Consider the following 288,358-nt stretch of genomic DNA (forward strand, 5'->3'; position numbering starts at 1 on the left):
ATGTGGTCACAACTTGCTTCTCTAACTTGTATACCTAAAAAAAAATGAACAAATAACTAAATAATTAAAATAAAATAAAAAGTGCCTGCCTTAAGAGGTGGCACTCAGTAGTAAGATTAAACAACAGCATAAATGACAAACAGATAGGAACACTTTTGCAACATGACTTTAAATTACTTTAATAAAACAAACACCAGATGTGAAAATGTAGGTCATGAAACAGCACAGCAAGAAGCACCTGTTTTACAGAACATGATGATCCATTAAAACAACCATTTTGGGATGTGTTACGTCAGTCATGTCAATCCATGAAAATCATTTTAAAGCTACAGTATGTAGGATTTACTGACATCTAGTGGTGAGACTGCACATTGCATCGTGTCATCACCCATCACGAGTTTGCTCTTCCTTTACGTTTTTGCTTTTTTGGCAATTCCTGTTCCTTCGCCTTCTATTGTGATAAGTGACAAGCATCCATTTGACAAGCATGTTAGCCTGTGCTAGCAACCAGTCGTCAGTGTGCAGAGGAGCAACTGCCGAAGGCTGATCTCATGAACGTGGAGATTTATACTGTGCATTGTAATCTGGTATCTTATATTGTATCAGATCAACATGGACAGTGATAGAGGTGGCGGATCGATCCAATATCGATAATATCGATACCAACGCTGGTATTGATATTGACTGATCCTCATGTAAAAAGATCAATACTCAAGCTTTTTTTCTCTCCCGTACGCACTGACTGCTGCACACGCATATTCATCAAAGTCTACTCTCTGTTTGTAAGAGCAGCACTGTGCTGTGTCACACAACACACAGCAGCACACCCTTGTATTGTGGTTTTTCAGCCCTCTACCTCAGGAGATTTTGTTTTAAGTTGTGTTGAGTGATATTTTTTTAAACAAAAATGTTGATTGTGATAATAAAGTATTTTGTTGTCACGTACAATGTTTGGCGAATTCTGTCCTAGTCTTTTGGATCCTTTGGATCTATGAAGCTTAAATATGAAAAAGTATCGGGTTCTGATATCGGCGATACTGGGGCCGGGATGTACTTGGTATCGGACAATACCAAAATTCCCGGTATCGCCCACCTCTAATCAGCAAGATTGTGCAGAACCCCAGTGTGTTCTCTTGAAACAAAACAGAAACAAGCGCAGTAAGAGTCTGTCTGGAGAACCTAAGAGAAAGTGGACTTGGCTGCAGTTCAAAACTGATGTGAGAGAGATAAAAAAAAGTCTAGAGATCGACAGGACCCAGGCCTGTTTTTCAATGTGACTTTAAATAAATTCAAACTGAAGAATAATTTGACTTTGTAAGAGACAATATTACAATAACAACCAGGTATATATATATATGTGTGGTGTGTGTGTGTGTGGTGTGTGTGTGTGTGTGTGTGTGTTTGGTGTGTGTGTGTGTGTGTGTGTGTGTGGTGTGTGTGTGTGTTTGTGTGTGTGTGTGTGTGTGTGTGTGTGTGGTATGGCTACTTTCTGGTGAAGTCGATATTATTTCCAGCACATACTGGAATAGCTGGAAATGAAATGGTGGATGGCATTGCAAAGAAGGTGCTGACAATTCCAGAATCAAATCAAATCAAATCAATTTTATTTATATAGCTCCAAATCACAACAAACAGTTGGCCCCAAGGTGCTTATATTGTAAGGCAAGGCCATATAATAATTACAGAAAAACCCAACGGTCAAAACGACCCATGTGAGCAAGCACTTGGTGACAGTGGAAGGAAAGACTCCTTTTAACAGGAAAGAACCTCCAGCAGAAACAGGCTCAGGGAGGGCAGTCTTCTGCTGGGACTGGTTGGGGCTGAGGGAGTGAACCAGGAAAAAGACATGCTGTGGAGGGGAGCAGAGATCAATCACTAATGATTAAATGCAGAGTGGTGCATACAGGAGCAAAAAGAGAAAGAAACACTCAGTGCATCATGGAACCCCCCCGCAGTCTAAGTCTATAGCAGCATACTAAGGGAGGTTCAGGGTCACCTGATCCAGCCCTAACTATAAGCTTAGCAAAAAGGAAAGTTTTAAGCCTAATCTTAAAAGTAGAGAGGGTGTCTGTCTCCCTGATCTGAATTGGGAGCTGGTTCCACAGGAGAGGAGCCTGAAAGCTGAAGGCTCTGCCTCCCATTCTCTACTCTACAAACCCTAGGAACTACAAGTAAGCCTGCAGTCTGAGAGCGAAGCGCTCTATGGGGTGATATGTACTATGAGTCCCTAAGATAAGATGGGACCTGATTATTCAAAACCTTATAAGTAAGAAGAAGAATTTTAAATTCTATTCTAGAATTAACAGGAAGCCAATGAAGAGAGGCCATATGGGTGAGATATGCTCTCTCCTTCTAGTCCCTGTCAGTACTCTAGCTGCAGCATTTTGAATTAACTGAAGGCTTTTCAGGGAACTTTTAGGACAACCTGATAATAATGAATTACAATAGTCCAGCCTAGAGGAAATAAATGCATGAATTAGTTTTTCAGTGTCACTCTGAGACAAGACCTTTCTAATTTTAGAGATATTGCGCAAATGCAAAAAAGCAGTCCTACATATTTGTTTAATATGCGCCTTGAATAACATATCCTGATCAAAAATGACTCCAAGATTTCTCACAGTATTACTAGAGGTCAGGGTAATGCCATCCAGAGTAAGGATCTGGTTAGACACCATGTTTCTAAGATTTGTGGGGCCAAGTACAATAACTTCAGTTTTATCTGAATTTAAAAGCAGGAAATTAGAGGTCATCCATGTCTTTATGTCTGTAAGACAATCCTGCAGTTTAACTAATTGGTGTGTGTCCTCTGGCTTCATGGATTAATAAAGCTGGGTATCATCTGCGTAACAATGAAAATTTAAGCAATGCTTTCTAATAATACTGCCTAAGGGAAGCATGTATAAAGTGAATAAAACTGGTCCTAGCACAGAACCTTGTGGAACTCCATAATTAACCTTAGTCTGTGAAGAAGATTCCCCATTTACATGAACAAATTGTAATCTATTAGATAAATATGATTCAAACCACCGCAGCGCAGTGCCTTTAATACCTATGGCATGCTCTAATCTCTGTAATAAAATTTTATGGTCAACAGTATCAAAAGCAGCACTGAGGTCTAACAGGACGAGCACAGAGATGAGTCCACTGTCTGAGGCCATAAGCGAACATCATCAGGGTGCTGGCAGGTAAAGCAGGCAAAAAATCCCTAATAACTACAGTAATACAAGAAGAATGGCAAAGAACATGGGATACATGAGAGAAAGGGAGGTATCTGTATAATATTCAAAATACAGTTTGAAAGGAAGAGGTTAAAGGGAAAAGCAGGAGGGAGGAGGTTCTCTATACGAGATTGAGACTAGGCCATACGTGCCTGAGGGAAACACTGTTGTTGATGGGGAAAGTGGAGTCAGATCTTTGTGATAAATGCAGAGTTACAGAGAGTGTGCGACATGTGTTACTAGAGTGTAAGAAATATGAGGCACAGAGAAGGATATTGAAGTCTCGACTGTATGAACTGGAGAGAGGATGGGATATGCAGGGCATTCTAGGTAAAAGTGATAGTAAATGTTTGAGGGCACTGATGAGCTTTCTGAAGGGAACGGGGCTTTATAATATAGTGTAGGCGTTGTTCATCTGGATAGGTAGTTCCAGATTTGGTGCTTCGTTTATTATTATCGTTGTTCTTTTTGTTTTATTGCTATTTTTTATGTGCACTAAACACACACTAGATGTAACCTGAAGTATCTATAAATCCATTGACACATCCGCTACAGTAGGTGGCGGTATGGACCTAAGGTGATGGTTGCCACCCGCCAATCAAAGGAGGGAGGAAGAAGAAGTCGATATTATTTTGGAAATACTTTATCAGCAGCATATTGTGTCTCTTATTGTCTTACTTCCGGGAAGTAGGAATCGTCCAATCACAGCCTTCAGAGCTTCACCGGCGTCCTCAGCTCTCTGTTGGTTTTACTGGATTGTAGTGATTTTTTTTCTCTTTTTTTTAGCCTTTCAAAACTTGGATTTACCCGAAAAAAAACCTGAATGCCTCTATGAGCCAGCTAATGGTCCGGCGGCGGTTTGCACAAGGTAAGACAAGTGAAACACTGTTTGTGTGGCGACTAACAGCAGATTGAGGTTTGCTAACAGCTAATGTTCGGCTCGATAAATGTAACGCAGGTTTGCTATTAATACAACAAAAAAGGGTTAAAACAGCTTGTTAGTCGTTAGGTTCAAGTCAGTATATCAGCCGGCTCACACAGAATATGTTATCTATTTGTGCTAATTTTGAAGGCGACTGAACCTGGAGGGCGGCGGCAGTAACACCGCTGACAGCCGATAAAACCAACACTTTCTACATGCTGCATTTTCTGATGCATTAATGCAGGATTAAAGAGTTGCTGTTGCTAATGTTCACGTTTCATATTGTAGATCCACGCACGGTTACGTTAAATTGCAGGAATATTTTGAGTGTGTGTGTGTGTGTGCAGGTTTGTCGTTGCAGAGCTTTTTATTTATTTATTTATTTTTGCCTCGCTGATCATTGATCAATGCTTATTTTATTAATTTTGTTCTGCTTTGAAAAGCAGGGAGCTGTCAGCCTGACAGCAGGTTCTCTAACTGAGGAATAATAATTGACAGTTGTTCACAAGTGGTTTTAACACCGATTGTTCAGGCCAAACATTTCTAATGTCCAGATTCAAATCGATTTTAGCAACGAGTAAAAATAGAAAATAACTGTGGCATGTTTGTGTTGGGAGATTACCAAAGGATTAGAGCTCCACAAGGACACACAAAATGACACTGACGCGGCTCAACAGAACGTGCGCTTGATCATTTGTTAAGGCATATTATTAGTATTATTTTTATTTATTTTGGCACTGCATTAGTTGGTCGCCCTGTGCCCCACATCTAAAAACATACACCACACACAGACTGAAACAAGAGAATAATGAAAATTTATAATATTGCATCTAAAGAGGGGAGAGGTTCTGTGTAATTATGATTCTTACCATCTTAATATTATCTGTACAGTGTGTTTATTCAGTCCTCTGTTTAAAATAAGTAGCTCATCCTGCGTAGAGGAAATAATTTATAAGGTTAAAAACGGTGTTATTTAGTGCAAACGCACAATTAATAAATTAACAAAAATAATGGCTAAATAATAAATATCCAGCCTTCAACTTATCATGCAGTAAATCAATGAACATCTAAATACACGAGTACAGTTTTGTGTAAGTCATGAAGCTTTCCCCTTATTGTCGACGAAAGTAAAACAGCGACATCTGCTGGATGATAAAAATTACAGCCGGTGGTACGTTATAATTGTGGTTTTGTTGCGCTACTTGATTCAAATACATAAGTATGTCGTCTTTGTCAAAGTGTAGATCCACATGGGCTTTTATTGGAGTTTGAATCTCTTTTAAGTTTCGTCTGACATGTCAAACGGACCACTGCTCTGGTAAGGAGCGATTTTTATTCATTTATTTCTTTTTCAATTATATTTCTGAAAGTACTAGTGCCATTGTGCTTACTGTTTTGGGCCAGGTCGGTTCACAACAACAAGTTTTTGGGTGGGGGACGACGACGGTTAAAACGGTTATGAGCGAACTGTAGCACATGGCCATTCAAATGACGTCACAAAGCGCAGCTCCGGATTTATGATGTCATTTGGCCAACCATTGATGTCAATGGTTCTGCTTTGGGTCCACACTAACCTACCAGTAGCATCACAGCTGAAACGTCATTTTCCTGCTTTTCTTCAGCACTGATAGCTTGACTTGAGTAGAGTTTGAAACATTTCTTTTACAACTTACCAGAGAGCTTTTAATACAGTGCTAACAGACAAGATGAAGCCAGCAAATATTCATCGAAAACCATCATTTCCTATGTCCCGGATCATATGGTAGATCCAAGTACGTTAAGAACTATGCAAGGGGAAGGATTCTTGGGCAAGGTAGCTTTGGAAAGGTCTTTGAGTTCACAGATGTGGACTCGAAGCAGGTTTTTGCAGGCAAGATTGTAGCCAAGTCAAGAATTCAAAAGGAGCACAACAAGCAGAACGTGAGGTCGGAAATTTCCATGTTAAAACGCCTCAGCCATCCTCACGTCGTTGGCTTCCACAGCTGCTTTGAAGATGACAACTTTGTGTTTATCCTCTTGGATCTGTGCAGCGGCGGGTCCTTAGGGGACATCCTCAAGTTTCGTCAGACGGTGACTGAGTTGGAGGCTCGGTATTTAATGATACAGCTCTTGAAAGGTGTGGAGTACCTGCACAGAAACAAAGTGGTACACAGAGACCTCAAACCAGAAAATATCTTTTTCAATGACCGTATGGAGGTCAAGATAGGAGATTTTGGGTTGTCCGCAACCTTTGACTTTGAAGTCAGCAGAAAAACCGCCAAGTGTGGAACATACAACTTCATGGCACCTGAAGTCCTCAATGAGAAGGGCTACAGTTACGAAGTTGACGTCTGGTCACTTGGGTGTATATTGTACACCATACTGGTGGGTCAGCCCCCTTTCAAAGGCTTATTTTTAAGGGAGACTTTGAACCGCATCAGTCAATCAATTCAATCAATTTTATTTATATAGCGCCAAATCACAACAAACAGTTGCCCCAAGGCGCTTTATATTGTAAGGCAAGGCCATACAATAATTACGGAAAAACCCCAACGGTCAAAACAACCCCATGTGAGCAAGCACTTGGCGACAGTGGGAAGGAAAAACTCCCTTTTAACAGGAAGAAACCTCCAGCAGAACCAGGCTCAGGGAGGGGCAGTCTTCTGCTGGGACTGGTTGGGGCTGAGGGAGAGAACCAGGAAAAAGACATGCTGTGGAGGGGAGCAGAGATCAATCACTAATGATTAAATGCAGAGTGGTGCATACAGAGCAAAAAGAGAAAGAAACACTCAGTGCGTCATGGGAACCCCCCAGCAGTCTAAGTCTATAGCAGCATAACTAAGGGATGGTTCAGGGTAGTGATGTTAAGCTCGAGTCAGTCTGCTCGACACAGCATCGAGCTTTTTGAACCAGAAGTGTCAGTGAGCAGCGTTTCAAGCACACCCCCATCACGTGACCACTGCGAGCGAGGCCTCGTTACGTCACACCACGTGTCGAGCTTCACATAATCTGGGTGTTTCAATACGACCCGCCAAGTATTTAAATGAGATCTGAATCGCAGCTCAAACCATGGGTTTTTGAGAGGAGGAGATTGCTAGCAACACTGTTATTGCCAAATACCACGTGAATCGGAGCCAAGGAAAGCATTAGTTTATATTTAGGTCTAGTTTAGAGTTCATTTAGTACATACACATAGGATCTAACATAGACAGACACACACCATACACAACAGGCATCCATTCATATACAACATTTATTCACACAGTACATCAACATAGGTTATAGGTTAAACTATATATTATAGGTAGATCAGAGACTGAGATGAGTGACTGAAGAGCTGTGATTTTGTTGATGTGAAAGGTGTGAGAAAGGTGAGTGTGTGTGTGTGTGAGAGAGAGTGAGTAGTGGTGAGGAAGGGACATGGAGGAGCCAGTTCCAAAAAGAGCACGATCAATCGCTTGGGAGCACTTTGATCTAATAAGCCCCAAAAAGGTCAAGTGCTTGATTTGGTACAGTAACAATACGTCTTCAATGACACCTGAGGTCCAAACATCCCGAGACGACAATGGCTGCTTCTTCTGTTGCTGCTCCTGGAGCAGGAATCAGACCATGTAACCTGTATTTTATTCTTTATCTAGGAAGATGCACAGCCGTTCAAAATAGTGGAGAGCAAAGCCTTCAGGGCTTTACTACAAAGGTTTGACCCAACACATGCCTACCTCCAGAGAAGAAGACCGGCTCAAAGCGACATGAGTCGCAGTCTATCCCAATTTACAGAGAATGGCAAAAAATATTTGTCGACGCAGCAACATCAGTGCCTTGCGAGCGGGTCTTCTCCAAGCTGGAGAGGTGGTGAGGCAGAAGAGGAGCTGATTAAAGTCCAGCACCGTTGACATTATTCTTTTTTTTTAATAAAAATTGTTGAAAGTTGCACAGTCACCGTCTCCTATCCCCTCTAATTACAGTAACATAAGCACCAGTTGCAGAAGCACATGTCTTTCTCACTTTTCCCGTCACATTTTATCCACATATAGTTTGAGGAATAACACAAATCTACATATAGTCTACAATAAAGGCTTTCATAAGCATTATGTGTGCATCTGTACAGACTATTTATTACATTAAAAAGACACAATAATACATATGACATTTATTATTATTATTATTTTTTTTTTTTTTCAAGAACAAACCACATCATTCATGAATTACTGCAAACATTTGTCAGGGCACTTGCTCAAGGTAATTCTCAAAGCAATCCAGCAGATGTCACCCTTCAAACTGTATCAAACGCGTCGAAGCAGTGTGTCGATTTTCAGCCAGTTGTGTTGCAGTGGCTCATTGGTTCATGAGGCTTCGAAATTGCCATCACTGGTTCAGGGTCACCTGATCCAGCCCTAACTATAAGCTTTAGCAAAAAGGAAAGTTTTATGCCTAATCTTAAAAGTAGAGAGGGTGTCTGTCTCCCTGATCTGAATTGGGAGCTGGTTCCACGGGACAGGAGCCTGAAAGCTGAAGGCTCTGCCTCCCATTCTACTCTTACAAACCCTAGGAACTACAAGTAAGCCTGCAGTCTGAGAGCGAAGCGCTCTATTGGGGTGATATGGTACTACGAGGTCCCTAAGATAAGATGGGACCTGATTATTCAAAACCTTATAAGTAAGAAGAAGAATTTTAAATTCTATTCTACAATTAACAGGAAGCCAATGAAGAGAGGCCAATATGGGTGAGATATGCTCTCTCCTTCTAGTCCCCGTTAGTACTCTAGCTGCAGCATTTTACATTAACTGAAGGCTTTTCAGGGAACTTTTAGGACAACCTGATAATAATGAATTACAGTAGTCCAGCCTAGAGGAAATAAATGCATGAATTAGTTTTTCAGCATCACTCTGAGACAAGACCTTTCTAATTTTAGAGATATTGCGTAAATGCAAAAAAGCAGTCCTACATATTTGTTTAATATGCGCATTGAATGACATATCCTGATCAAAAATGACTCAAAGATTTCTCACAGTATTACTAGAGGTCAGGGTAATGCCATCCAGAGTAAGGATCTGGTTAGACACCATGTTTCTAAGATTTGTGGGGCCAAGTACAATAACTTCAGTTTTATCTGAGTTTAAAAGCAGGAAATTAGAGGTCATCCATGTCTTTATGTCTGTAAGACAATCCTGCAGTTTAGCTAATTGGTGTGTGTCCTCTGGCTTCATGGATAGATAAAGCTGGGTATCATCTGCGTAACAATGAAAATTTAAGCAATGCCGTCTAATAATACTGCCTAAGGGAAGCATGTATAAAGTGAATAAAATTGGTCCTAGCACAGAACCTTGTGGACCTCCATAATTAACCTTAGTCTGTGAAGAAGATTCCCCATTTACATGAACAAATTGTAATCTATTAGATAAATATGATTAAAACCACTGCAGCGCAGTGCCTTTAATACCTATGGCATGCTCTAATCTCTGTAATAAAATGTTATGGTCAACAGTATCAAAAGCAGCACTGAGGTCTAACAGAACAAGCACAGAGATGAGTCCACTGTCTGAGGCCATAAGAAGATCATTTGTAACCTTCACTAATGCTGTTTCTGTACTATGATGAATTCTAAAACCTAATCAATCAATTAGGACCTAACCTAATCAAAATCATCAGGAGCAATGACTACACCATCCCTGCCCACATCAGTTCTGCAGCATCCTCTCTGCTAAAACAGATGCTGCGTGCTGAACTTTCTGAGAGGCCCACAGTCACCAGACTGCAAAGTCACAGTTTCTTCACAGGCCGATAAATACCCTGCCGCCTGCACCCGACACCATCACCATCATGATTAATGAAGTTCATCCAGAGGCTCAGTGGCTGCTGTTAATGTGAAAGACCTGGCAACTGGAATGTCTGTACATGTTAAGATCCAGAAGTCTCCAGAGGAAACAAATGAACATCTGTCTTCTGACGAGTTTTATAGGGATGCTGATTTCCTTTTCCATCAGGGCTTGGCACCTGCCCACAGTGCCAAAAAAACTGACTGACTGGTTTGCTGTTTATATGTAATGAACCTAAAGTATTTAAAATGTTCACTTTCTGAAATATGACAGAAAATTGAACATTTTTTTTCTCCTATATTCAGTTTTTATTTTTGATGCAGCTGTATTGTTTCTGCTTCTGTTCCTTTGGCAGATGGTCTTTTTAACTTAAAAAACCCCCCAGGTTATTTATTTATGCCTAAAATTAGATACGTGCTTGCTTCATATAAATAAATCTACCTGTCAAACAAACACCAAAGACTCGTCATTCTTTTTCTGTCTCTACTTTGAAGTTGATGGTACTGGAGCAGCTTTCTGTTGTGGCTTATTTTTACATGTAGCTGCTGCAGATGTGATTAAATAAAACAGGATACAAAGTTTTCATCCTGACGTAACAAGGTGATGATGTGGTCGACTGTTTCAGGCTGAGTCTCTAATTTCTTTTACCTTATTTAACGTACTTTGCACAGTTGTTCTATAACTGTCCCTTTGCTGCTGTAACATCACACATGTCCCCGTCGTGGGACTAATGAAGGATTAGTTTATCTTCTCTTAATGCAGAAGCTCAGGTTTCAGCTTTTCATAGACATTATTTTATTGTCCTTATTTTTCATTTGGTGGTTTAAAGGGATCATATTTTGCAAGTTTAGAACACATTTGTGGCCTTCCTGTTTTATTTATTTGTGTTTGTGTTTCTTTGCAGAGAGACACTGAAGTGACTTTTGAGTGTTTGTTTTTATACTGTGCACTATAAATGATAGTGTTGGCATTGAAATCTGTCAAATTTCATGAAAATCATTGCAGTGTGAATTTAAATTAGACTTTGATGTTGATCGTCCTGTATTTATCTGGAATATGTTCTTGCTCCAACACTGTAAATGTGTTCCAGTCTTGGTTGGGGAGGTAACCTGTGATAGACTGATGTCCCATCCACGTTGAGTTGTCTATTCTACTTCACGCTACAGTATCTGGAGACTTATTTCTTAGTTGAGAATCCATCATACAATCATTACAGCAGAATTGCAGAGTGTAGATGATGTGAGACTGATTTTTAGATGGACAATGATTCACTTTCTTTTAAGATTCAACAGCATTTTATACAGTGTTATATTCAAAACCACTTTGGCTGCTCCCTTTTTTGTCGCCACAGCAGATCAGAGATGGAGCTGTATGTTGATTTGGCACAAGTTTTACTCTGCATGGTCTTCCTGACACAGGTCCACATTACATGTGGAAGTGGGCAGGTGTGGACTTGAACTGGGAACCTTCTGCACACTAAGCAAAATCTGTTAGTTTACTTTCCATCAGTAATGTCATACAAGTAATTCTCATTTATCTGATATAAATCTGAGCATCTTTGTATTAAGATAATTAGTCTTTTACACTTCATTTGTCACCATCTTTAAAGGCAATCAACATCCTGTTTGTGGCGGAAAAGTTGAACTTTTGTATAAACGGCACAAACCGTCACAGTTTAGAGCCACTGCTCTTAGCCAGTCATGGTGCAATTTTGCATCGTCCTCTTAAAAAAATAATGGAACATCTGCATTACCAATTGGTGCACACACCACTGTGTAAGTGCAGTATTATAAATTTATAAATTGCTGTGATTGGAGAGATTGTGCACACAGCTGCTTGTCAGTGGTTTTACCAGTCAGAGCTTCCTGGTAGAATCTCACAGACAAACCAGAAAGCAGCAAGATGAGTCATTGGTTGCAAGTTGCAACTGCACTCTCTCTATTATCAGAACGTGTTGAGGCTACAGTGGGAAAGTACGAACACCAGAAGAACAGTTGAGTATGATTTAATGTGTGTATTTTTCAACTCATAATGCACCTGCAGCATGTGGCAGTGATACAGTTTTGCTTATATCTGTGACTCTTCATTTTGTGGTCGTCTGTGCTGCTGTGTCGTTGGACTGACCGAGGACACTGGTCCTGTCTGACATGGACTTGGATAGATAATCTGGCAGATCAGCGAAACCCTAATCTTCTTTAGTCAGTGACCCATGTAAGAGTGTGTGTGTATGTGCTTGCGTACAGTAGCAATCTTTCAAGACAAATGTCTGATTCCACTCGATTAAATCTTCGAATAAATACTGCTGTAAGTCTTGGGCTCCAGTTGTAAAACAGTTGTGGATTAGCTCAAACCTGTTTACATTACAACTACAATAAAATGCCTCACAGCAACTATGTGGAACATTTAAATTGGATAAATTAATAAATAAAAGGTCACATGTTAAGCGCTTTAACACAGGAATTCCCTGAATTTCCAGAATAAATGTTGTTTTTTTTGGGGGGGGGGGGGGGGGGGGGGGGGGGGTTCTGTTTTTCAGTTGTTGGTGGGTTTAAGAGCCAAAATCTATAAATTTCAAATGGGTGGTGATTTATCATGTTTCAGTAGGCCACTGATGTTTCTTTTTTCAAAGGTCAAAATCCACATTTTGACTTTGCCACTGTTTTGGCCTCTTTAACCCCTACCCAAAAAGGGCCATAATTTTTTGCCCGAAAGGATCTTTGGATAAAAATGTAATTTTTGTCTGTTTGGACAATATATCTTCCCCTAAAAAAAAAAAAAAAAAAAAAAAAACTTCAGTGGCCTACAGAAACGTGATATACCACCCCCTTCTATAAACCATTCCACAGTTAGACTATCAACCAATCAATCAATCAATTTTTTTATATAGCGCCAAATCACAACAAACAGTTGCCCCAAGGCGCTTTATATTGTAAGGCAAGGCCATACAATAATGGCTATGGCTATGGCTCTTAAGGCTCTACCTCAGTAAAAACATTGAGCCAGCTAAAAACCATGGTGGTGGCAGCTAGTTAGTGTGGTGTTTTATTACCACCCCAGCCCAGTCTCACGCTTTTTTTTTTTTTTTTTTTTTTTTTTTTTGTGGTCCTGTCAAGAAATGTGCCCCATTTTTGTGACACTTACTTATTTTATTTTACTATTTATAATCCTCCCCAAACCATCACCCCTCATTTTGCCCCATCACGAAAAGCGCCCCTTTTTTGTGAGGGTATCACAAACCTATAGGTTAACTTTTTGTAATACCATCACGATCTGCCATGTGACTGGGTTGCACCACCCGATAGAGCAGTATTTCCCAATCAATAAGTACAGCATATTTTCTGTTTGTCCCTGAACTAATCAGAGCGGGTCAAATCAATCAGGAAGGTTCCATTACTCAGTCAGCTGATCTGCTCTGATTAGTTCAGGGACAAATGTTAAATGTGAAGTACTTTAGGTCCTGAGGCCCAGGATTGGGGAAGCACTGCCATAAAGTGTTGGCCGCCAGACCGGTGACAAACCCTGCGAGGCCAGAAATGCAAATATCTGTTAATCTGAAAAATTATTATTTTGTTTCATCTGCAGCGCTCTGCTCATCATTGCAGCACTGTTCTAATCACACACAGCGTCCCCAAAGTTATACTTTATACTGACACACACACACACACACACATCATGATCTTGACTTTTCTTAGAAGTGTAACTCACAATGAAGGTATTTTTACATGAAGGCAAAATGGTCATGAAGTATCATCTAATCATGCCTTGATGAGGGTCATTTGATTGAAAGCTTGGTTTAAAAAAGAAATTCAAAAGAATTGCATGGCTTTAAGTGCGCCAAAAATTCTTTAAATTTATTCCATTTATGTTTTCTGGCACTTAAGTGATCATGAGTGCAGTGTACAGCTTTAAAATGTATGGAAATATCATCTAAAATATGGTTCTTGTGTGAACCAGTGGATGTTTGTGTTGCCGGCTTGTCAAAGACACAATTGCATATTTGTTGAAACATGTACAAGTGTAAAAATGTATAGTTTCTGATGTTTTAACCTTTTAAGGAGCAGATTTGAAAATTTAAAGTTTTTATTGACCTTTTTGTTTCATTTTTGTGTGTTGGACATTTAATGTTAAATATCTTCAAACTCCCACAATTTTGTGTGTTGTCACAGACATGCTCCTTCTACAAACATCATTCTTATCATTTTTGGAAATTTACAAAACAAGAGAAACTATTTTCTTCCTGTTTTGTGGCCATGTGTAGATTTGGTCTGTAGTTAGATGTGTTAATCTGGTCTGGATCCTGCTCAGGACATGATATTCACTGTTTAAGATGCTGCAGAGTAATTTCACCAGGTTGCTGCTGGCAGATGTTAGTGAAATGTCCAGTGCTTACAATTTGATACCGGACTGTCATCGGGTGGCATGCTTGAGTTGTGGATGTCGGAGCTAGCCCGTCCCTGCACTACCTTTATACTCCTCCTCCAAATCTTTGCCTTCACTCACCTTCTCTCTTCCTCTTTCTCCTTCACCGTCTCTCCTTTCTCTAACTTTCCCATTCACCTTTTTTCTTTTACAACACAGACACAACTTTGATCCCAGTGACCTTTAACAAAGTAACACCTCTAACACAGCAGCAGTTTTAAAGTTTCCATGTTTGCTGCAAATGAGGGCAATTTTATGATGTTATGTTTGGTGAGCTTTTGACCCTATGACGTCTTTATTTGACAGTCTCCACTTTTTTTTTAAATTGTTCTACCTTTGCTCAGTTGTCTGTTGAAAAGTGATACCTGTGAGGCCGACCTCTACATGCACACCTAGATTGGGATGAGCGGAGAGAAAACCTCAGATCATCAACAAACAGTGTTAATAATATACTCTGATCACTCTACTAACAAATAAGAAATATAAAAAACTGTTTTGTTACCGTGTGTTGAGCACTTTTTTGTTTGCAAAAAGTTAAACCAACTTGTTCTTTTTAAAAACAAATGGTGCTGATACCAAACACGTTTTTCCTGAGCTGCTGTGTTCTGTCACTCTTTGGATTTCAGTAGAATAATCTTCCAACAGATCAATCAATCAATCAATCAATTTTTTTATATAGCGCCAAATCACAACAAACAGTTGCCCCAAGGCGCTTTATATTGTAAGGCAAGGCCATACAATAATTATGTAAAACCCCAACGGTCAAAACGACCCCCTGTGAGCAAGCACTTGGCTACAGTGGGAAGGAAAAACTCCCTTTTAACAGGAAGAAACCTCCAGCAGAACCAGGCTCAGGGAGGGGCAGTCTTCTGCTGGGACTGGTTGGGGCTGAGGGAGAGAACCAGGAAAAAGACATGCTGTGGAGGGGAGCAGAGATCGATCACTAATGATTAAATGCAGAGTGGTGCATACAGAGCAAAAAGAGAAAGAAACAGTGCATCATGGGAACCCCCCAGCAGTCTACGTCTATAGCAGCATAACTAAGGGATGGTTCAGGGTCACCTGATCCAGCCCTAACTATAAGCTTTAGCAAAAAGGAAAGTTTTAAGCCTAATCTTAAAAGTAGAGAGGGTGTCTGTGTCCCTGATCTGAATTGGGAGCTGGTTCCACAGGAGAGGAGCCTGAAAGCTGAAGGCTCTGCCTCCCATTCTACTCTTACAAACCCTAGGAACTACAAGTAAGCCTGCAGCCTGGGAGCGAAGCGCTCTATTGGGGTGATATGGTACTACGAGGTCCCTAAGATAAGATGGGACCTGATTTTTCAAAACCTTATAAGTAAGAAGAAGAATTTTAAATTCTATTCTAGAATTAACAGGAAGCCAATGAAGAGAGGCCAATATGGGTGAGATATGCTCTCTCCTTCTAGTCCCCGTCAGTATTCTAGCTGCAGCATTTTGAATTAACTGAAGACTTTTTAGGGAACTTTTAGGACAACCTGATAATAATGAATTACAATAGTCCAGCCTAGAGGAAATAAATGCATGAATTAGTTTTTCAGCATCACTCTGAGACAAGACCTTTCTGATTTTACAGATATTGCGTAAATGCAAAAAAAGCAGTCCTACATATTTGTTTAATATGCGCTTTGAATGACTTATCCTGATCAAAAATGACTCCAAGATTTCTCACAGTATTACTAGAGGTCAGGGTAATGCCATCCAGAGTAAGGATCTGGTTAGACACCATGTTTCTAAGATTTGTGGGGCCAAGTACAATAACTTCAGTTTTATCTGAGTTTAAAAGCAGGAAATTAGAGGTCATCCATGTCTTTATGTCTGTAAGACAATCCTGCAGTTTAGCTAATTGGTGTGTGTCCTCTGGCTTCATGGATAGATAAAGCTGGGTATCATCTGCGTAACAATGAAAATTTAAGCAATACCGTCTAATAATACTACCTAAGGGAAGCATGTATAAAGTGAATAAAATTGGTCCTAGCACAGAACCTTGTGGAACTCCATAATTAAGTTTAGTCTGTGAAGAAGATTCCCCATTTACATGAACAAATTGTAATCTATTAGACAAATATGATTCAAACCACCGCAGCGCAGTGCCTTTAATACCTATGGCATGCTCTAATCTCTGTAATAAAATTTTATGGTCAACAGTATCAAAAGCAGCACTGAGGTCTAACAGAACAAGCACAGAGATGAGTCCACTGTCTGAGGCCATAAGAAGATCATTTGTAACCTTCACTAATGCTGTTTCTGTACTATGATGAATTCTAAAACCTGACTGAAACTCTTCAAATAGACCATTCCTCTGCAGATGATCAGTTAGCTGTTTTACAACTACCCTTTCAAGAATTTTTGAGAGAAAAGGAAGGTTGGAGATTGGCCTATAATTAGCTAAGATAGCTGGGTCAAGTGATGGCTTTTTAAGTAATGGTTTAATTACTGCCACCTTAAAAGCCTGTGGTACATAGCCAACTAATAAAGATAGATTGATCATATTTAAGATCGAAGCATTAAACAATGGTAGGGCTTCCTTGAGCAGCCTGGTAGGAATGGGGTCTAATAGACATGTTGATGGTTTGGATGAAGTAACTAATGAAAATAACTGACAGAACAATCGGAGAGAAAGAGTCTAACCAAATACCGGCATCACTGAAAGCAGCCAAAGATAACGATACGTCTTTGGGATGGTTATGAGTAATTTTTTCTCTAATAGTTAAAATTTAGTTAGCAAAGAAAGTCATGAAGTCATTACTAGTTAAAGTTAATGGAATACTCAGCTCAATAGAGAGACTTCTAGTGTAATGAAACTTATTCCCCACTGCTGGGTAGTCCATCAGAGTAAATGTAAATGTTATTAAGAAATGATCAGACAGAAGGGCGTTTTCAGGGAATACTGTTAAGTCTTCTATTTCCATACCATAAGTCAGAACAAGATCTAAGATATGATTAAAGTGGTGGGTGGACTCATTTATTTTTTGAGCAAAGCCAATAGAGTCTAATAGATTAAATGCAGTGTTGAGGCTGTCATTCTCAGCATCTGTGTGGATGTTAAAATCGCCCACTATAATTATCCGTTACCAGTATCTTTGTCCTTTTTATAATTCAGTGATTTTTTTTTTTTCTTTTTTCTTTTTTAATTCTGTTTTCTTTCTCAGTAGGTTAACGGAGGTGAGCAATGGCTGAACCAAACCCTCATCGTTCCCAGAGGAAGATGTCCACAGCAGGGGAGAGTATGTACAAAGTGCTCGGGTTGGAGAAAGGAGCCTCCTCTGAGGACATCAAGAAGGCGTACAGGTCAGCCATGTTCCTGGAGTGCAGCTTTTCTGCCATGATTTCCTCAAAAGACGCATCAATAAACCCGCTGTGAATCATATATACTACAGTGTATGATTGACACTTAAATCAGAAGTGGGCATCGGTACACATCAGTCTCACTGTTTCATACTGCGGAACCCACACGGTGCACACAGCCATAGTGGTGGGGGTGGGCCCCCCCTCCCAACCCCCCAGAGTAATGATTTGCATTTGAAGACCGTCTAAAGACATTTTTGAAGCATTAGAAGACGGGTCACTGTGGATATCGTGAGTCTTTGACTCGCTATTTGCAATATTTAAAAATAAATTAATGCAGTTTGAACCATGAGTTATTGGAATGAACATATATTTTTTATTTCTTCTTATGCAGCAACTGAACAGCACCTGCATGCACCTGAAAATAGAAAAAAGTACCATTGATAAAATAAATAAATGTATATGTTTAAAGTTGTAATCATTCATTGTTTACAACAGGCATCGAGAGTGGCCGCGCACGCATTGTTGGCCCACACGTTGGCTGAAAAGGCTCGTTGTTTTTATGATGAATGGGTTTTTGGCACATTGACATTTTATCCCAGAGCATCCTTGCAGGTAAACCAGCATTAGTTCTGAACTTCACTCATGCTGCCTGTCTGTGTCCTTGGACAGGACACTTCATCTGCATTGTCTCAGTCCACCCAACTGTAAAAGTGGGTGCTGGCCTTGATGGGGAAGTAAATATAAGGCATCACTGTAAAGCTCTTTCAGTATGTGCTGGAGGGAAGGATGCTGTAGAAATGCAGTCTTTCATCATAGTCTTCTTCAGTATTATGACTTAAGCCCGCAGTATGTGATATATATATATATTTTTTTAAATTTTATTTATTTGCTGTCCCTGATGAAAGATTTGCTTTGCAAAAGAAACCTTGACATTATCTCTGGCCGTGGCTCTGAAACTGTGGTTTCATGTTACACTGTGTGACCGGTTCAAAGACACTCGTCATACTGTTGCAACCAGAAACAGCTTGAGGAAAATATCACACAGTGCTTGACATTCTGCGACCAGTGTCTAGAAATGATGCATGAAATGGCGCAATATAAAGCCTGGGTCCTTCGTGGTGTTATTTATCCCCCCACAAACAGACAAGTGCAGGCAAGGTGCGGAGCAGAAGTGCTTCATCCCAATCACACAAATTCACGAAATTTGTTTCTAAACAGCTGACAAAAACATTCAAAACAGTCTGCTGTCATAAATGAGTTTTATGTCTCTACTGCAGTGATTCTCAACCTAGGGTGCCGTGATCGATCGTCAGGGGTGCCGTGGGTATTTTTCATATTCGCGATTATTTTTCATATTCGCGATTACCGTGAATTATTTATTTTATCCACAAAGCATAAAACGACTCAGAATCTGATGTCAAACGTGCTGCAGCCTCGCTCTCGTCTTAAGGCGGGACAATAACAAGGAGGCTGACGGCCGATTAAAACAGTGCCGTCTTCTTCAAAAGCCGTCTAAAATGCGGAGCTGTCGGTGTGTGTGTGTCTGTGCCTGTGTGCGCGCGCGCGGAGTTAACAGGCTGCAGACTGTGAGGGAGGGGGTGAGTCAGGGAGGGGAGGGGGTGGGTCAGGGAGGGGAGGGGGTGGGTGAGGGAGATTCCTGAATGCAGAATGCAGGCGCGACACGTTCAGTGCGCAGCGAGCGCGGAGCAGAGAGAGGATTTTAACCCAAGTGAACGTTAAAACGGAAACGTGAAGCTGCCTTTACTTCTCTCTAAACTTTCTCTAAAGGTGTGATTCTGCCGTTACCGTCCTGTTCACACCATGTGCGCGTCGCATGCTGAATTTATGAGATCATGAGATGAAATAAACGGTCAAATATCTTTAAAAACATATTTAAAAAATGAGAATATATGAATGAACTGAGCCACAAAAAAAAACAATGTTCAAACGCACAGATCACAAAAAGCAGGTGAGAACTCTGAACTTTAACAGCTGTTATTTTCCAAAGGTATTTATTTGTTCAATCTTGAGCTTAATGCAGTGTTTAAGCACAAAATGTGACTGATGAGGAGAAACAATTTCAGAAATGCAACAGAAACAACCACAAATCAGAAAAAGTTGGGACTGTATGTAAAATGAAGATAAAAATAAAAATGTTGCACCATTCCCAGTTTCTCCAGTCACAGAAGCCAAACGTTCTTCCAGAGTTGTGTAATTATACTACAATAGTAGAATATAAAGAAGGGGAAAAAAAGAAAAAAAATATACAATATATTCGTCAATCGCAATTATTTGACAATCGTCTCCAGAAATTCCTAATTGTGACAGCCCTACTTGAGATAAGAGCGCAAAATGCTTGAGGATTTTCAAATGTGGTGGTTTATGTATCGATTATCTATTAATAATAATAATAATGATATTTGGGTTTTGCGCAAAACCAGAGGTAATAGCATTATAATATTATTTTGGTTGGTGGTGTGCCGCAGGATTTTGTAAATATAAAAAGGGTGCCGCGACTCAAAAAAGGTTGAAAATCACTGCTCTACTGTGACAAATTTTGTGAAATGTCAGCAAATACAAACTACTTCTTCCATTGTCTTGGATGTCAGGGTGATGTGATGATGATTCACTCTGTTTCCTATGATGCTGTGTTGTGTCGTACAGTCTGCTCTAGACACATCAAATCTGGAGTCTTACCCAAGTTTAATAAATCCATGTTACACGGTGTGGGTTTCACAGTGAAAGATCAATCTGTAAAGCTGTTGCACCTTCTGCTCCTGAATGCTCGACACCGCTATAAAGTTATTTTAATATGAAATCAGTGAACCACAATGCCTCTGTGCTGATGAATGGAAGCTCCTGTGAGAACGGTATTTCATTACAGATATGTATATCCAACAGGCTTTAGCTCTGTGGAGACTGATGTGAGAAATTGGTGGTGGGGGGGGACTTCCGATTAATGTGAGTTTGTCAGAGTATTGAGTAAAATGGGGTTAGTGTGAAGTTTGGGGCTCTTGAAGGGTGTAACCTTAGGATTAACTGACATCAGAGAAAAAGAATCCATGCTCTCTGTGCATAAATAAAAATGCATGAATGCATCACACTGCGGGGCAGCAAACTTCACAAGCAGCAGTAGGACGAATGGCTTCACGTTTATGCTAGTTACATTAATAAGTTGGTAATTTTTCCAAAGATGACCAATGAGAACACCAGTTTTTCCTGCGGTACTGCCAGTATTACCACCATCTGTACTTTTTCAGTTTTAGCCTTCCACTTCAGATAAGAAGTGGAGGGGGGGGGGTTATTTTTTGTTCATGTTATTCATACTTAATCTGTGCAAATGGTGAGAAGCTACCATGAAATGTAAAAAATGACAAGAACTAATTTAAAAAAAAATGCATAGTAAAAGAAGCTGAAATCATATTTACAGTAACCTGGGTTTGAGTCTGGACACATTATATGCAGCCTCATTCTTTCCTGAACTTTACTTTTTTTATTATTATTGTTTTTGTGTGTGTGTGTGTATGTGTGTACTTCTCTCCTGTCAGAAAACTTGCCCTGAAGTACCATCCAGATAAAAACCCAGACAACCCTGAGGCAGCGGACAAGTTTAAGGAGATCAACAACGCCAACTCCATTTTAAACGATGAGACCAAGAGGAAGATCTATGATGAATATGGCTCCATGGGCCTTTACGTGTCTGAACAGTTTGGAGAGGAAAGCGTCAAATACTATTTCCTCATGTCCAAATGGTGGTTTAAGGTTTGTGTCTTTGCTGCCTTTTAGTCTGTTCACACCAGTGTTTATGGCACAGGAAACTGCAGATTTGTCGTCACCCAGCAGTCTGAGTTTTGATGTTTTTGATTGAAATCGTGGTCGGTGAGAGTAACATATTTAAGTAATATTTAGGTCTTGTGCAGAATACGATCAAATGTCTCAGCTGTATGTGGAACAGGTTTTCAAATGGGACATGTTGTCCATCTTTGGTCTGGAAGTATGGATTTGATAGGATTCAGCCTTTGAACTGTGAAAACTGCATTATCCTGACCTTAATATTTACATATTCAGTAACATATAAGTACGCTGGGCAATAAAAACTATACAAAGAGCATAGTTTAAATTTTGTGGTGTTTTCTGCCAGGATGGTTTTCTTGGTGCTGTGGTTTGGGCTACAACAGGATTGAATGTTTTGTGCGTGTTAATTTCTGCAGAGTCTGGTGCTATGCTGCACTTTGTTCACCTGCTGCTGCTGTTGCTGCTGCTGTTGCTTCTGCTGTGGTAAGTGCAAGCCTCCCGATGACGACGAGAGTTACCAGTACGTCGACCCTGAAGACCTGGAGGCCCAAATCAAAGCAGAGCAGGACGGAGGTGAGCGTGTGCTCAAGAGATGGGGAGGTTTTTTTTTTTTTGCACCCAACACGGCGGCTCATATTTGAGATGTGGGCCACAAATTTTGTTTCTCTCTCGGCACATCGACTGTGTTCACCGCGACAATCTGCCGGCTTTTATAATTCAAGTAGTGAGTGGAATCTGACACATTTTCCACTCTTGACCACTTGGCAGGGGTTTGTTTTTTTTTTTTTTTTTTTTTGAGTTATCTTGTGGATTTGAGCAAGAGGAGGGTGAGAGAGCGGATCAGTGTCACTCGTTAGACAAGACGGTCATTTGCTTGTTCTGTAAATAATCAGCTCAATAGTTCAATAGATGAGCTTCTACAAACTGTCATAATTTACGTGATACGTCAGTCATACTTTGTGGTGATCATGGGTTAACCCACTAGTAACAACATGTAAACAAACACCAGGTGAGATCCTCACAGTTATGCAGGAACGTACCAAAACAGCATAGCTTTTATCTTTTGTGCACACTTGTACTTTAGCTTTCAAGGTCACAGTGTCCCAGTGGTGCTGTACTGAAAGCATGTGACCCGACATCACTGCGATTTCTCTTTTTAATCAACTTAGGCTCCTCGGGAAAAGAGCGATGCATTCCATACAGGCTAACGGGTGCCATCTCCCCATATTTATTTGAAGCCCTCCAAGTCCAGTTGCTACCATGTGAAGCGTCAGAGCAGAAATGACGTAGGCTCTGACGTCCCCTGTGTTACAGTATTAGCTTCCTCACATGTTCGGTGTTTGCTGTTTTTCAAATCCCTGGAAAAATGAAGGTGTTATTAGACATTGAAATGGTCAAACATTCATGTTTGAACTTCCCATGGATCCTTTTTCTGAGTGAGTGAGCAATAAAACATACAGTATTTTTGCTGTTGCATAATACGCATGAGCATCGTTTTTGTACTTTACTGTACATTGTCACCAGTTGGCGAGTTAACTCTGCATAATCTGAAAACAATGACTGCATGGTTTGTCGACGGTAGCACAAGCTCAACATTTGGCTGTTGGGCGACACAGTGGCTTAGTGCTTAGCACCTTTGCCTCACAGCAAAAAGGTCATGGGATCGATTCCCAGTGGTGTCAGAAGTACACACATTTGTTACTTAAGTAGAAGTATAGATACTGCAGTTTAAAGACACTCTGGTAAAAGTTGAAGTATCAACTTGACCTCTTTACTCAAGTAAAAGTGAAAAAGTATGTGCTCCAAAACCTACTTAAAGTATAAAAGTATAAAGTAACCTTAAAAAAAAAAAAAAAAAAAAAGTAGATGCCACTATATGAATTGAAAGCTTAATTTAAAAACTGATTCGTTCTACATGTGGCCCAAGACCCAAAACCCCAAATTACCCCCCAACACCACCTGCACGAAAATGTTTCAATTCTAGAAGCTCTGAAATGTAGTGAGCCTCCCAGGGGACATGGTGGGGAAAAAAAATTTAGGTGAGAAAAAAATAATAATCTGGGACTATTCCAGACAATAAACTGCAGTGAGTGCAGCATCCATTTAGTGAAGGAAAAAAAAAAAAAAAACCCGCAACTTTCCTTATTCAAATTCATTCCAGTAGTATTCTGCTCTTACTAGGATGCAGCAGTTTTCTAGTTTGGCAGATAGTTCTGGAGGAAATAACTAAAGAAATTAACACATTGAAAATATGGTTTGACTGAAACTGTCATTAAATAAGACAGGGATGAAGTGGAGGTGTAAGAGTCACTAGGTGTTCATAGGAAACATTTATTTATGTATGTATGTATGTATGTATGTATTTATGTATTTTCATTGTTAGTTGCTTTTATATTTTCTGTTGTTTCTATTCAGGTTCTTTTTGCCTCTTTCTCTAAAATTGTATATAATAATCATTAGATTATTAATATATAAACAAAAATAAATTTAAGAAATATTACAATTTGAAAACAAATGCAGCCGAACGTGATGAGAGCTGCAATTGCTTAATGCTAACTTTTAACATTGAAAATGCCATAGACATGCTAACGCGTTAGCGTTGCTCCCGTTTTTAAGTTATAAAATACATCTATCAACTGTTTCAGAAGACCGTAACAGGTCGGTTTAACATAGAAAAGGTAAATAATACTCACAGAAGTATGCTCTTTAGGGTTTTAGCGGGGGAAAATTAAGCGAAAGAAAGAATAAACAAAGCAATAGGTCGAAGCATTGCTTCAATCTTTGAACCACTGCTTCGATTGGTTCAAAGCAAAGCCGTGCTGGAGAAAAGTTGATTACAGGCGCACATGACGTGAAAAAAAACTATATATATATATATATATATATATATATATATATATAAACAAACATTAAACTGAAGCCAAGAGTAAGGAGGCTGTTTGTTTTAAAAATGTAAGGAATAGAAAGTACAGATACTTGTGTGAAAATGTAATGAGTAGAAGTCAGAAGTAGGCAGAAAAATAAGTAATGGAGTAAAGTATAGATACCTAAAAAGTGTACTTAAGTACAGTAACGAAGTATTTGTACTTCGTTACTTGACACCTCTGTCGATTCCCACCTGTGGAGTTTGCGTGGGTTTTCTCTGGGTGCTCCAGTTTCCTCCCACATTTAAAGACATGCAGGTTAGGTGGATTAGAAACTCCCTTGCAAAAGACATCTAGATCTCAATGGGACTAACCTAAATAAAGGTTAAATTAAGGTTTGGATGCTGGCCATGCAGTGAGAAGGCTTCAAACGTATGGGCAGCGGCCCACTAAGGGAAATAATGTGTAGATATTTGTGAAAAGATGGTTAATAATGAGCTGTGTTTGTCGCTTGTATTCTACAAACAGGTCTGCTGTTTTTTGGGGCCTCTGGGGAGAGAAAATAATGGGGACAGTGACGTTTGAGAGTTTGCACACAAGTGTTTCATGGTCCAAGACAAACTCTGGGTCAGAGGAAACCTCTTGTTTGCAGTATGTTTAGGTATGAAAGAATATAATGTTTAAATCAGGATTATAAATCTGTTTATGCTGCCGAGTATGTAGAAGGATTGGAGGTGTTTTGATGTGCCAGAATTACGGTGCCTCAGACTTTTGGCTGTTTGTCATCACATCGAGTGCTGGCGTGATGGTAGAGGGATGCTAACAGAAGTTGTCAGGGTCTCATCTGTGATTTTTTTTTTTTTTTTTTTTTTTTTTATATATATATTTTATTTTATTTATTTATTTATTTATTGTGCATCCAAATTGTCATTGATGAAACCCACTCGAGTTTGTTATCCTATTGATACTCAGGCCAGCAACAAAACTCAACCACTGACACAGAACATCACGTTCACGATGCTGTCATCAGCAGAATATTCACCTCCACGCTGCCATATACACCATCTTCCTGCAGCACACAAGATGCTTGCTTGTAGAGGCCTGTTTTGCCCAAGAGATTGTTTCTCACTTGGGGTAGCAAAACACATTAAAGATGATTCCCCTCTGCAGTGTTGAGCATGTGAAGAACAGTCTGTAAGACCATTTCTGACTGTGCAGAAGTTCTTTAATTGTGCAAACTGATTGTTTCAGATGATTTGATAAGGCTGGCCTCAGCTGACATGATAATGTTGACCCCAGATACGTGTCCTGTCAGAATCTCTGAAGAGCCTGTAAGGTGTAGCATAAACCTCAGATGTTTTAAAGTTGACAGTTATGTAATTAAAGTCAAGTCTTGTCAACTCATCACCAATGATTCTTAAAACTTAAGTGGAACGTTACTGAACATAAACCTGTCAGAATCGCATGGAGGCGGCTGAGATGTTTAAGTTCTCAGGATCTGTTGTTCACATTTATTTACGGTCTGTGGTGTGAGAGTGACAGATTGAAGATCAAGAAACTAACACTTAAATCGACATTTTGATCAGTTTGGTCACTAACTTTGTGACGTGTTCTTACAACCAGGCTTCATTTTAAATTTGCAACACTGTCAGCAGAAAGAAGGTTTTGAAAGTTGCATGTAAGGCACTAAAAACTGGATTTAATATGTTCCATTGCCGCATGGTTTATATTTTCATGCTCCAATCCCACAGGTGACACAGTAATCATAGGCCAGCCAACGTCTGGTCTGGGTCCTGAAAGCCCAGACGGCCAGCCTGTGGCACATAGCAAGCCCAACTCCATCCCTATGCCTCCACCTGAGTCCCAGCCCCAGAACTTTTCCCATGCTGCAGGCGAAGAGAACCCTGGAGAGACCTTACCAGAGTCAAAATGACTCGTAAGAGCCACTTGTCCTCATCAGTTGTTTTGTGTTGTCAGTGCAGTCGTCATCTGTCATGCTCCTCGCCGGTAGCGTTCATCCCTAACATGCTCTGTCAGGTTACTGGTCATTGTCTTCTGTCGTCTTTCATTAACCCATGTGTGTGTTCCTGTTGACTTTGACTCTTGTCTGTAATCCTTGTGTTGTGTTTGGTCTCTGCACTGTTTGCATCATCAAATATTTTTTTTTTTCATAATGAACCGTGGCAATTCTACGGTAACAGAATTACATGACAGAAAATTTGGCCATATTTTATCTTATTAAAAATATTTGCTCTGAATGTAATTGTGTTACTGTAGAGATGCCCAACTCTACCAATAGCTAAGGGTGTGTTACACAAGAGGGGGGATCTGGTCTTATCTTAGGCCTTAGCGAAAGGTAAGATTTCATGCTATCCTTAAAAATGCTCTGAGAAATTTTTTATTGCACACATACAAGATTGGGGGCTACACAACTGAGTTTGAGAACAAGAAATAAGAAAGATAAAGAATCCATCACCTATGACTTGTAAATAACTTAGCAGACCAAGTGAAAAATGTGAGTATATAAATAAATGAAGATATGTACGAAGCTATTTAAACAAAATAAATATACAGTAAGGAGGAGAATTCCAAATAGTGGGGGCTGCCACATAGTATGGTCTGTGGGGATGGAGAGCAGACCTTGGTCTGCAGACCCCAGAGTCTAGAACGGGGTGTAAGAATGGGCAAGATCCAATCGGTAATGAGGTGCAAGAACATGGCAAGATCTGCAAATGAGGAGGGTTTTATAGTACATTCAGGGCTTTAAAAGCCAGTGACAGTGAATTTGGGGGGGGGATGTGCTGCCAGGGCTTTAAGGGTGAGAACTGTAGCTGTTGAGTTCTGTAGGTACTGTACCCCCTCCAGGGCTTTGCTGAGTAGAGCAATTAGGACACCATTGCAGTATTCCAGAGGGGAACTGACAAAATCACGGGTGAGGGTCTGAGCCACACAATTGGAAGGTAAGGGCCAGAGTCCGGAGATGTTTTTGAGATGTTTAAGAGTAGATTTGGTGTGAATTGAATGAGAGGCTGGAGACCAAAATGACCCCTAAATAGTAGACCTCCAGTATGGAACAACCATCCACATCGAGGAGAAGATCTTTAACCTTCTGGAGCAGTGGCATGCCGTGCCACAAGCATGAGCTCCGTTTTTTTGCTGTTTTGCTTGAGAAAGTTTGATGGCAATATTATTAAGAAGGTCAAGGACACACCCCTGTTTCAGCTGGCTGCAGCACGGAGATGGTTACTTCCAAGAGGTGGAGATGAACTGGTTCTTTGGTTTAAACTTTAAATGTTGTATGTTTGTTTTCCCGGTAATACAGAACAGGTTTACATTAATCATCTCTCTGCTTTGCCAAGTCCACTGAATATCATCTCCATTTGCTAGTTCACTCATTTTACATCCTCCTCGCATATGACATACTCACATTGTTTTTAAAATTTATTCATCTATTCTTAATACAATTCTTTGTCATTTCATATGAAATCAACTTTAGAAAAGAAAATCTCCTTGGTTCACAGTTTCTGAGGTCTATTCTGCATATTTATTTATCCACAAGAGAATAATGTGGGCGATGTCATGTCTTCCTACAGGAAAATGAAAATGTGGATGAGCAACAACAACAAACAGACAGGTATGTATGTGACTGTGGGTGTTTGTTCATGCAGAGTTAATGATTCAGGCCAGATTCTCTTTTTTTTTTTTTTTTTTTTTTTTTCCTCCCTCTCTCGTGTTTTTTGACAAAGTTGAAATCCTAAATCATTCATTTCTCTACCTTATCAGGTATCTGAGCCCCTCTTATAGTCCCATCACATCTGACTGTTACCAGCCATCTAGAGAACATCCAGTTGAGGACCACACCCCAGTCCTGGTCTCTGTAACCTTCCAGAAGGCCCCCCCTGTAAGGTGGGCTCCCGAAGCCTCCTGAGGACTGTTTGTATAAAAACCAACCACCATCTGAGCTCTGACTCTGCCAAGTCACTTTTGTGTCATTGACCCGTACAGGTCAGCGAGGTAAGCGGGTCAAGAGTCATGTGCTGAGGCCAGTAGACCTCTCTTGAGTTCCTCCTTCTGCCTGGGCTCTGTGTGACTTTTCTAGCAGTTAAATCATCATCCAAAGCTCATCTTAGCAGCATGTTCCACCATACTGACACCTGGTGTGGATCTGACCGGGGGAGTTAAATGGAGAAGGGTTGTGATGTCATCAGCTGTTCAGACCAGTGCTGGCGTCCTCTCTTTGTCTCCTCCTTTCTGTCCAAACTTCTTTTTTTCCTCCCTCTTTCCATTGTGAGTTTGTGTTACTGACTGACAGCTTGGCTTTTTCCTCATTTGTCCAAACGAACCTCTGTGCTGTTTTGGAGTTGCCTCTGATGTGGTGTAGGCCTCCAGAAAGAGAAGCACGATTAGAGGCACTAAAAATACCTCAGTGAGGGGACAGAATGCAATCTGTGACTTACAAATGTCATCTAGAAGCCAGCAGCAGAAAATGTGCATAAAGCCTGATGAGGAGGATCTTTGTCAGTGTCCCTCTCCTCTTTTTCCCCCCATGTGTGATGTTTTAAGTCTTATTGTTCTCTCACTCAAACTCTGGATATTTGATCTGAGCTGAACTGATGGAGCAGAGTTAAAAAAAAAAAAAAAAAAAAAAAAAAAGGCTTCCTTCCACATTTTGCATGTAGTATTGTGCCCATGGACGCCCCCCTGTGTACAAGATGGGAAACGCCTCACACAGCAACAGACTCTCTTACGACAAACACAACCCCGTGTCCACCATCTGAGTTTCGTTAACCAGCCCTCGTTATCTAACATGTGCCATGCTTTGCTAATATCAGCAATAAACAACCACATCTCGACTTAAAGTTACAGTGTGTAGGATCTGGTGACATCTAGTGGTAGACATGTTTTTTTTTTTTTTTTTCTTTCACATTTTTGCTTCCTTGGTGACTGGGATTCATGCTCCCTTGTGTTCTCTTGTGACAAGCCACATGTATGATCCTCCTTGTAAAAATAAAAAAAATTAGGGCTGTCAAAGTTGTTAGCCTGCACTAGCAATCAGTCAGTGGAGTACAGTAGAAAAACTGCTGAATTCTTTTCTTTTTCTTTAGTCTTCTGGCCGTACTACAAAAGGCAGAGTACATATGTCCCTTTACAGCTACTGTATCAACATGGCAGTGCAGTATGGCAGCCTCCGTGAGGGGGCCCGCTCCCATGTAGATATGAAGGACTCATTCTAAACTTGTAAAAAAAAAAAAAAAGACACTTATTTGTTGTTCCAGGTAATTATACATTAATGAGCAGATGGTTATAAATGCTGTTACGTTTCTGCTAATAAATGCCTGTAAATCCTACATACTGTAGCTTTAAAGAAGGCAGATGTCATGCCAGAGAAACCTAATGGTTAGGAATGGGAAATAACATTTTTTCCAATATCGATGCCTTAATTGATTTCTGGTCAGTTTTCTGTGAAGGTCTGCGCAGGTCATTGTCGTATTATCACTTCATACAGAGTTTGATGTCCGAATGCATGAGTTTGTGCAACGCATAGCTGTCAGAAAAACATGCCAGCAGTGATGAAGAGGAATTGATAACAGCTGAGACGTACGGTTCCGATGGATTGGAAAAAGCTTAGAACCAGTTATCAATTCCCATCCTAATTATTGATATGGGTTTATGGAGGGACTTGGCGATGAAGTGGTAACTAGAAAAAGTCTGTTTCTTTGCGTTATTACACTTTTTCTTTCAGTGTAACGTCTTTTGGTTTAAAGTCCTATGAAGGTCTGTTGCTCTTTAAGGTGGTCATGATTTTTTTGATTTTGTACACTTTTTTTTTTCCAAGAATTACAGAATCCTTTCAATCTTACTTTGCAACGTCAGAACTCGAGTCAGATTCATGAAGACCACATTACCAGGATAACCTGCTTATTATGTTGCACCTGTTTTTCCACATATTTTATTTTTTTTTAAATTTAAGCGCTGGTTTTTATTTTAAAAGGCAAGTTTACACGTACAGGTCGAGATGAAACAGTTTGTCAAAGCTCTGCACCTTGAACTGCTGTGTTTCATGAAAGCAGGACGTCTGATCTACTGTCGCTGTGATGACATCACACAACGCAGTTACTGAATCAAACATGAAGGCTGTAGCTTTACGTAGTTCACTGACGTTGCTTCTAAATTTTGACAGTGATGACTCTCCTGTCTGTAGTGGTAAGAAGTCACCACAGCCAGTACCTTTTATTTATATAAAAAAAAAAAGGGGGGGGGGCGGGGTCCTGTTTTGAATTTGTCTAAGAATGTAGAATAGTTTTTGTCTTTTTATTAAAGATGAAAGAGGCAAAACGACAAAAACGTGTCACATTTTGCAAACTACCAAACTGCAATTTGTCAACACTTGTATCGAACAACAGCAGAGAAAATATTCCCTGACCTGGTCCGGGATCTGCCCTGCAGTAGTCCTGAGGCCTGTCCACGGGGTACTCCACCTCTCACCCAGTGACAGCTGGAATACGCTCCAGCTCCCCCTTGACCCTCGACTGGAATAGGCAGGTTTGTAAAACATAAATGAATGGATGGATCCTGGATCTTTTGATTCTTTGAAACAGATGCTATTCATTCTAACCCATTCTTACATATTCAGGAGCAGGTTTATTGGCTGTAAGCGGCAGTAGCTGTGATAATGGTGCCAGTCAAAGCCTCAACTACGTTTGATGATATGAATTAAAGGGATCTGCCTGTTAATGTTTAACAGACCCTGGATTGCCCAGTTAATCTGGGATCTTTTAAGAGATTGACCATTTATTTCCAATCAGAATTTGTCACTCGTCTGACGTTTCCGGGTGTACTCAAATATTCTCATATCGAACGTTTGCGGACCTTTTTGCTGGCGTAGCTGCAATGAAACTAATATTTAAGCCCCAAATCTGCCTATCTTAGGATTGATTTAAAACATGTGGGAAGTGAGGTTTCAAAACATCTTTTTCAAGAAACACTTTGTTAAAAAGTGTCTCTGTTTACATTCATGATTCTTTAGTGTTGTGTAAATGAAAATGTTCACTGCACACGCTGCTAGTTTTTGACCTTTTTTTTTTTTTTTTTTTTTGTCGTGTGATAAACGGCGGTCAGGACGATCCTGTGTATGACACACAGATGGCGCAGACTCAACTGACGCTCTTCAGCGTAACTTGGTGCACCGGCAGTCAGCGTTTCCCTTCTGTTCACCGTTTGTAGACTTAACCATCAATTTAAGTTTCACAGTGTGCAAAATGAAGGTCATTTCATGTTATATTTTTTTACTTTTGATATCCAAAGCCGAACTGTAGTTTGCAATATTTTCCATAAATAATTGTGGTTTACGTATATTTAATCTTCAATCTCTGGTGTTGATGGAGTATAAATGCAAATGGGGTTTGGAGATGTTACACCGGGGTTGACTTCAGTGCCGCGGCGGCCATCAAACGGGATTGACGGGATTAAATGTTGGATGTGTAAATAATTTAAAATGCTAACATGATTGAGTTTGGTTACTAAATGTTGAAAATTGTCTGTTTAAATGTGAACATGCTTTTTTTTCCACATTGTCAAACAGAAATACTGAAAATGTAATTCTGCATAAAAGTTGAAGTTAACCTGATTATTATTAAATTTCAAGCTCAGACAGTAAAACCTACAGAACCTAGAAGTTTCATGTTTTTTGTGGGTGGGTGGAGCTATTTGCAAATTTTGTATTGTTTTTGTTCAGGGTTTCGACAGCAGATCCAATATTAATCCATATGGCTTGCGTCACGTCCCTGCTCTCTCAAAGGTCAAAGTTAAAACACAGAGCGCCATCATATTGAAAAGAAATTAACAGAAGTAGAACAAATTTAAATGTTCAAGTATTGATACTTTAATATATGTTCTTGCTTAACTTAAAAACTAGTAAATATAGTTGTCATCGTCTTCTTTGGCTGCTCCTGTTCGTTTGGGGTCAGGGCAGTGAATCTGGGGAACAAGGAGAACTGGGAGCGGGTGGGTTTTGAACCCAGGACCTTCTTGCTGGGATTCTGTAATGGCTGCAGGAAAAGGATGCTGAGGAGAGAGCTCCCAGGCAGGAGGAGAAGAGGAAGACCAAGGAGAAGGTTGATGGGTGTGGAGGACGTGCAGCTGGTCGGTGTGACATTATTCACAATCCTGTGCTGAGCGGGCCGCGTTTCTCTGAATCAGTCTGGTTTCTGAGTTTGGCACAAACAGACGAGCTCACAAATTTGAACCACGTGGTAGGACAGTGGGTTCTGCTGCTTTAGTGATCTACCAAATCACAGAGGGATTTCAGAGTGTGCACTGACATTTAAGTTTTGAATGGAACCCATCTGTACTCTGGATTCTCCACTCACTTGTAAATGGCCACATAATAGTAAAAATATGAATTTTACCTCATATTTTTATTGTTCTTTGAAATGTGTTAAGGGGATGTGAATGAAGACTGTGTGACATCTTTGACATGCCGGAAGTTTTTCTAAATAAATTTGTACATCCATATCGGTCAAAAAAAAAAAAAAAAAAAGGAAAGTTAAATAATAAATGTTGGAGAGATGAATGTGAATAAATTCATAACGTCGTGTAAGTGATTCGTAATGAATCTTTAAAATGTCGCGTAAAGTGAATAGCAGGCGTTTAATAGTAACTCGTGCAGATGAAGTATGTGCACCCTCTCGTGTTCAGATGTGCCATGCTCACTGTATTAACAGCATGCATTTTTTTTTTTTGATGTGCTGTGACATTGCCTGGTAAAATGTTCAGCACAGTGTTGCAGTGTCTCTTTGTGTCTCCCTGTCATAGGTGTTTGGTTTGTGAGTGAGCCATGAATGACAGTTCGCACTTTTATCTTGCGCTGCACCAAGCTTGTGGAGTCATATTCAAGAAGACTTGAAGCTGTAATTGCTGTCAAAGGTGCATCAAAGTATTGAGCAAAGGATGCAGAAGTTTAAAAAAAAAAAAACTTTTCATGTTGTCATTATGGGGTGCTTTTTGTAGAATTGTGAGGGAAATGATTAATTTACTCCATTATGGAGTAAGGCTGCAGCATAAGATGTGGAAAAAGTGTTGTGAATACTTTCTGAATGCACTGCAACTAAAGTGGATGTAATAGGTTTTGTCCCTGAATGAAGTTGCATCGGGGTCCTGATCGTGTCTGCTGTATTCTTCCAGAATTGCCTCAGTAAAATGAAAATCGGTGTTTAATTTAGGCACTATATGCTGTTCAGTGTCTACTCTGAATCTGAGACTTCCGTTAATACGCCCCTCTGAAACAGGCTCTGTTATACTATATCATGTACATCTCTGCTTCTGGCAAGCGGTTTGTGTGTTAACTTCTTCATTTTGTAAAAAAAAATATTTCAGGAAACCCTCTTTTTAAAAAGAAGGTACTTTAAATTTCTCAGTAAAAGCATGTGCCACTGACAGAGTCCACAGAGGATGGGGCGGCATGGTCTTCAGGAACCGGTGTGCTTGGGGGAAGAATGTAAAGGTGTTCTTCCAGACGGGAGGATGGAGAGGGATGGGAGGAGTCCGTCACAATGCCGGTGGCTTTTTTTCAGAGGTCATGAGGTGAATAACGGTTTGTATAGGATGTTGGAGGTGCTGGTGATTCCCTCAGCTGTCTGCACCCCACTTTAAAAGGTTTTAGCCTGAGGTGAAGCAGTTCTAGAACCAGACTGCAATGCAGTTGGTCAGAACACTCTTGAAGGTTGAGGATGGTGTGGGAACGTGCACCTTCTTCAGTTGACAACACACAGGTGCTGCTGGGAAACTGGTGTTAGTGGCCAGTGTTAGGACACCAGGGAATAAGTTGCACCTTCATATTTCACATTTACCAGATTATTGTGAGAGCGTCAGTCCAGAGCCTCTCATTTAGTTAAATATTGGTGTCTGACTTCATTGACCAGGTTTTCAAGGTAACCACTTGATCTGGAAGTTGTTTTTTTCTGAATGTTTATCAGGTTCTATTTGTCTGAGGACAAATGCTGCCCTTACTTTCAGTCGGCTTTGTTTCTCGCAGGGTTCACTGAGACAATTTTGGCAGAGTTGTAACACTGCCCCGCCCCCGGAGTTGGCAACAGACTTCCTCACACATTGCAGCATTTAAAGTTTGATGCAACTCTGGCCATATTTTGTTATATTTGTCAGAACCTGAACCCTGACACTGACCCCTGGAGTGATCCTGGATTACGATCAGCCTTTCCAGTGGTCAGGCTGTGGAATGCAGTTTGGACGGTAACCTAAGCCAGAACAAACTTGGAGGCTAAAAATATGCTGTGTGAGTAACTCCAGGGCAGGAGAGGGTCTCTGGGACAAGGCAGGCCGAGGTTAGAGCACAATAACAAACAGCTGGGTTAAAGGGACGGAGGAACAACTAGACTCAAACACGTCCAAACGCTGAGATATCTACCTGACGATGATAGAAACGAGTGACTAGAGAGCTCGAATATTCCTTGCTGTGACTGTTAGACGTTTCTGTCTTTTGTTGTCCATATTCTCTGCTGGAAATGATGAACTTTAATCTGAGTGTCAAGCCGCCAGCAGCAGGGAGTTCTGGGTCTGGAGCGGGAAGTGGTGCCGTCATGGAGGACCTGGAGAAACAGCTCATCTGCCCGGTGTGCCAGGAGATGTTCTCCAAACCCGTGGTCATCCTGCCGTGCCAACACAATCTCTGCCGCAAGTGTGCCAACGACATCTTCCAGGTTGGTTCATGTTTTTTTGGAACTTTTATTTATTTATTTTATTTAATTTTATTTTTTGCACAAGCAAATTTCAAACAATTCTTAGTGTTTGAATTCAGTTAGATATATATATATTTTTTTATCTGCCTTTTGTGCACCATGTGATCTCCACCTGAAGGTTTGAGTTGTGGATTTTTTTTTTTTTTTTAAGGTCGTTTGTAGTCTTGTGTTGGATGAATCAGTGACCAGCTTCAAAAATCTAAATGTTTCTAAAATTTCTCAAAGCTTTCAATTCCTGCATGATAAATTTATATGACCATTATGTTCAATGCTGGTTTCTTTTTAAACTACAAATATTACAACCCTAAATCAGAAAATGCTGGGACGATATGGAAAAAGTGCAAATAAAAAAGTGATCCTTACATTTACTTTGTCTTAAATTTCTTTGCAATCAATCAATCAATCAATTTTTTTATATAGCGCCAAATCACAACAAACAGTTGCCCCAAGGCGCTTTATATTGTAAGGCAAGGCCATACAATAATTATGTAAAACCCCAACGGTCAAAATGACCCCCTGTGAGCAAGCACTTGGCTACAGTGGGAAGGAAAAACTCCCTTTTAACAGGAAGAAACCTCCAGCAGAACCAGGCTCAGGGAGGGGCAGTCTTCTGCTGGGACTGGTTGGGGCTGAGGGAGAGAACCAGGAAAAAGACATGCTTTGGAGGGGAGCAGAGATCGATCACTAATGATTAAATGCAGAGTGGTGCATACAGAGCAAAAAGAGAAAGAAACAGTGCATCATGGGAACCCCCCAGCAGTCTACGTCTATAGCAGCATAACTAAGGGATGGTTCAGGGTCACCTGATCCAGCCCTAACTATAAGCTTTAGCAAAAAGGAAAGTTTTAAGCCTAATCTTAAAAGTAGAGAGGGTGTCTGTCTCCCTGATCCGAATTGGGAGCTGGTTCCACAGGAGAGGAGCCTGAAAGCTGAAGGCTCTGCCTCCCATTCTACTCTTACAAACCCTAGGAACTACAAGTAAGCCTGCAGTCTGAGAGCGAAGCGCTCTATTGGGGTGATATGGTACTACGAGGTCCCTAAGATAAGATGGGACCTGATTATTCAAAACCTTATAAGTAAGAAGAAGAATTTAAATTCTATTCTAGAATTAACAGGAAGCCAATGAAGAGAGGCCAATATGGGTGAGATATGCTCTCTCCTTCTAGTCCCTGTCAGTACTCTAGCTGCAGCATTTTGAATTAACTGAAGGCTTTTTAGGGAACTTTTAGGACAACCTGATAATAATGAATTACAATAGTCCAGCCTAGAGGAAATAAATGCATGAATTAGTTTTTCAGCATCACTCTGAGACAAGACCTTTCTGATTTTAGAGATATTGCGTAAATGCAAAAAAGCAGTCCTACATATTTGTTTAATATGCGCTTTGAATGACATATCCTGATCAAAAATGACTCCAGATTCTCACAAGTATTACTAGAGGTCAGGGTAATGCCATCCAGAGTAAGGATCTGGTTAGACACCATGTTTCTAAGATTTGTGGGGCCAAGTACAATAACTTCAGTTTTATCTGAGTTTAAAAGCAGGAAATTAGAGGTCATCCATGTCTTTATGTCTGTAAGACAATCCTGCAGTTTAGCTAATTGGTGTGTGTCCTGTTGCTTCATGGATAGATAAAGCTGGGTATCATCTGCGTAACAATGAAAATTTAAGCAATACCGTCTAATAATACTGCCTAAGGGAAGCATGTATAAAGTGAATAAAATTGGTCCTAGCACAGAACCTTGTGGAACTCCATAATTAACTTTAGTCTGTGAAGAAGATTTCCCATTTACATGAACAAATTGTAATCTATTAGACAAATATGATTCAAACCACCGCAGCGCAGTGCCTTTAATACCTATGGCATGCTCTAATCTCTGTAATAAAATTTTATGGTCAACAGTATCAAAAGCAGCACTGAGGTCCAACAGAACAAGCACAGAGATGAGTCCACTGTCCGAGGCCATAAGAAGATCATTTGTAACCTCCACTAATGCTGTTTCTGTACTATGATGAATTCTAAAACCTGACTGAAACTCTTCAAATAGACCATTCCTCTGCAGATGATCAGTTAGCTGTTTTACAACTACCCTTTCAAGAATTTTTGAGAGAAAAGGAAGGTTGGAGATTGGCCTATAATTAGCTAAGATAGCTGGGTCAAGTGATGGCTTTTTAAGTAATGGTTTAATTACTGCCACCTTAAAAGCCTGTGGTACATAGCCAACTAACAAAGATAGATTGATCATATTTAAGATCGAAGCATTAAACAATGGTAGGGCTTCCTTGAGCAGCCTGGTAGGAATGGGGTCTAATAAACATGTTGATGGTTTGGATGAAGTAACTAATGAAAATAACTGACAGAACAATCGGAGAGAAAGAGTCTAACCAAATACCGGCATCACTGAAAGCAGCCAAAGATAACGATATGTCTTTGGGATGGTTATGAGTAATTTTTTCTCTAATAGTTAAAATTTAGTTAGCAAAGAAAGTCATGAAGTCATTACTAGTTAAAGTTAATGGAATACTCAGCTCAATAGAGCTCTGACTCTTTGTCAGCCTGGCTACAGTGCTGAAAAGAAACCTGGGGTTGTTCTTATTTTCTTCAATTAGTGATGAGTAGAAAGATGTCCTAGCTTTACGGAGGGCTTTTTTATAGAGCAACAGACTCTTTTTCCAGGCTAAGTGAAGATCTTCTAAATTAGTCAGACGCCATTTCCTCTCCAACTTACGGGTTATCTGCTTTAAGCTACGAGTTTGTGAGTTATACCATGGAGTCAGGCACTTCTGATTTAAAGCTCTCTTTTTCAGAGGAGCTACAGCATCCAAAGTTGTCTTCAATGAGGATGTAAAAGTATTGACGAGATACTCTATCTCCCTTACAGAGTTTAAGTAGCTACTCTGCACTGTGTTGGTATATGGCATTAGAGAACATAAAGAAGGAATCATATCCTTAAACCTAGTTACAGCGCTTTCTGAAAGACTTCTAGTGTAATGAAACTTATTCCCCACTGCTGGGTAGTCCATCAGAGTAAATGTAAATGTTATTAAGAAATGATCAGACAGAAGGGAGTTTTCAGGGAATACTGTTAAGTCTTCTATTTCCATACCATAAGTCAGAACAAGATCTAAGATATGATTAAAGTGGTGGGTGGACTCATTTACTTTTTGAGCAAAGCCAATAGAGTCTAATAATAGATTAAATGCAGTGTTGAGGCTGTCATTCTCAGCATCTGTGTGGATGTTAAAATCGCCCACTATAATTATCTTATCTGAGCTAAGCACTAAGTCAGACAAAAGGTCTGAAAATTCACAGAGAAACTCACAGTACGACCAGGTGGACGATAGATAATAACAAATAAAACTGGTTTTTGGACTTCCAATTTGGATGGACAAGACTAAGAGACAAGCTTTCAAATGAATTAAAGCTCTGTCTGGGTTTTTGATTATTAATAAGCTGGAATGGAAGATTGCTGCTAATCCTCCGCCCCGGCCCGTGCTACGAGCATTCTGACAGTTAGTGTGACTCGGGGGTGTTGACTCATTTAAACTAACATATTCATCCTGCTGTAACCAGGTTTCTGTTAGGCAGAATAAATCAATATGTTGATCAATTATTATATCATTTACCAACAGGGACTTAGAAGAGAGAGACCTAATGTTTAATAGACCACATTTAACTGTTTTAGTCTGTGGTGCAGTTGAAGGTGCTATATTATTTTTTCTTTTTGAATTTTTATGCTTAAATAGATTTTTGCTGGTTATTGGTGGTCTGGGAGCAGGCACCGTCTCTACGGGGATGGGGTAATGAGGGGATGGCAGGGGGAGAGAAGCTGCAGAGAGGTGTGTAAGACTACAACTCTGCTTCCTGATCCCAACCCTGGATAGTCACGGTTTGGAGGATTTAAGAAAATTGGCCAGATTTCTAGAAATGAGAGCTGCTCCATCCAAAGTGGGATCGATGCCGTCTCTCCTAACAAGACCAGGTTTTCCCCAGAAGCTTTGCCAATTATCTATGAAGCCCACCTCATTTTTTGGACACCACTCAGACAGCCAGCAATTCAAGGAGAACATGTGGCTAAACATGTCACTCCCGGTCCGATTGGGGAGGGGCCCAGAGAAAACTACAGAGTCCGACATTGCAGACGATATAAACCCAAAATGTTTCATGTTTTGTTTGGTCAACATCTTTTTGTTTTTTAATTTACATCCATTCCTGCATTTAAGGCCTGCAACACATTCAAATAAAAGTTGGGACAATTTATTCTAAATATAAGCATTAAATCCTCACTTTTATAACCAGTTTTCTTGAGATGAACACATGAACATTTCCAAGTCGCTCAGTATGTATTGAACTTCATTTGTAATCAGTGATTAAGAAATGCAAACTGTGTGGTATATGAGTCAAGAAGGCACTTCTCAAAAACCATGCTGTAAGGAGACAAGTGAGGGAAGCCTCCAAGACACCCAGGCTGTTCTGAAGGAGTTAAAAGTTTTTGTGGTTGGAGAAACTTAGTGCAACTTTTGTTTGTTGCATCACCAGTTAAACAGTGTACGTTTAAACCCCTCAAATTAAATCTGAAAGTCGACACTACAAACACATTTTGATTCTTCCATTTCAGCATTTTTGTCCTGTACAGAAGCAAATATAGTCAATGTCGCTTCTATAGGTCAGAGGTCAGGTTACTATGACACACAACGTTTGACAGACTGACAGACTTTTGTATCTGTTGAAGATAAAGATGAAATTAATAGTCTCTGTTCCTCCTCTGCGCCCTTTTGTAGACGGCTAACCCTCTTTGGCAGTCTCGCAGCTTGTCCAGCTGCTTCCGCTGTCCTTCATGTCGCCAGGAGGTGGTGCTGGACCGCCACGGGGTTTACGGCTTGCAGAGGAACCTGCTGGTGGAGAACATCTTAGACATCTACAAGCAACAGGAGGCCTCCAGGTGGGTCGACGTGGACTCAGAAGTCAATTAAATTCATATGTATATGTAGGAACATGCAATCCAGATAATCCTATTAGCTCGGCTAGGAACCCACGAGAAGACACAAGTCAGTCTTCACTTAATTTCTGAGGCAGGTCAATATCACTTTTAACCAGCTCCACAAAGAGGGTAGTATTTTATTGTGCAGGGTTACCCCAAAACTAACAGATCTTTTAATAAGCTTAATGGGGGAGTGTGGGATGGGCCAAAGAAAAACCCATTAGATTTTGATGTGGCTCTGGATCAGAGGTCGGCCCGTGATAATCTTGATCTCCATCCTTTCCGCTGGAAATGTCAAAGCTCACAATCAGTTCAGTGATTGGGATCAAAGATGAGTAATTAGGATGACACGTGGATGAAGGCACTCGTTTGAGGGGCCTTCTCATTATGATCCAAGTATAGTGAAGCAGCACTAATTTGGTTAGACACCTAAAAGCAACACCAGTGGGTAATCAAGGAGGTAATGTGCTTCACTGAGTGCTCTGTAGTTACACCTGATACAGCATATAGTACTGTATAACACTGTATTATTTGTTTGACGTAGGTAAGCTCCAGCACTGCGTGTAGTTGCAATAAACAGTGGCTGCCAATAGAGGGCACTGTTGTATTCAGTTTCTGGCTGCAGCTCTTCTCTGAACTATGCAGGATTCTTTTTCATTTCAAACAATTATTTTAGTGGTAGAACTTTACAGTTGTCAATACTTACTACTGTGTAGTTACTGTTAAAGACTAGATTTAAAAAATAATAATCTAATGGAATAATCTAATGAAAGGATGTTGAATAATAAGCTAACAATATTTAGCTGTGAAAGGGACACAACAAATGGACTTTGCATAATGTGATCCCTTTAAATGCCACTGACACTTAACCATGCTCACCGTACTCTATAAGGCAGGGCAGCGTGGTGTCCAATTGGTTCATCGTTCAACACCACCCATATCCATTCTTCATGCAATGTGGAGTTGCATCAGGAAGGGCATCCTGTGTAAAACATGTGCCAAACCAACATATAGATCCATATCAGATGATCAGAAAAGCTGAAAGAACTTACCAGTGTGGTCTCTTTCACTTTCACTTTGCAGACCAGGTAGCTCAGAAGAAAGAGTTGCAGTGCTGCAGTTCAGTTCCTGCTCACGCCACCGTGGTCATATTGTAACAGTGGTTGGGCAAAAGCACCCCACTGCAGAGAACCACAGAAAGGCAGAAATACTGGGAACCTTCTGCACTGAAACCAAGCGCAGAAGGTTCCCAGTTCAAACCCCACCCCTGCCACATTTCTCCATGTAATGTGGAGTTGCATCAGGAAAGGCATTCAGTATAAAACCTGTGACAAATCATACAGATCCACTTTGGATTTGCTGAGGCAACTCCAAGTGAAAACAAGAGAGCAGCTGAAGGGACTCGCTTAATTTTTTTGCTGCTCCTGTAACTTATATTGAAAGTGACCAGTGGTGGGCACACTTCCGATAACAGATAATTAACAAAGATAATGTTTTCATTATCGGATTATCTTTTTAGATAACTTTAAAAACCATTATCGGACTAATTATCTTCCGATAAACGTAGTAAACCAAGCTGAACAGCAGCAAACATTTTTAAAATTTAAAATCAGTTGAGACCTACCTGTTAAAAGTTTCCTAAGAGATGTATATTTCTGTCTTCTGCAGGCAAAGGAGAAGTGGTCAGAAAAAAAATAATTTTCTTTAACACCATACTGATACCATCACCTAAGTCATCCAGAGGCGTACATTTTTAACTTATGGTTCAAATTTTAACCAAACTAATTTTGGACAAGTTATTTAAAATTACTGTCATGTCTGAAGTTTTATAAAGTGAAAATATCAGATATATGTTTTAGTTTTAAAGTAATGTGCAAATTTTTAAGGTTTTGTGAGCACATGCTGTGCCCAGCAGTGCATTATGGGTAGGACAGGGTAATCTCAGTACGTTCACGACAGGACAGATGCATTTCAGGCGCTCCACGGACAGCAGCATTAAACTTTAGTGCCTAAAACTCTCGTGAATATATTCTCTGGGTTTATAGACGTTATTGTATTTGCGTTTGTTAAATTTCACACTTCTTAAATGTAGCAGACACGGATTATCTGGAATTTTGTTTTGGCAAGTTTTCAAAGCCTATACTGCCATCTACTGGCCAGTAGTGTTCATGGCAGTATTCACCCTAAGTACTAAGCGTCTGGGCACCAGTAGATGGCAGTGTTCTATTTATTTTGACCCCGGTTATATCAGATGGTTGTCAAATCAACTTTTGGCTTTGCAAATGGCTTTTTTTTTTTTACAAATTAAGTTTAAAAACAAAACAACAACAACAAAAAAAACATTACAAGACAGCTCTGCGGTTGCACAGTGCGAGCAGTTGGATGCTTGTAGCTCTTCAGCAGCAGGATACAGAGTAATATCAAACAGGTTTGATTTTCATTTGACCATACGATCGGTGATCAGGAGGTGGTCTTCAGATGTTAAACGCAGCTTGTTACTCCATGTACACTACACAATGCAGGACGCGCGATCAACCTGAAACTTGGTCCAAAAAATTCTTGCACAAATGAAAAATCTGAAAAAGGGCCAAAACTCGCACAGTGTAAAGCCAGCATTTATGTGTCAAGACAATATTGAGTGCACGTTTTACAACATCATAAAACGTGCGCACATCATAAAACGTGTGCACGGCACTAATAAAACGTGCGCACATTCTCTCCACATGCAAAACATTTTGCAATGACACTTCCAGGGCTCCATAAAAATGCCTGTTTTTACAAATAAAAAATTGAATATTTTACAAAAGCACATTTATCTGTAAACACCAACACACAACACACGTCACATTAACGTGTTGGTTTACATAATGAATGACTGAACCAATCAGTGTTTAGCAGAGGCACTTTTACCCAGAATCTTTTGCGATCTGCCTGTGTTTGTTACAAAACCTCAGAATTAGTGCATTATTCAACATTAAAAGATATGTTATATTTTAACTTTGTACAAATGACAGAATTGACATTAATGGAGTTATTCTATCAGTATTCACACAAAACCATAAGTCAGCATGCCTTTATTTTTCAGGCCCTCCGCCTGACTGGAGTATTGTGATTGGTAGAGAGTTGGCTTTGTGGCTGCTCTCAGGGTGCTTCTGTGCTCTAGCCGTGTAGCTTCCAGCAGGGGCAGCATGTTCAAACATAGAAGTACTGGCTCATTGTTTGGGTCTTTTGTTGCTTTGATACTTCCAAAAGCGATTGTGGTGTTAAAACTCAAATTCATCTTGTTAGTAGTTGCAAATGTACCAGAGACAATACTGGAATTTATCGGTTATCTGTAACTTCCGATACATTTTTGGGTGGTTTATCGGTTTATCTTTATCAAAGATAACTTTTCAGTTATCTGATTATCTGTTATCGAGGTTAATTTTTTGGTTATCTGTGCCCACCACTGAAAGTGACCTATATATGAAAAAAAAATACTAAGACAAGTAAAAAGAAATAAAAGTTAAAAAAAGGGATTTATAATCCAGGAAATGTGGTAAACGTCTGATCCCCTGAAATTAACATAATCTTAACCTCAAGAAATAAAGCTCCTAAGGTGGAGGGGTGAGTTTTGTCCTCGCAGGTGATGGTGGGAAAAGTTTTGTATCCCCACAAATATAACCGAACTCCTCACACACAAACAGTGTGATCCATTTTCAATCCAAAACCACAATCAGTCATGCTATTGGTCTGCAGAACCCATCAGGTAACCATCAGCAGGACCAGATCATTGTGACTAAACATTTGTCAGCTCGACCATCTTTTGTTTCTTTTCCCACTCGTTCTGAAAACTCGTTCTTTTACAATATTCCGTGCTGTCGATATGTTTGAAGAGACATTGATGTCATTGATACGTGTCTGTCTCCACTCCTGACCTACTTTGAAATATAGAACTGTTATAACTTCAGCAGCATCTTCAGAATAAAGATCTGTATTAATCTGTCCTGTTGTGATTACTGGTTAAACTATAATTCATCAAAAGCGTCCTGTCTGCTCATCTCCTGATTACTCTTTTGGCTTTTTAATAACTTATTGCTGTGGTGCAGAGCCGTGACGTCAGTGTGCCTTGAACACATGATTTTGGAGACGGTGTCCTTGGGAGCAGAAATCCTGTGTGACCAAATCTTACATGCAGCTGTTAAATAGCCAGTTCCACGTGAAGGAAAAGAAGCCAAAGTATCACGAGATATGAACAATCCTGTTTAAACTTTGTGTGCTGCAGGCTCATAAAGATGAAACCGGAGCAGCAGCAGCTAATGTGTGAGGATCACGAAGATGAGAAAATCAACATCTACTGCCTCTCCTGCCAGACGCCCACCTGCTCCATGTGCAAGGTTTTCGGTCAACACAAAGACTGTGAGGTCGCCCCGCTCAGCAGCGTCTACGCCAGTCAGAGGGTACAGAACAGCACCCCTTAGAGGTCAAATGGAACAACCTGTCAGAATTATTATTCAGACAGAAAGGTGTCGATTAACAAAGGCATTTATCACATTAACCATTTAGGAATTACAGGAATTAATTCACCTTTTCACAGCCCATTATGAATTGGACTAAGGAAAAACAAGGATTATTCTACATACACTTTTAAAACCAGTTTTCTTTAGACAAGATGGGAAGAATACATGAACTTTTCCACGTCACAAAATAAGTCTTGGACTTCATTTCCATCTGTCAGTAAGAAATGCAAACAGTATGGCAAATCTGTCTGAAATACTGAGCGACTGTGTAGGAAGGAGACTAGTGAGGGAAGCCACCAAGACACCCCCGACAGCCCAGAAGGATTTACAGGCTTCTGTGGCCGTGACTGGAAAAACTGCATCGTGCAACTTCATTTATTTATTTAAAACAGCACCATGGTAGAGTGTAATTTTCTTTTAAAGATGTAAAATTTCAGCAGCAGTTTGCTAGAAGGGAGACTTGAGACTAGATTTGATGTGGGGAGGTGATGGTCTAGTGGTTAAGCGTTGGGCTTCAGCCCAGAGGATCCTCGGTTCAAATCCCAGCCTGACTGGAAAATCATTAAAGGCCCTTGGGCAAGGTGTGTAGTGAGCGCTTTGCATGGCAGCACCCTGACATCGGGGTGAATGTGAGGCATAATTGTAAAGCACTTTGAGCGTCTGATGCAGATGGAAAAGTGCAATATAAATGCAGCCCATTTATATAGTATGTTTTCTTGCGCGAACATCCTGGACGTCTTGTTGAGATCAGATTTTATCAGGAATATTAGAACTGAGGTGGCAGCTGTTAGAGAAACAGATCAAATCTATTATGTGTATTTAAATGTCAAAAGTTTGACATTTAGTGTGTGTGTGTGTGTGTGTGTGTGTGTGTGAGACTTGCTTATGATCAGGGATAGATTACTACACCAGATATCTTGGGTTTGAGTCATATAAACAATACACATAAGACAAAATAACAATTAAGAGAAGATAACTAATACTAAAAATTGCTCTCAGAATACTGCCTGTTGCATGACGGGAAGTGATGCACCTCACGTCACCGTAATTTTGTTTCATGCAGAATGTGCAAGGAGCCTTAGGGTGGCATTAAAAGAAATACTTTGCCTTATTTCATTCATTTGTTAATTTTCTGCTGCTTGTCTGGGTCTTCAGTGGCAGCAGACTAATCAGCTCCTCCCACACTCACATTCTCAAATACTTCCAAGGGGATTCTGAAGGCTTCCCAAGGCATCTGGCTAAGTATAATCCCTCCAGCATGTTCTGGGTAATTCCTAGGTCCTCCTCCTATATGAATGTGCCTGGAAGACCTCCCTATGTAGACAGTCAGGGGGCAGCCTCATCAGATGTTAGAACCACTTCAGCTGGCTCCTTTCAATGTGAAGAAGCAGCAGCTCTACTCAGTCACTCCTGGATAATCGAGCTTCTCACCCTGTCCAGGAGTGTAAACCCAGACAGAGGAATCTAATTTCTCCCACTTGAATCCACAATCTTATTATACTTATCCACAACCACATGCAGCAGCTTACCCCATTTGTGAATAAGACCCCAAAATACTTCAACTCCTCCACTTGGAGCAATAACTCTCCCCTGACCCAAAGGGACAGTCCACCCTTTTCTAACAGAGGACCATCATCTGAGATTTGGAGGTGCTGATCTTCATTCCAGTTGCTTCACATTCTGCCTCAAACCTGGTCAGTGTGCAACAGAGACCAACAGAACCACATCATCCGCAAAAAGCAGAGATGTAATTCTGAGGTCCCCAAACTGGATGCCCTCTAGTCCCTGACTGCACCTTTAAATTCTGGTTTGGGACAAGATGGAGATCAACATCCACTAGAAAGTAACCACTCATTTGACACAGTCATTCCAGCGGTGCCCAAAGATTTTCTGGGCAGACCGAAGATGTCCCGTTGTGCACATATATTGAATTTCATTTAAATTAATCATTAAAAAATGTTAAGCGTTTGATTAAAAATATCTTCCAGGCTGTACTCAAAAACCGAGTGTACATGTAGCAGACTAGTGAGGGAAGCCACCAAGGACCCTGAAGGACTAGTAAGCTTCAGTGTGATGTGATTGGAGCACTGTGCTGAGCTGTGACGGCTCCAAAGCAGAGTGAAAAAAATACATCTAAAAGAAATCATTCCTGGTAAATATTTTGGAAAAAAGGTTTTAAAAAGTCACTACTAACAGTTGTTGGTTCTGAGGATCATGTCCCATCAACATTCCACCACAGTCCATCTGTTCATTTTTGTAACATTTTGTCGGTGGCTCAATGTGTCACATGGTCTTGAACCCTCCTCGGTGTAACTGGATTAGTCCAGACAACATGGTAAATGCACGCGGACAAAGACATCTAAACTGGACGGTAAAGGCTGCTCGCAGTCTTAACCAAAGCGCTGTTTGCATGTCAGTACTGTGCACTTAAATCACATGAAACCATTTTCCCCTCAGCTGAGCACGCTCGCACACAGACAGCGTGCACATTTTGTCATGCAGATGGCAGAAACGGTGTCCGTCATCTTATTGAGCAGTTGGCATTGTTGACATTTCAGTCCTCTCTCCATCTCTGACTCCGTCTCTGAATCACTCATCTGAAATGTAGATGAGTGAGCATCTTGCTGATCCTCCTGATTTATGCTGAAGTTGTTGGACGAGCAAAAAGCTGCCGATGGCGTTTGCTCTTCTCGTTGCATAAATAGAGGTGTGAAAGTTTAACAATGGAAACGTTATGTGGCACTAAAACCGTACAGTAGACTAAACAAATAAATTATGGTGATGTCATTATAGTCCACAGACGTGACACGTCACATGGCGGTGACTCACAGTGCTGATGAGGCGACAACAAAGCATTTAGGGAGCACAAACTTTCACAAGGACTATGATTCATTTCTAGTTATTTGGGATCATTTGGTCTTGACTGGTTTTAAATGTGTTAATTCCACAGAAATGATCAGGAAGCAGAATCTGACTTTCTCAGTGAGTTCTGGTGGTCCTCAGGGGTATGTTCTGGCTCCTACACAGTTCAGTGCTTGCTTTGAATGGGTGTTTGGTTAGTTAGAAAAAGATTCAGGCTTTTAATGACTTTCTGGGCTCAGCCATCAGATGTGTATGTGGTGAAAGTGTTGAGTTTGTAGAGACATTTACTTATCTCGAGTCATGAGGTTAATGGTTAGATGTGTTTGGTGATTCCAATGTCTTTGCAGGAGAATGAAAGTCCAAGTCTTCAGGGTCCTGGTGCTGCCTGTCTTACTGGCTGGTTGTGACACCTGGATGCTAACCCGTGACTGAAGGTCACAACTGGTTGCTCTTGGTACTAGGTCTCGTTAGGGCATCTTTGGGTACCAAAGGAATGAGTTTGTGTCTAATGAGCAGTTACTTTGGGACAGTCAGATGAGGAGTATCCCTTGCATTGTGAGGGAACATTAGCTATGATGTTTTGGCCGTTTCTTTGGTCATGATTAGCACAGAGGTTCCTCAGTGTTGAGGACATGCCCACGTTTCACCTTTCTGCTGTGGTTACTTTTGCGGTGTGTGGATGAACCAGTTGTATGTCTGGGTGGGTCTGTAGCTACGGCAACGTGTGGCACATCCTCCCAGACTTGACCTGAATTCCACAGATAAATTGTTTTAAAGTCCTTTTAAGCATTTTCATATGTGTTATAAATTTGAACAGGTATTAAAACTCTGCACCAGGACTTCAATTTCTTAAACTGCCGTTTAGTTAGATGAAACGGGTCACTAGTTGCACGGGACTGACGACCATCACTTTGTCGGTCAGCAGGGTACCAGCAGAAACTGTGCTACTGTTGTGTGAGAGAGGAGACTGGTAAGGTGTGTCCCCAGGGTCTCAGTGTGCAGGTGAGAGGCGGAACTTTGAATGTTGGCACTATGATCTGTAAAGGGAGAGACCAATCAAAGCCAACTTTCCAACTTTTCAGGGCTCTGAGATCAACTTCTTACAGACATTTGAGAATTGTAACTGATTTTTCTCTTTTAAATCTCATATTCAGCAACCGGTGGGGAAAAAAAAAATTGAATTTGAAGTTCAGTTTTTAATTTGTTTCCTACATAGTAGGAACAAACAATAGACTTAATAATGACAGAAATCATTGGTGGTTAAGTGAAAAAAACCCTATTTTGGTGGCCATCTTGGGTGCCATCTTGGATAACTGGCTTGAGGCCAGTTTTTATTTTTGGGAACATCCTGATCTAAGGGGGGTGCAAAGGTAGTGGTCGTAGGTCCCCGAGTATTGTAGACATGCAGGCATCTTCACAAAGATAACGCCCTAAATCCAGTCGACTGTAGAGCACTCAGATTCATTATGAATCTTACAGCCTTTCCCTGGGGAGGCAATGGCTTGGAGGTTAGAGAGGTGGACCTGTGATCAGAGGATCTGTGGTTTGATACCCTACATCAGTAAGGACCCTTTTGAAAGGACCTTGATTCTTTGGTTGCTCCCGGTGTGCAGTTGAGGGCCGTGCATGGCAGCACGTTGGCATCAGTGTGAGTTTAATGGCTGAATGTGAGGCCTCATTATGAAACACTTTGACCGTTTGTGTGTAGGTTGAGTTCTCTGCTTTTACCCATCATCAGATGTTTCTTGTGTGACATCTTGGTAATGAGACACCTTTTTATAGGCCATTAGTTGGGACTGAACCAGCTGATATTTATTCATTTGCACCGACATGGGGCAGGATTGTTTTCTAATTACTGAACCAGCTGATATTTATTAATTTGCACTGACATGGGGCAGGATTGCTTTCTAATTACTGATCGGTTTCAGCTGGTGTTTTGGCTTTCAATGTGTTTTTACACCTCCCTTTCTTCAGTTGTTCAGTCTCCCCTGTCATTTCACATTATCACACATATCTTATTTTGTGGTCATCTTTGTTTTGGTTTCTTTGTATGTGTGGATTACTTGAGTTGTTACCAGCATCTGGTGAAAATTTCAGGTCGATAGCAACTTTAGAAATATATTTACTAAAAAAGATGGTGACGTGTTTAATACTTGTTTTATCCGCTGTGTGTGTGTGTGTGTGTGTGTGTGTGTGTGTGTGTGTGTGTGTGTGTGTGTGTGTGTGTGTGTGTGTATGTGTGTGTATGTATGTATGTGTGTGTATGTATGTATGTGTGTGTGTGTGTGTGTGTATGTATGTGTGTGTGTATGTGTGTATGTATGTATGTATGTGTGTGTATATATGTATATATATATGTATGTATATATGTATGTATATGTATATGTATATATGTATATGTATATATGTATATATACACTCAACAAAAATATAAACGCAACACTTTTGGTTTTGCTCCCATTTTGTATGAGATCAATCAATCAATCAATTTTTTTATATAGCGCCAAATCACAACAAACAGTTGCCCCAAGGCACTTTATATTGTAAGGCAAGGCCATACAATAATTATGTAAAACCCCAACGGTCAAAACGACCCCCTATGAGCAAGCACTTGGCTACAGTGGGAAGGAAAAACGCCCTTTTAACAGGAAGAAACCTCCAGCAGAACCAGGCTCAGGGAGGGGCAGTCTTCTGCTGGGACTGGTTGGGGCTGAGGGAGAGAACCAGGAAAAAGACATGCTGTGGAGGGGAGCAGAGATCGATCACTAATGATTAAATGCAGAGTGGTGCATACAGAGCAAAAAGAGAAAGAAACAGTGCATCATGGGAACCCCCCAGCAGTCTACGTCTATAGCAGCATAACTAAGGGATGGTTCAGGGTCACCTGATCCAGCCCTAACTATAAGCTTTAGCAAAAAGGAAAGTTTTAAGCCTAATCTTAAAAGTAGAGAGGGTGTCTGTCTCCCTGATCTGAATTGGGAGCTGGTTCCACAGGAGAGGAGCCTGAAAGCTGAAGGCTCTGCCTCCCATTCTACTCTTACAAACCCTAGGAACTACAAGTAAGCCTGCAGTCTGAGAGCGAAGCGCTCTATTGGGGTGATATGGTACTACGAGGTCCCTAAGATAAGATGGGACCTGATTATTCAAAACCTTATAAGTAAGAAGAAGAATTTTGAGATGAACTCAAAGATCTCAAACTTTTTCCACATATACAATATCACCATTTCCCTCAAATATTGTTCACAAACCAGTCTAAATCTGTGATAGTGAGCACTTCTCCTTTTCTGAGATAATCCATCCCACCTCACAGGTGTGCCATATCAAGATGCTGATTAGACACTATGATTAGTGCACAGGTGTGCCTTAGACTGCCCACAATAAAAGGCCACTCTGAAAGGTGCAGTTTTGTTTTATTGGGGGCGGGGGGGATACCAGTCAGTATCTGGTGTGACCACCATTTGCCTCATGCAGTGCAACACATCTCCTTCGCATAGAGTTGATCAGGTTGTCAATTGTGGCCTGTGGAATGTTGGTCCACTCCTCTTCAATGGCTGTGCGAAGTTGCTGATTATTGGCAGGAACTGGTACACGCTGTCGTATACGCCGGTCCAGAGCATCCCAAACATGCTCAATGGGTGACATGTCCGGTGAGTATGCCGGCCATGCAAGAACTGGGACATTTTCAGCTTCCAAGAATTGTGTACAAATCCTTGCAACATGGGGCCGTGCATTATCCTGCTGCAACATGAGGTGATGTTCTTGGATATATGGCACAACAATGGGCCTCAGGATCTCGTCACGGTATCTCTGTGCATTCAAAATGCCATCAATAAAATGCACCTGTGTTCTTCGTCCATAACAGACGCCTGCCCATACCATAACCCCACCGCCACCATGGGCCACTCGATCCACAACATTGACATCAGAAAACTGCTCACCCACACGACGCCACACACGCTGTCTGCCATCTGCCCTGAACAGTGTGAACCGGGATTCATCCGTGAAGAGAATACCTCTCCAACGTGCCAAACGCCAGCGAATGTGAGCATTTGCCCACTCGAGTCAGTTACGATGACGAACTGGAGTCAGGTCGAGACCCCGATGAGTACGATGAGCATGCAGATAAGCTTCCCTGAGACGGTTTCAGACAGTTTGTGTAGAAATTCTTTGGTTATGCAAACCAATTGTTTCAGCAGCTGTCCGAGTGGCTGGTCTCAGACGATCTTGGAGGTGAACATGCTGGATGTGGAGGTCCTGGGCTGGTGTGGTTACACGTGGTCTGCGGTTGTGAGGCTGGTTGGATGTACTGCCAAATTCTCTGAAACGCCTTTGGAGACGGCTTATGGTAGAGAAATGAACATTCAATACACGAGCAACAGCTCTGGTTGACATTCCTGCTGTCAGCATGCCAATTGCACGCTCCCTCAAATCTTGCGACATCTGTGGCATTGTGCTGTGTGATAAAACTGCACCTTTCAGAGTGTCCTTTTATTGTGGGCAGTCTAAGGCATACCTGTGCACTAATCATGGTGTCTAATCAGCATCTTGATATGGCACACCTGTGAGGTGGGATGGATTATCTCAGCAAAGGAGAATTGCTCACTATCACAGATTTAGACTGGTTTGTGAACAATATTTGAGGGAAATGGTGATATTGTGTATGTGGAAAAAGTTTTAGATCTTTGAGTTCATCTCATACAAAATGGGAGCAAAACCAAAAGTGTTGCGTTTATATTTTTGTTGAGTGTATGTTTCTTAAATCTTTGCAGACGGAACTGAGTGACAGCATTGCAGTTTTGATCGCCAGTAATGATCACATCCAGTCAGTCATCTCGCAGATGGAAGAAATCTGCAGCACCATAGAGGTTTTACACACACACACACACACACACACACACACACACACACACACACACACACACACACACACACACACACACACACACACACACACACACACCCCTTCCCTCTCTCTCCTGACTGTGAAAGAGCTCAACAGTTGTCCAATTACTTTTGGAGCCTTAATGAATGCTGATGCACAAACCCAGACTGGAGATGAGGTTGGACTATTTGCTCATATTCATAATTTGTAATCAATAGGAGGCCAAAATAGAAACTTTGTCCAAGTACATGTGGCCCCACCTGTGTCCCTCTAAATCTGCAGCAGAATTATAATGTTTCACTCCAAGCTGAACATTTTCTCCAAGTTTAATATTGGACACCATTATTCATTCATTTATTCATTTTTTGCCACTTATCTGGGTTGCTGTGGTGGCAGACGAAGCAGCTCATCTCACACTTCCTTATCCATGGCCAAGTCCTTTAATTCTTCTTGGGGGATCCGGAGGCATTCCCAAGACAGCTGGGAAATATAATCCCTCCAGCATATCCTGGGTCTTCCCCAGGGCCTCTTCACAGTTGGACGTACCTAGAAGACTTCCCTAAGCAGACGACCAGGGGGCATCCTCACCAGATGTCCAAACCACCTCAGCTGACTCCTTTCAGATGTGATGAAGCAGCAGCTCTACTCTGAGTCAATCAATCAATCAATCAACTTTTTTCTTATAAAGCGCCAAATCACAACAAACAGTTGCCCCAAGGCGCTCCACATTGCAAGGCAAGGCCATACAATAACCATGAAAAACCCCAACGGTCAAAACGACCCCCTATGAGCAAGCACTTGGCCACAGTGGGAAGGAAAAACTCCCTTTTAACAGGAAGAAACCTCCAGCAGAACCAGGCTCAGGGAGGGGCAGTCTTCTGCTGAGACTGGTTGGGGCTGAGGGAAAGAACCAGGAAAAAGACATGCCGAGAAGGGGGGCAGAGATCGATCACTAATGATTAAATGCAGAGTGATGCATACGGAGCAAAAAAAGAAAGAAACAGTGCATCATGGGAACCCCCCCACAGTCTACGTCTAAAGCAACATAACCAAGGGATGGTCCAGGGTCACCCGATCCAGCCCTAACTATAAGCCTTAGCGAAAAGGAAAGTTTTAAGCCTAATCTTAAAAGTAGAGAGGGTATCTGTCTCCCAGATGGTCGAGCTTCTCACCCTGTCCAGGAGTGTAAATCCAGATCCCTGATAGAGGAGATAGGTTTTTATGGACATAAGGTTTTTCTTGTAATGAGGGACCAGATGTTGTCTGATATTTTAGTCTACCGCCACAGTAGCACCATCACTCATGATCATCTTGACAGAGAAGTGAACACGTGACACATGAACAATCCTACATTTTCACGTGAACAATCCTACATTTTCAGGAAAACGCACAGCGCCAGAGGGAGCAGCTGGTTCACCATCTCAACGAGCTGATGGCTCTGTTAGAGGAGCGCAAGCAGGACCTCATTTGCCTTATTACCAAACAACAAGATGAAAAGCTGCAACACTTTCGATCCCTCATCCATCGGCACAGCGAGCACCTGGAAGCCGCCGTCACGTTGGTCGAGTCGGCCATCCAGAACATGGAAGAGCCACACATGCCTCTGTTCATACAGGTGATTAATACTGACATCAAGTAAAGTCTGCAGGGCGGAGCCTAAAGGTCAGGAGGTCAGGTACTAACAGTTTGCAGCGACACAAACCTACCTTTGATGAAAAAAATAATAATAATAACTGCTGTCAGGATTTACTAAAGAACACCCAAACTAGGAGGACTTTCTCACCAAAAAACTTCAGTCCAACATGAAATCATCAGGTTAATGTCATTGACACTTTCACTTATTTTTCACACTTCAGCACCACGGACAGCGCACAAGATTTCCTCCTGATTGCTGCTAATTATGAAGGTTGTTCTCAAAATCTTCCCAAATGTTTTACAAATGGGGAAAACAGATTTTCAGATTTACTCAATGATATGTGTGTAATTTGGATCCTCAAAAACTTGTTCCAAACTGCACACAAATATGTATAAATTTGCCAAATGCACATATCACAGTCTAAAAACAGAAGGTAATCCAGTCACAGCCATAGAAGCCAAGAAATCCTTCAGAGCTGTTATGGGTGACTTGATGGCTTCCCTCACTAATCCACTTCTTTGAGGCTAGTGACTGTATTTGTGGATCAGGTCAGTGAGGAGGAACTATGCCCAAACAGTGATTCTTGTGAATCATAATTTGTCTGTGTAGAAAGATTTAAGGAGTTTAAAGCTTTAAATATATTAAAAGAACTAAATCAGACACTCTGTCCTCTGTGGTTATTTTTAATTAACTTCAAGTATAATTGACAAGTTCATTAAAAGCGGATTGATGTTGTCAGGAGTGGCGGCTTTAGATATTTTGATCTCAGTGGGTGTGGGTGGGGGCATGATTATTTAGTGGTGAGGTTAGAGAGGTTGTAGTCACTGCGCAAATACCCATTTTAAAGAAAATTTCAAGTGCTCATTGTGTAGGTGTGGTTCATACACACAACATGTCTGTTAATATAACAGGAATAAAATCAGCAGTTGTTGAAATATAATTATCTCTTTGACAGGATACAGAAATATGGAAATTGGAAACAATGAGAAAATTACACAACAAATGTCACAATAAAGGCTGCTTTTCTTTAGTTGGAGTTGGTCTTCCTCTCTCACTCTTCCTATCGGGCTCAGATTTTTCAATTTCACCAGATTTTGGTCTTGGACTGAGCTGTTTGACAAGGAAATGATCCATTTGGAAAAAAAAACACTTTGCATTGTATTTAATCAATCAATCAACTTTTTTCTTATATAGCGCCAGATCACAACAAACAGTTGCCCCAAGGCGCTCCATATTGCAAGGCAAGGCCATACAATAACCATGAAAAACCCCAACGGTCAAAACGACCCCCTATGAGCAAGCACTTGGCCACAGTGGGAAGGAAAAACTCCCTTTTAACAGGAAGAAACCTCCAGCAGAACCAGGCTCAGGGAGGGGCAGTCTTCTGCTGAGACTGGTTGGGGCTGAGGGAAAGAACCAGGAAAAAGACATGCCGATAAGGGGGGCAGAGATCGATCACTAATGATTAAATGCAGAGTGATGCATACGGAGCAAAAAAAGAAAAACAGTGCATCATGGGAACCCCCCCACAGTCTACGTCTAAAGCAACATAACCAAGGGATGGTCCAGGGTCACCCGATCCAGCCCTAACTATAAGCCTTAGCGAAAAGGAAAGTTTTAAGCCTAATCTTAAAAGTAGAGAGGGTATCTGTCTCCCTGATCTGAATTGGGAGCTGGTTCCACAGGAGAGGAGCCTGAAAGCTAAAGGCTCTGCCTCCCATTCTACTCTTACAAACCCTAGGAACTACAAGTAAGCCTGCAGTCTGAGAGCGAAGTGCTCTATTGGGGTGATATGGTACTACGAGGTCCCTAAGATAAGATGGGACCTGATTATTCAAAACCTTATAAGTAAGAAGAAGAATTTTAAATTCTATTCTAGAATTAACAGGAAGCCAACGAAGAGAGGCCAACACGGGTGAGATATGCTCTCTCCTGCTAGTCCCCGTCAGTACTCTAGCTGCAGCATTCTGAACCAACTGAAGGCTTTTTAGGGAACTTTTAGGACAACCTGATAATAATGAATTACAATAGTCCAGCCTAGAGGAAATAAATGCATGAATTAGTTTTTCAGCATCACTCTGAGAGACAAGACCTTTCTGATTTTAGAGATATTGCGTAAATGCAAAAAGGCAGTCCTACATATTTGTTTAATATGCGCTTTGAATGACATATCCTGATCAAAAATAACTCCAAGATTTCTCACAGTATTACTAGAGATCAGGGAAATGCCATCCAGAGTAACGATCTGGTTAGACACCATGCTTCTAAGATTTGTGGGGCCAAGTACAATAACTTCAGTTTTATCTGAGTTTAAAAGCAGGAAATTAGAGGTCATCCATGTCTTTATGTCTGTAAGACAATCCTGCAGTTTAGCTAATTGGTGTGTATCCTCTGGCTTCATGGATAGATAAAGCTGGGTATCATCTGCGTAACAATGAAAATTTAAGCAATACCGTCTAATAATACTGCCCAAGGGAAGCATGTATAAAGTGAATAAAATTGGTCCTAGCACAGAACCTTGTGGAACTCCATAATTAACTTTAGTCTGTGAAGAAGATTCCCCATTTACATGAACAAACTGTAATCTATTAGACAAATATGATTCAAACCACCGCAGCGCAGTGCCTTTAATACCTATGACATGCTCTAATCTCTGTAATAAAATTTTATGGTCAACAGTATCAAAAGCAGCACTGAGGTCCAACAGAACAAGCACAGAGATAAGTCCACTGTCCGAAGCCATAAGAAGATCATTTGTAACCTTCACTAATGCTGTTTCTGTACTATGATGAATTCTAAAACCTGACTGAAACTCTTCAAATAGACCATTCCTCTGCAGGTGATCAGTTAGCTGTTTTACAACTACCCTCTCAAGAATCTTTGAGAGAAAAGGAAGGTTGGAGATTGGCCTATAATTAGCTAAGATAGCTGGGTCAAGTGATGGCTTTTTAAGTAATGGTTTAATTACTGCCACCTTAAAGGCCTGTGGTACATAACCAACTAACAAAGATAGATTGATCATATTTAAGATTGAAGCATTAAATAATGGTAGGACTTCCTTGAGCAGCCTGGCAGGAATGGGGTCTAATAAGCATGTTGATGGTTTGGATGAAGTAACTAATGAAAATAACTCAGACAGAACAATCGGAGAGAAAGAGTCTAACCAAATACCGGCATCACTGAAAGCAGCCAAAGATAACGATACATCTTTGGGATGGTTATGAGTAATTTTTTCTCTAATAGTCAAAATTTTGTTAGCAAAGAAAGTCATGAAGTCATCACTAGTTAAAGTTAATGGAATACTCAGCTCAATAGAGCTCTGACTCTTTGTCAGCCTGGCTACAGTGCTGAAAAGAAACCTAGGGTTGTTCTTATTTTCTTCAATTAGTGATGAGTAGAAAGATGTCCTAGCTTCACGGAGGGCTTTCTTATAGAGCAACAAACTCTTAAATAAAGTATTTAAATACAAATACTTTAGATTTTTGAATTCCAAATACAAATACTTTGTACTTTTTCAAATACAAATACTTTATGTTTTGAGTATTTCAAATACAAATACAAATACTTTCTATGAACTATAAACAACAAATCAACACAAAAACTGATAAACCGGTGACAGTTTATTGTGAAAATAGCATGACCAAATACTGTTGATAAGTAAAGAATTGAATGTTTATCACAAATTCACTATTATAATATAACAGGCAATAATCAAACTATCACAATATATATTCTGTTTCCATCAATGTTGCATCCTTTTGTATCCACCATATCACAAAACAATAATAAAATGTCATGTCTTCTCGTCTCAGCATATTGTATTATTGTATCTCAATCACAATAACGCAGAGCTTATAGTTTTCTGGTGTGTCTCAACATGGTGTCACAGAGATTTCCAAGTTTGAAAAGTATTTGAAAAAGTATTTGTAAAAGTATTTGGAAATACTTGGGATCGGCGATGTATTTGAAATACAAATACTTTGAATTCAAAATCAGAAAATACAAATACTCCAAAAAATGTATTTAAGTATTTTCAAATACAAATACTTTTGTATTTGGCCACATGTCTGTTGCTAGCATACCGAAGGAAACAGAATAACGTGAAAAATTCTATATCTTACTTACGTGGTGCAAACTCACTCAGTTCCTTCCAGTGCACTGCATAGACAATATCTCTGAATATCTCATGGGGGCGCTGTTCCACATAAGCAGTCAGAGAAAGTGAGAAATTAATGCTGAGAACAGCTGTGTTTAAGTGAAAAATGTCACTGTGCTGATGGTGCTAATGACATTTTTGAGGGGACTTCAGCCCCACCGTAGAGCCGCCTCTGACTAACAGGCACACGTTCCCGTCTGCGTTTAGCTCGATTTCAGTGGTGACTGAGAAAACACTGATGTGAAGGAAGCAGGTCAGAAACATCACACCACTCCGGCAGCGGTGTTCTTTTAACACTAAAAACACTTCCAGGATGTTGGACAAATATTTTTTGAGACTGAATCATAGTTTTTTTGTTTTTTTTTCTTTTTCTCTCACACTCACAGAATGCCACAGCCATTCTGGAGAGGTAAGCTATGTGCTATGCACACCGTGTGCAGAGCATACGTGTGATGAAGCTGTTTGTGTGCGGTGCGTCTGAGTGTTTAATGCAGCACTACACTGCAGTGTAGCAAAGACACCAGAGTTGTTCATTGTACGCAGTAAAAAGTGGAGCCCCAAGTATGTCTTTGAATGTAAGATTTTAAACTATTTTTAAAACTCACATATTCTAGTGTTCGTTGTCAATTTCAGACTCATGGCACATAATTCAAATTTTGAGACACCTTTGATCTCAGAGTATCATCTGAGATCCACGTGTGTGGACTTTGCGTTGTGGGGATACATCTTGTTTTTGATGAGGGTCAGGGTTTTGGTTTCTGCATGCTGTGGTTTTGGTCGATATTCTTATCAATGCATCGTCAAACCTGCGTATTTGTGCTGACAGGATGTCAGTAGCAGCCAGAGCCTGTGCTGTGGAGCGTCCTGAGTTTGGGTTTGAGAATTTGAGCCACTTCGCCATCGACACAGATGACGTCGCTGACATACTGAGGAACATCGACTTCTGCTCGGGTGTGTAGCTCACACATGCCACAAACTCTCCTCTTTGATCCCGTTTGTCTGTAAAGGTGTGGATGATGTCATCATCACACTGTGAATAATTTTAATAAGAAACAATTGCTATAAATTTTAACTGTACTGTCAGACTCTGATTGGTTGATTTTGGATGAATTTGCTGGCTTAGATGACGACTCAGTTTCATAAGTATTTGTATTAAATTGCTGAGCAGAAATATCAATAAAAGCAGCTGTAGGCTGAAGCGAATGAGCCGTTTATCTGCCTGTCACGTTAAATAAAAAGGAGCTTCTGCTTGCCCCACCTCCTGGCTGAAAGTAGGAGGAGTAAGAATATAAATAGTCATGCTGCTTCAACCTGTTCAGCGTTACAGCTCTGTGATGCCACTGGGGGCAGCGCTGCACATCAGCAGCAGAAAGTGTCGAAGAAGCCTGGAGGGGAAATGTCCAGTTAGCCAAGCCTTAAGGTTTTGTGTGATATCATATATTATATTCCTTCACTGTGCCTATATGTAGAATTCACCATGAAAGAAAGTCTGAGTGAACGTCACAGAGAAGCTCTGCAGGATTACATCACTTCCGGTTTTTCTTTGGATTTTTTTAAAATTGGTTTAACCAGCTAAAGTGTTTTAAATGTGTTTGTTTAGCTGTTGGGGCTGAAGACAATCCTGAAGAAGATGGACAGGATTCTGAATTTGATGACAGCTCAAGACTTTGAGGTTTTTCAGAGGTAGATGTGGTCGTGAACATACAACCCGCTGCACCCTTCACATGCAGCTTCTTCTCTCTGTGTGTGAATAACTCATTCTTTGATGGAAATATTTGATTATTTGATTACGGAGTTTTGATCTGGATCACCAAGCTTTGCTCCTGACTGCTGATATTTGACCCTGCTTGGTTTTCATTACTAGTCTTTGATCCTGACTGTTGTTTTTGATTGCTGCTTCTGACTCCTGTTGCATGATCCTGAATAGATCTTTATCACCCTCTGTTAATTTTACTTTGATCCTGTAAGCAGGCCCAACAGAATTGTGATTCAAGATCAAAGATCAATGGCAAATTCAAACTCAAAGCATTCAATATCTTGAAACCACAGTTTAAAGGCAACTCTGATTGGTTGATATCATGTTTGGAATAAAACACACCACTGCCTAATGGACATGTTAAATCTAACCCTTTTGAGCCCAGCGTTCCGCTTTATCCCAGTATTTCCCACTGCTTAAATAGCAGCATGCAGCAAGGCACACTCCATATGCATGTGCACCCCATGCGCAAGTTGTTTTTGCATCTGCCATCAAAATAGGGCCATAAAGCTCAAATAACAATGATCAAAGGCAGGGTCCACAGCATGAGCAGGATCAAAGATCAAATCAATTTTATTTATATAGCGCCAAATCACAACAAACAGCCACCCCAAGGCGCTCCACACTGCAAGGCAAAGCCATACAATAATTACGGAAAAACCCCAACGGTCAAAACGACCCCCTGTGAGCAAGCACTTGGCGACAGTGGGAAGGAAAAACTCCCTTTTAACAGGAAGAAACCTCCAGCAGAACCAGGCTCAGGGAGGGGCAGTCTTCTGCTGGGACTGGTTGGGGCTGAGGGAGAGAACCAGGAAAAAGACATGCTGTGGAGGGGAGCAGAGATCAATCACTAATGATTAAATGCAGAGTGGTGCATACAGAGCAAAAAGAGAAAGAAACACTCAGTGCATCATGGGAACCCCCCAGCAGTCTAAGTCTATAGCAGCATAACTAAGGTTCAGGGTGGTTCAGGGTCACCTGATCCAGCCCTAACTATAAGCTTTAGCAAAAAGGAAAGTTTTAAGCCTAATCTTAAAAGTAGAGAGGGTGTCTGTCTCCCTGATCCGAATTGGGAGCTGGTTCCACAGGAGAGGAGCCTGAAAGCTGAAGGCTCTGCCTCCCATTCTACTCTTACAAACCCTAGGAACTACAAGTAAGCCTGTAGTCTGAGAGCGAAGCGCTCTGTTGGGATGATATGGTACTATGAGGTCCCTAAGATAAGATGGGACCTGATTATTCAAAACCTTATAAGTAAGAAGAAGAATTTTAAATTCTATTCTGGAATTAACAGGGAGCCAATGAAGAGAGGCCAATATGGGTGAAATATGCTCTCTCCTTCTAGTCCCTGTCAGCACTCTAGCTGCAGCATTTTGAATTAACTGAAGCACACGGCCTGGATCACAATTTGACTTTTCGGCTTTTGGAGAAGCTACTTGAGCTTCTTCTGGCATTTTTAAATAAAACAAACACAATAGCAATGTCTATAAACCCAGAGAATATATTCAGTTTTAGGGACATTATACAAAGAGTTTGATGCTGTTGTTCATGTGGAGCCTGATCAAAGCATCTCAAATGCATTTCTTCTGTCATGAATGTACTGAGATACCAATAATGCACTGGACACAGCATGTCCACACTAAAACCTTCTAAGTTAGCGCATTACTTTAAAACTAAAACATATATCTAATATTTTCACTTTCTAAAACTTCAGACGTGACGTTAATTTAAATAACTTGTCCGAAATTAGTTTGGTTAAAATTTTAACCATAGGTTAAAACTGTATGCCTCTGGATGACTTGGGTGCTATTGCCAGCGTATCAGTATGCGGTCAAAAGAAATGAGTTTTTTCTTTTCTGTGAGCAGTTCTCCTTTGCCTGCACAGGATAGAGTGGTTTCTTCTAGAACCAGCTTTTCTCTGTTTGTAGAGGATAGAGCGGTTTATTCTAGAACCAGCTCTTCTCTGGATAGAGCTGCGCATCTGCTACAAAAAGCTACGTCTGCAAAAATGTTAGCGGTCTAAAAATTATCAGAGCAAAACTTATCGGAAGATAATTGGTCCGATGATGGTTTTCAAAGTTGTCTGAAAAGCTAATCCGATAATGAAAACATTATCTTTGATAATTAACGGATTAGCGGAATTGTGCCCACCACTGCCCACAAGTCATGGGACCTGAAATGCAAACATGACAGATACAAACATAGCCTACTGTCGCTGTCTTTGTGTTTGCATTTCACATCAGTTTTTGGCACTTTCAGTCACAATTGGAGGCTTACCGCATTTCTTTGGCTTCATGGTGCTAACATTAGCATACATTATGTAATATTAACGGTACCCTTTGCGCCTCAAACAGCATGCTGGGAAACTGAGTTTTCCAGTGTCATGGTGTTTAGATTAGATAGAAATTGCTTCTGTATTTTAACCCCATGTGGGCCGAAATCAATAAGTGTTTCCAGACAAGGAGAATTTTGGTCATACTGTGACATCAGATTGTGAATCCTTTATTTGAACACTAGTGAATAACATTATAGTGGTGATTAAGAAAATCCTTTTCATGATTAAAAAATCAAAGGGGACTACACCTTTAACTGTTATCACTTCTGTTTGTGTTCATGATAAACTACACGCTAGATTTCATTGATATTTTCTGGAGAGATGTGAAAATAATTGATTAAATCTTGAGGCAGCTTCAGACCAGAGTCAAAATAATTTGGCCTTTTTTTGCTTTTGTGTTTTTCACAGTATTTCCCATGACATGACTTTATGATGTCATAAATATGCAGACCCAATGTTAAAAACCCTCCTGTTTTTTTTCTTTTGTGTACCCTGCAGGTCAAGTGTTCAGTTACAGTGTGTTTGTCGAGGGTTTAATTATCATTTGCTTGGTTTGGAATCAAAGTTCTGAAATTTTCTTGTAAAGGTTGAGAGTGACCTGGTTTAGTTGACACTAAAGTTTGGGCCTACGCCTCACCAAAAGTGCAACCTTAGAGGATTTTGAACCGGTGGTGCAGGAATGACCTCCTCTGAGGATCCTCCATAAAAGTAGGTCTGTTATTCCTTTTACTGGTTTTACTTAAACAACTAAATTACCCATCAATCAATCAATTTTATTTATATAGCGCCAAATCACAACAAACAGTTGCCCCAAGGAGCTTTCTATTGTAAGGCAAGGCCATACAATAATTACGGAAAAACCCCAACGGTCAAAACGACCCCCTATGAGCAAGCACTTGGCAACAGTGGGAAGGAAAAACTCCCTTTTAACAGGAAGAAACCTCCAGCAGAACCAGACTCAGGGAGGGGCAGTCTTCTGCTGGGACTGATTGGGGCTGAGGGGAGAGAATCAGGAAAAAGACATGCTGTGGAAGAGAGCAGAGATCAATCACTAATGATTAAATGCAGAGTGGTGCATACAGAGCAAAAACAGAAAGAAACACTCAGTGCATCATGGGAACCCCCCAGCAGTCTAAGTCTATAGCAGCATAACTAAGGGATGGTTCAGGGTCACCTGATCCAGCCCTAACTATAAGCTTTAGCAAAAAGGAAAGTTTTAAGCCTAATCTTAAAAGTAGAGAGGGTGTCTGTCTCCCTGATCTGAATTGGGAGCTGGTTCCACAGGAGAGGAGCCTGAAAGCTGAAGGCTCTGCCTCCCATTCTACTCTTAGTAACCCTAGGAACTACAAGTAAGCCTGCAGTCTGAGAGCGAAGCGCTCTATTGGGGTGATATGGTACTAAGAGGTCCCTAAGATAAGATGGGACCTGATTATTCAAAACCTTATAAGTAAGAAGAAGAATTTTAAATTCTATTCTAGAATTAACAGGAAGCCAATGAAGAGAGGCCAATATGGGTGAAATATGCTCTCTCCTTCTAGTCCCTGTCAGCACTCTAGCTGCAACAAAATGCAACAAGAAACCACAAAAATTAATAAAAGTACTTAATTCTTTCACCAAAACTTCAAATCTAGGCTTATATCTCAGATGTACCTTCTAGTAAATTGTAGCTGAACTTTCAGGTCTTCTTTTTAAGAAAATCCCACTTTATCATGAAGCTGTATAACTGGGGATACAAAATATCCTCATATTGATCTTATACCTTGCAGTAAAATATATTTTTTTCAGTTATGTTGGAAAGAGACACTTTGTACTGGAATATAGACTTAAATGTTGAAACAACTTGGAGGTTAAAACTGGAGGTCGGTATAATATTCCACCTTCTATTGTCTATTTTATGTTGATCTTAAAAACTCCAGTAAGATGTTTTTATAAATTAAAAGGCAATCAAAGAAAAATACAAGGGGTATAAACAGGGCTGAGGAGGTATATTCTGGCCTAGGCCATTTTACACTCTGGGGTTTTAAACTGGGCTAGGCCAGATTAAACACAGGTTTATTCTGGTGTGGGGTTAATCTGGGCACCTTTGCCTGTTCTTCATGCACTGTGGAGCTGCATCAGGAAGGTCATCTGGTGTAAGACAACATACAGAGCCATGTTTGATCTGCTGTGGTGATCCTGAACTAACAGCGAGCATCTGAAAAAACATACTGTCCTTAAGGGGGTCGTGTTGTGTAAAATGTGTTCTTAATCTACAGCTCAAAATGAAATATGACGTATTAATGATGTTTAGTGTCCCTCAGCTCTGTGCACGTTGAAACTCGCAATATGAACAGTTAGGCCAGAAATGGCTTGTTTTAGAGTGCTGTGACATATGTCACAGTTACCCTATAGGACACTGCTGACGATGTCTTTCCACAGAAACTGAGATGAAAGTTGTAGTTTTTTAGGATGCATCACCTCAGTGTCTGTGGATGTATTTATTTATTTTCTTTAAAGAGAAACATTACATGCTTCAACTTACCCCCCACATGGGAATAAGACCCAGAGATGCTTAAACTCCACCTGAGGAAAAAAACTGTCCTCTGACTCAGAGCGGACAGTCCACCATTTTCTGACACAAGACCATGGCCTCAGATTTGGAGGTGCTGATTCTCAGAGTAATAATATAAGATTTTTAAAAAGGTGGACATTGACCAGTATAACCAAAGTAAGATCTGTGTCCACATTTTCTGCATTACACCAAACTGGTAACTCCACCAGGGCTGCCCCTTGTCACCAATCCTGTTTGTGATGTTCGTGGACACTTGTTCATGAGCGGGGGTAAGTTGGAGCGTGACATTGATAGACTGATTGGGGCAGTGTCTTAAATCTTACAGACACTGTACCGGACCGTCGTGGTGAAGGAGGAGCTGAGCCAGAAGGCGAAACTCTCAAATTACCAGTCAATTTCTGCTTCTATCCTCGCCTATGGTCGTGAACTTTGGGTCATGACTGAAAGAATAAGATCGCAGATACAAGCGGCAGAAATGAGATTCCTCCATCTGGTATCTGGGTTTACACTACTGGACAGAGTATAGTCCCGGATAGTCGAGCTTCTCATGAGGAGCTTGACTATCCAGGAGGGACCCAGAGTAGAGCCAGTGCCTCTTTGCATCAAAAGGAGCCAGTCGAGGTGGTTCCAGCACCTGGTGAGGATGCCTCCTAGTTGTCTCCCTGGGGAGATCTTCCAGGCACATCTAATTGGGAGGAGGCCTGGGGAAAGATCTAGGACATATTGGAGAGATTATATTTCCCAGCTGGTTTGGGAACAGCTTGGGATCTCCCAGGAAGAGTTACAGGACTTTGCCAACACCCTAAAAACAGATTGGTTGAAATGTGTCCAACCAATCTGTTTTTAGAGTGTAGGGAAGTGTGGAATGAGCTGCTTGTTTCGCTGCCACTTCGACCTGGACCCAGATAAGCGGTTTAAAATGAATGAATGGTGGTGAACATCGAATCCTTGGCAAATGTTTAGACTCGCAGTAGCACCTGTGGATAAATATTCCTTGTAGAAATGTATTTCCAGCAGTTTGTGGAAAATTTATTTCTCATATGATACATCATCAAAACAGATTTCAAACATTTTATCATGACTTTCTGACTCCTCCCACTTTGGTGTTAGTGAACGCAGTATAGATATGATCATTTGGCACAAGTTTTGCACTGGATGCGGTTTCTGATGCTACTCCAGATATACATGGAGATTGGCTTTGAACCTCAGACCTTGTTTACAAGCATGTTAACAACAGCACCACCATGTGTCTATGTGACTAACACTGTAAAAAACAGGAACTTGCCCTTTAAGTGCTCAAAATGAGCTCCAGACAGATGAGAAAAATTTTCTGTACATAAAGGAACTATTTTAACCAGAGACTGTTTTTAACACGACTCTTGTTGTGTTTGAGCTAAACAGGGAAAATGTTTGTGTGGAAATGTAGTTCGATAGTCATAAAGAAAAAGGTTTTACCTTGAATTTTTTGTTACAAAGTATAATTGGCAAAGCTTTTATTTCTGTTCAAACACAATGAATGTGACAGAAGGAAAAAAGAAAGAAAAATAGGATGAAATGCAGATGAAAGTCAGCAATTAAAACAAAGAATTAGAATAAAAAGACCAAACGCACACCAAAGTGCATTTAAAATACAGGAGAACCAGGAACAGTGTTGGCAGGTTCCTTATTTTCAGTACTTTGGTTTTGTTCATTTATTAAAGTTACTTAGAAATATCAGCAGCTGTTTCTGGGCTTTGATTCCAACTTTGATCATTACATCTTTTGAAGACAAAAGTCACACATTTTAAGATTTCACAGACTGGCTTCTTTCTGGGAATGTGGGTGATAAGAGTGCGTGAATTTGTCACATTAAGTGTTTTTCTTTTTCTACTTGTGGTTAAAATGTTCTTGTGGCTGATGATGACTTCTTTTTTTTTTTTACACCAAGAGTGTGTTTTTCGGTGCAGCAGCTCTAATCAAAACCTGAGTGCTGCTGTTTACTTTGGGCCAAAAAGTTCAACTTTCAGCTTCCTCAAGCACAAAGCACAGCCAACAACCCATGTGAGATTAAGATTCAGAGCCTGGTGTGTCTTTAGAAGATGAAAAAATGTTTTTAATGTGATCACAAAGCTGAAGACACACATTAGTGAAAATGCAGGGACACTACATTGGCACAGTACATGACGAAATTTAATTAAATAAAAACTGAAGAGTTGTTCAGTTTTAGTATTCCAATATTTAAAAAAAAAAGGCATCATGTCACCAAAATCACAAACCAATATGTAAATGTGGGAAAATATGGTCACACCTAAAAAACGAATTATTAAAATTACTTTGTTATATTATGATATTGAAATCCTTAAATTGTCTAATCTCATTTTAACATTCTCTTAAAAAACAGAGTGAGACATCGAGACAAGTTAAATCAAATGACATCATCGTAAGAACACGAATGTGAGTTTCCCGACAGTTTTAAGTCCGTCAAAAGTCCAAATTTTGTGCGCGTGTCGGTGCGTGCGTGGGCTCTGGCCGGGGTGGAGGTCTGCAGTCTGTCCCCATGTTTTCCAACGGCGCTTAAAAGTGACAGAAAACAAATTTAGTGCGATGCGTAAATTGGCACATCTGTGCGTAAAGGAAGGCGCACAAAAGAAATCAACCAAAACTGATGTCAGAGGTCTGAGGTGCTGACCGCCGCTGGGGTCTTCCTTCACATTTACTTTCCGATGTCGTCGAGGACGTCCCGGTTGCGCTGAGCCTGCTCCATCTGGTCCTCGATCTTCGCGATCTCGATCATATTCCGCAGCAGGTGGAAGGTCAGGTCGATGGACATCGGCGACTCTTCGCTCCGCTTCAGGAGCTGCGACGCCGTCCTCGTCACTTCTTTCTCTTCGTCGCTGATCTCCTCGTGCAGGTGGAGCGGGTTCGGGTTCCTCATGTGGACAAACGGCACCGGGCTGTCGTCCAGTAGTTCGACGGCGGCTCTGAGGAGCGCCGCGTCCAGCTGCTGCGTCCCGACGCGCTCGCCGTCGTCCAGCCGGGATGGAGGGACGCGCGCCCTGCCGGCGGCGGGACGGAGGTGCCCGGACTGGAGGACCAAGGAGAGGAGGAGGAGCAGGGGCACCGACTTCATGTCCTAAAACCTGCGGAGTTCATTTAGTTTAATGCTCCAAAAACTTATCAGCGCAAAAGCATCGGAACAAAATCCAGAGTTGGTGAAAACTTACTTACTTTGCGTCTCCAGCTGGTTCTGACAGTGTCTTGAAGTCTGAGTTGGTCTAAAAAGTCCTTGTGAGTGAAGCTGAAAGCACGGAGCGTTTTTATACCATCAGTCTGCTCAACTGACGTCAATGCAAAAATTCAGACCGACCTGGACAAACGCACGTGAGGATGGACAGAAGACAGACGGATCTTTTGTTCTCGGGGGTCGCACCGCCCCATGGAAGGACATGAAGGGATGCAGGAGGAGTCCGCGGGCTCTCCTGGGGTTCCTGAGGCTGGAGACTGTTTATTCTGTGTTTTCAGATCACGGATGATCCAAAACTGACAGACGCTTGAGTGTCTCATTTACAACTAGAGGAGCACTCGGAGCGCATTCCTCTGCCGAGCTGCCAAGTTCCACCAGAATTAAGCTGCAGGTTTTTGAGTAAACTGGTGACACACAAACATCAGGTCTTTGGTGGAGGTTTCAGTATTTCTGACCACCTTGTTCCTTATTCCTCTGTGATGGAGGAACTGTCCGTAGTGCTGAACCTTTTCTATTTGTTGCTCTTCATCTGACAGTTTTGGGCACATGCCATTTTTATGGCCGCCTGTTGGAGGTCCATGCTAGTAGCTACCATGTCTTACTGCATCCCCTAAACTCTGTAAGTGAGATAGAGTATCTCGTCAATAGTTTTACATCCTCATTGAAGACAACTTTGGATGCTGTAGCTCCTCTGAAAGAGAGCTTTAAATCAGAAGTGCCTGACTCCGTGGTATAACTCACAAACTCGTAGCTTAAAGCAGATAACCCGTAAGTTGGAGAGGAAATGGCGTTTCACTAATTTAGAAGATCTTCACTTAGCCTGGAAAAAGAGTCTGTTGCTCTATAAAAAAGCCCTCCGTAAAGCTAGGACATCTTTCTACTCATCACTAATTGAAGAAAATAAGAACAACCCCAGGTTTCTTTTCAGCACTGTAGCCAGGCTGACAAAGAGTCAGAGCTCTATTGAGCTGAGTATTCCATTAACTTTAACTAGTAATGACTTCATGACTTTCTTTGCTAACAGAATTTTAACTATTAGAGAAAAAATTACTCATAACCATCCCAAAGACGTATCGTTATCTTTGGCTGCTTTCAGTGATGCCGGTATTTGGTTAGACTCTTTCTCTCCGATTGTTCTGTCTGAGTTATTTTCATTAGTTACTTCATCCAAACCATCAACATGTCTATTAGACCCCATTCCTACCAGGCTGCTCAAGGAAGCCCTACCATTATTTAATGCTTCGATCTTAAATATGATCAATCTATCTTTGTTAGTTGGCTATGTACCACAGGCTTTTAAGGTGGCAGTAATTAAACCATTACTTAAAAAGCCATCACTTGACCCAGCTATCTTAGCTAATTATAGGCCAATCTCCAACCTTCCTTTTCTCTCAAAAATTCTTGAAAGGGTAGTTGTAAAACAGCTAACTGATCATCTGCAGAGGAATGGTCTATTTGAAGAGTTTCAGTCAGGTTTTAGAATTCATCATAGTACAGAAACAGCATTAGTGAAGGTTACAAATGATCTTCTTATGGCCTCAGACAGTGGACTCATCTCTGTGCTTGTTCTGTTAGACCTCAGTGCTGCTTTTGATACTGTTGACCATAAAATTTTATTACAGAGATTAGAGCATGCCATAGGTATTAAAGGCACTGCGCTGCGGTGGCTTGAATCATATTTGTCTAATAGATTACAATTTGTTCATGTAAATGGGGAATCTTCTTCACAGACTAAAGTTAATTATGGAGTTCCACAAGGTTCTGTGCTAGGACCAATTTTATTCACTTTATACATGCTTCCCTTAGGTAGTATTATTAGACGGTATTGCTTAAATTTTCATTGTTACGCAGATGATACCCAGCTTTATCTATCCATGAAGCCAGAGGACACACACCAATTAGCTAAACTGCAGGATTGTCTTACAGACATAAAGACATGGATGACCTCTAATTTCCTGCTTTTAAACTCAGATAAAACTGAAGTTATTGTACTTGGCCCCACAAATCTTAGAAACATGGTGTCTAACCAGATCCTTACTCTGGATGGCATTACCCTGACCTCTAGTAATACTGTGAGAAATCATGGAGTCATTTTTGATCAGGATATGTCATTCAAAGCGCATATTAAACAAATATGTAGGACTGCTTTTTTGCATTTACGCAATATCTCTAAAATCAGAAAGGTCTTGTCTCAGAGTGATGCTGAAAAACTAATTCATGCATTTATTTCCTCTAGGCTGGACTATTGTAATTCATTATTATCAGGTTGTCCTAAAAGTTCCCTGAAAAGCCTTCAGTTAATGTAAAATGCTGCAGCTAGAATACTAACGGGGACTAGAAGGAGAGAGCATATCTCACCCATATTGGCCTCTCTTCATTGGCTTCCTGTTAATTCTAGAATAGAATTTAAAATTCTTCTTCTTACTTATAAGGTTTTGAATAATCAGGTCCCATCTTATCTTAGGGACCTCGTAGTACCATATCACCCCAATAGAGCGCTTCGCTCTCAGACTGCAGGCTTACTTGTAGTTCCTAGGGTTTGTAAGAGTAGAATGGGAGGCAGAGCCTTCAGCTTTCAGGCTCCTCTCCTGTGGAACCAGCTCCCAATTCAGATCAGGGAAACAGACACCCTCTCTACTTTTAAGATTAGGCTTAAAACTTTCCTTTTTGCTAAAGCTTATAGTTAGGGCTGGATCAGGTGACCCTGAACCATCCCTTAGTTATGCTGCTATAGACGTAGACTGCTGGGGGGTTCCCATGATGCACTGTTTCTTTCTCTTTTTGCTCTGTATGCACCACTCTGCATTTAATCATTAGTGATCGATCTCTGCTCCCCTCCACAGCATGTCTTTTTCCTGGTTCTCTCCCTCAGCCCCAACCAGTCCCAGCAGAAGACTGCCCCTCCCTGAGCCTGGTTCTGCTGGAGGTTTCTTCCTGTTAAAAGGGAGTTTTTCCTTCCCACTGTCGCCAAGTGCTTGCTCACAGGGGGTCGTTTTGACCGTTGGGGTTTTACATAATTATTGTATGGCCTTGCCTTACAATATAAAGCGCCTTGGGGCAACTGTTTGTTGTGATTTGGCGCTATATAAAAACAATTGATTGATTTTCTGCAGCTCATCCGGGTCATTCATTTTCTGCAGCTCATCCCACACTTCCCCATCCTCAGCCAAATCCCAAGGTGTTCCGAAGCCATCTGGGAAATATAATCCCTTCAGTGCGTCCTGAGTCTTCCCTGGGGTCTCCTCTCAGTTGGACGTGCTTGGAAGACCTTCAGAGGGAGGAGAGCAGGAGGCATCCTCACCAGATCCCTGAACCACCTCAGCTGGCCACTTTCAATGTGAAGAAGCAGAGTATCTCTCCTGGAGAGCCGAGCCCTTCCTCCTGTCCAGGAGTGTAAGCTCAGATACCTGACAGGAATCTCATTTTTGCCACTTGTATCTTTATTCTTTTGGTCCCCAAAGTTCATGCCCGCAGGTGAGGACAGAAGTGTAAATCTATTGGTAAATCGAGAGCTTTACCTACTGGGTCAGCTCCTTCATTACGACGTGCTGGTAAAATCTACGACATAATCAGCTGTGAAATTTGGGTGTGAGATAGATACAGATGAGGGCCAGTGAACCTCCTGTTTAGTGCCACATTATCGCCTGATAACATGCAAAATGATCGTAACATAAATGAAAGACAAACAGGCTTATCAACTTCCTCTTGAAGCCTTGTTGGTAATTGTAATTTGACCACTAGAGGCCACTGTTGCTTGAACAATGAAGAACAAAAGCTGAGGTGGACGTTTTCAGTGCAAATTCAAAAAGTGGGCAAATAATCCAGTTTATAAATATGTAATATTACCAGCAGTAACCATAAAGTGGAAGAAAATGTTAATGACGTCACACAAGTTTGTTCAGTTTGGAAAAATACTGCAGCTGCCTTAATGCATTTTTTAAGCAACTTAAGGAAAAGCATTTGTGTCATCCAGCAGAGGACTGAGTTTTAAAAAAGTCAACCTGTTGATAATTTGTACATTAACGTGAAACAGACCTCCAGAAAGGGAACAGGTGAAAGACCTGACCTTGTAACCTCAGTGTCACAGGTTTGATTTCCTGATCAAATCCGTGAAGTCGCCTTCATACAAAGACTTAAATGCTCTGAAATGTTTGACTCACCAAATTGCTGCCGGTGTTCAGCGTCTGAACGTGACGCGTCTCTGCAGAGCTGAAAGGCTCTGTGCAAACGCTCTTTATTCATCTCAACCTCCTCTGAATGGCAGCATTTCTTTTATTTCTATTTTTAGTGCTCTGTGAAATTTTCACTATGAAAAGGCTGAAATGTCAAAACAGCCGGTTTTATAAACGGTTAAATAAACATTGACATCAGTGCAGGAGCTCAGATTGCTCACTTCACTCACAGTTGTCGCCCCTTTGAGCCTATAGTGCACATCTTAAACTGTTGAAGGCTGTGAGGCAGTCTGAAGCTTTTAACTCAGACTAATAATGGAAGTCTTGGTGGCTTCCCTCACATATCTTTTGTTGTTAAAGCAACAGACAAACGTCATTGCATACACTCTACCATCACAGCCACTGAGGCTTGTAACTCCATGAGCATAATAATTGGAGTCTTGGTGGCTTCCCACACTTTTTTTTTTGCTGTAACTGTTGAAGCAATAGACAACAGCAGCTGTAACCAGTTCATTCTCTCCAGTCACAACCACTGGAACTTGTAAATTTTCAGAAGTCATGGTGGCTTCTCTGTTTTCTGTAGGTGTGATGCAAAATAGAAAAGTTGCTGCATGCAGTGTCTCTAATCACAGCCACTGACGTTTGCATGTCTTGGTGGCTTCCCTCACTCAGTTTTTGCTATGCCAGCCAAAGCAAATGATGTTGCTTGCACACTTTAGCCAATGACCACTGCTCTATCACTTGCCTCATTCTTTTGGTTGTGACTGGTGAAGGAGCAACAAAACAAAAAATTGCGGCATGTAGTCTTTCCAGTTACAGCCACCGATGCACGTTACTCCTTCGCTGTTGACTTGGTGGCTTCCCTCACTTATTTTGTACTGTGATGGGTTAGAAAGAAACAATAAGCTGCACAGGCTCTCCAAGCACAGCTGCTGCAGGTGGTAACTCCTGGTTGTGGGAGTGTTGTTGGCTTCCCTCATTCTTTGTGGTGATTGGTGAATCAACATACAGGTAGTTCTGTGCAGTCTCTCCAATAACACCAACTGAATACTGTAACTCGAGTGGTCATGGTAATCTTGGTGGCTTCCATCACTACTCGCTTTTGCTGTGACTGGTGAAGAAACACACAAATTTGTAGCATGCAGTTGCTCCACACACACACTCTGAAGCCGTTACAAGCTTCAGAGTGGTCATGGAAGCCTTGGTGGCTTCCCTCACTTTTTTTTATGATAAGCTGTTCCACTCGGATTGTATTCAAACTGAAGACAGTCAAAAGGTTGAGCTCTGTTTGAGTAAAATGCTTAACTTAAATGTCAAGAAAGAAAGCTGTTAAAACTTGGGGGGAAAAAAAATTGGATTTTCTTTCGTATTTATTTAATTTTTTTTTTACACTTAGCACATCGTTACAAATACTTTCCAGCTCTGTGTGATCACAGCAAACATCCACATCTTAGATTTTATTATTTTCCAAACTCTTTCATGTGGGGCCTCGACAGACCAGAATGCTTTGACAGACTGGGTGTAAACATTGTGCGCGTCAAAGCAAAAACAATTTTTAAAAAAGTACAACAATTTAGAATGTTTTTAAATGAATTAAATGTCTACTTAATCACAAAACAATGTTTGTTAATATCAAATGACAACAATTCTAAAGATTGTTTGTGCTGAATCTTATTTCCGTAAATAAATGTTTGTTGTTTTCGACTCGTGAGTGAACGTGTCATCTGGACATGACGTTCTCTCTACATTTAGCAGTGAGTCAGTTTTACACGCTGGTGATATCAGACGGCGATGTAAGTTAGTTAAGCCTCGTGTCACACAGTCATCTTCCACGTCGGGCGGCCCGCCATCACGCTCACAGCTGATTGGCCTTCCAGGTAAGGTAGGAGTTCCAGACCACAGCGACGATCTGCACCACGGCGAGCCTGCCAACAACACGTCTGACAGTTTCTGCACGAGTTTGGAGCAGCTGACTGTTTCTGTCAGACGTTCTTACCTGTGGTGCAGCGGAACGAAGTAGAAATTGGCAACTTGCACCGGGGGCCACAGCTGTAAACAAACGAACGCAATCAACAACTGAAATCGTATGAAATACAAACTTTCTGTTGCGTAAAGACAAAACTTACATAATAGTTAGAGATCAGAGCGTCTGTGTAATCCTGAAAGAAAAAAAAAACAAAACAAAGCAATTATACAGAATTAATTGGTCAGTCTTCAATTATATAATAAAAGGGGTGTGGCCTCTGTGTGTCTGTGTCTGGAGCATCAAGTAAAATCCAGAAAGAACTGACTTTCATCCTTTGTCATACTTATGTATTTTCTCATGAGGACTCAAGTCATGAAAATGGCAAGGTGATTAGCCCAATATGCACTTTCACAATAAGAGCCTGTATTTCAAAATAAAAGTCTGTGAGGTTGCTGCAGACCTGACAAAATTCATCAGTTGATCCATCCTCCAACATCCCAGATAGCAGATTCAAATCTGGACATTTTTTGTTTGCATGTGACCCCAAAACCCTAATATGCTCACACTCCAAATAAAACAGCAGAAACACACAGGACAAAAGAAAAAAAGAAAACTTGATCTGATTTGAACACTGTCACAGTGCAAATATAAAACTTCAGTTATTGGTTATTTTCATGGAATATTGTCCTGGTCAATCAGCTCCAGAAAAGCTTATTGATGACAAAATTTCATTTTAGAAAATTGAACAACTGAAGCCCAGAAGTTTTCTGTCAATACTTAAAAAAAAATGTAGCATAACTAAATACATTTTCCCAAAAGTCATCTGTTCGCCGTTTATAGTACAAACGACCACATCTAGAACCCGTGGTTCCCCACAGGTCAACGTCCTAGTTTTGTACATTTTTCTATTGCATATATAATTTATTTTGTATTTCTAATTGTTTTTTTGTAGATGGTGGAACTGAAAATTGTTGGGCTATAAAGTACAAATATAAATTCACACCAACTCACACAAAAACATAATAAAATTCTCTATCGTTTACTTAAAGGTCACCTTAATGTTTCCTAACATATAAAAACTCAAGCTGCAGTTACAAAATGTTATTTTTTTATATATATATTTTTTTTCAGGGTGGAATTGTTTTCTAATTATGGCCAAACAAGCTCTGTCGCCACCTGAGGCAAAGTTACCGCTGCAGGTCAATGCGTCAGAAAGACGTCAGCAAGTTTCTTTTTGTTTTTTCCTTACACTTTTTAAGAACAGACGACCTTGTGTGACCTGGAGCACCAAGTCACAGGTGCTTTGTTCTGAATATTCAAACATGAAAATTGTTTCACTTTAATGAAGATGTAAAGTTGTTTTTGTTTTTAACTGTTGCTTTATTGCCTAACAAAATGTGAAACGAGCTGTTCATGTTTTTGTGTGCAACACGTTGCGTTTGTGATCACTGCGGCGTGCCGGTGTTTTGTCCGCAGCTATGCCATGATGACAGACACGACTCTCACGTTCTGTAATTTAATTTGCTGTTTGATCGACTGACGCTTTAGATGAACGTTTGTGTGCATTTGTTACTGAACTGAAAAGGACTAAAGTAAAAGAATCAGTTAACGTGTGTGTGTGGGTGGGTGGATCACTGTGAAATACTAGAAGACGTCCATTCATAGTTTTCATCTTGTAATGTATTGGACAGTCAGATTTGACATTCAGAATCTTGAAATCAGGATCCCCCACCGTGATGTGGTTTATTTTCTTTCCGAGGTCAGTGAGGTCATCAGAACTCGAAATCAACATCTTTGTATTTAATTTTTATCAGGTTCCCAGTGTGAAGAAGAGTCGTCGAGCAGAGGTTAAAAGTCAGGGTCATAAGACAGCAGTGAGGTACGTTGGGCTGAGACACAGATGATGAAGAGAGTGCAGGAGATGAAACAAAGAAATAAACACGAAGAAGAGAACTAAATCAGAAAGTCCAGAAAAGTCTGAGGTGGTCAGATGTGATGGAGAGAACCAGGAGGAGGAGGTTCAGAAGGTGGACCAGAAACACAGACACGAGGAAAAAAGTGAAGAAAAACTTTGGACAAGCTTCATGTTTAAAACCTGTTTAATTAGCAGCTATAAAAAATTAGCTTGTCAATTAAATAGTTGACAGTTTAAAAAAAAAAAATCTTTCAACAATGTTAATATGCAGAGAGAGTCGTTATTAAACAGATGAAACTGAGCTTTGACAGTTAAATATTGTTGTAGGTGTTTGACGTTAAACGTCCCCAAAGTCCCACAACAATCTGAGTGCCCAGACAAACTCTCCTGTTTAAAGTAAATTAAGCTCTGAAACAGATCCTTTTATTCTTCTGTCACGAATGTTGGTCACGTTTCTTTGTAACGAATGTGCTGAGGAGTTAACAGTGAGAATCTTTTAAAAAACAAAAAACAAAAACATATAGCCTGTGAGACAAACTGCACACGCATGCTGTTAGTTTTAGAAGAAGAGCTGTCCGTGGTGCTGATCAGCTGAGACAGACACACACACACACACACACACACACACACACACACACACACAAACAAAAAAAATGTAAACTTGTTACTGGTTTTGGTAAAAATGCAGCTATACTATAGGTGGTCACAAAGTAAATACTGTGGGGGCCCCCGCTGTTACACGGCCCTGCAGCGGCAGGGGTCTCACCCTGTCACAAGTAGGTAAAATGCGAATGAAAGCTCTGGTCTGCTTCCAGGGGTTCCTTTAATTTTCCTGCATGCCATGAGTGTGTGTGTGTGTGTGTGTAATGAGCACATTTGTCATTTGTTTTCCGTCTATTCTGACATTTAGCACATTGACCTTTCGGGCTTTACCTTCATGTCTCCTTTTCTGAATAATTGATGGCAACTGGTGGCAGTAAGCAATGCACTGATGGAAGTTAGAGCCAACAACCTGCCATGACAGTTAACGTTGAGTTGAGACACGGACGGACGGACGCACGCACACACACAAAGGTATGAGTCATGGATAATTTCCGAAGTTGCGCTCTCCGTCTTTCATCGCTTCCTCTGCCACAGGAAATAGTTTCTAATAATACGGCGAGGGCAGCACGTGGGGTCAAACTCTGCCTCACACAGGATAAGCAAACTTGCTCTTCTGTCTGCTGCTGTTTGCAGGAAACATTTGCTGGTGTTTCCTCTCAGGACTCTGCTTCAGTACAGTCCATGCCATCTGGATTGAAGCTGGGATCCAAAAACACACAGAAGCTCACGGAGTTCTCCATCAAAGTCGAGCCTCGATCTCATGTTTGCTTTCGAACAAACACTTTCTTTGTGCGTCTCTGTGGTAAAGCTGCAACAGACAAGCTGCTGTTCGCACAGCTGCTCCAGTCACAGTCGCTGACGTCTGTAACTCCACAGTTGAGAAGGGTGACCTAGTGGCTTCCCTCACTAGTCTCCTACTCGTGCTCAGACTTTCCCGTCACAGTAAGACAAACCTGAACATCAAACCACTCAGCAGACACGTGTCCAGTAACGCATGTGTCAGTCAACACAACAAGGACAAACTATCTGAGCGTCCCAGCACCAACAAACATTCACTTTATCGTCAGCGTAGGTGTGCAAACAAACAGAAGTAGATTTTCCCAGCATGCACTGGTGGAAGGTCAATTGTACCTGATTGATGTTGATGAGACATAATGTGACCTCACCCTCTCGAGCTTGGCGATGTTCTCCTTCACCGTCAGTCCGTTCAGAGTGCCAGAGATCAAGAAGAACGTTGCCAGGAAACATGGCGCAAAACACAACTACAGACACACAAACACACAAAGAGACGCATCACACGAACAGAAAACGACGACGATCCTACGTGGAAAGAGCCGACGGAACGAGACTCAATGTCAAGAATCTGGGTTTGTAATACGCAGGTGATGTGAACCAGAGTTGATCCCTCTACTTTTTGGGGGGGGGGGGGGGGGGGGGTGTCCTGGGCACGATCTCCAGAAGCTTCTGTCACTCATCGTTGCAGCAAACTGCAACAATTACAGAAAAGAAACCCAGAGTGTGTGTTTTATCTCTGATTCGTAAACGTCCAGACTGCAGACGTAACAAACGACCAATGGCCGAGTTGGAAACGAAGAACAGCCCAAAGCTACAAGAACTCCAGAGTGGACCTGGACCTCCTTCCTTTTCCTTTGTGAATCTGAGCCAGCACGAGTTTATCTGGCATGAGAACATTACAGGTATCAGGGCCCCTCAGTGGAGGTTTCTGTGAGACTGCAGGTGAAGCAGGTTTCACCATGATAACATGAGACCCACACACACACACAGTTTTCAAACATCTTAAGAATGCCATCAGAAGACCATGGTGCAATGATGGATCTTGGCGGTTCATCACAGACGCCCTCCCTCTGAGGTTTACTGAGGAACAGAAACCGTTTTGAACGCTGACCTTCTGGGACGGATCGTTGAACGTTAGAACAAGTTTTCACTCATCTGCTTCTGCTGGTTTCATCTCTGCTTTGTAAACATGACAGAACATTTTTGCACTGCAGACCATCATCCGGGGGGAGTCTCACCTGGTCAGCAAGCATTTTCTTCATGGCAGCACTTTTAGTTCCTCCAACCACCAGCCGGTCCAGGATTTTGTACCAACTGCTGATTACTGGACCCTGTTTAATTAAAGATATCAAATATCTTTGTATTAATGTTCTGCACATGAGTGTCTGCAGAGCTGAGGACTTCAAATTCTGACGAGATAACGTCAACGCGACAAAGTCCAAAGTGCGAGATGTAACAGCTGAGACCAGACATAATACACAACTGTTATAACTGTGTTGTAACAGGTGTGTGTTTGGCATTAATGAAGGTAAGTATCACTTCCAGCAAACGTGCCATATGGTTATATGTAGGACCAATAATATGTCTCAGTAGCATAAAATGATAGCAGCCCATTGGTGGATCCAGCTGGTGACACTGCAATGAGAAATCAGTGATTAATCAACTATGAAATTAATCACCAGCTATGCTTATAACTGATTAATCATCTTAAGTCTTTTATTAATTAGGGCTGCAACTAACAATTATTTTAGTAATCGATGAATTGGTCAATTATTCATTCGATTAATCTTTTTTTTTTTTCCATAGACATGCCACAGACATGCTAATGCGTTAGCATCGGCCCCATTTTTAAGTTATAAAATACATCTATCAACTGTTTCAGAAGACCGTAACAGGTCGGTTTAACATAAAAAAGGTAAATATTACTCAGATATATGCTCTTTAGGGTTTTAGTGGGAAAAATTTAAGATAAAGCAAAATAAAACAAAGAACCAATGAAGCAGCAGATCAAAGCACTGCTTCATTTGTTCAAGATTCAAAGCAACGCCGCACTGCAGAAACAGTTGATTATATGGAAGAAACAAAACATTTGCGGTAAAACAAAATTATTTAGCAACTAATCCATGACTAAATTAGTTGACAACTATTTTAATAATCGATTAACTCGATTAGTTGTTTCAGCTCTATTTTAAATATCCAATTTGTCTGTTCAACTCTGAATATTTTATATATATATTTTTTATTTATGTTTTTGATTTTATGTTTATTTGCTGCTCTATGACTATAAACTGAAAATGAATTCTGAGTGGGGGACAAAAGATATTTGAGGACGCCATCATGGATTTCTTTGAAAATGCTGATCCAACATTTTATGGACAAAACAATCAAGAAAATAACTGAAATGATTTGGTAGTTCTTATTTACAATAAATTCACAACCAAAAATAAACAGCCAAATCTATACAATGAATTCACTGAACTAAACATGATCAAAAACAAAAGAAATTCAGATTCAAAATTTAAAATTATTCAAAATATAATAATCAGGTACACAAATTATTTACAAATGCATGAATTGGAAAATAAATAAAGTAATTAAATTACAAAAAAAAAATCCAGGCTATGAAGGACATTATATCAGGTGATAACTGATGATGAGGTGATCAGAATTTATAGCAACATGACTGCCTAACTTTGGGATCTTGGAAATTACTTGAATTTTAAAATGTTCAGTTGAAAATATAAACGACTGTTTTCAATGGAAATTATTTTATATCAGATTTTTTTGCATATTTAAATTGTTTTGCAACTTTTTAAATGTGCCCGTGTTTAAATCTAAATTTTAAATCGTATTTGACCAACCAACGTAATTGCATTGATGTCGGCTCATGCACAAACGATCAGGGTATCCATTAATTCCACAAACATCACCTTTCCTCGCCAATGAAAGTGCCAAAACTCTGATTTCCACAACTCTACCCAACACCCAGTCCATGCAAATACTGAACAGTGATGGAGCCAGAACACATCCCTGAGGAACACCAGATCTCATTGGGAAGATTTTTTGAGATTCTTCTCCCACTGTGCAAATCACTCACAGAAACCGTGTCCAGGCCGGCGTTGTCTCAGACAGCAGAGGTTTCTGTCACTTTCAGGTCTCGTTCTTAATTAGTAAACACAGGTAAAGTTTTCAGTAAGAGTCAAACAAACTTACCACAAAGACAAAACCAATACTCATCATCTTAGCCGTCCGCTGGACACTGTGACGAGCCAATCCTCTTCTCTCAATCAGCTGCTGGGAGATGACATCACCAACACCCATTAACGAGCCTGGAGGACAAACACGAGGAACACTGTCATAATAAGTCTTATTACCACTGATAACTGGGCAAATGTGACAGTGTGTGGGAGCGCATGCTGAGAGCAGCGCACACCCCCACACTGTCACATTTGCCCAGCTTGCACAGAACCCATGTCCAGCCTGCAGGTGATGTCCAGAAACCTTTTGGGATCCCATGAATTCTCAGAATGTCCCAAAAAGCAGCCTGATCAACCGAAGCAAACATTCCAAACCCAACCAATAACCAACAAAGCCTACAAAGTATCACAGCCAACTCTGACTACGACTTGATTGTAAAGCCAGACGATAATTAAGAAACGCAAAGACCCTGGGAGTATTTTGCAGATCTGTATGTATCAAGGAGACAAGTAAGGGAAGCCACCAAAACAACCATGAGAACTTTGAAGGTGTTAAAAGCTTCAATGGCTGTGATTAGATTCCTTCCCACTGTAGCCAAGTGCTTGCTCACAGGGGGTCGTTTTGACCGTTGGGGTTTTACATAATTATTGTATGGCCTTGCCTTACAATATAAAGCGCCTTGGGGCAAGTGTTTGTTGTGATTTGGCGCTATATAAAAAAAAATTGATTGAATTGATTGATTAGAGAGTTTAAAGAAATACATGTTTGAAAACCTTGAAAACTAGCAGAACTCCGCATTTCCTGGTCAACATTTACAGTGCATCCACAAAGTATTCACAGCACATCGCTTTTTCCTCATTTTATGGTACAGCCTCATTCTAAAATGGAGTGAATTCATTTTTCCCCTCACAGAACCCCATAATGACAACATGAAAAAAGTTATTTTTGAAACTGTCAACTGTGGCACCTTACATGTAGACAGGTGTGTGCCTTTCCAAATCATGTCCAACCAACTGAATTTACCCCATGTGGCCTTCAGTTAAGCTGTAGAAACATCTCAAGGATGATCAGTGGAAAGAGAATGCATCAATTTCGAGCTTCATGGCAAAGGCTGTGAATACTTATGTACATCTGATCTCTTAGTTTAAAAAAAATACATTTACAAAAATCTAAAAGAAAATTCACATTGTCATTATGAGGTATTGTGTGTAAAATTTTGAAGAACAAAATGAATTTCATCCATTTTGGAATAAGGCTGTAACAGAAAAAGTGAAGTGCTGTGAATACTTTCTGGATGCACCGTAATACTTAATTTGCCAAACAACAACACTGAACTGTTAGAAACACAGACATCACTTCCAAAATTGGCTGCACAGATTAAGAACACAGACTCAGGTGCAGAGGAGCTTTCCTTCATTTGTCAAAGAACAATAAAGTGAAAATACACCAAGTCAACAGAAAATGTCAAACGCACATCCTGAGAACAATAAATACACATCTGTCCAGGTGGCTTTGACTCAGACACCTAAACGAGCCATAACCTTCTCAGCTAACCTTAACCTCCAACTTTAACGAGCCGCTCAAAAGCAACAATCCTCCCTTTAAAACAGACATAAACCTACATACGGACAGTGAACGGAGGCTCTCAGGACACTGATGGAGAAAGAAACCAAAGGTTGAACAAGATTTTACAAGAATTTTAATGTTTGAAACACATTAAATTGAGGAGAGTGGGATGCTGAGACCACAGGAGATCTGCCGTGTCAGTGTAACGCCTTAAAAATGGTCTTAGTGTGTTTTTGGTGGTGGACAGTGAAAAACCTTCCAGGTTTGATAACATCCAGACACATTCTGTAACTGTGAAAACTATAATTTAGTCCCAAACAAAAACTTTCAGAAGACCGAGAAGAAGCTTACATTAAAAATGTCATCTGTTTGTTAATGTTTTTCACTGCACCTGCAAGTCCTGCACCTCTGAGAAAACAGCACAATTCTGATTATAGTAAGAGCAAAAACACAAAACATGTTTTCTGCAGTATAAGAGTTATAATTCAGGATGACACAGTCGCACTTTTTTGTGCCCGATATGATACAGACCCTGGAACCTTTAATATCTACTGATAACAACCTGATAATCTGTCAATAAATACGTTTGTCTGGACGTTCTTTGTTCACCAACTCACAAAACTTCAACTCAAACTGTGACACAAATATCCTACAGACCTAAATGAAAACATACTACAACATGACTCAGGCGAGCAGTAATTTTCCCAATAATTCTTGCCAATATCTGATCAGTAAATCCCTAATTATAATGTCCTAAACCATTAAAAAAAAGAAGAAATCCTACGCTGCACGCTCGGTCACAGCTTCATGTCGAAGTGTCAAACAGGACGACAGATCAAATCTAGGCTCAGTTTAACCAAACTGCACGTTCTTTGTGAGAAAAATCCTCCTCTTCACCACTTCATCGTGACGCTGTGTAACTGGTGAGGCAACAGACAACAAAAGTGCAGTTTCTCTAATCACACAAGCCTCAAAACTCTTTCAGAGTAGTCTGGGTGTCTTGGTGGCTTCCCTCACTAGTCTCCTTCCAGCACGGTCACTCAATTTTTGGTAAGTGCTACCTGACATAGATTTATCATGCAGTACTATAATAGTTGGATTTTTTAATGATTGATGGAAATGAAGTCCAAAACATATTCAGTGACTTGGAAATGTTCATGTGTTCATCCTCTGGCAAGGCCTCAAAAAAACAAACAAACAAACAACAAAAAAAAACACAACAACAAAAAAACAAACAAACTGGCTGTAAAAATGTGGCAACGACTCATGAATCTGAAGGAGTCTAGATTTCTTTGATTCAAGGGTCATAACTCTGATAAAATGGGCCCAACGTCAATGCATATTACCAACCTGTAACAACGACTACAGGTGAGAAGAGATCAGACATCTTATTATTATTATTTTTTATTCAGAAATTCTGCCTTTCACATCTGCCAGCTTGTTGTGGGGTTTAAAGTTTTAAACACAATGAACATTTCAAATTAACATTCAAGCTTTTTTTTTTTGGTGATCAACATATAAATTTAATGCCTCGCTTTAAATGAAGCAATAAACAGTCAACTATCAAATCAGCACTGAGCCAGTAAGACTGAATCTTGCTCTTTTCAGGAGATTCAGGTGCACATGTCCACAAATTAAAGCTAAAAGCCAAGTTCAACTAAACTGACAGAACGAAGCTTCACAGCTAAGAATAACCCAAAATACACCTCCAAAGCAACCGAAGAGCTTCAGTCATCTGAACTCAGCCCACGAGAGCTGAGTTTCCCTCCCTGAAGACAAAACTGAAGGCAGAAAGACTCACAAAGAAGCAGCAGGTGAGTGAGGCTGCAGCACGTCTGGAAACTCACGGTGGACCTCAAGATGTCCAGACTTCAGCCACTCATCTACTGCAAAAGATTCTCATCCAGGTGGTTCAATTACATTTGGCTTCTGAATACTGAGGAACTGCGTATTTTTAAAAAATGTCTTACTCTAAAATTATTGTGTTATTTCTGTTGAATCCTTTAAATCAAAGCTGACAGCTGACACTTCAGCCACATCTTGATTGTTTCATTTCACCTGAACCGTGGCGGTGCAAAGACTATAAATCACAAACGGCGACATTGTCCAAATACTTATGGACCCAACTGTTCGTGATTTGTATTTCAATGTTCTGAACTTTTTACAGCTAACTTCGTCTGGGCACAAAGTTCATTGTATGGCAGTTGATAGTATTCTGGCTCCATCTAGTGGTAACTAAAGTATATTACATCTTGAAGACCTGTTCAGCCATTTAATGCATGAGAAAAAAAAAAAATTACCCGATACTGTATTTATACCTCATAAAACTAATGAAATGCTGCCAACTTTTGTAGTATTTATAAATGTGTAAAATATTCAAGCACCTTGAGAAACCCTTTTCACAATTTTTTTTGGAGTGATAAAACAATATCTGCGATAGCTGTGGTTTATAACTTTTAAAACCTGATTATATTCAATCAGGTTTTGACGATCACTTCATCACTGAGTGTCATCAGGAAACCTGTCTGGTCATTTATCAAACAATACATCTATAAACAATTTGATTACATGGTAATTGATGTTTAATGAATTACCAAAAGTAGAACCTCACATTTGATTTTTGTTAGAATACAAATGTTTGGGTATTTGAAACCTATGTGTAATCAAAACTCTATAAATGATATTAACTAAATTAAACACTGCAAAGCCAATATAATATAATGTCTGCATATGGGCACCTTGTAATATCGCTGGAATTGAATTTCATTCCCCCTCTCTCCAGAGCATAGCTCCACCTCTCCAGGTTTGCCTCAACCTGCTCTCTACTCACTACAGATATTAATGTCATCAGCAAACATCATAGTCAATCAATCAATCAATCAATTTTATTTATATAAGGCCAAATCACAACAAACAATTGCCCCAAGGCGCCACAGAGACTCGTACCACATCACCCTCTAGTGGCCAGCTGCCCCTGCACATCTCAGTGCTATCACATGGTCCTAAGACATGTCCTGCACCACCCTCACATACTTCACCACCACTCCCATCTTCCTCATACAATCAATACCACAAGTCGTCTCTCAACACCCGGTCAGACAGGAAGTATTTGGACGTGGACAGTTTTTGTGGTTTTGCTGTATGTGTTCATAAAACAAGTGGTTTGTGACTCGAGGTGAAAGTTTGAAGTCCGACTCCAAGAGTGTTTATTGTTACTGTCACTGACCAATCAGTCGGTGGTGTCATTAAACCTGTGAGCTGCATGTAATTCAGGGTTTGAGTTTCTCCTACCGGCAGTCACGATCTGGACTGTCCAGGGGTATCTGCTCATCAAGGCCTGGTAGGATCTCCACAGGCCCGCCATCGCCCTCCTTCAGGAGAACACACACACACAGGTTCAACGTAAAAACACAACATCAGTGAGAACCAACGCCTCCGATCAGGATCAGGAGGAAGCACAACCCACATCAGGGTCCAGCTAATGAAGGTTACAAATCTAATCTGCTTCATCCAGGAAGAGCTGCATCTACGGAAGGCTGTTTCTGCCAAAAATAATTACAATTACAGCAATAATAAAATAAAAAAATTTAGCCTCACTTTTGTCTCCCACTATTTGTTTCCTGAAGAATAAAATGTACTTTGTCATTATCATGAAACAATCACATAAATATGTAAATATGTGACTGAAAGACACTTGCACAAGATGTTTGACAGTACTGCACACAGCTCTGAGTAACTGAAAAGTGATTGTTATGTATTTATCCTGCAGAAGGGGGAGGAGTTAAATACATTAGGAGTAAATTACATGAGTTTCCAGTTCCCATCCTCCATGTAATGTAGAGTGATGCCAAATTAACATGGAGATCCATATTGGATCTCCTTTGGTGACCTCGGGGAACAAACAGAGAAATTGAAAGAACTTTTTTAATGAGTTATATCATAAAAGCATCTATTCTTTTTAAGTTATTGTAGAGAAGCTTGAATCTTCAACTGGACTGGGTTGCTTGATGCGAGGACGTTTCGCTTCAAATTGCAGAAGCTTCCTCAGCTAAAATTCTTGCTCTGGTAGTCTGACTTCTGTCTGACCCTTGTCAAGAAGAACAAACAGAAGCCACAAAAGCTGGAGTTTAAAACCTAACCAGACCCCTCCTACGGAGAGGCAGACTGCTATTGGCTAGTGATTAAACAATTGCTTTAATTAGCACTTATTGTGCTCTAGTTAGCACCCTCCTAAGGACAGGGTAGCTGTCCCTCCTAACGATGGGACTGATGCCTCTCCTGATGGCGTGAATGACTCATTACCATGAATAAAAGACTGAAACTGCTTTGATCTGAGTACCCCATTGTAAACAGGGGACAAAGCATGTCTCAAACCCCCTCCCCGGTTAAGGCTGGGTTTCACATGGTATGGCTCCTTCACCCCTCTCTCAAACAATTTCTTCTCTCTGGCTAAGATTTTAACTTCCTTCAAATCAAATCAAAATCAAATCAATTTTATTTATAAAGCGCCAAATCACAACAAACAGTTGCCCCAAGGCGCTTTATATTGTAAGGCAAAGCCATACAATAATTACGTAAAAACCCCAACGGTCAAAACGACCCCCTGTGAGCAAGCACTTTGCGACAGTGGGAAGGAAAAACTCCCTTTTAACAGGAAGAAACCTCCAGCAGAACTAGGCTCAGGGAGGGGCAGTCTTCTGCTGGGACTGGTTGGGGCTGAGGGAGAGAACCAGGAAAAAGACATGCTGTGGAGGGGAGCAGAGATCGATCACTAATGATTAAATGCAGAGTGGTGCATACAGAGCAAAAAGAGAAAGAAACACTCAGTGCATCATGGGAACCCCCCAGCAGTCTAAGTCTATAGCAGCATAACTAAGGGATGGTTCAGGGTCACCTGATCCAGCCCTAACTATAAGCTTTAGCAAAAAGGAAAGTTTTAAGCCAAATCTTAAAAGTAGAGAGGGTATCTGTCTCCCTGATCTGAATTGGGAGCTGGTTCCACAGGAGAGGAGCCTGAAAGCTGAAGGCTCTGCCTCCCATTCTACTCTTACAAACCCTAGGAACTACAAGTAAGCCTGCAGTCTGAGAGCGAAGCGCTCTATTGGGGTGATATGGTACTACGAGGTCCCTAAGATAAGATGGGACCTGATTATTCAAAACCTTATAAGTAAGAAGAAGAATTTTAAATTCTATTCTAGAATTAACAGGAAGCCAATGAAGAGAGGCCAATATGGGTGAGATATGCTCTCTCCTTCTAGTCCCCGTCAGTACTCTAGCTGCAGCATTTTGAATTAACTGAAGGCTTTTCAGGGAACTTTTAGGACAACCTGATAATAATGAATTACAATAGTCCAGCCTAGAGGAAATAAATGCATGAATTAGTTTTTCAGCATCACTCCGAGACAAGACCTTTCTAATTTCAGAGATATTGCGCAAATGCAAAAATTTGTCCTTGTCCTCAAACGTATGGTTAGTGTCTTTAGGAAGGAAGTTAAAAGGAACCCAGTCCAGTCGAAGATTCAAGCTTATCTACTATGGAAACCACCTGGACAACTGAGAGCCCACACACAAACTTTTTAAGTTATTGTCTCCCCACACGCTGGCTGGAATCATCTAACACTGCCCCTGGCCGCTGCTCGATGACGTCACCAGCTTCACGCGCGGCCTTCAGCGTTTCGCTCGAGTTGAAACTTTTGTTTCCAAACACATTTTGCGTTTCGCGGCCCACGTTCTCATCAGCACTCACAGCATTAAGGAACCCTGAAGTGTGTTTGTGCCGTTTTTCTGCTTTAATACTCACAGCAGGAAAAAACACCTCGTGCCCCCTCTGTGCTGCCTTCACGTCACCTCAGACGTTTCGCGACCACGCCGCATCAGTTTCATTCAGGCCCATTTGGAAACCAAGTCATAGACTGAAACAAAAAACACAACATAAAAACTACTTACTACAGGGCTGTTTGATTAAAATGTACTTTAAGTGTAGAATGCAAAGTGTTCCAAATTGATTTTCAAGTAAAACCTCGACTAAATTGTCAAGCAATGACAAAGATAGCCATTTATTAATACTTTGTCAGCAATACATTATAAAATACCTGCTCAGATTTGATACAAAATAATAGTCAACATTTAGTGCCTCTCCAAAAATAAAGTCGTAACTGTAATTAGCATTTTTCCAACTGTTCATAAGTTCGCAAACGTACCTGTGCGTCACTTCCGCTGTAGCAATTGAGAAATAATTTGACGTTTGCTGCCCTCTTTTGGTCTAATTGTAATATTATACAAATTGGAAAGAAGCGGTTCTAATTTTCTCACAGAGGACTTTTGTTGACTGGAAAAGTTTTATTAAAACGTTTGTACATAAAAAATAAACCGTTGAAAAATATGCATGTTTTCTTAATGAGTAAAATATGGTTTTGCTCAAATGTAGCTCGTTTAGATTTTAACTGAATTAATAAAAGCGTAATATCACTTGCTTTTCACAGGAATTGCAGTTTTTGTTATTCCCTCATTATTTTAATCAACACATAAAAGGTCTGGAGTTGATTTTAAGTGTTACACAACTCAGGTCAACAAAATAAATCATTAAGAACTGGAGAGCCACTCCTCTTCAAAAGGTCATAAAGGAGACCGATGAGGGAAGCTACAAATGACACCAAAGGAGTTCTAAGTTTCAGTGGCTGTGATTGGTGAGACAGAACAGTCACCTGCTGAACACCAGCAGCATCACAGTTCTGAGTCCTCCTGAATAATCACGTGCTTCTCTGCAGCTTATCATGGGATCCCCATGATGTTGGTGCTGTGCAGAGGCAGATTCTGACCCAGTAACCTGGTGTTCCTCGGGGTTCTGTTTCTGGCTCCCACAGTTTTTGTTGCAGAGGAAGTGCTCACCGACCTCGACTTCACAGATCACGCTGGGAGCTTCACAGAATCAACAGATACCCAAACGGCAGCACTCGAGAAGCTGAGTGAGGTATCTTGAATATCTGAGTTTGCAACAGTCCTGGATCAACACTAAGAACCAGACTTTTAATGACTTCCTGGACCTGACCATCATAAGTATATCTATAGGTGGTGAAAGTGTTGAAGTGAATGTAATCCTGGATTACAGTCACAAATAGCCACAACATCAGACACAACAGGGTTAGTCCCTAATTTAATCCATAAATTTAATATAAAATTAAATACATCAGTAAATAGTTACAATAAATGGCTTACATTTTTATTTCCTGCTACATTTTGACAGATTTTTTTTTGCCAGCTTCATGTCCAGCACAAATAAACACAAAGTCAAAAATTCACTTATATTAAAAAAAACAAACAAAAAAACATAAAAAATCAGAAAGATGCAGGGTTTCAGTTCAGCAGAAAATATCCCAACAGGCCAAAACCAGTTCTCCTGTAGGAGGCACTAGAGTTTCCTGTAAAACAAGAGAAATCACAGAGCAAGTGGCGCCCCCGTGTGGCGCTAGAGACAACTTTGGCTGTTGGCTTACACAAGTATACACATAGAACCAAAGCACCTGAGAGTACAAAAAAAATCAATATAAACCCCCTTGAGGACAGTCCCTTAGATGATAATAAAAAAAAATTAACTTTAAAAAACAAAACAAGATTGTTCAAGTAAAATCAGTCGTATTTGCTGTTTCTTGGGATATTTCAGGGGTCTCCTGTGACCTCGCCTCCCCCTGCCTCTTATTCCGCGCGTCAGTTGATTTGAAAGAAGGTATTAACCAGTCACTTAAATTTGAACACAATTACTCTGAGGACTAGACCACCACTCAGAGATTTATTAAACAGAAATTAAGTGTCACAAATTTTGACAGAATTTAAGTTTTACAGAATGAGTGAGATAAACAAAAACATACCCAGACGTTCTGAGGGTCCCAGGAGCTGCAAGCTTCCAACCAGCAATCTAGGTGTTCCAGCAAGCAGGAACCCTGAACAGTGGGCCGGCCCTGTATTTATACCCTAAGCTACTACAACATTTTTCTGCTAGTCTTGGGCGTTGTCCTTCATCTGGGTGGTCTTGATCCCTCTGTTTCAGGACATGGTCCTGCCCACATGCGCTGTTAAGTCTTCTGTCCTCTTCTGTTGTGGAACTGATAAGAAATTTTGTTTTTTTTACTAGCTGAATAACTGTCAGCATATCTTCAGGGCCTCACCTAAACAGAAACACACATCACATTTACAAGACTTGAAAATGATTATATAAATAACATTTCTTCATGACAGCTTGCTAAGAAACTAAACTAATATTTGAGCAAAAGCAAATATAATCAAACATAACATACCTTTAATTTGGTAGACACAATACAACAGCATTCGAACATATAACCCAAGAGTATTTGAATATATAGATATCATGTAATTAACCTTAGCTATTGATTACATGTTTAATAAGCATTGATAAATGTTGATCACTAAGAGCATGAGTAATATATTCTTCAACAGCAACAAGCTCGATTAATATATAAATGATGACTTCTAAACATTAAAACACACTCATATGTAACAATGTATTTTTAGCTCAAAAGATAAATAATATTATGATGATACTGAATGGGGAAAAAAAATCACAAAAGGTTAAAGCATATTTAAGCACATTTAGGATATATTCCTTCATGTTATAGAACATAGTAAACAGTAACCCAAACTTCTAGATTCCGTGTAACTGACATTAAAGGAGTTCATGCTACTAATAAACCAGAAATTCCCCTTTTCAATATTCTCTCAATTTTCAAAGCTCCAGATTAAAAATTGCTTTTTACTCTCATCAATTTCAGATCACTTTCCTTGTTAGTTATAATTAGCTTGGTAACTTCAAGCTACATGGGTGTGTTTTGCCAAGCTCCACCTCTTTATCCATTTATGGGTTGGCCAGGAGTTAAGTGGAATCGGGCACTGCCTGGATGGTGACGTCCAATCCGCCCCAATCCCACAAGCACCACCTCTTGACTGCTAATATTTTAGCAAGACAACAGGAGGCGGAGCTAAAGATGTTGTGATTTTCATTGCAAGTGAGGAGGGTGGACAGGATTAAGAATCAGAGACAGCACAGGTAGGACAGTTTGAAGACAAAGTCAGACAAACGGGTTAGTTCATTTGGACATGTACAGAGGAGGGATGTGGGTATAAAGAGAGAAGGATGCTGAGGGTGGAACCAGCAGGCAGGCAGGAGGAGGAGGACAAAGAGGAGGTCTGTGGATGTGCTGAGGGAGGACACACAGGTGGTTGGTGAGACAGAAGATGACTCATTGTACAGGGTGAAACGTGGACAGATGACCTGCTGTGGTGCCCCCTAATGGAAATAACAGCAAGAAAAAGAACAAGTAGTTGCCAACAAAGCCTCTGAGCGCTCGACAATGACTGTCCCATAATAAACGCGTGAATGTCCAAAACTGGATGCAACAAATATCCAACTTGTGCTGAAAATGCCAACAAAATAACTCAACTGAGTTTATAATCACTGTTATATTTGTGGTTTCAAAAAGTCTGAAGAAATCCAGGCAGTGAGGTCTTTGCCCCCCCCGGTAATACACCAAACTATATCAATACAGTCTCAGAATTTAGCTGCTCTGTTCTCTGCTTTTTGCTGAAGCTGACTTTATTTTTCTGTGTTGATGCTCTGAAGGTGAAAACTCAGCCACATGGGGTGTGCAGCCAGTACATTCTGAGTGCCGGTCCCAAGCCCGGATAAATGAGGAGGGTTGCGTCAGGAAGGGCATCCGGCGTAAAACAAGCCAACCCAACTATGCAGACTCAGAATCGAATTCCCATACCGGATCGGTCGCGGCCCAGGTTAACAATGTCCGCCACCGGTGCTATTGCCCAACAGGGTGCCGGTGGAAATTGGGCTACTGCTGGGTGAAGACGACAAAGAAGAGGAGGAAAACGTTGCCACGAACAGCGGGAGAAGAAGAAAACTAGAAGGGTGGAAATGAGAGTGGGGACTTTGAATGTTGGTAGTATGACTGGTAAAGGGAGAGAGGTGGCTGATATGATAGACAGGAGAAAGGTAGACATATTGTGTGTGCAAGAGACCAAGTGGAAGGGAAGTAAGAGCAGGAGCATCGGTGGTGGGTACAAGTTGTCGTACCATGGTGAGGACAGGAAGAGAAATGGTGTTGGGGTCATTTTAAAGGAAGAGTATGTTAAAAGTGTGTTGGAGGTTAAGCGAGTGTCTGACAGGGTGATGAGTGTGAAGTTGGAAATTGAAGGGGTGATGATGAATATCATCAGTGCATATGCCCCACAGGTAGGTTGTGAGATGAAGGAGAAAGAAGATTTCTGGAGTGTGTTAGATGAGGTGGTGGAGAGTGAACCCAAGCATGAAAGAGTGGTGATAGGAGCAGACTTCAATGGGCATGTTGGTGAACAGAGGTGATGAGGAAGTAATGGGTAGATATGGTATCAAGGATAGGAATGGGGAAGGACAGATGGTAGTTGATTTTGCAAAAAGAATGGAAATGGCTGTGGTGAATACCTACTTTAAGAAAAGGGAGGAGCACAGGGTAACATATAAGAGTGGAGGAAGGTGCACACAGGTGGACTACATTCTTTATAGGAGATGCAAGCTAAAAGAAATCACAGACTGTAAGGTGGTAGCAGGAGAGAGTGTCACTAGACAGTATAGGATGGTTGTTTGTAGGATGACTTTAGAGGTAAAGAAGAAGAAGAGAGTGAGAGCTAAACAAAGGATCAGATGGTGGAAGCTGAAGGAGGAAGACTGTTGTGTGAAATTTAGCGAGCAGGTGAGAGAAGCACTGGTTGGAGGGGAAGCAATTTTGGACAACTGGAAAAGTACTGCAGATGTGGTGAGGGAGACAGCTAGGGCAGTACTGGGTATGACATCTGGACAGTGGAAGGAAGACAAGGAGACTTGGTGGTGGAATGAAGAGGTCCAGGAAAGCATAATGAGAAAGAGGTTGGCAAAAAAGTTTTGGGATAGTCAGAGAGATGAAGAAAGTAGACAGGAGTACAAGGAGATGCGGCGTAAGGCGAGAAGAGAAGTGGCAAAAGCAAAGGAAAAGGCATATTGCGAGCTGTACAAGAAGTTCAATAGTAAGGAAGGAGAAAAGGACTTGTACCGATTGGCCAGACAAAGGGACAGAGCTGGAAAGGATGTGCAGCAGGTTAGGGTGGTAAAAGATGCACATGGTAATGTGCTGACAAGTGAGGAGTGTGTGCTGAGAAGGTAGAGGGAATATTTTGAAGAGCTGATGAATAAAGAAAATGAGGGAGAGAAAAGGCTGGATGATGTGGTGAGAGTAAATCAGGAAGTACAAGAGATTAGCAAGGACTGCTATGAAGAGGATGAAGAGTGGAAAGGCAGCTGGTCCAGATGACATTCCAGTGGAGGCATGGAAATGTCTAGGAGAGATGGCAGTAGAGTTTCTAACCAGATTGTTTAATAAAATCTTGGAAAGTGAGAGCATGCCTGAGGAGTGGAGACGAAGTGTGCTGGTTCCTATTTTCACGAACAAGGGTGATGTGCAGAGCTGCAGTAACTACAGAGGCATAAAGCTGATCAGCCACAGCATGAAGTTATGGGAAAGAGTAGTAGAAGCTAGGCTTAGAAAACAGGTGAAGATCTGTGAGCAGCAATATGGTTTCATGCCGAGAAAGAGCACTACAGATGCAATGTTTGCTCTGAGAATACTGTTGGAGAAGCACAGAGAAGGCCAGAAAGAGTTACATTGTGTGTTTGTGGACTTAGAAAAAGCTTATGATAGGGTGCCAAGAGAAGAGTTGTGGCATTGTATGAGGAAGTCTGGAGTGGCAGAGAAGTATGTTAGGGTAGTGCAGGACATGTACAAGAATAGTGTGACAGCGCTGAGATGCGCAGTCGGAATGACAGACTCATTCAAGGTGGAGGTGGGATTACACCAAGGATCAGCTCTGAGTCCTTTCTTGTTTGCAGTGGTGATGGACAGGTTGACGGATGAGATCAGACAGGAGTCCCCATGGACTAATATGTTTGCAGATGACATTGTGATCTGTAGTGAGAGTAGAGAGCAAGTTGAGTCTAGTCTGGAGAAGTGGAGATATGCTCTGGAGAGCAGGGGAATGAAAGTCAGTAGAAGCAAGACTGAGTACATGTGTGTGAATAAGAGGGAGCCCAGTGGAATAGTGCAGTTACAAGGAGTAGAAGTGGTGAAAGTAGATGAGTTTAAATATTTGGGGTCAACTGTTCAAAGTAATGGAGAGTGTGGTAGAGAGGTGAAGAAGAGAGTGCAGGCAGGGTGACGTGGGTGGAGAAAGGTGGCAGGAGTGATTTGTGACCGAAGAATATCAGCAAGAGTGAAGGGGAAAGTTTACAAAACAGTAGTGAGACCAACTATATTGTAAGGTTTAGAGACGGTGGCACTAACAAAAAGACAGGAGGCAGAGCTGGAGGTGGCAGAGCTGAAGATGTTGAGATTCTCTTTGGGAGTGACAAGAATGACAAGATCAGGAATGAACATATCAGAGGGACAGCTCAGGTGGGACGGTTTGGAGACAAAGTCAGAGAGGCGAGATTGAGATGGTTTGGACATGTGCAGAGGAGGGACCCAGGGTATATAGGGAGAAGGACGCTGAGGATGGAACCACCAGGCAGGAGGAGAAGAGGGAGACCAAAGAGGAGGTTCATGAATGTGCTGAGAGAGGACATGCAGGTGGTTGGTGTGACAGAGGAAGATACAGAGGACAGGGTGAGATGGAAACGATTGATCTGCTGTGGCGACCCCTAACGGGAACAGCCGAAAGACAAAGAAGAAGAAGAATGCTCTGAAGGTGAAATCTGAATCTTCAGCAGAATTTTACAGTCATAGTTTCACCAGAGAATAAATCATCTCAGTACAGATTTAAAATAACCACAAATGTATGAATCTTGTAAGTTAACACAGAACTTTTATATTACAGTTTGAATATGTCTGGATCTTTAAGGCGGCTGCTCACTCTCAATTTCATTGTAAAGATGGCGTCCGGTGCCACGCCACCACCAGCAAACTGACATCACGTTACCTTACCAGACAACCTCGATGACATCACCAGTCTGACGCGTTTGTTTGCGTTGGGAGAAGGAAGCCACATCTCAACATCTCATCTAATTTGAGATATCGTCATTAATGTATTGTTGACGATAACTGATTTGACCTGTGACCTTGAAATGACGCGTGTTGCACGTGGACTGTCCACAGAGTTTCTAACTGCTCTTTAAATGCTGACGTTACCACAGTGCACAGACAGGCCGCATCTTTTGCCTTCGTGGTGAGACGAGTCCAGTCGGGCCCAGAGAGCACTCAGGCGCTTGACTGCTACCTTTTTAACACAACTATGGTTAGAAAAGAAAAAAAAAGAAAAAAGGTGAACTTTAATTTGAGCAGCTGATGTCACCACAGAGTCCTGACCGACATGAGTAAAAAAAAAAAAAAAACGCAGGTTCACTTCCTGACCGACTTCATGAAAAAACTAGTCGCACTCGGAGAATCTCTTGAACAGACGGGAACTGGAAGCCGCTTATGGATCATTACCTCCGTGATGGAGAGGACAGAGGCAGAGCGGGACAGTGAGGGACGCGGGACGGACTTTCTGTCAGCTGTGACATGGTATTAAGAAGTCCATCCCTTCATCACTTTCACACCAGTCTGAGGGCGCGTCTGTCCCAAAGTAACGATCCCCAAAATTACCTGAAGACAAAAAATAAACAAATAAAATAAAATAAAATAGCAGGTGCCAAGAAACAAAGATGTTAACAAAATGGCAATTCAACATTACAACTCAAGACTGTTTCACATGTTTCAAGAGATTTTGTTTGGAAATTTATCTGAAGCAAAGACAAGGAAACCACGTCAGAACAAGAACTTGAGTATCCACCGGCGGCTTTGAGAGACACTGAAAAGGATTTATACCAACGACTGACTCCAACACACAAACACATCAATGTGACTCCTCCATGTAAGGCACATGTTTAAGATTACACACAGTTTAATAAGACCTTGTAACTGTTAGAATGGCCCAAGCAGAGGTTCACCCCTCTGGGTCTGGTCTGCTTGAGGTTTCATCTCAATATCCTCAGAGTAGTGCAGCAGATAACAGAATGTTTACAGAGGAATCCTTCAAATGGTGATACAAGCACCAAAGTTGGCACAAATACTCCTTAAACATTACTCTTTTGAAAAAACTGTATCCACTTGAATTTTCAACAGGCGGCCAGGTAGGGGTCAATTTAAGAATTACACTGGGGTCAAAATTTAAAAATGTTCCAGTCATATTGAAAGCTATACCACATTATTTATCTGAACCTAAAGATTCCAAAAAGGTATAGTTTGGACTATCTATGACTGAATGTTCTGGAGTTATGGGGTAAAAACAGCAAGAATGGTAACAAAAGTCAGCTTTAGTTTGTACAGGGGTCAAAAGTTAAAGTTGCTCCAAATATTGTAAAAAGTGATGCAACTTATTGGTTGAGTTAATAGGGTTTTAAAAAGGAATAGTTTGCACCGTGTGTCATGCTTAGTTATCATGTTACAGGTTAACATAGAATCCAATGGACGCTGACATTGTTTGACCTTTACCTTGCAGACCAAGCATTCAACACAGTCAAAACTATTTCATTTATTAATCCTATTATTTCGACCAATAATTTGTACCACATTTTGCCAAAATTAGAGCAACTTTAACTTTTGACCCCTGTACAAACTGAAATTGATCTTTGTCACCATCCTTAATGTCTTTACCCCATAATAATCCATCGTTAGGTTCATACAAATAATGTGGTATAGTTTTCAGTATGATTTAAACATTTTTAATTTTTGACCCCTGTGTAATTCTTCAACAGACCCCCACCTGGCCACCTATTGAAAACTCAAGTGGATACTCAGTTGTTTTCAAAAGAGTAATGTTTAAGGGGCATGTGTGCCAATTTTGGTGCTTGTTTCCAGAAATGAACAATTGTTACAGTTATCTGCTCCACTAGAGGGAGTTTTTCTTACCACTGTGTGCTTGCTTTAGGGGTTGGTAAGGTTATAACTTACTCATGTGAAGTGCCTTGAGGCAGTTTTGTTGTGATTTAGCGCTGTATAATAAAATAAATTGAAATTAAATGAGAGGTTCCATTTTGTTACAAATGTCTTTTCACTGACTTTCAGACAAAAGTCTTGGCAGAAACATGGACTAAAGCCAGAGTATACAGTGAGGAAAATAAGTATTTGAACACCCTGCGGTTTTGCAAGTTCTCCCACTTAGAAATCATGGAGGGGGTCAGAAATTTTCATCTTAGGTGCATGTCCACTGTGAGAGACATAATCTTAAAAAAAAAATAAAAAAAATCAGAAATCACAAAGTATGATTTTTTTTAAATAATTTATTTGTATGTTACTGCTGCAAATAAGTATTTGAACACCTGTGAAAATCAGTGTTAATATTTGGTACAGTAGCCTTTGTTTGCAATTACAGAGGTCAAACGTTTCCTGTAGTTTTTCACCAGTTTTTCCACACACTGCAGCAGAGATTTTGGTCCACTCCTCCACACAGATCTTCTCCAAATCTTTCAGGTGTGGAGTTTCAGCTCCATCCAAAGATTTTCTATTGAGTTCAGGTCTGGGGACTGGCCAGGCCACTCCAGGACCTTGAAATGCTTCTTACAGAGCCCCTCCTTAGTTGCCCTGGCTGTGTGTTTGGGGTCATTGTCATGCTGGAAGACCCAGCCATGACCCATCTTCAATGCTCTTACTGAGGGAAGGAGGTTGTTTGCCAAAATCTCGCAATACATGACCCCATCCATCCTCCCTTCAATACGGTGCAGTCATCCTGTCCCCTTTGCAGAAGAGCACCCCCAGAGTAGAATCTTTCCACCCCCATGCTTCATGGTTGTGATGGTTTTCTTGGGGTTGTTCTCATCCTCTAAACATTGTAAGTGGAGTTGATTCCAAAAAGCTCTATTCTGGTCTCATCTGACCACATGACCTTCTCCCATGCCTCCTCTGGATCATCCAGATGGTCACTGGTGAACTTCAAACGGGCCTGGACATGTGCTGGCTTGAGCAGGGGGACCTTGCTGCAGGATTTTAAACCATGACAGCATCATGTGTTACTAATGTAATCTTTGTGACTGTGGTCCCAGCTCTCTTCAGGTCATTGACCAGGTCCTCCTGTGTAGTTCTGAGCTTTCTCAGAATCATCCTTACCCCACAAAGTGAGATCTTGCATGGAATCCCAGACCGAGGGAGATTGACAGTCATCTTGTGTTTCTTCCACTTTCTAATAAATAATCATAACAGTTGTTGTCTTCTACCAAGCTGCTTGCCTGTTGTCCTGTAGTCCATCCCAGCCTTGTGCAGGTCTACAGTTTTGTCCCTGGTGTTCTTAGACAGATCTTTGGTCTTGGCTATGGTGGACAGGTTGGAGTGTGATTGATTATGTGAACAGGTGTCTTTTATACAGGTAACAACTTCAAACAGGTGCAATTAATAAAGAGTGCAGAATAAGAGGGTTTCTTAAAGAAAAATTAACAGGTCTGTGTGAGCCAGAATTCTTGCTGGTTGGTAGGTGTTCAAATACTTATTTGCAGCAGTAACATACAAATAAATTATTTAAAAAAAATCATACATTGTGATTTCTGGATTTTTTTGTTTTAGATTATGTCTCTCACAGTGGACATGCACCTAAGATGAAAATTTCAGATCCCCCCATGATTTCTAAGTGGGAGAACTTGCAAAATTGCAGGGTGTTCAAATACTTATTTTCCTCACTGTATATGAAGCAGCACCCTCTAGAGGACAAATGACACTGCAGTTTATTTACTTCTTTCTTTTTTTTTTTTTGGTGCTTCCTGACAATGGGGTCGCGAACCCTTGTGCCAAGTTTGGCTTTGATACATAAAAATGCAGCGGAGATATGACCTCACTTCCTATTTGTCAGCTCAGTCCCCAGATTCAAATGACTATGATTGAAAAGCGAAATAACTTTGAAGATAGAACTGTGGGGCTTGGTCTGAATGTCAATTATGCCAATTTTTGTCAAGACTGTACAAAATGTGTTGCTTTTGAGTTTTATTTAATCTTTTAAAGACTTCACAGAATCTAAAATGTCCAATGTTGGAAATTTTATAACATATCAATATCAGACACCACAGAGTGCACAGAACTCCACTTAATCCAAGAAAACCAAGAGCATGATTTTCAAAAATCAGGCATACAATTCAAAATTTAAGTCAATGGTGGCGCTAGAGTGTTGGAGGTCCAAACAAGAAATTCTAAAAAATAATCATAGCACTGTCCCGGATTAAGTGCAGAAAATTATAGAACTTGAAATGAGGTGGACAAGAGACATAAAAGTCTCACACAACATGCAGAAAAGCTTTTGTCACAAGATGGCAGCACAGATACGGATCGATCAGTGGACACGTCACCACTAACTTACACAAAACTAGTGTTTCAGACTCAAACTGAGCTGCAGGTCACCAAGTCACGTGAAACATGTAAAACCTCACCGATGCCCGGGATGATGTGGAACTGCTCGTTGACCTCCATGTCGATGGCGGTGGTGATGATGCGGACCTTTGGGAAGGCGTAAGCCACAGAGTGCACGCCCAGTGCTGCCGTTAGCAGAGACAACAGGAAGATCTTATCTTCTGCCACATCATGGTCCTTAACAGAAAACACAGAGAGAAACAAGAAACTTATTTGTTCTGAATTTAAAAAAGTGACCGAGTCGACTTTAATAGAACAAATACAGAAAGTGTGAAAAAGCTGAACCACAGGAACAAAGACCAGGCTGCAAATATTTAACATCTAAAACATCCTGTGTACCAACACTAACTAAAGTTATGTGTATAATTAACACGACAGCATTTAAAGTTATATAAACAGAAGCTATGATGTAATGTGTATTGTTATCTATCTAAAGTAACTGTTAGCATACTATAGGAAAATAAAAAGTATAATCATTATGCTATCAAATGGAAACCTAAGAACTAAGGTACTATATGTTGATATCTTTAAAAAGAACACAAACTGATGAATCATTAAAAATTGGACGGAGGAAAACCCACCAGCAGCACTCGAATGGCCATGAGAGCAGCAGCTCCAGTGGACACGGTGCTGTCCATCAGAATAACATAATCCTCACTGATGTCCTTTGGCAGGCGAAGGTAATGAAGCTGTGGGAGAAAGAAAAAAAACAACAAAAAAAAAAAACATATCACAGAATCAGCTGTTGAAAAAAAAAAAACATTTACAATCACACATACAAGTAAGATCTTGACAAAGAAACTTCACAATGTGAATCAAATACACTGAACAAAATACATAACGGGCATGAACACCGTATCAGTTAGTTAAACGAAAACCAACAATCTGTAAAAAAAAAAAAAAATAAAGTAAATAAAAACAAGTCACTAATTATCCTCTGGAATACAACTTATTTAATTATGAATGGAAAAAGTACGACAGCTGTGAATCTTTGTGGTGCAAGACAGCCTCAAAAACTGTTGACAAAGGAGACAGGTGAGGGAAGCCACCAAGAGACACTGACCAACTTCAGTCAGTTTCATGATAAAGTGACAAACATGAAACGATTGTTTAAAAATAAAAATTCCATGAACCTGAGACTTGAGTTCACCAGAAGGATTGTGGGTGAATTTTAAGTCAATGATTTTATGAGATCACAGCTGAGCATTCTGTGTCAGCGGTCACCTGTACGTCATATAAAAATCAATCACGTGGCGGTGGCGGCATCACGCTGTGGTGAAACGGCAGCACTAAAAGCCCCGTGAGATTTGTTAGCACAGAAGGTAATGCGAACATGGCAAAACGCACTGAACCTATGAAGGAAAACGTGAAATGCTCATAAAGAACAAATATGGTCGAGACTCCAGCGGTTGGACCGGAGCGCGGACTGTGACTCAAAGCAGCCACGCCCCCTATAATCACATCTTCATGGCTAAAAATCGTATAAACGATTGAAATAAACCTTTATTCCTGTACAAGCGTCATGAACAAAGAAAGTAGCTACAGAGACCAAAACCCTGTTTTTGGTACAAAGTTCTAAAGATGATTACAACGAACTTTTATAGGAAGAGACTCACTGTGGGCGTGAGCCTCAAGTGGCCATTCAAAGGAACTGCAGGTTTTAAGATTCATGGCTTCATATTTTTCAACCCTGGAGGTTGCTGGCTGGTGAGAACGTGTCTGACACGGACAGTCTCCTGTTGTGTGAACGGGGAACTCCAGACGTCGCCCAGAACTCTTATGAGAAAACGCCTTTAACATCAACTATTTTCTGTTGTGGTGTTGCGGTGTGTCGGCCGTTAGCGTCACGCAGAGACGTCACACGGTCGTAGGTAGCGGAAGAAGTTGTTTTAGGACAAACCTCTGGTTCTCCTGTGTCGTGGTTGGTCTGGATGAGGATCTTTCCCAGTCTGATGTCTTTGCACACGGCTGTGAGAGCCTGTTCCATGGTCTCTCCGGCTCTCAGGATGGACACTCCGGTGATCTACGCACACACAAACACACGCACACTGAGTGTGGCACATGGACATTCAAAGATTACACGAGCTCTGAACCAGGAAGAAAAAAGCAGCAGCATCACCGATTAACAGACTGAATGTTGTCAGAGGGACTACGGAACCCTGAGCCCAGTTCTTAGAAGCACAAACATGTTGGTTCGGTTTCTTGAAACGCAGACTCACTCGTTTCCCGCTCAGCCTCTTCCCCTCGTAGGCTCCACCCTGCGGCGTCTCCACAGATACCGACTGCAAAGATGGACAGGAAACATTCTGCCAACTTACCATCGTGAAAGCTGCATCTTAACATTCACGTGACAATTCCACTTTTGTGAAAGCACGACATCACGGCGCAAAGAGATCAGAATGATTCACACAGAGACAAACTCACCTTGAGAGGCAGGAAGGAGAGCGCGTGTTCTATCAGGAGCCTCATTAATCTCTTGGAGTAGAAGATAAACTCGTCACGGTTCGTCTTTCTGTTCCTGCACAAACACGACAAAAGACATGACCAACCTGAACTTATCATCTCACAAAACTGCTCACGCGACCTTGCTAACATCTACACCGTCTCTGTGAGAGGAAATGTTACAGGTTTTACAGCAAATCAAAATCCAGCTTAAGATCTGCGATCAGGCTCACATAAAACCATATATCCGGACTACAAGTACCACTGGAATAGAAGTCAAATTTATTCTAGAAATACATATTTCATAAATCAAGGGGGGAAAACATTTTGTGACCATTTGGAAAGACTAGTCGGTCACACCCACTCCCAAAGAGCACAGGGTTAAATATCTTTAATGTGTTCCTTGTTTCCACTGGAATAAATAAGTACAGACGTTTGGCCAGTTTGAATTTTGATTTGATATGACAAATCAATAAAAGCCCAACTAGTTGGGGAGTCTGGTATCTTCTCCGGGCAGAGTGGTGTGTTTTCTGACCTGATGATGGTGTGCATGCCGTGAACCTGTGGCGTGGATTCCATGACACTCAGGGTTTTGGGTAAAGGCTGCCCCTGGTGAGCCGAGGCCAGAGCCGATCTGTGGCAAGAAGACACAGCGTGAAAAACAAGGACGATGAAAATAAAGATTAAACCCCGTAGGAACAGATGAGGACGTGGCCTCCGATTAATGACATTTTAATTCTCGTTCCAAAACACTCAATCCAGCTCCAGTTCTGGAGCAGGTACCTCAGTGGATAATGAGCCGGCCTGTCAATATGTAGACCTGTGTTAGAATCCAGCTTCATGCTGTCTGTGTCCTTGGACAAGACACTTGATCTGCACTGTCCCAGTCCACCCGGGTATAAAAATGGATACCTGACTGGGAAAGTAAATGTGAGGCATCACTGCAAAGCACTTTGAGCATCTGCTACATAAATGGAAACGTGCAACAGAAATGCAGTCCTCCTCCTTCCACTAAAGAAAAGTTTTGCTATTATCCCCTGTCATACATTCTATCCATTTAACCATTCTATTAGATATTTCACCTCCCATTTGGCCGTGCACTGGGCGTCATGTTTCTCCCCATGGCTGTCATTTAACATTTGCCGACACTCACCTGAACATCCAGCAGGTGGCAGACATGTCTAGGGGACATTACACTGGCTGAATAAAGCTGATTTTTGATTGATCTGGTGCATCAAAGTTGGCCACTGTCCACTGATTACATCCTCATTACTCATCACTCGCTCATCTTCAACCGCTTATCCAGGTTCGGGGTTGGCGGGGCAACAGCTCCAGCACGGACCTCAGACTTCCCTTCCCCGGGCCACATTGACCACCTCTGACTGGGGGATCCCGAGGTGTTCCCAGGCTGGCTCCTTTCAACATGAAGGAGCAGCGACTCTACTCCGAGCTCCCCACGGATAACTGAGCTTCTCACCCTGTCTCTAAGGGAGACACCAGCCATCCTCCCAAGGAAGCCCATTTCGGCCGCTTGTGCCCGCAATCTAGTTCTTTGGGTCATGACCCAACCTCTCATTCCCATTAGCGAGAGTAGGAACGAAGACTGACCAGTAGATCGAGAGCTTCGCCTTTTGGCTCAGCTCCCTTTTCGTCACACAGTACAGTAGAGTGAATGCAACACTACCCCTGCTGTGCCGAATCTCTAGCCAATCTTACACTCCATTGTCCCCTTACTTGTGAACAAGACCCCGAGGTACTGGAACTCCTTCACTTGGTGCAAGACCACATTCCCTACCTGGAGTAGGCAATCCATCAGTTTCCCGCTGAGAACCATAACCTCAGATTTAGAGGTGCTGATCCTCATCCCAGCTGCTTCACACTCAGCTGTGAACAGATCCAGTGAGTGTTGGAGGTCACAGGCCGATGAAGCCAACAGGACCACATCATCTGCAAAAAGCAGTGATCAGACCCTGACCCCACCAAACTGGAAACCCTCCTCCTTCCGACTACGCCTCAATATCCTGTCCATGAATATCACAAACAGGATTGGTGACGAGGTGCAGCCCTGGTGGAGGCCAACCTCCACCGGAGACGGGTCCGACTTACTGCCATGCACCCGAACACAGCTCTCGCTTTGTGAGATCGGTTAATTTAGTGAGTTACAAGATACTGGCATTTATTGCTCTGAGTTATTCCCATGCACTCACTCATCTACAGTTTTCCTGTACAAGCCCAACGCTGTTACCAGCACAGCAAAAAAAACAAAACAAAAAAAAAAAACATGATGGCTGAGGGTGCAGCGTTAAAACGTCTCTGACTGTACATTAGCAGTTGCTAATGCTCACCATTTGTTTAAATAACTGCATCACATTCCACTGGGACTGAGACAAACACTGGTACTGACTGAGACAATAATCCGCCAATTCATTTTGTAGTTCACTCAGCCAGCAGCGGGTGTGCCTGGAAGCTGCCGCCGTGCTAATGACCACGTGCTACACTTGTCTTAGCACATGTCCTGTTCACACTTAAAGGCCACACACAGCAGATTTCACCTAAACATGTGGGTAAGAGCAAGAAGACAAGAATAACAATGGAGAAGCAGGAATGCGACCTAGCGGCTTACGTCAGTACACTCAAATATTGTACTTATTGTAAAACTAAAGTGAAACACGGTATACTCCATACAGGTCTGTGCTGCATTTCTTATCAATAACTGGACAAAAGCAGATAAGCATTTTCAAGGACTGCACAAACAACGCCAGGAGACAAGATATGCTCCGATACTACACCGACAGAAGACTCATCAAAGCAGAAAACAACACAGCTACAGTCATGTGACCTTCCTCTGAGTGAGAGGTTTAATGTGCAGGCTGAAAGGTTCCATGTGTTTTCATTGCGGGTTGGTAATTCTGCTGCATCATTCAATCATTCACTGGGAGCTCAGCTGCAACGCAAATAAAATGACTATTCATGCTTTTGTTTTGACTGTTTTCATAATTAACGCTTTCACAGATGGAAACTGAAAGCACGTCCAGAAGGACACAGGGGGAAGAAGATAAAACTACAGCAGACATACAGTACCTCACATTGATCTCACGCTGGAACGGTTGCACAGCATTCATCCAGTCAGAGGGGCCATGCACGCACAGGGTCACCGAGGTGTGCGCAAATAGTGAAAAACACAAGAAAAAAACGCATAAGCCCTTCTTTAAATAAATAAATAAATAAAGGATCATTTACAACAAGAAACTGCACAAAGTAGGTTTGTGAAAACAGATCCTCATAAAGTTTATCAAACCTGCACGTCCACTGGTTTATTGTTGTGATTTTATGACCAAATGTAACTCGTAGATTTGTGGAAGCGTGCACATGTTAACGGGCTGCAGCAGGGCTGTTCTCTTTCCCATTTACAAAATACTGCAAGGAGCACATCAATGCTATCGATTGGAGATGCTGAAGTTTTTGATTCATGCTTTTGTGTCATCCAGAATTGATTACTGCAATGTTTTGTTTTTCGGCTCACCACTTACAGTATTTTCTGGACTATATCTCATGGTTTTTTTTTTCATTTGTTTGTCCGGTCCTGCGAGTTATATTTCAAAATTACTTCAACGTCAAAAATATACTGTATTATTATTTGTACATTCTATAGGTGGAAACCAAGACAATCCAAAAATCATGCTGTACTAGTGAACTCCTCCTCAATGTCCAACTCCTTCTCTTGGCTGCTCCCGTTAGGTGGTGCTACAGCAGATCAATCGTTTCCATCTCAGCCTGTCCTCTGTATCTTCCTCTGTCTCACCAACCACCTGCATGTCCTCCGTCACCACATCCATAAACCTCTTTTTCTCCTCCTGCCTGGTGGCTCCATCCTCAGCATCCTTCAACCTGTATACCCTGGGTCCAAGTCCAACCAGTCAAAGTCTTTTCTGAATGTCTCCAAACCGTCCCACCTGAGCTCATTCTTAATCCAGTCCATTATCGTCCCTCCCAAACAAAATCGCTCCATCTTCAGCTCCACCTCCTGTCTTTTTGTTAGTGCCACCGTCTCTAAGCTGTACAACATAGCTGGTCTCACTACTGTCTTGTAAACTTTCTTCTTCACTCTTGGTGATATTCTTCGGTCACAGATCATTCCTGCCACGATTCTCCACCCACTCCACCCTGCCTGCACTTTCTTCTTAACCTCTCTACCACACTCTCCATTAGTTAGACAGTTGGCCCCAAGTATTTAAACTCATCTACTTTCACCACTTCTACTCCTTGTAACTGCACTATTCCACTGGCCTCCCTCTCATTCACACACATGGACTCAATGTTGCTCCTACGGACTTTCATTCCCCTTCTCTCCAGAGCATATCTCCACCTCTCCAGACTAGACTCAGCCTGCTCTCGACTCTCACTGTAGATCACAATGTTATCTGCAAACACCATAATCCATGGACAATCTTGTCTGATCTCATCCATCAAACTGTCCATCACTGTTGCAAACAAGAAAGGGCTCAGATCTGATCCTTGGTGTAATTCCAACTCCATCTTGGATGTATCTGTCATTCCTACTGTGCATCACTGCTCAACTACCAGATACAAACATTAAGAACTTACCTTTTCCAACTGACCGTGGACATGTTGCACAATCAAATCCAGTGCTACAAAATTATCTCCACCTGTCAATGCAACGCGAGATGAAGACAAACATGCTGTAAGAATGTTCTTTAAAATGAAATTGCCACCAACAGCTCTATGCAAAAACTTCAGTGCCAATGCAACAATCATCATTTTCTTTGCTTAATCAAGAACACTTTGTCCAATTACCTATAGACTTGAAAAATGGAGGGACCAAATAAAACAAGTGCTGAAGGAATATTTTTGTTAACCCCCTGAAATTAAAGCTAAAAGTCTACACTGCAAGAACATGTTTATAGCTTCATTTTTTTTTTTTTTTTTTTAAATCTACTGTGGTGATGTAAAGAGTATACAATTACAAAAAAATTCTCATTGTCCAAGCAGATTGTATAAAGTTTGTCAAATATCTCCACTGACCTCTGGGCACTACAATGTCAGCGAGCTGTATCGTAGGCTCGATGTACTGCTCAAAGGCCGGTTTCACAAATGTATTGTACTGTTTGATGATGCCGCTTATGTCTCGGCCACGATGTGAAACGTCCCTCTTCAGTCTCCGTATCAAACGGATGTCTGAATCTGTGTCGACAAACACCTTCATGTCCAGCAGCTGGCAGATACAGAGATAGACAAAACGATACTGAGAGGGAATTCATGTACTCACTTCAGATTTTCAGTTAAAAACCTTCACAAACGTGCCTTTCTTCTTTCCCCCTTTCTTTGTCAGGTTGTAATACTGTCCATTGTGCAGGTGCTGCTCTATTAGTGTCATAATGTAAATATGGAGCAAAACCCCCATATGCATTATGAGTGTAGGAGGACAAGAAAAAACACACAACAGCTATATAACCTTCAAGTCAAGACTGAAAACGTTCTAGAAGATGATCACAAAAGGGCATGAGCTGAGGAAGCACACTGCTACCATTTTAAAAACAAAGACCAACATTGATCCAAAGAAAGGAGCAAACACACTGAATGTCAACTCAGCAAAACCGGGGGAGACAAAAACCTACCGAGTGAAGAACCAAACGACCAAAGCTACTGCAGCATTCTGTGAGAGACTCCGCGGAGAATGACGGAGGAGGTACAGACATAACTCAGACACACAATAAGTCCGCGGATTCTCCCGGCTGCAAATCTGAACAACCGAAAGATTACATGTCGCTGAACAAGCAATGTGTCTATGAAAAAGGTAAAGGAGTGACTTTTCAGAGAACAAGGCCGTAGCTCAAGATTATTAGGTAACATGCTGCCTATTACAGTGAGCAGCACGGTGGATAAGCAGCTAGCACTGTCGCACCACAGCGAGAATGTCCCAGGTTCACTTCAGACCTGGTCCTTGTGTGCTTGTCCGGGGTGAACCGCTCCTCTAGCCCAATGAGTGGTGGGACAGGCTCCAGCTTTACCTATGATCCTTAACTTTATGAAACAGGTTCAGAAAACTGATCGATGCCTACAGTCAAACTGCACCGTCTAAATGGCACACACGGGTAAAGATCATTTGCTTTGTCCCAATAAATAAGGTCTTTCTCTTCAGTCATTTCAAATGGCACAGCTGCCGTCCTCCCTTTTTAATACGGATAAAACAAACATAAGGAGCAACGTGCATCCCAGTATAGAAAATAACTATATTTTAATAGCTCTGCATACGTCTAATAATCCAAATGCATCAAACAAATCATGACTGCATTCGTGTGCACGCGGCAGCGCAGCTTCATAAACCGGCGAATTAGCATATCAGACAGACTTCTAGGACAGACTCCCGTTACATGGATGGACAAAAAAACATCATGAATCACCACAGACAATGGCTGTTAGTGAGTGAAGCAGCCTGAGCAGGGCGGGTCTCTGGGGAGACTGCACGGCTTATCATCACGGTCCAGTTCACACACCCCCCCCCCCCAACTCACACATGGTGTCGCCTGAATAAAAAGGTAGAGGAGGACGATGCACCGCTGCAGAATCATTTAGTCATAAATAAATAAATAAATAAATAAAAACCTCCCCTTTTATTCTGGTGAATTTCCTTTGGTTCTACAACATATTCATTATAAAGACTGCACAATTAATTTTCTCCTCACGATCAGGGTCGTTACCTCATACACAAATATCCGTAGGTGCATTCATGAGCAAGTTGATTTTTAAGAGGGATAGTTTTTAATTTTCATATTATTTTGCGTGATACTGTAGTTTTCTAAAATAACCAGACATACATATGGTTACTTGTGGTTTTTTCACTTAATTCCATATACTGATACAATGTAAAACATTTTGTAATGACTACTTGATAACCTGCTATGCAAATACAATTATTATTATTATTATTATCATCAGATAAAAACCACTACTTGTTAAAAGAAGCTCAAGTTTGATGACTGACTTCCTAGTAAGACCCTTCGGCTGCTCCCTTGTGTGCACTCAGGGTTGCCACAGCAAAATCTGAGGTGGATCTGCATGTTGAAAGTTTTACACCTGACGCAACTCCACATTACGTGGCAGAAATGTGGCAAGGGTGGGGTTTGAACCAGGAACCTTCCACACTGAAACCAAGTGCACTAACCACTTGATGACCACCCCTACATCAACAACTGATTTACAAATGACCATATTTTGGGGAGTATACGAGTATATTGTTTGTTCATTCTTTTTTTTTTTTTACTGCCTTTGGAGGCCCTGTGACTTATACACTGACAAATCACAAGTTTGTTGTTAATAATAGTAATTATAATAACTATTTACATAGAACTTCCCAGGAATAAAAGCACTAAACAAAATAAAGTCCCATAACAAAAGAATAAATGGCAATCATAAAAAAGTACACTTCAACAATGTACAAAAATCTTAAATTAAAGAGTTGATCATACAGAAAAAGGTGCGACATATATGTCTTTTACATCTTTTATGAGGCATTTTTCTACAGGTGCGAGTTACACTTTGGTGCGAGTTGCACCAAAGGAAGTACATCATGCCATGAACCGGGACAGAACCAGAACCAGACCTTGGTTTTACAATTGCACTAAGATCATAGAAATTTGTACAAGTGCACAAACTGTACCTCTGTTCAGTCATGAGCAAAGAGATAAATTTGCAGGTGGCTGATTTAATTTCTCTTCTCAGGATCAAATAATTGGTTCAGTATGAATCAGCCTGATGGTTGTGCACGAGCTGGCAGCGCCATTAATCAAATCTGTTACAATAAATGGGGGTGGGGGTAGATTCAAAAATGGTTTTTCCTACAATTAGTCACAAATTGACCTCATGTGAAACCACAAACAAAAAACAAGGTTGTGCACACAGTTTTTCTCTAACTTCCCATGACTGAATTGGTGTGTGAAAGTGTGGACTCATTACACAAAATGTATTGGATGGTAGATGTTTTATGATGAGCAACAACTTATGTAAAGAAGAGAAGTAAGTCCCACACAGGCCCTGAGCTCCACTGGTGTTGGTGTGTAGCTGCAGACTCTGCAGCCTGAAGCAGATGAGACTCTGGATGAGGTAGAGCCTCACTACGGGGTCATGACGATCAAGGCCGTAATGTTCATTCACTCATTTTGTACCGCTTATCCAGGTCCAGGTCACAGTGGCAGCAGACCAAGTCACAGCAGCAGACCAAGACAGTCTACTGGTTGGTAGTACAGACTAACAACTTTAAGAACCCCCCCCCCCCCCCGCCCTTTTTTTTTTTTTTTGCAAAATGTTGGGTTATATGTTTTGTGTGAATCCCTGTCACCAATGTAAAAATGTGAAGGGAAAGAAGATCATGATGTCATTCCCATCTTCACCACTAGATGGCACTAAGTCCTACACACTGTAGCTTTAAATAAAGAGCAGACTGTAGCCAATCAGAGGAGTTATTCTGACACTTTTCTTACCTTCAGCAGCTCCTTGTTGGCAAAAGCCAGGATGCCCTCAAAGATCACAACATTGGCTCCGTATATTGTTTTCTTTAAGAAAGGAAGAAAAATATCAAAATGATGTAACAAACAATCATCCAATCAGGATTATAGATCATTTGATATGCTCCACCTCACCATCATCAGCCCTACGCAAACACACACAGTCCAAAAGGTGTGTGTTTGTGCGTATGTAAGATTAATTGCTCTCTCAATCAGAGCGAAAATGCTCTTAAGCTTTTCACCATCCTAATATTGTCCTGTGACCAGAGTCGTGCTAAAGTCAATAAATCGGACACTAAAGTATTGATTCTGGGAAGGCACAAGAGAAGAAAAACAAGGCAAGAGAAAGAGAGGAAGACAACAATGTGTGCAGAAAAAGAAGAAAATTAATTCCGTGGTATCAATTGACTATTGATTTGCTCACATTCCTGAAAAGGCGACTCAGTGGGTTCGTAACGTATTTAAATGTGGGTGTCTGAGAAAGACGAAGAGAAACTGACCTCCAAGATTTTCACAGAAAGAGACAGAAAAGTGATATGTGTCGTCCTGTTCTTTCACTTGACTGGTAGAAGGGTAGATGCATCTTACAGCGAGCTGGACCATAACGCCACTGGCTCTCCTGGGACCCACACTTAATTAAATTCACCATTCTACAAAAGGCCTATAAAATTATTTCTCAGTCACAAGTCATGATAGGCCATTTCCCATCTGCTGTTGCACCTTTCAGCCATGAAATTACATCGCAAAGAAATAGAGAGCGGTTGTCAGAGCGCTACAATGCTCGACTGAGTCCTCACAGTGCTCCTGGTAGACAATCTGGCACTTAGATTGGCTAATGCCCTGCATGCTTAATCTGTAATAATTAGCACATTAGGCATAATCTTTGCGGATTACAGCACACCAAATCATTCAGTGATAAGTCACAATGACTCATTTTAACTGCACAAGGTCTGGACAAAAACAATCTTAACCCTCTCCATCCTGCTCCCTGTCTGACCCTCTTTTTCAAAGCTATTGTCTAAATTTGTGCAAAAACATATTAAATTACTCACTTTATGAAGTGACGCCAAACTGCATCATAACAACATTTTTAAAAAAGCAGTAGTGAAAATGAAGGAACCTGACAAACTAGATCATTTCTAAATGTATGGAACTTCAACCACAACTGCTCCAATTTCCATTACGTATCCAGCAGGTGGCAGTGTTCAGCAGGTGGCTTTGATCTTGTAAATCAAACTTTGTGATGTTTTAAGCAGTTTGTAGTCATTATATGCCTTTGTAATTTGAAGATGTACAAGATGATGGCATTTGTATTGAGTTATTTTGTTAACCTGCAGAAGATGGAGTCCTTCATTTATCTACACACATCAATCCACTCACTGCATTTTACAGGCTACACGAAACGGCGAAGAAAACCCTTAACTATCCACAAGGAACTGCAAATGATTTTTTTCTAAGACTGTTTCAATACATCATGAAAAGCTGGTGACAGTGCATTAAGATACATTTTCACAACAAAATCTGAACTCTGACTGGTCCGCATCAGCATTATGTTTGCTAATATGAAAACTTATTTTTACCAAATAAACCATGAAAAAATAAAAAATAAAAAAAACACTGTTGGAAATGGTGCCATTATGTAGTCTGTCCAGCAGATGGTGCTCTGAAGGCATTGTTTACAATACTTACAAGCACAGCTGGGACCCCACCACCCCTTGGTAACATCAGTTATACGAGACAGAGGTACAGCAAAAAGCGGCCATTTATTTTCAAGCAGAGTGGGCGTATATTACAATGACAAGAGACAAGTCACTGCTATGCCGCCAGCTAAGTGGGGTCACTTTATAATTTATACAGTACCAAGTAGGATTTAAATTCTGCAGGCTTCTTCTCTTGGCGACTCCTCGTGAAGAGACTCACATGTAGATTATATTAACTTGGGCCTGCACACATGAATCACATAATTTTCTTAATCTTTTTTTTTTTTTTTTTAACTCAGAAACGTAAGTGATAAACAATAAAGCATTAAAAATGAGTCTCACCAACTTAATAATAAAATAAACAATTCAGTGTCCTGCAAGATATGAACATAGATTTTAATATATTTTAAATGAATGAGAGAATTTGTATTTTTGTGATGCACTGCTGTCTAGATGAATCAGCTGGTTGTATCAGCTGGTGGTATCAATCAGACAGCTCTTTGTGACGCATCAGTTCCTTGTTTAATTGTAATGGTAACAGCAGGCAGAGACCAGCTAAAATGTCAACTAAAGACTGTATAGTAAAGAGAAAGATTGTGTCTCGTAACACCAAAGAAACCAGGCAGCAGAAGTCCAACTTCACCTCATTAGTCATAACGCTCAATTCATAACTAAAACTACCTCATCACAATTCAGTGTGTGCAGATAAACGTTCCATCTGAACTCTTGCACTCGGTTGCTATCAGAGTGTGTCAGACAGTCACAGGTGGTGAAGTGGTCTTACCCATTCTTTGCACCTGCAGTGGGACGTGAAGTCGTACACTGGCACTTTGATGCTTTTACCTTTCTTCAGCTTCCTGAGGACGGTGATGAGCAGCTCAAAGTCAAAGGCATCAGGGTGGTCAAAGTTATACTCATTTCTTGCTGTCAGCTCTTGTTCTTCTTTGTTCAGCACCTGACACAGAGATATACAAACACAAGTCCTCAAGATTCCAAACAGGTTGAACACTTTGAATTAGATGATGATTAGAATTAGATGTCAATTATCTTTCATTTATAATTTCAGACATGTAGGTGATGATACACAGGTGATGGATTGAATTGACAGCAGACTTCACTACTGAAAGGTGCCATTCATTTTCTGCTCTCACGATGTGTCACTTGATCCAATTTTATGTGTGGAGGACAGACAGAATCAAAACTTCTTCCTTAATCAATAGTCGTCAACAGAATATGAGGTTACAAAAAGTAGAAACTAGATGTTTTCATAACTTAACGTGTCTCTTCACAGATTAACACCTTCAAATTAATAGCAAACTTTTATGCTCTGAAGGGACCACATATGGTAGCAATATTTTACAAAAAGCCACTCCCAAAATATGATCAGCCATGTATGGCATATGAACATTCACTAGTATTTTTTTTTAACTAGACTGTAATCATTAACTACTCCAGATGGTTCCTCCAGTTTTATACAACCCCAATCAAAAAATATGGACACTATGGAAAATGATGGGAGAAAAATAAATAACATTTACTCTGACTTCCATTTCACTGCAGACAGCATGAACCCAGGATATTTCATGTTTTGTGTGATCATCTTTATTTGTTATATTCATCCATTCCTACATTTAAGGTGTACAACACATTCAAAAAAAAAGTATAGACAGTAAAGGATTAACCACTTTGTATCACTCTTTTGTGGTTATGTGGTTATATCAGCTATTGATGAATGATAGTTCTTCAAACAGAGAATCTCAAGAATCAGAGATCATGGGTGTTCATCTTAGGGTTGCACCCTTTACACACTGAATTTCCTCCAAGATTCTTTGAAATGTTAAATCATATTCTGCACTGTAGAGGGAGAAATATGCAAATATCTTCCAAGCTTTCTTCAAGGAACATTGTTTTTAACAAATTTTCTCATGCATTTCTTGACAAACTCGAAATCCTCTGCTCATCTTTGTTCCTCAGAGCCTTTTGTTCACACCAAATCATGATTACAACCAAATGTTGCCATCACCTGTTTGACATATCATCGCATAATATTTTTTCCATTACTGACCCCAAAACTGCCCCATCTCAATTTATTTTTGGAATGTGTTACAGGCCTAAAAAGCAGGAATGGATGTATATTAAATGAAAAGAAAGTGACCACATATATATTATGAAATATTGTATGCAAAATGTCTGCATTAAAATCAAAGTCAAAATAAATTAAAAAAAAAGCTTCCTTTTTTTTTTTTTTTTTTTTTTTTTTTTTTTTTTTTTTTTTTTGCATTCGCCTTAACCTTTTTTCCCCCTGATTAGGGGCTGTAAGACTGCACAGACCGTACCATAAGTGGAAATTAACCAATGACTGACAATAAAGTTGTAATTTTCACTTTTCAACATTACTGAACCAAACCGACCAAGTCAACTAGTAGAGTAAAATTATTGGGAACTTTTTAAACAACTATTCTTTTGCCATCAGTAAATGATACAGGTCACATGGCGTCACTGATAAGATTTGTGCATTCTACCAGTGACAGCCAGCCAAAACCAGTAAGAAACCACCTGCTTTGAAGTTCTTTTAGAGAAGGGCTACGCCTCCTTCTCAAGGTGAGTGTGTGGTCTAACAAGAGAATAACAGGAAACAATTCCAGAGATGCAGCATACTTAAATTTTCACCCCATCAGGTTGATGAAGAAACCTGAACTACTTCTGCCTCTTCATAAACTTGTAGACATCAGCTGTGTGAGCTCCTGCACAAAACGTGTCACACTTGTACAATGACCAATTCACTCAAGTTTCATTAATCCACTTGGGCTCAGCTCACAAGACACACAAAAATTCATCATCACTCCTAAACCTATTCATCACAAAATGCCCCAGAGCTATTTAAAAATTACATTTCACCTACAGCTGCAGTCACACACCTTACTCACAACTTTATATGCAACTGCATAATGTGAACACCAGGCAATAATTAATCTGAAGGAAACTCACTCATGCATCTACCAAAGCCTCAGATCTAGATTTTGATCTGGATTAATTATCAATCTCATATCCCTGTGATAACTGGCACACGTGAAGCAAAGGTAAAGTCTTATGAGTTCACTGAGCCGAGTTCTCACCTTGTAAAAAGAGTCCATGGAGAGTAGAACCACCCAGGGAACATCTAATGCCTCAATGATCTTATTGGCTACAGTAGTTTTCCCAGAAGCACTTCCTCCACACAGACCTACAAAAGGGAAATAGATAAAAACACAACACCATGGTTACGGCCAAAGACTCAAACTGGTATATTATATAGAAGACAAAAAGCACAGTGCCACAATCTACAGGGTGTCTGAATGCATATTAGGCATTTAGTAGCTGTCAACTGGCACACGGATGATCTACGACCTCCACAGTGTGCAAATGGACTACACAATGCTATCCCATGATGCAGCTGGAGCCTGGTCAGTCCTGGTGCCAGACACAGATTTGTGGAGGGACCTTGCATTGCTCTGAGGTGGGGCACATTTTTTCAGCTAGAGAAATGTAAAGTACAGCCCTGTGTGGGACTACTTTCTTCTTCATCCCGCAGCTGTTCCTGCCCACCACGCTCCTGCTGAATTTCAGACCATTACCGCCCGCAACTGCAACGTGTGTGTTATGGTCAAGTGTGTCCGCTTTGAGAAGAAAGCTGTTGCTCTGCAAATATGACAAGAACCAAGCAGACCGTCCGAAAATCAACTGGTGGAAAAGCGTCCAGAAAGCAGCCGGCTATGAAGCGCTACACCTACAGGCGGCGTGAAGAATCCGCACTGTTACAGAACCAGTACCATGGCTCTGCGGGAGATCCGTCACTACCAGAAGTCCACAGAGCTGCTGATCTGCAAGTTGCACTTCCAGCACCTGATAAGAGAAGTCACTCAGGATTTTAAGACAGATCTGCATTTCCAGAGGAAGGAGAGCGGGCTAAAGTGATCCCACCGTGTCCACCACACAAATCTTGACCCTTGCACGAATGTGATCCCCACACTGACACGCAATCAGCAGATTCCAGCCACAACATCAGAGGTCTGTGTCCAGGGATTATCAAACTGACTCTAAAAAGCTTCTGAGTAGGATTTATACCTTACATCATGAGACCAATCTGGAGGACCTTAAGCGGAAATGGGAAATGGACTTGAATAAGACTATATCGGACTCTGTGTGGCAAAAGGTGATACGTAACATTCATTCATCTTCGGTCTCACTCAGACATGTGGTGGTCCAATTCAAAGTTGTGCACCGTCTGCACTGGTCTAAAGACAAGTTTCCAAACCAGATTTGGACCCATCATGTGATCGTTGCAAACAAACACCTGCTACACTTGTGCACATGTTTTGGACCTGCCCCAAACTTTGTGGATACTGGCATTCCATTTTTGAGGCCTCTTCCAGTATCTGCAGAAAAACTGTGTACCCTTGTCCTCAGATTGCTTTGTTTGGGGTAGCATCCCGGAAATCTATTTTGAACAGAAACCAAGAAAAAAAATGATTGCTTTTTATTCTTTATTGGCTCGTAGATTAATTTTGTTCAAATGGAAGGATGCGTGGCCTCCAACATTCGCTCATTGGATGAAAGATGTAATGGCACATATAAATTTAGAAAAAATAAGATATACGTACTTAAAGGTTCCTCTGGGAAATTCCAAAGCAATGCCTTTTATTTTTTTATTTTGACAGCGTGTCTGCTAAAAATCTGATCTAAATTGTTCAATTCTGTAGTTTGTATGCAAATCCTTTTATTATGATTTTGTACCAGATGGAATATGGTATGTTTCTTGAACCGGTATAGCACAGGGCGGGAGGGGAGGGATTTCTTTATTCTTTGTACAGTTTTGTTTGTGTTTGTTATTTTCTAAATTTGAAAAAAACAATAAAAAGATATTGATTAAAAAAAGAGGTCTGTGTCCAGAACAGTGCAGTCCTATGAACAGCTGCACCGATCCGTCAAACTCCCAGGACTCTGGTAGAGGACCTGAGCTTGAGGAAAACTCGCAGAATTTGCTGGAAATGTTTGCACGCATGGAATAAAGGAAATAGCCTACGCAGCTAAAGAACGCCTGGCGGAGTGTTGGAGACGCTTTTTGCTCAGATAAGACCCATCACAGTTAAAACTGCTGACTGGAAAATGGTGTTGTGCTCCTCCTTATGGCTTTGGAGACAGTAGAGAAATACTGCTTCTGACTTGGAAAGCTGAGCTCTTAAAAAGAAACCTTTTTACTGTGTTCCATATCAATTTCACCATAAGATAGCAAATTCACTGAACTCTTTTTTTTTTTTTTCAGCAAATAAAGCTGCTGTTTCTTTCAGCAATAAAACGAGCACTTTTCTGGCCTCGCCTCCAATTTTCCTGAATTCTCACTGGAATCACTTATCGGTGCATCTCATTGTCATCTCCCTCCACGTTACACTGCACAGAGCATCAGTTACAAACCCTACGCTTTGTAATATTTTACTGTTAGTTGTCTTCCACCCACCTTTGATCCAGACTGGGGTTTCCCCTCACAGTTAAAGCGATGCATTAAAAGTACACTGGGGTGTCGAGTTCAATGGTCTACTGCAGTTCGTCAACAACAAAAACTGCCTGTGTACCAAAAATACAAAGCCAACTTCGCCCTCCATCTATTCCCATTTACAGCAAACGGCTGCATCTCTCTTTCTGCAACTGGGACTCATTCTGAGCAAGATGCTTACGGTGCTAATCAGCAAGATGGCAGCTGATCATTAAAAAACCCCACAGGGAAGCATCAGAAACTCTTAAACTCGAGGCTTTAAAATGTCATTTACAAGCATGTAAATACATTTTGTGCATTACAGCACTAAAGCCGGGTTACTTCTTAGTCCAGCAGTTAAGGGATAAAATCGTGCACTTTTTTACAAAAGCGCCAAACTTTGTCCAGGGACTCTTTAGGTTATATTAAGTCATGTCAAAGTGGGAGACATTTGATTTTAGCCCTGTATCCTGCTTTTTTTTTTAAAGGGTGTTTGCATGGTTATAATACAGTGTATATTTTGCTATTCATATGACAATACGATCATATGGTTATTATGTAGGGGGCCAGTGATCAAGATTGGACATTGTTAAGCTGTAGAGAATGGCTACTGCAACTAGTGCAAAGCTATACTGAGCTTATGTGATCGTGTATCGTCTGTTGTGTGGCGTCATACGTCGTCGTACATCCTTATACATTAGCAGGGTGGTATGTTTCAAAATGGAAAGAGGTACAGGACTCATTTCAGGCCTGCAGGTATCTTTAACAGGCCTCTACCTCTGAGACATAAAATTAGGTCACTGTGATCTTCCTAGCATGAAAGCTGTAGAGAGTAGTTCATTAAAAATATTCATGACACATTTGTGCATATCTAGGAAGTTTGCCAACCAGGTATTTACAATGTTTTCAGTTACAAAATATGGTGATAATCGTCTTAATACCAATAACATAAAATAATAATGATAACAACAACAACAACAACATCTATAAAAACTGCAACAAAACAACATAATGATGGTGGTGAAGATGTTTAAATGTTTACTCTTTCTAGTAGTGTGCTACAGTTTTTGTGTTACTGGATTTGAACATAAATAGTCATGCAGAATCTAAGTTATAGAAGTAACTGTTACAGAACTACAGTGCTCTTAAATTTTAACATTAATTTACCATTATTTTTAAGAGTGTAAACTATGTTTAAGTGCATTTGTAGCATACTTTCTTTTTCTATGCATGTAAACAGCTTTCAGTCACTTTAATTAAATTAAATATAGAGTCATGATTTTATGTTATGGAAGATATAGCATACGGTAAACTGAGTGTTTTAAATTGTAAACTAAATGGTTATGGCCATAAAAACAAAATTGATTTCTTGAAATTAATAAAAAAGCATTTCTTTCTGTTCAAACACTGTTATTTTAGAGTGTAAATATGTTAGAGTGCATGAGTATCATCTTTCCTTTGCCCTATGCTTGCAAACAGCTATAATGCATAGGTATATTGATATTCACAACGAGTTAGACAATATTTAGTCACTTTCCCTAGATTAACGCTTTTTGTAAGAGTGTAAGCACACTGAAGTACATTCGAAGCATCCCTACTTAGCCTTAATACATTATTCATAACCTTCAAGTTTATATTATAAACTTAAATAGACATTTGGATAAGAGTTTGTCATGAATTATGTGCTGTAGAAGGCTGAAAATGGTTATTCTCTTAAACCCAAGTTTTTAGAGTGTAGACATTTATGGATTCAATGTCTCCAAATCTTATATACTTCAGGACACTATAAAGTACCTCTGATAAAGTTTTGGCACTTTTGTAAAAAAGTGCATGATTCCCCTAAAATTTGTCCCTTAGCCGCCGGACTATCTGAGTCACACAAAAGATAGTTCAGTTTCAGATTTCACGCTACTTTGTTTATACATAAAGATGTCTTAGCTTAAAGGTAACCTGCAGAGAGAATGAAGCAACATTCCCTCTGCGTCTGCTGTAATATGAGCTGTTCTGTTCTTTGTTTACATAGCTGGACAAAATTTTTCCCAAAATTTCCTGTATATTCATCTTGTCAATTGTGTCTGTAGCATGACACAAGCAGAGGGTCGCCCCGTTGAGTCTGGTCTGCTTGAGATTTCTTCCTCAAATCATCAGAGGGAGTTTTTCTTACCACTGTCACCTGTGGTCTTGCTCTGGGGTTTGGTAAGGTTAGTCCTTACTTGTGTGAAACGCCTTGAGGCAACTTCGCTGTGATTTGGCGCTATATAAATTAAATTAATTAATTAAATGGACCAGCTATGAATTCACATGAAGTGCATGTAATTCCCAACCTGTGAAGGCACTGACCCGCCCCATGTTTACAAAGGGACAGTCACGAGCAGCTCTATGCTTTCAAAAGTTTCCAGAAATTCCTCTACAAAGAAACTATGAGGGATGACTGAGTAGGACAGAGCCTGACCCGGATAAAAGAGGGCGTGGTTATTCATCTTTTGCATTCTGAGTAACCAACATTTCTCAAGAATGTGTGAAGTTTTGACTCACTGGGTGAAATGTTGAAAATGAGATTAGAATTTAAAACTTTCACAATTGAATTAGTTACAAGATTAGAAAAAGTTATATACAGTAGTTGGGTGACCAATTAAAACCAGAATGACATCGAACCCAAAACACATCTAAGTTTGTAAAATTAATGATTTCTTTGATTGTTACATCCTGTTTTCAGGGGTTGTCAACTTTATGAATGTAATCCTCTAAATCACTGAAAAACTTGCAGAACCAGTAAAGTAAAACTGAAACAAATGTTAAGTCCCTTCAGTTCCTCTCCACAGCAAAGCTGAAGCCGATCTGCATGTTGAATTGGCACAAGTTTTACACCGGATGACCTTCCTGATGCAACTCCACAGTACATGGAGAAATGTGGCAGAGGTAAGATTTGAACCAGGAAGCTTCCACACTGAAACCAAGTGCACTAACCACTTGTCCACCCCACCAAAAAAATTAAACTGAAACAAATGTATTATTTTAAGCAACTTTCAACTGAAATGAAGTAGACGTTCTCCCTGACTTAACACATGTATTGTTTGTGAACATCAAGTGTGACATTTGAGGAAAATTGAATTTCAAACTTTTTAGTCCAGAATTACATTACGTCAGGGGTCTGGTTTGTTTGCTGGAAAGGCCGGTTCCTGTTTGCTCACCAATGACGAAGGCCTCTTTGAACGTGGTCCCAGTGACGTTGTACCACGGCGGTCTGCCAGCGGTATAGATGGTCTTTTTACTCGTCCTGAGCAGCGGAGGCTCTGCCTTTGACTGGCTCGTGGTCTGTTTTTGTGGTGATATCGCAGGGGTCAAAGGGCACTGAGGGACATGGCTTGGCAGGCCACTCAGAGAATCATCTCCACTCCCACTGCAAGTTCAGAAAACAAGATTCCAAGAAGAGTCCAGCAGACTTTTCTCCAACAACTCGGGATTCCACATGCTGCACTTCAGTTACTACTGAAATCTACATAAGAAAAGTGATTCAGACCAACATTGATCACTTCAGCAGAAATACCCTCTGATACATTACATACGTGACTTCTAATTGAATAATCCAGCCAATCATGGGTCCCCCCCCCCCAAAAAAAAAACATTTTGCAAAGAAACACACACTAGTTCAACATCCAGCCATTTTCTATAACCTTTTTACTCCAGTTAAGGGTCATGAGGGAGCTGGAGCCTATCCCAGCAGTCACAGGGTGTGAGGCGGGGTGCACCCTGGGCAGGACTCCAGTCTGTCACAGGGCACAATAGGGGAGAAAAAAATGAACAGAATGCAGACAGAAATCTGAATGAATTTATATAATAAAAATGTTTTAAAAAATGGCTTATGAAAGACAGTTTTTCAGTGTAACATAATACAAAAGACCAGATCAAAAAGAAACAGATCTGCATCATTTTTAAATTCTCCTTGTTCTGACAGAGGGGTGTAAGAAGGCGATCAGTCAATCTGGTAGAAAATGAACCTCCTTGAACATATTGTGGAAGTATAACAGTGGAGATTTATTTATTAGTGAGAAGAATCCCATTTACCCTGAGGATGAATGAAGAATGATGCCTTCAAGTGAAAATGGAAGAGGCGAATGTCCTCCATCACACGCAAGGAGGACATTAAGTCTGGGTAGAGAGATCAATGTGGAGACGAGAAACACAGAAGGTTTTCTTCTATGTTTTCTTATATTGCCTTTTCATAACGATGGACAAAACAAAATCAACTATGAAATTTTAAAAAAAGAAAAAAAAAAGAGAGCAGAAAATCGAGATAAGACATCAGCGGTAATTTGTCATATCTCACAACATTAATTATATACACACACACACACACACACATATATACATATATATATATATATATATATATATATATATATATATATACATACACACACACACACACACTCACACTCAAAAATATAAACGCAACACTTTTGGTTTTGCTCCCATTTTGTATGAGATGAACTCAAAGATCTAAAACTTTTTCCACATACACAATATCACCATTTCCCTCAAATATTGTTCACAAACCAGTCTAAATCTGTGATAGTGAGCACTTCTCCTTTGCTGAGATAATCCATCCCACCTCACAGGTGTGCCATATCAAGATGCTGATTAGACACCATGATTAGTGCACAGGTGTGCCTTAGACTGCCCACAATAAAAGGCCACTCTGAAAGGTGCAGTTTTATCACACAGCACAATGCCACAGATGTCGCAAGATTTGAGGGAGCGTGCAATTGGCATGCTGACAGCAGGAATGTCAACCAGAGCTGTTGCTCGTGTATTGAATGTTCATTTCTCTACCATAAGCCGTCTCCAAAGGCGTTTCAGAGAATTTGGCAGTACATCCAACCAGCCTCACAACCGCAGACCACGTGTAACCACACCAGCCCAGGACCTCCACATCAGCATGTTCACCTCCAAGATCATCTGAGACCAGCCACTCGGACAGCTGCTGAAACAATTGGTTTGCATAACCAAAGAATTTCTGCACAAACTGTCAGAAACCATCTCAGGGAAGCTCATCTGCATGCTCGTCGTCCTCATCGGGGTCTCGTCCTGACTCCAGTTTGTCATCGTAACCGACTTGAGTGGGCAAATGCTCACATTCACTGGCGTTTGGCACGTTGGAGAGGTGTTCTCTTCACGGATGAATCCCGGTTGACACTGTTCAGGGCAGATGGCAGACAGCGTGTGTGGCGTCGTGTGGGTGAGCGGTTTTCTGATGTCAATGTTGTGGATCGAGTGGCCCATGGTGGCGGTGGGGTTATGGTATGGGCAGGCGTCTGTTATGGATGAAGAACACAGGTGCATTTTATTGATGGCATTTTGAATGCACAGAGATACCATGATGAGATCCTGAGGCCCATTGTTGTGCCATATATCCAAGAACATCACCTCATGTTGCAGCAGGATAATGCACGGCCCCATGTTGCAAGGATCTGTACCCAATTCTTGGAAGCTGAAAATGTCCCAGTTCTTACATGGCCGGCATACTCACCGGACATGTCACCCATTGAGCACGTTTGGGATGCTCTGGACCGGCGTATACGACAGCGTGTACCAGTTCCTGCCAATATCCAGCAACTTCGCACAGCCATTGAAGAGGAGTGGACCAACATTCCACAGGCCACAATTGACAACCTGATCAACTCTATGCGAAGGAGATGTGTTGCACTGCATGAGGCAAATGGTGGTCACACCAGATACTGACTGTATCCCCCCCCAATAAAACAAAACTGCACCTTTCAGAATGGCCTTTTATTGTGGGCAGTCTAAGGCACACCTGTGCACTAATCATGGTGTCTAATCAGCATCTTGGTATGGCACACCTGTGAGGTGCTCACTATCACAGATTTAGACTGGTTTGTGAACAATATTTGAGGGAAATGGTGATATTGTGTATGTGGAAAAAGTTTGAGATCTTTGAGTTCATCTCATACAAAATGGGAGCAAAACCAAAAGTGTTGCGTTTATATTTTTGTTGAGTGTGTATGTATATATATATATATATATATATATACATACATACATACATACACACACACACACGAGGGTAGGCTGAAAAGTTCTAAGGCTGACTATGATGCAGTTGTCGAATTGAACAAATTCAGTTATTTTTCTACATAGTCTCCCTGTAACTCCACACACTTCTTCCAGCAGTGCTTGAGTGCTTCGATTCCCTTGGCATAGAAGCTTTCATCTTGAGAGTCAAAATACAACCCCTGGCAAAAATTATGGAATCACCGGCCTCAGAGGATGTTCATTCAGTTGTTTAATTTTGTAGAAAAAAAAGCAGATCACAGACATGACACAAAACTAAAGTCATTTCAAATGGCAACTTTCTGGCTTTAAGAAACACTATAAGAAATCAAGAAAAAAAGATTGTGGCAGTCAGTAACGGTTACTTTTTTAGACCAAGCAGAGGAAAAAAATATGGAATCACTCAATTCTGAGGAAAAAATTATGGAATCACCCTGTAAATTTTCATCCCCCAAATTAACACCTGCATCAAATCAGATCTGCTCATTGACACTGACCCTATGTGTCTTTTTGCAAGGAATGTTTTTGCAGTTTTTGCTCTATGGCAAGATGCATTATCATCTTGAAAAATGATTTCATCATCCCCAAACATCCTTTCAATTGTCCAAAGTATCAACATAAACTTGTGCATTTATTGATGATGTAATGACAGCCATCTCCCCAGTGCCTTTACCTGACATGCAGCCCCATATCATCAATGACTGTGGAAATTTACATGTTTACATGTACAGAAGACGTGGCACCCACCGAGCTAACACCTTTGACATTCCAAGTTCTTCATGCAGAATGTGTTCAATTCTCTGACGATATATTCCCACAGCATCTGCTAGCTGATTAATCGTCGATCGTCTGTCGTCCATCAGACAGGGGCAGAGAGAGCCTTGCAGGCCGCCCAGACCATGGGTCGTCTTCAAGGCTCTCTCTGCCCCTCTTAAATTCAGCTGCCACTTCTGCACTGTAGATATGGAGGGAGCTTCATCCCATAATGTAGCAACCATATCCGCATGAATGTCCTTGGGCTTTAACCCCTTCTTATGCAGGTATTTAATCACACCGCGATGCCAGATTTTGTCCATTTTTGCCGATTCCCTCTACCACGAACTTTCAAACTTGGCTATGAACCACAAACTACCTCACAACCTGGAAGAAAATAACACAGTTAATCATCAGAAGAGTTGAACTTAATGCATGCCAAGTTCTATTGAAATGGATTTTCTCCTTCTTGGTGAGCCTTAGAACTTTTCAGCCTACCCTCATGTGTGTAGATATATATATATATATATATATATATATATATATATATATATATATATATACACACACACACACACATCTCACATTAAAAATAAAAATTGGGTTGGGGGGAGGTGTATACCCACTTTCTCAGTCAAAACTAACAATGCTCATGTACACAATTTCCATGAAGTTTCATAAAAGTCTTTATTAAAGCTATACGGTCTTTCCAATTTCACAAAACTGACAAATTTAGTTGGTCCAGCGAGACATCGGCATCAGTTTGACCAGCTGGTGCTCGGCCTGGGTTTGTGTGTTATACATCATACGGACAAAGTGAGGAACCTTGGAGTAATTTCTGATCCCACGATGTCTTTTGACCTCCACATCAAGGATGTCTCTAGGACTGCTTTTTTACATCTGCGAAATATAGCGAGGATCTGACCCATCCTGTCTATGGCTGATGCTGAAACCCTGATTCATGCTTTTGTTTCTTCTTGACTAAATTATTGTAATGTTCTACTTTCAGGGTTACCGCAGTCCAGCATTAGGGGTCTTCAGCTGGTTTAGAACTCTACCGCCAGACTTTTGAATCGTAGCAGAAGGTCTGAACATATCACACCCATTTTGGAATCTTTCCACTGGCTCCCTGTCTCTGTGAGAGCAGATTTTAAGGTTTTGTTGTTGACTTTTAAAGTTGTTCATGGACTGGCGCCATCTTATCTGGTTGATCTGGTGGAACTTTACTTGCCGGCTCGGGCTTTGCAGTCGCACAATGCGGAGGCTCTCTGGGTTCCCAGGGTGAAGAAGTCAGCAGGTCAAAGAGCCTTTTCTCATCGTGCACCCACCCTGTGGAACAGTCTTCCTGCGACTGTGAGGTAGTCGGAGTCTGTGGACGTTTTTAAGTCAAGACTGAAAACCCATTTTTATTCTCTTTCTTGAGAACATTTTTTATTTTTCATCTGTTTTATTCTTTTACTTCTGTTTTTATTTATGTATTTGAATTTTTTTTTATTGATTTTTAATTATTTATTTAAATTTTATGTTGAATTGTTCCGAGAGAGGCGCCTTGAGATGACTTTTGTTGTGATTTGGTGCATTATAAGCTAATTAAATTGAACTGAATTAAAAATATTTACCTGGGGGGAATTCCATAAGAAATATTTTTATTTTCCTTTTAACAGCATTTTCAGGATATACACATGTAACGGAAATGACCCTTGACCTCAGACGATGCGCGTACATGGGGCGTGCATGCTAACATCCATGAGATGTCTTGTAAATCACTTCAGAGGCCTCATCTGGTTTCAAAAACAGTGTTTTTAGAATTGGATGTGTTTATTTCTCGCTAACTTTTACTAAATATATGACTAACATATTGGATTTATTGAGAAATAGGCTGTTTTGAAGCGTTTTCTTTCAGGATTTTCTTTCACCAAAACATCAAATCTCAGCTTGCATCTCAGATGTACCTTCTGGCAACCTGTAGTTGAACTTTCAGGTCTTCTTTTTTACGAAAATCCTCCTTTGTACCACTTCATCGTGAAGCTGTATAACGGGATACAAAATGCAAAAATTGCACTGTGCACAATTTCTCTAATCACAGCCACAGAAGCTTGTAACTTCTTCTGGATTGTCTGGGTGTCTTTCCTCACTCTTCTCCTTCTTGCACAGTCAATTAGTTTTTGAGAACTGTCAGATTTACCATAGAGTGTCATACTATCTGTATTTCTTCATAACCAATGTAAATAAAGTCCAACACATATTCAGTGACTTGGAAATGTTCATGTAGCCATCCCCTGACTTGTCTGAAGAAAACTGGCAACAAAACTAATTATTTACAGGTATTATACCAAAGCGTCCTGTTACTTATGCAAGCAAACATCTTGGCTTTTCTATTTTTAATTAATTTATATCAACTTGTAGAGACTTGCTTTCAGTTTGAGTTTAAACGAAGAACAGGTGCTTTAGCTCAAATATTTCAGCCTAGGGTGATCCTCTAGATTGGAGTTTCCCACATGACATAACAGGTTAACATTAAGGATTTTTTTCCCCCACTTGCTTTACTGTGTAAGTGCTGACTACTTATCTGACACAGCACTTTGTTTGCCCATATACAATGTCAAGACCTGACATGTGCTGGCTGTAAGGATGTATCAAGTATTTATCAATGTTTAATTATTAATCATTTAGCTCTTCTACAAAATTCAGAAAATATAAAAAAAAATTAAATCAGAAATCCTTAAGTCTGAGGAGACATCTTGAAATCTCATTTTATACAACCAACAGTCCAAACCAAAAGGAAAAACTGACAAATCCACACATGAAAAACTGGAACCAAAGAACAATTTACATTTTTGCTTGATGAATGATGTCAACAATTATTTTCAAGTCATGTATCTCTTGATTAATTTTAGCTTCAGCTGGTAGCCATCAGAGATGCCTTGTACGCTCACAGGCGGCCCCATGCTGGTGCTCAACACGGGCATTCCACTTACTCTCAAGCATCTACAAGTCCAGGGAAACTCAATGTAACTGGAATTTAAGACAGTTTAGAAACAAGAATAAATAAATTATTCCATCAAATACTGCCTGTTTCTGACCACACATAGCTGATCAAAGATGTGAGACTACAAATGGACAGAAAAGGCAACAGTCGATTAAAGAATGCCATATTTTCAAGGTTTCTGAGGACCTGTAGATACACTGCTGTCCTGAAGAGAGAGAAGAGAGAGACCGTTTGCTCTGCTCCATCTCCGTGAACTCTGCTCTCCTCAGTGAAGTTCTCTACTCTTGGTGTGGATAAGAGGGAGGGAGGGAGAACTTGCCAACCCTCCCCAGGAAATCACACCGCTGCCCGGGCACAGCATGGCAGAGCGGGGTCGCCGTTCGCATGAGTAAGGCTGTCATCACTTGGCTGGTAGAGTTTACACTATGCCTCCACATTATGGTACAGATTTGAATAAATCCTTTCATTAAGGGGTGTGGTTGACAGGATTAGCCTAAAGGGCAGATTTTAAGGATTTATGTCCACTCAGCTGTGACTTTTTGGACACATTCAGACCGGGGTTAGTATTCTTGCTTGAACCAGATTCAATCCAGACTGCTTTCTAGCTGGCTAGTGTTTAGACCTTTCTTTCAAATCTGGCTCATCATTTACACATGTCCAAGCTCAATACAGTTCAAATCCAAGCTGTGTGCTTGCATGGGGTGTTTCTGCTTGCTGCAGCGAGTAGGACAAACTGGCTGTGTTTTATCTTTAATGACTGGGAATAGCAAACAGCTTAATGGATTATTTAAGTGCAGAGAGTCACCTGGCTTCAAATATGTAAACAAGAATTTGTGTGACATTTCAGAAAGGAATTAATTCATAACTTCACCAAAACTTATCTTCTTAAGGTCACATCATTAACCTGCAGTCTGTTAATGAAGATGACATAAATTCTGCTCTAACATCCTGTGATGATTTTCTGGTGCCGACATCTACAAGAGTGTAGGTGTGTGCGCGTTTGTGTGTGGTGATAAAGCGCTGCAGAGAAAGAAGGTTGCTTGCTTTGAGTGCTTTACTGGAGAAGACACTGCGGCCGCACGGGCGTAGTTTGAGGCCATGGTTCAGAGCTAGCCGGATTCAAGCCGGAGTTGCGTTCAGACAGTGTCAAATCCTGCTCAACAGTCTGTCTTAAAGCCGACTGCCGCCATACAGATTTAGAAAAAAAAAAAGTCTCTCAGGGATTTGGCCCAAATCCCGCTGAAACCAGATTACAAACCCTGGCCTGAACAGGTCTTTAAGTACCGGTATTCATGGGCAAGGACAACTGACTCATTCAATAGAAAGTGATGTGTTACTGCTTACTACCTTGTGAATATGACTTCCCATCTTGCAATAATTACTTCTGAAATTATCTTGAAAATGTGCATGAGGATTCTGCACGCTTTTTTGCAAACAGGCTGATCATCGGCCACAGGTTCTTCACCAAACATGGACAACACTTAACTATGTCGACCAATAAAAATGCACCCTAATCAGCACTGATTATGTTCTTTTGTGATTTTTAATAGAGTAGTAATGTAATGTTTGTGGTTGGTTTCAGAGTAGAAGGCTCCTGATTCAAACCCCAATCCTGCTACATTTCTCCATATGTGTAATGTGGAGTTGCGTCAGGAAGGCCATCCAGCGTAAAACTTGTGCCAAATCAACATGCGCTCCACCTCGGATGCTGTGCGACCAGAGTGAAAGCTTACTGTGCATATTCTTATACCTCTACATAAATCAGCACCATTTAGAGCCACCCCAGTCCAATACTGTCATCTAATTTTATTTTAATTAGTGAGACGAAAATTGTACATTGAAGATTTTATTGTGGATTCAGTAAAACAGTGATATTTCGTGCAACTTTGTAGTTAAATTGCTAAAATAATCGACATATTCATAATAAAGCATACACTTATTTGGATCTCATCTCTAACCAGGTGTAAAGGACTTGCTAAAAGACATTTTATCTCGTTAAGTGTCTTTAATCAGGTCGCTTTTGTTCGCGCTGGAACACAAAGCGCGGGGACGTGGATGCTAGCAGCTAGCTGCAATAACTAAATAAAGACAGTCGCTCAGGGAAACGACATGAGCTGTGCGACAGACTAAACATTAACCGAAACCCTGTCAGACCTGAGTCCAGAATCGTCCGCTTCCATTCCCTCATCCGTCATTAGTTCGTCCGTTTTCCTGCTGCTCGATGATGTTTCCATCTCTGGCGCGGCGCGGAAAACAAACACCAGCAGCGTGATGACGTCACGCAGCGTAAAATGGTGCTGTGTTTATAACTGTCGGAGAACTGGAACTTACTTCTCAAACCTTCTCTTAATACTACAGTCAAGTACGTATCGTATGACTTGAATATCGGAATAAAATAAAATCACCAGGATCACAAGTTAGAAGCATCAACACCACATAGATATTTTTGGATGAAAAATCGGATTTAGTATAACACTGCGAAATATACGTTATTTGTAATCAGTGCTGCATGTTTGGATTATAAATAACTGCATAAACACAGAAAGAACACAAACTTGAAACCAGTATAAGTTTTTTCCTCAATTTCAACAGTGCATTTTCAGTATTTGATGTATAATACACTTTTAACATCATGACATCTTATTTCTTATGCTGCCAAAAGTGTATGTAAAATATTAACTTCAGCAAGTGCATATAATGCATGCAGATTACAAAAAGGCAGAAAACCTCTTGTTTGTGCAGGTGAAGGAACATCAAGAAACCACCTGTAGTTTTTCATTGGATAATTTTGGCGAGGAACAAAAGAATAACCCAAATAAAAGGCAGACATTCTTCACTTTCTTCCACCAACTTTGAAATAATACATAGCAACTCTTGTTTTTATGGCATTAAATTTACTGGCAAACTTCAGTTTATTACCATAAAACCTAAAATTCCAATAATTATGAGACAGTGAATGCAGCATCAGTGTTGCAGTCATATTTTTCAAAAGAATAACTCAGTTTAGGATTTTATATGTTCACAGCAAATGCTTTATCACTGTACATTTGTTTGCATATAACTAATTATTACTTTAGTATATTTTGAAATGAATTACCATTTAATCCTGAAGCGATTCACAAATGATCAAAAATATCACATTTAAATGCACATTTATGTCTCTCTTTCTTATAAGACTGACATAAATCTAATGTTTTGCAATGATATAGTTTTAATTATACATTAATTATTCTGTTATTCCTTTAGCAATGTGTAATCAATGGAAGCAAACCCATTATAATTAAAATACATGAACAGAGGAAAGAAGGGGGGCAGAGGAACACCACCCCCCCCAACATTTTTCCTCATCTGTTATGTATATGTGTAAATTAACATGCATGTTCTCCCCACTTAAAATGTACTTGGGATGACAGGCTGAGATAGAAATGGTGATCTGCTGTAGCGCCCCCTAATGGGAGCAGCAAAAAGAAGAAGAAGATAATGAGTTTTGTAATTTTGCACTGATTCGTGTTTAATTTGTTTGGCATTTAATTATGGTATGCGCAACTTGTTCATGTTAAAACACTTTGAATATATGATTTTTATATTAAAGTAATAAATAAAGTCATTATAGTGCCTTATAATGTATATATATTTAGAAAAAAAAGACTTCCTTCTAATTTTGATACCCTAGCACAAAATAATCATGCTGCCAAAAATTAATACAATAAATAAATAAATCCGTGTGTGTCAAGTAAAAACCTTGAAGAAACTGGAATGTATTTCTTCCACCCCCCCCCCCCATTAACAATTTGCTTTATATATATATATATATATATATATATATATATATATATATATATATATATATACACACACACACAGTTTTGTTTTGTATGAAATGTCACTTTTTGGTGGAGAAGGCCACGGTCGCCCCCCACATATTTTATAGATGGTTCCTCCGCCTCAGGTGGAAGGGTGTTTGTTTGCTGTAAATTGGAACACGTCACTAAAGCGATTCGGTGCCGTTCGGATGTGATCAGTCAGGTGTCCGCGGACAGCCGCAGTGCTCTGCGCTCCACACCGCAATGAAGGTCGGGACTCTCTGGAACGCTTCCCCACACTGACAGGTGACAATCAGGGATTCGAACCGATCGAGCATCCCCCGCAGCAGGATTAAAAAAAAAAAAAAAAAGAAATCCACCTTTTCAATCGTTGCTGAAGAGGACAGGAGCTGCACCGATGGAGAAGAAGGCTGCGAATTTGGAGAAATCCCACCTGGTCCACGAGAAGAGCGCAAAAATGTATTCTCTGAAACTGCAAAGGTGGGACATGTCTCCATTTCGGCATAATTCACACGAGGATGAATGAAGGTGAAGTTGAAGGAAAGTGAGTGTTTTTTTGTTTTTTAACTGAGGTGCGCGTGCAGCAGGCTGCGCGTTTCCAGGTGAATGAACGGGTTCATTTCCACGCTTGGCTCGTTTGGGGACAGAAGCCAGTGACAAATGGCCCCGGGGCCAGTTCACTGAGCAGTGCTAAAAACCCATCATCTGTCATTAAGGAGGCTCCACTTCCACGCCCCCACGCAAAAAAGATAAAGAAATAAAAAAATAAAATAAACAGAAATAAATGTTTGCGCACGACTCCTTCAGTCGCTTCACAATTTTATTCGATAAATTGCAGCTGTATTCCCAAGGTTGAGGAAACCCACAACAAATTAGAACCTATTTAAATTTTTATGATGCCAAAATATTTTTAAAAAGCTGGCTTCATTTGTGCAAAAATACTTTGAATGGATGCTCCTCAATCACAAAATATAACAATCCCGCATGATCTAAAATAAATAAAATACATTTCTTAACTGATGAATGAAACTTAACTCCACACTGAAATCATCTCCTAATTTGTCTGAAGATAACCGGCTGTAAAAGTGATCATTTGTCTTACGTTAAAGGGCGGATACGCTCAATCCATTATTGTTTTTATTATATATATATATATATTTCTTATATTTTATACATATAAAAGGTCTGATTTAAAAAAAAAAGATTGAATGCCCTAAAAATAAAATATGTACTGTTCAAAATTTATAATAATTATGAGGTAATATATTATTGTCACAAATCAACGTGCATCAGTTTGAAAAGGCGTCTTTCATTGGAAAAAATAAAATCAGTATTTCTGCAAAAATAAGAAAAACACTTTTGATTTGGCCAAATCATCTTATAGATGTAAATGACAAATGTTAAAAAATATGCTTCGCTTTAATCAAATTTAAAATTGTAGAGCACTTAAAATAAGTAAAGATTAAGGTGATTACAAAAATCAGCGCGGATTCCAAATAATCGCAAAGAGGATTTTTTTTTTGCACAATTATGCTTGAATAATAATAATATACATTTGTTTTGACTAACAATTATTCAGTAAGTGTTAAATCAAATCAACAGCTACAAAATATAAATGTTTAAACAAAAAAATGCAACCCTGTACAGTCACGCCTATATAGGAAATAAATTGGTATTCTGATTTTATCGAACTTTCAGCTCTTAATGCGGCAAAATGTGAAAACAAAATGTTTCTTAATATTCACATTTTTATCCAACTCCATCACAGATCTTTTTTTAATCACTGTTAAATAACTGATTTTAAAGCGCTCATTAACGCTAATCAAACGGATCGATTACTCAAGCTGTCAGTTTGTCACTATTCGAACCAATAAAATAAAAATCTGTCAAATCTTTCGCAAAAACTGAGTTGTTTTACGCGTGCATGTGACAGATGTGCACGTGCACACTCAGGATTTCACGCACCATTTGCACCTTTCATGACCGTGTGCGCGTTTGTCCACGCGTGCGTGTTGTGTGCCATCTTTGCAGTGCAGCTCTTTGTTCATGTTTAAGACACCGGGACGCGCATCTAATCCGGATTTCAAACCACATTCTGCACAATATGATAAAGTGAATTAAGGCATCACGGGGGCGTGGCCTAGGTTTGTCGAGAGAGGGGCGATGCAGTCAGCTGACTGAGTTAATGATCTTTTTAAATAGATTATTTTAAGATAAATGGGGGTTTAATATAATATTTTGTGTAGTTTTTATTTATTTTGGTTTCTGTTTGAAACAAAAATTAACAACAAAAAACTTTTCATTTGATTGAAAAAAATTGACCTGTATTACCAAAGTGTTATTTTCTTTAAGGTAATTTCAACCCAAATAAATACAAAATTCCAGTATACTCAGCAAAAATGCAAAAGTGATACTGTTTTCTAATATTCTTTGACAATCATAAGGGTTAGTAGATTCAAATATTACAAATCAGGTGGTCACAGATTCATTAAAGGTGTACGGCCACTGAACTTTAAGATTTAAGCCATAAAAAGAATTTTATTTGGAGCAACTGAAGTCCCTTCAGCTGCTCTCTTGCCCACACCCCTCCGTTTGGCACCAATATAATTTTAATTATTATCCTTTAAAAAGAAGGATCATATGACTGACAACATGATCAAAATTTGCGTTGTCTGGAAAAAATAATTATTTCCACTGGGGGAGAAATTTCCAACAAACAGACGGCCTTGAACTACATCTGGTAGTGATAGATACGGTCTATGATAGCAATGATAGTGATGTCATAAATCATATGGCGGTTCCCCCAACTTGCGTGAGGGATGCTGGGAAGTGCACAGTGACAGCCAATCAGAGTAGAGAGCCACGGTGACATCAGATGGCTGCTTGCTCAAACAAAAATAATCCAACATGGAAGAAAATGCTCGGAAAATGGCTTATTTCTGTATAAATCTAATATGTTTCTCATATATTTTGTAAAGGTTAATGAGAAATAAACACTTCTAAAGGGCTCCAAATGGCTTTCCCTCATCCCCTTCATAGTGCGCTACCCTCCGATGGACGGGAGCTCCAGAATTACTCCCACAGATAGCGGAAACAATAATCTTACTTTGCCATAGATGATATATATATACTGGACAAACCCTGCGTGATGTCACCCATAGGTCTTCTCCTGAGACCAGAAACAGCCAATATGAAGCTCACATCTGGGCATCGTCATGTTGGCAGCGGTGGCGGTGCTGACTCTGGCTACATCACGATGAACCCATAAATGAATAGAAATGTGGAACGTCACTGTCAGTCCAGTTCCCTTACCCTCTTTTTTTCTGCAGTCATCCCTTTGTAATATGTACAGAATATTACAACATTATATTGTGGAAAGTCGCATCTCTGGAAAACATGTCTTGAAGGCAGCATATTGCTCTAAAATCTCAATGTACTTTTCTGCACTAATGCTGCCTTCACAGAAGTGTAAATAACTTCTGCCAAACCTCACACATCCTCATACCATGACAGACCCTGCCTTTGGACTTGTTGCTGGTAACAGTCTGGAAGGTCAATTCAATTTATTTATGTAGAGCTAAGTCATAACATAAGTCACCCCAAGGTGGTTCCCAAAGGTCTAACCTTACAAAAACCTCAGAGAAGAGACACAGGCCACAGTGGTAAGGAAAAGTCCCTCTGGCAGATGGGACTTTTTGTCTTTGGTCCAGAGAACATGGCATCCAGCTCTCCAAAATGATCTGGTATACCTGATTTGTCTTACCAAAACACACATTTCCATTGCATGATGGCCCAACCCAGATACCTTTGAACCCAGAGAAGTCAATGCCACTTCTGGATAAGGTTAACATGAGGCATCTTTTTTGCACAGTAAAGTTTTAAGTGGCGTTCATGAATGTAACTCCGTATTGTAGTGACTGACAAAGATTTCATAAGTAATCCCTTGCCCACGTGGTTATATCAGCTATTGATGAATGGCCATTCTTGATGCAGTGCGGTCAGGGAATGGACATCACAGGTGTTCATGCTTGCACCTTTACCCTTGAAGCACTTAAATTCCCCCAGACTCCTTGAATTGTTTAATATTATGCACTTTAGAGGGAGGAAAAAAATACAAATCAATTCCAGTCTTTCTCTGAGGAACACTGTTTTTAAACACTTCAGTAATTTTCTCACACATCTTTTGTCAAACTAGATGTCTTCTGCCCGTCTTTGCTTCTCAAAGACACAGCCTTCTGTGGATGCTGCTTCATTTTTATGAATCTTTTATTGAAAGGGTTTTTTTTTTTACGTTTTCCTTTATATGCAGTTTCAGTGGACTGTCTGTCTGTGAAGGACAAGAAGAGTCCACACAGCATAATTAGAGTCTTCTCCAAGGTTACTGCAGTCCAGTTAAATTTCATTATTCCCTCTGTGATCAGGCTGTTGAATGCTAACAGTAGTAATTAGGTTTGCGGCTCCTTGCTTCATGCCTCGATCTGCTGCCACTCACATATTGATTTTTTTTTTAATGGTATTTATTGTTATTATTAATATTACTCTGCAGAGGTGGGACAAAGTCACTGTCGAGTCATTCTCAAGTCATCAATCTGCAAGTCCCGAGTCAAGTCTCACGTCAGCTTGCAAACAATTGGTGGTCATTATAACTTGGGACTCGTGACTTGATGGTGGCTTCATCCCACCTGTGAAGTCTGTCAAACTGAATTGCCCATATTTGGTAAAATAATGTCTGAATCTAAACACTCTGGTGAAACAAAACCACCTCGACTGCTGCAGTGAACATACGACTTATCTCCAGAAACAGTTGAATGTGTTTTTAGTTACAGGTGACACAGAATCAGAGATGATGATCTCGTCACTTATGAATTATTCACGACTGTGTCATTACGGTTTGGCCTCGCTGTCGCGTGGCTTCTTCAGTGGTGAATGTGAGAATTCTGGCGGCGTGTGAAGGCGACGTAAACGCCTCCGGGGGTTAACATGAGTCTGTCACTGATGCAAAGTCCAGAAAGCTGTTCTGATGGTGAGGGAAGCTCGTCCACATCATCCTGAGTGGAATGCTGACGGCGTTAACGCCCAACACAGAATTTAATCATTTCTATTTCAGGCCAGACTGATTTTAATCACGATTTCTTTAGAATGGACATAATCCCACTAAACAAACCAACTAACTCACATCTCAGAACAGCATTCAGTCAGATGTTGTTTACACCATCGTGGAACTACATGCAGTTTATTATTTACTGATGAAGCCATGAGTGGTGATGCAAAATGCACAATTTCTCCCATCACAGCCACAGAAGGCGATTACTCCAGGTGTTGGGTGTCTTGGTGGCTTCCCTCCAGAGTTCCCTTCTTGCACAGTCACTTAGTTTTTGAGAACTGCCTCCTCCAGACAGATTCACCACAGAGTACCATACTGATGATATGTTTTAAAGATTGAAGTACATGAAGTCTAATGACATGCTCAGTGACTTGGAAATGTTCATGTATCCATCCCCCTGACTCTACTGAGTGACCCTCTCTTTTAATGAGAAGCTGACAAAAATGCCAAAAAAAGTGACACAAAAATTAAAATGAGATGTTACCGATTGTCTGTTGGGCATCAGCCATGTGTTTCCAAACCGGCACCCCTCTAGATCAGCCCCTGGAGACCAGATGTTAACGAACTTCTATTTCAGTGGTACCTTCTGTCGACATCAGCCTCAACATCTAATAATTTCCCCAAAACAAGGCTGACCTCTGCAGCAGATCCCACTGAAACCAGACACTGTCATCATCATCATCAACATTTTGTTCACTTTTACAGAAAATCTCACCTTTTTTTTTTTTAAAGGGTGACCTTTTCCTCCCTGCGGGCGTGTCATTGTGTCTTTTATGAAAAGCTGTTCTGATGCAGCAGCTCGTGATGCCTGATGGTGATTATTGTTCGTCTGAGGGACCTTATATAATTTCACAGACACTAAATATTCACTCAGACCTCTTGTGCTGATGCCGCGTCAGCAATCAGCCGCTGTGAACCTGATACGGATGAAGATATCCAGCGGATGATCAGATATGTGACACTTCATCCTGCTAAGGGATCGGGTCGTGTCAGGTCAGCAAGACGAGTGCTGCAGAAATCTTCAAACCACGTTTTACTTCGAGCTGTAAATACTCATTTGTTAATTTTAGGAGGTGACCTGAAGTGTATTTTTGGCCCAGTGTTAGAGTGTTCTAATCCCAGATCTTCCTCTTTATCAGTTGTGTTTAAGGGTGATTCTTAGACTACGGGCACTTATTATGTCCTTTGATCATATTGTATGAAAAACAGAAAAAAAGGGAAATTTCACACTTTTATAGTTATCTTTACAATGAAAGTGTGTTAAGAAATTTGTTCTAGTAGTCTATGATGACTTTTTCACCTTTCTTCAGCATCATTATATGCAAATATTGCCGTTTTGTGCTTGTCCCATACCCAGACTTTTGATCTTCAGTGTCATACAACTGTTGTGATTTTTTAACAAAATTTAGTTGTCCCACACTATTGCTGTAATTTCCACCACAACACTGTAATGTCCCTAAACAGTTTGTATGAAAGATTGTTTGGGTAGTTTCTATGGCGATAAACAGTGACATCAGAGCACATGTATATAGCACCAAATCACAACAGTTGCCCCAAGGCACTTTATATTGTAAGGCAATGGTGTGGTGGAAATTACATTTACAAGGCCAATAGTGCCCGTAGTTAAAGAATCACCCACATTATGTTTTGAATATTTTACTGATATTTTATTCAGAGATATTTTAAAACATTAGAAAAACATTTCTTTACCATTCATTTTTATCACTGAAAATCAAAAGTCTGGGTGTGGGACAAGCACAAAACGCCAATATTTGCATATAATGATGCTGAAAAAAGGTGAAAAAGTCATCATAGACTACTAGAACAAATTTCTTAACACACTTTCATTGTAAAGATAACTATAAAAGTGTGAAATTTCCTCTTTTTTCTGTTTTTCATACAATATGATCAAAGGACATAATAAGTGCCCGTAGTCTAAGAATCACCCATAAGTATTCACAGCCTTTGCCATAAAGCTAAAAATTGAGCTCAGGTGCCTCATGTTTCCACTGATTGTCCTCAAGATGTTTCTACAGCTTAATTAGAGTCCACCTGGGGTAAATTCAGTTGATTGGACAGGATTTGGAAAGACACACACCTGTCTACATATAAGGTCCCACAGTTGACAGTCAGAGCACAAACCAAGCATGAAGTCAAAGGAATTGTCTGTAGACCTCCGAGACAGGATTGTCTGCAGGCACAAATCTGGGAAAGGAAACAAACATTTCTGCTGCTTTGAATAAGCACAGTGGCCTCCATCGTCCTTAAATGAAAGAAGTTCAGATCCACAAGGACTCTTCCTAGAGCTGGCCGCCCGTCTCAACTGAGCGATCTGGGGAGAAGGGCCTTAGTCAGGGAGGTGACAAAGAACCTGATGGTCACTCTGTCAGAGCTCCAGCATTCCTCTGTGGAGAGAGGACAACCATCTCTAGAGCAATCCACCAATCAGGCCTGTATGGTAGAGTGACCAGATGGAAGCTACTCATTAGTAAAAGGCACATGGCAGCCCACCTGGAGTTTGACAAAAGGCACCTGAAGGACTTTCAGACCAGGAGAAACAAAACTCTCTAGTCTGATGACACAAAGATTGAACTCTTTGGTGTGAATGCCAGGTGTCATGTTTGGAGGAAGCCAGGCACCATCCCTACAGTGAAGCATGGTGGTGGCAGCATCATGCTGTGGGGATGTTTTTCAGCAGCAGGAACTGGGAGACTAGTCAGGATTGAGGGAAAGATGAATGCAGCAATGTACAGAGACATCCTGGATGAAAACCTGCTCCAGAGTGCTCTTGACCTCAGATTGGGGCGATGGTGCACCAAGCTTGTGGCATCATATTCAAGAAGACTTGAGGCTGAAATTGCTGTCAAAAGTGCATCAACAAAGTATTGAGCAAAGGATGTGAAAACTTATGTGCATGTGATTTCTTATTTTATTTTTAATAAATTTGCAAAAATTTAAAAAATAACCTTTTTTCATGGTGTCATTATGGGGTGTTGTGAGTAGAATTTTGATGGAAAAAATAATTGAATCCATTCTGGAATGAGGCTGTAACATAGTAAAATATGAATACTGTGAATACTTTCCAGATGCACTGTGTATCTGGAGTTGTGTCAGAAACCCGTGGCAGATCAACATATGGTCCACACTGGATCTTCCAGAACAGCGAAAAGATACTCTTTTATTACTGTATTCGTCCGTCGCATTTTATCACAAATTAAAAAAAAAAAAAAAAGATAAATAACTCATCTGTCTGTGCCCATTTTTGTCCTTTTATCATTCATTAAATGTGTTTCTTGTAATTTAATTTAATTTCGGTGGGCACTTAACCAATTTTCTTCAAAAAAGGAGGTGTTTAATGTTAAGTCCTGATACAGGCACAGATTTGTTCATGATTTTGTGTTTGCAGTGACTCTGCATTTTATACAAAGACTCTCCATCCTGTTCTGTGGTGCGCGTGCGGCTGAAGGTGTGTGTGTGTGTGTGTGTGTTTCACCTCCTGCCTCATGCATCATGTGCTCATGTCGCCTGCGTGGCTTTGGGAGTGTTTGCTCTCATGCCCCAGTGGTGTCATCGAACAACTGCTCCTGCTCCACTGCTCCTTTCAGCTCAGACATCCTCTGAGTGTGTGTGTGTGTGTGTGTGTGTGTGTGTCTCAAGTGAGCCGAAATTAGTTTTATTCTACCTCATTAGCTACATCATGGCTCCTCCCCTCACTCCATGTGGAGCAAACACAAAACTGTGTGTGTGTGTGTGTGTGTGTGTGTGTGTGTCCCGGTTTGAACATTTCATGTGGTTGCTGTGTTAAACCTCACATTTGATACTGTGAAGTGATTCAAACAGTAACAGCAGTAACACAGCGAGAACAGCCCTCAGGGGGCGCTGGAGAACTCATTTTTTTTAAGTCTGTAAAACAAGAAGTCACTCGAACTTAAATATTTGAAGTCTGAATTACATAAATTAAAACTACCGATTAAACTAACTCGTATTTTGAGTCACTTCAACTTGCAGCATTCAAGTTAATAGAAGTTAAAATAATGTGTTGGATTTAGTGTCATCTAGTGGTGAGGCTGCAGATTGCATCATGCTGCCGCACGCTTTCACAGGGATTCGTGCTCCTTCCCCTTCTCTTATGATAAGTGTGTGTGTGTGTGTGTACACACACACACACACACACACACACACACACACACACACACACACACACACACACACACACACACACACACACACACACACACACACACACACACACACACACACACACACATATATGTACGAGGTCTATTAGAAAAGTATCCAACCTTATTTAAAAAAAAAAAAAAAAACACACACACATATGGATTTGAATCACGTGTGCTTGCGTGAGCCAACCTTGAACCTTCATGCGCATGCGTGATTTTTTTTCACGCCTGTCGGTTGTGTCATACGCCTGTGAGCAGGCTTTGAGTGAGGAGTGGTCCACCCCCCTCGGCGGATTTTCATTGTCAGGGAAATGGCTGAGAGACTGCTGCTTTGCTTTATCAAATTTTTTTTAGAAACTGTGAGGCACATCCATGTGGACACCATTCGAGAAATTCAGATGGTTTTTGGTGAAAATTTTATGGGCTTCAAAGACATTAAGGGATGTTACTGTCGCTTTAAGGACGCCCTCAGCAGCTGTGGGGTGCGCCGCGCTCCAGCTGCCGTCGACAGGCTGAACGACCATTTCATTTCTAAACGGATCACTCTGTGGATCCGTGATCATCGTGTGCACTTTCTCTGGTTATCACAAGAGCTGGACATCACCCATTTTCCTGCAGATTTCACTTTTAACAAGAGATTTTGTCGTGGAAAGCCGAGCGGAGGCTTCGCGCGTCATGATAGATTTGCTGCTGGACTGACACAAAACCACCTCCGTTTTGGTCTCACAGGACGGCTTTGAGATGGCGTTCAGACAGCTGTCGGTGGTTTTTCAGTCGAGTGATTATCCAAGAAATTGTGGATGTGCCTGGACATGCCAGAACATGTTCTGTGACGCTTCATCACGGCGTTGCTTTGCGCGTCGCGGCACCGCGCGGAATTCCTCCACACGTCTGTCTCAATTTGCCGAAAAAGTGCTGATGTCCACATCTTTTCACAATTCCTGTGCTAGTCCAGATGACGTCCCGGATAAAACACAGCGTCCAGTTTGGAAATGAACGGCACATTCCACTGTTACGAGGAGTTTTTGTCATAGAAAGGAGCAGACGCTTCGCGCGTCACGACGGCAAGCGAGACAAAGAACAACTCCGTTTCAGAGTGCCAGAAGGACAAGCTGAGACATGTCCACCTCTCTGATACTCACTCAACTGGTAAGCACTGAAAGGCATGTCCCAGCTTGTCCTTCTGGCACTCTGAAACGGAGTTGTTCTTTGTCTCGCTTGCCGTCGTGACGCGCGAAGCGTCTGCTCCTTTCTATGACAAAAACTCCTCGTAACAGTGGAATGTGCCGTTCATTTCCTCGGTGCCGCGACGCACAAAGCAACGCCATGATGAAGCGTCACAGAACATGTTCTGGCATGTCCAGGCACATCCACAATTTCTTGGATAATCACTCGACTGAAAAACCACCAACAGCTGTCTGAACACCATCTCAAAGCCGTCCTGTGAGACCAAAACGGAGGTGGTTTTGTGTCGGTCCAGCAGCGAATCCATCATGATGCGTGAAGCCTCAGCTCGGCTTTCCACGACAAAATCTCTTGTTAAAAGTGAAATCTGCAGGAAAATGGGTGATGTCCAGCTTTTGTGATAACCAGAGAAAGTGCACACAATGGTCATGGATCCACAGAGTGATCCGTTTAGAAATGAAATGGTCGTTCAGCCTGTCGACGGCAGTTGGAGCGCGGCGCACCCCACAGCTGCTGTGGGCCGTCCTTAAAGTGACAGTAACATCCCTTAATGTCTTTGAAGCCCATAAAATTTTCACCAAAAACCACCTGAATTTCTCGACTGGTGTCCACATGGATGTGCCTCACAGTTTCTAAAAAAAAATTTGATCAAGCAAAGCAGCAGTCTCTCAGCCATTTCCCTGACAATGAAAATCCGCCGAAGGGGGTGGACCACTCCTCACTCAAAGCCTGCTCACAGGCGAATGACGCAAATGACAGGCGTGAAAAAAATCATGCATGCGCATGAAGGTTCAAGGTTGGCTCACGCAAGCACACGTGATTCAAATCCATATGGTTTTAAAAAAAAAAATAAGGTCGGATACTTTTCTAATAGACCTCGTATGTATGTATGTATGTATATGCTCTTCCATCTACAAAAACGAGCGTTCAAAAAACGCTTGTTCGCCTGCATTAATCTGACTTTTCCACAGCCACTTTGTTGCAAAAAAAAAAAAAAAAAAACGATTGATGAACCAATTTTCTACTTCCAGAACCACATGCTGCTGTTCTCTGTGCCGTTGTCCCAGAGATGTGTATAACATAGATGTTTGTTTTGTTTAAGGATTCCAGACTATGAACCATCTCAGTAAACCATAGAAAGAAAAGAGAATAAACCCAAAGAACTCTTTAATTAAGCGTCAGCTTTTGTCAGGTATTTTGATCTGAAGGAAGTGAATCTAATTGAAAGAGATGTGAGCTCAGCAAAGTGGTTAAATGTGCTTGTACAGGTTGTTCCTAAAACAGAATTCTCAATTCTTTTTATCACAGGTGCACGTCATCAGTCTTTCAGTGTTCACTTCCTGTGTTGCTCTTATTTTGACATCCCCTTTTGGTGTTTGTTTCTGTGACTTACTTCCTGTGTGCATTTGTTGAAATTTCACTTATGAGCAAGATAACTTCAGCTGTAGCATCCCGATTGTTCCCAAACTGGGGATATGCATAACACACAGTGACTCCAAGAAGACTAGAGAGTTTGTGGCCATAAGATCAAAGGTCACTGGAACATACATTGTAAACATCTTGCAGGTGCAATAACTTCTTTTTTTAGTGACTGACTGTCACCACACTTGGCATATGTGTTTGGTACACTGACCCCCAGAAGCCCACTGACTTTGGGATCCAAAGGTCAAAGACCAAAATCACTGAACTGTACTTTGTAAAATCCTTCATGTCAGTCATGGTAAGCACATTGTTTGCCCGAGGTGATGTGGGTTCGTGCAGACTGTCCACTTGTTTATGTTAAAGTAGCTGATCACACAAAACACTTCATCAATAACTCACACTGGTAAAGTTTTGAATCAGTGAAGAGCTGATTGTATTTCGAGCCACATGTGGATTAAGGATGAGCTGTTAATAAAAATATGTACAAACAGCTCATGCAGAAGTCCAGGTTATTTGCATCATGTGGGTGAAACACCGCCCCCTACCTTCACTTCAGCTTTTAACAGAGAACTTCATTGTTAGTCATCCGAAGCGCACGCACGCACACACACGCACACACGGTGCTCCCATGCAAGGAAACACATTTAACAATATCATGAGTAATATGTTGATAGTTATCATAAAATGCAGGAAGCGTTAATAACCTCAATGTGCAATTTTCAGGATCATAAAAACATGTTACTGAAGAGTTTTACTGCAGGATGCATTAATTTTTCAGCAGTTTATCAAAAAATGGACTTCTGACACACCACTGTCAAAACTGAGCAGAGCTGAGAGAGAGAGAGAGAGAGAATGTGAGGCATCACTGTAAAGAACTCTGAGTATTTGAATAAGGTTAGAAAAGTACTACATGAATGCAGTACATTTAAACTAACTAAAACACAAACGAAAGAAGGTGGGACAGACAAAGGGACGGATCTGTGGATTCTGGAATGTCAAAAGGAAAAGACATAAGTCCTCAAGAGGCCCGAGGTCTGTTGGTGCCGCTGCTTATCCCCGGATTCTGTAGCGTGAAGTGAATGAGACTTTACACGAGTCCCCCTGGACGGGACACGAGTCCCCTTGGACGGGACGCCAGTCTGACACGGGTTACTTCACCCAACAAGACCACAACCCATTTACAGCTGGGTGGACAGAAACAAGGTAGATGATGTCTTGTCCAAGGACACCGACAGCAAGCATGACTGGGAATCAAACCCAGTCCTGCATATTGGTAGGCCAACCTGTTATCCCACTGAGCTACCTGCTCTATGAACAGGAAAACACAAGCAAACAAACAAATAAACAAAATTAGTGCTTGGGTAAAGTGTGGTTTTGGTAAGGAAACAGTTTAAGTTAGGGTTAGGTTTAAGCCTTACAGTCAAGGTTAGAGTTTGGGTTAGGATTAAGGTTAGTTTGGGATTAAGGTGATGATTAAGGTTAGTGTTTGGGTAAAGAGTCACAGTATATTTAAAGTTAGGTTAGGATTAATGTGGTTGGGTGAGGATATGGTTAAGCTCATGTTCGTTTAGATTTAAGGTGATGGTTAAGCTTCAAGTTTGGGTGAAGGTTATGGTTAAGGATAGGTTAGGCTAACCATACCAACCCCTGGAGCAAGCACACAGGTGACAGTGGTAAATAAAAACTCCCTCTGATGATAATGAGGAAGAAACCTCAAGCAGACCAGACTCAAAGGGGTGACCCACTGCTTGGGCCATTCTAACAGTTACAAAGTCTTTACCAATCTGAAGTAACAGGAAACAGAAAAGCCAGAATAGCATCAAAGCTGTCCTCATAGAAGACTGCATTCCAAAAGCAGACTGCAGTGGCACAAACACTGCCACCCTCAGTAAGGTGGTCCACAGGCCACTGCCTCAGTTTCAGCCGGGACATCTCGTAGTCAGTCCAGCGCCCTGGGCGTCTCCTCAGTACCTCAAGCCAAGAGAAAAAGAGCAGAATCAGTCGGCTGGAAATAACTCCACCTGTACTAAGGTCTGAGTCTACCAGCAGCAAATCAACAGGGAAGCAGAGAGAATACTGTTAGCCGCTAGAACTGAGCTTCACTAACAGACCCACAATTTAGATGAAGTGAGACTGAGACCTGTTCCATTGCTAATATAATGAATTCAAAAGGACAGGAAGCATAGTTTCATACTATGTCAGTATGCTAGCCATATGAAAGGGAAGTGCGTCTTTCGTCTGGACTTGAAAGTCTCCACAGAATCTGACTGTTTTTTGATGCAGGGGCAAGATAAGAGAAAGCTCTGTGACCTGCAGACTTTTTATTCACTCTAGGGACACAAAGTAGTCCTGCACCCTGAGATTGCAAAGTCCGGGCTGGTACGTAGGGTTTAAGTAGGTCAACTAGGTACGGAGGTGCCAGTCTATGAATAATTTTATAGGTTTATAACAGAACCTTAAAATCTGATCTCACAGGGACAGGAAGCCAGTGAAGAGACACCAAAATGGGTGTAATGTGGTAGAACTTTCTGCTTCATGTCAAAAGTCTGGCAGCAGCATTTTGAACCAGTTGGGGAGCCCTAATGCTGGACTGCAGTACGGTTAAGAATATGTGTACAGTGATAGTTAAGGTTTGGGTTTGCGTAAAGGTTAAGGTTAAGCTTAGGTTCAGTTCTAGGTGATGGTTAAGGTTAGGGTTTGGGTAAAGGTTGAGGTTATGACACCACAGCAGGATCATTAAAGCCACTCCCTCGCGTCACACAAGCATTCGCCAATTCAAAGCCTCAGTGTTGACAGTGATGTGGGGAAGGGGGGCGATTTAGAGTGGGCACTCGGTCAGATATAGACTTGAGATGTGGACGGTTGTAGATATTCTGCCAGTCATCAGACTGCAGTGTTTGTGCCAGTGAGCAGGTTTTGTCGTACAGAATATTTACAGTGGTGACTGTTGGGTAACTGGGTTCTGGGAATGACTGCAGTGTTCCACATCTGGAAAAGTATCCAGTCGCACGTTAGAGCACTGTGTTTACTCTTACATGAGTGTGTGTGTGATGGCATCTGGTGTGTGAATGTGACCCTGGATGAACCCGTCACCCAGCCGGCCCGCTGCTCACGATCCCCGACAGGCTGCAACAACCAGATGGTGACATTACGAGCTGATGACTTTTGAGTCCAGTCTCCTCTAGAAGCACGGGGCCAACTGCTTCACCTACAGTACAGAGAGAACTGCACGTGCACACAGTCCCCTCAGTCTATTGACCCTTCCCTGTTCGAAAGTACATTTTCTTCCACTAAATCTAGAAAATTATCTTAATCTGGACTAAGAGACACCTGTAGACACTGAACAATAATGTTTGACCCTGATCGAGAGGTGGATTATGACCTTCAATCCTGTTTGCCAAATTTTGATCCTGTTTGCTGATTGCTTCTGATTACAGACTACAGGTAGGATCAGGTTGAAAGGAATCAGGATCAAAGCTGAAGGATCAATGATCAAAGACAGGGTCCACTCCATGATCCAGATCTGCACCAAAATTAAACAGACCCAAAGTCCACCTGTCAACTACCTTTTCTTGAGGCTCCTTGGTGTCCGTTTGATATATCCTGCTGCCTTCAAACAAACCATAAGTTCTATGATGGCAATAAGGAGCCGACCCTGTTAGCATGTCAGACCACCGAGAACCTCTCTGCGTGAAACATCACCGTGTGTTCTATCACTGTCCATTAACACATACCTTCTGTGTCCCCGTAGCTCCTTCCCAGACCCCAAAGAGCAGTATTCCAGCTTCCCTTTTAAGAATGGAGGCGTGTCTGGAGCCATCGAGCTGAAACGACCCGTCGGAGTCCACTGCCACCACAGCAAAGCCTCAAGGTGCGAGGAGAACGTCGACAAGCTCCTGGCCAAGAAGAAGCTCTGCATTGCTGCAGCCATCTGCCTCATTTTCATGATTGGTGAAGTCATAGGTAGGAGCAGATGGCACAGACTGAAGAGGAAAACATACGGATAAACATCACAACAGTCACAACAGGATGTGCAGGTTAAAACAATCGATACAATCAATCACAGTCTGGAACAGACCTTCAGAGTCAGAGGTTCACCTCTGCCGAGGAGGTCATGCATTTGCTGCTGTTTGATAGTTTGTTAATATTTGAATATCCCCATTTTCACTTTAAACGTCTGTTTGTCGGTTTGTCACTTGGTTAGAAAGTTCACAAGGACATGATTTCAATTAAATTTGGTGGAGAGGAAGACCACAGGTCCAGGAAGAAATTATCAAATTTAGGTGCCAAACCAAAACAAGGGGTGAATGTGACTGTTGATTTGACTGTTGATTTGTAATCTGGATTCCTTTAATCCTGACCTGATTTTTTGGTGTTAATCTTTGATCTAGATTCCTTTAACCCTGATCCTACTTTATGGCTTTAATGTTTGATCCTGATGCCTTATATCATATAATCAGGATTGTTCATTTGTTCAGTGATCAGGATCAACGGTCAGGATGTGCCCCTTGATCCTGATTCCTTTGATCCAAACAGACAACAAAACAAACAAACAAACAAACAAACCCCAGTACAGAATAATGACATCACTGGAAAGGTTTAAAAAAAAAAACAAAGATCAGAGATTGAGATCACAGATGAGTGATCCGGATCAAAGCTCAGGTATCAGGACATAATATCAGGATCAAAGTTGAGTGGTCAGAATCCAAGGATCAAAGCTCAGTGATAAGGATTTAAGAATGTTACATGCGATCAAGAGAATAACCACCTCACTGAAAATGAAAGACATCAGAGGGCTGCAAACCTGAAGCACTCTGCACACTGTTTGATAGTTACCAATCAATCACAAACACTTTACTGATCAATATAAACTTTAGATCATCTCTCTAGTTCTATTGGTTGTGGATATAGCAGAAAATTTTGTTGACATTGAGTTCTGTCCGATCCTCTCCACAGGTTAATGATCTCGAGTGATAATATCCGCTCCCTCTGTAGTTTGAGTTTCACGCGAGCGTCTCGGTCATAAAACACGTCTCAGGCTGGATTAGAACCATTTGGATGTTTATTCCTCACAGCTGTTTTCTGAACTCTGTCAGGGGGCTACCTGGCCCACAGCCTGGCCATCATGACGGATGCTGCCCACCTCCTGACAGACTTTGGCAGTATGATGGTGAGCCTGTTCTCCCTGTGGATCTCCTCCAGACCTCCCACTAAGACCATGAACTTTGGGTGGCACAGATCAGGTCAGGAAGCTTCTGAGTGGATGGATGTTTGGAAGGATGAATGGGTTCTAATTTCTGTGTGTGAGTTTATATATTCATCCTAAAACCTTGGGCCAGACCCCTGAAAGTGGGCGTGTCACTACCACCCAGGCTGGCAAAACAAACGACCCATAATTTATTAGCTAAAGTTCCTTGTTTAAGCTTCTTAAGTGTCATGAGGAGGTCAAATACTGGTGTAACGTCACTGGGGTCAAAGGTCAAAACTTTGCTTTGACCCAAACACAGCACTCAGCATTTCTATAGTACTTTTCTGTCTGAAGCAGATTCTCAAAGTGCTTCAGAGCATTCACTCATTCATGCCCACACTGATGTTAAGGTGCTGCCACACAAAGCAGCCAACTGCACCCCGGGACCAGCGTGGGGTTTAACGAGCCCTTCATGATTTTCTGGTCTGACAGGGATTCGAACTGAGAATCCTCTGGCCCCAAATCCACTACTTTAACCTCTTTGCCAAAGGTCAATCATCAGAGTCACTGGTCAAAACTTTGATCTGCACCAAGCTTGGTACACATATGCAGATGGGTACAAACTGTCAAAGGTTAATCAGTAGGGTCAAGGTCAAAGTCAAGATGGGTTGTGGTCCCGCTTTGGCCAGTTTCCACCAAACATTATATGTGGATGAAGGTTGACCTTTGACATCGGCGTCAAATCAAAGGATTAGAATTTCAACCTGATCTGGACCAAATTTGGCAGATAGGCTAAAGATGGTGGATTCTGGGATGTCCTAGGCACAGTTAGCCAAAGGAAGGTCATTTTAGCAAAAGTTAAGGTCACTGAGTTCAAGATCAAGTGACAATTTTTTCAATTTCAATTTATTTTCATTTATATAGTGCCAAATCACAACAGAGGTGCCTCAAAGTGCTTCACACAGGTAAGGTCTAACCTTACCTGTGTGACAGATTTCACAGTTTACCAGGAAATCTTGACCTCATCTTTATTGAGGCCATTCACATCTTCATGCCAGCAGGTACTGTTGCTGAGTGTCAAAGCATCTGAATAAAGAAGTAAAACCAAAATGGAGCAATTTAGGGATCAGCATCTCATACAGGAACATCAACATACAAATATGAATGACCGGGATTTAATCCTGTGACCCATCGGGTGGTGAATGACCTGTGGCTCGTTTGTTGACCTCGGTGCTCTCCTCTCTGACGACAGTTTGCTGTCGGTCTCCTGTTCCTTCACAGAGATCCTCGGGGCGTTCATCTCCGTCATGTCCATCTGGATCGTCACGGGCGTTCTGGTCTATTTAGCCATCGAGAGGATTATATGCAACGATTACGAGATCAATGGTCACGTGATGTTAGTCACCTCTGGCTGCGCCGTCATCGTCAACATCATGTGAGTCAACGCCCACATTCCTCAAAGGCACTTTACAGCTTCAAAGCAACAATACAATGAAATGTCACAAAGTAGGGTGACGTCACGGTGACACATCAGGAACGGGAACTTATTCAATGAACGTACGTGTCTTCGTGCAGCATGGCCTACATCCTTCATCACTCCACCACATTCCACGGCCACGGCAGCGGTTACCAACAGATTGACGAGGACGGTCAGAGTCCTGTCATTCAGGGGCACGCCCACACACTCCTTGGCGCCTACGGCAACACCAGCATCCGTGCAGCATTTATCCACGTGGTCGGCGACTTGCTGCAGAGTGTCGGCGTCATGGTGGCAGCAATCATCATCTACTTTCGGGTCAGAGAAAAATCACATTTGTGTCAAAGAGACTCCGCCCTTTAATGAGAATATGATCCACATGTCAACCTCCAATAATTAGATACATAATCTGTAACTTTTCTTATTAAATTTCAACTGCAACCCCACATCAGAAGGAAATGGAAGAATATGGAAAAATGACATAGAATTGCAGTGATTCTTACATTTACTTTGACTTCAGTTTCATTGCAGACAGTATGAAGTCAGGATATTTCATGTTTAATGTGGTCAGCTTCATTGCATTTGTCAATAGCTCTTTGGAAATATTATTGTACCTGCATTCATGGTAAATGTCCACCAGGTGGAGCTATTGCTCCATTTCAAGAACCTTGAGCACAGGCTGCTGTAGGACACAATGATAAACCTGTTACTTATAGTACTAGACACAGTACATCCATTCTTGCATGTTAGACCTTCAACACATTTCAAAAAAGTTAGTATTTACCACTTTGTAATGTTGCCATTCTGATGTTATTTTGTCCCATTCTTCCAGCAAACATATCTTAAGGTATGCAACAGTACGGGGTCGTCATTGCTGCATTTTTCATTTCAAAACTCTCCACTCATTCTCGATTGGGGGCAGGTCAGGACTGCAGGCAGGCCAGTACAGTTTCTGCACCCTCAGACTGCAGCGCTGCCTTTGCAATGTGCGCAGAATGTGGTTTTGCATTGTTTTTTTGAAAAATGCATAGACGTCCCTGGAAAAGATGTCAAAATCTAAAATCTCAATGTGCTACATTACAAAATAAATAAAAACAACCAAAGCCACAGTAACAACGTACACATGCTTCCATTATATTAACAATAAAATCATTACTTTTACAGCCAGTTTTCTATTGACAAATATTTGAGCATTTCCAAGTCACTGAATATGTCTTGGATATGGATGAAAGGGTTATGTTACACTCTCATCCCTTCAGTGACAAATAAAAACAGGTTGATGTTTTCTGTGTTCCGTAAATATTTCTTTTGTCTCTTTCCAGCCTGATTATAAAGTGGCCGACCCCATTTGTACATTCTTGTTCTCGGCTTTTGTCCTCTGCACCACCATCACCATCATCAGAGACGTGTTCAGGATACTCATGGAAGGTACAAAACTCACATGCCACGTGACATTGTTTACCGTCTGTATGTTTGAAGCCTCCTAACTGGCTAGCAAACATCAGTGGGAGCTTTAGGTCAACAGTGTGTTGTTGCCAAGCAACAGGCCATGTGGATTCCAGCTAGGCTTCAAACCTATGGATGGAGGGCTGATGAGGGCGATAACACCTAGACTTGACTTTAACATGTTGGTTTTGACTTTAAATTTAATGTGCAGTTTAAAATTTCACATGCCCTCATGCAATGGCTCCCCACCTTGGAAAAGGAACCATCCCCAGTTCGAGAACTGGGTGAACTCCATACCTGATATTCTGTTCCTTTGTTTTATAGGGTCTCCAAAAGGAATCGAGTTTAACTCTGTGAAGGAGGTGCTGCTGTCTGTGAAGGCTGTAAAGTCCATGCACAGTCTGCACCTCTGGGCTCTGACTCTGGGGCAGGCGCTCATCTCCGTTCACCTCACTATCGGTAACGTTGTTGGGTATTTTCTCCTCCAAACATTCTTAAAACCTTTAACAAGACAAACAGAGTCAAGAAACACCAGTGAGACAGAAAGTCAAATTTAGCTCGCGAGGAGTGCAGACAGTCCGTACACGTAGTACCACTGAGAGCACTGAGGACTGCTGCGCATGCTCACTCTTTTTATTAGGAGAAAACCCTACCCACATTGTGAAACTTGTCCTAAAGGTGGGGGGGACATATCGCAAGACAAGTTTCTTCCCGTAAAACAAAACATCTTATGTCACGTATACTAATGATTGCAGCTGCGTGGAGAAACTTTTAATCTTATAATTGGAGGTCAGCACATCCTGTTCTTGCAGGCTCGTCTGTTGTACTTATCTGTTCTTCATCTGCTTGGAATGTTCCTGTACTGCACAGCACAAGGTCATAAATTTACAACAGTCAAAAACAACCTCCAACTCTTCACTCCCAGTTCAGACTGACCCCAGCATGCCTCACTCCCAGTCGTTAGTGGCTACAAAAACAAAGTTGTGCTATCAGTGTAATAATAACAAGTACATTTTCAGGGTTACGTTAAGACAGGTGCAAAACAGCACAACATTTTTAACATTCAGAAAAAGACAAAGGTACAAATGTTTAACAGTGATAAACATATATACAATATACAAAATCTTTAACAAACGTAACATCCCGAGCCACAACACAACAAAATGTTGGTTTCTTAGAATGCAAAAGATAGAGAATGTCACCCTTCTTTTTCTGGGTCAGGCTCAAAATGTCTCAATCGCCCCTCGAATGTGGGGTATTGCAGTTACATGTTTAAAATTTATTTGTTTTTTTAATTTCCAAAGCCAAGGTCAGGTGGTCATCAAGGCCACAGATATTTGTTTTTTTAATATACCAGTTTACCACCTTTAGGATTTAGCTCCGGTCAGTTTGTTGCCTGCAGATGTCGTATCTGGATCTTCAAAAACTGACACAAAATACAGCAAAAAGAATAAAACCAAAATACCTGACAGTGGCCTGAACCCTCAACCCAAATAGTTGTCCTTTGGTTGACCTTGCTGGGGCAATTCCAAATTCCAACTACTACATAATGTATGTGCATCAAGTCTGGTCCAAATCCAGTGGAAAATATCCTTTGACCTTGACTCAGTGACCTTTAACTTTGCCAAAATGAAGCTTGTATCGGCAATTCCAGGGTTGACCTTCATCCACATTCCAAGTTGAGTAGAAACTGGCCACAGGACATGGAAAGACTAGACCAAGAAACAGACAGATATGACTTTGACCCCACTGATTGACCATTGACTGACCATGCCCGAGTGATTCAAGAACCCACCTAAATATGTGTGCCAAATACGGCACAAATGTTCCTTTCAGCAGTGGACTGAGTCCGTTTTCACTTCAGTCTTAGGATTTAAGAACTGCGGGTGCAGTTGTACCATGTTGTGCAGGAGAACAGACTGACTTCCTGTTTTGTCTTGGTGCAGAGGAGGAAACCGACCCCCAGTCGGTGCTGCAGGAGGCCACCGAACTCCTCTACAACAAGTTTGGCTTCTACAGCGTCACTATCCAGGTGGAGCACTTCTCTGAAGACATGAGACACTGCTCCCACTGCCAGGACCCCAGCGACTGAGCCCCGAGCTCCGGACCAAGTCCCGGCTGCAAACCCCATGGCCTGGAAACATCGGTCAGTCACGAGGAGAACAAAATCATCCATGTGGTCACGTGCACACACTGGGTTTGGGAGAACGCTGTGGTGTCGGCGCCAAATTTGATAATCTGATGTCACTTTTTAAAAAGCCCTTTATATACTTAAAAAAATACAAACATAGTATTTGATTCTATGATGACTTTAGACTGAGTTGCTTAGATGTTTTTGGCAGCAGTTGTGGGAAAACATGTCTGTCAATTTTTTTAGTTGGCAAGTGAGATTTTACTTAAATGTAACCTCGGAGAACTTGTCGTGAATAAAATATCAAACCTACGATCTTCCAAATGAGTCAAAATCAGTCCAAAATCACACATTTCTGACATTGGTAGATGCCTTCATTTGTCTGAATTTTGGGCTTCAAGTAGGAAATGCAGCAGGAGGACCGTAGGAGACCATTCAGATGAGATGTGTCTGCAGAGACACTCTGAACTTACACCAGGTTACAGCTGTAAGGATTTTTTGCTGTCAAAGTTCAATCCAGTCTCACTTTTTTTGTTTTTTTTCATGATACCAATAAATGTGTTACATTTTCATGTCTTGGTCAACCTTCAATCACTATTTTCAACCCTAAACATACCTTCCCCATTGCGCCCCCTCACATTTTATGATACCATCACAAAATATTTTCATGACACCACCACGAACATGCACTCACATTCGTGACAGTATCACAAACTAATACATTGAATCAATTTTCTTGACACCATCACAAACTTGGCGTGAGATCGGGTTGATAAGTTCTAACAATTACAAGCAATGTTTCATTAAATTAAAAAAAAAAAAATAATCATTTAATAGTGATCTGCGTTTGACTTAATGAAACAGAAATCACTTTGGCTTCGATGCTAACTTGGCCCAAATATATTGTGAAAATTTCAAAATGATCCACCGCTGTATTTTTGCCAACGTGTGGGGCTGGACTGGACGGTGACGAGATGACGCCACAGAATCTCAAACTACTCTAATAACATTTGTAGTTTGACATTTTTTCCTAAAGGAAAAAAAAAACAACAACATTCTGATTAATACAATTCACTGGGTAGGTTCACTAGGTTTGACAACAAATGAAAGTCATTAGTTAACTAGTCAGGTACTAGCATGTTGTAGTTGACTATTACAACTAGTTGTCCCATCCCTAATGTTGACGCAGGTTCCATGTAGGTCATGGGCCTCTGGAAACTCTGATATTTTGGCTGTTGTCCTTGTTGGTCCACCTCCTCCTTTGAATACCCAATCCATGCAAGGACTGCTGGGTAATAGACTGCCAAAAAAATCTGTATGACAACAGGGGGCAGCAGGATTCAGAGTGACCACCAAAGAGGTTAATAATGAGTACCTCTTTTAATCAAAAAAATTAAAATGGATTGAAAGATCTATTTCTGGAAAGTGAGTGATAACTTTCAGATTTGCATTTGTGGTATTTTTAATACTGCATATACATTTCTTTAAAAAAAAAAAAACTAAATATCAAAGAGATCGTTTCAGTGTATTTACAGTCCTGGTCAGAATTACGGGTACCACCATATTTCACTTACCAATTTAGTGAAATCCAACATCCAGACAAAATGTGTGCATGACAGTTATTGGCTGGTGGTGGCGGGTGTACTTTGAGGAGCTAATAAATGAAGAAAATGAGAGGGAGAGAAGGGTGGATGATGGACAGAGTGAATCAGGAAGTGCAACATAAGGAAATACGAATATTCTGATTAGACTTTGTACAATTTGTCTATACAAGGACCAATTTTAGTAGTATAGTCTCACAACTAACTGATGTTTAAAATCACTGCCAGATTTTTTGATTTTAAATTAAATTTTTTGTAAATTTCAAAAACTGTTGAACAAAAACATAACATTTAAAAATTAATCACAATACTTGTGTCATGGTACCAATTAGACAACTTTGTTGTCATGAACAATGTCATCTGTCAACATAGCATATATGAAACTGCTAACATGGAGTATCAGATCCAGTGATGCGCCACAAACACATGGGTGATTTTATGTCACTTACGTTACCAACGGGTCACTTTACCAGAACCTACACAGAGTCCTCGTCATCCCTGTTAGGTCAGCGTGTTTCAGTGTGTCAACTGAACGATGTTCTTCTGTGTTACTTTGATTTGGACAAACTCCATCTTCAATGCTCGAATATCGAGGGCATCAATTCAGAGCACACATCACCGAACGCTGTGTCGCAGGGACATGATGAAATAATTCTGCTTTTAAAAATACTGACCAAAACGTCCAACACAACACTCGTGACAGTTAAGGAGAAGTTGTACTTACATATTTTGCAGAACTTAGTACCGTTTGTTCAAAATCCAAATCTTCTGAAAACAAACACTGTTTTCACATTTGCAAATGTAAAATATTCTTTTTGATCAGTTGGTTGGTTTGGAATCTTTTGGGGTTATTTATTAAATTTGAAAAGGACTGACCTAATGTGCAAATGTGACAGAAGCTATTCACTTTACAATTTGTGAAATCTAACAAAAAAGAATTCCTTAATGTGATAAAAAGTAAAATCCTTAAAGACTTCTCAATATAAAATGTAGGAATTTAAACATTAAACCATGTTTTGGTACCTTTTTACTGTTGTGCTGGAACAACTGGTCAGTATATAAACCCGTTACATACAGACATTTATTCTCACACCTATAAAAAAATTAAAAAACATACAGTACTGTGCAAATGTTTTAGGCACATTTAATGTGCCAAAAACTCAAAATTGTTGAAAAGCTGCTAAATATAAAATACATATATATATATACACATATATATATATATATATATATATATATATATATATATATATATATATATATATATATATATATATATATATATATATATATATATATATATATATATATAGTGGTTTTCAGTAATTTATTTAACATGAAACCTGTATTTCATCAGGTTTATACAATTTTATTTGTTTATTTTAATTCTGTGATCTACAACACTCAGCTTTGTGTTGTGATGTGGTCTGCAGTATACCTTAAAAAAAAAAATCTCTGAATTTGTGTTGGAATGGAAGAACTTCCGATGTTTCACATTAGCGTTTTCTGTTGGGGAACTACAGTTTTACTAAAGATTTCACAGACACACACACCCGCAGTAAAACACATTTATATCTGCTCTCCATCGACGGTAAACCCGGATCTGTACAAGGATTGGCTCCAAATGATTCAGATTTAGGGGAATGTGTTTTAGAATAAAGCATCGGACCCCCCCCCCCCCCCAAAAAAAAGGTTGTAATGGGATGATGTGCCACAAGTATTCCCTTCATGAGTAAAATCTGTACTGGAATAGCACATGACCCCATCCTCCATATGCATTTCAACACAAAGGCAGTGATGCACGACTGGTCATGGGTGTCTTCAGTGTGACCTCTGGCTGTGGACTGGTGGGCTACCAGGACTGTATTGATCCTCATGAATCTGGTAACCATGGTGAAGCCTGGTTTCAACATTCAGAGGCACATCACTGGACATGGCATTCTAACACCAGTGGAGCTGCAAAGGAGATTGATCATGTTCTTGTCAGAAAATGCTGGAGAATACTACACAACTGTTGGGTCTGTAAACATGCCCAGTTTGGGAATCCTTGGGCTTGTGGATTTTTTGAGGATCCAGTTGAAGTCTCGTACACTGACATCTGCTCTATGGCCAAGATTAAATCTGTCCAGACTTCAAGATGAAGTTTCTTAGGAATTTGTGCGCAGTCTGGCTAAAGGAAATGCAGACACGGACACAACTGGCAATCTGAATGTAACGTGGGATTTCTTCCACAAACAGACTGAAAATTGTTGTCGACCGGAATTGCTAGTGTCTAAAGAAGGTGTATTATATCTGAGGGCACTTTGGCTGAATCCCAACACCCAACCTTCAACTACCATTCTGCCCTCATCCGAGTCATCTTCTACCTACTTTGGTGACTGGATTCTTTGGTACAAGGTCTCTTTAAAGGATCCTCTGGTATTTTTGGAGTGACTGTGTCAAACGTGCCATTACTTGGATGAGGATGTTTATCTTCAACACATTTACATGAATGCGAAAAATGAAGGGAAATTCTCGGCTTTAGAGGGAGCTGAGAAAGGGGACTGTGATGGCCCCGAGAGTGGACAACAAGGCTTTGTTTAAGAAATCTGTTATCAGATGAATCACCATCTGTGGTTTAGTGACCTTAGGCCTGCTCACAGAGGATTCAAAGCACTTCTTCCAAACCTTCTGCTCGTGTCACCACAGTTATGGCAGTGAACGACTCGGTCCTGATGGTGTATTGTTCCTTTGGACTGGCCACTTTGAACGGCTGTTAGACATCTCCTTTTGCCAGGTTTCTTGTGGCTGATTCTTCAGTCAACTATGAACCACCAAATGTTGGTGAGATCACAAAAGCTGTGAAACACTCCAGAGATTTGCAGTATTGGAGCAGAGCTCCTCCATGCGGGTGGAGATGTTCTCCTGGCTTTGCAAACAATATTTGTTTCAATCTGGGAGATGGACACCATCACTACTGATTGGAAGAAAGGACTTGTTTTCCCAGTGTATAAAGGAAAGGGTCATCGCTGGGACTGCAATAACTACAGGGGAATTATAGTGCACTCTGTGCTGGGAAAGGTGTTTGAAAGTATTATTCTTAAATTCCAGTTCCAGCTACTTGCTCCTGAGTGACCAGAAGTGTCTGGCTTCACACCCAATAAGTCAACCATCGACTGCATTCTCGCGCTGTGAGTACTCATAGAACACGGGCACAAATGTCATTGGTGCGCCTTTGCAGCCTGTGTTGAGTTTCACAAAGGTGTTTGATTCAGCTGATCAGGCTGCCCTCTGGAACATTGTGACAATTTGCAGGATCCCCAAGAAGTTGTTCAACTTCATAGCGAGGTCATACAGTAGTGTTCAGAATAATAGTAGTGCTATGTGACTAAAAAGATTAATCCAGGTTTTGAGTATATTTCTTATTGTTACATGGGAAACAAGGTACCAGTAGATTCAGTAGATTCTCACAAATCCAACAAGACCAAGCATTCATGATATGCACACTCTTAAGGCTATGAAATTGGGCTATTAGTAAACAAAAAAGTAGAAAAGGGGGTGTTCACAATAATAGTAGCATCTGCTGTTGACGCTACAAACTCAAAACTATTATGTTCAAACCGCTTTTTTAGCAATCCTGTGAATCACTAAACTAGTATTTAGTTGTATAACCACAGTTTTTCATGATTTCTTCACATCTGCGAGGCATTAATTTTGTTGGTTTGGAGCCAAGATTTTGCTCGTTTTGTGCTTGGGGTCATTGTCTTGATGAAACACCCATTTCAAGGGCATGTCCTCTTCAGCATAAGGCAACATGACCTCTTCAAGAATTTTGACATATCCAAACTGATCCATGATACCTGGTATGCGATATATAGGCCCAACACCATAGTAGGAGAAACATGCCCATATCATGATGCTTGCACCACCATGCATCACTGTCTTCACTGTGAACTGTGGCTTGAATTCAGAGTTTGGGGGGTCATCTCACAAACTGTCTGCATACCCAAAAAGAACCATTTTACTCTCATCAGTCCACAAAATATTCCTCCATTTCTCTTTAGGCCAGTTGATGTGTTCTTTGGCAAATTGTAACCTCTTCTGCACATGTCTTTTATTTAACAGAGGGACTTTGTGGGGGATTCTTGCAAATAAATTAGCTTCACACAGGCGTCTTCTAACTGTCACAGCACTTACAGGTAACTCCAGACTGTCTTTGATCATCCTGGAGCTGATCAATGGGTGAGCCTTTGCCATTCTGGTTATTCTTCTATCCATTTTGATGGTTGTTTTCTTCCACGCGTCTTTTTTTTTTTTTTTTTGGTCCATTTTAAAGCATTGGAGATCATTGTAGATGAACAGCCTATAATTTTTTGCACCTGCGTATAAGTTTTCCCCTCTCCAATCAACTTTTTAATCAAACTACGCTGTTCTTCTGAACAATGTCTTGAACGTCCCATTTTCCTCAGGCTTTCAAAGAGAAAAGCATGTTCAACAGGTGCTGGCTTCATCCTTAAACAGGGGACACCTGATTCACACCTGTTTGTTCCACAAAATTGACTCACTGACTGAATGCCACACTACTATTATTGTGAAAACCCCCTTTTCTACTTTTTTTTTTTTTACTAATAGCCCAATTTCATAGCGTTAAGAGTGTGCATATCATGAATGCTTGATCTTCTTGGGTTTGTGAGAATCTACTGAATGTACTGGTACCTTGTTTCCCATGTAACAATAAGAAATATACTCAAAACCTGGATTAATCTTTTTAGTCACATAGCACTAATATTATTCTGAACACTACTGTACATCGGTGCTGTGCAGAGTGGTATAGAACTCTACCTTTTTTCCACTGAAAACTGGTTTTCATCAGGGGTGTGTTCTGGCTTCTACTCTGTTCAATGCTTGCATGGGCTGGGTGTTGGGTAGTGTTGTGGAAACCAGTGGCTTAGGTGCCTTTGTTGTCAAGGAATGGTTGATTGACCTTGACTTCCAGGACAATGCTGAGATGTTGGCTGAATCAGTAGATACTCTGAATGTAGTAGAAGTGGAGTGAAGCATCAGCGTGTCTGGATTTGTAACAGTCCTGGTTTAAGACTAAGTTCCAGATTTTTAATGTCGTCCTGGACTCAGCCATCAGAAGTGTATCTGTGTGGGAGAGTTTATAGAACAGAGGTGCAGTTCATGGTTCAACAGGTCATGATGGAAAGAGATGGAATTGCCCAAAAGGCCATGATGCCACCAATGGTGGCATGTGGGGAAGGTGTGGAGGCCCCCCCAAGGAAGTTTTATAAAATACGAGGTTCTAGGAGCAAATCTGGGCATATCTGAGGCCAAATTCCAGAGTAAGAATGATATTTTTAGGAAGCTTTTTATAGTGATGTTTTTAACAACTGGAGAACACGAACAAACTGATGTAAGCAGCCAGTGAATATAGGAAACTTGTTTTATTCTAAGATATGACAGATATGTTCTCATAACTAATCTGAGTATACTAAAAACATACTTACTATGAACTATACATGCAACAAAAGGAAGACTAGCTAAACCAACAGTAATACTGCAATAATACAATAGAAAATTGCACAAACTGGAATTCCTATTGCTATATGCAATAATTATTACCAGTAGATCACAATCAATACCTAAACAAAAATTCACTTTGGCAATAGGGTTGTACATTGTACACAATCAACATTGTGTCAGAATTCTACAGCTCTGACTAGTTATGTGGCATCGTATATAAAAAGACAGGTTTGATTATTGTCTTGCTTTTTTAATCACAGTAAATCACTAATTTATGGCATGAATTGCCAAAACAAAAAAGCTGATGTCAATTTTGATTGGAGTTTGTAGCGTTATGGCAATTATAATATCAAAAATATGAAGACTTTATATATCGTTGCTCTGTTACGGACTTGCTATAATTTAATCGCAGATGGCTAACAGACATATTGATTTAGGTGAATTTTTTGGTTGATTACAGCTCACCTTCTCAGGGTTCCTCATGTTTTTGTAAATGCTCAAGTGTTCCTTGATCGCTCGACCAAGAGGTGCTTTGATTCGCTGTGAGAAGGACACACCCACAAAAAAGGTCCAACCAGGACTCTTGCGACATACAGGCGAGTATTTACCAAAATAAACGAAGCACATGGTTTGTCTACAAGCCATGGTGAGTGGAGCTGGAGTCGGCCCCGACATCAACCCCGCGGATCCACAGAAAATTGGCACCCCTGACAGAAACATTAACTTATCTCTGCAGTGACATTCATATCTCTGGGTCCTTGGCCTTCAGACAGAGACATCTTGAATGGTCTTATGGAGCCATGTAGTCATTGGACCGAAGTAATGCCGATATCTTTGCAGGAGAATGAAGTCTGTAGAGTTGTGGTGCTTCCTGTTTCCTGTATGGTTGTGAGACATGGACTCTATCCACTTCCCTAAGGTGGCGACTGATGATCAGGTCTCTTCTGAGGATCTTTGGGTACTGTCGGAGTGACCTTATATCAAACGAGTGGTTAGCTGGGGAGAATCAGATGAGGAGCATCACTTGCATTGTGAGGGAACGTCAGCTTTGATATTTTGGTCACATGGTGGATTACTTTCTGGCTGATACGGCACATAGGTGCCTCAGTATTGAGGACCCCAATGGCTAGAGAACATCAAGGGAACGTCCATGACTCGACTGATACTTTCTACAGACTGGTTGACTGCCTGGGTGGATGCCATCCATGATGCACGCCACCAGCACATGCTCCCTGACCTGCCTGCTCACTTTTTAAAAATTGGTTAAACTGTGGATTTCTTGCCCTCTCATTAGTCTTACACTTTAAGGCCATTTCTGGGTGGGTGGGGGGTATACACACTAGAACAGTTGGACTCGCACTCTGTGAACCACGACCAAAGCCCACACCTCTCACTGAACTTTTATCATGTATTTTTTAAAAGTAATCAATGCTGCTGACCTTGAAGGAATCATTTTACACTCAGATTTATGTCCGCGTTACGCTGGAGAGCTGCGATCCAGAGCTTAAGAAAGGCACTTGCCAGCAAAGGCCGCCAATATTCTCAGCGATGGTCTCATTAGTTTACAGTTATTCCAATATGTTGTAATTAAGACGGCCACGAGCGACTGACGTGAGAACCAAACACGCTGCAAAGTAAAGCGCCATGGAATTGACACCACACACCTAAAAAATATGCAAAACGCACATCGTCTCTACCTCCCTGATCTCACGCGAGAAGACGGCTGAGAATCCGCCCGCCAGTCCGTACGTCTGTAAAGTTTTGCAGCTACTATGGAGTGTTTGATGTCGTTCGTTGCTGCGTAAGAATCAACATTTGTACGTTGTGAAAGCCTCGTTGACATCTGATCTTTTCCAGATACTTGCATGGTTGTTAGCTCCGAGTCCGTATATTGTAGTCAGACATTTCTTGTTCAACTGCCAGAGTTAATAAGCCAAATGCAGAATGAATCAAAATGAGATGTTCTTTAAAATTCTGTATTTTCACTTGTTTTTAAAGAGATGCTGTATATTTTTTTCCCGTCAGAAAATAATAGCGAGAATCCATGACAATGACGAAAACAAGTGAAAGTAACGCAGACAAACGCGTTTTAATCAACTACTTTTGATAAAAGTGCGTTTGTGAGTTTCTTTTCCGGAACCACTTCCAGTGGGTTTATTTCATTCCTAAACAGCTCCGTTCCCGTTTGTTCGCTTACGGAAGTGTCATGTTTTGAGAATGCACCTTGTGTCGTCGCTGCCTGTGAACATACTTTGTGTAACTGTTGTACACACATCAAATATTGTGTATTTTCTGCTCCTGACTTTGTGTACACCTGTGTAAATATTTGACTTCAGAAAGTCCGTTTTGTCAACATATGTGATATTGTTTATGAATTCACTTGTTACATTTGTGATGTTTGATATTTAATTTTTACCAAAGGAGAGAGTTTTTATAAAGTGAAATAAAAGATTGCAGTTGATGGAAAAACATTGTTTTGGATCTGGATTTTGACCCTGTCGCAGCGTAAGTTTACATAGACTGGTTAAAAAAAAACAAAAAACTTTTCTGCAGCTGCACATTTTGCAGTTTAATCAAAACGTGGTTAAATCCAACAGAATGTCAATTTTACTTGCATCAATTTCCATACAAGGTGAATAACTCCATAAACAATCAGGAAAATTCATGAATTCTCCATATTGCATATCGACAAAAACCTACCCGGAATGCATCAACCTCAACAATCGGGTTTATCAGTCAGACAAACTTATGCTCACTTTCATGCAGTGAACACTTTCACGCCACAGCTCCTGGCAGCTACACTTGATTTCGAACATGTTTTACCTTACGATCGCAATACCGTTATTCTCACTTGCTAATTTCTGCAAAATAAGGTAATAATAAAAGTAGATGATGTCACATTTCTATCTGATGCCTCAAAATTTATTACACAAAAATGCATGGAATTACTTAAAAAGCGTCTGATCAATTAATTCCAATAATTCAGGATTAACATGTCAACCTTTGGCTCTGGTGACCGTGAGCTCTGTTACAGGTGGATGTCACATTTCTATCTGATGCCTCCACATCCATCACTTCCTTATTCTGTGTTTCTGTTGGAACGTTAGAAAAATGGTTTAGTTCCTGGGTGTTAATTTGTTCCTCCTTCGTAAATGATGTAAAGTCTGTTTGATTCTAAGCTTCTTATATTTTTCTATAACAACAGGTGCTTGTGGTACCATGAATGTTTTTCTCAGAAGGAGGAAGACGACAGTGGGAGATCCAAAACTGTGTTCCGGAAGTCTTAATTCTTTAGATCTTTTTCCTGGTTCTTCATTTAAGACTTTAAGTACAACCCTTTTGATTCCCAATTAACTTCACATTTTGCCCGTTAGTCACACTCAGAAGTTTCTACAAGTAATTCCATCAACAACTAAATGTTCAATGCTGTTTGAAGAGATGTTCACCTTGGCGTATTTAAACTTCTGACCCACTTCTGTAAATCTGACAGTGAAGAAAAAGGGACATAAATCTATTTTGGAACCATGATTTTAAAATAAGTTTATGTTGAAATAAAATCAACATTTGAACAAATCAATTTGCACAAATTGGTTTATAAAATTGAATCTGTGCAGATGTTTGAAGTTTTTGTTGGTTTTTTTTTTTGTTGGTTTTTTTTAAATCAAGATGTAGGTAAAATTATATTCTGCCCCATTTTTTTCATTTTCTTTTAAAAAGTGTTTCTTATAAATTCATTTAACCACAGACATGTTTACTTATTCAAAAATATTTATTACTGATACATTTATTATGTGTAACAATTCAGAAATTGTACGAATACACAATGAAAGATGTTGCGATTTTTGCTGCATTGACGAGTTATACTCCCATTAAAAAAACATTCTCATCATCAAAAATATTTCAGAAGAAAATGAGATTTAGAACTAATCCAACAGTACAAGGATGATGTTAAACCTCTAATTTAACTTAGAGAAAATACTTACAAAACTTCTGAACGAAGAATGACAGGATTTATTTGTTTAGTTTTTTACACCACAATTTAAGCATCAGAAAATTAATTCAGTTGAGGAAGTTATATCAAAATTATAATAACTACAAAACATCTGACTAAGAGGCAGATTAAGAACATTAAGAAGCATAAAAACAAAAAAGTCTGACAGGAATGAATTTACAATTGGAAAAAAAAAATATTTAAAATATTTCTCTTCAATTTATTTACAATAAAAAAATTCAAGTATTATCACTCATATACAGCCTGAGTTGTTAAAATAAAAATAACAGTGAATATTACTACAAAGACAAACTCCCAGGTTTTGTTAGCGCTCTGCATTAAAACATAATAATCTCTGTATTTTATATTAATATTTTAGAATTACAATTGTGTTTCAAATAAATAGTCAAATTAAAGAAATCTGGGAAATGCTGTGAAAAAAACGGGCGTAAAACTTTAATTGAAACAAGATCAATAAAAATAATCTACACACACACACACACACACACACACACACACACACACACACACACACACACACACACACACACACACACCACACACACACACACACACACACACACACACACACACACACACACACACAAAGTTTCAACAAACCTGAAGAACAGCTTCAAGCGTGAAGACAGAAAGCAGTGGTTGAGATGGACGTCCATCGTGAGTCCAGCTGAGAACGGCTGCTGTCCAACGCCGACGCCTTCACTGACTGAAACGCACGCGGAAATCAAAGCTTTCGCTCGCTGTCGTGTTCAGAGTCTCAATGGTGATGTTTGCTGGTGTGACTGACAATTTGGAGGTGTTTATGATTCCTCAAACACAGGAAATAGACAGGTCCAGAAATATTTTGGACATAGATCATTTAGTTATTTGAGCTGCCAATCACAGCGTATTCCAAACGAGAAACGAGGTCATTGTTCAGTCTGCGAGCGTCACGCTGAGGAGCAGCACTTACTGGTTTGATCTCATTTTTAATGATCTCAAAGGTCTTTGATTCTTTGTCTGTGGAGCCGTGTCAGGACCAGGTTTGGGTTTTTTTCCCCCTCATTATTTCACTGATAAGTCAGAAGACAAAACATCTGGAGTTGATTTCAAGAGCTACATATCCTTTGGAGTTCATTTAACTCTACTATTAACAGTGCAAAGAGTTCTAGGATGTCTTAACAACTTCCACTGGCTTATTTACATATTTTATGTTCAAGTCCCTGACCAAAAAAAAAAAAAATGCAAAGAAATGAGGCAGTATAGTTCAGAAAATCCACTGAGAGAGAGACATACTCAAAACCGGAAGGAGACTTGTGAGGGAAGCCACCAAGAACTCTGATAGGGTTGCAGGCTTTAGTGGCTGGTGGACTTAAAAAGAAGCCATCTGAAATTCATATTGTGCATATTGGGTTAAAGTGTCTGTCTCCTCACATCAACTCTGGGCCTCTTCTCTGCCGACTTCTCAGTGAAATTATGAGGCAACAACACAAACCTTTGTGTCGTTATTTTTGTTCTTGTAAAAAAAAAAAAAAAAAAAAAAAAGGGGGGGGGGGGGCACCACACAACATCTGCTGTAATTCTGAATCTAATTACACTCAAATTAAAGCAGTGAAAAACGCCCAAACTAACCAAACTGACAGTGTCCAATTATCTGTGGCGCTATCCAGGAAATAGTCTGTAGCGCTCTGTAATCTAAAATGCCCAGTGTGTGGAATTCTTTCCGCCCTCAGGCGTCTGTGCAGTGTGGCGAGTTGTGCTCGGATCCACCTTCTGATTCTGCAGCGGCGTTAAAGTCCGGCTGTAGCAGGTGGCTCACCGGCTGCTCGGACGCATTCTGTACTTCCGGAGTGTTGACGGCGTTGGTCTGAGCCTGGTTGTTCCTGAGTTGCTTCTGGATGTAGGAGGTGCTCATAGCCGTCAGAGAGTGGAGTCTGACCAGGCCCGCCTGACCTCCGGACGCCAGCCACGTGCACGAGCTCAGGTTTGGGCTCAGACGCACCTGAGGACAGGAACGGGACACATACAGTGATCACATCCTCGCCACAGCTGCCAGCTCGATGATACGCTTTAGTCCACACCGTGGTGGGCGGTTCTGGTGTGGATCAGACCGTGTTACCATCTGTGCCTCGTCCTCCTTTTCTTTTAGCAAAGAGGGTCAACGCCCCTCCGTCACTAGCCACTCTTTGATGTTGTCTGGCTTTATATCATCCATTTAATCCCTTCAGACTAAAAGCGAGCTTCCGGCGCGAGTCCATCATCCGCTGCCAGAGGCCAGCGAGGCACCTTCAACTCTCCTCAGATTAACACATCAAATTCCCAAATGACTGCTTTCCATCTCCGCTGCTCCTTTCCACCAAAGGTGACATTTTTCTCATTTTACACATCATTATATTCAGCTCGTCTTTATCGCCGCCAGTCTGAGAGGAGGAGCAGCGTCTCTCACCGCTTCTTTCTACCTTTCATTCTAAATGGATTTTGTTTTTCATCCACTGCAATAAAGGGAGTGTCCACAAAACAAGATAAAAACATTCAATCTGAGGGAAATTATCTTCCTGCATGGACAGATTATTTCACTTGACAAGATGTCTTGAATTAAGATCGTTAAATCTAGAAACAAGCAGAATGAACACTTAAAATAAGAATAAGCCCTAAAACAAGATAAACAATCTAACACTTCTAAATCTCAAGTTTATCTCAATAAGAATCAAATAATTTTCAGTGTAACAAAAACTTCAGATTTCTAGATTTAACAATCTTAATTCAAGACATCAAGTGTCATCTGTCAATGCAGTGAGATCATTTCCCTCAAAGTGAGTGTTTTTATCTCATTTTTAGACACCCCTTTTCTGCAGCATCTGTTTGCTTCTTTCGTGACAAAAACCAAAAATAACATTCAGTATTCGAATGACATGAATTTAATATTGTGATATTTGAAGAACAGATGACTGTTTTCGCAGCTCATTCACTGATAAATCTGAAATATTTCTGAACACTCACAACGCTGATTAATGCACAACCCAAATACATCCTTTGAGAAATTCAGAAACTGTTACATCAATATATTCAAACACAAACTGGACACTAAGTAGCTCTGCTTGTAGGGAAATGGACATGTTTTCCCATCTGATACACACACACACACACTTTTCACTTCTTTTTTTTTTTTAAACTGAAAGCTGGCCAAAGGAAAAAAAAAGTCATGGAGTTGTGTTAGGTATGACGAGATTGCACCGTCTCGTTTAAGTGTCATGTGGTGTCGAAGTCGTGACTTCCGGGTCCACAAACAGCTTCATAATGCTGCATTCAGGATGACTTGGAAATCTAAAATTCTAATCATCAAACTGCACTTACTTAAACTCAGAAAACATTATGAATGTATGCAGTAACATATCAACTAAGATGTTCTTTGGCTTTTTTTTTTTTGCACTACCTCTATACGATACACTACTACATGATATAGAGTACTGTGCAAAGATTTTAGACAATTAATGCATTGTAAACACATTAAAATCGTGAAAACCTGATAAATATTCATAAATAAATAAAATGTGTGATGAATTTTAGCTTTGGTGATAATCGATATGACAATTGGGTTCTATTGATGTGTGATTTTTTTTTTCGGTTTATAAGTCACACCAGAGTATAAGACGCAGGACCTCTAAATTATTTTAAGAAAAATGAGTAACTGCATTTATAATCATGTTGATATTGCATGATCATTTTCAACTGTTTGTATGGTATTCTACTGCCCAGTACACTTATAACGAGATTACTATTATTGTTGAATAAATATAGTTAACATATCACTTTTGCTGGAACTGATTTGGGGGGGGATAAAAAACATCAAAGGAAGAACAGTTTCATTTTGTAGTTAATAAATTACATTTTCTGGAGTATCAGCGATAATAAAAATGAGGAAGTCAATTTTCTTATTAATTATGTTACTTCAAATCAAACATACACTTAAAATAAAATAAACTCCAGAACATACTAAAACTAAATATCAAGAGTTTTTATGCCATCTGACGGAGACCAAGACGGAGTATGAAATCAAAGAACAAATAATAACTATAAATAACAATAAATAAATACCTTATGTACTGCAGCCAGTGGCATCACATCCATATTCATTCCAGCTGTGACCTCAGTTTTTTTCATGCGTTCCACGGAGCGCGGTGCCGCAAGTTCCTTACCGAATGCTGGAAGTCAGAATACAATAAAAACCATGGTTTTAAAAAAAAGATACAATAAATAGTTGTGATTCTGGTGAACGCACAGTGAATTAATCATCATATGTAAAACCAATCTGGTTTAAACTGCCCAGTACCAGAATGCATTTCAAACAAATGTAATGATTTTAATCTTTAATATCTTTATTAGGATCTTCTTCACTGCCGTTGTGGAGGTTACTTGCATACAACAAAGAGAATTAAGACTTTACAGTGTTTCACAAACCTTTAGCAGAGTAAAAAACATCAACACAAGTTCCTTCTCAATACTTCGATCTTCAAATCGTTTAGCAACCTGATTTTAATTGATTTTCACATGATACAATTTTGTCCAGATTCACAAGAAACTGCACCTTTACATTTATTAAAATAATAATAATAAAAAGGTGATTCTTCTCAAAGCCTCCCTCAGAGATTGATACGTGGTAACAACTTCTGAGGGCTTGTTTGTGTCTTGCAGGATTATGGGGTGGAGCATACAAGAAGGAAAGACCAATGACATTTTGCAGATGTTCAGCACCAACGGACACATCTAGTAGTCTTTGATCCCTAATGTTGACCTTTGATCCTAATTCCTTTGATGTGATCAAAGACATTAGTGATGACAGTGAAAGATCTAGAATTATGCATCAAAGAACAATAATCAGACTAAAACTAAGCAATTAGGGTGAAAGCACAGCATCAAGGAACTGCGATCAAAATCAATGATCAGCAATCAGGATCAAAGCTTGGAGTCTGACTTCAAAGCTGACTGTTCAGGATCATGTGATAGTCAATCCATACGAGTACACTTTATTCTAGACCTAGATCATAAACGGGACCTGATGGAGGGAAACTATTTTTGACCGGGTTTGTCCAAGGGAGTGTCACAGGGTCACATACAGACAAACAAACAGTCACATCAGGACAATTTAAAGTTTTCAGTCCACCTAACCTGCATGTCTTAATTATTTTAATGCTGCTTTTCTCCTCCCCACAGATGGTTCTACAGGAGGTTAACAAGGGATTTTCATTTTTTTTTCTTTGGTGTTATTAAAAATATTTCTGGCCTGGGGGGGGGGGGGGGGGGGGTTCTCGTTGGCCTGGTGGCCCGCCAGGCCTGTACTGTTATAGGGGAAACATAATATATGACTGTGAGCTTATTTTCCCAAAATAATAGCCTGCACGTCACACAATAAGGGATCCATAAATGTGAATTTAACTTTAGAAATGCTTCATTTGTACTGGTTTGGTTTGTTAAATGGAATGTCACTTGTGTCTACCCACGTTGTTGCTGTCTGTATACTGGAGGTAATATTTCTTTGCTGCTGCTTTGTAGGTGTTGAACGCCCTTTGGGGGTTCATTTTCTTTTCTACCACTTCCTTCCTCTGCTCCTTGTTCAGCGTTCAGTCTCTCTCTCCCTTCATCTCCCTCCTCCAACCCTCCCATCTCTTGACTTTCTTCTTCAGCTGTATTTGTGTCATAAGGCATCATATCTGTAAAGTAGACGGGCTGACAGGAAATGAAGACAGCGGTTTATTACCAATGAGTTTGTTTTCCAATATTTATAGTTATTTATAGCTCATTATTTTAGCACTGCAATGTTTCAGGAAATTAAAATTGTCAACAGAATCTTTATTAGCAAACAAGCACCTGTAACATCATATTATCTAAATAGGGATTAATACAACAACTAGCAACAACAAAACCCCAAGAAACTTACAAAAACGTCTTTCTCTTGTCCATTTGTTGTAGTTGGCACAGGCGTACAACGGAGGTAAAACAGCACATATCACTTCACCCAGCATGTCTGCCGTCGTCACACTGTTCAGCCAACCACTACACGACAAGGACTGGAAAGAAACACACACACACACACACACACACACACACACACACAAAAACATAATTCATCACTGACAGGCTTATGTCATGTCTTTTTTGGAATTCAACCTGTATTCTCCAGAAAGGGAGATGATAGTCTACTGCTTAAAGGAAAAGAAAACCCACTGATAATTACAATTAGTTTGGTAGATTATGATATTGAGAGCCCATATGAAAAGTTGTAGGAATGTATCATTTATGTTAAAGTTAAGAGCATTTTTGTACGGCTGGTCTAAAGCCACCAGCAGGCGGCCATGCCGGCTGCTATAACAGCGATGTGTGACGTCACATGGGCACAGAGGTTCACAACTCCGCCAGTGTCGCTCTTCAGTATAGAAGGGGCAAACCACATAAGCAGTAATCAACATCCCGGATACCGGATCGGTATTTGGTTCCGATACCGGCGTAAGTCACAGATCGTAATTTCCCGATCCAACCAGCAGAATTTTCCAATATTGGAGAGAAACCACATCTGTGAAACCTCTCTCGTGCTGCCTGTTCTCTGCTGTTTACTGCTGAACAGCAGGAGAGGAGGGGGGATGTTTCTGCTCTGAAGGTGAGCTGTTTCTTCTGCGAGCCCACACCAGAAATGAATTTTAATCCACCGGTAATGGCAAATTTCCACCCAGCTCTCGGGTTCAAATGGTCTGTACCGCAGAGCACAGATTTTCCCAAAAATTAACTGAATTGTTACTGAAAATCAGCCACTTCAACATCCCGATGCCGTGAAACGCACAGCTGAGGAGACAGCCAAACAGAGATTCACTTTCTCTCCGCTGAACGGGAAACCACCAAAAATCTTCAGTGTTTATCCAGCGTTACTCCTGTGAGCGCCGCTGATGATACATTTAGAAATTTAGTTTATTTTACACTTGAAAGGCTTTGAGTTTGCTCAAAAGAGCGAGCAAGGGACAGACAGAGAGAGTGAAAGAGGTAGAGAGAGGAAGAGAGAGCGAATGAGAGAGGGGGGAGAGAGAGAGGACTTTTACATCAGCGCATGTTCGCCATCTGTAGCTTTCTGTGCTCATGCTACATCACAGCAGTGCCGCAAGTGATCCAAGGTTTTTTTCTGATTGCTTAAATTGTGTCAATGGCAGCATTTATGAAACTGTCGAATTCTGCTTAAATGCTGACTTTCAAGGATATTTCAGTTGTAAGACCTCCTTATTTTCATTGATACGCATCAATCGTTAGGGCCCCTTCACACATAGTGTGAATTTGGCATTAAGTGCGCACAAAGCGGGAATCGTATATAAACCGTACTGAGCGCCTTGCATGGCAGCACCCTGACATTGGTGGGTGAGTGTGTTTGTGTAAATGGCTGAATGTGAGGCATAATTGTAAAGCGCTTTGAGCGTCTGATGCAGATGAAAAAGCGCTACATAAATGTAGTCCATTTACCATTTAATGAGAAAGTCCACTTACCATGACCAGACAGTCCCCAAAGGATTCCCTGTACCAAATATCAGAAAAATTCAGCAAACGGTTTCCGAGCCATGCACAAAACCTGATGGCATTAATCCTCTGGACCATCATCCAAAGAAATAAAAATAATGACCCACACTGATGATTAACTGGCACAGGAGTGGAGAAAGTTCCCATTTCTTCTTCTAAGTCTGGGTGTTTTTGTGAATGACGTTACACTGCAGTGCCTCAGACAGCCCTCGTACAGAACTATTCAAGAAATCTACAATAAAGCACGCAAGTATCCAGAATTTGGTCTTTTTTACCCCAATTCAAAGATCTTGAGATGATTTAAATAAAACAAACTGAGCAAATTAAGTCAAGTGGCCAAAAACATGTCACACTCACCCACACAGTTGTGCTCCGTGGAATCACAAACAGGGACCCCATGTTATGGTCGTAGTAGTGAATTCCGTGTCCAGTATTCCTAGATGTTCAGGAAGAGAAGTAAAACATTTAGGGAATAATCCTGTTGTGTCTGATGATATGCGGACGTTCATGCTGGATTTTACGGTCACAAATCGAGTTTTACCGGCGACGTGTTAGTGGAGCCGGCTGAAGGAAGCAGTTTACTCATATTTTGTGACCTTATAGTGACATTATCTCATAAACTGTGCTCCTTTACACCTATGGCTTATAAATGAATAATACAGGAATTTAATCAATTTTACTTCTTGCATGATGTGATAAACACAGCTTATACTCCCGTGCAACTTATACTCCGGAAAATACAGTATATACTTTTCTCATCAGAGAAGGGGACAGACATTCCACACAGCTAATGTTATTCACACCATAAATCCCTCCCGTTTTGTTTTTGCTAAAAAGATTCTATCTGAAAATTAATCCATGGGAATATTTGGACAATTTTAATGCAGAATACACCAAATATCAGCTACATTTAAAATGAATCTGTCTAAAAACAGTGCATGGCAAAGTAAGAAGTGTCTTACCCTGCATAAGCATTCTCCTGGGACAGAAGGAGCCCAGGAGCGTTTAAAGGCCAGCAGATCTCAGTGGTCAGGTAGCGTTTCTGAACTGTGACCGGTTCGTAGGGACTCCTCAGATCCCACATCTTTACCTGCCGGTCTTCTCCCGCTGTTACAAGCAGGTGACTGGGAAAATGAAACAACACTGAAATGCATCAGCCCCTAAAACGATTCCAAATCTGACAATAAGATAAAATAAGAGCGCTCTGACAGCACAGTATCCCCCGCTGATGAATGCTACTTTGATACAAGTGCTGGCTACATCTTGATAACATTTCAAGGTATGTGATATTTGATTTCAAAATGGAGACACCAACTCATGAAACTGACAGAGTCTGGATTTGTAAATCAAGGGCCATAACTCTGCCAAACTGTATCAATCTTGTACAATATTACAATATGCAGATTACCACCTATAACAAGGAATTGCACCATGTTTCAAGAAATTCCTACTAAAATGAGAGAGGATTTGATTCCAGAATGCAGGCACCCACTCATGAAACTGATAGTCTGGATTTGTAACTCAAGGACCATAACTCTGGTAAAATGGGCCCAACTCAGATTTGACAATATGCGTATTACTAACCTATAAAAGGATTTGTACCATGTTTCACAAAGTTACTCCTAAAAATGAAAGAGGAGCTCATCTGAGGACCTTAAACCCTTTCTGGGATGGACAGAGGAACAGACAGAGACGAAATTCGCCACAACATGATCCCCCTTCAGGTCTTCGGTCAGCCGGGGATAAACACTTAGAATAAGAAAAAAAACCTCAGAGAGACACCAGAGTGAAGGTAGTTTTTTAAATCTTTTTCAACAAGCCGGTGTAATTACAGGACAAAGACGTAGAGACGTAACAGTCATCCTCCTCTGAAGAATCAATGTTTTTACCTACATCCACACAAAAGTGTCGCTCAACTTGATGTGTGCAAACATGCAAACTAACAAAAACATCTTTGATGTGCATTCAAAAAAACTGTTCGACTTAAATGAAGTTGCAGATATTTTGCATGAATTATGCAGGACTGTGATGGAAACGGTAATTTAGAAAAAAAGAAGAGGAAACACTTTTCTGTCAGAGGTGGGGGTGCACCCCCTCACCAATGTCAGATGTTCAATAAAAAGCCAATTTTTCATCTGGATGTTGCTCTCTCTCTCTCTTTCTTTTTTTTTGCGAGCTGTGCTGATGTACGCTGTCAGTGAATCCTGGGAAAGGATCAAGGTGAGTGACGTTAAAAACCCCTCCATCTTTCCTTCCGTCTACACACATACCTCGAGTAATAAGGCTGAAAAAAGTCATTTAAGAGACTCGGCGGGATTGAGACGGGCTGCATAAAGGTTAATGTCAACTGTTCAGCTCTAACCTTTTCTTACAAAGCGGCTCATCTCAGCACCGTCTCGTTCTCAACACACCAGGATTTTGGACTCTGAAGTCAAACTGTCTATGTGTGGTTTATGCAGCAATGACATTTGAGACAAAAATTAATGTGATTTGTATGAAAAGTCCTGAGTCAAACCAGATGTCAACAATCTGCCAAACAATGACAGCATTCTTTTGTTGCCATTCAGTTTCTGATTTTTTGCCTGTCAGCTTGGATTTGTCTGCTGTGCACTGATCTGTTGCCTGTATTTTTGGATAATCCTCTGCTGCTCTCATTGTGTTGGACTGATATTCCGTGAGCTTGAACTCTGCCTGTTATTGATCAAGGCTGTTGCCAGCCACTATAGTGTGCAGTACCTCTGAGGACTAGTCACCAGTTTTTACCTGCCTTCTGTTGTGGTTCTCTGCACTGGGGTCCTCTGCTAAACCATTACACAGGAATAATAGAAAAAAAAAAACATACACCTACCTAACCATATCTGTTTCATTCAGAAGCAGAAGCTATCTAACTATCACTGTAATTTCTACTCTCTACAACACAGTGAAAAGTGTTTATCGACAATAAATATTATGAGAATGTGTACCAGCACATATGCAGCATTACAGCACCTACCTGAAGGCGGGACAGAAAGCCAGTGCACGGACAGCGTTACCGTGGGCTACGAAGCATCTGTAGGGCAGCAGACACGTCGTCTGGTTCTTCTCTCGCACTCGCAGCAGTGCTGACCTTGTGGACAGATTCCATAGACCGACTACTCCTTCAGAAAACAGCAGAGGAGCAATGCAGGTAGAGAAGATAAAAATTCAACATGCAGGACAAATCAAGCTGCAACAGCTGACAGTTTTTAAACAAAGTATTTGATGATATGGGAAAAAAACATTAAAAATTTAATCAGAATGAGATTATAATGGTAGTACAGATAACCCAAAGGTATTTTTCAAACACACCAATTCCTGTAGAGCAAAGTCTTACCATCGTAGAATCCAACTGCAATGATGTTGTGTGGTTTTATAGGCAGCCAGTCCATAGACAGGACTTGTCCACTTTGTTCATGGTGGGGAGCTTTGAAGGCACCCAGCTTCAATGTTAAAACTCCTTTTGCCTGCAGAAAATGAACATGAGCAGCATCCATCATGAAGAGCAAAGTCAGGCTACAGACAGTAAATACAGATGTAAATCCAGTCAGGTCAGAGAGCTGCATGTCAGGTAGAATACTGAAATATACAGGGTTAAGCTATCACGGGCTTTATAAGCACCCTTTGATTTAGGCTCCAACATCTTGCCCAGCATGATGTTAACAACAAAAGATGCATTTAAATTTCTGCCCGAATGGCGTTCCTTTCAGGCACACTGCAGTTCCACATTGACCACAATTTTACCTACAGAAATTCTGGGGTACTGTAGAGTTTCTGTGATGGTCAATGTGCTTAAAAAAACAAAACAAAACAAAAAAAAACACTGCCATCTAGTGGGCTCAAACAAACAAACACCAAATTCCTCCTGAAGCCTTGTTTTGCCATCACGTCATTGATGAATGCTATGTAAAGACTGTCTGCAGGCATTTTATGATGTAACTTAAATGCTGTAACATAAAAACATAGTACTGTAACATAGTAGCATTACTGATTTATTGCTGCGTGGTGTCATTTTCATAAATTTTTCAAGATTAGGTAAAATTTCCGTTTTTCATGATAAAGGTGGACAATACAGCTGTTTTAACTTAATTTTCAAAGCACATTCTGTCCGGAGGGCGTCGTTCCTCTGAAATATGTTATGTAGGAACAAGCATGTGGGAATTTTATTATCTCTGCTGTCTTCATATTAAAAAAATACTGCAAGGAAAATTACAGAAAAGTCTATTATATTGAAATTTAGTTTTAAGATTTTCAAATGTCAGTTTTGTATAAATATAATGTAATGAGCTTTGGCATAAGACTAAAATGAATTTTTGCCCTCTCTAAAACATGCTGACAAAGCAACCCAAGAGCTTCTCACAGCAACAAATGGAATATTCTTCAATGGCCAATCACTCCACCTCCCCCCCCCAGTAGCCAGTTGTTTAACATGGCCCAAAGTAAAAAAAAAAAAAAAAAACCTCACCCACAAACATCTAAAAACACACATAACAGTGCAGTATGTGGAGAACATGATGAAATGAGGTGAGCTAAAGAGATGCACGTCGTTTAATATGACCTCACCTTGTAGATGGGCGGCAGTCTGTTGACTTCTCCTGAGAACAAAAACACAAATCACACTTTTTTGCTGATGACAACTTTAACTCAACAGAATGTACGGTCGATAGAGATTTTTTAAGCAGTTAAAACTTTTTCCTCAAATAAGAAGATGAAAAAGTCCTATATAGGACCTCACTACTTAGGAATACTACTGATTTAAACAAATCATTCACAGTGACGAGCTCGTGTGACTCTCTTTTCCTGAAGTGGTTTCATTCCAATTACAGATAATATATATAATATCAGATCAGTTCAGGATCAGGTCTTCATCGCCCAGTTTGACTGTACCTAAAAGTAGTTCAGCTGCAATGATGCTGAATTTCAAGGAGCATCAATTACTTATTACAACAAGGTTCAATTTCATTTCTTGTCATAAGGATTTGATAATGAAAAGTTTTGGAATCATTTCAATTTTTTATGTAAATACAGTGCATCCAGAAAACATTCAGTGCTTCACTTTTTCCATATTTTGTTGTTATAGCCTTATTCCAAAATGGATTAAATTTTTCCCTCAAAATAATAATGACAATGTGAAAAAATATCCATCCATCCATCCATTTTCTTCCGCTTTATTTATTTATTTATTTTTTTTTTTGCAAATTTATGAAAAAAAGAGAAAAAAAAAAGAAAAGAAATCATGTGTATATAAGTATTCATAGTCTTTGCCATAAAGCTCAAAATTGAGCTCAGGTGCCTCCTGTTTCCACTGATCGTCCTTGAGATGTTTCTACAGCTTGATTGGGGTCCACCTGAGGTAAATTCAGTTGATTGGACATGATTTGGAAAGACACACACCTGTCTACATATAAGGTCTCACAGTTGACACAAACCAAGCATGAAGTCAAAGGACTTATCTGTAAACCTCTGAGACAGGATTGTCTGGAGGCACAAATCTGGGGAAGGGAACAGAAACATTTCTGGGGCTTTCAAGGCCCCAATGAGCACAGTGGCCTCCATCATCTGTAAACGGAAGAAGTTTGGATCCACCAGGACTCTTCCTAGAGCTGGAAGCCCGTCTAAACTAAACAACTGGAAAAGAAGAGCCTTAGTCAGGGAGGTGACCAAGAACCCGATGGTCACTCTGTCAGAGCTCCAGCATTCCACACTGGAGAGAGGAAAACCTTCCAGAAGGACAACCATCTCTGCAGCAATCCACCAATCAGACCTGTATGGCAGAGTGTCCAGACAGAAGCCACTCCTCAGTAAAGGCACATGGCAGCCCACCTGGAGTTTGACAAAAGACACCTGAAGGACTCTCAGACCAGGAGAACAAAATTCTCTGGTCTGATGAGACAAAGATGAACTCTTTGGTGTCACGTTTGGAGGAAACCAGGCACCATCCCTACAGTGAAGCATGGTGGTGGCAGCATCATGTTGTGGGGATGTTTTTCAGCAGCAGGAACTGGGAGACTAGTCAGGATTGAGGGAAAGATGAATGCAGCAATGTACAGAGACATCCTGGATGAAAACCTGCTCCAGAGCGCTCTTGACCTCGGACTGGGGTGACGGTTCATCTTTCAGCAGGACAATACCCCAAGCACACAGCCAAGATATCAAAGGAGTGTCTTCAGGACAACTCTGTGAATGTCCTTGAGTGGCCCAGCCAGAGCCCAGACCTGAATCTGACTGAACATCTCTGGAGAGATCTGAAAACGGCACCAACGCTCCCCATCCAACCTGATGGAGCTTGAGAGGTGCTGCAAAGAGGAATGGACCAACTGCCCAAAGATAGGTGCACCAAGCTTGTGGCATCATATTTAAGAAGACTTGAGGCTGCAAATGCTGCCAAATGTGCATCAACAAAGTATTGACCAAAGACTGTGAATACTTATGTACATGTGATTTCTTAGTTTTTATTTTGTGTTTATATAAATTTGCAATAATAATAATAATTTGAGGGGGAAAAAATGAATTTACCCCATTTTAGAATAAGGATGTAACATAAAATTTAGAAAAAGTGACACGCTGTCAATACTTTCCGGACGTAACGTACCTGCAGATACATTGATATCGTGAATGTTTTACTCCCTAATATTGGTATAGTCTCCCAAAAATCCCTATCAGACAGGCTCTACTTTTTTACAGCGACTAAAGTGTCGATTTTATTGTGTCTCACATTTCTCTTCGATGGACCGACGGTTAATTAGGTCAATAAAGTGCGCTGAATCAACCACAACCTGGTGCACAAGACAGAGCCAGTCGGCTGTGATTAGATCAGGAACAGGAGGAGAATGTGTAGAACAGGGTTTCCAAAGGACCAGAATTTAGGACCTCTGCACTGAAGTCATCAGTGTAAGACCGTTTGGCCCTCCTAACAATAAAGTGCCTCTTGTCTGGGGAGACAGTGGAACACTGATAAATTCTGCTGCAGCGTGAAGATCCCTGGCATTTGTCAATTTTTTTCCATCCTAAAGTCCAAAAAACATGCAGAACCAGCTATTTAGCAACTGTTAAGAGTATACTGCCCCTCCACTCAATGCATGCTGGGAAAATCTCCAGTGCAAGGTTAAGTATAAAAGGGCCAATATTGCTTCATTATCGCCGCCATATTCTGAAAGTACAAATGTGGTTGTCTTTAACTGGAAATGTACGAGGAGCTGCAGAATTCTCAACAGATTTTTAACAAACACATTACGCAGTTAATGCAGAACACCTGCTAGTGTCTGTCTGTGCTGTTGCACAACTGACCTTTGACCCCAATTTTGTGCATGCATCTCACCTTGTCTGGAATTGACAAAGGTCTAGTTCAAAAGTTGACTTATTTATTGCATATTTGAACAATGTTAAGTCCAATATAGGTCACTGAGTTCAAGGTCACTGTGAACAATTAACCTCAAAATTGTTGGTTAACACAAGAACGTATTCAGTTAAGCCTACAGCAGCACCAGCAGTCACAGGTGCAACGTCTGCACAGCATCTCAGGTTTTATATCACTGGATGCGTGCATGCTGTTTGTGCACTGACAAACCAAACTGCTGCCATTTGTATGTCATACATCACCGTAAGGTTTTGGATCAAAACCCAAATAAGCCATCTGACATGGTCAATCCTGAAACTGCAGCTTCTGCCGCTGAAAATTAACAGCACCTTAATCACCGCTTTAGAAGTACGCCCCCGTGACCGCAGTGACAGCATAACAAAATACACAGTGGCGGGGTTCACGCCATGCAAAAATCCAATAAGAGAAGGTGTCAGACTGTTCCCCATCATTAGTTTGCTTTCCACCTCTGGGTTAAATTACTGTGAGATCAGATCAATACAGAGTCTTCTTCGAGCTTCCAACATTCAGCTTTAGTCTTCTTCTTCAAAGAAAACACATCAATAGTTCTCCATTCAGCTTTGAAAGCCTAAATCAAGTCCTAATTTGATTTACGGTTTGAGTGTGTAATTAACACTTTCCAAAGAAAAGCACAGTCTGAAGTCGGCCCTGAATGTGAGCTGCTCCTGACCCAGGTTCAGCAAGTATCCACAAACCTGGAACCACAATAACCACAACATTTTTCTACAGATTATTACACCTCATGTGAGCAGAACACAAGAGGATACCAACAAATCCACGTTTGCACCCATTCATTCAACCCCAACACATTGTACAAGCAAAAAAGAATTAGTTTTCACAAATTAGAATTAGAATCTACAACTCTCCCAAGACAAGATCAAAGACCAGTACCCTGTTACACCTGTGTGGACAGAGACAATGCAGAAGAAGTGCCCTGTCCAAGACCACAGACAGCATAAGTAAGAGTCAAACCCAGGTCTTCATAACGGTGGCCAACCTCCTTATTCCATTGAGCTATCTGGTCTACCGGGTTTGAATTTCTCAGAAATGTACAAAAAAGTATGGAAATTTGAAGAATACATCCGGATCCATGCAATGGCTTTGTGGACATCTGCAGGGTTGTTCTACCTACCAATCCACAGCAGAGTGCCGTGCACTGCTAGTACTTGTGGCCGTCCTGTTCACTGCCAGTTAACACCCTCTAATTTTTAATGCTCCTACAGGACACATGCAGATCAGCATATGAATGCAAACTTGCTGATGGGGGAGCATATTTACAAAATTAAATCACCCTACAATGGATTCTGCTCGTTTACTAGCATTTTGTTTTTCCATCCATGGTGAAGTGTTCCAGTATGATTACATCATCCATTATGTTAAATGATTGAATGCCTCACGCTTTGCGCTGGGTACACGGCTCACGTCACGTGCTAACCTTTATTTTTACCTGTTTATTAAAAATCCTGTGGAGAACTGGGACTACGGATGGAAATTAGCATTTTGCTATAATCCGGCATATTTACATGTAACTATGTTCATTAATATGCATTGATCCATTTCCCATTTTGTGTCCAAAGTCAATGTGATTCCCAGGGAACATGACCACAGCTTCATATTTATATGGTTTTATCTGCTGACAGAAATATATTCAGTTAATCGTATTGAAGAATGCCTCTGCAAGTGACAAGAATTCACATCGTGCTGACTGCTGATCAATATTTTCTTATTTGTCTTTTGGAAGACAACTGGGAGAGGATCATTATCATAAAACTATACATGGAAGTAATGATTTTTTTCCCCCTAAAGTTGTCAAAAATGATTGATAAGGCCGTAAAAAACAGCAAATAAATAAATATGAGGCCGTAAAGAAGTGTTATTTGTGAATAGTGTGTGGGGGTGTGTTTCACACTGAACAACATACACTGGATTTGCAGGTTTGGTTTCACGCAACAGAAACAAAATACAGTCAACTAGACAACGAGAGCTTTTGCCAAAACTCTATTGTACCTGCATAAATGGTAAATGTCCACCATATTCTATTTCAAGAACCTTGGGACACAACGATGATGATTCTGTGGCTTATAGTATTAGATTACACACCTTCTGTCCCAGACATTTTTTCTACCCCCAACACCATCGGACAGTAATTTAGAGCAAATGTCATCATCTGAAGAAGAAATTAGGAACTTATAATTAAGAAATGTGTTTTTATTACTTTATAATAAAACTGTAAAGATTCACTTAGGGTAAATGTACCTTTTAGCACGGGTCGCAGACACTCGCACCTTGTTTCTTTGTTCGGTTATGCGCATTCATATGTCAGTGGAGGAAACGGCCATAGCGGAATTCCTGTCATTTGCAGTGACAGACTGTAGATGACGATCATTTTTAATGCTAACAATATGGCCAATAATTTACTTAATTGAAAAATAACAGAGTTTTAACATTTTGCACAGGGTTATAATTAAAACAAAAAGCTCTGATGGCATCTTAAAAAGTTCTTTGTCTGAGCTTATAGATTAATTTCTCTCTGTAATATCACACAAACTATTCATGTTTACCTGATTAAAACCAGATGACTCTCTGCACTTAAATAATCCCATCTCTCACTGTTCATTTTTCCTCCTTATTACAGATAAAACAACATGTGATTTGTCCTTTTTGCTGCAGCAAAAGTTGAAAATTTGTAACTTTTGATGGCAAGAGCCACTGCTTACAGCCAGAGGGGGCGTAATTTTTCCATCAACCTCTCACTGAAAACAATGGAACATCCAGTTTACCATCTGCCGGTAACCGCCGGCATTATGGTTAATTTTGTTCTTCCTCCATGCTGTTATTTTGTCCCTCACACAGAACTTATGTTCTGTGGTGTGGTTATTTTAAATAATCACACCAGAAAACATACATGATTAAATGGTTTCTGGAAAACTTACAGAAATGTTCCGTCCCTTTGCAACCCTGATCAAGACAGAGCCCAAAGTGTCCCAGCGCAAACACCAATGTGCACACTGGTCCTGGTGTGCAGGGCAGTGTCACCTCGGACAGAAACTCCCGTCATATCTCTGTGACTGGGACGGCACATCACTTTAAATGAAAAAGCATCTGCCTCGTTACACAAACTCCCACAGCTCGACACTCAACACATTATAGTCCAGCCCAAAGATATTTTTCATTTATGTCCTTAATCCTGAACTAGAAACTAAAAATATCCCCATCCTGTGACCCCCAGCCCTCCAAATCTCTGCTGCCTAATCTCAAGTAAACCCGTGACGACTGACAGAAGAGCGACACAAGATGCTGTAAGATGCCAAATTCATCACTCCCAACATTAACAAATGCCCCGGTGATGCATCTTTTGTCATTTCAATTATAGATCCTTGTCTGATGGAGAACGGTGCTGTAAATCATGTACGTTCACTCTGCTGTCTCTTGCTCTCTCCTTTGTCTCCGGCTCAAACTCCCCCCCCCCCCCCCCCCCCCAACTCTGCCATTTGAAACTACCTCCTCTGATCACTTGCTTGCTCGTTCATCCTGTGGCCTGGACAGACAAAAGTCGTTGGTAATTATCTGTCTCAAACCGTTCTAGGCTGCTGCGTGGCTGAACTAGACCAGGATCGGCACACACTCCGTTTTACGCTGCCCAAACCAATTTCACCTTTAACCCCGTCACATGGTGCTAAGTGATTTCCACCTCTGGCCTGGTGAGATAGCTAATCTGCACTTAATTAGTGTTCATCATGTCCCACTAAAAGAGAGCGTTAAAGGACCACACTGGACATTTTTCTCTTGGATAAAGAGACAATTCCCTTTGAAATAAAGTTTTCAATCTGCCCTCACAGAGAGTTCAAGTTGCCAAAACAATGACCGGAGTTCAGACACAGTGAATTTAGCTTCTTGTTATCAATGATTCTCCATTAATTTATGCATTAGACCGGTCGTCTCACATTGGTCACAACATCATATACACAGAGATAAAGATGAAATTAATGCATGCAGCATCATCTGGAATGCTACCTTATTACTCTCTCTGTACGAAATCAAATCTGTTTGACAGAAGGCCAATCTGTCTATCAGCTTCTGTGGGTTTAATCGATCAACGGACTCCAGCCTTTCATTTCTGATGCCATAAAGTATTGCTATGATGTCAGCAATATACCATTTTATAACGGTGAAATTGGAAGAAGACATAACATATAATGGTTCAGGTTTGTAACTCTCCATATGAATGCTCATGACATCATTTAAAACACATTGTTTAGCGAGGTGGAGCAAGCAATTAGCACGCTTCCCTCCCAAACAGAAGGTTCCAGGTTTGAGGCTGCCTGTGCCTGCTCCTCTATGAACTGCTAGAGTTACCATATTTTCTAGTGTACAAGTTGCAGTGTTTTTGCTAGTTTATACTCCGGTGCAATGTATATGCTGAAAAATCACAAGTTTATTATTAATGATAGCAATTATAACTTTTTGTATTGGACTTTTCCAGGAATCAAAGCACTAAACAAAATAAACTCCAATAATGAAAGAATAAATATAAATAAAAATACACTACAATAACATTGCACAAAATATTGGTACATTAATTAATTAATTAAAAATAAAATAAAAATTTAACCGTAATTACCACCACCCCACCCCAAAAAAATGTAATTAAAAATTACATAGCCTTATTACGAAGTACGATGGCAAAGCAACAAAACATCAGAAGACTAACTGTACTGTCAAAATAAACAGTAACGTCTATGCAAAACATTTTAATTTATCCAAGTATATTATGGGTATATAGGCAGGGGGGGTGGGCAAGTTGTTAGTGCGCTTGGTTTCAGTGAGGAAGGTTCCCGGTTCAAACCCCACCTCTACCACATTTCTCCATGTAATGCGGTGTTGAATCCGGTGTAAAACATGTGCCAAATCAATGTGCAGCTCTACCTTGGATCTGCTGTGGTGACCCCAAGTGAAAAAACAAGGGAGCAGCCGAAGGGTCTTACTATATTGTGGGCAGGTGGACTCGTACATGGTGGAGGTTATTTAATGGACAGACGCTTCCGAACGTGAACGTACAGACGTGGTGACAGAAATTTAAATGACAGAGAATTGAGTTTAATGCCACGGAATCGAATGATGCACCTGTTTATTCTCAGTGCTCCTCTGCAATGCTGCCGTTTTAAACTGTGGTAGTGTTTAATCAGACGATTCTGTACCGCTGGGCAGAAACAAGACAGATAAAAAGACACACAGACACACACACACGGCCATAACCAGGTTTATATGCATGATGGATGCTGCAGATAAGACGGCCATTAATCTGATTCATACAGTCTTCTATCAGCAGAGTCCTACAGGCAGCGGACGCAGTGATCTGAATAGTGGACCACAGGCTCCACCATCCATAATGTCAGTGCACAGACGCAGACAGAGTGCTGTGCAAGCGTGTGTGCCGCCGTTCAGAGGAACACCGTCACACTGGAAGACATAACGAATACTGAAATCACATAAGCGCCGTCTGATTTTTGTACTTATCTCATTCATCAAATCTTTAAATTAAAATCAGCGTTGTTGTGACATGATTCCTTTTTACAAAGTCTTGACAATGTTGCGATCATCTTTATGTCCAAATGTCCACTCGTTGTCCTTCTACAATCCCATGAAGGTTTGCCTCCAAATCTTGTAGCTTGTCACAAATGAAATCGAATAAACGCATGCGGCTGAAGTGCCAAATCCAGTTTTTAAAATTCCCCAGACAGCATGTTAGATCAGGATCTCAAGTCACGTTAATATTTAAAGTACAAAAACCTGACAGATATATATCAGTTGGCCGATGGAAGCCTCTCAGGAACATATCGGATAATTTTTGCCAATATGAAACATTTTATGTTACCAAATAAACAATGCAGAAAAACACTATGGCTGCTGGAAATGATGTCATTATGTAGCTTTTCTGAAAGAGGGCACTCTGACAGCATAGTCTATAATGCTGTCAAGCACTGCTGGGACCCCAGCACCCCTAGGTTACATTAGTGACAAGAGACAGAGGCAAAGTGAGCATTACAATTTTTCCTTTTTTTTTTCTTCAACTCCCCAATATCAGTATCAGCTCCCCAAAATCATCCATATCAGTCAGGCTCTATCATATACATCTTAGTGCAGTGGCACCCATAGTACCACCTCAGCTCACCCACGAACATCTGCAGCCCTGCACCAACCTTGGGGGCCCTGATGTGTTACAAGGGTGCAGACACACAGGCTTCCCCCCACACACACACAAACTGTAAACACTACACAAAAAATGTAACACTGTAGGCGTGTTCTGCACTGCAGTAATCTCAAGAAGTTTTAATGTACTTGAAATGCATAACATCATTTTTGTATTTTCCATCTTTGCACATCTCCAGAAACTGCTTGGTGGGGAATGCGAGCAGGCATGAGGTGTGCAGAACCCCATGCATGAGCTTTTAGTGTTTAGCATGGTACTGTGGTCCAGTAATCCCCTCCAAGGCTTTGTTTCACTGCAGTACTGGGAAAAGACATTTTTCAAAAACCTTTACTGCAAGCTGCAGAAAGACAGCACTGCCCTCTCCAGTCAAAGTGGAAGATGACAACCGGGGTGGGCAACAGTCTACAGCAGGGGTGGCCAAGTTCGTAAAATCAGAGAAACTTCTTCTCTTTTCACTTAGGTTCACTGCAGCAGATTGAATAGGGATCTACAAGGGCCAACTAAGAGGTTTTGAGCCTGACCCTGAAAAAAGCAGGGCATGGTTCTCCACCTTTTGCATTCTGAGAAACCAACATGTCTCAACGTTGCACCCAGTGAGTCAAAACTTCACACATTCGAGAAACGTCGGTTTCTCAGAATGCAAAATATGGAGAACCACACTTGTACTTTTCTGGGTCAGGCTCAGAACTTCTCAATCGGCCCTGCTGATCTGGTACAACTTTCACACCAGATGCTCTTCCTGATACAACACATTACATACAGAATGAGCAGGAGTGGTCTTGAACCAGGAACCTTCTGCTCTGGAAATAAGTGTACAAACCACTTGGCCACCACACCACCTGGCCGTTAAGATCTCTTGAAATATATTCTTGAAATTAGCCGAGAAAGCTAATCATGAACTTTATTTATAGTATTAGGAAGTGTTGGATCTTTTACAAATAACAACAGCTTAACAGTCTAAGTGAATAAAAAAAATAAAGGTTGTTTCATCTCAGATACAGATCAAAATAAGATGTTTCTAAGACTCTCACTTCAAATTTTTAAAATGAATTATCTAAAAATAAAGTCCTCATAACTTACTGAATGTTACTTGTGTAGATTAGATATTATGACTAGAAATGAGACACATATACCTGGTAATATGCTGCATTTTTGAAGTGTTTGCAGACACAGAGCTGGAATAGCAGTTAAATATGTGCTCCGTTTTTGTGACTCTGAGTCTCAGTACTTTGCTGCAGCGGTTTGTCGCCACAACAGAGTAGAACAGCACGCTGAGCGTGACAGCAACCACAGGGACCGGCAAAGAATCACAAGTGGATCCGTGTCATGTCCCAAGTCTGTTTGTGTTGCATCAACTGATTCAGTGATTTGCACATTTAAAAACAGCAGATCAGACCTTCTGAATTAAAGGATTGAGATCAGGAACGTGCTGAATGGTGCAGCCTTACCTGAGTCAGGCGGTTTGTCGATGATGTGGAGAGCTTCAGGGTGGGGAAGACTATAAATGGTAACCACCCCAGTGGAGGTCGCAGCGGCGAGAAGACCCAGTCTGGGAAGAAAAGGAGCCTGTGGGACGGAGGTGTGACAAGAACATAATCAACAAGAAGCACTTTGTTAGCACAGCGTGGAGCGTGAGAGTCAAACTGTACGACAAACGCATCCAGGCTGTACAAAGCTCAAAAGTTTTCTTCTTTCACAGCTAACCACTGATGACAAAGCCAGAACTTTAAAAGTATGAAACACTATTGGGAAGGCAAAGTTATACATGTCACAGCCAGGTAGTCAGAACGTGGCTTCTTGGGTTTTAACTCAGGCAGGAACATTTATGCACATAACCTCCCTTGACTGGCTTCCTGTGAACGTGAAAGCTGATTTTTGTTGACTTATATCATTCTGAAGGGTTGTGCACCTGCTGATTTTACAGAACTGATCCAGCCTTATGTACCTTCCTGTGCTTTTTGTTTTCAGGCTGCAGTCTTACTTTGTATTCCGAGGGTTAAAAAGAAGTCGACACAGAACACCAACAGCACATCTACTTCCTGTGATCGTACATTGTTCATATTAAATGATTAACATGTTCACAAGAATTTTTCAACACACACAAATACAGGTAACAGCATAAAACCATAATATCTCATATTTTGCCTAAAAAATGTGATAATGGCTAGAAGGCCTTGTGTCCCCCGTTGCAGAAATGTGTGTCATCCCATATCCATTTTTTGATTGGGCAATATTTTCATGATGCCATATCATCATAATAAGAATGTAACAAGGCAACCTCAAACTGCATCATAATAATCACTGTTGAGACGAGTTTCCAACTATTTATTGGGAAGAGTGTATTTAGAAAAAAAGGCAACCAGGAACAATTTATGTGTAAGTCATGATTTTATTGGTTTGGAAAAGTTCTTGGAAAAATGTGGAAGTTTAAGTGAAAAGGGCATGAAGGCTACAGTACTGGAGCAGGAACCTGAACTAGATCTTCAAGAGATGCATAATTACTACAAATGAAATCCATGGAAATTTATAAAGGTCAGTGTTCATCGTACACGGAAAGAATTTCTGGGTTTGTGACCTTCAAAACTAAGTGAAGGCCAATCATCATCGAACTTGACCTAGACCTTGAAGAGAAATAACATTGCTCTCAATCTGGTAAACCTCTATTACTTCTTTGAAAAGTTATTAAGTATTGGGGGAGGTGATGGTCTAGTGGCTAAGGTGTTGGGCTTGAGTCCAGAAGATCATGGGTTCAAATCCCCACCTGACTGGAAAAATCGCTAAGGACCCTTGGGCAAGGCCTTTATTCCCCTATTGCTCCAGGTGTGTAGTGAGCGCCTTGTATGGCAGCACCCTGACATCGGGGTGAATGTGAGGCATAATTGTAAAAGCGCTTTGAGCGTCTGATTATAAATGCAGTCCAATTACCATTTATTGGGAGCATAATGTTGCAGATGAGCATTTTTGACCCTATGACCTTCAAAATTAGGTTAAGGTCAGTCATCACTGAAGTTGCCTTCGACCTTGAATGAATGAATGCTACAAATTTGATGAACCTGTCTGAAATCTTTGGAATGTCACTGAGAGTTCGGTCTTCATCACAGACAGACAATAGTTTTGGTTCAGTGGCCTTCAATATTTAGTCAAGGTCACGCATCATCAAAGCTGACTTAGACCTTCAAGAGATACATCCCTGCTGCAAATTTGTTAAACTTGTCTGAAATCTATGAAAAGTTATAGGGTAAAAAGGGTTTCGGATGGAGGGACAGCATTCCTATGTCCCTCCTGACGGGGGACACCTACAAGTTTGAGTGTAAATATCAGTTGTTGTCAGCTTCAGACCTGAAATGCTGGACCGTGTAGGTGTGCATATGCTTTCAAAGATCCACACTGATGGAAAACCGGTCTAATGACTGACCTTCCTGCTTGAGCTGGGAAGCTCCCACGCGCCTGAGGGACACCACTTGAGCTGCCAAATGAAACCTTTGTCCTGCACCAAGCCATAGGCCAGGACCGGCTGGGAGCTGGGTCTGCAAAAAAAAAAAAAGACAGCAATTTATGCCTGAACATGTACAAGATTAAGAAAGATGTTCTGGAAAATAAACAACATAATTCAGATTCAGTCCAATCTTCAAACCTGTAAAATGTAAGAAAATGATCTGAGTGAAAGACACAAAGTTTTTTTGTACAAAACATTATTTATAGATAAACCCCAAATATCTCCATGATCATTCAAATGTCCGTATCAGTGGAGTTCCCAGCGTGCACGTCATCTGTACCTTCTGTTGGGCAACAGCGTGCCCACATCCCAGAGCTGAATGAGTCCAGGTTCAGCATATAGCTCATTGACACAGTGCAGGTCATCCATCTGTCGATGGCAGGCCAGAGCGATGTACTGGGCGGCTGGAACACCGTCAGGTGTTGGACACCACTCCGTGGCCCAGACCGGTCCACCTGCATACAGCAACATGTCCCAGCGGTCCGGGTGTGCAGGCACCGCCTCAAACCTGGTCAACGTCGTTATGGAGAAAAACTTTTAAAAACAACCTGAACAAACGCAGGTTTCACTTCTGAACCTAGTAAACATGGTGAAATAAACAATTCAACATCATCATCGACAACCTAAACCCCAAATTAAAACCAAAGAGGTGGGGGGGGGTTGCAGGGATTCAATCAGAAAGTCAACAAGCCATGACCAGACAGTGACCCAGGGAATGTCTATGCCAAATTTCAGAAGAATGAATTGAAATGTTAAGAAAAATCACTGGATGGTGTTTTTTTTTTTTTGGTTCTGGCAGCTACAATTAAAGAATAGAACATTCAAAGTGACAGATGCCTCCTAAGTCCACATAGCATTAAAGCACCTTGTTGCATAGGATGATGGGTAAGACACACTGACATAATCGATGATAATGTAATGTTTTAACCTGTGGAGCGTTGTCAGGGGCTCCTTGTCCTTTGTGAGACCTTCTCTGGAGACTCTGAAAGCAACTGACTGTAGCTCCTGTGGAAGGTATTCTTCCAAATCACTGAAGAACAAAGAAGATATTTTAGACGCTGAAATTATGTCATTTAAATTTGTGCAGTAGTTTTGATGCAATCTTGCTAACAGTAATCCTTCAAAGCCTATATGAAGTGAAACTTGATCTAGAATCCGGATCTGGATCCAGATCACCTCTAAAATTTAATGGGTTCTTCCATGCCCTAATATCTATCTGTGGTGAAAATTTCATCAAAATTGGTGCAGTAGTTTTGATGTAATCCTGCTAACAGTTACAGGCAGACAAATTAATAAATAAATGCTGACGATTTTATTACGTCCTTGGTGGACGTAATACAACCCCTGGCAAAAATTATGGAATCACCGGCCTCGGAGGATGTTCATTCAGTTGTTTAATTTTGTAGAAAAAAAGCAGATCACAGACATGACACAAAACTAAAGTCATTTCAAATGGCAACTTTCTGGCTTTAAGAAACACTATAAGAAATCAAGAAAAAAAGATTGTGGCAGTCAGTAACGGTTACTTTTTTAGACCAAGCAGAGGAAAAAAATATGGAATCACTCAATTCTGAGGAAAAAATTATGGAATCACCCTGTAAATGTTCATCCCCAAAACTAACACCTGCATCATATCAGATCTGCTTGTTAGTCTGCATCTAAAAAGGAGTGATCACACCTTGGAGAGCTGTTGCACCAAGTGGACTGACATGAATCATGGCTCCAACACGAGAGATGTCAATTGAAACAAAGGAGAGGATTATCAAACTCTTAAAAGAGAGTAAATCATCACGCAATGTTGCAAAAGATGTTGGTTGTTCACAGTCAGCTGTGTCTAAACTCTGGACCAAATACAAACAACATGGGAAGGTTGTTAAAGGCAAACATACTGGTAGACCAAGGAAGACATCAAAGCGTCAAAACAGAAAACTTAAAGCAATATGTCTCGAAAATCGAAAAATGTACAACAAATGAGGAACGAATGGGAGGAAACTGGAGTCAACGTCTGTGACCGAACTGTAAGAAACCGCCTAAAGGAAATGGGATTTACATACAGAAAAGCTAAACGAAAGGCATCATTAACACCTAAACAGAATAAACAAGGTTACAATGGGCTAAGGAAAAGCAATTGTGGACTGTGGATGACTGGATGAAAGTCATATTCAGTGATGAATCTCGAATCTGCATTGGGCAAGGTGATGATGCTGGAACTTTTGTTTGGTGCCTTTCCAGTAAGATTTATAAAGATGACTGCCTGAAGAGAACATGTAAATTTCCACAGTCATTGATGATATGGGGCTGCATGTCAGGTAAAGGCACTGGGGAGATGGCTGTCATTACATCATCAATAAATGCACAAGTTTATGTTGATATTTTGGACAATTGAAAGGATGTTTGGGGATGATGAAATCATTTTTCAAGATGATAATGCATCTTGCCATAGAGCAAAAACTGCAAAAACATTCCTTGCAAAAAGACACATAGGGTCAATGTCAATGAGCAGATCTGATTTGATGCAGGTGTTAGTTTTGGGGATGAAAATTTACAGGGTGATTCCATCATTTTTTCCCTCAGAATTGAGTGATTCCATATTTTTTTCCTCTGCTTGGTCTAAAAAAGTAACCGTTACTGACTGCCACAATCTTTTTTCTTGATCTCTTATAGTGTTTCTTAAAGCCAGAAAGTTGCCATTTGAAATGACTTTAGTTTTGTGTCATGTCTGTGATCTGCTTTTTTTCTACAAAATTAAACAACTGAATGAACATCCTCCGAGGCCGGTGATTCCATAATTTTTGCCAGGGGTTGTAATAACAAGAAAAAGTAAGATCAAACTAAACCTTCAGGGTAGAGCAAATATAGATTAAGTTGACATACACCTTTGTTAAAACTGTTCAAACCCGATTTCCACCAACTAAACATTTTCCATATTATCAAATAATAAGGAACCAATCCTACACCCGGTGGAAAGTGGCACATAACACAGCGCAAGAGTCACTAATGGCTTCCACCTGACACAGTTGTCATTTCTGAGCTCAGGGTTCACACCCTCTAAATCACGATACCACTTCACTATCACTACACTGTCATGTGGGTGTGTCGCTGTAAAAAAATGGGGTGTGGTTGAGTGCAAAGCTGGTGCTTTGATATCATTCAGTGCCAGAAAGTGTTTGTGCCTTAAACCACCAAAAACCAAGTCTGAAGTCTGGGATAAAGAACAAAAGTTAGACGTGCCTAACATAAGTGGGTTCATAACACACATACACTCTGCATGCACACACGGTCATCAGCACTGTGGAATAATAATATTATGGCTACTGTAGGCAACGACAAAAAGGAGCAGGAGGAGGGAGTAAAAAAAAAGTTCCAAAAAAACTTTAACAAGATGTATTATAATCATTTACAAACACTTTACTGTAAAACACTTGTTTTACAAATGTTTGCACAAAAAATAATTCGCAAAGAAATTTTGAACATGTTCAAAAAATTAGTTTGAGACTCTAAAAACTGTTTGCAAACTATTTTGCAACCTTTTATGAACCCAGATGAAACCAAAAATTTGCTACGTTAATCAGCATTCGCCACTAGGTAAGCTACGGGCTGAAGTGTTTCAGGAGCAAAAATGATAATATCAAAATTTTAATTTGCAACCATATTCAAAGTAGTTGCACTTTTGACATCAGAATCTATAATCTGCAGTTGCAAGAAGAACCACTGCTGTTTGTTTAGGAGCTGTGCTCCTAATCACACTGATGAGTTATTAAGTTCAGAAAAACATTAACATCTTCTCTCTACACAACCTCACTGAGCTGCTACAGTGTCAAACAGAGGACACAAGCTAAGATTTGTTCCATTACCTGTGTGGTAACAGTTGCCAGGCACCAACATTCGGAACCCAATCAGGAAAGACAGAGCTGCTGTGGTGCTCATCCCGGCTGGAAAACAACAACAACAAAAAAAGTCACAAACAATCACGATGGGCAGAAATAACAGTCTGCGTTGTTCTTCATAATGTGCACATATCAGGACATTCTATTTATTATTTCACCAGCACTATTTCATTAGCGCTGGTGCTTATTCCCAGACAGAGTTTTGAGATTTTTGCAATTATAAAAAAAAAAACACTAAGAAGTCACATGTACATAAGTATTCACAGTCTTTGTCATGAAGCTCAAAATTGAGCTCAGGTGCCTCCTGTTTCCACTGATCATCCTTGAGATGTTTCTACAGCTTAGTTGGAGTCCACCTGGGGTAAATTTAGTTGATTGGACATGATTTGGAAAGACACACACGTCAGAGGAATTGTCTGTAGACCTCTGAGACAGGATTGTCTGGAGGCACAAATCTGGGGAAGGGAACAGAAACATTTCTGCTGCTTTGAAGGTCCCAATGAGCACAGTGGCCTCCATCATCCTTAAATGTAAGAAGTTCAGATTCACCAGGACTTTTCCTAGAGCTGGCTGCCCATCTTAACTGAGCGATCGGGGGAGAAGGACCTTAGTCAGGGAGGTGACCAAGAACCTGATGGTCACTCTGTCAGAGCTCCAGCATTCCTCTGTGGAGAGAGGAGAACCTTCCAGAAGGACAACCATCTCTGCAGCAATCCACCAATCAGGCCTGTCTAGCACCAATCAGTGTCCAGACGGAAGCCACTCCTTAGTAAAAGGCACATGGCAGTCCACCTGGAGTTTGACAAAAGACACCTGAAGGACCCTCAGACCAGGAGAAACAAAATTCTCTGGTCTGATGAGACAAAGATTGAATGCTTTGGCATCATGATTGGAGGAAACCAGGCACCATCCCTACAGTGAAGCATGGTGATGGCCAGAGGTGGGACGAAGTCGCTGTCTAGTCATTCTCAAGTCATCAATCTGCAAGTCCCAAGTTAAGTCTCAAGTCAGCTGGCAAACAATTGGTGGTCATTATGACTTGAGACTTGCTGATTCATGACTTGAGAGTGACTTGAATCCGACTGAACATCTCTGGCGAGATCTGAAAATGGCTGTGCACTGACGCTCCACATCCAACCTGATGGAGCTTGAGAGGTGCTGCAAAGAGAAATGGACCAAACTGCCCAAAGATAGGTGCATCAAGCTTGTGGCATCATATTCAAGAAGACTTGAGGCTGTAATTGCTGCCAAAGCTGCATTAGGTTATTTTAATACATTTGCAAACAATTTATGTTGTCATTATGGGGTGTTGTGAGTAGTATTTTGAGGAAAACAAAGCACTTACTCCATTTTGGAATAAGGCTGTAACATAAATTGTGGAAAAAGGTGAAGCACTGTGAATACTTTCCGGATGCTCTGCACATATTGTGATCAATAAAACCTGGTCAAACCATCCTTTGCTGTGGTTCTCTGCACTGGGGCCCTTGGCCAGATCCAGCTAAAATGTGCCATGACAGTGTGGTATCAACTGCTTTAGCAAATAACAAAATGTCATAAAAGCTCACATTTTGTACCAGAAAATAACTGAGCCTCGATTAGTTAAAAAGAATATAATTAAAAAATTTTGTTAAAAAAAAAAAAACTTAAACGGATGCGTGTGGAACAGACAGTAAACATTACTCAGTATATATATTTTTTAATGTTAATCTAAATATTTCATAATGCATACTAGCTAATCCAGTTATTACAAAAGACAAGGAAAGAGATTTGTTTGTTGGACAACAGAATATCTCAAACACCCAAAGAATTTCATCATCAGTGAGTAGGCCTTGTGTCATGGAAAAGTTGACCCAATAAATTGACTTACAAGATTTTGTTTATCGTAGCAGCTTTGCTGGCAACTTTCATGAAGTCTGCAGTGATTCCACTGAGTTCTTTGCTAGAGGAGTATGAAACCTGGACAAAAGGCAGTTTGAAAGACAATAAGCACTGTGGAAAACAGACATAATGGTCGAGGCCATAAGGTACACAAATACCACAGCTTCATACTGAGATTCCTGCCTTTCAAAGACTGAACTACGTCTCCAGGACTGATTCCACAATAACAGTTACAAATTCTAAATGAAAGACTGCGACTGTCTTTTAGGCGAGGTTTCTTGTTTTCTCTTCCTCATCGAACATTAACATTTTAAATCAACACTTGCTGTAAATTTATTTCAGGTGCTCTCATAAGGAAAATGTTTACCCGTTATCCTACCATGGCAAATGTCAGGTCTGGGACTGATCCAGACAGACCACAATACAGAGATCATATAGCAGACAAACATAGTGATATTTGAGAAGTGAAATGAAGTTTCTCGTATTTACAGAAAGTGTGCAATAATTATTTAAACAAAAGTAGGCAGGTGCATAAATTTTGGCACCCTTTTCATGTTACTGATTGAACTCACTGACCCTTGACCTCCTTACACAGGTGAATCCAATTATGAGAAAGGGTATTTAAGGTGGCAATTTGCAAATGTTTCCCATCGTTGCATCTCTTCTAATGAGTGGCAACATGGGAGCCTCTAAACAACTCTCAAATGACCTGAAAACAAAGCCTGTTCAACATCATGGTTTAGGGGAAGGATACAAAAAGCTATCTCAGAGATTTCAGCTGTCAGTTTCCACTGTGAGGAACATGTTGAGGAAATGGAAGACCACAAGCACTACTAGTACTAGTTAAGGCCCAAAGTGGCAGGCCAAGAAAGATCTCAGATAAGCTGAAGCAAAGGATGGTGAGAACAGTCACAGTCAACCCACAGACCTGCTCCAAAGACCTACAACATGATCCTGTTGCAGATAGTGTCTCTGTGCATCATTCAACTATACAGCGCACTTTGCACAAGGAGATGCTGTATGATGCTGTAATGCAGAGGAAGCCTTTTCTGCATACACGCCACAAACAGAGTCGCTTGAGGTATGCTAAAGCACATTTGGACAAGCCAGTTTCATTTTGGAATAAGGTGCTGTGGACTGATGAAACTAAAATGGACTTATTTGGACATAAAGGGCAGTATACATGGCTGAAAAAGAACACAGGATTCCAAGAAAAACACTTGCTACCTACAGTAAAATTTGGAGGTGGTTCCATCATGCTGTGGGGCTGTGTGGCCAGTGCAGGTACTGGGAATCTTGTTAAAGTTGAGGGTCACATGGATTCCAGTCAATATCAGCAGATTCTTGAGAACAATGTTCATGAATCAGTGACAAAGTTGAAGTTGCGCCGGGGCTGGATCATTCAACAAGACAACGATCCTAAACACTGCTCAAAATCTACTAAGGCATTCATGCAGAGGAACAAGTACAATGTTCTGGAATGACCATCTCAGTCCCCAGACCTGAATATTACTGAAAATCTGTGGTGTGATTTTAAGCAGGCTGTCCATGCTGAGAAACTAACAAACCTGAGATGTTTTGTAAAGAAGAATGGTCCAAATTACCTTCAACCAGAATCCAGACTCTCACTGGAAGCTATAGGAAGCATTTAGAGGCTGTTATTTCTGCAAAAGGAGGATCTACTAAATACGAGGTCTGTTAGAAAAGTATCTGACCTTTTTATTTTTTGCAAAAACCATATGGATTTGAATCACGTGTGATTGCATCAGCCAAGCTTGAACCTTCGTGCGCATGCGTGAGTTTTTTCACGCCTGTCGGTTGCGTCATTCGCCTGTGAGCAGACTTTGTGTGAGCAGTGGTCCACCCCTCTCGTCGGATTTTTGTTGCGAATAAATGTCTGAACGATTTGGAGCTTTGCTGCATCAATTTTTTTTCCAGAAACTGTGAGAGACCTCCAGGTGGACACCATTCGTAAAGTTCAGATGGCTTTCAGGGCCGATTTCATGGGGATTACACAGATTAAGGAGTGCTCCAGCCGGTTTAAAGACCGCCCACAGCGTCTGAGAGCGCGGCGCACTCCGAGCGCCGATCGACAGGCTGACACCCCGCTGAAACAACCAGATCATTTCCAAAGTGAAGGCTTTGTTGATCCGGGACGTCGTCTGACTTCCACAAAAATAGCAGAAGACGTGGACATCAAGACTTTTTCGGCACATTCCACTGTTACAGGAGTTTTTTTCATGGAAAGGGAAGTGGAGGGACGCGCCACGAAGCCGCTCATGACGCGGGACAAAAGCACCTCCGTGTTGGTCTCACAGGACAGCTTTCAGATGGCTTTCGGTGGCTTTTCAGTCCTGTGACTATCTGAGAAATTGTGCATGAGCTGGACATGCCAGAACATGTCCTGTGAGGCTTCATCACGGCGTTGCTTTGCGCCATGCGGCTCCACCGCGACGCGTGGAATTCCTCCGCTCCTCTTTCCATGACAAAAACTCCTGTAACAGTGGAATGTGCCGTTCATTTCCACACAGGACGCTGTGTTGATCCGGGACTTCGTCTGACTTCCACAGGAATTGCGGAAGACGTGGACATCTGCACTTTTTCGGCACATTGAGACAGACGTGCGGAGGAATTCCGGGCGTCGCGGTGGAGCCGCATGGCGCAAAGCAACGCCGTGATGAAGCCTCACAGGACATGTTCTGGCATGTCCAGCTCATGCACAATTTCTCAGATAGTCACAGGACTGAAAAGCCACCGAAAGCCATCTGAAAGCTGTCCTGTGAGACCAACACGGAGGTGCTTTTGTCCCGCGCCATGAGCGGCTTCGTGGCGCGTCCCTCCACTTCCCTTTCCATGAAAAAACTCCTGTAACAGTGGAATGTGCCGAAAAAGTCTTGATGTCCACGTCTTCTGCTATTTTTGTGGAAGTCAGACGACGTCCCGGATCAACAAAGCCTTCACTTTGGAAATGATCTGGTTGTTTCAGCGGGGTGTCAGCCTGTCGATCGGCGCTCGGAGTGCGCCGCACTCTCAGACGCTGTGGGCGGTCTTTAAACCGGCTGGAGCACTCCTTAATCTGTGTAATCCCCATAAAATCGTCCCTGAAAGCCATATTAATTTTCCGAATGGTGTCCACCTGGAGGTCTCTCACAGTTTCTGGAAAAATCTGATGCAGCAAAGCTCCAAATCGTTCAGACATTTATTCGCAATAAAAATCCGACGAGAGGGGTGGACCACTGCTCACACAAAGCCTGCTCACAGGCGAATGACGCAACCGACAGGCGTGAAAAAAACTCACGCATGCGCACGAAGGTTCAAGCTTGGCTGATGCAATCACACGTGATTCAAATCCATATGGTTTTTGAAAAAAATAAAAAGGTCGGATCCTTTCTAACAGACCTCGTATTGATGTATTTTTTCAGTTGGGGTGCCCAAATTTACGCAGCTGCCTAATTTAGTTTAAAGAATTATTGCACACTTTCTGTAAATCCTATAAACCTCATTTCACTTCTCAAATATCACTCTGTTTGTCTGCTATATGATATATTTAACTGAAATTTATCCAAACAACTAATGATTTATAAAGGAAAATCATGGAAATCATCAAGGGTGCTCAAACTCTTACATACAACTGTATAAAGTATTCAGACCAAAAGTAGATATATCCACCCACCAAGATCTGACCAATGCCAGGTCTGTGGTTCAGCCACTGCAGTGTGGAACCATGATAAATCCTCACTTCATGTAGGTCACTAAAAACACCGGCTTATTTTGATTTTGATTTGATTTGTTTCCACTTGTGTGGGGACACAAAGGGATAAATGAGTGACAAATTGATTCACAAAGTCTTTGAAAACTACTAACATTGGCCCGGTCACATTCTTGATCCTCGTCCTCTTCGTCATTAATACTGTCGAAGTCGTCCTCATCTGCACACGGCACAAAGTCTACATCTCCTGGTGAGTCGAAGCGTTTCTTCTTCCGATATCTACGTTCTGTGGGAATATAAAGCAGAATCATTTAAATGAGTGCCAATTCAAGATTCTGTAAACATAATGCCCTTTCTTCTCAAAATTAAAATAAGTCACAATATAACCTAAATAAAATCGACTTTGCCACAGTGAGACAATTTCTTTTGTTGTTTTTGTGTAGATCCAGATTTATACTTCAGGTCAATCTCTCTTTGGAAAGCTAATGTCCATTTTTTAAGGTTTTCCATCAATATTATCTTTCCTAACCAGCAGGTAACTCAGTGGTGTCAGTCTGTCACTTCCATTAGTGCTTTTATTTTGGCAGTCTGTTTTTTTTTTTATCTTGACAATCTGTTTTTTATCTGTGCCTTTCTTCCGTATCACCTCCACACTTGCTTCCTGTTCACATGCACACTTATTTCCTCATTATGTTTCATGTTATTTAACCACAGTGTTTCCTTAACGTCTTGCCTCGTTCAAGTCTTCCAGCGCTGTTTTCCTTGTGTTTGTCATTACCGACCTTTGCCATTTCCTTGTGTTTTTCTAGCCTGCCTGCCGTTTTTTTTTTTTTTTTTGACCATTGCATGGTTATAACAAGTGTCTGTGTGTCAAAACTCTGCCATTACATATAGACTGTCTTCTTGGTTCACCCATCATGGACATCGTTGAATACACTGTGCTGATCGACCTGTGCCTGCCCATCGACCAACTATAAAGTCTGTTTTATGTCTCATCTTTGTTGTTCTCTGCTCTGGGGTCCCCAGTTGTGCTTATTCCATTATCTATGGAATAAAGATATGGGCGACCAATAAGTAGACCTGGGCAAGATTCCAGGTCACACTACCTGTGCATTTCCTTTAGACAAGACATTTCAATTGCATTGTCGTAGTCCATCCAGTTGTAAATGGCTACCAGCCTTGGCTGGGGAAGTAACCTACATTGGATTGGCCTCCCATCCGTGGGAGTCATAGACTTCCATCCACTTCATGCTACAGAATCGAGTGATAAGCACAGGCACCAATGGGCCTTCAGACCTGTAGAGGCTTACTTCTCTTCTTCTTTAACCTAGCCTCCCACTTTCTGCAACAGAGAAGCATCCCCATAGCATGATGCTGCCACCACGCTACCTCCTGCATGGGATGGTGTTGTGCATGTTTAGCCTACACCAAACCCAGCATTTTGTTTTCTTTCTTTCCACTGCTTCCTTTTGGGGTCGCCACAGCAGATTACATATCTCCATCTCACCCTGTGTGATGCATCTTCTTCCACCAACCACCTACTTGTCCTGTCCAGCTCTTCTCCTTCTCCTGCATACTGGTTCCATTCTCAGCATCCCTCTCCCTATATACCCTTTGTCCCTCCTCTACATGTGCAGAAAATTACAGTATCTTCTGCTCTGCTACCTCCACGATCATCTCCTGTCTTTTTGACACACGGCATTTAGTCTGATGCTGAAAACATTAAATTTTGGTCCACTCGGCCCATAGAAGGTTCTGCCACTGGGCGTCCATTAGCCACCACCTCTTGAACACTGAAGCTTTTAATACCTTCAGGCTTGTTGTCTTTGCTCAGTTGTCTCCTTCATGCACATTCACATGGTTTTTTGGGGCTGTCTGCTCCAGTCAGATTTACATATGTGTCAACAATGTTCCATTTTTAATTCACTGAAGTCTGTGAAAAATTAAGTAACTTGGAAGTTAACTGGTATCCATCTCCTGACTTGTCTAAAAGAAATGGGCAGCACAGGTGATGATTTAATCACAGGTTCCATAACTTTTGCACATTACCGTAAAGTGTGTGGCTCAACACCAGATTCATCAAAGACAGACAAACTTCAAAAAGTAAAATAAATAAGTCAACAGTCAAAATTCTCCAAAGTTTCAACACAACTGTAGTTCACATCATTTATGTTGTGCAGAAAATCTACTCAATGACAGGTTAAGAAAGAATGAGGGTTCAGACTTCTACTGCACCTTTTAAGGATCTGGGATCGCTTCCCTCTGTGCTGGTTCCATCAACACATTCTGGATGAATGCCATCATCTCCAGAGTGACTGAGCAGCTCTTTCGCAAAAGAATGAAGGTACTTCAGCGCCCTGGAAATATTCATTCAGCGATATTTTTAACAGTTTAATTTAATCCTGAAGAAAAGACACATGACACCTGATATACACACACGAGTTAGTCATTCATCATTTACACATTCATCTGACTTCCAGTTTTTATAACATTTTTAATCCTTGTTAATGTTTCAACAGAAAGTGAGCAGTGACCAAACAAGGTCTGGCCATTTGGCACTGAGACGACCCAAAACCCTCACACACTGAACAGGGACGTGCTTATACGTCTGAGTCCATGAGAGACTGGGCTGTACTGTCACCGTGCTTCATGGATTTATTTGAACTTCAACTTTTGCCTTCAGATGTTTCCATCATAACCATGAATGTGGTTTTAAGCAGCAGCTCTGAGCAGAGCAAGACTCTCTGCCAGATCTCAGACTTAAAAGGACTCACTTCATTACTTGCCGGAATCTATTTACCACATGATTCAACACGATTCAACACTCTTGACTAACAACAAGAAGCTTCTGGGTTTGAATCCCACCCATGTCCTTTCTTTATGTACCCCTGGAGTTGTGGCATGAAGGGGATCTGGTGCAACATTTGTGCTGAATCAATATTTGGGGACCTCAAGAAAATGGGTGCAATCAAAAGAAACTATTTGAGTTTGGTGTACAAAAAGGACCTTCTGTTATCTGTTGCAATAGTAGTGTGGTAGAACGCTGTGACCAACTGGGAAGGTTTTACACACACACACACACACACACACACACACACACACACACACACACACACACATACACATCTTTTACTCTAATTTTACAGATGCGTTTTTTATTTCATTAGTGCATCTTGCCTGAATGTGGATTTGGCTGCTCAGTTATTTTGATGCCAGGCTTCAATTAAAGGGTAAAATAAAATAGATTCTTTCTGTTTTAGAGGAGGGTGATCCCACTGGCCAGAGTGGGCAGTGATCGTGGGCAGCAGCTGTGATCAGGGGAGCGAGGGCAGATTAGCACAATTACATGAGATGCACAGTGGCTACCTGCAGAGGAACCCAGATATTGCTCCATCAAAAGCACTGTGGAAGTTGGCGCATACGGAGGCTCTATGGAGCATATCTTGCATACCAGACTGCACACACCATGCATCCATTATACTATTTCAGACGGCTTTCCTATTATTTCATCAGTCCCTCTTGAAAAAATAATACCTGCTTGAATGTGGAATGAGCTGCTCAGCTATTCTGATGCCAGACTGCAGCATAAACTCAAATTAAAACAGTGCAGATAGTGTCATTTGTGCACTACATGGTGGACAATTTCTTTACAGCATAATAAAAAATGACCTGACCGGGCAGCAAAGCACAGCAGTGCGTGTGTGCGTGTGTAGGGCAGTCCCTTCAAGCACTCACTGTTCACTAACCTAACACTATAACTTTGTGGTGAAGTCTTGTTATAACTACAGACATTAGCTCACAGACGGGACACGGTACCTTTGTGAGCATTTTCAGAAGCTCCCGTGTCTTTGGGGTGCATTCACTATCACTTGTAATCTGTACTAACCTGGTGTTTAATCGTGTATATCTGCTGAACAGAACGTGCAAAATGATGTAAGAGAAAAGAGGGAAGGTGTGACCTACGCTTTAGCAGCTCCTCTCCTGGGGCGGCCACCAGGTGGCGTCTCTTCTTCACGTTCAGTCTGCGTTTCCCGCTCAACCTCCTGACCTGCTGGATCGGTATCAGAGGCTTGTTGCTGTACACGCTGCTTCTTCACGTATTTTCTCTTTGGCTTTGGCAAGCCGTTTTCCTGTTGGACGTTACCAGCAGCTCCGCTCTCGCCTCCTGGAAGCTCCGCCTCAGCAGCTGGTTTGACAGGAGTCTTTTTTGACACACACTTCTTGGGTGTTTTTCTCTCAGTTTTTTTGGAGGTTTTTCTGACCGATGTCTGAGGTATTTTGTCCATTGCTTCCTGGTCTCCATCTGCAGTCTTTTTCGGGGAAATCTTAGCTCCACTACACTTTTGAGAGCTTGCTCTGGGGCTCTTTTTTGGTAAATCCTGTTCATCAGGTTGGACACCCCAGGTCCCGTCCATTTCATAATCCAAATATTTGACATTTCGCTTCCGTTGTCGTCCACTTGAGGTGGGGACTAACTCCCTCAGCTGCTCTGCAGGCTGACGTTGCTCTGAAAGGACGCTGACATTATTATTATGTCCCATTATTCCAAACCCTGGCCGTAAACAGTACAAGAGAGTTCATCTGGACTTTGGCATTTCTCCCCGTCAGGTAAAACACATGCATTTGCTTGAGGTTTTAGTTATGAGTTAGCTTAGCAGTTAAACATGTGAACTTCTGAAGTTCGAAAGCAGATGAACCAAATTTAAGATTTGATTTATAATATTTATTTTGTAAACTAAATTGATGTAGTGGTAAAATAGCAAATACAATACAATGTGGTTGGCAGTTGGGTGATTCCCTCATCCATCGTCAGCAGGTGACCAACATCTTGAGCCAAATCGTGGGAAAGCCCCCCCCCCCCCATGATCGATTTTATATATATATATATATATATATATGTATATACTGAGGATATGCACCTTAAGGATTGGCAACCAGAGAGTGCACAAATTAATAACGGTGGCAGGTGTGCATCTCTATATAAAACAGCTGACATGTGCTGTGACTGCCACAGATAGTCAGTGGGTCATGCACATGCTAACCTGAGCAGGTCCTCTGAGTGCACACTGGACAAATGTCCTGCAGGGAGACGTTGTGCTGCTCAGTGCACAATGGTGCATCAAATGTTTATATTATGCACAGAAAGAATTATTAATAATTAATAATCAAGAATAGTTTGCCTTCTTGCAGTTACACCTAGATGTGGCCATCGCGTGTGGCTGACACGGCGCGTTCTCTCCAAGCACTTCTGTTCAAATGCCCCGTGCTGTGCTGCTTGGAGCATATCATAAATGGGTATATAGTTTACTTTCGTAGCATAGAAAAAAAAAATCTGCGATAGCAAGAAGAGCTCATCTGCCTGGAATTAAATGACTTTTCTTGACTCTCTGAATGGTGAGGAGATGCACGGAACACAATCAGGCAACAGCTGCTTATGAAATCAGTTGAGTGGTGCTGTTATCCGGCCTTTTATGGTAAATTAGTACATTATGAATAGCAGTATTTTCTTGACAGTTATAACAGCCTAGTGGGTCGCCAGGCCAGAAAATTTACCATGACTGCATTATTATTTCTAAAATCATGCCAACAAAAAAAAATATGAAAAATAATATCCATTAATTTGGAAGTTAATAATCATTTTGGGGCATCCACAGAGCTCTGATCAGCCCTGCGGCCCTGAGGGTGTTCACTCAATTTTACTGTAATATTTTATGCTCGATATGATCACTGTAATTCAAGAGTTTGTAGTTTTTTTGTATTAATTCCACAGTGGCAAATTTAACGTTAGGCAGGAAAAAATATTTGAGAAACGTAAATATAGTTTAGTGTAATTTTATACAATACCGTAAAACTGTTGCATAAGTGAAGCATTTCAGGTTTGGACAGTTTTACTTTGGTGTCTTTGATATTAATATTCACTACTGCACTTGAATGCAATATGTAAAAAAAAAAAAAAAACATTGAGAGAGTAAACCTTGTTCTGAATCAGTGGCTTCCATATAATCTGGATTTCTTGTGGGTTTTTGATAGATTTCTCCTCATGTGTGGAACAAAGTCTTTTCTCCTCGTGGTCTCAATTCTGCTCAGAGGAAAAAATAAATAAATAAAAAAAGAGGACATAAAATAGATGCTGCGTACATTAGGGCCCCGTCACATATAACACGAAGGACACAGAAACCGGAAGAAAATCTGCGAACCAAAGACGAAATGGAGAACCACGAACCATCCAACTGATGTTTGGAGGAACACACGGTCGCATAGCGACGGTTTCATGCGCACTTGTGCACGTGCATGAACACAATGCGAGCAGCTGGAATGTGTTGCACCACATCGCATTGCTGATGTGGAGAAAAACAAAATAAAAACCAGCTGTATAATTTGTGAAAATTACTGGGTTGATATCAATAATAAATAAAAGGGGACGCAATACAGAAAATAATCCTGGTTAAATAAAAATAAATGCCACTTCTGCAATTCGAACCTGCAATTTACAAAAGTTCAGATTCGCAGACGGAAACTTTACCACTGCACAACAATCACTGTCTTATCACAGGAGTGTAAAATGGCTAAAATTGACAAGGAGAGAAACTTTTTTTTTAAGAAAAAAAAAGCACTGCAATAACTGACAAAACACAGTTTGTTACAGTTATGGTGTATTTTTGATGATACGTGATTGAAAGTGGCGTATTTGTGGCACTGTTGGCTTGTCATATTGTCATCGTCCTGCGGCGCTCGTGTTCTGCCGGACGCACGTCAGGCCAGACACGAGTGACATTCAGATCGCCTGCTGCGTGATGTGACGGTCCGTTTCACATGGAGCAGCCTGCCGAGGTGCGCTGCAGCGTGGCTGCTGCAGCGCGGCTGTTGTGTGCTCAGACGTGGCTGTCCGGCCCCCATGTGGTCATATCTGGAAATACATATCAGCTTGTCATGCAAGTGTGCTCTCCCCCTGCACGCCACGTGGGGGTGGGGTGGCAACCCACGCAATACGCACGCATGCCACACGTGTGTTGCTTTTTGCAACGCGACACTCGTGGGAGCACTTAGACAAATTTCACATCCAGCTCAAAAGTGATTGTCTGCTCACGATTTTCGTGCTAACAGCGTGAATGGCCACACATTTTCTAAGTGTCCAGTGAGCGGTGTTGGATGTTTGTGTGTGTCACCTGGAATTTGGCCAACACCTGCCGTGAGAGGTACCGAATGGGCTGTCACAGGGCACTCTCTGGCTTTCAGTCGGTGGTGTGCGTGAATAACTGTAGCGACAGGTGTACGAGGCGTTGGAGGCAGCTCTGATTTTTCACGAATGGCATTCAATTCCTCTTTCGTGTGCTAGTCGGCTTGAATCGTGTTGTGTGTGAAGGGGCCCTTACAAATACTCAGAAAATAGCATGACTGTAAATAAATATACATATTTTTACCTTGAATGCTTTCACCAAATAAAAGAAAATACTTTAGTGCTTCTTCTTTGGACTTGGGAACGTCTCAAACCACAGAAGTAACAGTCTACAAAAACTAGATTGATTCCCTGAAGGGAGACAAAATCAGCCAGCTGGGTTCCCCAGTTTGATGATGTTATCAGCACATGTGCCTGCTGACTGACATACAGGAAACCAAGCTGCTGGTTTTACTTTGCAGTAGCCAATAAGGTCTAATTTCACTGATTAACATCACTTGGAACAGGTGGGATGAGTTCATCAGTGAAATCACCTGCTGGAGTCAGTGGCTGCAAAGAAAACCTGCACCCTCTCGGCCCTTTCTGGAATAGTTTGGAGACCACTGGTCTAATTCATAGTAACAGCAGTAGAAGAACTACGACGTACATAGGCCTGAGACAATAGTGTTTATCATCAGATTCTGAAGTGTGAAACAAATGGACAGGGCAGTCCATTCCAGGCTACATCTCCATCCTCGAGCACTATCCCTTTTATATTTGGGCTGAACCAATGCAGATGAAGTGTCTTCTCCACGGGCTACACATTGGTAGCACTTAGCTACCTGCTCTGTGACCAACAAGATCTATGGTGATGGCAGAAGAAGAGCCACTCGCTCATACACACATCTTCAACCGTTTACTCCAATTAAGGGTCACGGGGGGCTGGAGTCTATCCCAGCAGTCATAGCACGTGAGGTGGAGTACACCCTGGACAGGACGCCAGTCTGTCACAGGGCCACATATAGACAAACAAACACATTCACACCCGCACACACACCTATGGACAATATAAAGTTTCCAGTCCACCTAAACACGCAAACTCCACATAGAAAGGCCACAGGTGGGAATCGATCCCATGACCTTCTCACTGTGAGGCAAAAGTGCTAACCACTAAGCCACCGTGCTGCCAGTTGTAAATTGTTGCTTGGTTGACAAGAAAAACCCTCTAATATAAATAAGTGATATACAGTAGGCATATGAAATGTACATATACAACCCACCAAAAAAATCTGAAAAACTTAGGATGATGTGGAAAATGCAAATTCAAGAACAAAAAATAAATAAAATAAAATAAAGTGATTCTTACATTTACTTTGACCATACTGGTCACCAAGCACCCACACAACTCTGAAGGAGTTATAGGCTTCTGTGGTTGTGGTTGGAGAAACTGTGCATCGTGCAACTTTTGTCTGTTGCATCACCAGTTATTGAAAATTCAGTAAGGTATATCTTATATATTATATTCCAATTCTAAGGTGGAACTATGCCAGTATACAAAGATGAAGTGGTATAGAAAATGATTTTCTTACAAAGAACATAAAATTTCAGCTACAGTTTGCTAGAAGTCGCATGGGAAACCCAATCCTAGATGTGACCTGTTTTCCATCCAATCTGTCTCTACTCCAGCATGAACTCTACAGTACCAAACATTTTGTATTTCTTAATGACTGATGTAAATAAACTCCAAAACATATTCGAGAACTTGGAAATTTTTACATATGCATCCCCTAACTTGTCTCACGAAAACTGGAGAATTAATCCTTATATTTAGAAAATGCCCTTGACCCAATTTTTTGTGAATGTGTGACGAGCCTTAAATGCAGGAATGGATGCAGGAAATGAAACTGAAGGTGTCCACACAAAACATGAACTATCTTGGGTTCTTACGGTCTGCAATAAAAGAGATAAAGTAAAAATAAGGATCACTACTTTTGTTTTTGCCATATCACCCTAATGTTTTCTGCCGGCATGGTGACCAAGTGGTTAGCGGAGTTGGTTTCAGTGCAGAAGGTTCCTGGTTCAAACCCCACCCCTGCCACATTTCTCCATGTAATGTGGAATTGTGTCATGAAGGGCATCTGGCATAAAACTTGTGCCAATTCAATGTGCAGATCTGCCTCGGATCTGCTGTGGTGAACGCGAGTGACAAGAAGGGAGCAGCATCATTTTCTGATTTGGGGTTGTACAAACAGTAGGGTAAATATCCAGAAGAGGCAGTTTTTAAACTGAGTGGAGACTAGTGAGGAAAGCCATCAAGACAGCCAGACACAAAAATCTGTGAAGGAACTTGATGTTTCTGGGAACATAATTGGAGAAAGTACAGATCGTGCAACTTTAGGAACCAGCCACAACGTCATGGTGGAGTGGAACAAAGAAGGATTTTTAATACAAGAAAACACATCAAATTGAGGTTCAAATGCTTATGAGGAACACCACACCAAAATAAAGCTAAAAGGAAAATATCCCTATGAATGGACACAAAAATGTGTGTATTGACAGAAGCAAAAATACAAATTGTGTGACATGGGAGCAGAATGGACATGTCCAAAAGTGAAGGACATTATGTCCGTGTGGTTTGGACATGACTCGGGGAAAACAGTGATGGACCTCAAAGTAGAGAGAGGAAAGGAAGGTGAACAGAGTGAAGGAAGAGTTGAAGGATCCTCAGACTGACAGACCAAAGCCCATGAAGAAATCTGATGACTTTAGACTCTTAAAGCTACACGACTCACACACAGGGAAAATAAACACTTTAGGTTTTTAATAGATAGGGGAAAGTCCGTTCGGCTTCATATTTTAAAACAAAACACAACAAATACCAACTATTTATACGCCACGATGCTAACAGCGGATAGCTATTGCTAAGTGGCTAAAACAGCTTCGCCGTCTGACGGTTTCGTTTCACTATCGACTAACCGACAGTCGAATTATCGGAACAAGAGGTCAGGGGCTGATTTTAAAAACTCACCGGGCTCGAAATACCAGCTTCTCCCCGCGTGGCGAAAGCTGAAAAGTGTCCGACTCCCGGAGTCTAGAAACACGGATCGAATCCCACACTTCCCACACGGAACAAAAATCACCAAATCCACCCGAAGACAACCGGCCGATGACTAACGACCTCATCCGTTTTCCCAAAAGCGTAAATAATAAAACCCGCTCGCTGCATTTCAAATATTGCCATTTGTTACAATCTGCTTCAGCGAACCGCCATGTTGTTGTGGGACGACGACTCTCCACACCGCCCCCTGTCGGCGCGGTGAGGTCCTGCAGCAGCCATCATTTACACACCAAAACCTGATCCGTTTTCACACAAAACGGTGTAAAAAGTGAGGGGGAAAAAATCAAATTTTATAAAAGAGCAAGAGTTTCCTTTTCCTTTTGTTCAAGTAATAAACTTGGAATGCCTCGAATTTATCTGATCCCCTTCACTGCCTCAAATCCCTGCTGGACCACAGCGGCACCTACAGGAAAGTAATGAAATAACATCAAACGCTGGAGAAAATTTAAAATGAGAAGAAAATAAATGAATCGACTCCTGGGTGTATCGCTAATATATCAAAGATATGCTGGCAGAACAGAACCCCAAAATGAAGAGGAAGATATTTTAATCATAAATATATTACACAAAAGGAGCTTTAACTGCTTTTTTTCCAATCAACAAGTGTGATGTGATTCGTTGGGAAGACAGACATAGAACACATCATATCCCTTTAACAGATAACAGTCTCCACAGAACTGAAAACTAGTGTTTGTTAATGCTTTAAGAAGCATTAACTACAGTTTACTTTAATATAGTCAGAGACAAAACGTCAGACATTTGGTCAACTAAGTAACTATGCAGGAAGGAAACAAGTGAGGGAAGCCACCAAGACACTGCAAGACTTCCCCTATGGCTGACCTGCTAGAGTGTTGGCCTTATGAGCAAAGAATCGCAGGTTCAACTCCCAGTGGAAGCCAAAGACACACAACTTAATTCCAAATTGGTGGTGGTGTCAGGATGTAGAAGTTGCCCAGACAGGTGAAGGTTCTTAATGCTTAAATGTGTCCGTAGCCTCAGGACAAGACCAAATAAAACAGTAGGGAGATATGTACCAAAAAAGTGAAATCCAGACTGAAACATTTTCCTACTAAAGTTGGCTGGTGGGAATTCCCCTTTGGCTGACCTTACAGGAAGGACTTTGGTGTTTAAAGATACACCATTTGACTACTTGCAGTCAGGTAACGTGTCTGGGTATCAAACCCAGGTCTACATATTGGTAGCCCAACCTATATCCCACTGAGCAACATGTTCTGCAACCTAAAGAAAGTCCAAATCATACAGTCTCTTGCAACAGTAGTCACCCTGTTGGACTTTTACACTTTTTAAATTGTCATGCCATTTCAGACACTAAAAGGAAATTAGCCTTCTCTATATTAAGATTTCAAAAATTGTCTTCCTTAAACTCAAAGTAAATATCTTCAATTTGATATAAATTAAGTAAAGATATCAAAGCCAAGATGATGGGTTATGTAAATAATCCCCCCCTTTTGTAATAATGCACATAAATCATGTCTTATTGCCAGTTTTCTATGGACAAGTCAGGGGATGGATACATGTACATTTATGTTGGACTTCATTTAAATAAAGTTTTGCTTGTGTGACTGCTGTGTTTTCCACTGATTAATAAGAAGCAGACTGATGAACACAGGCGCTGCACAGGAGGCTTTAATATTGTGAAACCTGTAACATTCAGATGTGGTCTTTGGTGACACTTCATTGTGTAAGGTGCCTTTTGATATTGTAAGTCTAATCTGGCAACACTGACAGCTTGCTGTGACAGATTTTTCATACTGAACCATTCTCTTTATATTTCATAATGGTTTTAATTTAAAGCGATACTTAACACTTGAAATCAGATCTCGGTGTATCCGCTGTGGCGACCCCGAACAAACGGGAGCAGCCGAAATGACCACACACACACACACAAATTGAAATCACCTGCAGCCTTGTTATCTGCCAACTTGTCAAGAAAAACTCCACCACCACAAACCTGGGCACAAAATGGATAAAAAGGATTAGGACTCAAATGTCCAATTACTTTTGATCCCCCTGAATTGTTCCTCAGACAGTGACATTCTGCACCTCTAAAATTCTATAATAAATAAAACGATGGCAAGCGTGGTTCCAGAAACCCAGCTGTCAACAAACAGAAAGACAGACATGACCACAGTCCCAGTCACAGACCTTTCACAAATATGACCTTTCAGGGCAATTCCCAAATCCACATAAAAAACCCTAAATTGTGACCTCTGACCTTAATGACTGGGACTTTATTAGAGTGACCAGGCGTAACGTACGACATCAGGGAGCAGTTGAACGTACAAAATGCATTAAAGATTATTGAGCAGAGCTGGCTACGATGGTTAGGTCATGTCCTGAGGATGGATACCATCAGGACCCCAGTGAGAAGGTGATGGTGAGGTCATGTCCAGAGGATGGATACCATCAGGACCCCAGTGAGAAGGTGATGGTGATGTCATGTCCTGAGGATGGATACCATTAGGACCCCAGTGAGAAGGTGATGGTGACGTCATGTCCTGAGGATGGATACCATCAGGACCCCAGTGAGAAGGTGATGGTGAGGTCATGTCCAGAGGATGGATACCATCAGGACCCCAGTGAGAAGGTGATGGTGACGTCATGTCCTGAGGATGGATACCATCAGGACCCCAGTGAGAAGGTGATGGTGAGGTCATGTCCAGAGGATGGATACCATCAGGACCCCAGTGAGAAGGTGATGGTGAGGTCATGTCCTGAGGATGGATGCCATCAGGACCCCAGTGAGAAGGTGATGATGAGGTCATGTCCTGAGGATGGATGCCATCAGGACCCCAGTGAGAAGGTGATGGTGAGGTCATGTCCAGAGGATGGATACCATCAGGACCCCAGTGAGAAGGTGATGGTGAGGTCATGTCCAGAGGATGGATACCATCAGGACCCCAGTGAGAAGGTGATGGTGACGTCATGTCCTGAGGATGGATACCATCAGCACCCCAGTGAGAAGGTGATGGTTAGGTCATGTCCTGAGGATGGATTCCATCAGGACCCCAGTGAGAAGGTGATGGTCAGGTCATGTCCTGAGGATGGATACCATCAGGACCCCAGTGAGAAGGTGATGGTGAGGTCATGTCCAGAGGATGGATACCATCAGGACCCCAGTGAGAAGGTGATGGTGAGGTCATGTCCTGAGGATGGATACCATCAGGACCCCAGTGAGAAGGTGATGGTGAGGTCATGTCCAGAGGATGGATACCATCAGGACCCCAGTGAGAAGGTGATGGTGAGGTCATGTCCAGAGGATGGATACCATCAGGACCCCAGTGAGAAGGTGATGGTGACGTCATGTCCAGAGGATGGATACCATCAGGACCTGGTGACCTACGCCAAAGAGACCCAGAGGAAGACCAAGGAAGAGGTGGATGGACAACACTGAGGATGCCATTGATGTTAGAGGGTCGTCACTGGAAGCCGTCAAGAGGACCTTCTGGAAGACTGACAGCAACGCATAAGTGGTGTCTGATGATGATGTCGACCCCAATGACTGAACTGTAAATGCTGCCTGTATAAATTTAAGCGTTGCAGAAGGAGCACCAAAACATGGAAACAAAAGTAAAGCAGGGCAACATGGCAATTAATATAGTAACTAATGTAGCAGGAAGGAGTCCTTTAACTGTGCAACACAAACATGTTTAATGATCCAAAACCAAGAATAGTCCTCGTGGTTCACTCGTACAAACATAGACGACAGCTCTTCTAAAGGCATCTGATAATCTAATAAAGGGAAATGCACTTTAAATGTACATTTAACAAAGTATTTTTGTTTTTTTATTACATTTTTACAAAACATTTCACAGATTGAAAAGTTATCATCACTGAATGACACAAAACCAATTACTAACCAATAACATCTTTCTGACCCAACACAAGTGCATAACAGAGGGAAATAAATTAATAAAAAAAAACCCATTACATTCATATTAGATAAAAAACAAAACAAAAACAAAAAAAAACAGGTTTTTGGTCATTGATGGTGAACTTTCTGCTGCGTCACACCACCAACACTGGGCCCACACTTCATTTTTAGAACAAATTGGCCAAGGGAGCATGGATCGTGGGTGCTGGGTGTGAAAATGATACCTGCATCTGTCGGATATTAGCAATGACAGTTGCACTGTGCGCTAGATGTTAAGATCGGTCCGTGTCTTTTGAACGGCTTTGCCAATATTGAAACTAAAAGGTTAAATAAAATAAAAAATTAAAAAAAAGTGCTTTATTCAGTCATCTTCATCAAATACTGAAAATAATCTCTTTGCAGCATCACAAATGTCAGTAAGTGTTGCTCTTTTTGACTCCAGCTGATTTGTCAGAATTCTAGTTATATAGATCAAACGTAAGAGGCACGAGAGAACGCAACAAGTCCAACAAAAATAATGTACCATATTTTCTGGACTATAAGTCAGGTTTTCTTTTTTGGTTGGTTGTTTTTTTTACTTGGTTGGCTATCTATCCATCTATCTATCTTTAAATAGATAGATATATGAAATACTGCATTACCTTCTATGACCACTAGATGGTACCATCTACATGTGTGACAACAAGCTGCTCCTGTATACTGATCTGAATGAGGGAGGGCCTGATCCACACCACAAAGCAGCAGGTGGCATATACGGAGTATGTGCTGGGTCTGGGAAAGAACAACAGTAATAAATCATGCTCTCAAACTGAAAGACCACAGTCTTGAATAAAGAGAGGGAATAACCTTCATATTACTCAGCACTCCATTTATTTACACGACATGGAACGGCCAAAATAGCAACAAGGAAGACAGCTAGGCTAAGGTAAGGCATTATAATGTTTTAAAAATGTATAATTAATTAAAAATTAATTAAACATTCAGGTTTAGCTTCTTCTTGTTCAGTGGTGAGAAGAAGCACTTTACTCTTGAGTTTCTTGTACCTCAGGGTAACTTTAATTAGCTTGTTAACTTCTGCTCACAACTGTCGTGTTAAATTCATTCTGCCTTTTGGTGCATTAAGTAATAGCACCACATTTCAAAAATAAATATGACTCATACACTGGTGTAATTAATGTGGTTTTTTTCCCTCTTCATAGCACATTTTTGTACAGATGCACCTAATACTCCAAGGCGACATATAGTCCAGACAATACAGTAGCATTCTCTAACAGTTAAAATACCTTTTGATCTGATTTGATAATCTCTTTAAAACAATAAGACATTTGGAGTTGGTAAATAGACATACAAAGGGTTAGAGCTAAACAGTGACAACCATTTGAGGATTAGAACCAGCCTGGTAGTGGAAACCAGAGAAGTTGCACATTCACGCATTGAAGTAATCTCCAACTAGAAATCATATGTTTTGAAGCTACAAGTTGTTGTTCAGTCATCTACAGCTGCCTTCTCACCTGTTTGTTCTCATGGAAAACACAGATGTTTGTGTTCTTCATGGTCAAAAACTGTTACATCTACTCAAGCGGGGATGGTGACCCCATGGTATTCTACTTTAGCTAATGTAGCTCCGGTTGAGGAGTGACCAGGAAGGCTACGGAGACAGCGATGGGTGCTTTTAGGTATTGTTCCTTTGTTGGTCCTCCATCATGTCCGTCCTTTTGAGATTCCATTGCTCGACCTGCATCTGTCTGTCCAACTGATCCACCTCTGATTTGCTGGGTGAGCTTCCAGTGTTACTACCACCAAACCCAAAGCTTTCCTTGTGCCTCCCATCAGCATTCCCTGTCTCCCTGCCTCTCTCCCCCATCTCTCTGTGCTTCCCCTCCAACAACTCACTACTGTGCTCGTCGTCTTTGTCAATAGCATTCAAGTCCATCTCAATAGGAGCTTGTTCTGGTCCTGGAACAACTTCTTTCTGGTCCATGTCCACCCATATTGGTCCCACAGGTGGTTCTAGTGGAGTGTATTGGACCACAGTGGGCTGGTGGAGATGATCGTCTACCTGTGGAGGGAGGTTCTGAGGTTCCACATGGAGGAGCTGGGGTTGGTGCTGCAGGTGGTGCAGTGGTTGCAGAGGCTGCTGTAGGACGTGGTGCTGGAACTGCTGCTGATGGTGGTAGTGGTGCTGATGGTGTTGGAGGTGGTGTTGGTGGTACTGCTCTACAATCTGCTTGTCCATACTGTGGACACTCTCCTTGGTTTGGTTTTTGAGGAACTTCTCAAACTTCTTGGAAGCCTTTTTGTTTGTCACAAACCACTCCTGTTGAGACCCACATGGCAAGAAGCCAAGGAGAGGAAGTCCAAAGTTAACACAAAGTTAACACAGAGTTCTGACAGTGACGAAATTCATTGACAGATTTGAAGAGGACATGGATTTAAAATTGGACAACATCTGAAAGGAATCTAATCCTGGTAATTCAGGATTAACTCAGAGGGAGACATGTTGTGAAGTCTTTACCTGTGAATGGACAGAGTTGATGTGGTATTTCACTCCACTCTCAGAGTTAAACTCTTTACTGCAGATCAGACATCTGTATTTACCGGCCTCAAAGTCACCCTGAAATAGAATCACACGGAATAAACAGCCGTGAATCAATGATCCACCCACAAACTGTGTATTTACTGCATCTGTGCTCAGATAATTAATTCTTCAAATCTGGTTTTCCTGATGAATTTGAATAAATATACCCAAGCATAATTCACTTGTCACATCCACAAAGATGAGATAAATAATCTCCAGGGGAGCCAAACAAACCCAACTGGGTGTTGGTCCCAACCCAGGATAAATATGGAAGTGTTGCTTCCTGAATGGCATCCTGCCGCTAAAACCTTTACTAAAACCATCAATGATAATAAGACAGATAACTAAAAGGAGTCCAGAGGTAGACGAGGAACGGGAGGTTGGCTGTGAAAGCAGGGAAGTTGATTTTACTGGAAAGAGTAGAGGGCTGAAAGACTTGACGGAGAAGAGTAAGTAAGTCCCTTCGGCTGCTCCCTTGTTTTCACTCAGGGTCGGGGAATTGCTGGAGGTTTTATGCCAGATGCCCTTCCTGGCGCAACTCCCCATAAAATGGAGAATGGGCAGAGGTGGGTTTGAACCGAGAACCTTCTGCACTGGAAACAAACACACTAACTGCTTGGCCGCTACCCTTGCACCCTTGATGGAGATTGATCTGAAATGGGCGTGTAAATGGAAATGAGGAAAACCGACCTGTATGTAATTGTTTTTCTGACTATTACCTATGACACCTAAAGAGATCCTTGTCATGTGATTGGTGGATTCTATGTCACGTGACAGTCATTATTTGTCCCACTGCATGGGTGACATCACAAGCATGGATTTTTGGTACGATCCATGCAATTTTCTCCCATATGTTTTGTATTACTGCACGGGTCCATTACCTTGCTGTCAAATGAAGAATCTGATAAGTTCTTGTCATGATTTTTCGCAGAATTTAAGATACTGCTAAAAGTTTTTCAGGCTCTCAGTGTGTCAGCTACGTTGCCTGGCGGCCAGAATGTACTACTGGGTCCACCTGCCCCCTGATTCCTTCTCTGAGTAGAAGCACAAGTCAATAAAATAGACAAAATAATGTAGGTCTATTTAGGTGTCATATAAAACAAATAATGAATGTTTCCATTGAAAGATGGAGTGTACCATTCTCCATCTTTCAACCCATGCAAATATTCTTTCCACTGCACTTATAAACATTTATTATTTATATAAAACTTTGTATCTGATTATATATGACTGTATCTATCATTTCAGGTTACACACAATTCCCCATCACATGATTGTTTAAAATGTTATTTCCCCACATATTCCAAAAAAAAGATAACAATTCTCTGTTAAAATCTCAAAACTGTCTTCTGCTGAAGAGTGTGACATGTTTTCACAAGTTCCCAGTTGCAGTTTGAGGATCAGAAGAAGGCTTCTCCACACTGTAGCCAACTGCCCATTTTCACCTACTTTTACACAAGATTAACACCAAGATCTGCACCAATTAAATCTGATTATTGTCGTATTTGGATCATGATTTATACCGATGTCACAAAAATTTTAAACATGTTTAAGTGTGGTATTAAAAGATTTTGAGGATGCTAGGTTTGCCTCCCACGGTTTCCTGACGTCGAGGCTCCTCTTCCTGACTCCTGCTGCAGAAACAACAAAACGGTAAATCCTCATAGATCTGTTGTCATAAATTCTGTTCAAGGAAGATGCATCCACTGGACTTTGCACATGCACACACACTGTGTGTTCCAATGAGGATATATAGGAAAATATATACAGGAATAGCTGAATTGTGACGTACCCGCGTGCAGAGTCCCAGGTGAGCTTTAAGTCCAGATACGCTGGTGTAGGTGCAGCCACAACCCTGAATGAAACAAATGAAATTGTCCAAACACAAAAGACAACATCAGGGGTTGTGTAGAGGCATACACCCAAAAGGAGCACCGAGTGTGTGGCGCCAACATCCTGAGCAGCTACGACAGAACACAGCAGTATGAACAATGTACTGCAATATTACTATCACTAACCCAGCAGTATGAACAATGTACTGCAATATTACTACCACTAACCCAGCAGTATGAACAATGTACTGCAATAGTACTATCACTAACCCAGCAGTATGAACAATGTACTGCAATATTACTACCACTAACCCAGCAGTATGAACAATGTACTGCAATAGTACTATTACTAACCCAGCAGTATGAACAATGTACTGCAATAGTACTATTACTAACCCAGCAGTATGAACAATGTACTGCAATATTGCTATCACTAACCCAGCAGTATGAACAATGTACTGCGATATTACTACCACTAACCCAGCAGTATGAACAATGTACTGCAATATTACTATCACTAACCCAGCAGTATGAACAATGTACTGCAATAGTACTATTACTAACCCAGCAGTATGAACAATGTACTGCAATATTGCTATCACTAACCCAGCAGTATGAACAATGTACTGCGATATTACTACCACTAACCCAGCAGTATGAACAATGTACTGCGATATTACTACCACTAACCCAGCAGTATGAACAATGTACTGCAATATTACTATCACTAACCCAGCAGTATGAACAATGTACTGCAATATTACTACCACTAACCCAGCAGTATGAACAATGTACTGCAATATTACTACCACTAACCCAGCAGTATGAACAATGTACTGCGATATTACTACCACTAACCCAGCAGTATGAACAATGTACTGCGATATTACTATCACTAACCCAGCAGTATGAACAATGTACTGCGATATTACTACCACTAACCCAGCAGTATGAACAATGTACTGCGATATTACTACCACTAACCCAGCAGTATGAACAATGTACTGCAATATTACTACCACTAACCCAGCAGTATGAACAATGTACTGCGATATTACTACCACTAACCCAGCAGTATGAACAATGTACTGCAATATTACTATCACTAACCCAGCAGTATGAACAATGTACTGCAATATTACTACCACTAACCCAGCAGTATGAACAATGTACTGCGATATTACTACCACTAACCCAGCAGTATGAACAATGTACTGCAATATTACTATCACTAACCCAGCAGTATGAACAATGTACTGCGATATTACTATCACTAACCCAGCAGTATGAACAATGTACTGCAATATTACTACCACTAACCCAGCAGTATGAACAATGTACTGCGATATTACTACCACTAACCCAGCAGTATGAACAATGTACTGCAATATTACTACCACTAACCCAGCAGTATGAACAATGTACTGCGATATTACTACCACTAACCCAGCAGTATGAACAATGTACTGCAATATTACTACCACTAACCCAGCAGTATGAACAATGTACTGCGATATTACTACCACTAACCCAGCAGTATGAACAATGTACTGCAATATTACTATCACTAACCCAGCAGTATGAACAATGTACTGCAATATTACTACCACTAACCCAGCAGTATGAACAATGTACTGCAATATTACTACCACTAACCCAGCAGTATGAACAATGTACTGCGATATTACTACCACTAACCCAGCAGTATGAACAATGTACTGCAATATTGCTATCACTAACCCAGCAGTATGAACAATGTACTCTGCTAACTTGTCTCCTGGTAGTGGTAAACCATGTGAGAACTACCTGGTTGGGACAGTGGACTTTGCGCTGCAGCTTCACCTCATTCTTCCACTTCCTCAGAACTTCCTGGCTGAAGGCGGGCAGACCGGGTCGGGAATATTTCAACTGTGCACAAAGTGTCAGATTAGAATCTGAAAACATTTTGACCCTGCTGGGTCGTTACTCGGTAAAAAGTTGATTATTGATTATTGTTGATTATTTTGTTACATACTTGGGTTGTATGAATAAATGCTGCATAATAAGCTAAGATACGTATGGTTTCAGTTGCTAACAGTTAACATGTTCTGTCAAGTTTCACATATAAACTCAGGATCAACCTTTTTGTCGTCTGGCACCAGGTCCGACTGAAACTTCCTCTTGGGCCAGTCTTTGGGTAAGTCGTTGTTGGCAATCTCGGCCATTTGGAAGTTGGCCACCTGGGCCGACACTCGCTGCACTCGCCCACTGGCTGTCCTCTCCAGATTGGTGTCCCGCTGGGCCTTCAGTGCCTCGTCTTCCTCACTCGTCTGGGGCGTCTGTGTTACGGTGGAAGGTACAGATTGGAGTCGGTTATGTTGGTCTTGTGGGTTCCTGTGCCCAAAGGTTTATTTAAATTCACCAAACGGTTTTGGAGGAACTACACACATACAGGGAGAGTCTTCGCTACAACCCTAGTTTTCATTTGCAGGGATTATAATGTTGTCAGACTAAAGAGCTTTTGAAACTAACTTCAGATGGAAATTGGGAAAAAAAAATTTGAAGAACTGGAAAAAGGTTATTTATTTTTTGTTAAAAGATTTTTGTAAATCAGGAACAAAAATGCAAACCGTACATCCAAAGTGCAGAATTCCTCCAAAAATCCTGCATCATTGCATTATTTCCATCACTGAATATTCAGTGATGGAAATAATGAAGATACATGGATAAAATTTGGTTAACTTTGATGCACCACATTATTTATGGAATCTTATCATCACATGCATGATGAACATTAGGAGCAGGTGTGATCGAAGTTACATGAACTTGTGTTTCAGCTTCTTTCATTCCTAAAACTGAGGGGTGGCGAAACCCAACGCCACCGCTGCTAGTTTATAACATTCAGAATAGAAAAAAATAAATAAATAAATAAAGCAATAATACGAGGGTGGGTAATTTAATGATAACAAATGTAGGCTGTCTTTGTTTCACATTAAATTCTGCACGCATTTTTGTCCTGAGTGCACAGATTAAATCACACGTAACTCACGGGGGCGTGTTCTGATTTAAGGTGGTACTCCAGACCGGCTTTGGACTTGTAGGCCTTCCCGCAGTGAGAGCAATTAAGTAGTAGCTTCTCCAGCTCCGACTCTTCTTTGCCGCACTTCCTCATGTGATACACGTAGCCCATGATGCTCGTGAACGCAGCATTACAACCCTAAAAAGACAAATACAAAGGTATCACCCAGCCGTCCAATCAGAAAACCCGACAGTGGAAAAAAAACACCTTTTTATTATCAGCAGTAAAATTAAGTACTGTAATTTTGTCTGATTCCATTTAAACACACAGTTCTCACAGTTAACAGAAGTATACAACAGTTTAAACTAGAGCCCGACTGATGTGGACTTTTGGGGGGCTGATACCGATACCGATATTAGGGAGAAAAAACCCTGACAATACAGATATAACTGCTGATCGAGACATAAAAAATGGCAGTGATTCTGAACAAATTTAACTAACACTTAATGTTTTATAGTTTAAACATGATTATTATTATAAATAAATATAATTATGACATATTTTGTGATTATAACTAACAACTAACCAATGCCACAGTCACCCCACCTTCACTCAGCATCACTCAGCCTTTGCACAAAGTAGACTTCTCATCTATTTTGGCCCCGCTTAGCTGGCGGCTGGTGACTACTTATCTCTTTTTGCTAAAAAACACCCACTCTTTGAAAATGAACAGCAGCAAGTCACTTTGGCTCGATGTCTTGTTGCTAATGTGAACAAGGGGTGACGGGGACCCAGCCATGCTTGACAACTTTATAAACAATTCTGTCATATCGCACTCTGCTGGAGAAACTACATAATGGCACCACTTCAAAATCCAAAGTGTTTTTTTTCTGCATTACACCTTTGGAAATAAAAGTTAACATATCTGCAGTATTAAAGCTGATACCGATATATTCATGAAAGGCTCATTATCGGCTGATATCATCGGCTGACAGATACATCGGTTGGGATCATGTTTAAACCATAACTTTGTGCATTTTAACTGTACATTTGATTTCACATTCATTAAAGGTTCCACTCATTTATTAGCTTGTTGTTTTGTGTCGTCAGTCAGTCATTAAAGGTGATAAAGAGCAACGACTGGACTTCACCTCTTTGGAGCATTTTAATTTGCCCAGTCGCTTCAGGATTTTACGCAGTTTGTCTTTGGTGGCTCGATCGTCCAGGTTCTTGGTGTCATCAGCTGAAGGCTGCAAAGACAAAGGACGAGTTTAATTCAAAAATAAAGTAATCAATCAATGTCAAATCTCTGCTTTGAGGAGAAACTAATGTGGTTATGAATAAAACATCTCAATTCTGCAAGGAAACAGACAAAAACATTTGCAAACACAAAGATTCAAACTAGCACAAAATAAAAAAAAAGAGTCACAAAACATGTAGATATATATACCGTATTTTCTGGAGTATAACTTGTGTTTTCTTTTTTAACTTGTTTGTGAGGGCCTGCAACTGGTGCAACTTATATACTGAAAAATAGCAAATTCTTTATTAATAATAATAGTACTAATTATGTTGGACTTCCCCAGGAATCAAAGCACTAAACAAAACAAACTGTAATAATAAAAGAACAAAAGCCAACAATAAAAAATACACTACAACAAAGCACAAAATCCCACATTAAAGTGCTGATATTACACAACAAAGGTGCGACTTATACTCCAGTGCAACTGATATATGGGTTTTTCCTTCTCAAGGGGTATTTTTTTAACAGGTGCAACTTATACTGTGGAAAAAAACTGGAATAAGAAATACACAAGTAGAGGACGTAGTGCAGCAGATAACTGAAACAATGCAAATGGTGATAAAAGCATCAAATTTGGTAGAAATACTCCTTAGATACTCCTCTTTTGAAAAAAACGATGGGCCACTTGACTTTTCAATCGGTGGTCAGGTAGGGGTCAATTGAAGAATTACACAGAGGTCAAAATTAAAAGATGCTCCAATCATATTGAAAAATATTCCACATTATTTGCCTGAGCATAAGGATTCCAAAAAGGTATAGTTTGGACTATCTGTGACTGAATTCTATGGAGTTACGGGATAAAAACAGCAAGAATGGTGACAAAGCTCATTTTCAGTTTGTACAGGGGTCAAAAGTTAAAGTTGCTCCAATTTTGGTAAAAAGTGATGCAAATTATTGGTTGAGCTAATAGGATTAATAAATGGAATAGTTTTGACAGTGTTGAATGCTTGGTCTCCAAATTAAAGGTCAAACAAGGTCTACGTCTAGTGGATTCTATATAATATGTGACATATGTTACCCTGTAACGTGATAAGTAAGGATGATACATGGTCCAAACTATTCCTTTTTTAAACCGTGTTAACTCAACTAGTAATTTGCATCACTTTTTACCAAAATTGGAGCAACTTTAACTTTTGACCCCTGTACAAACTGACATTGACCTTTGTCACCATTCTTGCTGTTTTTAATCCCATAACTCCATAGAATTCAGTCACAGATAGTACAAACTATACATTTTTGGAATCTTTGTGATCAGGCAAATAATGTAGCATAGCTTTCAATATGATTGGAGCATCTTTTAATTTTGACTCCTGTGTAATTCTTCAATTGACCTCTACCTGAACTCCAACTGAAAATTCAAGTGGCCAATCAGTTTTTTCAAAAGAGGAGTGTCTGAGGAGTATTTCTGCCGAAATTTATGCTTTTATCACCATTTGCAGGATTCCGCTCTAAATATTCTCTTATCTGCTGCACTAACGGGAATTAGAACAGTTCTCTGTGGAATCCCAAAGACAACGACAGGACGAGAAGTTAAGAAAAGGACGCGGTGATGATACGAGTCCTAAAGTCTTACCAAGTGGCTGTGGTCAGCCATGACGTGGTACTTCATCCCCGTGGAAGACTTCAGCTGTTTCCCACAGTGTTGGCACGTAAACGGTTGCTGCACACAAATAAAGTCACTTTGTCATCACAGTGTTTATTCATTGATTCATTTCCTGTTCCCAGGGGACATGAATGTGAAAACCGACAGCTCGTCTTTGTCTCTTATGTTGTTGAAGTTTTGATGAGGTTTCAGTCAGAACTTTTAGCTCCAGGATCCAGGTCAGAAAATAATGTCGTTTTGGAGTTTTGACTTCCCACTTTCGAGGAACATTGAACGCAGCACTGCGGAGAGCACCAGCAAACAGAGCACTGCCATTTACACTTTCACAATAAAAGCTATTATTGAGCAGCCATTAAGGTTCTAATGTTAAAATGCTTTTATTGTGAAACACATATAGGAAGAAAAAAAAGGTTATAAGCTGCAACTTCACACGTGTCAGTTTCTGAAACCATTTAAGTTTGAACAGAGATGCAACAGTGCAGATGGAGTTCCAAAATGTTTAGTGGACAAACAGAATGGAGGATAAATTATTTATTGTGAAGGATGAGGACTCACCAGCCGGCAGTTCTCCATGTGTTTCTTCAGCCCCTCCACAGTTTTCCTGCTGACACTTTTACACTTTGGACAGGTGACTCTGCCTCTGGCCACGATTTGGAGCTGCCAGCGCTCCTCTGGACTTCCTGATGAATGCCGACATTAAAAGCTGGTTTCACATGGCACAAACGTTCCAAACACTCAACAATGAAGCACATTTTCCCAACTGCACGTTTCCTAACTGGTAACTCTGTTAAAGCGAAACAAATCCACATTTCCCTGCTGACATTATTCAAAGTATAATCTGCTTTTATTTTGAAAAGACTTTATAATTTTCCAGTGATCATTTCTTAAATGTGTTTTATTTTGGCCATAAATCCAATAAAATGATAATTAAGCATCTTGCCTGAAGTTGTCCTCTGGTCTGCACCTACCTGGAGGGTAGGTGGGAGGTTCTTTTTTGGTGGAGAACGTTTGGGGTTTGAACGTGTCACTGCACCGGGACGTTGACGCCTCCATGTTGCCATGGACACCAGATCCACCTGAACCTGGATAATTCATAATCGGTGACTAAATTTACACATTTGTAATCATGGTTTATGGTCCTACTTGGTATAAACTTGGCATTTTATAAATACCAGATAAGTGATATGTAACTTCAATCATTCATCCAGCAGGTGGCAGTGTTCGACATGTGGTAGGCAGATTTATGGTACATTACACAAACCAAAGTTGCTTTTTAGATTTATTTGGTGCATCAAAGTTCCAACCTGGAGATGATTGACTGATTTATACCTACAACTTGTACTTACACAAACTGCATTATACAGTTTTACATGTTTACGAAAGGATGAATTCAGTTTTTACAACCTCACTACCAATCGAGCCTAAAAGAGGCCGACTCACCTTTTCAAGACTTTTATTATAACAAGAAATGTGTTTTTGATCCATGAACGAGCAGGTCAAGTTATAAATATACACAAATCCCAGATGGGCACAGTTCAGCTAATTAGCTAACAGCTAATTTGTGATGCTAACTTCTTTAGCGGATTTGTTTTCAGCTAACTTGAAAACCGTTAGCAGCCCAACTGGCTTCCACAAAGTTTAGTTGTGCAAGCTTTTAAGTCAGCAAACTTTTTTTAAAATAAAGTTTAATTGTTACAAACATTTATAAACCCTAAAAAAAAAAAAAAAAAAAAAAAAAGTATTATTTTAAAGTACTTTCCATGTGTATTTTTTACCTGATGTTTATTTAACACTTTGTGTGAATAAATGGTGTGTTGAAAGTAAACTACTGTTTCATGTGTACAATTAATTACTGATGTACATTATTGGTCATCTGATCTTAGCATGCTAATGAATGGTAGGAAGACATGGACACTAGGCAGTGACTTAAGCTGCGGACTTGATGTTTTTGGTACCAGAACACTTCAGAGGAACCCTGTGTACTGCTGGAAGGTGTCAAATGGGCGGTTACTTCAGGAGACTCTAATGAGAAGTATTGCTTCCACTGCGTGGAAACATCACCTCTGACATTTTGGCCATGTGACGTGCTCAAGTGTGTATGATCAGGCATACAAATATCTCAGTGTTGAGGACCCCAGTGGTTGGAGAAGTCCAACGGCGTGACCATATTTTACCTGGCTGTAGCAGATAAACGGGTACTTTCAAGAGGTCAGGATGGACCAACTGGTTGCCATCCAGGATCCAAGGTACTTCCAGCAGATCCCAGACCAGACCAGAGACTTTGTGAAATGATGAACAACAAAGTCAGGCACTGGAACTTCAGCAGAACCTCATGAGTACCACCAGCGGTTAAATATTCCCTTTATAAATTCACTATCAACAGAAATATGATGGAACATTTTGGGTTCTACTGCCGGCGCACCATCGATACAAACGCTCAGGTTTCTTTTCAGCATATTTATTTTGCATTGTAATTTTTGTAATACATCGCCCCAGTGTAAGACGACGAGATGAACGCTCAGAGGCCCTGACCGCTATAATGTGTTAAAGATAAGGTTGGAAAAAGTGAGTTATTAAAGTTATTCTGAAGGAGTTATCCAGCGTTCATGGACGCTGTGAGAAAAAACCTTCAGAGGAGGACTTTGTCTACTGAAAACATTCCTGCATTTCCTTTTCAAAGACTCAGATTTCACAATAAGAGTTAAACATCCTTACGGTCCACTTACAGGAGTCTCCGCCCTCTGGTGGCTGAGGGACGCTATTAACTGGAAGCCTTTGTTCGATTTCCACTCTTTGGACTTTCTTCATGTTCACATCTTCAAAGACACAAACAGTCAGCCCATAATCAAATGTCTGAAACCACGACAACAACAACTCCAGGTGAACCCATTTTGCACGACACACATGAACCAGCGTTGCCATATCAGCTTATTAGAAGCAAATTTGGTCCTTTTTTTTTGTTCTAATGTGTACTTTTGTTGAAGGCCATGGTTTTTTGGGCTTTTGGAGCTTGTTAAACTATCATGTATCCTCACCTACTGTTTCTCGTGCATTATACTGACATCATTATTATGCCCCGCCCACCCGAGCAAATTATCAGCAGAGAATACAATAGAGAGCACATCTGTCTGTGCATATATTTGCCACTATATCTCCAAAGTCTTTAGGCCCAAACAAACCAAACTTGGCACATGGGTAGTCCCTGTCAAAGGAAGGATCTCCATAGCAACCGTTACCTTATTTGCATATTAATTTGGCCACATGGTCAGTGAGTACAAAATCCTATTTTGGATTATAGTCATTATATTAGCTGAGGATTCTGACAACTCACAACTGTCTCGAAGGAATGTCCTACATACAGGTAGGACCTGAGGTCATCCAGTCCTAAATTTCACCCTGACCTGGGTGGGGGATTTGCTGGTTCAATGCTTTTTTTTTTTCTTTTTTTTTTTTTGCATATGTGGGATTTAAAAATAACGCGCAAGGTTACTAATATGATTCTGTGATTGATTGCCTCGTTAATAATTAAAGCTCCTGAGGGAGGTTCTTGTTGCCATGGTTACCTATGTGCTTGTTGGGGGGGGTTGATAAAGTGACACCTGACCCTGGTGATGCACTTTGGGGTGACATAATTTCGCGCCATATTAATAAAATGAATTGAACTGAAATGTAATTTATTACTATTGTTGTTCATATTTGCAGCAGTAGGTGTAAAATTTGAGAAAAACAAAAATAAATTGTTGCTTGTTTCTCTCCGAATAATCTGGCAACACTGATGTGAGCCTTCTTCAGTGCTTTAGCTGTGCTTTAAACCTCAGAACAAACACACCGGCAGGCTGACTTGAAGAACGTGGTGATGAAGTGACGTGTGAAGGAGAACCGGTCTCCAGACGTGTCCGCCGTCTCTGCTCGAGTTGCACCAAGTCTGGTTCTGGCTTCGTCCAGCGTCCCACGTCTGCTCAGACCCCGAGGAGGCCTCGTCTCCTCCTGACCCATTGTTACATTCCAGGCCTGATCCTGGACTTGGTCTGCAGTGGCAGCCCAGTTCTGCTCAGGACCTTGTTCCTGACATGTCAGCCAGGTCTGGTCTGGATCTCCATGGGCCCGATCTCGATCTGAAATCCAGGTCTGGACCTGAGCGGCCTGTGCTCCTCTGTCCCTGGCAGAGTTCCAGACCTGCTCCTGTTCTTGACCTGTGGTCCAGGAGTCGGGGGTTTGGTCCCTGTCCGAGTTCCAGCTCTGGTTCTGGGGCAGTTCTCTGCCGGTCTCTGGGCTTTGAGGCCACACATCCTTTCCTACAAGCCTTGACAGTGGCCTTGCAGTGGGCGGGGCCATGGACCCTGGGGCTGCCCCATTGGCCAGCCTGCCTGATAACATCACTGAGCAGCTGGTGGTTGGGTAGTTCACTGCTCCTGTCGAAACACTCTGGAGGTCCTCAAACCTGATTGGACAAAAAAAAACAAAACAAAAAAAAAAACAAAACAAAACAAACTTGTAGACTTTGGACATTCTCCAATTTGAATGAAAATGTTGTTTTTGCAAACCAACATTATTATTATTACATAAACACATCATCACATTTTTGTCAACACACACATTCTAAATTTGACATTTATCAAGGATTCCAGCAGAATCAGTAATAAAAAAGCAGAATCAGTGATACATCTGTCAGTCATTAAGCATTTCTGATTGATGGTTGTTCCTGAATTTAAAAAAAAATCTATAGTCCTCAGTAACACAACAACAAACACAACAAACAATCTGAAAATGTAACCAGGTTATCTACTGACCAGGGAATAGCTACGGTGTAAGTATCAAGTGTTTACCACGTAGTGGAAGTGAGTTGCCATGTTCAGAACAATGTGACAGAAAAATGACAATGTTCCACAAAATGTCTGTTTACTTGTTCTGATGAACAGGTGAACAAATACGGGTATTTAACTTTGAATAAAGTTGAGCTTCAGCTTCAACCACACATGCGACAAGGGCCTTAATATGGTAAAATAAGATAGTCAGGTCCATAAGTATTTGGACAAGTACTTTTTTTTTTCTGCATTTTTGCCTCCACACCACCACGATGGAGACAAATTATAAACTGGGTGATATTTCAAGGAGGACAGCCAACAAAAAACACTGATTACAACTCTGAATGAGTTATAGACCTCCACTGGTGTGTCTGGAGAAACTGTGTACAGTACAACTTTTGCCAGTCGCATCAGCTTCATGGTAGAATAAATAGGAAAAGAAAAGAAAAAAAAAAAAGGCGAAATTCCAGCTACTTTGCCAGAAGGCACATGGGAGACTTCAGGTCAGATTTTTTTCTTCCTGTTTTCTTTCAAAAAAAAAAAAAAGAAAAAAAAAAACACTGGCTGCTACTGACAGATTTACCAAATTATTTTAAAAACAGATATGGTTTTAGCATTTATTATTTTTTCAGGAATTGGACTGGAATTGGAATTTATTGGGAATTGGACTGTTGGATTTTTAAAAATTATTTTATGGTTTCATTTTTTACATTAACTCACTGGGCCTCAAATCTATATTTGTTGCCACTTGACCCTAAAATAAATAAAATAAAATATCTCAGTCCAACAGCCAGAGTCCACGTGCTCGTGTCTCAGAACAGGCAGGAGTCCACAAATGGATTTTTGTTCTGTGACACGTGTCACTGAACTCTTCAACACGTTTGAGGCTAAATTTTTCTTGGAGCATGAAAATTTCTGCAAACACAGCGGCACCCATTAGGGGGCGCCACACCAGATCATCAGTCTCCATCTCATCCTGTCCACTGCACCTTCCTTTGACACACCATCCACCCATCTGTCCTCCCTCAGCACATCCACAGAGTTCCTCTTTAACCTCCCACTCCTCCTCCTGCCTGCCGCATCCTCAGCATCCTTCTCCAGATATAACCCACAAACCTGAACCATCTCACTGTCTCCAAACTGTTCCTCTGACCTGCTCGTCCCTTGTCCTGCCCATCCTCATCATCCCCAAGGAAACTACAGTCCCTGTGAGGAGCTTCTTACCGTTTCCGACCGCCAGTTTTCATCTTTAGCGTGTCTGGACTTTGAGACTTGTCATCCTAAAACAGCCAAACACAAAACGCGTTTGTTTCTAAATCAACACGGCGGTTAATTGGTCGATCGTGTTGGCTCGTGCTCACCTTCTGATGTGCGTCCGCACTCGGTTCACCGGCTCGTTCTGGCATTCGCTGGACAACTGTTGGACAGGGTGAAATTTAATTTAAAAATAACAACAACAAAGCGGACATGTGGAAGGTGACGGTACCTGGACACAGCACGGCACTTTTAGACTGAGAGTGGACGGACTTCCTCTTCCTGGGCACGTACAGAGGTGACATGTCCCCACCAAGGTGAGCGGGGTCCATGCTACGGGTGGAAACAAACAAACACTCAGGTTCTGGGGGTTCGATTGGTCACATGGTACAGCAGGAGACAGGAGACACACCAGTGACCAAACCGGGAGGAGGAAACTCTGACGGGACGTAGAGACAAAATCAAAACCCAAACCAGTTTGACAGACTGCAATCTGAAAGCGGCGTAACTGACACCAGCTTGAGGTTTTCCAGAAGATGAACCGAAACACTAATGTTGCCAAAGATTGTTTTTGCAAATGTGATGCGTCACTCGTACGGGAAACTCTAAAGTAATGAAATTACAATCAGAGCACATTTCTCATGGCCAGATTTTGTTACTGATCCCATTTATCGTGTATTGAAGTAACAGATCAAAGGTGACAGCATTCAGTTTTTTAGTTATTGTGCTAAACTGGAGGAGATGGAATTGTTCACTGACTGCGTTTTACACCGTTCATGCCCATGTTGTCATTATTATTAGAGTATTATAACTGTGTTAATAATTAAAAACAATGCTATTTTCACCACATGTAGGGATTACATTTTTGTTTAGGACCACAGTGTAATGTAATAGCATTTTATTTGTATAAATGATAGTAAGATTTTTATGTTTTAAATGGTAAATATTAGTGATGATCTTAAGCTCTTTTTGTGATTTCAAAAATGTTCCTTCTAAAATATGCACCCAAAATACTTATAATTTGTTTAACTTTCTTTCTGACACACAAACAAATAAATAAATAAGTTAATACAATTTTTATATTATTCTCTTTGGTTAATACATCAGGTAAAATAGGGTCACGGGGTATTTCCACAGTGAAGATAAATATTCTGAAACATAACACTGGTTTACCTGAGAGGTGACAAATCTGAAAACTTTGGGAACCATCACTTCAGAAAGCAACGGGAGTTCACTTTAAAAAAAACTAGTATCATTTGTTTCACATTATCTGTATATTTACGGCAAAATTCATAATTAGGAGGTTGCTTTTTAGAATTTTTCCCTCCAAACTTTTCAGATTTACTTATTTTTCCTCGTTCCTCCTGAGATCTGGCAACACATTTATTAACGCTTTTCTCCCCTTTAACATATTTCAACATTTTAGAAGAAATGTCTCCACAAAGTGTGTTTTTATTCCTCTCTCATTCTTACTGGGAATTAAATGGTTAAACATGACTGTTTTACCCCAAAACAAGGAGACGATAAATTAAAACGTACCGACGTATAAATAAATGGTGGGAACGAAGTAATAAAAAGCGACTTTTTCATTCTCCCCCAGATGTCACATGAGGGGCTTCGACCGCATTTTTCTGTCTGTAAAACCCAAACAGACTTCAATCCGCCTCCATCACCGTCCGTGCAAAAACACCAAACAAGCACACTGCTTTTGTCGGTAACCGACATGAAAACGCGGCCGTCCGACAGTCGGATGGCAGCGGATTAAAAACTGCGCGATCTTGAATCCTGATGCGCGTCTTTCATTGTTTCTGACGGAGGAAGAAATGCGTGAGAGCCGACCTACCGTCTTACAGCTCAGCGCCTCCACAAGGACGGACAGCTTCCATGTCTGCCAGCCCCGGTGCCGCCGACACCTCCAGCAAGGCCCGATCCGGACTAACCAAACCGGAACCAAGCTTGGTTAAAACCTACATTAGGCTCGACACGTCAACGCATCACCGCGCTATTTGTGTGCTGTTCAGTGAACGCCCTCCGCCGACAGAACAAACGGACCAACATCTGCTGCTGCCTTCATGGCCGTCGGTCATCCCAGTTTTCGACAGCTACTGTAGAAAGTGGAGCTCAATCCATCATTTTGTCATCTTGTGCACAGAGGATATGGGAGAACAATTTATGTTGCATCATGTCGCTACACATGCATAGCATGAGTATCTTGTGTGCACTTAAGATAACTATTAAGTGGCAACAATATAGCCTGGACACAAGACTGACCTTGTAGGTAGAGGTTTTGTGCACACAGGACTGTACGGAAGCGTACGGAAGCCTTCCGTAGGACTGTGTTGTGTTTAAAAAAAGTAGTTTCCCATAATATGAGCACAATAACTGCACACAAGATGTTTGCTGAAACTGTTTTTTTTTTTTTTTTGCATGCATGAGAACAAGACATCTTCATGCAAAAGATGATGTTCTTAAGAGAACAGGATATTGAGAATTTATCTCTACGTAACTCTACGTGCCGGCCGGGCTTTGCGGTTGCAGGATGCGGGACTTCTCTGTGTTCTCAGGGTGAAGAAGAAGTCAGCAGGTCAAAGAGCCTTTTCGTATCGTCCACCCACCCTGTGGAAGTCTTCCTGCGACCGTGAGGCAGTCTGAGTCCGTGGACATTTTTAAGTCAAGACTCAAAACCTATTTTTATTCTCTTTCTTATGAATAGTTTTTATTTTTATTTGTTTTATTCATTTACTTCTGTTTTTATTTATGTATTTGAAATTATTTTTAATTATTTATTAAATTTTATGTTGACTTGTTTTTATGTAAGGCGCCTTGAGATGGCTTTTGCTGTGATTTGGCGCATAAGCTAATTAAATAAAATTATCACACACACACACAAGACACCCCGTTTTGTGCACACATGATAAATCCTGCAGAAGTAAGATATCTTAGACAAGTTACTATACAACATAATTTACTTGTGGGAACACTGACATGACCAGTGAGAATAAGATAATACAGCACTTTCTTACAAGTTGCCTTGTGAACACAAAATTTGTCTTTTAAAACACTGTTTTTTGGCATACATGGGAACAAGTTTGTCTTCGTGCTGTTGTAAGATCCCAAGAGAATGGATGATGGTAAGGATCAGAATATGGGAGCTATTCACTACCAAACAGGTGCCTGATAGGTTCTACCTGGAAGGGGAGTGTGATGGCCACTCACAATCCTCATGCTTCATGAGAACTGACAACTCCAGGTCACAAGCTTTCTTTAAATCCATAAACACACAATGCAACGCCTTGTGGTCTTCTCTGTACTTCATCAGTAGTCTCAGCACAAACATTGCATCTGTAGTGCTTTGTGTCACTCAAGATATTATCTAATGGGAACAAGATCTTCTGCAAACAAAATGGCAACATGTTATCTTGTACAAAGAATGATTATTTTATCTTGCACATAAGATAGTCATCCTGTAGACAATGTGCTACACAAGATCATTTTGATTGGTTTAGCCTGGTATTGGTTTAGACAAAATATTCCATAAATAAAATCACAGTGTAAAACAAATTTATTTTCATGCTAGAGGGCAGTCTGGAACCTCCAAAAATCCCATTAAACTTCCAAATCTAAACTTCCCAACACCTCCAGCAAACATTATAATCCATTCATGTCTTGACATTTGTTGAATCCACCCCAAAATGTAACATTTTCTTGGTAATCCTGCTGAGACAAATGAGGACGAATGTATTGATACGCAGTGACGTGTGCTGCAGTAAATGAAGCTGCAGCAAGTCTACAAATGAAAAAGAAAAATATACAATTATTGCAAATCTTTAACACTGGAGGAAAGGGAAAAAGAAAAAAAAGAAAAGTATTTTCCAGTTTCCATGACTGATTTAAACCACATCCGCCAACGGCTTGATGGACCTGATGTCATGCCTCAGTCACTATAATCAGTTATTTAAATACACCCACTGACAAACTCCCAACTCAGGTTCATCATTAGCGTGGTTCATCGAGCACAAATGGGTTTGAATGTGTGCTGCAGCTAAAGACAGCGAGAAGTTAGTCTGTGACAAGGAACATATGGAAATGGGCATTTAATTATAGCGCTGCATTATCCAAGTGCATGCAAATAAATGCAAAAAGGGCTCATAAAAAAATTAAATACCTACAGAAACACAAATTGTCACTTCTTAATACTTAGTGACAAAAAAAATTAAATGAATATTTACACATTTTTCAGTCAGCACAGCATGAAAACAAAACTAGCTAAAGCAGTACTAATTTACGCACCTACAACTGCACAGGCGGATTTTTTTTTTTGGAGCACAGGTTAAAAATGCCAGCAGTCAACAGGTGACTCAACTCTGCAAAGTATCACAGCACAAACTTAAAAGTCTCTGCAATGTTAAAGCTTATGAGTAAAAAATCAAATTCTACAAAAACATTTGTTACAAAAGTCAAAGTGGCAGGAATCCCCCCCCTCAAAAACAAACCAAAACAACCTACGCCTGGTGCTGAGAGATCACTTACATCTGTGAAGTTTGACTTCAGTGACATCACACTCAAAATTACAGGACACTGCCACCAGGGGGCGTAGGAGAAAAGGAGTGGGCAGCGAGGTCAATCTGAGGTAGCCAAATTAAATACCTTACAAAAGCCTTCCTGCAATAACACTTTTTTCTCCCAAAGCTTTTAATATATATATAATTTTTTTTTCACTCTAGTGAGACTAGATCGCTACACAAAAATCAAGACAAAAGCTTCTAATTCCACTTTCTAACATTGTCCTGGGTCCTGAGAGAGAACGTGAGTTTCACCGTTCACATTATAAAAGAAAAAGAAAAAAAAAAGATGAAAGAAAGCATTTAAGTCTGGTCCTTCACAATATACACAATCAGTATCATTATACTAGGAAAGTGTACGTACAATGTTATTCATAACTGTAAAAGCTGCTACTGAAATTTTTCAAACATGGCAACAAACTTCTCAAAAAGATTAAGTGCAGAATCATTTTGGAAATAAAAAAACAAAACAAAAACAAAACAAATGCATATATACAAAAATATACAACCAAAGGAGAGTGTGAGAAGTCCAATTTTTTCTTGTTTTATAAATGGTTTTAAGTACTTTTGTTTTATTTTCCTATTAAAAAAGGCAATTCCTCAAAACAGTCCAACATTATTAATGAGTGTCCTTTTTTCCCTCCATTCAAAAAAAATACTGTAGCTCTTTCAGTCCAAATTCTTGATTTTAAAATAGTTAAAAATCTGAAGAGAATTCATTCCTATTTGTCTTTTTTTTTTTTGAGTGGGTCTTCTTGGCCGGTCCTGGGTCCCAGGAGGTTCTCGGCTCCTCAGTAAACACGGGGGATGATCCGGTAGCAGACAGCTCGGCAGTACTCGTCCCACGCCGAGCCGTACTTCCTCCTGCACTCGCTCATGTCGCGAGCGTCTCGGTGCACAAGCAGAATGATGAAGTAGATCATGTAGTACCATGGCAGGATGTGGCTGAAACCTACAGGAGGACAAACACACGCCATCAATTCACCTGAGCAGAAAGAAAGACACGCCCACAGGTCAGAAGTCAGTAATCACAAACAAAGGCGAGGACTCTGATCCCACGACAGCCCATCCAGAGCTGTAGTCTGGTCCAGGTCAGGATCTGGAATTTTGTTTTTGGGAATGATTAGGATTACTTTGGAGGTTAAATTGTGTTTAGTAAGACAGTTCTGGCTGACTCCACCTTACTCCCAGCCAACCCATAAAGGGTAAGAGGTTGTGGCGCAGGCAAGTCCGGTGTGATGAATCGAGCTTGAACACACCTCTTCCCAGCGTTACCATGCTAAGGCTAATAAGCTAGATAACCTGAGGTCAGGTTTTGTTTGTGTAATGGACGGTGGCTTTAATAACAGAGCTTAGGTTCAGGTATTAGAAACCACGACCACCAACATACATTCCCCCCAGTAACTGTAGCCGAGCATGTGGAGAGGGTTCACACCTTCAAGTTTCTCGGCGTCCTCATCTCCGATGGTATCTCCTGGTCTGTGAACATCACAGCAGTCACCAAGAAGGCTCAGCAGCGGCTACACTTCCTGAGAGTCCTCAGGAAGCACAAGGTAGACTCCAACCTGCTGCTGACCTATCGAGCATCCATTCAGACCCTGCTGACATACTGCATCACAGTATGGTACGGCAGCTGTACTGCTGCAGACAGGGAGAGGCTCCAGAGAGTCAAAGACAGTCCAAAAGATCACTGGCTGCCCTCACCCCTCCCTGACGGACATTTACAGCTCCCGCTGCCTTAGCAGAGCCCTAAACATCACTAAAGACAGCTCCCACCCCTGGCTTTGAACTGTTTGACCTGATGCCCTCAGGTAAGCACTACAGGTGTATTAAGACCAGAACAAACAGACTCAAAAACAGTTTCTTTCCCAAAGCGGTAACCATCCTGAATTCCCGCATACATCGACGATAATGTACAACATTCCATCCCATAATGTGCAATATTTATTATTTTTAATAATGTATATAATAACATACTTATTCTGCAACGTACATACCATCCAGGACCGTGCACCTTACCTTCTAATGTTTACATCGTACATATGTTTTTTTCTGATACATATTATTTGATATCGCTGCTTTTCTTCTTACTTGCCTGCACTGATTTTGGAGTTGGCTTTTAATCTCGTTGTACATTGTATAATGACAATAAAAGGCATTGTATTCTATTCTAGCCGAGGAGTTATCAATACCTGCTAATTAGTGCCAACATACAGATTAAACAACATGAAAAGTTCACTCACTGAAAATACTGGAGAACAGACGGCTTATGTGGTCTGTTAGTACATTTAACCACACAGGAAGCCATTACTTCATATTTGTATGAAAACGTTCAGAAATGCGCAAGTGGGCTGCTAGCAACCTGCTCACAGTTAGCCACCTGCAGTACACACCCACTTGTAGCTGTCAAACAACCAATGATGCATAAATTTGTGGTTTGAAAAAAATCTTTTGAGTTATATAAAAATGCCAATCACCCCCCCCCCCCCGTTCCAGGCTGTAAACATGTTTACTTCTGCTGTAAAGTTGGGCATTTTAACATGGGGGTCCATGGGGAATGACTCTTGGAACCAGCCTTGAGTGGCCACTCAAAGAACTGCAGGTTTTGATAAATTTTTTTTTATGCATCAGAGGTTACCGTGTAGTTAAATATAGTAAAGACAGGATGCAGGTCATCAGATCACTACGACCTTTGAATCAAGCTGTGCACATTTGACTGTGGTGTGTGTGTGTATGTATGTGTGTGTTGGGGGGACTCACCACAGGGGAGGGACCAGGCCAGAGCCATGATGAGGTCTCCCAGGTAGTTGGGGTGGCGAACCACACCCCACCACCCAGACACCAGCAGACTTTTCCCCGTGGCTGTGGGGATCCTCGTCAGATCTACCAAAACAACCAGTGAGCAAAACGAGTAACAGAAAAGATGCTGAGACCTGATCTGGAAAAATTCATACATTATCTTTTATTTTTGGGAATAGCGGGTTTTCTACCACACCAAAAATTTTACCCGCTAAGACAGCTATTGAACATCCTTTATGGCACCTTTTCCCCAAAAAACATATTTGACAAAATAACAGTATTAACTCCCACATACCAACCTTCCATTTGTTTTTTGTTTTTAAAAAAACAGATTAATTCTGATAAAATTATACATTTCATTGTAAAGCAAGACGCAGAACTCACGAGACAGTTTGGGGTCTGATGGGTTTCTTCTGAAAGCGTTCTTCTCAGAGTTGGATTTCCTGAAGATGTAGAACCCAACAACTGAAACACAGACCAGGAGAAACCGTCAACAACAAGCCCACAGTCCCACCTCTGGAATCTCACAAAATGTAGGTCTGAGGTCAAGATAAATCAATACAAAATAACAGCAAACTACAAAACTGAGGAAGGAGGGCACTCAGAATGGTGATATTTCTCAATTAGATCTATGTGATGTCATAAGGCAAAAACAGACAAATATTTATGGTAGATAAAGTTCATCTTTACCATCCTTACACAAGATTTCAGCAAAATTAAGCCACCACTTTGTGATTTCTCAATTACAGACAGATTAAATGAAGTAAAATGATTGAATTTAATTCATTAATAATAACCCTGGCTCCACCCCTTCATCTGGAGTGCCACACAAGTTCACTGGTTTCGATTCTGGCTGAAATGTTCAACCAAACTTTGTGAAACTTTCCGAGTAAGAATCCAACACGTGTGTGAAAATCAAACCTGTAAACCTGCTTCTACTCACGATTGAGCACGACGATTGCTGCGAGTGCTGCGAGGTTCAGGGGGTTTGGATGGCTGACCAGGTAGTAGGCCTGCAGGGAGTAAGTGAAGGGAACCCAAACCAGGTCACCGAAGGCCAACATGAAGCCAAAACCATTGTGCATCAGGTCCATAGTGGTGAGGATGGCCTCCTGACAGCAGACACACTCCGTTAGTGGGTTTGAGCTGGGGTTTTTTGTAAGATGATTATGAACTTGATCAAAAGTAGATTTTAGTTGAGTACCTCGTTCCAGAGGCCATCCAGCACGTAGAGCAGCTGGAAGAGGTTGACCAGGATCATGGCGTACGACGGTGCCTCCAGATCCTGATGCTTCATCTCTGCCAGCGCAAACGCAAAGTTGATCAAACACTAAACGGAGAGAGAACAAAAGTCATTAAACTTGAGTCAGTGTAGCTGTGATTCTGCACAGGTGGAACATTCACAAAAGGTCTCTCAACTCCAACATGGTGACAAGAGTTCCAGCTGTGAAAAGGTTGGACAAGTCTTCAACTAAATACAAAAAGTGATACTTTAATACAAAAGTAATTCCCATCATGTGTTAATGAAACCATTTTCCGAGTGACCAACAGAGGGGGCAATCTGTCAATCCAGTGAAATCCACATCAACACTGCTGCCAGCGAAAGCCATAAATTTACATACACACCTAAAAACTATCAAACTCAATTTTCTATAATTTAAGTTTATGGCCTTTAACATACGAGGGCTGTCCGTAAAGTATAGGTCCTTTTTATTTTTTTCAAAAACTATATGGATTTCATGTTTTTACGTCAGACATGCTTGAACCCTCGTGCGCATGCGTGAGTTTTTCCACGTCTGTCGGTGACGTCATTCGCCTGTGAGCACTCCTTGTGGGAGGAGTCGTCCAGCCCCTCGTCGGAATTCCTTTGTCTGAGAAGTTGCTGACAGACTGGCGCTTTGTTTGATCAAAATTTTTCTAAACCTGTGAGACACATCGAAGTGGACATGGTTCGAAAAATTACGCTGGTTTTCAGTGAAAATTTTAACAGCTGATGAGAGATTTTGAGGTGATTCTGTCGCTTTAAGGGCTTTTCACGGTGCGAGACGTCGTGCAGCGCTCTCAGGCAGCGTCATCAGCCTGTTCAAGCTGAAAACCTCCACATTTCAGGCTCTATTGATCCAGGACGTCGTGAGAGAACAGAGACGTTTCAGAAGAAGTCGGTTTCAGCATTTTATCCGGATATTCCACTGTTAAAGGAGATTTTTTTAATGAAAGACGTGCGGACGGATCCGCGCGTCGGGACGCAGCCGACGCGGCGCGGCGGCACAGGAAAAACACCTCCGTGTTGATAACCATTTGTTAAAATCCAGTTGGCTTTTGATGGCTTTCAGTGGAGTGAGTATATGAGAAATTGTTTATCAGCTGGAGATGTTCCAACTTGTCCTTAAGGCTTCCAGCAGAGGTGTTTGTCCTGTGACGGAGCGTCGCGGCGGCTGCGAGCAATGACTCAATGCTTCTTAAAATTGATTGTGTTTAACTAAGAAAGGAAACAACTTTTCAATCGACAAAGTCACTATCTCAGTGTGCGCAATGAATCATGGGTACAACCAAAGGTCATTTGTGATAGATCTGACCCGGAAGCCATAAGCTGCTCATGTTTTCACAGCGACTTAGAAAAGGTGAACATCAAAGGTCTTTTTAAATTAAAAACGTTCCCTTTTATAATGGCTTTTGCACAACCAGCAGCGCACTGACATTTTATTTAGTTCTTATCTGTAAACATTTTGGATGTATATTTTTATTGATGTCTGTTTTAATTATTGTCTCATTGTCTTAATTTATTTTTTTATTTTTTTAAAAATCAGACTGAAGCACTTTGGTTACCCTCTGGGTTGTGGAAAAGGCAATATAAATATAGAAAGAAAGAACTAGTGTGTGGAAGTGTGGAAGCACAGACACCCACCTTCTGATATTTTCACAATATTTTAATATGCCACAGAGTTGAACCCTATAAAACATTGTCAATATGTGTACACATTACACCAGCACCGTTCTATTCCAGAGTGCCCTTTTAACCGGATGACCGAGCGGGACCTTTAGCCACACTGCGCATACTCCTGCTGAGGTAGTGACTTCATCTATTAAAAACACGTTAGAAAAGCACTGACAATAACAGACTAAAGCGTGCGAGACAACTCACCCATCCGATCAGACCAGGACGCATCTCAAAGAAGAATTTCAGATCGAAGTCTCTGATGCGGGGGTTGAGCTCACGTCCTTTGAAAAAGTCATAAACCACATTGCCTGAAGACGAAACAGGAGAGCAGTCAGACAACAAACAGAAGCAGCGCAATACAAAAAGTACAAATAATGAAGAATTAATGCCAAGCCTCAGGGACGATCAAAACGCACCAAATGGTGGTATAAAGTCTAGATACAAAAATACAGAACTGAACAATAATAACCAAAAGCATCTATATATAGAATATTTTTGAATAAGGTGTGTTAGTACTTTGCTGCACAGGCTCAGAGTGGCTCTAGTGGTAGAATACGATTATATACAGATGGACAGACAGCATGTGTGAACTGTGTTTCTGTCAAGGAAACATTATGACTTAAAACACGACAATGAAATAATAAACTGCAATGATTCCTAAGTGAGAATCAAACCACCTTTAAGCCTGTTTGTTCTTCAAACAATGGCTGTGTTGATGGAGACGTTAGTGTCGTCCACGGCTCCTCTGACTGCACTGACTGATGTATTATGTCACCGGATTAATCAATCAAATTGTAGGAACAATTATTTAAAAAAAACCTTTATCTCTCAACTGCACAAGGTAATTAAAATGTGTCAGGGAGGTAATCAAAACAAATTGTATGTCACATGCACAATAGGGTCTTGGCTGATATATATGTTCCTCTCTCTCCAGCAGCACAGGGGTTTCATACTTAACTTGTTTTCAGTGATCACACAACATTCAGTGTTTCCCACCCTCCACACTCACCAGAGTTTCCCCCGAGTGCCAACTGGTCCTGGCGAACGTAGCGTGAGCGGACATACAGGTAGATGCTAAGAAGCACGGATATGAGGAAGGAAGCCAAGGCCAGCTGCAGGAAGTGGCTGTGGATATAGGTGAGATCAACGCCCAGGTCAACTGCTGCTGCCACGGCAACAGCACTCACAACGACGGCAAAGAATCCTGAAGGCGCAGACAGGTCGAGGGAGGAACATAAATTAATTAATTAATTATCCTTCATTCAACAAAAATTACTCCAACTTGTGATCCATCATGTGGTTCATCCATCAAGGTTAGTGGTCTGAAGTTAGTGAAAGTAACATGTGACTGAATCGAAGAGCAGAGACTAGAAAAAAGGTGGAGGAAGAAATCTAATTGGTGATTATCATTTCTCAGCCTCACCATTGGTTCTGTACTTCAGCCTCTCCCCAGACCTCAGCGGCACACCCTCACTCAGCTGGAGACACAAACAGAAATAACTCACATTCAACAGCATCACTTATCTACAGAAAAGACCGTCGCAGCTTTTGTTGGAAACACGCCGCCAGGAGGAACCAATGCAACCGCTCGTCTGGAATCTAATCCCTTCATTGGCTTCCGGTTTCTTGCCAGATCTGATTTAAAGTCCTGTTGCTGGTCTATAAAACTGTTCATGGACTGGCTCCTTCCTACCTGTTGGACTTGGTCAAGCCCTACATACCAGCGCGACCCTTGCGTTCTCAGGGCGCAGGGCTTCTGTGTGTTCCAAGGGTGAATAAGAAGTCTGTGGGGTACAGAGCCTTCTCCTACCATGGTCCTACTCTCTGGAATGATCTACCTGCAGCTATAAAGCAGTCCGACACAGTGGAGACTTTTAAATCAAGACTGAAGACCCACTTTTTTTTAGACTGTCTTATGAATTTATTGTTTTTTATGTTGCCTTGTAATGTTTTTATTCGACTGTGTTTTACTCTTTATTGTGCCCTTTTTGACCTTAAATTACTCTGTCCTGTTATGAATTGTGTGTTATGTGAAGTGCTTGGGGCGACCCTGTTGTGAGATGACGCTATATAAATTAATAAATTAATTGAAATTCATGTATTTCCTACAAATATCAAATTAATGCCCATCTTCCCTTTCCAGCATTAGGAAAAGAAATTGATGCACGTGTTCCTCATTGTGTTTGTATGAGATTAGCTCATCATGCATGTGCAGCGAGCACTAAAATAATGCAGTTTGCAATATGGCACTGAAGATGGAAAGGTTATTGCGCAGCTGCATTAAATACCAGACAATGATGTATTTTTGTTGCTTCAAATTGCCATAACTAGAAATGAGACTTTGCCAGTGCATCAGATGGTGGCAGCTTGAATCCACCAGTAACAAAAGCCAACGAGGAGCTTTGACTGCCAGCTTCAAAACTGAGCCTTTAAATAAACAGACCGACTCCGAAACAGTGAATTTGTTTTGGATGTTGAAATAATTCATTAATTGTTTGTGAAAACTGCTGCCATGTCATATGTAGCATGTGTGTACATTTGCACTGATGACACAGTCTGCGGTGCACTGTGTGGCTAATGTGCTTGCCTGTTGCCTCCCAAGTACAAGGCTGCTTGTGCCCCAAAGTCCATGTACATGTGCAGTGGTGTCAGGAAAAGCATCCAAACGGATCTGCCGTGTTGACCCCAAGCAAAAACAGGAGCAGCCAAAAGAAACTTTTAATTAGGCCTGTGAGATTTTGGACAGTGATAGGACTTCTGTATTTGTTCCTCTGCACACCAACACAATGGATTTCGATACTAAAACAGTCAAGATGTGTTTTGTCATGGCAGATTTTCAGATTTACAAAAATATCACATTAGCCACTTAGGAATTACAGCCATTTGATATGTAGTTTTCTCATACAGAGGGCCAGATGGAATGGACAAACTAGATATAATGATTATTGTTCATAAAATTCATCAGTTTCACAGCCAGTTTTCTTTAGACAAGTGAGGGGACAGATGCATGAACATTTTGAAGTCACCGTGTGAGTCTTGGACTTCACATCCATCAGTCATTCAGAAATAGTATGGTAAGCCTCTCTGCAGTAGACAGTTTTCAAGAATGGGTTCACTGAGACTTTTGAGGGGAGCCACCAAGACAACTGCGACAGCAACATAAGCTTCTGTGGCTGTGACTGGAGAAATTGTACAGTGCAGCTGTTGCACCTCCAGTCACCGGGTCATGGGAGAATGTCAGAGAAGATTCTCTTTATTCCATTATGATGTCAAACTTTGCGTTGAACCATAAACCTGATACACTTAGGAAGGTTAGGCGAAGTCTATGCTAAAACATTGTGACTGTTGAGGAAATCAGGATAAGGACATGAACCACAATGGAAATAAAATTTGTGCTTTATACAATTATAGAATTTTGATTTCGGTGTACCCGTGATTATGCAGACATGGTCAGGATAGGGTTCACCTCGACCAAGGCCTCAGTGAACCCCATCCTGACCAGCTCCGCATAATCACGGGTACACCGAAATCAAAAGTCTACAACTGCTTTATTATATGGTACACAAGAAAGTTGGGAGTTTGACAAACATACTAAAACTGAACAATCAATCTCAAGTTTCAGGTTGGAGGACTCTTGTGGCTCACCTTTCCAACAGGGAGGATATAAAGCAGGGCCTGGAACAAGAGCCACAAGATGACAAAGCCAACGGCCTGTGGATCCCAGAAGGCATCGAGTGGTGGCAGAGGAGGCGGGAAGTTAGCCAGGCTGGGGGTCCTTCAGGTTGACTTGGAGCAACAGGAACAGCACCCAGGCCGGCAGGAAGAGCAGCCAGATGTACGCCCCTACAGGCAGCCAACAACACAGCGCATTATCAGGCATGGTAGGAGACAATACACAAATAAAAACAAATCTTCCACACCGCTGCTTTTACATAAAACAAGTGGCTTCATGGGTGGAAAAACACTTCAGATTGTGGAGTGACGAGGTGAGCGAGCACGAGAACTAGAAATGGCAATAAAGAACTGGTTCTACTGGATAATGTCCCAAATTTCTTTGATCTGTTGGAACTGTTGTGCACCAGTGTGGTTTTTCATGCAATTCTGCCTTGTAAGATCCAGTGTCATAATTTCAGATGTAACATCATGATGTTAAATACTGCATGTAGCAAACAGGGAAACAGCTGCGTTAATGCTGAGAACCTCTGTACCTCTCCGGGAACCATCACCTTATCCTGGTAGAGAGGTTTGTGTGCCGCTATGAACCTGAGAGCTGTGTTGTCTGGCGGTTTTGTGATCCTGGTAGGGTCACCCATGGCAAATTGGTCTCAGGCGAGAGGCCAGACTAAGAATGGTTCCAAAGACACCATGATAAAACTAGGCAGAGGAAATGTGACCTGGGCAGGAGGAAGTCCGGGGCCCTCATCTGGAGCCAGGCCTGGATGTAGGGCCCATCAGCGAGCGCCTGGTGGCTGGGGTTGCAAGGAGCCCAGTCGGGCACAGCCCGAAAAGGCAACGTGGACCTTCCATCTCCACCCTGTGGGTTCACCACCCGCAGGGGGAACTGCAGTTGTCGGGTGCGCTGTCCCATTGGTGGCAGTGAAAGGTGAGGGCCTCGGCAAACCAGACCCGAGCGGCAGGGGCTGGCTCCTGGAACCACTCTCCTTGACAGGGTTGGACCTTATTCTTCTCTGGAGTTACCCAGGGTGTGAGGCACCGGGCGGGTGTGGGGATACTCACAAGTCCCAGCTGAGCCGCCGCTATGTTGGAGTTTACCCCGGTAGAACTGGGGGGGAACTGACTGTTTGTGCGTATGCCTGAACAGCAGTTTGGAGTATCGGCCTTCTTGGAGTCCCTGAATGGAGTCTGTATGGGACTCCGTGTGGGGTACTCCATTGTTCTCTGGGGGAGTTCAACGCACCCGTGGGCAATGGACAGACACCTGAGAGGTGTGACTGGGAGGAACGGCTTCTCCGATCTAAACCTGAATGGCCATCTGTTGATGGACTTCTGTGCTCGTCACGGACTGTCCATAACAAACACCATGTTCGAACATAATGATGCTCATAAGTGTACATGGTACAAGAGCACCCTAGGCTGAAGATCTGAGGCCGCATGTTCTGGACGCTCAAGTGAAGAAAGGGGCAGAGCTGTCAACTGATCACCATTTGGAAGTGAGTTGGATCAGAGGATGGGGCAGGACTTTGGGACAGACCTGGTAAGCCCAAACGGATAGTGCGAGTAAACGTCTGGAGGAGCCCACTGTCTGACAGATCTTCAACTCACACCCTCCGGCAGAGCTTTTCTAGCGTCCCTGTGGAGGTTTGGGGCATTGAACCAGAATGGGTTAATGTTCAAGGCTTCCATTGCTGAAGCAGCAACCCTCAACACCGTGGTGGACACTGTTGGTCAGGAAGCTGTCCGACTGAAGAAAGAGTCCTTCCGGATACTGTTATCTCGGAGGACTCTGGAGGCAGTTACAAGGTATCAACAGGCCCGAAGGGCAGCAGCCTCTGCTATGGTGGGAGGCAAAGCAGCGGGTGTGGGAGGAGTACAGAGTAACCGTGGAGAAGGACTTTTGGTTGGCACCAACGTGCTTCTGGTGGACTGTGAGGCACCTTAGGAGGGGAAAATGGGAAACCATCCAGCTGTCCCAGTAAGCAGGGCTGTGAAAATTTGCAGGGGGTTGGGGATACAGATGTAGGGATGCAGCTTCTCTCCCCCTGCCATCCCCTCCTTACCCCATCCCCGTAGAGACGGTGCCTGCTCCCAGACTACCAATAACCAGCAAAAATCTATTTAAGCATAAAAATTCAAAAAGAAAAAATATATAGCACCTTCAACTGCACCACAGACTAAAACAGTTAATGTGGGCTATTAAACATGTAGGTCTCTCTCTTCTAAGTCCCGTTTGTAAATGATATAATATTGATCAACATATGATTTATTCTGCCTTACAGAAACCCTGGTTACAGCAGGATGAATATGTTAGTTTAAATGAGTCAACACCCCCGAGTCACACTAACTGTCAGAATGCTCGCAGCACGGGCCGGGGCGGAGGATTAGCAGCAATCTTCCATTCCAGCTTATTAATTAATCAAAAACCCAGACAGAGCTTTAATTCATTTGAAAGCTTGACTCTTAGTCTTGTCCATCCAAATTGGAAGTCCCAAAAAACCAGTTTTATTTGTTATTATCTATCGTCCACCTGTTGTTACTATGAGTTTCTCTGTGAATTTTCAGACCTTTTGTCTGACTTAGTGCTTAGCTCAGATAAGATAATTATAGTGGGCGATTTTAACATCCACACAGATGCTGAGAATGACAGCCTCAACACCTGCATTTAATCTATTATTAGACTCTATTGGCTTTGCTCAAAAAGTAAATGAGTCCACCACCCACTTTAATCATATCTTAGATCTTGTTCTGACTTATAGTAGGAAATAGAAGACTTAACAGTATTCCCTGAAAACTCCCTTCTGTCTGATCATTTCTTAATAACATTTACATTTACTCTGATGGACTACCAGCAGTGGGGAATAAGTTTCATTACACTAGAAGTCTTTCAGAAAGCGCTGTAACTAGGTTTAAGGATATGATTCCTTCTTTATGTTCTCTAATGCCATATACCAACACAGTGCAGAGTAGCTACCTAAACTCTAAGTGAGATAGAGTATCTCGTCAATAGTTTACATCCTCATTGAAGACAACTTGGATGCTGTAGCTCCTCTGAAAAAGAGCTTTAAATCAGAAGTGCCTGACTCCGTGGTATAACTCACAAACTCGTAGCTTAAAGCAGATAACCGTAAGTTGGAGAGGAAATGGCGTCTCACTAATTTAGAAGATCTTCACTTAGCCTGGAAAAAGAGTCTGTTGCTCTATAAAAAAGCCCTCCGTAAAGCTAGGACATCTTTCTACTCATCACTAATTGAAGAAAATAAGAACAACCCCAGGTTCTTTTCAGCACTGTAGCCAGGCTGACAAAGAGTCAGAGCTCTATTGAGCTGAGGTATTCCATTAACTTTAACTAGTAATGACTTCATGACTTTCTTTGCTAACAAAATTTTAACTATTAGAGAAAAAATTACTCATAACCATCCCAAAGACGTATCGTTATCTTTGGCTGCTTTCAGTGATGCCGGTATTTGGTTAGACTCTTTCTCTCCGATTGTTCTGTCTGAGTTATTTTCATTAGTTACTTCATCCAAACATCAACATGTTTATTAGACCCCATTCCTACCAGGCTGCTCAAGGAAGCCCTACCATTATTTAATGCTTCGATCTTAAATATGATCATCTATCTTTGTTAGTTGGCTATGTACCACAGGCTTTTAAGGTGGCAGTAATTAACCATTACTTAAAAAGCCATCACTGACCCAGCTATCTTAGCTATTGTAACTATTGTAATTCATTATTATCAGGTTGTCCTAAAAGTTCCCTAAAAAGCCTTCAGTTAATTCAAAATGCTGCAGCTAGAGTACTGACGGGGACTAGAAGGAGAGAGGCATATCTCACCCATATTGGCCTCTCTTCATTGGCTTCCTGTTAATTCTAGAATAGAATTTAAAATTCTTCTTCTTACTTATAAGGTTTTGAATAATCAGGTCCCATCTTATCTTAGGGACCTCGTAGTACCATATCACCCCAATAGAGCGCTTCGCTCTCAGACTGCAGGCTTACTTGTAGTTCCTAGGGTTTGTAAGAGTAGAATGGGAGGCAGAGCCTTCAGCTTTCAGGCTCCTCTCCTGTGGAACCAGCTCCCAATTCAGATCAGGGAGACAGGCACCCTCTCTACTTTAAGATTAGGCTTAAAACTTTCCTTTTTGCTAAAGCTTATAGTTAGGGCTGGATCAGGTGACCCTGAACCATCCCTTAGTTATGCTGCTATAGACGTAGACTGCTGGGGGGTTCCCATGATGCACTGTTTCTTTCTCTTTTTGCTCTGTATGCACCACTCTGCATTTAATCATTAGTGATTGATCTCTGCTCCCCTCCACAGCATGTCTTTTTCCTGGTTCTCTCCCTCAGCCCCAACCAGTCCCAACAGAAGACTGCCCCTCCCTGAGCCTGGTTCTGCTGGAGGTTCTTCCTGTTAAAAGGGAGTTTTTCCTTCCCACTGTAGCCAAGTGCTTGCTCACAGGGGGGTCGTTTTGACCGTTGGGGTTTTACATAATTATTGTATGGCCTTGCCTTACAATATAAAGCGCCTTGGGGCAACTGTTTGTTGTGATTTGGCGCTATATAAAAAATTGATTGATTGATTGATACAGCTCCCCAGGAACCGGCGGAATAAATTTTTTTATCCAATGATACTTTTTCAGCATCTCCTGGAAGAACAAATCTCAAAATTAGTGGATATTTAAATGATCCTCTATTCAACCTTTATTTGTCATTGATGACATTGAAATAACAGAATATGACGTGGAAGTAGGACCTGGAATGATTTTCCTTTTAATTGTAAACCAAATTATGCATTAACTCAGAACAATTAAACTACATGAAATTTATGAAGACTGAGAAGACTGTTACAGCATTTCAAAAACCACAGCTAAAGCTTGTAGAATATTTGGAAAATCATGGTAAAATATTAATAACATACCTTATAGTAAAAAGTCACTTATATTCTTGTGTAAATTCATGCAGCCTAAATCCATTCAAAGCCACAATGTCATTTTTACAATGAAAAAGTCTAGATTAGTGAAAAAAGTCACATAATCTTGTCTAAAATCCTGTTTGAACAGCAGGAGGTTTATTTTCCAGGGAGAGAAAAATTGTTACTGTGTTTTACTGAGAGGGCACAGTTCACTTTTCCTGTTTCTTTTATCTTTCAGGTGTGTTGATGAAGCCAGCGAGTCCACAGATTCTTGTCCTTATAAGACTTATTCAAACAGACTTTCTCGCCATCTTCTCTCTGTGCGACGTCGGTCCGTAACACAGACATGCTGCACAAATCTTCTTTTAAAACTTGAAAGCTCTAAATGTTTGGGATGTCCACATGCTAAGCTTAGCTTAAGCGTTGCACAGGAGCCACACAACGTCGCTGCAGCAACCAACCAGTCCTGCTTTACGACAACTGTCGTAACAGCTACGCTTTGAGTGGCATTTTTCCTCTGCGAAACTCCACGGATCCGAGGAAACGGATTTGTATCTGTAACACACAGATCAGTGTCCACAGACTTATAAAACTTACACAACCTCATAAAAAAATAGAACGCTTTGCGATAAGCATTTTAAAAACTCAGTGATGTTCACGATTAAAGAGTACATCACTAACCCCCCCCCCCCAAATGATAAAATCTGCAGAATCCCGTGGAGTTTTCACAGCCCTGAGTAAGGATGGGGCTCTGCTGACCTCAACTGAGGATGTAATCTGGCGCTGGAAGGAACACTTAGAGGAACTCCTGCATTAGACTGGAGCGGAGCTGAAAGCTGATGGAGGATTTTCAATCAATTTCCCTAGTGAGGTAGTCAAACAACTCCACAGTGGCAAGGCCCCAGGGGTTGACAAGATCTGTCCAGAAATGCTGAAGGCTCTGGGTGTGGAGGGATTGTTTTGGATGAGATGTTTCTTCAACATTGCGTTGAGGTCTGGGACAGTGCCTAAGGAGTGGAAAACTCGGGTGGTGGTCCCCATATATAAAAGGGGGACCAGAGAGTGTGTGCCAACTACAGGGGCATCACACTACTCAGTCTACCTGGTAAAGTCTACTCCAGGGTGCTGGAAAGGAGGATTCAGCCAATAGTCGAACCTCTGATTGATGAGGAACAATGCAGGTTCCGTCCAGGTTGTGGAACAACCGATCAGCTCTTCACTCTCACAAGGATCCTGGAGGGTGCCTGGGAGTATGCCCATCCAGTCTACACAGCCCTGGGAGATACTGTGGGAGTATGGAGTGAGGGGGTCCCTTCTCAGGGCCTTCCAATCTCTATACTCAGAAAGCGAGAACTGTGTTCGGGTGCTCAGCAGTAAGTCGGACTCGTTTCCGGTGGGGTTGGCCTCCACCAGGGCTGCACCTCGTCGCCAATCCTGTTTCTGATATTCACGGACAGCATATCGAGGCATAGTCGGGGGGAGGGTTTCCAGTTTGGTGGGCTCAGGGTCTCATCACTGCTTTCCACAGATGATGCGGTCCTGTTGGCTTCATCAGCCTGTGACCAACACTCACTGGATTGGTTCACAGCAGAGTGTGAAGTGGCTGGGATGAGGATCAGCACCTCTAAATCTGAGACCATGGTTCTCAGCAGGAACTGATGGATTGCCTACTCTGGTAGGGAATGTGGTCTTGCCCCAAGTGAAAGAGTTCAAGTACCTCAGAGTCTTGTTCATGAGTGAGGGCACAATGGTACGTGAGATTGGCCAGAGAATTGGCGCAGCAGGGGTGGTGTTGCATTCGCTCAACCGTACTGTTGTGATGAAAAGGGAGCTGAGCCAAAAGGCGAAGCTCTTGATCTACTGGTCAGTCCTTCGTTCCTACTCTCACCTATGGTCATGAGGGTTGGGTCGTGACCGAAAGAACTAGATTGTGGTTACAAGCGGCCAAAATGGGCTTCCTCAGGAGGGTGGCTGTGGTCTCCCTTACAGATAGGGTGAGAGGTTCAATCATCCGTGGGGAGCTCGGAACAGAGCCGCTGCTCCTTCACGTGAAAAGGACCAGCTGAGGTGGTTTGGGCATCTGGTAAGGATGCGTCCTGGGTGCCTCCCTAGGGAGGTGTTCCAGGTACGTCCATCTGGGAGGAGACCCCGGGGAAGACCAAGGATTAGGTGGAGAGATTATATCTCCACACTGGCCTGGGAACGCCTCGGGATCCCCCAGTCAGAGGTGGTCAATGTGGCAGGGGAGAGGGAAGTCTGGGGTCCCCTGCTAGAGCTATTGCCCCCGCGGACCCGAACCTAGATAAGTGGTTGAAAATGAGTGAGTGACCTCTGTACCACACAGAACACTGACGAGGAATAACTGCACAGTCCAAACTTAATTTTTAATCCCTCACTTCATACTCTAGATAGACATTATATTAGACAGAACTTTATTAATCCTTGGAAGACTCCCTCAGTGAACTGAGGATCTGTAATTTTTGTTTAGATAAGAATAGTTTTTTTTTAATGTAATAAAAACAAACATATGGAAGGAAATGGGCAGACTTGTCACTGCTCTCCTCTGCTGACCACTAGCTTTAATAAGGGTGTTACTGGAATTAATTAAATTATTGCAGATTTGGCAGCAATTTGCACCCTCCATGTGCCCTTCTTGTTCAAATCTGTATTTTGTGGGAGATCTCAGTGTGAAATACAGTTACATATATTTCAGACACTATCAGGACATAGAACTGAGGCATCATTATCAGCAATCTTTTGTACACAAGTGCACCTGGTGGCCACACTCTGTATTAGCAGCCCTTCCGGCACTTTGGAGGTAACTCACCAATCTTTCCTCCGAAGTCGAGTGGGGTGGAGAGAGGGGCAGCAGGAGCTGCAGCGGGTTTGACCTCTTTCTCCTCCAGCTGTGCTGCTTTGGGCTCAGATGGTTTGGAATCTCCCTCATCCTTCCTACGGCGCAGATTATAACGGCCCTGGCTCTTGCCAGCCTCAGTGTCAGTCTTAACCTCTGGTGTCTGGGGGTGGGAGGGGGTTAGAATTTGCATAAATTGGCCACACAAAAAGCAATCAATAGATAGAAAAAGCTCACTAATGTAGGTAAGGTGAGCTAGTTATTTGAGCAAATTTCGTTACTTCTTTAATAAACTGTACCTTATTAATTTAAGACCAACTTCAATAAATTTTCTTTTACTTTTCATACATAATACAAGTGTTGTTACAAGTCAATCTTTCTCATACGCCAGACAAAAGGGTAGAGCAGCCTGCAAAGTCCATCATGTATCACTGTCAGTAATGGCTCCTGATAGTCCCACAACAAAGTATATTTATGCTATGTTGTTTTACAGTGAGTGCACTCACCGTCCACTTGATGAGGTACACCTACTCATTAAAGCAAATATCTCACTGGCCAATCACTGAATGAAAACTTTATTAGGAATGTACATATAGTCAAAAGGATGAGGTTCAAACCAGCCCTGAAAACAAAACCTTAACATTTCATTATCAAACCCTGATGACAAAGAAATTATAAGACACTTGAGGTTTAACCATTTAAACATTAACTATTATAAATAACTGCAAATCAAATCAACATCCAACCGGTGTACGGTCATCCAGAAGGTATTCACAGTGCTTCACTTTTTCCACATTTTATGTAATAGCCTTATTCCAAAATAGCGTCAATGAATTTTTTCCTCTCAAAATTCTACTCACAACACGAACAGTTTTTTTTTATATATTTTTTTTATTTCTTTTTTGCAAATTTATTAAAAACAAAAACCTAAGAACTCGCATGTACATAAGTATTCACACCCTTTGCTCAATACTTTCTTGATGCACCTCTGGCAGCAATTACAGCCTCAGATCTTCTTGAATATGATGCCACAAGCTTGGTGCACCTATCTTTGGGCAGTTTGGTCCATTCCTCTTTGCAGCACCTCTCAAGCTCCATCAGGTTGGATGGGGAGCGTCAGTGCACAGACATTTTCAGATCTCTCTAGAGATGTTCAATCAGATTCAGGTCTTGGCTCTGGCTGGACCACTCAAGGACATTCACAGAGTTGTCCTGAAGCCACTCCTTTGATTTCTTGGCTGTGTGCTTAGGGTCACTGTCCTGCTGAAAGATGAACCATCACCCCAGTCTGATGTCAAGAGTGCTCTGGAGCAGGTTTTCATCCAGGATGTCTCTGTACATTGCTGCATTCATCTTTCCTTCAATCCTGACTAGTCTCCCAGTTCCTGCTGCTGAAAAACATCGCCACAGCATGATGCTGCCACCACCACGCTTCACTGTAGGGATGGTGCCTGGTTTCCTCCAAACATGACACCAAAGAGTTCAATCTTTGTCTCATCAGACCAGAGAATTTTGTTTCTCCTGGTCTGAGAGTCCTTCAGGTGCCTTTTGTCAAACTCCAGGTGGGCTGCCATGTGTCTTTTACTAAAGAGTGGCTTCCGTCTGGACCACTCTACCATACAGGCCTGATTGGTGGATTGCTGCAGAGATGGTTGTCCTTCTGGAAGGTTCTCCTCTTCTCTCCAGAGGAATGCTGGAGCTCTGACAGAGTGACCATCGGGTTCTCAGTCACCCTCCCTGACTAAGGTCCTTTTCCCCCCGATCACTCAGTTTAGATAGGTGGCCAGCTCTAGGAAGAGTCCTGGTGGATCTGAACTTCTTTCCATGTTCAGATTGATGGAGGCCACTGTGCCATTGGGACCTTCAAAGGAACAAAAATGTTTCTGTACCCTTCTCTAGATTTGTGCCTCGAGGACAATCCTGTCTCTCAATTCCTTTGACATCATGCTTAGTTGGTGCTCTGGCATGTTTCTGTCAACGGTGGGCCTTATATGTAGACAGGCGTGTGTCCTTTCCAAATCATGTCTTAATCAACTGATTCAGTGGACTCCAGTTAAGCTGTAGAAAACATCTCAAGGATGACAGTGGAACAGGAGCACCTGAGCTCAATTGGGATCTTCATGGCAAAGGCTGTGAATTCTTTTTATTATTTTAATAAATTTGCAAACATCTAAAAAACAACAACAACAACAAAAAAAACACCATCATGTTGTCATGATGGGGTATTGTGTGTAGAATTTTGAAGGGGAGGATTCATCCATTTTGGAATAAGGCTGTAACATAAAACAAATGTGGAAAAAAACTGCAGCACTGAATATTTTCTGGATGCACTGTATGTCACAATTCTGTCATGCTGCCTTTACTTGGATTGGCAGTTGCCATGTTCACTAAGTATTAGCCTAAAAGAGATTTTTCATTTATTTTGGCACCACCTAGCTGGTGGCATAGCAGCCATGTGTCTCGTGTCACTGTAAAATGCCCACTTTGATTGAAAATCAGCAGCGTTTGTCTTTGCCTCTGTCACCTTGTACTAATGCGATCAAGGTGACAAGGTGACACGTCCCCAGCCATGCTACATAGCATGGTAAACAATTTAATCAGTGCACCCTCTGCTGAACCAAACTGTGATGACACCATTTCCAACAGCCAAAGGTTTTTATCTGCATTGTTTGCTTAGTAAATTAAACGGAACAAAGCAAAACCAATCTGAGTCTACTCTATTTTTTTTTAAATTACTAAATTGTTTGGTAAGAAGATAACTAATTTTATTTATACTCCTTTTGGGATTATATACACATTTACCCCTGATGCAAATTCATTCATATCAGACACTCAGAAAAAGTTGTGAATACTCAATTTTCTGGAGCTGTGGACTTCAGCCACCTGAGCTGCCGCATGAATTTAGAGTTAAACGCTCTCTTCAGTGTGCACATGGCTGCCCATGTACAGACAACAACACACTTCCTCCTCAACTCGTTACATTTGAGCAGTATTCCGTTCTGGTGAATCCAGAAGTGCACTGAGCCCATTGTTTGTGTGTCGGGAGCATGATGGCTTAGTACACAGGCTCCCTGAGTACATAGCTTACAGCGGGGCTACAGTCTCTCCACAAGGCTGACTTTTTACTTTTTAAAACAGGCTCATATCATAGGGAATGTATACTTACCAGAGGACCTACATTTCTTCCACTCAGAATCTAATTTTACCTACAACTGCATCAAACATTAATGTAGGATTTACCCAACAGGACAAGATTGGAATACAAAACTTTACTTTTACATAGTATATTTACTGTGAATACAGATCTTTCAGGATACATGGAGCATTATCCGAAGTGACAAGAGAAACAGTCTTTTAAAATCAAAATACAACTCACCGTCATTTATCTTTGTTAGCCTGTGTTATTCTCCTCACTGTTTTCACTGCTTATTTGTTGCTACGTGGTCAGAGGCTCTTTAGGTTTTTCTGGCGATGAAACAAAAGAGGGGAGACGGACAGATGTGGAAGGGACAAAGAACAAACCATGAGGACTGGACAGGTGGAAGTGTTAGTGTTCAAGTAACTATTCACAATGAGAAGGTCTGTGAGACAGAACTGTGAGACACTGGGGATGAATAACATAAAACCCCTCAAACACATGAAAACATAAAACGCTAGATAAAGCTAGTTTTATAGTTCATTTCTGAAGTTATACATGTTTAACAAATATGTAGCTGTGCATGATTCTGCGCAAAGGTCAGCAGTTCACACAACAGAATCACATTTCAGAACATATTTCCATGACACTCAATTTCTGCATTTATATGAAACTAGATCCATGGGAAAAGTGATCAGCAGTGGTCTGAGCACGCACACGTGTACGCATAGTGCGAAATGGCCAAAAAGATGAAAGATGGAGGGCGTTCATGACTGAAAACACCCTTTGGGAAATTTGAATGTAGTACGTTACCACTACACATGATTTTTATATTATGAGAAGTATTTTCAGCTCATTATGAAGCTGTAGTGGTCTACCAGTTCTAGCAGCAATGGGAAACATATCTTATGTCATTATGATGCAGTAACTATGGGAAAACAAACATTTTGCAATACATTGTATATTTTGGTGGCATTTATGGCAACGTAGCAAATCTTGCTATTATTAAACAGGGCTGAAAGATCAGTGGAACAAAGCTGGGGCCAAATGAAAGCTGCTGAATACTGTTCATCTCTGCTGCAGATACAAAAGTGAAATCCTTAACACCAACTGCATAAATATGTTTTACAAGGTAAAAAATTTGGAAGCTGCACAGCAAAAAAAAAATTCACTGTTAAACAATTCAGAATTATCCTTTTCACCGTTACAAACCATTATCAAAAAATAAACCTAACCTGTGAGCGGAGATGCAAGCGTATGTTATATGCTCGTTCTTACAATGAAACTGTTATATTGTGTAGATACTTTTCAGAAGTATTGCTGCTGCCCACTGTTCGGCTGTATAACACAAATGCCACAGCTCATGATTATAGGAAGACCCCCCTGTTTTTCCAGACGTGTTTCCAAGGGAGCATAGTAGAGAAGCTTGAATCTTCGACTGGACTGGGTTGCTTGACAGGAGGACGTTTTCGCTTCAAATCACAGAAGCTTCCTCAGCTAAAATTCTTGCTCTGGTAGTCTGACTTCTGTCTTGACTCTTGTAGAGAAGAATAAACCAGAAGCCAACAAAAGCTGGAGTTTTTTAACCTAACCAGACCCCACCTACCGAGAGGCTGACTGCTATAGGCTAGTGACTAAACAATAGCTCTAATTAGCACCTATTGTGCTCTAGTTAGCACTCTCCTAATGACAGGACAGAAGCCTCCCCTGATGGCTCCCTTGACGACTCTCTCCTGATGACGTAAATGACTCATTACTATGAACAAAGACTGAAACTGCTTTGACCTGAGTACCACATTGTAAACAGGGGACAAGCGTGTCTGAGACCTGCTCTGCGGTTAAGGCTGGGTTTCAACTGTTTTACAAAGAATGCTTCCTTGACACCTCTCTCAAACCATTTCTTCTCTCTGGCTAGATTTTAACTTCCCTGGCCTCAAACGTGTGGTTAGTGTCTTTCAGGTGGAGATGAACTGCAGACTGAGGTCCACTGGCGCCCTCTCTGCGGTGCTGGTATAGCCTCTTGTGTAAAAGTTGCTTCGTCTCACCTATGTAGTGTTCATTACAGTTTTCCTGACATCTGATATGATACACTACATTGCTCTGTTTGTAACTAGGGATCCTGTCCTTTGGGTGTGGCCTGGTGTGAGATTGGTCCTTTCAGGTAGAGAAACATCTTCCAGCAGTCTCTGCCTCACATCTGAGATTGCCTCTACCTGAAATCTCACACCAGACCACATCTGCCAACTCTTGGAGATCTGTCTTAACACCACGTATTTCCTGTTTAGGGGGAATTACTACAGGCAGATCCATGGTTGTGCGATGGGGTCTCCGGTATTCCCCATTGTGGCCAATCTGTACATGGAAGTGAGTGGAGAAGGACAGCCTTGACGCCGTTCACGGGGCATGCTCTCCCAGTCACTGGTTCAGATATGTCGATGACACATGGGTTAAAATCAAGCAACATGAGGTCGAGGACTTTACAGAACCCATCAATTCGGTGGACTCCAATATCAAGTTCACACGTGAGGATACCAGAAACAACCATTTAGCCTTCTTGGACTGTGATGTTACGACTGGAGAGAACAGGCAGCTCCAGACAGAGGTTTACAGAAAACCCACTCACACTGACCAATATCTGCTCTTTGGCTCAAACCACCCCCTTGAACACAAGCTCGGGGTGATCAGGACTCTTCAACACAGAGCCCTACAGGTGCCCACAACTGCAGAGGGAAGGGCTAAAGAGCAACAACTTGTACGGAAAGCCCTCACAGTATGTGGGTACCCACGTTGGTCCCTGGACAAAGTGCAGAAGTCCCAGAAAACAAAGAGACCAGATAGACAGGAGACGGAGACAAGAAGAAGAGGAGTGTCTCTCCCTTATTTAGCAGCCCTTACCAAAAATAATACTGATAAGTATATAAAAAGTAAACTAGAAGTATACTTGAAACATACTTGCATATACTACTTTTTGGTAAGGGAGGAGTAGGGGAAAAACTTCAGAGGATCTTCAGACAGCACAAAATCCCAGTTTACTTTAAACCAGTCAACACCTTGAGACAGAAATTAGTTCACCCTAAGGACAGGATCCCAAGTTACAAACAGAGCAATGTAGTGTATTATATCAGATGTCAGGAAAACTGTAATGAACACTACATAGGTGAGACGAAGCAACTTTTACACAAGAGGCTAAACCAGCACCGCAGAGAGGTCGCCAGTGGACCTCAGTCTGCAGTTCATCTCCACCTGAAAGACACTAACCACACGTTTGAGGACAAGGAAGTTAAAATCTTAGCCAGAGATAAGAAATGGTTTGAGAGAGGTGTCAAGGAAGCATTCTTTGTAAAACAGTTGAAACCCAGCCTTAACCACGGCGCGGGTCTCAGACACGCTTTGTCCCCTGTTTACAATGTGGTACTCAGGTCAAAGCAGTTTCAGTCTTTTGTTCATGGTAATGAGTCATTCACGTCATCAGGAGAGAGTCGTCAAGGGAGCCATCAGGGGAGGCTTCCGTCCTGTCATTAGGAGAGTGCTAATTAGAGCTATTGTTTAGTCACTAGCCTATAGAAGTCAACCAGACCCCACCTACCGAGAGGCTAAGTTAAAAAACTCCAGCTTTTGTTGGCTTCTGGTTTATTCTTCTCTACAAGAGTCAAGACAGAAGTCAGACTACCAGAGCAAGAATTTTAGCTGAGGAAGCTTCTGATTTGAAGCGAAACGTCCTCATGTCAAGCAACCAAGTCCAGTCGAAGATTCAAGCTTCTCTACTATGGAAACCACCTGGACAACTGAGAGCCTACACAGAAACATTGTTCCAAGGGAGCAAATAAACTATTAATCCCTTTTATTTTAGGTAATATAAGGAAATCACTGTTATTAGAAGAAAAATTAAATACTATACTTATATACTTAGTTCTAGCACATCAATAGAAAACTTGATAACCTATGAAAGACCTACACAGGTTTGATAAATACTGTTCAGGTTTTTGTGTTGTTTATGGTTAAATAGTTTTGAACTACATCATGTTGTTTTGAGAGGTTTTCCACACCATGATGGCTCAAAAATTATTATTTAAACTTCCAGATTTGTGATATACATCTTAAATTACTGATGAGAAAAATCCCAGTTCCATATTTTTGCCTCCCAGTCAATCCCAGTGTTAAATCACTTACCAGAGGACTGAGTCCGATTTCCAAAGAATCCCTCATCTTAACATCTTTGCGGACGGACGGTGAGCTATCAGTTGCAGATGGAGCAGCAACAGCAGCCACTGTGGTGCGGGATGAAGAACGCCGTGTGGTTCTTCCTGGGGAGCGAGACCGGCTCCGGCGACGGCCCGGTGAGCGAGAACTGGAACGGGTGCGGAAACCAGCGACACGCTGAATAAAACAGAGATCACAACTATCATTAACACCCTGGATGGAGTGTGTCAAAAATATTGACGTTTACATAAAAACTAAAACTAATGAAATTCATTTTATTAGTAAAGAGAGTGGGCTGAGGCCTCAACTTTATCTAAAGTCTGGGTCTTTTAGTGAAGATTAGGCTAGTGGCTGGTGATCACCTTAGTATTTCTTGTGGTTTTCTTGGTGCTTAATTACTGACAAATTATACTTACAAACAGCAGTACGTTTAGCAAATGGAGAAAATACAAAAACAAGCACCTTAGTTTACATCAGTGTAACCAGAAAGTCAGTTGAGCACAGAAAGAGCAGGAGAAAGGAACACATTCAAACCTGCTGCCGTGATGCCCCCCCCCCGACCTTTACAAATCTGTCTGACATGCTTTAGATACTTCAGTCTAGTCACAACACAATGTAATCTCTTCATATTCTGGGCAAATTTCCTTTTAGAGCTATAAGATATTTGACTGGCTCAGTGCTCTGGGAGAGATGTGCACAAACGCAGTACAACTGAGCTCATAAAAAGCACAGCAGGAATTCCCTACTGTAGAATTCCACACATTCACACCAACACAACTAATTAGAGTAACACTGACTACGTTTACATGCAGCCAATAACCCTTTCATAACGGAATATTAGCAATAACCCGGTTGCGCACGGCCATGTAAACACCCGCAAAAACCCGAATACGCTCATATTCCGGTTTTTAAAAACCCGAATAAGACCTCTGGGTTACTCCTTTTCTAACGCGAATATCAGGTCATATAAACGCGCATCGGGATATCCCCATAGAAAGGATCATTATTTTGTGTTCTGCGCATGTCCTATCCGCAAGGAATCTTGGTCTTTTGAGTACAGCAACTACTTGTATGGAGTAAGGAATAACTCTGTCTACTTAAGCATGTAAACGGGTTATTCCTAATGATTCAGAAACCGGAATATTGACCTTAACCCGAATATTAATGGCATGTAAACGTAGTCATTGATAAGTCTTTGGCAAGTGGTGTGCTACTGGAAAAGCAAAATTATCAGTCTGCTCATTTGTTTGGCCGTCTGAAAAATAAGCCCAAGTGTGACTAAAAACTTTTGCGATCCGTTACACTGTTTTAGCATTCACTACTGTGAGTACCGAGAATGCAAAGTGAACCAACAGACTAAATAATTGAAGCTGGTAAAGACTGAGGACTGGATTGTTTAATGAATACTTTTTTCTACAAGAAGGTCAGGACCGGGGGATCCTACCTGCCTAGATGGAACACATCCTGTGGGCTATGTTCTCGACTCCTGGAGTTCCTGGCATGTGGCATGCTTGGCGCCTTTCTCCGTTGAGGACGTAGAGGATTTATTCATTTTTGGTCTCATGGTAGCAGGGCTGGTACTTTTTGGCTTATGTGTTGCTCTGATCTACCGGAAAATTGGCAAGAAGGCGGCATCAAGAACCATAGCCCCTCGCTTGTCCGTCATGATTAACGAGGTTGGCAAGGCAGTGCATTCTCAGACTGCGATGACTCTTGAATTCAGACGCAAATTGGATGACATCTTGGAGCAGATGTGTGCCTTGCAGTTGAAGATTTCAGAGGCTGGTGAATATTCTTAATTCATAATTGGGATTTGGTTATTCAAGTGGAACCGTTAAAAATATTTTTCACTGCTCAAACCACAACACTACAGGCTTATCAAGCCTGAAGGTTAAATTGCCCGACTGTTTTCCCTCCAGAGGAATTTTTTCGGCCTGGGGATCATTTGGCTGTTTCTTATCTCAACTCAAAGACAAACTGCTTTTCACAGGACTGAAGCATGCTCCATTCCCTCCCCCCACCCCCCCTCATATCCCCCATCAAACACTCTCCACACCAGTGTCTGCTCACATCACTCCTTTCCCCTTCTGCGGTGGCGGTGCAGTTTTAGCTGCAGCCCCCGTTTCTCCCCCCAAGCTGACGGCGGCGCATCTCAGGGTTGCTGCGTGCCCTTCACCCACTTGCCTCAATTCGGATAATGGGCTTCTTCAAACTTAGTGCACATAAACAATGTCAAATGTGTATGTGCTGTCTTTAATTCTGATGTGTGCCATTATTACGGTAAACAAGTAACAATTGTGGACTAACTGCTGCTGGAATGTAAACATAATTTCTTCACTGTGAGATCAATAAAGTATATCTTATCTCATACTTCAGACTAAAAATTCTAATTTTTTTAAATATTCTCAAAGTTTGTGGAATTATATTTGAGCATCTTCAAATAATACAACAATACAGACAAATATATATATTTTTTCCTATCGGCATTGAGTCCAAAATTTTGTTCCCAATTATCCTGACACTTCAGATGGTGGTTGGCGTGCTTGCAGATGGATTGCAATAGAGTTGGTGATTATCCTGTGAGTTTGCTGTTTTGCAATTTTTAATTTTTTCCTCCTAATGCAACCTAACGGGACACACATGGACAGGAGGTTTAAGCTGCAGACAATAGCCTGCATTCATGTTTATTGTGTTGCATGAACTCACAATCATAATATTTATTTGCTGCAGTGGTGCCACAATCAGGTGTGATGAGTTCAATATCCTGCAGGACATTTAAAGGGAAAAAGTCCGGTACCACCAGTCCAGTATAGACTCCTACCTGGATATCTTGTTCTTTGAGCTCCAGCTCGGTACCATCCTTGTAGATGACCGTGTAGAGCTGAGTTTTGGTATCAAAGCGCAGCACCTTGACCTCATAGTACAGGTTGCTGCCAGGCCAGCGTCCCATCACTGTGTCCCCTTTCTGGTACTTGACATTAGGCATCCTCTTTTATCTAAGAAAAGGAGAGGGGGGGGAAAGTATCTTGAGGATAAAATGGTTTTAAAAAAGAAGTACACACAAAAGGAGAAAGGGAGGGAGGATGGGAGGCACAGCACTGAGGGAACAAGCTAATGAGGTCAGGGAACAAAAGTGCAAAGTACCAAGATTAAAAACAGTACAAGAGAATTTTAAGATAACTTCAAATAACTTTCTCAATTGTTTTTTGTTGGACTGAACAATTGTTAAATCCATGTCAAATCACCAGATTTCAGAAAACGTTCCTGAATGACCATTTCCCCCATACTTTCACATAATAATAGCATTAGCGGTAAACGCCATATTGGGGCAAAAAAGTGTGACACTGATTTTACTGCAAACAAGGGTGGTACAGAAAAAAGATGCCAAGTTCAAAAAGTCATTACTTTAAGTACTCATGCAATTCAGATTTTTTGTTGTCACTGTAACAAGTACAACAAAAAGTAAGGTGCAAGCCTTTTCAGAGCAAATACAAACCAGAGTTAACCGCATGCAGACTTAAAAGAAAATAAACAGAAAATGTAACAAAGAAACAGGTATGTTCAGACCGCAAGTTAAGAAAAAAATAATAACAGCATGTCTTGTATTTCTGGAGAAAATGTTGATATGATTTAGTTCTACAGTGTACTCTGGATCATTTTAATTCTACTTTCTAGCACAAATGCATGTTAAAAAAAAAAAAAAAAAAAAAAAAAAAAGAGAAAATATGACAAGACCATGTTCACCAATGACAAGAGAATGTTGAGAAGTTTTTATTCAGGACATTTTTAAACAGAGCAACCAACACTGAAATGAAACCTATAGCCCTATTTGATTTTGTTGTTAAACCATAACAATATGTAAATTTTCTTCAGTACCATTATAATGTGGTTGCTTCGTATACATTACAATATGATGGAAATGATCCTTGACAGAGATGGGTTGAAAACACCAGATGTTCCCTTTAATAGACCTGATGGGATGTCAGGCCATCAATACCCCTGCCAGGCAAAGAGGAAAAAAAAAAGTAATTGACAAAATAAACAAAACGATGAGTATTCATTAATTTGGAAATCAATCAATCATTTCAGCTGCGATAGACTGAGGATATCAGATCTCTGTTTTTTTCTTTTGCAGTGCATATGACAGGAATCAAACACTGGCTGTAAGATTTTACAAATCCTGATAAAGTCATTGTCACATTGAAGACATAAGTTAAAAGGTCTTGGAAATGTGAGCCAAGATGTAATTCAGCAGGCTCATTTAATCGATGACCATTAGACAGACAGACAGACACTTTATTAATCCCAAGGGAAATTGTGCATTATCTGTGCTCCAAGGATAAATAGAATTAAAAGATACAATAAAATGGAAGGAACAAAGCCCACCACAGAAATAAATAAATAACTATAATAAATAACTAATAAATAAAATAAACAGCCGTATTTGTTAAATATGTAAAATCTTTCTTTAATGAGGTTTTTCACCCAAGATTTATCTTTCAAGGAGCAGATGTGAAAACAAAAATAACCTTGATCAAATAAGATAAGGTGTCACATTGCAAAACTACTTTTTAAGAGACTGTTTTTCTAAGAGTCAGGCAGATGGTGATTCATGACCCCTTCAGATTTTTTTTTTTTTTTTTAAATGGGTAGATAGATATATGTTAGAAATGTACAAAAATCACTTTTTTGTAATCCTTTCTCAAATTTCCAGGGGGTCCTACAAATTTGGGGTCAAAATCAACCAAAATCACAAAATTATGTTTTTGAATGCTCATATTTCCAAGTGCCCTGAGCGAGCCAAATTGATTTTCATTTGTGTTCATCTATCGGGTATGGACTCTCCAAAAATGTGAACATTCTGGCAGCTGACTCAGGGCGCAGCCCATAGGTGGTGCTGCAAATCCCTATTTTTTTGTAATTGTCCAGATTTTCACATGGGCGGTGTGGCCTGCGCCCTTAGTCAGCCAAGGTCTTTTATTGATGTCATGATAGATTAGGACCTCTTACTTTGATTTTGATGAAAATTTTGGCGGCTGACTTTGGGCACTCACTCAGATAATGTCTAGCGCACCCAAAATGTATGAGTAACTTGCTCAGAAACTATGTGTATCTCCAGTGCATATCGACATATATGTGTTCCGGATGACCAGAGAACTTACTGAAACATGCCATCTACCGTATAAGGGCATACTGTGCAATTCCACATCCAAATGGGTACCAAAACAACCGACCTGTACCATTTTTTCTGCATCCTTTGGCTGGGGTCCCAAAATAATGGATCGTTCCATCGAACAGCTAAAGCAAAAGCTGCAGTCCTCGTGCGAACAGTTTAGACTGTTCTAATTAAAACTATTGACACAACGAGCAAATATAAAGTCTTAAACTGAACCATTGTGTCCTTTTAGTCAGATTCATCATCACAGCCTGACGAAAACTTACCCACACAATTCTTACCCACTTTAATTCCTTGTCATGGCTGAAGAAACGTAGCATTTTTAAAGAAGCTTCTCTGTTTCTCTGGTCTCGGTGCCTTTCTCAGTCTGAACACTGGCGCTTTGTCGCACAACAAGACAATTAACTTATTTTAAAAGTTCAGACACAGCGGCTCTTTCATTCACATCAGTGTTTACCACAGACATCAGTCAACTCTTCAGCATTCTGCACGCAATGAAAATAAATCTCACCAAGACAAAAATAAAATTCAAAAAATCTTAAATTACAGTTTGGCCTCCATGTGGAGGGGGTGAAGCCGTGCAACAGTGTACGCTCTCTTGATGATGTGCATGTCAACATCTACATGTGCTGCCTACCAAACAAAAAAGGTACTGCTGGCGATGGAAACGCAAGCCAATCCAGACTTAACCATTCCAACCTGTACCCTACCAACTCAGCAGAAATGGGGTTGTCCACTGGCATAAGCTAAATTGTCATCAGAATAGCATTTATTTGCCAAGTACCCACAAAATACAAGAAATTTTATTCCGGTTTAAGATGCACTTTGTCTGTACAGCATGTCATGGTGTGACAGCTGCATAAGTTATTCGATGTAGCCAGTGTAGTTGCCAAATTTTTCATAAATTGGCATAAACTGGATGAATCGTCAAGGTGTGACTTGCCCATTAGGTCATGATCAGCAAATCACTCAGGCAGACAACCAGAGATCATCCATGTGTGAATGAGATTTATTACAGAATGCATGCTGTTGTGGTCTGCATGCATAATACCACTATGAAACTGCAGATTTCACAACCCCCCAATCAGATGAAAGCAGACCTTTATAGACATTTGATGAAAAATGATAAATGTATCAGTCATGAGTTTATTGCCCTTTAACTTGTGAGACTGGAAGGATTACAAGATGCAAACTAACATAATTGGCCACTGCCCAAATAACTATATATACACCGGACTAACATGACCACTTTTTTTTTAACCATATCACAATTATAAACTTTCCCACAATTGCAATATGACTTTTTCAAACTGTGCAGGCCTACTAATCATTATAGAAGCGGTATTTTTACCAACCAGAGCTACTGAAATTTTTGATGTTGACGTTTTCACAATGAGCGCCTTGCATAACAGCATCCTGACATCAGTATGTGAATGAATGGGTGAATGCGAGGCATCACTATAAAGCCCTATGCACCAGATGGGAAAGCACAAAACAAATGCAGCTCATTTACCATTTATCTTTAAACATCAAGTTTGACGACAGATGAAGGGAATGCTTATTCAGCATTTATTACTTTGGTTTTTAGTGTACAACTGTTAAACTATAATCTGTACAGCTTTTATTAGAATGACAATCCCACTTGAGTGGTGCACAACTAGAAACAATGAGGGAGGCCAGGCGAGGTCAGCATTATGGAACGTCAGTGAGCAAAGAAGCTCAGTGTTGAGAAAAGTCACACTACAGCAAAACTGCTGACAGGCCCCCGGCCCCACAAGGTTTAACTACACATCTGAATGGGTTGTGCCAATCGGACTAAAAGCCTGCTAATCAACAAATTTAAGACCACACACTGAACAATATTAAACTGTATATATAAGTAGATAAAAATTTACGCTAAAGAACACAGAATTTTTTTTAAAGCTTTATAAAACAAAAGAAAATGTTATCAGCAAGTTTCTTTGGGACACCATCTTTGCACGAGAAGCACATTGTGTGCGAGACAAATCAGGGTAGAGAAAAAAAGTTCAACAAAAAGAAAACTGGCAGTCAGATTGCAGGTGATCTTCTCAGCAGAGCAAATGATGGGGTGCAGTCTGCAGTTGTCCTTGGCAGAAGCTGCACGGTACCAGGTGATGATGGAAGAAGAGGAGGATGACTATGGTGGAGGTGTAGAAGTGGGCGCCATCCCTGGCATTTTTTGGCAGGTGAATTTTGCCAAATGCAGCAGAAAACACATCATCTGTTGTGCCTTTTTTTTTTTTTTTTTTTTTTATGAGGGAGCTGAAGTTCAGCTCCCATTTGAGGTCCTGGGTGATGATGGTAAATTTAGACCTAACCCTTGTGAAGTGCCTTGGCGCTATGTAAATTAACCGAAAAACTTTACTTTTGGAGCCAAGGGGCGAGTACTCATTGCTTATTGTCAAAAATAGATCTACTTCATTTTCAATTTCTTGCAAGCTTTAAAAATAAATGAATGAATAAATAAGTAAATTAAGATCAAAGACACCAACTGTCCATTAAACAGTAAAATTGACTGGACTACTGGAGGCAAGGAGGGTCAAACATATGCAACCACCCCATAATCCACTGACCTAAAGCTATAAAACACAACATTCCTTCAAGTGAAGCAAAACCATCTCATGTGACACGCCCAGCACAAGTTTCTGCCCCCCCTTAGGCTTTCATGTTGAGTTCCATATGGAATGTGGACGTTTGGGCTGAACCATGACTCACAGTAATCATTTCACATCACATCTTACACCGGTCTGATGAAAGGGTATGATCGAGCTACAAATATGCGTGGAGTTCTGAACGGAAGTCAGGCAGGCAGCCAGACGTTTGCCACCTGGAAAGCAGCGTGAGATTTAACTTTTAGTGTGAACAAAGCTAATCTGTTGTTGTGTCGAATAATCATCATCATGAGCTGATTAAGAATTACACACACACCAACAGAACAGAACCTGGGTTTCATTCATTCTTTAAAAAAAAAAAAAAAAAGTCTGTCTGCATTCCACTCCCCCAGATGTGACAACAGACCAAATCTGGGTGTGTCTTGGTGGCTTCCCTCATTCACCCCTTTTTATGATGATTTTCCACACCAGACTACAGTATTCACATTTCTTAAAAAAAATAATAAAAAAATCAGAACTGAACACGTGATCAACTCTAGAATTTTAATATGTTGATTTGCAAGTGAAATAATGAGGAAATAACACGCCTAGCTGTTATTTCCAATACATTTCAAAGAAACGCTTCCCCAATAATAAAGTTTCTTGCCTTGTGTGGACTTGTTCAGGGTCCACTGGAGATCATTTAATCGTTTTGTTGATTTCGCCTCCCTCTGATTTTAAGTGTTTTGCGCGGTGTTTTGGGGTCTGTTTCTTTTAAGGCTCGTTCGCTGCCACACAGCCCGAGTGAGGAGGGAAAACGTCATGCATTCAAACAACGGTGAAGAAAACAAACGCATCCGCCAAAATGTCAAGAGCCGCAGCAACAAGACGGTTCTCAAAACCCGACTCAGTGACCACAGCCCGGCGAAAAAACAACGCCAAAATAAGTCCATCAGTAAATAAAACCCCAGCTATAAAACATTAACATTTAACAACCTAATAAATAAATAAAAATAAGCAGTGCCTGACTATTTCCTGGTCGTCTCATTAATCCGATTGCTCCACAGTGGAATTAACAATTACCTAAAGAAAAACGCATAATAATCACAACATAATCGAAATGTAGCCACTACAGACATAAATTAATTTTACAAAGTGGGCGGAGCTGAAGAACAAATTTAAAATTCCAGCAAATAGCCTGCGCCCGCAGCCACAGCTAAGCCCGTTTCTCAACAAAGAGAAAGAAAAAGCAGTAACCATTCTGCGCCACAAGCGGAAACATAGGTCGGCTTTACTTACCTTAACGCTGAGAGCTTGTTTCCACTAATTAAGCGGTAGGCTATTCCTCAACCCAAGGAAAAAATAAATAAATAAATAGATTAATATGACTTAAAAACAGAGTAGGTGAACGTTTGACGTAGAGCGCATTCTCCCTCCCTCCGGGTAAAACCCACCAGTGTTTGGAAGGCGCGAAGCCTTCCGATTGGCTGGAGCAGCGTTCATTTCAAACAGTCCTGCCGCCTCATTGGTTAACTGGACTCAGATTGGTTTTAACATAGAAGTCTCCTGGTGTCAAATTACCGCCACTGACTGACAAAACGCGACAAGTGGAAGTAACACAAACAACATAAAAAAAAAAACATTGTTATTTTTATGACGTTATGAAAAAGTCCCCCCCATGGTGCCTTTAAAAAGTAATTCACCCCCCCCCCCGAACTCCTGCATAAACCAATTGTTTAAAAAGTTTAAACATGCAAGAAAAAAAAAAGTCAGTGTTAAAGAAATGTAATCTAAAAATATTCAGACTCTGAAATAGTTCCATGATTTAGTGGATGTAATTAGAGGGAAAAAAGGCTTACTGCTTCAGTTGAAGACAGTCTTGATTGTCTTTATTTCACCAAGGAAAAGGGGGAAAAACGCGCTAAATCAAAAATAAAGCAATTTTAAAACGTGTCCAAGTGCTGAAAAGCACAACTTGTTTCATTTCCATAGCGAACCCACAGACATCCACATTTAAACCTCATCATATGGCGTGAAAACAATATGAAATAAGAAATACTGTTCATTAAATAAATAAATAAAATTAGAAGTTATACCAACATCAGTTTATTAAAAGTGAGATGTAGACACTACATCAAATAAAACACCAAACCCCAAAAAAGAAAAAGTTAAAATATCAAAACCCACCCAAAATGTGTAGAAACAGCAGACTAAAAAGAAGCATTATTTGTTTAATCTGATCACATGAACCGACGGACAGAGGAGGCGATAAAACCAACTTTAGTGATCCCACACCTGGAAAAATTCCATGATACAGCAACTCAAATATCAAAAGTGACAAAGTTGAGATTAAAAAAGAACAAATCACAGATAAAATCATAAAATAGACAAAAAAAGCTGTGTATAATGATTTAATACACCTTTTATTGTATAATCTCAAACACACACACACACACACACACACACACACACACACACACACACACACACACACACACACACACACACACACACACACACACACACACACACACACACACACACACACACACTGTGTGGGATGTCATGCTATTGTACATAGAAGTTTAAATTGGTCCTATTCAGAATCGACCCTGTGACCCCTTGGTGCCGGGCGCTAATCTCTGGACTTTATAGAGTGAAGTGGATGAGTCTGTGGATCCCCCTGGATGGGACATCAGTATGACGTGGGTTACTTCCCCAGCCAAGGCTGGTACCAATTTACAACTGGGTGGACTGAGACAATGCAAATCAAACATCTTGTCCAAGGACACAGAATTCAGAATGCGTCCATGTACTGGTAGTTCAGCTCCAATCCCACTGAGGTACCTGCTTCATTATACTGGCGAGAGACAGAGAGAGAGTGGAAGCTGGAAAGTGGGGAAAAAAGTAGTTCATAGTTTCCTGCACCCTTCAGCAGACAAAGACGAACAGAACGGACATGATGTTGGACTCTGCCACCTTCAGTGTTAGCCCTGTCCCACAGTCTCAGTCCCTGGATGATCACCAGCGTAGTCTGGGACACCTTCCTACAGATGTCGAACAACACAAGCTGCGAGATAAAAGGGTTTAGTATCAAAATGAAGCATTCAGACAAAAAGTTGGTTATAATCATATCTTCTCTGGAGTGCAAGAGACGGCGGTTTGATGTTCCTGGATTTTGGAACAGGAATAACATTACTACACATGTTCATGTTCAATTAAGATCAATAAGTCAGATATGGGAAAGTTCAGAAAATATTAAATTAAAAAGCACTCAGTAGGTGCAACACACACACACACACACACACACACACACACACACACACACACACACACACACACACACACACACACACACACACACACACACACACACACACACACACACACACACACACACACACACACACACACACACACACACACACACACACACACACACAAAAATTCATGCAAAAGAATTTGTGATTCCATGTTGCATTTCTGCAACATCTCACTGTCTCACCAAACACCTGCATGTCTTCTGTCAGCACATCCATAAACCTCGTCTTTGGCCTCCTTCTTCTCCTCCTGCCTGGTGGCTCCATCCTCAGCATCCTTCTCCCTGCAGCTGGTCTCACAACTGTCTTGTAGACTTTCTCCTTCACTCTTGCTGATATTCTTCAGTAACAAATCACTCCTGCCACCTCTCTCCACCCTGCCTGCACTCTTCACCTCTCTCCCACACTCTTCATTACTCTGGACAGTTGACCCCAAGTATTTAAACTCATCTACTTTCACCACTTCTACTCCTTGTAACCGCACTATTCCACTTGGCTCCCTCTCATTCACACACATGGACTCAGTCTTGCTCCTACTGACTTTCATTCCCCTTCTCTCCAGAGTATATCTCCACCTTTCCAGGCTAGACTGAACCTGCTCTCGAACGTCATAGCCCATGGAGACTCCAGTCTGCTGTCATCCGTTAACCTGTCCATCACCAGTGTGAACAACAAAGGACTCAGAGCTGATCCTTGGTGTCATCCCACCTCCACCTTGACAACATCTGTCATTCCTACATCTCACCACTGTCGCGGTACATATCCTGCACCACCCTCACATACTTCTCTGCCATTCCAGACTTTCTCATATAATATTACTTGTCTTGGCACCTCATCAGTCTTTGGCTAAATCCACAAGCGGAAGTGGTGGTCTTGAGACAGGTGCAGCTGCACACTTTGCATGGTAACACACTGTAATTGGTGTTTTTGCAAGTGGGTGCATATAAATCATAACTTTAAAGTACATTGAGCATCTGCTTTGGATGGAAAAGTGCTGTAGAAATGCATTCTGTAGTGCTCACAGATTCTCTCTTCTCCACTTGACTTCCACAAATACATTTTTTTCCATGTGGCCTTCAGAATAAACTGCACATTTGTGTTATAAAGTCACAGGCGAGTCTGAAGCTTCAGTAGAATTATATTCAAACATTCATCGTCACTGAAACACACTGGAATCAGTGCATTTGAAAAATGAGAAGAGCCGAGAGCTCTTCCAAGCAAAAGGTTCATGATATGAAGAAGAAGAAAAAAAAAGGTTAATCAGAAAAAGTTCAAACCCTCCAATCAAATTACAGCATGCAGGTTTTTTTTTTTTAAAGCTTCCTCTTTTTGTCTCTGCAGCTCAGCACGTCTTTCTGTCAACAGGGCACATTAACAGTCATCTTTGGCTTCAAGTCAAACTAAACCACGAGTGACGTGCAGGTGCCCCAAACCCGCTCTGTGCCCCACCCACAGGAAGTGCCAAGATGTGTCATAATTTGAAAAGAGGATCTGCACAGCTGCACTTTAAAATCAGAGTCTGGGAGGTTTACTTCGCATTATAAACTGGGTTTTATCACAAGAAAGAAAGTGTTTCAGTGTCTGTCTTCATTCAGAGTAACAGAAGAGTTACAAGTCAAAGTTAAGACATCAAAGTCAAATTCTTCACTCCAAATTTTGGTTAAAAAAAAAAGTAAATTTTTAAATTTTGTCATGAGGTTTAAAAACCAGTTAAAATTCTACCCCCCCCCCCCCCCCCCAAAAAAACCTAAAGTAAAAATGGGATTTATTTTTTAAAAGCTTTCAAGGTCAATTAAAAAATACACGAAAGTCAAAATCTTGACATCTTAAGTCAAAATGTGGTTTAAAACTATTCCTTAATCATGAGATTTTAGAAAGTAAATCTTTGTCATAATTATTTTTTAAGCCAAAATTTCTATGTCCCCCACAAAAAATAAATAAAAAAAATCCATGATTTAAAAAGGATTATTTGACCTTTTAAATCATAAGATTCCCAAAAAGTCACAATCTTGATCAAAGTCAAAATTCTGAGTAAAATGCATTTTTAAAACTTATTAGCACATACGTATTAATTTAGAAAGACAAATTTTGGACTGCAATGAGATGTATTAAAAAAGTCTAAATTTCTGTGTTCCAACTCATGCACATGTCCATATGATTTTAGTTTTTTGTTTTGATATATTTGCAAATTAAAAAAAAAAAAAAAAAAAATCTCCACAGTCATTATGGGGTATTGTGTGTAGAATTTTGAGAAAAAAAAGAAAAAAAAAAAGAATTGCATCCATTTCGCAAAAATCTGGAAAATGTGAAGCGGTGAATACTTTCTGGATGCACTGTAAATATGACATTTAAAAGGGCTTCCCCCCCCCACTTTTTTTTTTTGATATTGTAAGTCGGGGTGCCCAAGTTTGGTCCTCGAGATCTACCTTCCTGACACTCGTCTTCCTGCTCCAACACACCTGAATCCAATGAAAGGCTTATTAAAAGTCTGCTAACGAGTCTTTCATTGGATTCAGGTGTGCTGGAGCCGGGAGACAACTAAGTGTCAGGAAGGTAGATCTTGCGGACTGAACTTGGGCACCCCTGTAATAAGTAATGATGATGAAAATCTAAGATTAGAAAGTGTAAATTCCAGGTGAAAAGTAACTTAAAAACTGTCATATTGAGTTTTTTTTGTGCTTAAACATGTTTTTGATATTGTAATAAATTACAGGAGCAAGATTAACTTTTTAGCTTTTGCATGTTTTCAGATACGATAAAACTTCATTGATCTCACAACGAAGAAATTTCTTGCACGTTTGCAAGATTTCAAAAATTCACAACTACATTGTCATTTTAGCTGCTGTAACACTGAAGACTGCTACAGGAATTAAGGCAATTACCCAGAAATCTGTCCATCAGTGTGAACGTGTGTGTGTGTTCAGAAGTGTTCAGAATAATAGTAGTGCTATGTGACTAAAGATTAATCCAGGTTTTCAGTATATTTCTTATTGTTACATGGGACAAGGTACCAGTAGATTCAGTAGATTCTCACAAATCCAACAAGACCAAGCATTCATGATATGCACACTCTTAAGGCTATGACATTGGGCCATTAGTAAAAAAAAAAAAAGTAGAAAAGGGGGTGTTGATTGGAGAGAGGAAAACTTATACGCAGGTGCAAAAAATTATAGGCTGTTCATCTATAATGATCTCCAATGCTTTAAAATAGAAAAACAGACGCGTGGAAGAAAACGTAAAACAACCATCAAAATGGAAAGAAGAATAACGAGAATGGTAAAGGCTCACCCATTCAACAGCTCCAGGATGATCAAAGACAGTCTGGAGTTACCTGTAAGTGCTGTGACAGAAGACGCCTGTGTGAAGCTAATTTATTTGCAAGAATCCCCCACAAAGTCCCTCTGTTAAATAAAAGACATGTGCAGAAGAGGTTACAATTTGCCAAAGAACACATCAACTGGCTTAAAGAGAAATGGAGGAATATTTTGTGGACTGATGAGTAAAATTGTTCTTTTTGGGTCCAAGGGCCACAGACAGTTTGAGAGACGACCCCCAAACTCAAGCCACAGTTCAAAGTGAAGACAGTGAAGCATGGTGGTGCAAGCATCATGATATGGGCATGTTTCTCCTACTATGGTGTTGGGCCTATATATCACATACCAGGTATCATGGATCAGTTTGGATATGTCAAAATACTTGAAGAGGTCATGTTGCCTCATGCTGAAGAGGACATGCCCTTGAAATGGGTGTTTCAACAAGACAATGACCCCAAGCACACTAGTAAACCAGCAAAATCTTGGTTCCAAACCAACAAAATTAATGCCTCGCAGATGTTAAGAAATCATGAAAAACTGTGGTTATACAACTAAATACTAGTTTAGTGATTCACGGGATTGCTAAAAAGCAGTTTGAACATAATAGCTTTGAGTTTGTAGCATCAACAGCAGATGCTACTATTATTGTGAACACCCCCTTTTCTACTTTTTTTTTTTTTTTACTAATAGCCCAATTTCATAGCCTTAAGAGTGTGCATATCATGAATGCTTGGTCTTGTTGGATTTGTGAGAATCTACTAAATCTACTGGTACCTTGTTTCCCATGTAACAATAAGAAATATACTCAAAACCTGGATTAATGTTTTTAGTCACATAGCACTACTATTATTCTGAACACTACTGTACATGGGGGGTGTACAGGTTCACAACAATAAAGGTAAAAACAATGTTTTGTCTTGTATTGCAATTTTTATTTCATTTGCTCAAAGATAATGTTAGCATGTAAGAAAAGACTAATTAACAGGTGAACAGTATGGTACAACGCAGATGATAAAAGAATAAAACCATTAAACTTTCTAATCCATAAACTCCTCACCAGCAAACAGCAGTCGGTCACCAATGCCGACTTCAGTGCAGAGGTCAAAGTCGTTTCTATCTGAGATGTTTAAAGTGTGTGAAGAAAGCCAAGCTGCTGAACAAACAGCACGAGAGAACACAGAACACTCATAAACCGGGCCAGAGTCAGAACCGCGTGGAGAGAAAGAAACAAAAAGGTTTTCATTGCGAGAACAGGACCGAGGCCGTTTAACTCTCCCTTCAAATCCACATGACCGTAAACAAAACAAGATCGGCACGACCGTCCCAAAACATTATTACTTGTCACTGCTCAAGTTCTGAAGATATTAACAAGGCACAAACCACACAACTTCCCAAAACCAAGTCCAGATTCTCTGCCATCACCTCCAAGAACTGAAGGTCGACATGGACTGAAATAGAAAAATAAGAAAGGCGACGTTGTCGCGCGTGACGCGGTTTCCTTTGAATCCTTTGGTGTGACAGAAGCTCCGAACAGCTTGGGTTGTTCTACAGGTGTCTTAAAGTGCAAAGCCTCTTGGGTGATTAGGAGGTGGGGGAAAAAAACAAACAAACCAAACAACCATCCAACCAAGAAACAACTTTATCAACACAGACACCAGGAAAGACGCAAATCAAAGGATGAATGAAAACTGCAGAAATTTTCACAAATTCAAACCAGTTGCACATCAACATGTGAAGCTTCAGGCAACTATCTGCTTCCCCAATGAGTCATTGCGGCAAAGCTGTGCCGTAACACCGAAGCCCTTAAAAAGCACAGTGCCGCGCAACATCCCAGACAGGACGAACGAGACCAGGGGTCTCAAACGCACGACCCAGTGGCCACTAAAGGCATGAAAGCTAGTAGTTTGTGGTCTGATCAGAAATGCCAGGACGTTTCCTGTCATCACTCAAAACACCGACCATGTTTCGCCAAATCAAAAACCTACATGGCTCATGTTACAAGTGGAACTGAAGTATGAGCAGCCAATCAGAAAGTAGACAGACAGATGGCTTTGAGAAATACAGGATTGTAAAATGAGCACGTCTGAAGTAACAAAAAGCTGTTTTGGGAAGATGCTTCCAATGGTGAGGACATCTCAAGGTGATCTACACTTTGATTTTTCAAGTGTCCTCCCTCCACTCCCAGAGGAAGAACGAACCTCGCTAGTGGTCACTGGACAATCACAGTTTGAGACCAGTGAGCTAGAAGGCAACTTCCCTCACTCACCACCAGATTGCACAAATTGAGGTGCCAGCTGCGGCTCAACAGCTGTGGTTTCCAACCCTTTTTGGCTTCAATTCATCAAAGCAACTTGATATCTAACCCGTTATCACAGCTGCCCGAGGTTAGAAACTGGGATATAAAATTACAAGTAGAACATGATGTTTTAACTAAATTAGTATCTGTGTGCTTTAATAACGGCGCAACAACTAACTGGTTGCACGCGCCACATGAAGGACTATGTTTGCTTTCTGACTTCTTGATAGTATCAAAAGTGATAGTATCAAAAAGACCAAACAGATTTAGAACTGTCTAATCCAGCCTGGAATCTTCTGGAAAGCCAACAGCTTGAAGCCCTTTCCCACATGGAGCTGAGTGTAATTATTGAATGCAACAATACTTGATATTTGGCATTTCCATGAGTTTTCTCAGTGTATCATTTCAGTGTTCATCTGTTTCCGCGTTTCAAATAAGGTCTTTGAAATCTCATGAATAAAGTAACGTGAGTAAACCTGTTGCGCATCAACATGAAACAATTACAATCCGATTTGAAACACATTAGTTCACAACAAAGTGGATTAATACAACTTTGCCCAGATCCTTTTGATATCGGTGTCCTGATGTTCCCATTTTTGTGTCAAACAGATTAAAAAATAAAAATAAGAAACTGTATTAGGACAGGACAGGTTTACAAAGACGTCCACAGATTAATTAAATTGTCAGGACAGGATGCGTTAATTTGATCACGTTTACATGGATAAATGTGCCGGGACAGATTAATACGTGTTTATTTTACCCCATTTGGGAACACAGCACCATTATGGGAATCATGCACCCTTTTCCCCTTGCAAGACACTCGAGCATGACCTGAGATCAGGATTGTGGATAAACTTGGAACAACCTTCTGTGAATCAATCTTCTAATCCAGTGGCTCCTAATCCTGGTCCTCGGTGGTCCCAAACCCACATTTTCCATTCAGGTGTGTTCAGCCAATCAAGAGCTAACAGACATGTGGCTGAGCCAATCAGCAATGGCTGGAGCTAGAAGAGAGAAAATCTGCAGATTAGGGGTCCCCAAGGACCGGGATTGGGGCCCAAAGTTATAATTAGACAATGTCAGAAAAGACAGAAACCCTGCAGATAAGGGGTCCCAGAGGATCGGGATTGGGGCCCAAAGTCCTAATTAGACATAATGTCAGAAAAGACAGAAACCCTGCAGATCAGGAGTCCCCGAGGACTGGGATTGGGGCCCAAAGTCCTAATTAGACAATGTCAGAAAAGATAGAAACCCTGCAGATTAGGGGTCCCCGAGGATCAGGATTGGAGCCCAAAGTCCTAATTAGACATAATGTCAGAAAAGACAGAAACTCTGCAGATTAGGGGTCCCCGAGGATCGGGATTGGGGCCCAAAGTCCTAATTAGACATAATGTCAGAAAAGATAGAAACCCTGCAGATTAGGGTCCCTGAGGACCGGGACTGGAGTCCAAAGTCCTAATTAGACATAATGTCAGAAGAGAGAAAACCTACAGATTAGGGGTCCCTGAGGACCAAGATTGGGGTCTAAAGACCTAATTATACATATTGTCAGAAGAGACAGAAAACCTACAGATTAGGGGTGCCTGAGGACCGGGCTGGGGTCCAAAGTCTTAATCTGACAAAATGTCAGAAGAGACAGATAATCTACAGATTAAGGGTCCCTGAGGACCAGGACTGGGGTCTAAAGTCCTAATCAGACATAATGTCAGGACAGAGTATTGCAAGAGGAAATGTGGGAAAGATGTTTTAGTGCAACAATCGTGTCTCACAACCTCATTTCAGACACACAGGTCAATGACTGTAACATGGACTTCCTGGAGTCACGATGTGCAGTCGTGGAACAGCTACAGTTTCTCAGCATTGAAACAAATCTCTGACAGAGTGTGTTTTGAGCTTTTAAAGATGCTGCCGGTGTAAAAATCACTCGTCTGACAGCAGCAGGAGAGAAAGTCAAAGCACTGGCGATGCAAATGGCACATTCACGTCCTCACGGATTCCAGCGCTTACTTACTTTATACATTTCAACAAGCTTTACCTCATAAAGGTGGTCAAAGAAAAGTAACGAGTCCAGCTGCAGCGAAGCTGGATACAGATTCATAGAAAACATAAAAAAACAGCATTTTGATTCAGAAATGGTGTGATGTCATGAAGCGATGTCTAACAGTGTTGCTCTGATGTTCTTTCACGTCGGCCGTCTGTGACAAAAGGTGTCACCAACGGGCTCAGGAGGGCCCAAACAAATAAGAAGAAAAAACTGGTGCTTAAACGAGATGCTACACTTATTGCTTGTAATTAAACTGTTGACAGTTGACGCAGTTTCGTGGCACACTTTAGACCCTCACCGGATAAAGAGCTGAAAATGCACTGAACGGACAATAACAAAGGACATGGACAAGAAAAATCCAAATCAAAAAGTTACCAGAATATACAGTCAGTCCTATCTACATGCGTGGCCGTGGTCAACTAGCATGACGGGTTTTAGCAGACCAGTGCAGGAAAGATTTGGTAGAGTGCCACATCTCTCTCACCTGCCACGCAACAGGAAGAAAGGAAAAAAACAAAAACGATATAGGAAAAACAGTTTGATGGAGTATCCTGTGTAACGGTCAGATTATTGAGCTACTTGATACGTCGGCGGATTTACACGGAAACGAGACAACGATCAGATATTTATAACTTGTTTCTGCTTTTGTACATCATCAGGATAAAATAGTATTTGAGGAAGACGAGCTTTACAGTGTCCTGCAGTGGTGGACTTCACCAGACGCAGTCCCCCGTACACACACACACACACACACACACACACACACACACACACACACACACACACACACACACACACACACACACACACACACACACACACACACACACACACACACACACACACACACACACACACACACACACACACACACACACACACACACACACACACGGGCTACCCCTATGGCATTATGGGAAATCAAAGTGTTTACAGTCCAGCCCTGCCTTCTGCCGTTGGATGGTAAGTCACACGCAAGTGCTCAGAGTTGTGATTGGTTGCAGGAGAGTTGCACCAGCAGTTACTACAGTGTTGTTGTGAAGTTTCTGTGTTGCGTTTCTCGTGCTTTTACGGAACAAATAGAGAGAGAGATCATTGTTGCATAAAGGCATTCCCGCCTCTGTCCTCCAGGATGTAATGCCCTCAGCGGGAGGAAGGGGGCAGCAGAAACAAGAAGCGTGGTTAAAGTGGATGCCGTGAGTCCGAGCGACTGCTTAAGGGCGTCCATCTCCTTCTACTTTGCTGATTTTTGGCGCTACTCTGCTCCGCCAGTGGAAAAAAGTCTTCTCTCCAGTTTATGATAGTTAATGTTGTCCTCTCCGCTACTACCGCCGTTTTGCTTATTGTGTTCTTCTGTTGTTTTGTTGTCTTAAACTGACTGTGGCCATCTTTCGGTCACATGTTGCAGGCGGGGAGTCTGGATCAGTCTACGCTGTGCTGGACCTGCCCAGCTCCTCTCGGATTGCTGAGGACACAGAAGACAAAAATCACCACCTCATCTTCAATGTCAGTAGCAGTTAACAGGATAGGTTTACATACACTGTGGCCAGAGACCTTTAAAGTCCTCACATGTGAACATCTGGTTGGGTTTGGCCTCGATATTTGACCAATTCTGCCCACAACTGAAGCACTTGATCTGTGACTAACACAAAACCAATCCACCATGTTTTAACCATATTGGCTCCAAACAGTTTGAGTAAATCAGGTAAGACTCGAGTCCTTCCAAGGACACAGGTCATGTGCCTAATAGGTGATATGTGACTTCATCCTGGCATTTAAAAGAAACCAAAAGTGTATCTTTAACCAGTTCTTACAAACTGCCTATAAGCACTGGGCCAGGACTTTGACCTTGGCCTGTGAGCTTGACTTTTAAACTATTTTTAACTCCAGTCATCATGTGTCTCAGCGACAGATACCTGACGCTTTTGTACAACAATAATTTCCCCATAAATTCAGCATTATCTCATTATGTCTCCTTTCTTTTTATCCACTTAATTTTCCTTTTGAATACTGTTTTCTTTTTTCTCCCACTTTCAAGCATCAGGACCCCCCACCCCCCCGTACTGTAGTTTTGATATGAGTGTTGTACAATTCTGATTATTACGTTTGAGTCCAGTTAACATCTGATCATCAGTACAGTTCAGGCCAAAGATCATCAAATTATAACTTTCAATACAACATATGACTGAATGTGTGTGTGCACATGCATGTCTTCAGTGCATATGACATTACCATCAATGAGCTCCTCTTTAAGTTTGGACAGCTCCTTCCTCATCTCATCCAGAATGTCCTGAAACAGAAGCAAAGTCACGTTTGATTATTTCTACACAATGTGTCAGAAAAAGAAACCAGACGGCTGCTCTCTGCATGTTTGGACAGTTTGTGTGACATGAAGAGAAGCTGTCTTACAAAGACCTTCTCTCCTCCTTTACATGCCAGTTAATCCCTGCGTGGTAAATCCCTGTGAGATTAAGCATAATCACTCACCTCATGAAACAGAGATTATTTAACAGGTAAATGAGCCTGATGAGTCTTCCTGTAAAAACACTGCAGCATCCGTAAGAGCGAGTCTGCACGTCGTCTCTCAGCTTCCGACTCGCAATGAGCAGGTGCAGCAAAAGAGGCGGGGCTTAGGGAGACTGCACTTATCAGGCTCATCCAGAAACGTCAGGAGGAGCTCGACAAGGTCGCTGCACATGTCCAATTAGTAACAGCACTGCTGTGCAGTTATACTCAGAAAATTCACACCAACGTGAGTATCAGCAGCGCCGGTGTTGATTTTCACAAACGTCCGATTCGGTTGACCGGGCTGCTCTGCTTGACACCAAGAGATTCCATATGATTCCTGACAAGATGCTGGATGTAATAGCCAGTCAATGCACAGGTACTGTGAGCGTGCAGAGTAGAGGAAAAGTTTCTGGGTTTCTGAGGAAGGGTTTACTAGCCTAGACTTCATGGATGGTGCTGCGATCTTTGTGGAAACAACGGATGGCCTGACTACATAACCCAAGATGCTGAGTTTTGTTTCCTGGATGTACACTCAAGACATAGTCTGCCCAGCTGTCTTGGATCTTGCTCAAGCACAACCTTCTCCTTTCACCACTCCCCCTACTGGCCTGCACTCACACCACTCTTTACATTTGGGGAGAGCACATCTATGTCAACACAACATGGCTTTTGTTTAGCACTATTCTGATGAGACTAGTTTTACAAAACGAGATGAAGCAATGCAATATGGCCAAACAGCACGGGATAAGAAAGCTCGATATAAAGGAGAGATGGCAGTGCCCACTCAAACGGGCCAGACGCATGTCATTCCTCAAAAAAGAAAGAAAAAATTACTAGGCTCCTGTGCTTTTTCTTTGTTCTAGTATTTAGTTGTATAAACAGTTTTTCATGATTTCTTCCCATCTGCGAGGCATTAATTTTGTTGGTTTGGAACCAAGATTTTGCTGGTTTACTAGTGTGCTTGGGGTCATTGTCTTGTTGAAACACCCATTTCAAGGGCATGTCCTCTTCAGCATAAGGCAACATGACCTCTTCAAGTATTTTGACATATCCAAACTGATCCATGATACCTGGTATGTGATATATATAGGACCAACACCATAGTAGGAGAAACATGCCCATATCATGATGCTTGCACCACCATGCTTCACTGTCTTCACTGTGAACTGTGGCTTGAATTCAGAGTTTGGGGGTCGTCTCACAAACTGTCTGCGGCCCTTGGACCCAAAAAGAACAATGTTACTCTCATCAGTCCACAAAATAATCCTCCATTTCTCTTTAGGCCAGTTGATGTGTTCTTTGGCAAATTGTAACCTCTTCTGCACGTCTTTTATTTAACAGAGGGACTTTGCGGGGGATTCTTGCAAATAAATTAGCTTCACACAGGCGTTTTCTAACTGTCACAGCAGGTACAGGTAACTCCAGACTGTCTTTGATCATCCCGAAGCTGATCAATGGGTGAGCCTTTACCATTCTGGTTATTCTTCTATCCATTTTAATGGTTGTTTTCAGTTTTCTTCCATGCGCCTCTGGTTTTTTTTTTGCCCATTTTAAAGCATTGGAGATCTTTGTAGATGAACAGCCTATAATTTTTTGCACCTGTGTATAAGTTTTCCCCTCGCCAATCAACTTTTTAATCAAACTACACTGTTCTTCTGAACAATGCCATGGCAGTGACAACTCAAGAACAAGGCCAAGGCTTAAATACAAGACAAAAACAGAACTGGATCATACAAAGACAGACAGACCTTCACACAAAAAATATGTACTTTTATAGCTAAAAGACGATATATTATGAATGTACATTCAAGAATAGCAGTTGTAGTCTTCTATATTATTTGGGTACATAAATTTGATTAAAAATGGTAAAAAATTCCATAAATCTTGAAATTGTCTTGACTTATTGACATGATCAAGACCTTGAACCCTCAATTCCAACACCAAACCCTGCAAAGAAACAAACGGTAAGCATCAAGGCATGACATCACAGCACGCAAGAGCTGACGTACCTGTTTCAATCGGTCATAGTCCACAGGTTCTGTTGGCACGCAGTTGGCACTTAAGGATGCAGTTGGTATCGGAGTGGATTTAGGTCTATGAACATAAAAATACAAAAGAATAAATTTATCACGTGGTCCAAAAGGAGGAGGAGGAGCATGTACGGATTTGCTCAAAGTCCAACCACAGAAATCTGAACTCATTAACATGCGCGTAAATTTAAACCATGATGTCGGTGTAACTAACGACATCTGGAGAAAACATGTCCCCTCAAAATGTCGAGTGAATTAATTCAGGTCTACATACAAGAAGACCAGCACCCCATCCCCCCGAGTTATTAACAATAATAATGTCACCCAGATGTCTGTTAAATCAGCCAATAAGAACTGTAACAAGCACAACCCAGGGTGGTGAATTTGTCTAGAGGAAGTTGTCCTCAAAAACTGAGTCAGCATGCAAGAAGACAAATGAGGGAAGCCACCAAGAGAGTTGTGAAGGCGTTACAAGGTTCGGTGGCTGTGACTGAAGAGGCAACGTTTGACAGTTGATTCTTCAGTCACAGCTTCATCATACAGTGGAAGACAAAGACAGAAATCAACATGTAGGAACATTTCTCCAATCACAGCAACCAAAGCAGATGGTAATTCACATATACTCTGACCAAAACCTTAAGAAAAAAGTAAACAATGAGATTGTTCGATGAAGTGTTAAATTAATATTCTGGATAATTGAAATCATCCAGAATATTAATTTAACAGCTTGTCAAAAAAAAACAAAAAAAAAAACAAAAAACTATTTTAGTTACAAGTGAAAAAAGCGTCGATACACGTTTCCAAAACACATCGTTCAGAGGAGCAAATTATTTTAAAGCACGAAACCTGCGACGTCTCTGCAGCTCGGCTTCCTGGGCTCAGTTTTCTGTCCGACGGCGAGTGCGCCGCTCCTCGCTCAACACAACAGCTAACAGGGTGATAAATTCAGAGCCGCCAGACAGGAAGTGTGGCAGGAAAGAGATGTGAAAGAAAAGGAAACGAGCTGTGCAGCAAGTGAAGGGTGTCTGAAGAAAACCGTCTGATGAACACATCCAATTAACTATGAGGGCAACCTTCAACTGTGACGTCAAAAAAGAAAAACAAAAAACAAAAAGACCTGCAGCCTCGATTTCACAGCAAACTTACAAATAAATTACAAATAAACAAATTACTGTCTGCATCCATTAATCCATCAATTACTTTCTTGGTGAATCCTTTGTTTTGTCCATAAATTGTCAGAAAATTGTTTTTAAAAAAAATCTTCATATTTTAGAAATTGAAATTAGAAAATTTTGATTTTTTTTTACAAAGTAACTTAATTTAATTGTTTTAATTAAATTCAATAGATCTATCAATTTCTGCAGCACTAATACACCATTTTCATTATTTATTCATTCATTGTATTACATTAATTATAGTTTAATAATAAGTTTTTTATATATCTATACATACAAACACACAGCAATGTATTATTTTAAGTGTCCATTTTATTTATTTTATTCTTCTGTATTAAGATGTACAGTAACATAATATACACATAAAATCATAATTTTAACAAAAAAACAAAAACAAACCCATATTAATATGTTTATTTTATGTGAAGTGTCTGGAAAAAGAAAAACTATTAGTGTTTGTTGCTGAACATGTACATATTTATGTAAGAATCAGCTCCCTTTAATATGACACAACTAAAATGTCATCACTTTCACAGCCAGCTGGATTTAGGAAAGTAAAACATTTCCAAGTCATTAAACATCCTTCAGTACAAAACATTAAAAACCCTGTGTGGAAATTCTGTGCACAGCAGACTAAGTGTGCAAGAAGCAGACAAGTGAGGAAGCCACCAAGACACTTGCGCAGTACGTTTTTAGATTCAGAGACCGTACGCTCGTCACTGATGCAGGGTGTCGTGAATCCAGCAGAAAGCTTCGGCACACTACGAGTGTATTGTGAGCTCATGCACAGAGCGTTACCTCCACGCTGACCTTTGACCTGCAGAAACTCCACGGAGAAGCAGGCAAACAGTGAAATCGAGCTGAAGCTAGATTTATTTTAATTAGAGATTAGAGCACTTAATACTAATTTGTTTTGGCAGGAAAATTTTCTTTTTTTTCCGATTGTGATGTTACAAAACACGGAGTGGTGCTGCACAGTCGGGCTACAACTAATTATTTTCTTATCAATTAATCAATCAATTATTTTATCAATTAATAAATGAATTGCAAGTTCCATAAAATGTCAGAAAATGTTGAAAACTGTTAATGTTTTCCAGAGTTCAAGATGAAGCCTTCAAATGTTTTGTTTGGTCCCCCAAGATATTCAGTTTTCTGCCGGACAGGAGAAAAGAAACCGGTAAAATAAACCAGAAAGTTTAAGACATTTAAATTTGGGTTTTAAAACAATGACTCAAAAAGGACTAATCAATAATCAAAATGATTGTTGACAAATTTATGAGCTGATTAATTGATTATTTGCTAATTTTAACTTGCGATGTCCATCTGCCCTCCTCTCTCATGGATGTGCAATGTGCACACATTTGTGCACATTCACGCAACAGGACGTTATCTCAGTGTGCCTGCAGGATCTATTCTGGCTCTGCAGCGATAAAGCTGCACAAAGTCTGTGCTGCAAAGGGTGGTGACGTGGATGTGCTACGTGTGTGTGTGTGTGTGTGTGTGTGTGTGATAAGCCGGGTGCACGTGACAAAACTGTGGATTTCCCTGTTTTTACATTTAAAAGAACGGCATGCATGCAAAAAGCTTTGACTACACCATCCCAGAAATCCACGATAGAGAGTGGTTTAGGGAAAGTCATGTGACACAAACTGCTGCAAATGTCACAGGAAAACAGAGAAGTTTTTATCCAAAAGGCCACTCCCCCTTCCACCACAGCAAACTGATGAAAAGAGGAGATTGTCTGAGGAAAGGATAAGAAAAAGAAAGTCAACTCTCAAGGCTCCAAAGCCTTTTCTCTCTACCTGTTGAAGGAATATGCTGCCACGGGATTTCTCCACGGACGGTCTCGTCTGTGTGAGCAGCAGAAATACTGAATTCACAAATCAGATGTTGATATCGAGCCGCCCAGGTGAACTGGGACAGGCTGGGTTTTGTAAAAACAAGGTGGATGTGCTTACAGCCAAAAAATACACAGGACTTAAATGGATTTTTTTGTAGCAGTACCATCACTGTCCAAATATTTATGGGGTTTACTATAGCTTACATAAAAGTAATAAAAATAGTAGATACATTTTTTTTAAATAACTGACTACTACACGTAAAAAAAACAGGCGCTGTTAATAAACGCAATTTTATTTCAACAATGGCCTCTTTTCTCACAGTCAACCCGATCACAATTGTTACAGATTTGCTGCTCAAACTGCAACAGGAGAGACATTCTGAACAAGACAAGGAGAGCAGCAGAATCTGACGCTACCTCTGATCAGACTCCTACGGGTCAGAGTTGATCAGTATTGGCTTTCTGGAGCATCTTCTCAATCAGTCAATTCCAGACATTAAAGCTGTCAATGATTTTTAATTATTTCAAAATCTCAGTACAGTGGTCCGTCGCTACAACGCAGTTCACCTTTCGCGGCCTCGCAGTTTCGTGGATTTTTTTTAGTCCAATTTTGCATGCTTTGTTTTTTTTACAGCGCATTGTGTTCTGCATCCTCATCAAGCAGGCCGGTCATGGCACCGCAAAGGGAGAGCACGCGCATTATGTTCTGCGTGTCTGTTTATAAGAATCTTCTCGCCCAGAAGAAAAAAAGAGCGCCAACAACTACCCATAACTGTGTTCTTCACTCAGAAAAACACACCTGCACCGAGGTGTGACTCAGTGGAAAAAGGCGCGACAGCGGAGCAGCACCAGGATGAAGAGGCGCGATCAGAGGAACAGTGAAATACTGGCGAGTCACTATTAATAATTTCTTATGTGTCCAACCTCGTAGGTTGATCGTTAAAATTAAATTCATTAGTTCTAAAAGCCATCATAATTATTTATAGGAAAACGTTCTATTTTTATTTCTCAAACAAATGTTTGGGCCTGAAAACAGGTTGGTCTTATTTTTCTACTACGGTTTGAACTTTGAAAGCGTTTACACACGAGAGAAAAGTGATAAAATGTTAATGCCTGTTTGAGAAAAGTGCATAAAGTGTGTAGTGAGGGGTTTTACAGCCTTAAGACGTCTATAATAATTGTAAAAAATAACGCTGACTACTTCGCGGATTTCACCTATTGTAGGCTATTTTTAGAACGTAACTCTCGCGACAAACGAGGGACCACTGTATCTCATTCTTCATAACTTTATGAGAAAATCTCATCACTAATCTTACACCACTGAGCAATGATGAGTGGTGAGGTGTACAAAGTTACACCTATAGAGGAAGAACTGTTAAAGATTTTACATGGCTAACAGGTGCTGATATTTTCTCATCTAAGGGATGAATAAACAACTGCACCTCCCAGAACACCCTGGTCTCACGGCAAGTCATGATTCAGCAGCACGAAATATACATTAATCTATTGGTTCGTAATATTGTGACGAAAAGCGCCTCGTTTTCGTCACAGCAGCACAAATTCATTCTCATTCATTCCGTGATGGCTGCATGAAATTAAAAGTGACACGGGGGGTGGTGGTGGTTATGGTTAGAGTTGGGCGTAGGAGTAGGATTATGTTATGGTTAAGGTTAGGGGTAGGAGTAGTGTTAGTAAGAGTAAGTTAAAAAAACCACGTCATGAAAATTTGACTTATTTTGTGACGGGAGCACGAAAAAAAAATGTGACACTGGGCTGCCCAGAACATTCCAAGTGAAGTTCTGAACAGACTGAGCTTTTCATTCACTGTAAAAACACAAAATCTTACCAAGTACATTTGTACAATCACCAAACAAGTAAAATTCAAGTAACAGATAAACAGACATGTTTTTAAGCAACATTTAAAATATCTGGCAAGGTTTTTACATGAAAGTGTAATTACCTTTTAACAATAAAAAAAAAAACTGGATTCACCCCCATGAAAACAATTTTTTTGCATGACGTCTTTTAACTTGTTACAAGTTAAAAATATCCATCCATCCATCCATTTTCTTCCGTTTTATCCGGAGTCGGGTCGCGAGGGCAGCAGCTCAAGCAAAGCCGCCCAGACCTCCCGATCCACACACACATCCCCCAGCTCCTCCAGGGGAACCCCAAGGTATTCCCAAGCCAGCCGAGAGACGTAGTCCCTCCAGCGTGTCCTGCGTCTTCCCCGGGGCCTCCTCCCGATGGGACGTGCCCGGAACACCTCTACAGCGAGGCGTCCAGGGGGCATCCGGAAAAGATGCCCGAGCCACCTCAACTGGCTCCTTTCGATGTGGAGGAGCAGCGGCTCGACTCCGAGCTCCTCCCGAGTGACCGAGCTCCTCACCCTATCTCTAAGGGAGCGCCCAGCCACCCTGCGGAGGAAACTCATCTCGGCCACTTGTACTCGCGATCTCGTTCTTTCGGTCATGAGCAAACTCTCATGACATAGAGGTGAGGATCGGAACGTAGATCGATCGGTAAATCGAGAGATTTGCCCCCCCTACTCAGCTCTCTCTTCACCACGATGGTCTGATACAGCGACCGCATCACTGCAGATGCTGCACTGATCCGTCTGTCAATGTCACGTTCCACCCGTCCCTAACTCGTGAACAAGACCCCGAGATACTTAAACTCCTCCACTTGAGGCAAGGACACTCCACCGACCTGAAGAGGGCAAAGCACCTTTTTCCAGTCGAGAACCATGGCCTCGGATTTGGAGGTGCTGATTTTCATCCCGGACACTTCACACTCGGCTGCAAACCGCCCCAGTGCACACTGAAGGTCCTGATTTGACAAAGCCAACAGAACCACATTGTCCGCAAACAGCAGAGACGAGATTCTGTGGTTCCCAAACCAGACCCCCTCTACACCCTGGCTGCGCCTAGACATTCTGTCCATAAAGATAATGAACAGAACCGGTGACAAAGGGCAGCCCTGGCGGAGGCCAACGTGCACTGGAAACAGGTTGAACAAATTTTTTTTTTTTAACTTGCAACCTGTTTCCAGTGCAAGTTAAAAATAAATAAATGAAATTGCATTTTTTTAAAATACAAAAACAGATATTTTATGGGAGGTGGTTTAACTTGCATAAAGTAAAAAAAAAGAATGTTTTTAACATGAAAACAGTTTTATATGAAAGTGATTTATAACTTAAGTGAAGTGTCTCAACTGATACAAAAAAAAATGATATAAAATAGATAAATTTTTTTGCATATGATCACCTTCCTAAAATAATGGCCTAAGTCATGTTTTCCAACACATGATTTAGGCCATTATTTTAGGAAGATGACGATACGAAACAAGGTTTTTACATGAAAGTGTAACTGCCTTTAAATAAAAAAAGAACTGTGCATATCTCCCAATGAAAACAATGTATTTGCATGAGGTCTTTTAGTTTGTAACAAACTTAAAAAAAATAAAATTTTTAACATGAAAACAAGGATTTTATAGGGAGTGTTTTGAATTGCAAAAAGTAATAAAATTGATTTGTTTAGTTTATCTAGCACCAAATCACAACAAAGCTGCCTCAAGGCACTTAACACAAGTAAGGTCTAACCTTACCAAACCCCAGAGCAAGCACAATAATTA

The 288,358-nt window shown here is 41.0% G+C and overlaps 10 protein-coding genes across 22 annotated transcripts in view; 3 read left to right on the plus strand and 7 right to left on the minus strand.

Moving 5' to 3' along the window:
- The first annotated feature begins 3,916 nt into the window (after positions 1-3,916).
- dnajc5ga (DnaJ (Hsp40) homolog, subfamily C, member 5 gamma a) lies at positions 3,917-29,320 on the plus strand. Of its 2 annotated transcripts, XM_034162470.1 has the most exons (7): positions 3,917-4,086; positions 17,524-17,662; positions 21,211-21,424; positions 21,874-22,030; positions 26,073-26,257; positions 27,915-27,955; positions 28,105-29,320. In XM_034162470.1, the coding sequence occupies exons 2-5, from the start codon at positions 17,544-17,546 to the stop codon at positions 26,252-26,254; spliced, it is 672 nt and encodes a 223-aa protein (XP_034018361.1). In that variant the 5' UTR covers positions 3,917-4,086; positions 17,524-17,543; the 3' UTR covers positions 26,255-26,257; positions 27,915-27,955; positions 28,105-29,320. The 2 variants fall into 2 exon arrangements, with proteins under 2 accessions (XP_034018361.1, XP_034018362.1); XM_034162471.1 differs by lacking the exon at positions 26,073-26,257.
- Positions 29,321-34,458: 5,138 nt separating this feature from the next.
- Positions 34,459-59,867, plus strand: trim54 (tripartite motif containing 54). Of its 2 annotated transcripts, XM_034162626.1 has the most exons (8): positions 34,459-35,036; positions 39,858-40,018; positions 44,322-44,496; positions 52,188-52,283; positions 53,682-53,915; positions 58,479-58,501; positions 58,919-59,043; positions 59,693-59,867. In XM_034162626.1, the coding sequence occupies exons 1-8, from the start codon at positions 34,842-34,844 to the stop codon at positions 59,761-59,763; spliced, it is 1,080 nt and encodes a 359-aa protein (XP_034018517.1). In that variant the 5' UTR covers positions 34,459-34,841; the 3' UTR covers positions 59,764-59,867. The 2 variants fall into 2 exon arrangements, with proteins under 2 accessions (XP_034018517.1, XP_034018518.1); XM_034162627.1 differs by lacking the exon at positions 53,682-53,915.
- A 7,555-nt stretch (positions 59,868-67,422) lies between these two features.
- uts1 (urotensin 1) lies at positions 67,423-68,600 on the minus strand. The gene is made up of 2 exons (XM_034162148.1): positions 67,939-68,600; positions 67,423-67,850 (listed from the first exon to the last, which is right to left on the minus strand). The coding sequence occupies exon 2, from the start codon at positions 67,838-67,840 to the stop codon at positions 67,424-67,426; it is 417 nt and encodes a 138-aa protein (XP_034018039.1). The 5' UTR covers positions 67,841-67,850; positions 67,939-68,600; the 3' UTR covers position 67,423.
- A 4,895-nt stretch (positions 68,601-73,495) lies between these two features.
- On the minus strand, positions 73,496-90,171 carry mpv17 (mitochondrial inner membrane protein MPV17). Of its 2 annotated transcripts, none has more exons than XR_004558413.1 (9): positions 90,035-90,171; positions 87,970-88,081; positions 85,461-85,540; positions 80,619-80,734; positions 78,644-78,736; positions 77,742-77,872; positions 74,253-74,285; positions 74,123-74,175; positions 73,496-74,051 (listed from the first exon to the last, which is right to left on the minus strand). XR_004558413.1 is itself a non-coding variant. In XM_034161943.1 (9 exons), the coding sequence occupies exons 3-9, from the start codon at positions 85,531-85,533 to the stop codon at positions 73,982-73,984; spliced, it is 534 nt and encodes a 177-aa protein (XP_034017834.1). In that variant the 5' UTR covers positions 85,534-85,540; positions 87,970-88,081; positions 90,035-90,171; the 3' UTR covers positions 73,496-73,981. The 2 variants fall into 2 exon arrangements, 1 of the variants encoding a protein (XP_034017834.1); XM_034161943.1 differs by having other exon boundaries at positions 77,777-77,872.
- A 122-nt stretch (positions 90,172-90,293) lies between these two features.
- si:ch211-243j20.2 (uridine-cytidine kinase-like 1) lies at positions 90,294-129,892 on the minus strand. Of its 2 annotated transcripts, XR_004558412.1 has the most exons (16): positions 129,764-129,892; positions 120,987-121,195; positions 115,403-115,509; positions 113,071-113,241; positions 110,563-110,634; positions 107,108-107,297; positions 106,670-106,731; positions 105,146-105,162; positions 102,600-102,698; positions 102,047-102,140; positions 101,842-101,904; positions 101,523-101,645; positions 100,204-100,311; positions 99,643-99,799; positions 95,684-95,839; positions 90,294-90,331 (listed from the first exon to the last, which is right to left on the minus strand). XR_004558412.1 is itself a non-coding variant. In XM_034161942.1 (15 exons), the coding sequence occupies exons 1-15, from the start codon at positions 129,841-129,843 to the stop codon at positions 95,745-95,747; spliced, it is 1,647 nt and encodes a 548-aa protein (XP_034017833.1). In that variant the 5' UTR covers positions 129,844-129,892; the 3' UTR covers positions 95,621-95,744. The 2 variants fall into 2 exon arrangements, 1 of the variants encoding a protein (XP_034017833.1); XM_034161942.1 differs by lacking the exon at positions 90,294-90,331 and having other exon boundaries at positions 95,621-95,839.
- A 1,780-nt stretch (positions 129,893-131,672) lies between these two features.
- slc30a2 (solute carrier family 30 member 2) lies at positions 131,673-153,541 on the plus strand. The gene is made up of 8 exons (XM_034162077.1): positions 131,673-131,913; positions 147,077-147,288; positions 148,422-148,568; positions 149,795-149,948; positions 150,089-150,308; positions 151,313-151,418; positions 151,761-151,895; positions 153,383-153,541. Exons 1-8 carry the CDS (start codon positions 131,831-131,833, stop codon positions 153,526-153,528), a joined length of 1,203 nt encoding a protein of 400 aa, XP_034017968.1. The 5' UTR covers positions 131,673-131,830; the 3' UTR covers positions 153,529-153,541.
- Positions 153,542-164,696: 11,155 nt separating this feature from the next.
- On the minus strand, positions 164,697-209,317 carry gtf3c2 (general transcription factor IIIC, polypeptide 2, beta). The gene is made up of 20 exons (XM_034162416.1): positions 208,974-209,317; positions 204,764-204,868; positions 202,753-203,296; positions 201,025-201,146; positions 198,945-199,075; positions 195,070-195,158; positions 193,170-193,247; positions 190,244-190,345; positions 189,596-189,823; positions 189,235-189,346; positions 187,268-187,385; positions 176,794-176,825; positions 175,568-175,697; positions 175,208-175,352; positions 173,178-173,339; positions 172,573-172,651; positions 170,601-170,729; positions 170,163-170,388; positions 168,760-168,866; positions 164,697-166,666 (listed from the first exon to the last, which is right to left on the minus strand). Exons 2-20 carry the CDS (start codon positions 204,786-204,788, stop codon positions 166,394-166,396), a joined length of 2,832 nt encoding a protein of 943 aa, XP_034018307.1. The 5' UTR covers positions 204,789-204,868; positions 208,974-209,317; the 3' UTR covers positions 164,697-166,393.
- Positions 209,318-212,710: 3,393 nt separating this feature from the next.
- znf512 (zinc finger protein 512) lies at positions 212,711-227,290 on the minus strand. The gene is made up of 12 exons (XM_034162033.1): positions 227,154-227,290; positions 225,999-226,090; positions 224,241-224,354; positions 223,828-223,952; positions 223,243-223,329; positions 221,518-221,616; positions 220,397-220,564; positions 219,489-219,686; positions 219,175-219,276; positions 217,329-217,391; positions 215,474-215,572; positions 212,711-215,275 (listed from the first exon to the last, which is right to left on the minus strand). The coding sequence occupies exons 2-12, from the start codon at positions 226,078-226,080 to the stop codon at positions 214,631-214,633; spliced, it is 1,782 nt and encodes a 593-aa protein (XP_034017924.1). The 5' UTR covers positions 226,081-226,090; positions 227,154-227,290; the 3' UTR covers positions 212,711-214,630.
- Positions 227,291-232,875: 5,585 nt separating this feature from the next.
- Positions 232,876-267,635, minus strand: lbr (lamin B receptor). Its single transcript, XM_034162721.1, is given in 14 exon segments — positions 232,876-234,845; positions 236,654-236,776; positions 237,077-237,157; positions 237,636-237,804; positions 237,897-238,022; positions 239,835-239,938; positions 240,640-240,834; positions 241,054-241,108; positions 243,276-243,401; positions 243,403-243,473; positions 251,048-251,237; positions 258,381-258,587; positions 261,232-261,406; positions 267,498-267,635. Coding segments are annotated over 13 exon segments (1,773 nt in total). The 5' UTR covers positions 261,397-261,406; positions 267,498-267,635; the 3' UTR covers positions 232,876-234,684.
- A 10,437-nt stretch (positions 267,636-278,072) lies between these two features.
- Positions 278,073-288,358, minus strand: part of enah (ENAH actin regulator) — a 189,357-nt gene continuing 179,071 nt past the window's right edge. For 7 of the 9 annotated variants that reach the window (XM_034162717.1, XM_034162716.1, XM_034162712.1 and 4 more), the window contains 4 exons: positions 284,688-284,735; positions 281,690-281,774; positions 279,405-279,462; positions 278,073-278,637 (listed from right to left, as the gene is read on the minus strand). In XM_034162717.1, coding sequence (XP_034018608.1) covers positions 278,600-278,637; positions 279,405-279,462; positions 281,690-281,774; positions 284,688-284,735 — 229 coding nt within the window. In that variant the 3' untranslated portion in view covers positions 278,073-278,599. The remainder of the gene's footprint in view (positions 278,638-279,404; positions 279,463-281,689; positions 281,775-284,687; positions 284,736-288,358) is intronic. The other 2 variants (XM_034162719.1, XM_034162715.1) reach the window with 1 other exon arrangement.

Source organism: Thalassophryne amazonica, chromosome 21 (genome assembly GCF_902500255.1).
Source record: "Thalassophryne amazonica chromosome 21, fThaAma1.1, whole genome shotgun sequence".
In the NCBI taxonomy this organism is placed as follows: Eukaryota; Metazoa; Chordata; class Actinopteri; order Batrachoidiformes; family Batrachoididae; genus Thalassophryne; species Thalassophryne amazonica.

What these genes read in the sequence shown, in the direction of transcription:
- trim54 (XM_034162626.1), top strand. Translation starts at nt 34,842, where the DNA reads ATGATGAACTTTAATCTGAGTGTCAAGCCGCCAGCAGCAGGGAGTTCT. An exon ending in ACATGCCTCTGTTCATACAG is followed by an intron (nt 53,916 to 58,478) that starts GTGATTAATACT and finishes TCACACTCACAG; the next exon opens with AATGCCACAGCCATTCTGGA. An exon ending in GAACATCGACTTCTGCTCGG is followed by an intron (nt 59,044 to 59,692) that starts GTGTGTAGCTCA and finishes GTGTTTGTTTAG; the next exon opens with CTGTTGGGGCTGAAGACAAT.
- slc30a2 (XM_034162077.1), top strand. Translation starts at nt 131,831, where the DNA reads ATGGAGAAGAAGGCTGCGAATTTGGAGAAATCCCACCTGGTCCACGAG. An exon ending in TATTCTCTGAAACTGCAAAG is followed by an intron (nt 131,914 to 147,076) that starts GTGGGACATGTC and finishes GTGTCCCCGTAG; the next exon opens with CTCCTTCCCAGACCCCAAAG. An exon ending in GTTCAGGATACTCATGGAAG is followed by an intron (nt 151,419 to 151,760) that starts GTACAAAACTCA and finishes TTTGTTTTATAG; the next exon opens with GGTCTCCAAAAGGAATCGAG.
- si:ch211-243j20.2 (XM_034161942.1), bottom strand. Translation starts at nt 129,843, where the DNA reads ATGGAAACATCATCGAGCAGCAGGAAAACGGACGAACTAATGACGGAT. An exon ending in TGACATTGTAGTGCCCAGAG is followed by an intron (nt 106,732 to 107,107) that starts GTCAGTGGAGAT and finishes TTGCATTGACAG; the next exon opens with GTGGAGATAATTTTGTAGCA. An exon ending in TCTCCTTCCTGCCTCTCAAG is followed by an intron (nt 101,905 to 102,046) that starts GTGAGTTTGTCT and finishes CCATCTTTGCAG; the next exon opens with TCGGTATCTGTGGAGACGCC.
- mpv17 (XM_034161943.1), bottom strand. Translation starts at nt 85,533, where the DNA reads ATGGCGGGCCTGTGGAGATCCTACCAGGCCTTGATGAGCAGATACCCC. An exon ending in GTATTGGTTTTGTCTTTGTG is followed by an intron (nt 78,737 to 80,618) that starts GTAAGTTTGTTT and finishes TTAATTAAACAG; the next exon opens with GGTCCAGTAATCAGCAGTTG. An exon ending in TTCGTTCCGCTGCACCACAG is followed by an intron (nt 74,052 to 74,122) that starts GTAAGAACGTCT and finishes TGTTGTTGGCAG; the next exon opens with GCTCGCCGTGGTGCAGATCG.
- znf512 (XM_034162033.1), bottom strand. Translation starts at nt 226,080, where the DNA reads ATGAAGAAAGTCCAAAGAGTGGAAATCGAACAAAGGCTTCCAGTTAAT. An exon ending in TGGTGCCAGACGACAAAAAG is followed by an intron (nt 219,277 to 219,488) that starts GTTGATCCTGAG and finishes CTTTGTGCACAG; the next exon opens with TTGAAATATTCCCGACCCGG. An exon ending in ACCTGGGACTCTGCACGCGG is followed by an intron (nt 215,573 to 217,328) that starts GTACGTCACAAT and finishes ATTCTATTTCAG; the next exon opens with GGTGACTTTGAGGCCGGTAA.
- gtf3c2 (XM_034162416.1), bottom strand. Translation starts at nt 204,788, where the DNA reads ATGGAAGCCACTGATTCAGAACAAG. An exon ending in CCCCTGACAACGCTCCACAG is followed by an intron (nt 189,824 to 190,243) that starts GTTAAAACATTA and finishes GACGTTGACCAG; the next exon opens with GTTTGAGGCGGTGCCTGCAC. An exon ending in CACTGGCTGCAGTACATAAG is followed by an intron (nt 166,667 to 168,759) that starts GTATTTATTTAT and finishes TCCTGTCCTCAG; the next exon opens with GTGCGTCTGAGCCCAAACCT.
- uts1 (XM_034162148.1), bottom strand. Translation starts at nt 67,840, where the DNA reads ATGAAGTCGGTGCCCCTGCTCCTCCTCCTCTCCTTGGTCCTCCAGTCC.
- dnajc5ga (XM_034162470.1), top strand. Translation starts at nt 17,544, where the DNA reads ATGGCTGAACCAAACCCTCATCGTTCCCAGAGGAAGATGTCCACAGCA. An exon ending in GACATCAAGAAGGCGTACAG is followed by an intron (nt 17,663 to 21,210) that starts GTCAGCCATGTT and finishes CTCTCCTGTCAG; the next exon opens with AAAACTTGCCCTGAAGTACC. An exon ending in CAAAGCAGAGCAGGACGGAG is followed by an intron (nt 22,031 to 26,072) that starts GTGAGCGTGTGC and finishes CCAATCCCACAG; the next exon opens with GTGACACAGTAATCATAGGC.